Genomic DNA, 279154 nt, shown 5'->3' with positions numbered 1-279154 from the left:
AGGATTTAAAGGGCTGCCTTAAATTTGAGGTCTAAACTACTTCAAGATGTGCTTTGCTTATGAGATGCACTGATCTGCTAGTTACAGGTCTGGCAAAAAATATTAAAATGGCTAACAATAAATGACAGAAAACTAATTAACTGTTCCTTGAGAAGAAAATCTTGGGATAGCTTTCTGAAGCAGTGAAGCATTCTTCCCAACTGTTCTGAAAAAAGTGTGCATTTTGCATTTGTTTCTATAGAAAATGGTGTGAATAATAACAAACTACAGATAAAACTGCTGTTTGTCTGGGGGGGGGGGGGGGGGGGGGGATCAAAAATAAGTCTAAAATAAGTATTTTAAAATCAGCATATATGCATTCTGATTAACTGATCAATTTGGAGAAGCAGTTAAAAGCCAGGTCTTCCAAGGGCCCTATCCATTAAGAACAGTATCATTATGCCAGAGCCACATCTCCCTGCAGTTATTGCCTGGTTTCCCACTGAAGCAAAGTACAGTTGAGCTTGGCCAGTACCTGGATGTGGGATTTTCTGGGGAAAACTAAGGTTGCTGTGGGAAGTGGTATTAGTGAGGCCAGCAGGGGGTGCTCACCCAGTGGTGTGTGTGGGGCCTAATGCCCCAGTATAGTGATGGGGACACTGTAAAAACAACATTGTCTCTTGGATGAGATGTTAATCCATCCGATCTCCTGTGTCTAGAAAAGTGCTATATAACTGTAACTATAAGCACAGTTTATATGGTAAAGAGACATTTTCATGTAATTGGGCTTAAGCTATATAAGCCATCATGTCATAATCATATAACAGGGGTGTCCAAAACTGCAGTACTACTTCACATGTCCCTTCACTTGTCATCTATGAATCTCATTTCAGTTAGTCTTAGTCATCTTACCAAGCACAGTTTGTTTCAGTTGTCCACATCACAGGAAACATCTCCCTAGTTTTATATCTGCAGTTACAGAAACTTTTTAAAAAATCATTTGTGAATGATAATGCATGATACTTCAAACAACAAAAGAACATTTGTAACTCTTTGGGAATGTTTTTTGGGATAAATCTCACACTAGTAAACAGCTCAAGAAGACCTTGTACAATTATAAACAATTACTAGCACATGGAAATAGGAGTATAATGATACACAAAAGTTAATATGCAATTTTTGTTTGCAGGAAGATTAAGCATCGCCCGAATATTAGTTTTCCATGTGATATTGATTAAAACATTCAACATTATAAAAGTAAAAGAACTGAAACTTAACAATGACAGTTTTTGTGAGATCTGTTCAGACTCTATTGAGCAGTGTATACCAAAACAAAAGCTGTGCTTTACATTTAAACTAAATGTGGCTAATTAAACATTAGCCTTTCAGTCTTTCACTGGTGTGATTCTAAAGGAGGCATGGCTGAAGCACATAGTTTATATCTTCCCTTTAACCCAGATGGAATCAGGTGAGAAAGGCTGCCTAAATGCAGTAGACATGTGTGTTTCACAAGTGTTTGTGATTTCGTCTAATTTAGTCTCACATCAAATAATAGAATATGATATACAATAATTTTACACCCGTAATAAAAATCACTGTATATAGAAAAAACCCTTTGAACAAATGTTTCTCTTAACTGGTGATCAGTCCTGCACAATGGGTTGGGGAAGTGTTGGCCCATTCCTCCTTATACAACTGCTTCAACTCAGTGATGTTGGTGGGCTTCCTTGCACAAACTGCTCTTTTTAGGTCCTTCCACAACACATGGCATCTACACCACATTCTCCTGTAGAATTTGCAGAATTTATAGTTAACAGCGAGCCTTGAGGAACCGAGGCAGCAAAGCAACCCAAAACCATGCTACTGCCACCCCCATACTTCACGGTTGAGATGGTCGACTCATGAATTTTGACATTACTCATTGCAACAGTGGCCTGTAGCTCCTTCAATGTTACCCTGAGGTTTTTTGTGACTTCCTGTAATATTATTTGGAGTGATTTTGGAGTGATTTTTGCTACATGACCACTTCTTGACAGAGTAACAGTGGTGCTGAACTAAACAGTGAGCTGCTAAATTCAGGCTTGATTGCCATTGTCTTGACTGAGACAGTTGACTTCAATAACCCCTTTAAATTAACTAAAGGTTCACATACTTTTTCTGACAAAGATATTCAATGTTGGATAATTTTGCTCAATAAATCAATGTAGAAACTATAATGTTTTTGCATCATTTGTTTAATTTGGTTCTCCTTATCTAGTTTTAGGACTCAGATTAAGATCCAATCACATTTCAGGTCAAAGTTATGTGTAACAATTTAAATAATCAAATTTTAAAAAAGAGAGTTAAAAGAGTGTTTATTTTTCACAGTTGTTCCATTTTAATGTGTTAATACATTGATAATTCAAGTAAGTATAACGCTGATCAGTCATCTATTAGGATGGTCTGAGTCCTGCACTCTGGGATCGATTGCTTTAATCTCCACCCACGTACCTGGAGGAAATGTGGTATTTTTCCATTCGAGTAAAGCGCTCGTGGAATAACACCAACTTTCATGCTTGTGACTTATTTCTCCTCTATATAGGTATGTTGTGCATGTTTAACTCCACTGTTTTATCCATGTTAACTTGCTCACATATTGAGACATGCATATATTTTGTTTCTGATAATTTTGAGTAGATATAAGTAAATTTTGTCGTGTGTGCATGTGTGCACGTGTAGGTCCTCACCTTGTACTGAAAACCAGAACAGCGCTAGCTTGTGGCTAGCCGTAATTTGAACATGTGGACATGAAAGGCGTATTTTTATGTGTACTTTTATTTAAATAATGTCTTAAGGCACTTTAGGTTTACTGTTTTGTACAACTGTTTGTTATGTGTATTGTTGTATTTTTGACAATTCATTCGAGTAAAGCTCTTGTGGGAGTAACACCAACCATCATGCTTGTGACTTATTTCTCCTCTATATAGATAGGGGGACAACATTTTGGAGGCACCGCTGGGATTGCTGCTCAGATGTCCAGTGTCCATAGCCTGTACATTGAATTCTGCACCAGCTAAATCCCCCATACTACACCCAGGCAGGCTGCGGTGAGGCACGTGTTGCTGTTTTAAGGAGAGCTGGAAGTTGGTGGTCGAGTACACGGTCCTGAGGCCAGTTACGGATCATCGGGGACAGTAGAGACCCACTGGTTGAAAAGGCCCCTGCACTGTCAACATGTCAGCCCTGGAAGAGCTACAGGAAGAGGTAGGAGGAGTGTTGCACACCCTGAAAAGAGACAATTTGCTGGGAATCTGTGACTTTTTGAACATATCAGGCATACAAAGAGCAGATGTTAAAGCAAAATCACGCATATCACGCATCTCTTTGGTGACTCACATTCTGAAGCACCTTGAAAGAGAGGAAGTGGCAGAGCTAGAAGACAACGGGATGTCAGAGTTATTACTACTGAAAGACAAAATTGCAGATATGTTAAGTGGCATCGATAGTGAAAGGGCACACACTGAACATGACATTCAGGAGACAGTGACACAGAAAGAATTGGATGAACTGAGTATTGCAACTGATATTTAAAGTAATCCCAAATAGGACTCTGCCGCTTTCTTCCGACTTTCAGTACCGCCATGATGCCAGGTGCGGAGCATGGACAATGCTGTGTTCAATTTGACATGGAATGTCGTAATTTCCGGGTTCCCAGTCGGAAATGTCAACTCTGAAAGATATTTGATCTATGAAAGACATTGACAAAAACAAAAACTAAGGACATTTACTCTATAATTGTATTTTACTTTAGTTACTTTTGCAAACAGACAATACAGTTTTAGTTAGTCTTTTTTTTTTGTAATGCCTCATTTTTATTTCGATTTCAGTTAATGACAATGTTTTTTCACACCTAGTTTTCGTTATTTCGTTTATAATCGTTATTACGATTATAACCTTGACACACACACACACACACACACACACACACACACACACACACACACACACACATCCAACTAAATATAAGACACACACAAACACACACACGTTCTTACACATAGGCTGTATTCATACATAGTATGGTCATGTGCATTCCACACACATACACACAAACACACACACACACACACGCTAAAAACCTCTCTGTGTGACCTCATTGGTGCCTATTTCTACGATCAGCGCAAAATTAAGAAGTTCCAGTCACCTACATCACCTCAAGCTGTTTCAAGAAAAAAGCTTCTACTATCATCCAAAAACAAACTCGAGCGTCTTCAGATTGCCAGACACTACTGGAACTTCAAATGGGATCGGGTCCTATGGACAGATGTAACCAAAATAGAGCTTTTTGGAAATATAGAGCAGATGTCAAACTTTGCAACTTTTTCTAAACTTTTTTTTTTTATAATACTGCTAGTTCCGGAATGACCCAATCTTTCAGGTTAATAATCCCTTACAGATTTACAGTATTTTTTGCCTTTTCTTATACGTTGACACGGGAGAAGAGGGGCCAATGGGCAATTCTGGTGCTTCCAGGCTGACGATCAATCCGTCTCTGCACGTATCTCTGCTTGCCTGTTGGACATCTCGGTCTGGATGAGGGAACACCACCTTAAGCTCAACTTGGCAAAATCGGAGCTTCTCGTCATCCCAGCCTGTCCCTCAATCAACCACAACCTCACTGTACAGCTCGGCTCCACCACACTCAAGCCAACCAGGAAGGCCAAGAACCTTGGGGTGATTCTCGATGACAGCTTGACCTTTACAGACCACATTTCAACAACTGCACGGTCCTGTAGGTTCATCCTGTACAAAATCAAGAAAATCAGACCCTACCTCACTGAACAGGCTACACAGATCCTAGTCCAGGCTCTTGTTATCTCAAAACTGGACTACTGCAACTCACTGCTTTCAGGCCTCCCAGCCAGCTCCATCAAACCCCTTCAAATGATTCAGAATGCACCAGCATGCCTCATCTTCAACCAACCCAAGAGAACCCATGTCACACCCCTCTTCATCTCCTTCCACTGACTTCCTGTAGCCGCCCGCATCAAATTCAAGGCCTTCATGCTCATGTACAAGACCTTGTCTGGAACAGTACCCTCCCACTTCAACTCTCTTCTGAAGGCTTACGTTCCCTCACGCAATCTGCAATCAATCAACAACCGACACTTATTAGTACCTACTCAGTGTGGCTCAAGGTCCCTTTCAAGAACATTCAAACTCACTGTTCCTCAGTGGTGGAATGAACTTCCAACCTCAATCTGGACCGCAGAATCTCTCACCATCTTCAAAAACAGCTAAAGACCCACCTCTTCCGTGAACACCTAACCAACCCCTTAAATAGATGTTTTAAAATAAATAAATAAATAAATAATATTTACTCTGGCACTTACACCTCTACTCTGCACACTTTGCTTCTTCTGGAATTCAATTAACAGATCTTGTATGATATCACTACTTGTATTGTTCTCTGCTCGATATATCGCTTTGCTTGTATTTTCTCATTTGCAAGTCAGTTTGGATAAACACGTCTGCTAAATGAATAAATGTAAATGTAAATAAATATGAATGAGAGCCTGCACAACGATATGTCTTTGCAACTGTAAGTGACTAGTCAGCTTAATCCTTCACATGGCATTCATAAGGTGCCATAAGTTCCTGCTACTCTATGGATCACGCTGAAGTTTGAACAAAACGGTTTGACTTAATATCCGCAGCAGTAGTGTACAAGTCATTTCTTCCTAATTTGTTTATTAACTTTTACTGTATGCCTAAATGCAATATCAGTTATTTGCCAGATTCAGATGCTCCTAAACAAATTATTATAAAGTATGAGTTTGTAACTTATCAACAAAGACTGTACTATCTTTTCTAATATAATGCATTTAATATGGAAAATATTTTAGAGAATTTGTTTGTTTTAATTTGTTCTTGCTGCCATCACAAAATAAAAATGTTTAAACCTCACGTAATGTAGTCGCGGAGGGTGTGTACATTTTTCACTCTTCATGTGAATTTTAATGGTGGGGATCCTTATAGACTGTGCAACAGATATGTACTCAGTGTGTCTCCACCCATTTATTTCACACTGGAGTACAACCATTTTTCTTTTTTACCATTATGGACGAAACACCCGTTTCTTTTAAAACATCATCTTTAAATGTTTTTTTCTAACTTCTAAAGAACCCTGGGACTTAAGAGATGATCTTCAGTGTTGTTGACTGAAATTCAATGGAGAAAAACTTGTCAATTGTTGATGTTCTCAGGTGGATGAACTGAAAGGTTTTTTTGGTTGAAACGTGGAGGAAACTTCCACCACAACTGTTACAAAGACTGATTGATTCCATTCCTGTTGTCAAGACCTTCTGTGAAACAAAGGATGGCAAACTTAATCCTAAAACACTGTATCTATCAGTGCCACTATTGGTGTCCAAATACTTTTTTTGTCTAATTATGACCAATGTATCTATTCTTTATATATTCTTTTTATTATCTTTTAAATACTGTAATTTTCCTTGAAAAGCGTACATGTGTTATCATTCTTTAAAATAGTTGGCACTTGACATGCTGTTTTCTAATGCAGTCAAATTCATGCATTTGTATGTGTCCAAATATTTAAGTGTCTATGTAAAAAGATTTAAGTGTCCAGATAATTTTCGGGGCAGGGTATGGTTATTGGTTTGCCTCATATTGTATATATCATCTTTGCCAGTGGTGTCCAATCTTATCTTCAAATGGCCGGTGTGAGTGCAGGTTTTAATTCCAACCAAGCAGGAGCCACACCTGATTCCACCTGCTTAATCAGTTGATCTTGGCTTTCAACAGATTCAGGTGAGCCTCCTGCTTGGTTGGAATGAAAACCTGCACCCACACTGGCCCTTTCCAGAAAAGATTGGACACCCCTGATCTATGCAGTCTGAATATACCGCAGCAGTAACCTTGAACATGTTAAATCATTTACAAGTCCAAACATTTCCAACTCGGCATGCCATCTGTGAACCCAAATATCACCATGTCCTTGTCCTATCATCTTCAATAATCATTTACTCAGTTCAGATGTAGTGTGTTACACAATTTTTATTACATTAAAACAAATCATGCTCTTCTTGTAGTGCATAAAAATCCAGAACTATGGCTCGTCAGACTCAAGTGATGTTACTTCTGATTCTCGCTACAGCACCAAAAGCTTTGGGTAAGAGTCTTCTCTGTTCAGCAGGATACGTAAACAAGTAAAATTATACACGTCTAGGAGTATGGGCACTACAGCAGTTTGGTTTCCTTTTTGCTTGTTGAACACAATATCATATTATTAATGAAAATATGACTTGCTGGGATTATAGCCAAATGAATGCTTTTTGAAGATCAGAATTTGTAAATTGTACGTATAAGAAATGTAGAGAAAATTATTTAACAAAATGATGACTTTACCCATTTTCTTTTTAGCTGATGTGGTGAATCCTGAGACAGGTAAAATTAAAATTAAAGCTTGAAAGTCATCAGTAGATTAGTCATGTCTGACCACCAGCACTGACATTTCTCTGTCTTTTTCTGGTTTCTAGCGGATGATTTTGATCAGATCGTGAAAGGTAATCAAAATACCTGCACAGATTAGCATGCTATTAAGAATCCCTGATTAGTACCATCTTTACCGATTTTTTAAAATGATTATTTCCTATTACAGAAGTTATAAACATACAAAGCCACTGAAGTAACATTGTGGTTATTTTTAATAACGGGAGGCTGGGCCTCAGGTGGTAGAGCGGGTTGTCCACTAATCGTAGGGTTGGCTGTTCAATTCCCAGCCCACATGACTCCACATGCCAAAATGCCCTTGGGCAAGACACTGAACCCCAAGTTGGTCCCGATAGCAAGTTAGCGCCTTGCATGGCAGCTCTGCTACCATTGGTGTGTGAGTGTGTGTGTGTGAATGGGTGAATGAGACATAGTGTAAAGCGCTTTGGATAAAAGCGCTATATAAGTGCGCCATTTACCATTTAATAAGGTTTATTGATGCCACAAGTTAATATATTAAAGGTGCAATAGTCCATTTTTCATTCCTTACAAATTTCTTGTACTAATAACCTTGAAGTTAAAACAAACAAAACACCAACAACAACAACAACAACAACAACAATGGGTTAAGTCATGGCCTTAGCAAAAGTGTATAGACACCCTTGTCTACGGGCCACTGTAGATTCTTGGTGTGGAGCTTTGTGAACATCGGTGGGAATCTTTCAAATTTCTAACCTAATGCAGGCCATGATTTAACATATCAAGGCCACGAGTTAATTCAATGTGGACACAAATTAATATATCAAGGACATGAATTAATATATTTTAGCCAACCTTTAATACATAAAGGTATCTCATGGATACAAATTATGTTGATGTTGTTGTTATGTTGATTATGGTGCCTGCAGTTAATTATTTGGTAGGAATGAATGAAAACATATTTAAGAATATGATTAATCTGACACAGGCTAATAGTATATCGTTTTGACAACACCAGTAAATCCAGTATGTCTTTATGCTCCATTCCAAGATTGAAGAAAAGATTAACATCTCCATGCTTGGTTACCCGTGACTGAAATGGTGTAATTCAATTTGTTTCTCTGTTCTAAACTTCCTACAAGTAAAGTATTTAATAGGTTACCTAATAGATCTCCCAAGCTTGTCACATCTGATGATAAATATAACCACCATCAGCTCAGCAGCTCCATTTAAAACAATGTATTGACTTGTTTTTCTTCAATAGCAATGACCCAGAAGCCGAAGAATGTTCCACATGCTGTCCAAATGGCTGGGTGAGATACGAGAGACGTTGCCACAAGTATCAGGCCACCTATATGGACTGGGCTTCTGCTGAGGTTCAATTCAGTTAATTTCATCTGCATTCACATTTGTCTTTAGAAGAGTGAGAAATGTAATGAAAGGCTTATTTATTAGCATATCAGTGATGGAATGGGAATTATATACACATTCACATATAAATTTTTATATTTTCAACATCCTGGATTCAGTGCTAGTTCATGTCAGTAGTTTTGAATAAAAATGCCATAAAAAGTGGACTCCCTCAGCTCAATTTTTTAAATAATCTATGAAAAAATAGGCACAGTAATATTTCAGTAATATTTTTTGGAGCATGATTTTTAAAAAAAATTAAAAATTATTATTATTTTGTTATAATTTTCTGAACTTAAAATTGACAACTGATATTTCTAGGAATAATACCATTGCTACCACTGGGTTATGGATTGGCAATGATCCACCAAAATAATTTTTTTTTAAAACCCTCCTATTTTAGCATATACAATTTAAACAAAAAAAATTGTTTACGAAACATTTGTATGCAAAATTGTGCATAATAACTGCATTAATGAACATGCAGTGATGCTACAGCTCTTTTTCTTTTTCTAGAAACACTGTCTGGATCTCGACGCGCACTTGGTCTCAATACATAGCGAAAATGAACATCAGTGGGTTAAGGCTCTTATCCGTACTCATGACCCCCGGGAGAATCCAACATGGATCGGTCTCATTAGCTGTCAGAAGGTTCGCTAACTATAAAACACTTCCTGAGCTCAGTCAAATATGTGAGCAGGGAATCATATAACAGTATAGTGCTTGATTTATTGATTTACACATGGTCAAATGAAGAAACTCAAAACTGTAATAGAATATTAGACCTTGTGATTTTCACTGTTCATCCTTTCAGAGAAATAACTTTTTTTGGTCTGATGGCACCAAATTGACTTTCACCAAGTGGAATCCAAATGAACCCAATTTTGATCGTGGAGAGTGCTGTGTGCATATTGACTGGAGTGGTGAGTAGAAACTTCCTTATGTAACTGTGTTTGGAATCTATGCTTTATATTTTTGGTTTGGTGATTCATTTTTAATTCAATTGTCATGCCATGTATAATATATATTCATATTTCCTCTTTGTCTGCAGACAGTAAGAACTGGAACGACATTCCGTGTCATTACAGCTATCCCTTTGTGTGTGCCAAGATTATTAACTGAAATGCTCCCAGCTTCACCTTACCAACTATAATACAAAATTGGAAAGATTTTCCTTGTCACTAATGGATTTACAAAATATATATATATATATTACTGTGGCAAATTACCATAAATAAAGCAAGAAAAAAATTCTTTAAAAAAAATCTAATAAAATGTCTTTCATTAATTGGTAACATTTTGGTGTCATTTTAAATACACTCTCAGAAAAATAAATACATCTAGCTCATGCACTGATCCTGCACGTAGGATCACACAATAAATGGTTTCATCTTCAGGAAAAGCTCCAAAAAGAATACATTCATCACAACCTTCCAAAGAACCCTTAAGGCACCGGTTCAAAAAGTGGGTTCTAGGGACACCAGGGGTCTGAGAAGTATGATATTTAATAATATGTATATAGTCAGATACTATATTGTACTGAAGTGTCCCTGATATTTATTTAGCATTTAAAGGCTGCATTAAATTTGAGGTCGAATCTACTTCGAGATGTGCTATGCTTATGAGATGCACTGATCTGCTAGTTACAGGTCTGGCAAAAAAATGTTAACATGGCTAACAATAAATGACAGAAAACTAATTAACTGTTCCTTGAGAAGAGAATCTTGGGCTAGCCTTCTGAAGCAATTAAGCATTACTCCCTACTGGTCTGAAAAAAGTGTGCATTTTGCATTTATATATATATATATATATATATATATATATATATATATATATATATATATATATATATATATATATATATATATATACAGAAGCATGTGAAAAATAACAAACTACAGATAAAATTGCTGTTTGTCGGGTGGGGGTGGTGGGAGGAAGCCTAGATGCAACAGAATTAATGAATGACATCAAAAATAAGTCCGAATATGCATTCAGATAAGAGAGAAATGCATCCAAACAATCAGGTGGAACTTTGTCACGCAGCAAGACAATGATCCAAAACACACTACCATCTCAACAAAGGACGTTATCAGGGGGGAAAAGTGAAAGGTTTTAGACTGTCCAAGTCAATCAATAGACCCAATTGAGCAGCATTTCACCTCCTGAAGGGGAGACTGAAGGGAGAAACCCTCTGAAACAAACAACTGAAAGAAGCTGCAGCAAAAGCCTGGAAAAGCATCACAAAAGAAGAACCCAACAGTTTGATGATGTCACTGAGTCACAGGCTTGATGCAGTTATTGCAAGTATGGAATATGCAACCAAATATTAAGTGTTATATACTTTAATTTACTTTAAGACTTATCTGTTCCTATACTTTTGCTTACCTTAAAATTGTGTGGTCTGATTCAAAAAGTTCTGTCTTATGTTGTTTAATGCATGCAGATGTAAATACCAGGAAACGAAAGCTGCAATCCTAAACTCTCAGCTCATATCCATCTTTTGATCTCAAACCTAAATATCTTTGGTGTATAGCATAAAAAAATGAATTGTCCTTGCCGTTCCAATAGTTTAGGAGGGGACTGTATATCTGTTTCTATGATGCTTTACACTAAAGTTTCATTCACATTCATGTTCAATATTTCTTTTTACATTAATCAGTAGCGAATCTGAAAGTGAAGTTAAAGATAGATGATATGTTTCTCATTGAATGGCTACATTTAGTTGGGTCTATAACTGATTGAATTATAGGCTTTGTAAGCTCAGATGACATGGGTTTCCCTCGTTATAATAGTTAATCATTACAATACAGTAAACAGTTTCATGATGAATCTTATAAAACGCAATACAAACAGCGCTTCATGTTATCTTTGCTATGGCTTAATGAGACTGCAGTTTCTTGAATGAAGATATAATCATAAAAGGAATTTTTACGGTTTGTTAAATTAGTCAAACAAGTTCAATAAGAAGAGTAAATTTGGGTGCAGTCTCTCATCCCATGATTTATGGTGGATCCGGAGCCTATCCTGGAAACGATCGAGGCGGGGCAGGAATATCCACATGGACATGGAGAGAACATGCACAGAAACTTCTCACTGACAGTAACCCCAACTCAGGATCCACCCAGGAACCCTGGAACGTTGAGGCTGGCAATGCTATCCACTGCATCAACATGCTGCCCATAATTGCAATGTGGCATGACAGACTTTTATGTTTTGACTAATAAGTCATGCAGACTAATGACTACAGTAGGTTTCAAATAAATAAATAAATAAATAAATAAATAAATAAATAAATAAATAAATAACATCTAGGAAGATTAGAAAAGTATCTACAGTGGCCCCCAAAAGAATAAACACTTAAGTCACACTCATAAAAGGTGTGTATTTCACTGCATTAGAAAACAGCATTTCAACCAAGTGCCATTTATTTTAAAGAAAGTTACCACAAGCACTTTTTTTTCAAGAAAAACATTTAAAAAAAAAAAAAAAAAAAAAAAAAACGTTTAAAATCAAAATAAATAAATAAATAAATAACTCATATACCGCTTATAATTAAACAAAAAATATTTGGACACTTAAGACTGTTCTTGTTGTCACAGTTAATCCATGGTAAATGTGATGAACTACACCATGTGGTTATTCCACAGGATAATTGTGAGTAAAATCAAGAAAAGAAGATAAAAAAAAAACAGTTGAGAAACAGATTGCTTCAGACATCAATGAGAATTTTCAGAAACAATAAGAACGCAAACTATTCAAAACAGGATCAATGAGCATGGGTACAGAGGGAACTAATGCTGTGGAAACCATTCATCAGCCTCAAGAATAAGAAAAAAAGGTGACATATGCAAAAGAACATGGAGAGAAAGACAGCAGGTTCTGATGAACTGTCTTATTTAACTTGGATGGGTCTGATGGTAGAGGGTTTGTTTGGAAGCCAGGACAAGAATTTCAGCCAAACGGCACAAATTGTACTAATAAACCTGGAGGTGGCTGAGGTTGTTTTTACTGCAGTGTTGCTAGTGAATGGCATCATGAACTCAGATGTGTACAGAGACATTTTGGATGCAAATTTGAAATTATCCAAACTACAGAAGTGGATATTTCAGCAGGGTAATGATCCAAAACACCAGTCACCTTTTGAAAGAATACTTCCCAGAGCCCTGACCTAAACCCATAGAGCAGTGGTTCCCAGTTCCTGGAGATCTGCCTTCATGAGGACTTTAGCTCCAGCCATAATTGTGCCCACCTGACCATCTAATCATTAATCAAATAAAACAGGTGTGTTAGATTTTAGTTTTAAATGAAACCTACATGAAGGTGTATCTCAAGGAAGAGGGTTAGTGACCAGTGCTATAGAGCATCTATGTGATGCAACGGAGAAGAACTTGTCAATTGTTGTTGACAAGTTGTTCTCGGGTGGATGAACTGAAAGTTTTTTTGGTTGAAACGTGGAGGAAACTTCCACCACAACTGTTACAGAAACTGATTGATTCCATTCCTATTGTCAAGACCTTCTGCAGAACAAAGGATCCTAAAACACTGTATCTATCTGTGCCACTACTGAGTGTCCAACTACTTTTTTGTCTAATTCTGACCAACATATCTATTCTTTTTATATTCTTACAAATAACAACCTGTTTTGGGGGAAATACTGTTATTTTGCTGGAAAAGTGTACCTGTGGTAGCTTTGGCACTTGACATGCTGTTTTCTAATGCAGTGAGATTCATGCACTTGTATGTGTCAAAATATTTAAGTGTCCAAATACTTTTGGTTGCACTGTATGGTTGTAGCTTTGCCTCATATTATATTCTTCATCTTTAATTAGTCTGAATGTAACCTTGAAGGTGTTCAATCATGTACAAGTCCAAACATTTCCAAGTCAGCATGCCATCTGTCAGCCGAAATATCACCATGTCCTTGTCCTATCATCTTTATATATGCAATAATCATAAATTCAAGTTCAAATGGTCATCCTGATGAATAAATGATGTTATTATTCTTTGGAAACATGACGTTTCTATCAGCATCACTATATAAGCATCGCCGCTTGCCTCAGCGTGTTACACCAAGCAAGAAGACACTCCTGATTAAATGTAAGTGGAATTTTGGTGAGGTGCGACATATACATTTTTTTTATTATTACATTAAAACAAACATGCTTTACCTGCAGTGCAGAAAAATCCAGAACTATGGCTCGTCAGACTGAAGTGATGTTGCTTCTTATTCTCGCCACAGCAGCAACAGTCTTTGGTAAGATTCTTCCCTGTTAATCAGGATATGTAAACAACTAAAATGATTCACTTGTAGGAGTATGGGCACTGCAGAAAATGTAGGTGATAGTATAGTTATAATACAGCTGTTTGCTTTTCTTTTTGCTTGTTTAACAAAATATCATATTATTGGTGAAAATATGACTTGTTTCCTATGCTGGGATTTTAATCAAATGAATGCCTTTGAAGATCAGAATTTGTCATCTGTACGTATAAGAAATGTAGAGAAAGTTATTTACCAAAATGATGACTTTACCCATTTTATTTTTAGCTGATGTGGTGAATCCTGAGACAGGTAAAATTAAAATTAAAGCTTGAAAATCATCAGTAGATTAGTCATGTCTGACCACCAGCACTGACATTTCTCTGTCTTTTTCTGGTTTCTAGCGGCTGATTTTGATCAGATCGTGAAAGGTAATCAAAATACCTGCACAGATCAGCATGCTATTAAGAATCCCTGATTAGTACCATCTTTACCGATTTAAAAAAAAATAAAAATAAATAAAAATATTTCCTATTACAGAAGTTATAAACATACAAAGCCAGTGAAGTAACATTGTGGTTATTTTTTAATAAGGTGTGACCACATTTTTTTTTATTACTGATGCCACAAGTTAATATAATACGGCCACAAGTTAACGTATTAAAGGTGCAATAGTTAATTTTTTATTCCTTACAAATTCCTTGTACAAATAACCTTGAAGTAAATAAATAAATAAATAAAACCCCAATGCGTTAAGTAATGGCCTTAGCAAACGTGTATAAAGTCACTGTTTGGAAAAAGAAGTTCCTGTCTGGAATACCTGCTTGTGTTTGGATGTCAGTCATTTTATAGACACTCTAGTCTACGGGCCACTGTAGATTCTTGGGGTGGAGCTTTGTAAACATGAGTGGGACTCATTCAAATTTCTAACCTAATGCAGGCCATGATTTAACATATCAAGGCCATGAGTTAATTCAGTGTGGCCACAAATTAAGGCCATGAATGAATATATTTTGGCCAACCTTTAATACATAAAAGTATCTCATGGATACAAATTATGTTGATGTTGTTGTTATGTTATGTGGTCTGCAGTTAATTATTTGGTGGGAATGAATGAAAACATATTTAAGAATATGATTAATCTGACACAAGCTAACAGTATATCGTTTTGACAACACCAGTAAATCCAGTATGTCTTTATGCTCCATTCCAAGATTGAAGAAAAGATTAACATCTCCATGTTTGGTTTCCAGTGACTAAAATGGTGTAATTCAATTGGTTTCTCTGTTCTAAGCTTGCTACAAGTAAAGTATTTAATGGTTATCTAATAGATCTCCCACGCTTGTCACATCTTGTTAAAATATAGCCACCATCAGCTCAGTAGCTTCATTTCAAACAATTTATTGACAAGTTTTTTTTTTTTCTTTCTTTAATGCTAATGAGTCAGAATCCAAAGAACGTCGCGTAGACAGCAAATGTTCCACATGCTGTCCAAATGGCTGGGTGAAATATGAGAGACGTTGCTTCTTGTATCAGGCCAGAACGGACTGGGCTTCTGCCGAGGTTCAATTCATTTCATTAAACCTGTGTTCACATTTGTCTTTACAGAAGAGTGAGAAATGTTATGAAATGCTTATTTATTAGCACATCAGTGGTGGAATGGGTATTATATACAAATAATACACATCTTTTATATCCTGGTTTCAATGCTAGTTCATGTCAGTAGTTTTGAATATAACTAGAACAAATGACATAAAAAAGTGAACTCCCTCAGCACAATTTTTTAAACAGTCTATGTAAAAATTAAGCCCATTATTAAGATGTGTTCAATACTATTTATGGAGCATGATTCTTTTTTTTTTTTTTTTTTTTTTTTTGTAATTTGGTGAACTTAAAATTGGCAACTGATATTATTTCTAGGAATAATACCATTGCTACTGGTAGGCTATGGATTGGCAATGATCCACCAAAATAAAATATAAAAAAAAACCTCCTGTTTTAGCATATACAATTACAATTATTCATGAAAACTCATTTATAAAGAACCAAGGAGGCTTCCTTACAATATGTATAATTGTGCATAATAACTTGCATTAATGAACATGCAGTGATGCTACAACTGTTTCTTTTTCTAGAAACGCTGTCTGGATCTCGGTGCACACTTGGTCTCAATACACAGCGAAAAAGAACATCAACTGGTTAAATCCGTTATCCGTTATCATGACCCCCAGGAGAATCCAACATGGATCGGCCTCAATGCCTGTCAGAAGGTTCGCTATGAATCAAACACTCCCTGATATCATTCAAATATGTGAGCAGGGAATCATATAACTGTGTAGTGCTTGATTTACTGACTTACAAATGGTCAAATGAAGAAACTCACAATTTGATGTTCTTTCCACTGTTCATCCTTTCAGAAACATTACTTTTTTTGGTCTGATGGCACCAAATTGACTTACACCAGTTGGAGTCCAAATGAACCCAATTTTGATCGTGGAGAGTGCTGTGCACATACAAACTGGGGTTGTGAGTAGAAGCTTCCTTATGTAACTGTGTTTAGAATATATCTTTTATAACTTTGGTATGGTGATTCATTTTTAATTCAGTTGTCATGCCTTGTATAATATACATATATATTTCTTCTTTGTCTGCAGCTGCTAAGAACTGGAATGACATGCAGTGTTATTCGAACAATGCCTTTGTGTGTGCCAAGAGTATTTACTGAAATGCTCCCAGCTATAATACAATGTCAGAAAGGCTTTCCTTGTCACAAATGGATATCCAAAATATAATTTTCTGACAACTTACCATAATTAGAGCAGTAAAAAAATACAAAAAAAAAATTAAAATAAAATAATTTCATTAATGGGTAGCATTTTGGTGTCGTTCTTAATGCACTCTCAGAACAATAAATACATCTAGCTCATGCACTGATCCTGCACGTAGGATCACACAATAAATGGTTTCCTCTTCAGGAAAAGCTCCAAAAAGAATACATTCATCGCAACCTTCCAAGGAACCCTTAAGGCACTGGTTCTCAACATGGGTTCTAGGGACACCAGGGGCCTGAGAAGTATAATATTTAATAATATGTATATAGTCAGATACTGTACTGAAGTGTCCCTGATATTTATTTAGGATTTAAAGGGCTGCATTAAATTTGAGGTCTAAACTACTTTGAGACAGACGTGCTTTGCTTATGAGATGCACTGATCTGCTAGTTACAGGTCTGCCAAAAAAATGTCAAGATGGCTAACAATAAATAATGGCAATAATAAATAAATGACAATAAATGAAATAATAAATGACAGAAAACTAATTAACTGTTCCTTGAGAAGAAAATCTTGGGCTAGCTTTTTGAAGCAATGAATCATTCCTCCCAACTGTTCTGAAAAAAGTGTGCATTCTGCATTTGTTTTTATACAGAATGGTATGAATAATAACAAACTACAGGTAAAATTGCTGTTTGTCAGGGGGGAAAGGCAGATGCAACAGAATTAATGAATGACATCAAAAAGAAGTCGAAACTAAGTATTTTAAAATCAGCATATGCATTCTCTGTAACTGATCAATTTGGATAAGCAGTAAAAAGCCATCTCATCCACGCCCCTTTCCATTAAGAACAGCACCATTGCACCATTGCACCACTGCACCATTGTACCATTGCACCATTGCACCATTACACCATTACACCATTGCACCATTGCCATATCTCCCTGCAGTTATTCCCTGGTTTCCCACTGAAGCTAAGCAGGCTTGAGCTTGCCCAATACCTGGGTGGGAGACCTGCTGGGGAAAATTAGGGTTGCTGCTGGAAGTGGTGTTAGTGAGGCCAGCAGGGGGTGCTCACTCTCTGGTCTGTGTGGGACCTAATGCCCCAGTAGTGATCAGGATACTATACTGTAATAACAGCACTGTCTTTTGGATGAGATGTTGAACCATCCGAGCTCCTGACTCTCTGTGATCATTAAAAATCCCAGGACACATATGGTAAAAGAGTAGGGGTATACCCTTGTCCTGGTGAAATTCCCCCATTGGCCCTTCTCTATCATACTCTTCTAATAATCCTTATCCCTGAATTGGCTACATCACGCTCTCCTCTCCACTAATAGCTGGTGTGTGGTGGGTGTTCTGGTGCATTATCCAGGTGGATGCTACACATTAGTGGTAGTTCAGGAGATCCCCCCCACCCCCCACCCCCATACAATGTAAAACGCTTTGAGTGTCTAGAAAAGCGCTATATAAATGTCATTGTAAGTATAAGCACAGTTTATATGGAAAAGAGACATTTTCATGTAATTGGTCTTAAGCCACTATGTCATAATCTTATAACAGCTGTGACCAAACGACAGCACTACTTCACCCGTCCCTTCACTTGTTGCCATTTATGAATCTCATTTCAGTTAGTCTTAGTCATCTTACCAAGCACAGTTTATTTCAGTTGCCCATATCACAGGAAACATCTCCCTAGTTTTATATCTGCAGTTACAGAAACTTTTTTTAAAAATCATTTGTGAATGATAATGCATGATACTTCAAACAACAAAAGAACATTTGTAACTCTTTGGGAATGTTTTTTAGGATAAATCTCACACTAGTAAACAGCTCAAGAAGACCTTGTACAATTATAAACAATTACTAGCACATGGAAATAGGAGTGTAATGATACACAAAAGTTAATATGCAATTTTTGTTTGCAGGAAGATTAAGCATTGCCTGAATATGAATCTTAGTTTATCATGTGATATTGATTAAAACATTCAACATTATAAACGTGCAATAACTGAGACTGAACAATGTGATCTGTTCAGACTCTATTGAGCAGTGTATACCAAAACAAAAGCTGTGCTTTACATTTAAACTAAACGTGGCTAATTAAACATTAGCCTTTCAGTCTTTCACTGGTGTGATTCTAAAGGAGGCATGGCTGAAGCACATAGTTTATATCTTCTGTTTAACCCAGATGGAATCAGGTGAGAAAGGCTGCCTAAATGCAGTAGACGTGTGTGTTTCACAAGTGTTTGTGATTTTGTCTAGTTTAGCCTCACATCAAACAATAGAAGATGATATGCAATAATTTTACACCCATAATAAAAATCACTGTATATAGAAAAAACCTTTCGACCAAACGTTTCTGTTAACTGGTGATCAGTCCTGCACAATGGGTTGGAGAAATGTTGGCCCATTCCTCCTTATACAACTGCTTCAACTCAGTGATGTTGGTGGGCTTCCTTGCACAAGCTGCTCTTTTTAGGTCCTTCCACAGCATGTGACTTACAGCATGACCCAGTTATGATTAAGCTTCATTTCACAGACAGATACCACGACATTCTGCTAGAATTTGCAGAATTTGTAGTTAACAGTGAGCCTTGAGGAACCGAGGCAGCAAAGCAGCCCTGAGCTGTGATACTTCCACCCCCATACTTCACGGTTGAGATGGTCGACTCATGAATTTTGACATTACTCAGTGCAACAGTGGCCTGTAGGTCCTTCAATGTTACCCTGAGGTTTTTTGTGACTTCCTGTAATATTATTTGGAGTGAATTTTGCAGCATGACCACATCTTGCCAGAGTAACAGTGGTGCTGAACTAAACAGTGAGCTGCTAAATTTAGGCTTGATTGCCATCCTCTTGACTGAAACAGTTGACTTCAAGAACCCCTTTAAATTAACTAAAGGTTCACATACTTTTTCTGACAAAGATATTCAATTTTGGATAATTTTGCTCAATAAATCAATGTAGAAACTATAATGTTTTTGCATCATTTGTTTAATTTGGTTCTCCTTATCTAGTTCTAGGTCCAATCACATATCAAGTCAAGGTTATGCAGAATACAGAAAATTGTAAAGGGTTCACAAACTTTCTAGCAGCACAGTATACTGCTCATGATTAGACTAAAAAGTATTCGGACACTTAAGACTATCCTGGTTGTCACAGTTAATCCATGGTGAATGTGATGAACTACACCATGTGGTGATTCCGCAGGATAATTGTGAATAAAATCAAGAGAGAGAAAAAAAACAGGTGAGAAACAGATTGCTTCAGACGTCAGTGAGAACTGCCAGAAACAATAAGAACACAAACTATTAAAAACAGGATCAACGAGCATGGGTACAGAGGGAAAGTAATGGGGCAGAAACCATTCATCAGCCTCAAGAATAAAAAAGTAAGGGTGAAATTTGCAAAAGAGCATGGACAGAAAGACAGCAGGTTCTGGAGAACTGCCTTATTTTCAGATTAATTAAAATTGAACTTGGATGGATCTGATGGTAGAGAGATTGTGTGGCGAAATCCAGGAGAAGAATTCTAGCCTAAATTTCCAAATTTCCTGACCTAAACCCTATAGAGCATCTATGGGATGCAGAGGAGAAGAAATTGTCTATCGTTGATGTTCTGTTGTGAATGAACTGAAAGTTTTGTTGGTTGAAACGTTGAGGAATCTTCCATTAAACTGTTACAGAAACTGGATAATTCCATGCCCAGATATTGTCAAGACCTTGTGTGAAACAAAGATGGCAAAAAAAACCACAACACTGTATCTGTGATGTTTAATGAAGTCACTACTGAGTGTACACATAGTTTTTCATCTAATTATGACCAGTATATGTATACTTTTTATATTCTTAAACATAATCTGTTTTTTGGGGGGGAATATTTTTGCTTGAAAAGGTTGCTTGTGATATCTTTCTTTAAAATAAATGCCACTTGGTTTGACATGCTGTTTTCTAATGCAGTGAAATTCATGCATTTTTAAGTGTGGCTTAAGTGTCCACTGTACAGTTGAAGTTTTGCCTCAGTATACTTTTCGACTTTAATCCATGTAGTCTGAATATACAGCAGCAGTAACATTAAATGTGTTAAATCATTTACATGTCCAAACATTTCCAACTCAACATGTAATCTGTCAGCCCTAATATTACCATGTCCTTGAATCTTCACAGAACATTTTATGTATGCAATAATAACTTATTCAGTTCAGATGATGTAGTGTGTTACATCAAGCAAGAAGTTATCCCTTTCATAGAGAACTCCACGTTGCGTTTAGCATAACACTATGGGAGCACCCCTCGCGTGCAACCCGATATAACCGTGATATAAATATGGCACCTGTGAACTACGCCATCAGCCTTTATTACCTTCAGCGTGTTACGGCCCAGTCTAGGTTGGGTCGCACAGAGTAACCAGCTCGGGATTCAAGTTGATTGATCTTTAAAGAGTAAATGAGGGAGCCAGGAATAACAACACAACAAGGTTGTGGTATATCAGACAATCTATACATATAACTATACAAGTTAACCAAAACAGGCGTATCTTCAGGGTGGGCCAAAGCCAAAAAAATAAACAAAAGGATTCTATGATTAGGTAGCTAGCTTACCTAAAAGGAAAGAAAACAAAATACAAATATTCTTCCCTAACTACCTAAGCAAGAAATAGAGACAAAAGTAACCCTCTCCCAAAAGAAATGGCAGCCACACCTCTGCCAGTGAACCAAGTGAATATATATATATATATATATATATATATACATATATATATTGTGAGGGATTAGCCCGGAGAAGGGCGGCGTACAGACCCACAGGAGACAGAAGGATGTTCGCAAACGGTGGATTATTGTGGCTAGGGTGAGGTGAGTGGGTTATAAGTGGATGCGTGCGGGGTTTTGTGGAGGCGTGACGGCCGGCGGAGTCTACTCGTGGCGGAGGCGGGATTCCCGAGGCGGGGCGGGGGTTTTCCCGGGCCGGCGTCCTCCGTATGTGCGACTCTCACTACCCGGCGGTCTCGTCCGCGCTTGTACCTCCTGGAGAGAGGGAGAGAGAGAGAGAGAGAGAGAGAGAGAGAGAGAGAGAGAGAGAGAGAGAGAGAGAGAGAGATTAGCGTGGGCCGTGAGGTTACCGTCATGATCGGAGATTGCGAATCGCTGCCAACACGCACGGAGTCCGTCTTGACGCTACGATATTCTCTTCCCCTTCCCGGCCGGAAGCGCGCCCTTTTATCCTCCTCCGCCATCGCCTGAGTGGTGGGATTTCCCCGTTGGGTCCGCCAATCGCTGGCCGGAGTCGCGTCAGTCCCGCCCTGCCGCGGCGGTCGTTCCGGCTGGCGGAATGTTCGGCAGGAAGCTGCCCACGTCGTGCCGGTGCGGCAGTTGGAGAAGGAGCGATTTCCCTCTTGTGTGCGCCGGCTCTCTGCCCGTCGCGACAGTACCCCAACTCAGCTCCGAGCCTACTGCCGCTCGGTGGTGGGCCCAGAGGGCGTCTCGTCGTGAGAGCCCATCCGCGTTACCATGGCGGGCCCCCGCCCGGTGCTTAACCTGAAAGGAGAAGTCTTGTAAGGCGAGGACCCAGCGGGTTACCTGGGCGTTGGTGTCCTTCGCCTTGGCCATCCACTGCAGGGGGGCGTGGTCTGTTATGAGGACGAAGTGCCTGCCCGCCAGATAGTATCTCAGCTCCTCGATGGCCCATTTTATTGCTAGTGCCTCCCGCTCGACCGCCGCATACTTCCTCTCGGCCGGGGACAGCTTCCGGCTGACGTAGAGGACTGGGTGTTCTTCCCCGTCGAAGGTCTGGGAGAGGACGGCGCCCAGCCCGGTCTCGGAAGCATCAGTATGTACAGTGAACGGGAGGTCAAAGCCCGGGTTGCGGAGTATCGGCGCGCTGGTGAGGGCCTCTTTTAGGGCCTGGAAGGCCCTTTCTGCATCGGCTGTCCACCTCACCTGGTCTGGCTGGCCCTTCTTTGTAAGGTCTGAGAGGGGAGAGGCTACAGCAGAAAAGTTAGGCATGAACCTGCGGTAGTAGCCCGCCAATCCCAAGAAGGCACGTACCTGTTTTTTCGATGTCGGACGTGGGTAGTCCTTCACAGCCTCGATCTTTTTTTGTTGGGGCTTCAGCATTCCCCGTCCGATGCAGTATCCCAGGTACTGGGCTTCCGTCAGCCCTAGGTGGCATTTCTTTGAGTTCGCCATCAGGCCGGCCTCCCGAAGGGCTTTCAGGACCTCCCTGAGGTGGAACAGGTGGTCAGCCCAGGTGGAGGAGTGTATGACCATGTCGTCCAGGTAGGCCGCTGCAAACTGCCGGTGGGGTCGCAGGAGGATGTCCATTAGCCGCTGGAACGTGGCGGGCGCCCCGTGCAGCCCAAAGGGGAGAACCCGGTACTGCCAGTGGCCGGTGGCCGTGCTAAAGGCTGTCTTGGGCCTTGCCTCCGGTGCGAGCGCCACTTGCCAATAGCCTTTGGTGAGGTCCAGGGTCGATATGAATCGGGCTCTCCCCAGCCTCTCGATCAGGTCGTCCACTCTGGGGAGGGGGTAGCTGTCAAACTCCGACACGTGGTTCACCCTCCAGAAGTCATTGCATAGCCTCATGCTCCCATCGGCCTTCGGCACGACGGCGATGGGGCTGGACCAGGGGCTGCTGGACTCCTCGATGATGTGGTCCCGCAGCATGCGACTGACTTCCTCCTCGATGGCCTGGCACCGGGCCTCGGGGACACGGTATGGCCTTTGTCTCACCACTACACCGGGAGGAGTCTTGATTTCATGCTGGACCAGCTGAGTCATTCCCAGGGAAGCCGAAAACACATCTGCAAACTGGTCAATCAGCTCGGTAAGCTCCTGTCTTTGGGCGGGGGTGAGGTCCTCCCCGAAGCCGACCAAGGTACCCTGAGCTGCGAACGCCGACACCACCGGGGTTGGTTCCACCCACTTTTTCAGCAGGTTTACATGGTATAGCTTCTCGTCCTTCGGCCTACCGGGCTGCTGTAGGCGGTAGTTGACTGGGCCCCGGCGCTCGAGGACAGTATATGGACCTTGCCACCGGGCGAGGAACTTGCAGGCGCTGCTGGGCACTAACAGGAGGACCCGGTCCCCCGGCTGGAATTCCCGGGGCTGTGCGGGGCGGTTGTATACCTTCTTCTGCTCCTCCTGCGCCGCCAGCATGTGCTCCCGGACGATGGGGCCCACCCTGTCAATCCTTGCTTGCATGTCCTGCACATACTCGATGACAGAGCGGAAGGGGGATGGTTGCTCTTCCCAGGCTTCGCGGGCTACATCCAATAATCCCCGCGGCCGCCGCCCGAGCAGGAGCTCGAAGGGCGTGAAGCCCGTGGACGCCTGGGGGCACTCCCGAACGGCGAAGAGTACGTAGGGGAGGAGGAGGTCCCAGTTCCTCCCCTCCTCGTCCACCACCCGGCGCAGCATCCACTTGAGGGTCTGATTGAACCTCTCAACAAGCCCGTCGGTTTGGGGGTGGTAGACGGACGTCCGGAGGTGCTTCACCTGTAACAGACGACACAAATCCGCCATTAGCTTCGAGACAAAAGGCGTACCTTGGTCGGTCAGCACGTCCTTGGGGATCCCCACTCGACTGAAGAGGAGTACCAGCTCCCTGGCGATGTTTTGCGAGGTGGCCTTGCGGAGCGGCACCGCCTCAGGGTACCGAGTGGCGTAGTCGACCAGGACCAGGATGTATTCATGGCCCCGGGCAGACTTGGGTAGGGGCCCCAAGAGATCCATGCCCACTCGCTCAAACGGGACGCCGATAATGGGCAGGGGGATCAGGTGCGCCGGCGGGGGCCTCCGCGGGGCCATGCGTTGGCACTGCGGGCACTGTTGGCAAAAGGCCCGGACCTCCGCGTCCATCCCGGGCCACACGAAGCGGTCCCGCAGTTTCTCCAGGGTATTTCGGGCCCCCAGGTGGCCGCCGAGGGGATGGGTGTGGGATAGGTGTAATAAGACGGCTGTCTTGGCTCGGGGCACCACCAGTAGGTCCACCTGCTCCCCGCGGCAGCAGGCCCGTTGGTACAGGAGCCCCCCTCGGACGAGGAAGTACGATGTGGGGAGCCTCAGGTCTGGACTCTGGTCGACCCCCTCTATCACCCGTACCTGGGCCCAGCAGTGCTTCTGTCAGTCATCCTCCTTCTGCTCCCGGCCGAACTTCCCCTCCCGGTTTACCTGGGGAAAGACAGACGACAGAGGGTTAGTAGTTTGGGGGGTCTTACCTTCTGAGGTGGCCTCTCCGTCGTCCTGGGCCAGGTAGGCCGGCCAGGCTGGGATCCCCTTCCCCCGCCGCCGTGATCTCCGGGGCTCGGCTCTCGGTACCACCCGGAATCCTGGCCAGTCTCGTCCCAGGAGGAGGGGCTCGGGGAGTTCGGGGATGATTTCGACCTGGAGGGGCCAGGTGCCGGCTTCGCTCCGGATCTGGACCTCAGCTGAGGGGACCTCCCAGGTGTCCCCATGGACGCAGGTCACGGTAAGCGTCCCGCTTGGGCGGCGCCCCTCAGGCAGGATGGAGGGTTGGGCAAGGGTCACCGTGCTCCCGGTGTCCAGTAGGGCGGTTACCGGTCTCCCTTCGACCCACACCGTCACAGATGGCGTCTCCAGTGGTTGCTGCTGATGGAGGGCGCAGCCTGCCAGCCATGGTTTTGTAAGCAGCCGGGCGGCTTCCCTCTCCGGCTCTGTAGGCATGGGCTCGTCTCGGGGGTGTTCACAAGTGGGCACCCTCTGGGGGTTCCTCCAGATGCGGGGCCGGGTCTGGCTATCGGACCGGGGGCCCTGGGCACCCAGGGGCCGATCGAGGTGCTGCTGCTCCCCGGAGTCGAGCTCCAGGGTGGCCAAGGTTCGCTCCAGGGCAGTCAGGAGTTCCTGGGGCGTAGTTGGGGCGTGGGCCCCCACGGCCTGTCTCTCTGCCCGGGGTAGCGCTCTCAGGAAACGGTCGACCACCACCTTCTCCGCCACCTCCGAGGCGGTATGCCGATCCGGTCGGAGCCATCGTTTGGTGATCCGGATGAGGGCGTTCATCTGGCAACGTGGTCGGGCACCTGATCGATAAACCCAACGATGGAATTCAGTAGCTGCCTGGCCAGGGGTTCGGCCACACCACGCCAGGACTCCCTCCTTCATCGCCAGGTAGTCTGCGGCCTCCTCCGGCTCGAGGGCATAGTAGGCTGTTCGGGCCTCTCCCGTGAGCAGGGGACCAAGGGCACGGGGCCAGTCGTCACAGTCCCACCCCTCCCGGCGGGCGATACTCTCGAAGGTCTCGAAGTATGCCTCGAGGTCCTCTTCGGGGCCAAGGGGGGGTAGTAGGCGGCGGATCTCGCTGCTTGCGTCGGGGAGAGGCACGGAGGCGGCGGGGGTCTCAGTCCTCATGGCGATCAGTGTCTGTGTGGCGACCTGAAGGCTCTCGGCGAGCTGCTGTGTCACAGCGTGCTGCTGGAGGCTGGTCTCCAGCAGGTGTTGCAGGGTGTGGTCCATTTTGTGGGGTTCCCCTTTTTTTTTTTTTTTTTTTTCTCTCTCTCTCTCTCGCGGGTTTATTTATAATTTTTTTTTTTTTTTTTTTGTGTGTGGTAGGCGGGTCTGTACTATGCCTGCATCCTCCACCAGTTGTGAGGGATTAGCCCGGGGAAGGGCGGCGTACAGACCCACAGGAGACAGAAGGATGTTCGCAAACAGTGGCTTATTGTGGCTAGGGTGAGGTGAGTGGGTTATAAGTGAATGCGTGCGGGGTTTTGTGGAGGCGTGACGGCCGGCGGTGTCTACTCGTGGCGGAGGCAGGATTCCCGAGGCGGGGCGGGGGTTTTCCCGGGCCGGCGTCCTCCGTATGTGCGACTCTCACTACCCGGCGGTCTCGTCCGCGCTTGTACCTCCTGGAGAGAGGGAGAGAGAGAGAGAGAGAGAGAGAGAGAGAGAGATTAGCGTGGGGCGTGAGGTTACCGTCGTGATCGGAGATTGCGAATCGCTGCCAACACGCACGGAGTCCGTCTTGACGCTACGATATTCTCTTCCCCTTCCCGGCCGGAAGCGCGCCCTTTTATCCTCCTCCGCCGTCGCCTGAGTGGTGGGATTTCCCCGTTGGGTCCGCCAATCGCTGGCCGGAGTCGCGTCAGTCCCGCCCTGCCGCGGCGGTCGTTCCGGCTGGCGGAATGTTCGGCAGGAAGCTGCCCACGTCGTGCCGGTGCGGCAGTTGGAGAAGGAGCGATTTCCCTCTTGTGTGCGCCGGCTCTCTGCCCGTCGCGACAATATATATATATATATATATATATATATATATATATATATATATATATATATATATATATATATATATATATATGTATATATGTACACAAGTGAAGAGAATACACAAACCAGATATAGGGATAACCAAAGTCAAAACCAGAACAACAGTCAAAATACAGAATTTAGCTACAAGGGCAAGAACACAAATCAAACAATCTCCTAACACCAAATCACCAAACACCTCCAACATCCCAGCACTTCTCACTCCGTCTTCATCTTTAAAAATGGCCGCCAATCAGTGAGGTCATCCAGGGAGGCGGGAGCAAGGCAGGCTAGGGCAGAATGGAATGTCTGGGAGGGAGTTCAGACCTGCACACAAAATGTCACAGCACACAAAACTTCCCGTCCCAAAATAACGGGTTGTAACAAGCGAAAGACTGCATGTCGGTTGTTTGTGTAAAGAAACAGAAAGACGCTTCATTTCCTCTCTATCTTTTCTCAAAATCTCTGGACTTTTATATCCCCTTAAAAAAGAGAAGAAAAAAGGCATGAGCGAGAAAGAAAAATATGAGTGAGAGAATTCAGGAAGTGTGTTACGCCTTGCTCCCGTTTCATCACAATGAGTGCACACTTTCTGTGTGAAGTGTCTAGGCTTGGAGTATGCGACGATAGCCCTCAAAAGGTCTGCTGTGCATTGTAATGCCTACATTAGGCAGCTCTGCTCCTGACTCGCTGTCTTCTCGGAAGCCAAAGCGAGTTGGGTTTCAGAGCCTCGCGGATCTGGGCTGCCCGCTGCCGAGGCAGCTAGCTGTCTCAGGTCCGGGGGATCTTTTATGGATCCAGGAGAAGAGCCGGAGACGAGCGCTGCTCTATCTCTTGTTCTGTCTTCCGGGTCCGGCTGTCCGCTGGATTTTGGAGCTTACGTCGCAACTCCTCCTTCCACTATGGAAAGCCAAAAACAAACAAACAAAAAAAAAAAACACAAAAATAATAGTAATAATTCCTCTCTGACTCTGAGGAGCCAGAATGGTGTACTAAAAATTGAGAGCAGCATATAAAGAGCTACTTGAAGTGATTATTAAGGCTAGATAAGGTTTTTTCTCCCCAGTGAAAGTAAATCCCTCACACTGCAGAAAACTCCCCTTTCTTCCAGAAGTACATGACAAAATATCAGGCTTCTGGGGGGAAACCATGCATAAGCCGTATTTATAACCCCACGGTGTTGGCTTATTCGACTATTGTGGGGAATGGCTATTTAGCTATGCTGAAGGTGGAGGAGGTGCTTGTGGGTCACTTTGCCATCCAAGCCACCGTGTAAGGCCACTGTGACATTGGTGGGCAGGGCCTATGCAGTAGTAGTCTTGATCGTGGGTCACTGCAGACAATGACAGTGTTGCAGGCCTACCAAGTAGACCTGCTGAATGAGCTCAACATATGTCGGCATTCAGCCAGTTCCAACCCTTTTGTGTCAAGTTCACCCGGGCATCCACCAGTGGAGCCCAGGCCAGCGCTAGTGCGAGGAAGACGCAGAAGGTGAGTATGGCAGCCCGCCAACCCCCGCTGACAGCCAGGGGATCCGGGCAGCCCCAGTCGTGGCCTGCTACTTGGTCTATCTGAGAATGGTCATGAAGGCCAAGCAGACAAAGAAGAGCGGTCCTGAGGGGCTGTGTCAGAGCACATGAGGATGTTAGGGAAGTTAGCCGCCAGTGCTACTGTAGGGCCTCCCTAACCAAGGCTGTCCCAAGTTTTCAGTGTTCTCTGGTCAGCGAGCTGTCACAGGACAATGAAAATCTGATGCTTTCCCTCCAATAGAATGTGGAATAGTTAACATCACTAAAAGTCTGTCTGGCAGCATGGAAACTGCTGCCAATTGAGTCTCCGTGGGTTCTGTCTACCTTAGAAAAAGGTTACCAGGTCCAGTTTATAGCGCGACACCCACCCCCAGTTCAGAGGTGTGCCCACCACAGTAGTCAGCACAGACCAGAGCCCGACGTTATCACAGGAAGTACGATCCCTCTTGGACAAAGGGGCCATAGAACATGTACCCCGTTCCCTAAGGGAGGGGGGTTTTTACAGCCGTTATTTCCGGGTCTGCGGGCAATTTTAGATCTGCGTCCTCTGAACTGTACTCTTCGGACATACAGGTTCAAGATGGAACTTATTGTTCCACAAATTCAGTTTGAGGACTGGTTTGTGACGATAGATCTAAAAGGTGCATATTTCCACATAGAAATATCACTAGCTTTATTTTTTTTATGGATTCAGTCAGGTGACCCTGACTTCGCCGCACTCAGGTTTGAGTTGCTGGCTTTACTGAGGATGGACATCGCCGATATTTTTAAAAAAGGAGCTCCAGGAGCACCAGAAGACTCTTGGGGAAGCGCTGTTTACTATCCAGCTTGACCTGCAGGCCGTGAAAACTCAGCTGGCTAGTGATAAAGTTGCTACCGAGGCTACCATAGGGGAAATGGACCACACGCTCTCCGGTTGCACCGATGACATAGATCATATGAAGACTACTATCGAGTCTCTCACTGCGACCATGACTCAATTAGAGAATAAATGTGAGGATTTGGAGTCAAGGTCATATCGCAATAACGTGAGGATAGTTGGAGTTCCAGAGGGCGCTGACACATGTACAACTTGTTTGGTCTGAAGAAGGAGCCAGTTGTTTCTTGTTTGGTCTGAAGAAGGAGCCAGTTTTGGACCGGTCCCACAGGACCCTTCAGCCGAAGCCCAAGCCTGGTGAACAACCACGAGCTATTGTGTGCAGATTCCACCATCACAGTGACTGTGTTGACATTTTACGCCATGTGAGAGAGCTCCAACGGATTAAAGCGAGGGATTTGACCATCTCCGTTTTCCCTGACTACACAACCAAGATAGCCCGGGCTCGGGCAACATTTAACGAGGTTCGGCGTCAACTTCGTGGTATTGAGGGCGCTCGCTGTGGAATACTTCATCCAGCTCGGCTTCGCATTACATATAACGGTGATCAGAAGGACTTTATTTCAGCGGAGGAAGCAGGAGACTATGTTAATCTCTTGATATCGGGGTGAACTGCATCACTTACACAGCAGAGCTTTTTTCGCTCTTCTTTTATTTTTATTTTATTGCACTTGGTCTTCCAGCTCTACAGTTCGGATTTTTATTAAAGATATTGTCGTTGCATTACTCCACCTAGATTTTGTGGACTCACTCCTCTTAAAATTTACTTCTGTATTAATGTGCTTCTCTGTTTGATGCTCTGACCAGGTTAGAGTTTCTGTTTATTTAATTTTATTAGTGTTATCTCCTCGGCTTTAGGTGCTACACTGTTATATTATTTGTTACAAGTCTTTAAAAGGTAAGGACATTATATTTATTATTGTGTGCAGACTGTTTATCAGACTTGAAGTCAGTAGGGGATTTTCCTCTTACTGGAACTTTTTGTCTTGGTAATTTTGTTGCTTAGTTCAGCTTACTCTCCGAGTTGTTTTCACATTATGGACAACGTTCGTTTTTTGTAGGATACACTGCTGTCTCATTTGTTCATGGAGACTTTGGGTTTGTGGGTGTTTGGTGGATTGTGAGAGTAAGCAGAACATGCCAATGCTTTGAAGGATGTGAATTGGAACCGAGTAATGTTATTTAATTGCGAATCTGTTTTTAGAGGATTTAAACCTAACATGGTGAACAAATTATATTATAGAATTCAGGCAATTTTACTGGGGTTATCTCATACAGTGTAGCAAGTAATAATCTGGACAGACCTTTGTAATATCACAGTTTAAAAACTGTATTTAAAGAGAAGCAAATTAGTAAATGAATCACATGCAAATGAATCATACGTAAATGAATCACATGAAAATGAATCACTTGAATATGAATGACATGAAATTGAATCACATGTAAATGAATCATATGAAAATGAATCACATGTAAATGAATCACACGTAAATGAATCATGTGAAAATGAATAAATAAATTAAAGATGAAGTCCAGGCTCTGTGAAGGCGACTTGAGTTCTTCCACTCCAACTTTGACAAACCATGTCCTCATGGAGCTCACCTTGTGCAGAGGGGCATTGTCATGCTGGAACAGGTTTAGGCTCCTTAGTTACAGTGAAGGGAAAATGTAATGCTACATTCTAGACAATGGTGTACTTAAACGACTGTGGCAACAATTTTGGGGAAGAACCACATATGGGTGTGATTGTCAGATGTCCATATACTTTGACCATATAGTGTAGATCTCTACAAATCTTGGCCTAAATATATCATTACTGAATTATATATAATATTTATTAATTGCACATATTTTCATCATTACTGAAGCATCAATTAAACAGCAATGTCCATTTGGCTGGGTGCACTATGGCAGACGTTGATTTATATATCAGGCCACCCTTATGGACTGGGCTTCAATTCATTTCAACTGTATTCACATTTGCTGTCTTGACACAAGAGTAAGAAATTTGATAAAAGTCTTATTTATTAGCATATCAGTGGTGGAATGGGTATTAAACATACAGTTAAATATACTATAAGGCTTTGAGATATAAATGTGATAAATGAGATAAAAGGTTGCTAACAGAAATATCACAGGACAGAGAATTAAATCATTTATATTAAAATGGATGAATAATTTAGTGTCTTGGTCTACATCTACTATATCTGCTCAGTCTGTATCTACTTGCTTAGTCAGTTGATGAGGAAGAAGGTGATTAAAATACATCAGTCTGGCAAGGGTTACAAAGCTATTTCAAAGGCTCTGGGACTCCAAAGGACCACAGTGAGAGCCATTATTTCCAAATGGAAAAAACTTGTCACAGTAGTGAACCTTCCCAGAAGCGTCCAAACTTAAAAAATTCCTACATACTATTAATATGCTCAATTATATCCTGGTTTCTCCCTCATGGCTTACAAACTCATTACATGCCTGTTTGTATGGACATGGCACAGAGGTCAAATCATATGATGCGCTCTATATTTGGCCTGTACTTCAGCTGTTTCTTCACTTGTTGCTAACTATGAATCTCATTTCAGTTAGTCTTAGTCATCTTACCAAGAACAGTTTGTTTCTGTTGTTTGATCACATCGGTCTTGAGCAAGCTTCAGTTGGGCCACAGTGTTTTTTGTGGAGAGTAGTGGCTTCCTCCTTGCTATCCTGCCATGCATAATGTTCTTGTTCAGTGTTTGCCTGATGGTGGACTTGTGAACATTGACATTAGTCAATGCAAGACTGGCCTGTAGGTTCTTTGATGTTACCCTGGGGTTCTTTGTGATTTCGCATAATATTAATTGCTGTGCCCTTGTTGTGATTTTTGCTACAGGGCCAATTCTTGACAGAGTGACAGTGGTGCTGAATTTCCTACATTTGTATATCATTGGAGGCCAAACTCTTTAGAGATGGTTTTATAACCTTTTCAAGCCTGATGAGCATCAACAACTCTTTTTCTGAGGTCCTCAGGAATCTCCTTTGATCGAAGCATGGCACACTTCCATAAAGACCCTAGGTTATGTTCTTGGAACATAGGAGGGCCTTCTAAACTCACACTTGAATGCCTTCCCCTTGACTGGAACAGATAACTTCAATTAACCCTTTTACTTAACTCATACTCCTAGAGGTTCACATACTTTTTCTGAAAAAGATATTTATTGTTGAATAATTTTGCTCAATAAATAAATAATGTTTTTGCATAATTTGTTTAATTTGGTGCAATTTATCTAGTTTTAGGACTTAGATGAAGATCTGATCACATTTCAGGTTCAATTTATTCAGAAATACTCTTCAATTCATTTCATTTCAACTGTATATCTATATAACTATATACAAGCATATCATGGATATTCAACATACAGTTAAATGTGATATAAGGCTATGAGATATAAATGGGATAAATTAGATTAAAGGCCATGAACAGTAATAGCACAGGACAGCAAATTAAATTGTTTATATTAAAAAGGATGGATAATTTAGTGCCTTAGTCTAAATCTGCTGTTTGCTTGATCTATATCTACTTGCCTAGACAGTTACATTTACTGAAGTTTTACCACCTGTTTTAAAATTAAAATTATTAATGATTTACACAGTACCATTGACGTTTCCTTACAATATGTATAATTGTGCATAATAACTGCATTAATGAACATGCAGTGATGCTACAGCTCTTTTTTTTCTAGAAACACTGTCTGGATCTCGATGCACACTTGGTCTCAATACACAGCGAAAATGAACATCAGTGGGTTAAGGCTCTTATCCGTACTCATGACCCCCGGGAGAATCCAACATGGATCGGCCTCAGTGGCTGTCAGAAGGTTCGCTAAGAATCAAACACTCCCTGATCTCAGTCAAATATGTGAGCAGGTAATCATATAACTGTGTAGTGCTTGATTTACTGACTTACACATGGTCAAATGAAGAAACTCACAATTGTAATAGAATATTAGACCTTGTGATTTTCACTGTTCATCCTTTCAGACAAATAACTTTTTTTGGTCTGATGGCACCAAATTGACTTTCACCAAGTGGAATCCATATGAACCCAATTTTCTATTCGGAGAGTGCTGTGTGCATATTGACTGGAGCAGTGAGTAGAAACTTCCTTATTTCACTGTGTTTCCTTATTTCACTGTGTATTTCACTATGCTTTATATTTTTGGTTTGGTGATTCATTTTAATTCAATTGTCATGCCATGTATAATATATATTCATATTTCCTCCTTGTCTGCAGGCAGTAAGAACTGGAATGACATTCCGTGTCATTACAGCTATGCCTTTGTGTGTGCCAAGAGTATTAAGTGAAATGCTCCCAGCTTCACCTTACCAACTTTAATACAATATTGGAAAGGTTTTCCTTGTCACTAATGGATTTACAAAAAAAAAAAAAAAAAAATCACTGTGGCAAATTACCATAAATAAAGCAAGAAAAAAATCTTTAAAAAAAAAAACAAACAAAAAAAAAAATAAAATAAAATAAAATGTATTTCATTAATTGGTAGCATTTTGGTGTCATTTTTACATACACTCTCAGAAAAATAAATACATCTAGCTCATGCACTGATCCTGCACGTAGGATCACACAATAAATGGTTTCCTCTTCAGGAAAAAACTCCAAAAAGAATACTTTCATCACAACCTTCCAAAGAACCCTTAAGGCACTGGTTCAAAAAGTGGGTTCTAGGGACACCAGGGGTCTGAGAAGTATAATATTTAATAATATTTCTATAGTCAGATACTGTACTGTACTGAAGTGTCACTGAAATATATTTTGAGGGAATTTTGAGGTCTATATTACTTCCAGATGTGCCTTGCTTATGAGATGCACTGATCTGCTACTTACAGGTCTGGCAAAAATGTTAACAAACACCAGTTTGGAAAACACCATGTTTGAGTTTTGGAGCAGTAAAGATGGATGACAATAACATGACTGGTATTGATGTCCAGCTGCAGTTTCTAGGCATATTTTTCTTAGGTAGATGATATACTTGCTTTGATTACCTTGTTTATAGTTATAGTTTCAAATTAAACAAAAACATTACTTTGATTATTTGAAGGCCCAAACCACTTCAGGACCTGCTTTCTGATGTTTAATTGTTTTCTCAAAATCAATCTTGCAATAGTGCAACATGCATGTTCAGGTACTGAATAATTTGTACATTACCAGTTCTCCCATTTTCCCATGCCAAGTAGCCACTTCGTCCTTGCTAGGGTTGCAGTGGGTCCGGAGCCTATCCCAGGAACACTGGGCATGAAATGGGAATACACTAGTTCCTCACAGGGCAGTAATAGAATCTGAATATTGTTATGGACAAAATGTATTTTTCACCAAAATGATTGTTGATGGACCCTACTGTAAAAAAGTATTTTTGTAAAATATCATAGGGTGTTTTTTTTATTATTACTTTTATTGTTATTGCTCATATAGTTGGACGTTTACTGAGTAGTTTCAACTTATAATCATAACTTTGTGGAATGAACTTATCATGCTACTTTGTGCTTTATCTGCTTTGTACAGTAGCTGTTTTTATGTGTCTTATAGCCGAAACATCGATACTGGGCATTTAACCAAAACGTTTTATGGCACAATCACCACAAAGATGCTAGAACTGATTGATTGCTCATCATGGGTGGGGATTTTAACGTTGTTTGATATCCATCTCTCGATACATCTTGATATCAAAAGAACAAGGGCCGGCAACAAGTGTTCTGCAATCCTGTGTCAGACGGCGGCAATGGTGAGTCTTTACTGTGAAACGGGGGGGGCATTAAAAAACGTTCAGCGGAATCAAGTCAGAGTACAGGCAGATGTCAGGTGATGTGAAAACAGAATGAGATGGGCAAAAGACAAAGACATAAACCAAATAACCAGAACTGTAATCATAACCAGAATAACAATGCTTGGTTTTGCATATACAGGACACTGAGCATATACTTCACAAAGTGCATAGTTGAAGTGAGTCCTTAAATACTGCGGATAGTGATCGAGTAATTGAGTCCAGGTGTGTGCAATCAGAATGACCACGTTTGTAGGCCCCTCTATGTTACCAGGAGTAGGAAGCAACAAAGGTTCCGGCATTGAGGTGACATCCTGTGCCAATAGTTTAGGACTTATAGATATTTGGTGGTCAATCAACCCCTCAATAAGAGACTACATTTTGTGGGGGGGGGGTTTGGCTAGGCATGAAACCTTTTAGAGAGTCTATTTACTTTTTGTATCTGCTATCAAATGTGTTATTTATTTTTGCTTCTGATAGCCCAATCAGACCTCAAGATGTTTTTGTTCTGCTGCTTTGATGCGTATTAACTCATCCTTACTGAAAAATAGTGACTATAAATCTCAACTCATTCAAAATAGAATTTTTGTCCTTTTCTTTTTCTTTTCTTTTTTTACATTTAATGCTGGGTCTGTGTATGACCTCAGGATATTACGGAATGCTTTTAAAGGCGTTTATAAGGAGTAATACTATATGATTTTGTTCCATAATATGCATGGTTAATTCTCTCATATCTAAATCAAAATCGTGAGGTAGACGTCAGAAATTCGGACTCTTTTCACAGAATAGGTTGCCCTAGACTGATTAGATGTAAGTGGAATTTTGATGAGATATAAAATATTTAATTCTTATTTATTAACACGCCATGCTTTTCTTGTAGTGCGTGAACTATGGCTCGTCAGACTGAAGTGGTTTTACTTCTTATTCTCACCACAGCAGTAACAGCCTTTGGTAAGATTCTTAGCTGTATTATGCAGGATACTAAGAATAACACACTTTGAGGAGTATTACCTGGTCTCAGGTTACATGGTGGTTATTTTTTAATGCGGTGTGACAACAAACATATTTTGATATCACAAGTTAATACATTATATGGCCAATAGTATGTGGAGACCTGACATCCATCTGTGGTTCTTCTTTAAACTGAAAGCACAGAATTGTATAGAATGTCATTGTATGCTGTAGTATTACAATTTCCCTTCACTGGAATTAAGAGGCCCACAAACCTGCTCCAGCATGACAATGTCCCTGCGTAGAGAGCGAGCTCAATGAAGCCATGGTTTGCCAAAGTTAAAATGAGTAAAATTCAAGTGGCCTGCAGAGAACCAATGGTGGGTTCATTTCAGGACGTAAAGTTTTATACATTTACAAAATCACGCTGTAGTAAATTATCATAATTTGTCAATATCAAATAAAAGATGAATACTGGTCATCTTTGGATGGACTGGTGAGTGTTTGGAAATATGTAAACCTGTCTATAGTCCACACAAAAATGCTAACACAACTGACAGTAAATGACAGCTACTGTAGTGAGTACTTTACACTTTACATGCCATTATTACATTTATACACTTCTGGTAGTTAGGTTTATAACTGATTGCATTATAGGCCATGTAAAGTCAGAAAACAGGTGTTTCACTTGTGTAATGTATAATGTATACATTTAAACATTGTGTAAACGTTTTGTGTGTGTTTTGTTTTGTTTTTTTTGTAGTTTTAGTATGGTAAAATAAGCAAATAAGTCTGATATGAATAGTCAGTTGGGGTGTAGATTTCCATTATTGTTGATAAGAGTAGCAGTGTGAATGTTTGTCTTGTCTTTATTATCTTTATTTAGGCTTTATTAGCAACATACTGAACATGCCTGAAGTTCTTGATAGAGGACATGAAAGTGGTACCGTCTGATGATATTTGCTTTCCTTATGACAACATACAGGTTAGATAGCTTGTAATGGGTGGTGCTCGATATTTTATTGTATCTCTGATGATCCAGAAGAGGTTTAATAAGTAACAGTGCCAAAGTAATGAGTGTGAAGGGTTTTAAAGCCTATGGTTCAAATCCATGGCTTGGGTTGAAACACATAGATATTATCATTACAATCAAATCCATGATTATAATAGAAACTGTATGGGTAATTAGAATAACAATAGTCATTACAATAGTCTAGGTTTAAAAACCAAAAGACAATTGGAACACAACATAGAAATATCCAAAGATGGAAATATCACAATATCTTTAGCACCTTTAACTTTTTCCACATTTTGTACAACTACAACCTGGAATTGAAATGGACATAATTGGGATTTTTACCATTTAATTAAACAATATGTGTAACAGGGATAATGGAAATCCCCCCTCCCTGTTAGTAGATGTTGCACTCCTGACTTCTATCCCAACCTCTGACACACACTCACTATTAGATCACATCCTGGTTCTTCCTGGTTCATGGACTTACTGATTCTTAGTGTTTTGCATAAGTTCTGAGATGTGCTTTATTGCCTGTATGGTTTATGACCTTTGCTATCATGGTATTCTGTCTCTTGGATCTCCAATTGACCGATGTAACTGTTCATATTAGTATTTGGGCTTTGGATTGGTTAATCGAGTTTGGATTGTGGACTGTCTGTTTTTATTTTTTAAATAAACTTATGAAATGGGGTTCTCACACTTTTTCTGAGTCTCTATTGTTACAATATGTCTGTACATAGGTATTTTATTGTTAAGTAAATTACAAAAGCAATTGTTAGGTGCATAAATATTCACCCTCTCGATCAGTCCTTGGTAAATCACCTTTTTATCACCTTGGTATATGTGTCCAGAGCTGGTAGAAGCGGCATAGGCAGACATTTAGGGCACCTGGACTACCAGGGCCTCACGATTTTTGAAGTACATATGCTCACATTACTGTCATTTGGTGAAATTGTTGCAATTGTTGAAACAAGCAGTTGCAAAGGGGTCCCCATGTGGTGTAAAAAAGAATAGATTTTGACATGTATGTATAAATAAATTACATAAATCATGTAAATAATGTCAGAAAATCATGAACATGTCCTGATCATAAAAGGTTCATATCTATATGAAGGAGAAAAGCACAAAAAGAAGGGAAGAAGAGCAGAAATAGACTCAAAACCCTGGTAAGAACTTAATGCTAATTAATTAGATTTTTTTTTGTCTGCTCTCTTGCTTCGGGTTCTTGATGTAATTGGAATGGAAAAAGTTAGCAGCCAACTAGCTAGCTAGGTAGTACTTAGAGTAAGGAGTGTTAGGCTAACACATGTTAACTTGATAGCTCATTATTACTAGCTAAGACAACAATAGCCTCTTGACTTTAATTACAGCTCCAGTGTTCAAAATGTCAGTCACCTACAGGTCTTTTCCGAAGCATAGCAACTCACATGATAATAACCAATGAAGAAATTATTTTCCTGGGCTCAAACCTTTCACCAAGCTAAACAGTCTAGGTGCTATAATCTTTTGGGCTGCTGTCAGCAATAGAACCAAGTGAAAGTGATGCAGGTTCATTTTTTATGTTTAATTTGTTGTGTATATAGTTTTTGCTCAGTTGTGTATATAGTATTTTTTATTAAACTGTTCTCTCATCCAAAATCGTCCATGAAATATTCCATCCATCCATCCATCCATTTTCTATACCGCTTATAGAAGCGGGTTGGCGGGGTACCAACCCATCGCAGGACACAATCACACACAAACATTCACGCTATGGAAAATTTGGAAATGCCAATCAGCCTACAGCATGTCTTTAGACTGAGGGAGGAAAGCTGAGTACCAGGAGTAAAGCCCTGAAGTACAGATAGAACATGCAAGCTCCATGCACACAGGGCAGAGGCAGGAATCAAACCCCCAATCCTGGAGGTAAGAGGCAAATGTGCTAACCACTACGCCACCATGCCCCCCTCCATGAAGTATTAATTTTGTTTATTCTTGCATATAAAATAATTTGATTGGTGTGGGTGGAGGTAAGTTGAGTAAGACAGTGTTGCTTCCTTACCGGATCCTGATATTTTTGCCCATTGTTCTTGGCAAAATTGCTCAAGGTCTGTCTGATTGGATGGTGCTCATTGGTGTACTGTGGGGAAGTGTTAGATTTTCACCAAACATAGGCAAGAAGTTTCAATTTTGGTCTCATCATATCAAAGAACCCAAACCCCTTTAATTCTCTTTAATTTACACATAGGTTATTAACTAATTATTAATTAATTATGTGATTTCTGATGGCAAGTGTTTGAATCAGAAGTAATTTCAGGGTTTCAAGGCTTTCAGAATTTCAGGGTTTCAAGGCAACCAGGTCACCCTGAAACCCTGCAAAAGATTTTTCTTTTCTTTTCTTATAAATCATAGACTATAATCATAAAATAAAATCTCAATTATTTCTACAAAATATAGAAAAGATCGAGTGAATACTTATGCAATGTGCTGCTTTCTTTTTCAGATATTTTGGGGGTAAAGACAATTAAATACTTGTTTACAATTATTATCATCATCCCAAAACCGAGTGTCTGCAAGAGAAACAATTTCTTAATCAAATACTCCATGTTTCATCACGTGCTTGATCAGAATTGTTATGTTTTAAAGCAGTGGTCACCAACCCTCTTCCTTGAGATCTACCTTTCTGCAGGTTTCATTTCCAACCAAAATCGAACACACCTGTTTTAATTAATCAAGAACTTCTTAAGGCAGGGGAGCTAAAGTCTTCAGGAAGTTAGATCTCCAGGAACAGGGTTTTAAAGCAACATTCTGTAGGCCTTCTATCCTGCACAGTTCATAAGATGGAGCTGGGAAAATGAGAAACACTGCATGGCAGGATTACTTGAAATTATTGTATACACTGGGTTACATAATGACAGGTCAAAGTCAGAGCAAATACAGATGGGAAGCGTGACATGGTTTTCTAGTGTCAAGAGCCAAAGTCAGTGCAAATACATATGAAACACTGCACATGTAATAAATAGTTGGCAATCCCAATAGACAATTTAGCTCATCCACTATTGAAACTTTATGGCTAATTATAGACATGGTCTCATATACCATACCGAGTCTCTGGCTAGTATTTTCTTTTAATTCCTGCAAGTTTGCTAAAATGTCTCACTCACAAGTCAGGCAAGGAAAAAGAAAAAGGGAAGTAGAACTGTTTAACTTGAGGGAGTGTATGGCTAAATTCTTGAAGCATTATTGAATATTACATTATAATGAGTTATAGTTCATTTATCCATTACAGGCTTTTAAATTTCCCAAGTTGTGTATTTGTGTGTTTTCTTAGAGGCCCTTTTTAAATCATTTGTACCCCGTCCAGGTAAATATACTCAGCAGATATGATTAAAAACTACTGACTACTGATGTTTAATTTTGCAGGTTTTTGGAGAAAAAAAAAAATTGCAAATTCTAGGATGATTAGAAAAGTATCTACAGTTTTAGTTTTTCATATTATTCTTTTCCTCTTTAGTTCATGCAGTTTGAACGTACAGCAACAGTAACAATTAACAGTGTTAAATCATTTACATATGCAAACATTTCCAAGTCAACATGCCATGTGTCAGCTGTAACATTACTATGTCCTTGGCCCTGCATCTGCAAGGAACAGTGTATATATAAAATAATCATTAACTCAAGTTCAAATGATTGTTATTCTCCTTTAGAATAGGGGAAGTTTCTATCCCCCATCACTATATAAGCAACACCACTTACCTCAGTGTGTTACATCAAGAAGAGACTCCTGATTAGATGTAAGTGGATGTTTTTTGGGGTGTGCATTGTGTTCAGTAATTGTGCTTTAACTTCTCAATTTCTTGCAGTGCATGACAATCCAGAACTATGGCTCGTCAGACTGATGTGGTGTTACTTCTTTTACTCGCCACAGCAGCAACAGCTTTGTGTAAGAGTCTTAGCTCTATTAAGCAGGATACCTACAACTCAAAATAACACAGTTACAGGAGCATGGTTACTTCCTCTAAAATGATATTATTGTTAATACACAGTAGCTGTTTGGTTATTTGACAATTGTAGTGTTCTTTGCACATTTGAAAAGCTGTTATTAAAAAACATGACTTGCTTGTGATATTGTAGCCAAATTGCATTGATCTCTCAATGCTCTTTGGCCATCAAAATCTGCTTTCTCTCTGTCTACAAAATTAGAAAATAATTTACCATGTATGTTGATCTTTACCATTTTTTTTCTCCTTTTAAGATGCTGAGGTGGTGCCTCTGTCAGGTAAAAAAATTCAAATATAATTATGAATTAATTATTATTAAATAATTAATTTAAATAAAACTAATCACTTAAATAGGATCAAGAGTAGTCAAAGCAACCACCAGCACTAATATATCTCTGTCTTTTTCTGTTTTCTAGATGCTTATTTTGATAAGATCGTACAGGGTAAATAAAAAAAAAACCTTCATATATAAAGAACACAATCCTTCATTACTGTATTTACTGAATATTTTACTGAATTAAAATCTATTGTTTGATTGTTAAAGAACTTAATCATACAGAGCCACTGAGGCTACATGGTAGACATGTAACATGTTTTTAAAAGGGCATGACCACAATTCATATACTGATGACACAAGTTCATATATTGAGGTCAATGTGTTTCAATACGAGAAGTCAAAGTCATGGCCGCTAACTGTATAACTTGAGCTCAAAGACATCATACTTAACAAGTTACCTCCAGTTAATTATGTGGTGGAAAAGTGGGCTAGTGGTATATACTTGTCGTAATGTGTCATTCAAAGATCTCTAGAAGCTTAATGAGTGGCCTTGTATTAAATTCTGGCCATTCCTTATTAAAAATTAGCCAACATGTCGCCTCGGCAGCACCGTATAAATAAGCAACTGTCTAATTTTTGTTTGTTTGCTTGTTTGTTTGTTTATTTTTAAACTTTTTTGTTGTTATTTTCTTACCAATGAGTCAGAAGCCGAACAGCGTCAAGTAAATGATAGATGTTCCAAATGCTGTCCATTCGGCTGGGTGCAATATAACGGACGTTGCCTCATATATCAGGCCGCCAAGATGATCTGGGCTTCCGCTGAGGTTCAGTTCAATTCATTTCATCTTTATTCACATTTGCTGTCTTTGTTAAAGAGTGCAGTGTAATTATATGCTTATCTATTAGCATAGCAATGGTGCAGTGGATATTAACTGTACAGATATGATATATTATGCGATTAGCAATAAACTGTAGATTAGCAATCAGTAATAGCACAGAACAGAAAGATTCTACTCTTTTATTGTACATGAGTTGTAATTTGGCCAGTTAATCCTAAATATTCGACCCATTGAATCAGTAAGTAAGGCAGCCTATTTCCTCTTAAAGAAAAAAGTCATACTAGAGATAGATGTTATAAATATGAAATTACATGCACATTCACATAAAATATACAGAGTCATGCATTTTTGTTGGCACTTACAGATATACCTATATTATACCGTTTTTAATAGGACTGCAAACAATCTTTATACTATAATACTGCAAATGTACAGTAGTTGCATTGGTTTTACAACCATGATTCTCAAGGTGTTATCCAGGAACCACCAGGGAGTTTTTATTTTATTGTTTGTTTGTTTTGGGGTTTTTTGCTGCACTACTTATCATTTTTAGTATAATAAGATAAGTATAATGATATTTATCTGCTCCAAAATGTTCATTTTCATGAATTGAATGGGTGTAACAGTAGGACCTGAGCAGGAAGATAAATATCCAAGTGCAAGAGATTTAATATAAACAGCATGCAATAGACAAAGGGCATAAACAGTAAACAATGTAGGCACTGCGGCAAACAATCCGCTATTTACCATTCGAAATATCAGGTCAAATCACAGGCAAACGTTAGGCACACAGAGTTCCACACAGGGTAGACAAAATCAAGGAAAAAGGGCTATCCACAATGGAGACATCAACAAAGGCGAGGCAAGGTCATAGACAGAAGTTAGTTACAAGATAAATGGCTCAGAACTGGCACAAACTGAACACACAGATAATAAGGCTTTGCACTGAGTTATTTATTTAGGTTCTGTGAACAGGATATTGAAAACATCAGCGAGGTAATGATTAAAATTCTGGTGTAGTCATGTGGTGAGGTATCGTCCTGAGCTGGTGTGACAATGGATTTCATAAAAACTAAATAACTCAAACACAAACAAGACTTCAAATGATGTCAATTTGGACTTAACGTGTTCTCTATGTGGACAGTTCTGGAATGAAAAGCTCTATGACTTTAACATTACTGTACATTTAAATGCTCAGCATTATAATTAAATACTTGGATTGTGTTTGTAAAATAAATCTGTACTTTTTACATTAAAAGGATCCCTGCCTGCAAAAAGTAAAATTCTATATATGACCTGTATACAGTATGACAGAGGCTCCACCTTAAATCAAGATGTAAAATTATGCTCGATAATTAATGAATGCAGTTAATGAATGTGCGATGATGCACTTTTTCTTTTTCTAGAAACAATGTCAGGATCTCGGCGGACACTTGATCTCAGTACACAGTGAAAACGAGTATCGAATGGCCAAGGCCCTTATCCGTACTCATGACTCCGCGGAGAATCCAACATGGATCGGCCTTTCTAGCTGTCAGAAGGTTCGCTCAGTATCAAGCAACATTTTTTAAATTAAACATAGTCAGATGAAGGAAATATCGCATTTTTATCAAGTATTATAGCCTGTAATGGACTGTCCACTGTTCATACTTCCAGAAAAATAAGTGGTTTTGGTCCGATGGCACCAAATTGATTTACACCAAGTGGAACCCAAGAGAACCAAATCATCTCCTTGGAGAGTGTTGTGTGCATATGAACTACGGCAGTAAGCAGATTTAGACATTTCTTTTGTAGCTGTATTGTGTTTAGAATATTTTCTAAATTCAGGTTTAGTGTGTGATTTTTTATTAAAATGTCATTTTAAAATCTTTTTTTTTTTCTGTGTCTGTAGAACAAAGGGACTGGAATGACATTCGCTGTAAAAAGAAATTTCCCTTTGTGTGTGCCAAGAAGCTTTACTGAAATGCTCACAGCTTCCCCTCACCAACTATAATACTATTATACTAAGTTTTCCTTGTCACTGATGGATTTACAAAATCCTCACTGTGCCAGTTTAGCATAGTGTCAGCAATAAAAAAAATCTTTAGACTTTGGTGTTTGTGAAATTATTTATTAAATGGTTATCATTTTGAAAAGAATGGTCACAGAAATCACATTTTCCATTTGCATGTCAGTTGAGAACATCTCAGGTACAGTGTTGGGTATATTTCTTTCCCCATTAGCTGTTCTAAAGACTGTGAAAGTAGCAGGAATGAATCGCAGTGTTCGACAGTTCTATAGTTTAAGCCTTTATAATCAATGCGTAGATGAAGCTGACCATTCTTCTTCTCAATGAAGAAAAATGCAGCTGCAACACATGATGTAAATGATCATATGTATCCAAGCCCCTGAACTTATTCAGTCTATTTCTCCATGATTTAAGTTTTTAAAGAGTAATTGGAGAAAGGCCCTACTTTGCAGTAGTGGCAGGCCTGGTACCAATCCTTTACCACTGTCCCAGGGTAGCATTTTTTATATTTATATTGTGTTGCCAGTTTCTTGTCAGATAAAGTGTAACTATAGACTCTTCCACTGGATGTGTGTGTGTACACATCACCTCCACCTTCCCCTCCAGTACTTGACCATCATCAAATTACAACCTCGCAAACTATAATTTGCCTAGACGACAAATTGAAGTGTGACCATTTACACAGTTTGATTTTTGCCTGTTTTAAACGTTTGCATTACCTCTGGGTTTGGTTTTAAAAAAAAAAACCTGTAGTAGAAAGGTTCAGAAAATTCTGACCATCATTATCAAGTTGCCAGTTACAAAGATGTCAGCAAACCTACATCTTTTAGCCACTCAATGAAAATTATTTCTTAGAACAGGTGAATTCAACTAAACATTGTTAGGGTCCAGTTATATAAAGTTCCAGACAACATGACTGAATGATGTCAACAGCTTCCTTTAATGCTTAACCATCAGTGATTACTTCAAGGCTATTAACAAGACATCAATATGAATTTTTTTTGTTTGTTTGTTTTTTTAAATAGTTACAACTTTTAACAGTCGGCATTAAACGTTCTGGGGTTGTTGTTGTTTTCTGGCATATTGTTTGCCATGTAATCATTTCAGAATAAGACCAAAAGTTCATCTAGGGCATACTGACAGTCCTGAGATACGATAAGATAAGATAACACTTTATTAATACCCAAATGGAGAAATTAGAGGGATTATCCAATCAAGATATCCAAGAAGATGTAAGTGTTAAGAACCTTTATTGTACAGATAACTTTAATAATTACAGATTTGTTTGTCCCGGTACTATGTTGTATTGTGCATGATTTATATACATATATATATATATATATATATATATATATATATATATATATATATATATATATATATATATAAATATATATATTCCGTTTCTGGATAAGTATCATTAAAGATATAAATACTTTTATTTAATGTTACTGGGAGCATCTTTTAATCTGTCAGATTGTATATTCAAAAAGTAGATCTGAAAGTTATTTAGATGTGGAGAAATTACTAGCCTAGGCATCTGAAAAAGCAGATCATGGTTCATGAAGGAATGGAAATTAGTCTTGGCGGATCAGTTATGTATAACTGTTAGATAATACAAATAAACTGGAAGGTTTTCACAGTAAATCTGGCCTTGTATTTAGAGGCATGCCTTCACTTTCTTAGTGAGTTGGATTGTGCTTTGGCAGTGATGCATACCACTGTGGGATGATATCTGTGTCCCTTCTGAAACTGTAGAGTTTAGATAGTTTAGACAGGGTGGGGTCAGATGAAGCCAGAAAGTTTTAACAAGGAGATCTATAACAAGTGTCGTGGAAATTAGACAACACTCGTAGACGTTGTCCTCTGAGGTGAAAAAAGGTTTATTACAGAAAGATGATTAGTACAGGATAGAAGAACACAGGATAGAATAATGAGAGCGCTCTGAGGCCCCTGTGCTGAACAATTATTATATATATGAAATGCAGAGCATGATATACTTCTGTGTACTGATGAGAAGCGGTTTGAGGCAGTTCAAACAGGCTTTATTTCAGGGTCTTATAAGATATGCTGATGAACCTTGAAGAGAAGAACATGTTTGTGTCTCTGCATGCAGATAAACATTCTGTACTGGTCTAAGTGACATGACATGACCTTCTTAGGTGTTAGCCTCAGATCAACATTTTATTTTGGTAGTGGTGGTGACAGGGGTTCCCATTACTATATAAGCACCATCACTTCACTCATGTTTTATATCAAGCAAAAAGTGTCTCCTGATTTGAGGTAAGTGTAATTTTAAGGAACTTTTAAGGATTGTTACCTGTCCCAGGTTTATTTACTGAATGTAATTTAATTAATGAATGCTTTTCTTTTAGTGCATGAAAGACTAGAGTTATGGCTCGTCAGACTGAAGTGGTTTTGCTTCTTATTCTCGCCCTTGCAGCAGCAGCTTCTGGTAACTAAGATTAATACAGTTAAAGCTTTTCAAACCTGTCCATAACTAGTTAAAATATGTAGTTATAATATTCTTGTGCATTCATGACATTTGTGTAGCTGTTAAAGAAAATATCATGTGCAATAGCTCGGGCTAGTGATTCTTAAAATTGTGTTTTTAATATTGCAACCTTACTTTGTCATTCAAATTAATAAACATAGACGCATGTACTAAAAATAATGTTTTCTCTCCATGTAAGCTGATGTGGAGAATCCTCTTTCAGGTAATAATCAAATGAACGCCTTGAAAATAATCAGTAAAAGAGTCGTTATAGCCACCAGCACTACTAACACGTCTCTTTTTTTTCTCCTCTCTTTTTCATTTTTTCTAGAGGGTTATTTTGATCAGCTTGTACAAGGTAACTACAAACTTGCACAAATCAGCAACATTATTTAAAGAGTACTCGGTACTCAGTACTCGGTACTGACTTTTTAATTCAAATATTATAATTTCCTACACCTGAAGTTATAAATAAGCTACTCTCTTTGTGTATTTCCTTTTCAGAAGCCATGAAGCAAACTGGAGTGATGCCATGCCTGGGATGCTGTCCATTGGGCTGGGTGAAATATAATGGATATTGCTACAGTTATCACAGCTCAAACATGGACTGGGCTTCTGCTGAGGTTCAATTAATTTCAATTCAACTGTATTCATATTTATTGTTATTAGGCAGGAATTTTTTAAATTTTCATTGTGATGAAACTCAGATTTAATTTGAACAATAGTTTTTTTTGTTGTTGTTGTTTTTTGTTTTTTTTAGATATTAAGTATTCACTGTTAATTTATTGACCCTGCAAACAGAGAGCATATCCCTAACATTAGCATTTAGTTCTCCTTTGTTAATGTTTTTGTTAGCCATTTTCTTAACGTACTGTACAGGGGTCATTCTGTTATTGTTAATAAAGTCAGCACTGTTCCCAAAATATTCTGAACTTTAAAACACAGTGTTCTTTTATGATTATGGTCATATGACATCTGGCATGGAACATTCGCCAAAGATTGCTGTTACTTACTATTATTTAAGTATTACCTGGTATTATTATTTGCAACTACAACCTAGCATTCCGGGAATGTTCCCATAACATTCACTTACAGTCTCATAACAGGAGGTTTGCCAATTAGGGATTTTTTAGTTTGTATAAGACAAACTTTCTGGGATTGTCCCTAGAACACTCTGTAATATTCTCAGGGAGGCTGGCAAAGGTGGATTTGCACTTAATTTCAACAGATAGGCCAATGTTTAAATTATTTAAAAGGGAATTCAGGTCAATAATTATTATGGATGATTGTGTGTAATGAATAATGATTAATGAATAATTAAATTTAAATCTACTTCACAAAGTATAATCCATTGCAGTTGTCGTATTTCATACTATTTCATATACTGTGTTAGACTTTAGCCTGCAGAAGAAGAAGTAATATCATAAATGTAGATACATTCATTGGGTTTTAGAGTGAACTATGAAATAAATTCTGCAGCTTCGTGTAGGCTTTGAATATGGAAATAGAGTATATTAATAGGAGAATTACTCATAATAAGCGCAGTTATTGAATGTGCAGTGATGCCAATGAGTCTTCTCTCCTTTCTAGAAACACTGTCTGAAATTAAACGCAAACTTGATGTCAGTGCACAGTCAGAACGACTATCTGATGGCCAAGGCCCTTATCCGTGCATTTGACCCCGTGGAGCCCCCAACTTGGATTGGCCTGTCTAACTGTCAGAAGGTAAAATAATGTTGATAAAGCTTGTACGTTTAAAGCTTTCACAAGTTATGTATTTTTTTTTAACTGACGCACTTCATGGTGCTTCATGCAAAAAACACTTGTTTGGATGAGGATTGTAAATATAATAAAGTTTAAAGTATTATTATAGTAAAACCAATCGTAACAAAAGAATAACTCAAGGCTCTTTATATGTATACATTTCTAGTTCCTTTTCCGTGTTCAATTCCAGTTGTTACGGGATCTGATGTCCAGTATGTTTTCACAGAAATCATTTGGGTATCGGATTTGTTCTATCTCTACTAATAAACGGTCCCTTTATAACATTGCAGAGGAATGAGTGGTTTTGGTCTGATGGCACCAAAGTGACGTTCACCAAGTGGAATCCAAATGAGCCAAATTTTCGAAACGGAGAGTGCTGTGTGCATATGAACTGGGGCAGTAAGTGGGTCTAGAAACCTCATGTAGCTGTGTTGTTTGTCTGTTTTTTTGTTTTTTTGTTTTTGTTTTTTGTTTTAATGCACCTTCAATGAACTTCAGTGTTTGGTGTTTCAAATGGATTTTTTCACAACATTATTTAATCATTTTAATATTTATTTCTGTCTGCAGCGCAGCGGGACTGGAATGACATTCCATGTGATCAGAAGTTTCCTTTTCTGTGTGCCAAGAAATTTAACTGAAACTCTGACCTCATCTGTATTGTGATGTAAAAAAATACATTTCCTTGTCCTAAGATGGCACAAATACATTTGTGAAAACACACTGTAAAATCTTAAGGAAATTTGAGCAATACGGATAATAAAAAATAAATAATAATTAAAATAAGATCTTAAATGTCTTTATGAAATTATTTCATATACAGTACAGTTATCATCTCTGGTATTAGCATTTCAGATACAATAATGCCAACATGATATTATGGTAGGAGTAGTCTATAATGTCACCATAATAGAATGTTACATCACTGAGTTGGAGGATTTATTAGTAGCTAGTATATTCTACTGCAATGTCTAAAATTGGCAATATTTTATTAAAATTGTTACATAGGTGATAATTAATATAAAGGAATACACAGTGAAAACGAGTATCGAATGTCCAAGGCCCTTATCCGTACTCATGACTCCGCGGAGAATCCAACATGGATCGGCCTTTCTAGCTGTCAGAAGGTTCGCTCAGTATCAAGCAACATTTTTTAAATTAAACATAGTCAGATGAAGGAAATATCGCATTTTTATCAAGTATTATAGCCTGTAATGGACGGTCCACTGTTCATACTTCCAGAAAAATAAGTGGTTTTGGTCCGATGGCACCAAATTGATTTACACCAAGTGGAACCCAAGAGAACCAAATCATCTCCTTGGAGAGTGTTGTGTGCATATGAACTACGGCAGTAAGCAGATTTAGACATTTCTTTTGTAGCTGTATTGTGTTTAGAATATTTTCTAAATTCAGGTTTAGTGTGTGATTTTTTATTAAAATGTCATTTTAAAATCTTTTTTTTTTTCTGTGTCTGTAGAACAAAGGGACTGGAATGACATTCGCTGTAAAAAGAAATTTCCCTTTGTGTGTGCCAAGAAGCTTTACTGAAATGCTCACAGCTTCCCCTCACCAACTATAATACTATTATACTAAGTTTTCCTTGTCACTGATGGATTTACAAAATCCTCACTGTGCCAGGTTAGCATAGTGTCAGCAATAAAAAAAATCTTTAGACTTTGGTGTTTGTGAAATTATTTATTAAATGGTTATCATTTTGAAAAGAATGGTCACAGAAATCACATTTTCCATTTGCATGTCAGTTGAGAACATCTCAGGTACAGTGTTGGGTATATTTCCTTCCCCATTAGCTGTTCTAAAGACTGTGAAAGTAGCAGGAATGAATCGCAGTGTTCGACAGTTCTGTAGTTTAAGCCTTTATAATCAATGCGTAGATGAAGCTGACCATTCTTCTTCTCAATGAAGAAAAATGCAACTGCAACACATGATGTAAATGATCATATGTATCCAAGCCCCTGAACTTATTCAGTCTATTTCTCCATGATTTAAGTTTTTAAAGAGTAATTGGAGAAAGGCCCTACTTTGCAGTAGTGGCAGGCCTGGTACCAATCCTTTACCACTGTCCCAGGGTAGCATTTTTTATATTTATATTGTGTTGCCAGTTTCTTGTCAGATAAAGTGTAACTATAGACTCTTCCACTGGATGTGTGTGTGTACACATCACCTCCACCTTCCCCTCCAGTACTTGACCATCATCAAATTACAACATCGCAAACTATAATTTGCCTAGACGACAAATTGAAGTGTGACCATTTACACAGTTTGATTTTTGCCTGTTTTAAACGTTTGCATTACCTCTGGGTTTGGTTTAAAAAAAAAAAAACCTGTAGTAGAAAGGTTCAGAAAATTCTGACCATCATTATCAAGTTGCCAGTTACAAAGATGTCAGCAAAACTCAATGAAAATTATTTCTTAGAACAGGTGAATTCAACTAAACATTGTTAGGGTCCAGTTATATAAAGTTCCAGACAACATGACTGAATGATGTCACCAGCTTCCTTTAATGCTTAACCATCAGTGATTACTTCAAGGCTATTAACAAGACATCAATATGAAGTGGTTATGTTTTTTTTTATATATATAGTTACAACTTTTAACAGTTGGCATTAAACGTTCTGGGGTTGTTGTTGTTTTCTGGCGTATTGTTTGCCATGTAATCATTTCAGAATAAGACCAAAAGTTCATCTAGGGCATACTGACAGTCCTGAGATACGATAAGATAAGATAAGATAAGATAACACTTTATTAATACCCAAATGGAGAAATTAGAGGGATTATCCAATCAAGATATCCAAGAAGATGTAAGTGTTAAGAACCTTTATTGCACAGATAACTTTAATAATTACAGATTTGTTTGTTGTATTGTGCATGATTTATATACATATAAATATATATATTCCGTTTCTGGATAAGTATCATTAAAGATATAAATACTTTTATTTATAATCCGTGTATTTAATGTTACTGGGAGCATCTTTTAATCTGTCAGATTGTATATTCAAAAAGTAGATCTGAAAGTTATTTAGATGTGGAGAAATTACTAGCCTAGGCATCTGAAAAAGCAGATCATGGTTCATGAAGGAATGGAAATTAGTCTTGGCGGATCAGTTATGTATAACTGTTAGATAATACAAATAAACTGGAAGGTTTTCACAGTAAATCTGGCCTTGTATTTAGAGGCATGCCTTCACTTTCTTAGTGAGTTGGATTGTGCTTTGGCAGTGATGCATACCACTGTGGGATGATATCTGTGTCCCTTCTGAAACTGTAGAGTTTAGATAGTTTAGACAGGGTGGGGTCAGATGAAGCCAGAAAGTTTTGACAAGGAGATCTATAACAAGTGTCGTGGAAATTAGACAACACTCGTAGACGTTGTCCTCTGAGGTGAAAAAAGGTTTATTACAGAAAGATGATTAGTACAGGATAGAAGAACACAGGATAGAATAATGAGAGCGCTCTGAGGCCCATGTGCTGAACAATTATTATATATATGAAATGCAGAGCATGATATACTTCTGTGTACTGATGAGAAGCGGTTTGAGGCAGTTCAAACAGGCTTTATTTCAGGGTCTTATAAGATATGCTGATGAACCTTGAAGAGAAGAACATGTTTGTGTCTCTGCATGCAGATAAACATTCTGTACTGGTCTAAGTGACATGACATGACCTTCTTAGGTGTTAGCCTCAGATCAACATTTTATTTTGGTAGTGGTGGTGACAGGGGTTCCCATTACTATATAAGCACCATCACTTCACTCATGTTTTATATCAAGCAAAAAGTGTCTCCTGATTTGAGGTAAGTGTAATTTTAAGGAACTTTTAAGGATTGTTACCTGTCCCAGGTTTATTTACTGAATGTAATTTAATTAATGAATGCTTTTCTTTTAGTGCATGAAAGACTAGAGTTATGGCTCGTCAGACTGAAGTGGTTTTGCTTCTTATTCTCGCCCTTGCAGCAGCAGCTTCTGGTAACTAAGATTAATACAGTTAAAGCTTTTCAAACCTGTCCATAACTAGTTAAAATATGTAGTTATAATATTCTTGTGCATTCATGACATTTGTGTAGCTGTTAAAGAAAATATCATGTGCAATAGCTCGGGCTAGTGATTCTTAAAATTGTGTTTTTAATATTGCAACCTTACTTTGTCATTCAAATTAATAAACATAGATGCATGTACTAAAAATAATGTTTTCTCTCCATGTAAGCTGATGTGGAGAATCCTCTTTCAGGTAATAATCAAATGAACGCCTTGAAAATAATCAGTAAAAGAGTCGTTATAGCCACCAGCACTACTAACACGTCTCTTTTTTTTCTCCTCTCTTTTTCATTTTTTCTAGAGGGTTATTTTGATCAGCTTGTACAAGGTAACTACAAACTTGCACAAATCAGCAACATTATTTAAAGAGTACTCGGTACTCAGTACTCGGTACTGACTTTTTAATTCAAATATTATAATTTCCTACACCTGAAGTTATAAATAAGCTACTCTCTTTGTGTATTTCCTTTTCAGAAGCCATGAAGCAAACTGGAGTGATGCCATGCCTGGGATGCTGTCCATTGGGCTGGGTGAAATATAATGGATATTGCTACAGTTATCACAGCTCAAACATGGACTGGGCTTCTGCTGAGGTTCAATTAATTTCAATTCAACTGTATTCATATTTATTGTTATTAGGCAGGAATTTTTTAAATTTTCATTGTGATGAAACTCAGATTTAATTTGAACAATAGTTTTTTTTGTTGTTGTTGTTTTTTGTTTTTTTTAGATATTAAGTATTCACTGTTAATTTATTGACCCTGCAAACAGAGAGCATATCCCTAACATTAGCATTTAGTTCTCCTTTGTTAATGTTTTTGTTAGCCATTTTCTTAACGTACTGTACAGGGGTCATTCTGTTATTGTTAATAAAGTCAGCACTGTTCCCAAAATATTCTGAACTTTAAAACACAGTGTTCTTTTATGATTATGGTCATATGACATCTGGCATGGAACATTTGCCAAAGATTGCTGTTACTTACTATTATTTAAGTATTACCTGGTATTATTATTTGCAACTACAACCTAGCATTCCGGGAATGTTCCCATAACATTCACTTACAGTCTCATAACAGGAGGTTTGCCAATTAGGGATTTTTTAGTTTGTATAAGACAAACTTTCTGGGATTGTCCCTAGAACACTCTGTAATATTCTCAGGGAGGCTGGCAAAGGTGGATTTGCACTTAATTTCAACAGATAGGCCAATGTTTAAATTATTTAAAAGGGAATTCAGGTCAATAATTATTATGGATGATTGTGTGTAATGAATAATGATTAATGAATAATTAAATTTAAATCTACTTCACAAAGTATAATCCATTGCAGTTGTCGTATTTCATACTATTTCATATACTGTGTTAGACTTTAGCCTGCAGAAGAAGAAGTAATATCATAAATGTAGATACATTCATTGGGTTTTAGAGTGAACTATGAAATAAATTCTGCAGCTTCGTGTAGGCTTTGAATATGGAAATAGAGTATATTAATAGGAGAATTACTCATAATAAGCGCAGTTATTGAATGTGCAGTGATGCCAATGAGTCTTCTCTCCTTTCTAGAAACACTGTCTGAAATTAAACGCAAACTTGATGTCAGTGCACAGTCAGAACGACTATCTGATGGCCAAGGCCCTTATCCGTGCATTTGACCCCGTGGAGCCCCCAACTTGGATTGGCCTGTCTAACTGTCAGAAGGTAAAATAATGTTGATAAAGCTTGTACGTTTAAAGCTTTCACAAGTTATGTATTTTTTTTTAACTGACGCACTTCATGGTGCTTCATGCAAAAAACACTTGTTTGGATGAGGATTGTAAATATAATAAAGTTTAAAGTATTATTATAGTAAAACCAATCGTAACAAAAGAATAACTCAAGGCTCTTTATATGTATACATTTCTAGTTCCTTTTCCGTGTTCAGTTCCAGTTGTTACGGGATCTGATGTCCAGTATGTTTTCACAGAAATCATTTGGGTATCGGATTTGTTCTATCTCTACTAATAAACGGTCCCTTTATAACATTGCAGAGGAATGAGTGGTTTTGGTCTGATGGCACCAAAGTGACGTTCACCAAGTGGAATCCAAATGAGCCAAATTTTCGAAACGGAGAGTGCTGTGTGCATATGAACTGGGGCAGTAAGTGGGTCTAGAAACCTCATGTAGCTGTGTTGTTTGTCTGTTTTTTTGTTTTTTTGTTTTTGTTTTTTGTTTTAATGCACCTTCAATGAACTTCAGTGTTTGGTGTTTCAAATGGATTTTTTCACAACATTATTTAATCATTTTAATATTTATTTCTGTCTGCAGCGCAGCGGGACTGGAATGACATTCCATGTGATCAGAAGTTTCCTTTTCTGTGTGCCAAGAAATTAACTGAAACTCTGACCTCATCTGTAATGTGATGTAAAAAAATACATTTCCTTGTCCTAAGATGGCACAAATACATTTGTGAAAACACACTGTAAAATCTTAAGGAAATTTGAGCAATACGGATAATAAAAAATAAATAATAATTAAAATAAGATCTTAAATGTCTTTATGAAATTATTTCATATACAGTACAGTTATCATCTCTGGTATTAGCATTTCAGATACAATAATGCCAACATGATATTATGGTAGGAGTAGTCTATAATGTCACCATAATAGAATGTTACATCACTGAGTTGGAGGATTTATTAGTAGCTAGTATATTCTACTGCAATGTCTAAAATTGGCAATATTTTATTAAAATTGTTACATAGGTGATAATTAATATAAAGGAATACACAGTGAAAACGAGTATCGAATGTCCAAGGCCCTTATCCGTACTCATGACTCCGCGGAGAATCCAACATGGATCGGCCTTTCTAGCTGTCAGAAGGTTCGCTCAGTATCAAGCAACATTTTTTAAATTAAACATAGTCAGATGAAGGAAATATCGCATTTTTATCAAGTATTATAGCCTGTAATGGACGGTCCACTGTTCATACTTCCAGAAAAATAAGTGGTTTTGGTCCGATGGCACCAAATTGATTTACACCAAGTGGAACCCAAGAGAACCAAATCATCTCCTTGGAGAGTGTTGTGTGCATATGAACTACGGCAGTAAGCAGATTTAGACATTTCTTTTGTAGCTGTATTGTGTTTAGAATATTTTCTAAATTCAGGTTTAGTGTGTGATTTTTTATTAAAATGTCATTTTAAAATCTTTTTTTTTTCTGTGTCTGTAGAACAAAGGGACTGGAATGACATTCGCTGTAAAAAGAAATTTCCCTTTGTGTGTGCCAAGAAGCTTTACTGAAATGCTCACAGCTTCCCCTCACCAACTATAATACTATTATACTAAGTTTTCCTTGTCACTGATGGATTTACAAAATCCTCACTGTGCCAGGTTAGCATAGTGTCAGCAATAAAAAAAATCTTTAGACTTTGGTGTTTGTGAAATTATTTATTAAATGGTTATCATTTTGAAAAGAATGGTCACAGAAATCACATTTTCCATTTGCATGTCAGTTGAGAACACCTCAGGTACAGTGTTGGGTATATTTCTTTCCCCATTAGCTGTTCTAAAGACTGTGAAAGTAGCAGGAATGAATCGCAGTGTTCGACAGTTCTGTAGTTTAAGCCTTTATAATCAATGCGTAGATGAAGCTGACCATTCTTCTTCTCAATGAAGAAAAATGCAACTGCAACACATGATGTAAATGATCATATGTATCCAAGCCCCTGAACTTATTCAGTCTATTTCTCCATGATTTAAGTTTTTAAAGAGTAATTGGAGAAAGGCCCTACTTTGCAGTAGTGGCAGGCCTGGTACCAATCCTTTACCACTGTCCCAGGGTAGCATTTTTTATAATTATATTGTGTTGCCAGTTTCTTGTCAGATAAAGTGTAACTATAGAATCTTCCACTGGATATGTGTGTGTACACATCACCTCCACCTTCCCCTCCAGTACTTGACCATCATCAAATTACAACATCGCAAACTATAATTTGCCTAGACGACAAATTGAAGTGTGACCATTTACACAGTTTGATTTTTGCCTGTTTTAAACGTTTGCATTACCTCTGGGTTTGGTTTAAAAAAAAAAAACCTGTAGTAGAAAGGTTCAGAAAATTCTGACCATCATTATCAAGTTGCCAGTTACAAAGATGTCAGCAAACCTACATCTTTTAGCCACTCAATGACAATTATTTCTTAGAACAGGTGAATTCAACTAAACATTGTTAGGGTCCACTTATATAAAGTTCCAGACAACATGACTGAATGATGTCAACAACTACCTTTAATGCTTAACCATCAGTGATTATTTCAAGGCTATTAACAAGACATCAATATGAAGTGGTTATGTTTTTTTTTTATATATATATAGTTACAACTTTTAACAGTTGGCATTAAACGTTCTGGGGTTGTTGTTGTTTTCTGGCGTATTGTTTGCCATGTAATCATTTCAGAATAAGACCAAAAGTTCATCTAGGGCATACTGACAGTCCTGAGATACGATAAGATAAGATAAGATAACACTTTATTAATACCCAAATGGAGAAATTAGAGGGATTATCCAATCAAGATATCCAAGAAGATGTAAGTGTTAAGAACCTTTATTGCACAGATAACTTTAATAATTACAGATTTGTTTGTCCCGGTACTATGTTGTATTGTGCATGATTTATATATATATATATATATATATATATATATATATATATATATATATATATATATATATATATATATATATATTCCGTTTCTGGATAAGTATCATTAAAGATATAAATACTTTTATTTATAATCCGTGTATTTAATGTTACTGGGAGCATCTTTTAATCTGTCAGATTGTATATTCAAAAAGTAGATCTGAAAGTTATTTAGATGTGGAGAAATTACTAGCCTAGGCATCTGAAAAAGCAGATCATGGTTCATGAAGGAATGGAAATTAGTCTTGGCGGATCAGTTATGTATAACTGTTAGATAATACAAATAAACTGGAAGGTTTTCACAGTAAATCTGGCCTTGTATTTAGAGGCATGCCTTCACTTTCTTAGTGAGTTGGATTGTGCTTTGGCGGTGATGCATACCACTGTGGGATGATATCTGTGTCCCTTCTGAAACTGTAGAGTTTAGATAGTTTAGACAGGGTGGGGTCAGATGAAGCCAGAAAGTTTTGACAAGGAGATCTATAACAAGTGTCATGGAAATTAGACAACACTCGTAGACGTTGTCCTCTGAGGTGAAAAAAGGTTTATTACAGAAAGATGATTAGTACAGGATAGAAGAACACAGGATAGAATAATGAGAGCGCTCTGAGGCCCCTGTGCTGAACAATTATTATATATATGAAATGCAGAGCATGATATACTTCTGTGTACTGATGAGAAGCGGTTTGAGGCAGTTCAAACAGGCTTTATTTCAGGGTCTTATAAGATATGCGGATGAACCTTGAAGAGAAGAACATGTTTGTGTCTCTGCATGCAGATAAACATTCTGTACTGGTCTAAGTGACATGACATGACCTTCTTAGGTGTTAGCCTCAGATCAACATTTTATTTTGGTAGTGGTGGTGACAGGGGTTCCCATTACTATATAAGCACCATCACTTCACTCATGTTTTATATCAAGCAAAAAGTGTCTCCTGATTTGAGGTAAGTGTAATTTTAAGGAACTTTTAAGGATTGTTACCTGTCCCAGGTTTATTTACTGAATGTAATTTAATTAATGAATGCTTTTCTTTTAGTGCATGAAAGACTAGAGTTATGGCTCGTCAGACTGAAGTGGTTTTGCTTCTTATTCTCGCCCTTGCAGCAGCAGCTTCTGGTAACTAAGATTAATACAGTTAAAGCTTTTCAAACCTGTCCATAACTAGTTAAAATATGTAGTTATAATATTCTTGTGCATTCATGACATTTGTGTAGCTGTTAAAGAAAATATCATGTGCAATAGCTCGGGCTAGTGATTCTTAAAATTGTGTTTTTAATATTGCAACCTTACTTTGTCATTCAAATTAATAAACATAGACGCATGTACTAAAAATAATGTTTTCTCTCCATGTAAGCTGATGTGGAGAATCCTCTTTCAGGTAATAATCAAATGAACGCCTTGAAAATAATCAGTAAAAGAGTCGTTATAGCCACCAGCACTACTAACACGTCTCTTTTTTTTCTCCTCTCTTTTTCATTTTTTATAGCGGGTTATTTTGATCAGCTTGTACAAGGTAACTACAAACTTGCACAAATCAGCAACATTATTTAAAGAATTCCTCAGTACTCGGTACTGACTTTTTAATTCAAATATTATAATTTCCTACACCTGAAGTTATAAATAAGCTACTCTCTTTGTGTATTTCCTTTTCAGAAGCCATGAAGCAAACTGGAGTGATGCCATGCCCCGGATGCTGTCCATTGGGCTGGGTGAAATATAATGGATATTGCTACAGTTATCACAGCTCAAACATGGACTGGGCTTCTGCTGAGGTTCAATTAATTTCAATTCAACTGTATTCATATTTATTGTTATTAGGCAGGAATTTTTGAAATTTTCATTGTGATGAAACTCAGATTTAATTTGAACAATAGTTTTTTTTGTTGTTGTTGTTTTTTGTTTTTTTTAGATATTAAGTATTCACTGTTAATTTATTGACCCTGCAAACAGAGAGCATATCCCTAACATTAGCATTTAGTTCTCCTTTGTTAATGTTTTTGTTAGCCATTTTCTTAACGTACTGTACAGGGGTCATTCTGTTATTGTTAATAAAGTCAGCACTGTTCCCAAAATATTCTGAACTTTAAAACACAGTGTTCTTTTATGATTATGGTCATATGACATCTGGCATGGAACATTCGCCAAAGATTGCTGTTACTTACTATTATTTAAGTATTACCTGGTATTATTATTTGCAACTACAACCTAGCATTCCGGGAATGTTCCCATAACATTCACTTACAGTCTCATAACAGGAGGTTTGCCAATTAGGGATTTTTTAGTTTGTATAAGACAAACTTTCTGGGATTGTCCCTAGAACACTCTGTAATATTCTCAGGGAGGCTGGCAAAGGTGGATTTGCACTTAATTTCAACAGATAGGCCAATGTTTAAATTATTTAAAAGGGAATTCAGGTCAATAATTATTATGGATGATTGTGTGTAATGAATAATGATTAATGAATAATTAAATTTAAATCTACTTCACAAAGTATAATCCATTGCAGTTGTCGTATACACCTATTTCATATACTGTGTTAGACTTTAGCCTGCAGAAGAAGAAGTAATATCATAAATGTAGATACATTCATTGGGTTTTAGAGTGAACTATGAAATAAATTATGCAGCTTCGTGTAGGCTTTGAATATGGAAATAGAGTATATTAATAGGAGAATTACTCATAATAAGCGCAGTTATTGAATGTGCAGTGATGCCAATGAGTCTTCTCTCCTTTCTAGAAACACTGTCTGAAATTAAACGCAAACTTGATGTCAGTGCACAGTCAGAACGACTATCTGATGGCCAAGGCCCTTATCCGTGCATTTGACCCCGTGGAGCCCCCAACTTGGATTGGCCTGTCTAACTGTCAGAAGGTAAAATAATGTTGATAAAGCTTGTACGTTTAAAGCTTTCACAAGTTATGTATTTTTTTTTAACTGACGCACTTCATGGTGCTTCATGCAAAAAACACTTGTTTGGATGAGGATTGTAAATATAATAAAGTTTAAAGTATTATTATAGTAAAACCAATCGTAACAAAAGAATAACTCAAGGCTCTTTATATGTATACATTTCTAGTTCCTTTTCCGTGTTCAGTTCCAGTTGTTACGGGATCTGATGTCCAGTATGTTTTCACAGAAATCATTTGGGTATCGGATTTGTTCTATCTCTACTAATAAACGGTCCCTTTATAACATTGCAGAGGAATGAGTGGTTTTGGTCTGATGGCACCAAAGTGACGTTCACCAAGTGGAATCCAAATGAGCCAAATTTTCGAAACGGAGAGTGCTGTGTGCATATGAACTGGGGCAGTAAGTGGGTCTAGAAACCTCATGTAGCTGTGTTGTTTGTCTGTTTTTTTGTTTTTTTGTTTTTGTTTTTTGTTTTAATGCACCTTCAATGAACTTCAGTGTTTGGTGTTTCAAATGGATTTTTTCACAACATTATTTAATCATTTTAATATTTATTTCTGTCTGCAGCGCAGCGGGACTGGAATGACATTCCATGTGATCAGAAGTTTCCTTTTCTGTGTGCCAAGAAATTTAACTGAAACTCTGACCTCATCTGTATTGTGATGTAAAAAAATACATTTCCTTGTCCTAAGATGGCACAAATACATTTGTGAAAACACACTGTAAAATCTTAAGGAAATTTGAGCAATACGGATAATAAAAAATAAATAATAATTAAAATAAGATCTTAAATGTCTTTATGAAATTATTTCATATACAGTACAGTTATCATCTCTGGTATTAGCATTTCAGATACAATAATGCCAACATGATATTATGGTAGGAGTAGTCTATAATGTCACCATAATAGAATGTTACATCACTGAGTTGGAGGATTTATTAGTAGCTAGTATATTCTACTGCAATGTCTAAAATTGGCAATATTTTATTAAAATTGTTACATAGGTGATAATTAATATAAAGGAATACACAGTGAAAACGAGTATCGAATGGCCAAGGCCCTTATCCGTACTCATGACTCCGCGGAGAATCCAACATGGATCGGCCTTTCTAGCTGTCAGAAGGTTCGCTCAGTATCAAGCAACATTTTTTAAATTAAACATAGTCAGATGAAGGAAATATCGCATTTTTATCAAGTATTATAGCCTGTAATGGACGGTCCACTGTTCATACTTCCAGAAAAATAAGTGGTTTTGGTCCGATGGCACCAAATTGATTTACACCAAGTGGAACCCAAGAGAACCAAATCATCTCCTTGGAGAGTGTTGTGTGCATATGAACTACGGCAGTAAGCAGATTTAGACATTTCTTTTGTAGCTGTATTGTGTTTAGAATATTTTCTAAATTCAGGTTTAGTGTGTGATTTTTTATTAAAATGTCATTTTAAAATCTTTTTTTTTTTCTGTGTCTGTAGAACAAAGGGACTGGAATGACATTCGCTGTAAAAAGAAATTTCCCTTTGTGTGTGCCAAGAAGCTTTACTGAAATGCTCACAGCTTCCCCTCACCAACTATAATACTATTATACTAAGTTTTCCTTGTCACTGATGGATTTACAAAATCCTCACTGTGCCAGGTTAGCATAGTGTCAGCAATAAAAAAAATCTTTAGACTTTGGTGTTTGTGAAATTATTTATTAAATGGTTATCATTTTGAAAAGAATGGTCACAGAAATCACATTTTCCATTTGCATGTCAGTTGAGAACATCTCAGGTACAGTGTTGGGTATATTTCTTTCCCCATTAGCTGTTCTAAAGACTGTGAAAGTAGCAGGAATGAATCGCAGTGTTCGACAGTTCTGTAGTTTAAGCCTTTATAATCAATGCGTAGATGAAGCTGACCATTCTTCTTCTCAATGAAGAAAAATGCAACTGCAACACATGATGTAAATGATCATATGTATCCAAGCCCCTGAACTTATTCAGTCTATTTCTCCATGATTTAAGTTTTTAAAGAGTAATTGGAGAAAGGCCCTACTTTGCAGTAGTGGCAGGCCTGGTACCAATCCTTTACCACTGTCCCAGGGTAGCATTTTTTATAATTATATTGTGTTGCCAGTTTCTTGTCAGATAAAGTGTAACTATAGAATCTTCCACTGGATATGTGTGTGTACACATCACCTCCACCTTCCCCTCCAGTACTTGACCATCATCAAATTACAACCTCGCAAACTATAATTTGCCTAGACGACAAATTGAAGTGTGACCATTTACACAGTTTGATTTTTGCCTGTTTTAAACGTTTGCATTACCTCTGGGTTTGGTTTAAAAAAAAAAAAACCTGTAGTAGAAAGGTTCAGAAAATTCTGACCATCATTATCAAGTTGCCAGTTACAAAGATGTCAGCAAACCTACATCTTTTAGCCACTCAATGACAATTATTTCTTAGAACAGGTGAATTCAACTAAACATTGTTAGGGTCCACTTATATAAAGTTCCAGACAACATGACTGAATGATGTCAACAACTACCTTTAATGCTTAACCATCAGTGATTATTTCAAGGCTATTAACAAGACATCAATATGAAGTGGTTATGTTTTTTTTTTATATATATATAGTTACAACTTTTAACAGTTGGCATTAAACGTTCTGGGGTTGTTGTTGTTTTCTGGCGTATTGTTTGCCATGTAATCATTTCAGAATAAGACCAAAAGTTCATCTAGGGCATACTGACAGTCCTGAGATACGATAAGATAAGATAAGATAACACTTTATTAATACCCAAATGGAGAAATTAGAGGGATTATCCAATCAAGATATCCAAGAAGATGTAAGTGTTAAGAACCTTTATTGCACAGATAACTTTAATAATTACAGATTTGTTTGTCCCGGTACTATGTTGTATTGTGCATGATTTATATATATATATATATATATATATATATATATATATATATATATATATATATATATATATATATTCCGTTTCTGGATAAGTATCATTAAAGATATAAATACTTTTATTTATAATCCGTGTATTTAATGTTACTGGGAGCATCTTTTAATCTGTCAGATTGTATATTCAAAAAGTAGATCTGAAAGTTATTTAGATGTGGAGAAATTACTAGCCTAGGCATCTGAAAAAGCAGATCATGGTTCATGAAGGAATGGAAATTAGTCTTGGCGGATCAGTTATGTATAACTGTTAGATAATACAAATAAACTGGAAGGTTTTCACAGTAAATCTGGCCTTGTATTTAGAGGCATGCCTTCACTTTCTTAGTGAGTTGGATTGTGCTTTGGCGGTGATGCATACCACTGTGGGATGATATCTGTGTCCCTTCTGAAACTGTAGAGTTTAGGTAGTTTAGACAGGGTGGGGTCAGATGAAGCCAGAAAGTTTTGACAAGGAGATCTATAACAAGTGTCATGGAAATTAGACAACACTCGTAGACGTTGTCCTCTGAGGTGAAAAAAGGTTTATTACAGAAAGATGATTAGTACAGGATAGAAGAACACAGGATAGAATAATGAGAGCGCTCTGAGGCCCCTGTGCTGAACAATTATTATATATATGAAATGCAGAGCATGATATACTTCTGTGTACTGATGAGAAGCGGTTTGAGGCAGTTCAAACAGGCTTTATTTCAGGGTCTTATAAGATATGCTGATGAACCTTGAAGAGAAGAACATGTTTGTGTCTCTGCATGCAGATAAACATTCTGTACTGGTCTAAGTGACATGACATGACCTTCTTAGGTGTTAGCCTCAGATCAACATTTTATTTTGGTAGTGGTGGTGACAGGGGTTCCCATTACTATATAAGCACCATCACTTCACTCATGTTTTATATCAAGCAAAAAGTGTCTCCTGATTTGAGGTAAGTGTAATTTTAAGGAACTTTTAAGGATTGTTACCTGTCCCAGGTTTATTTACTGAATGTAATTTAATTAATGAATGCTTTTCTTTTAGTGCATGAAAGACTAGAGTTATGGCTCGTCAGACTGAAGTGGTTTTGCTTCTTATTCTCGCCCTTGCAGCAGCAGCTTCTGGTAACTAAGATTAATACAGTTAAAGCTTTTCAAACCTGTCCATAACTAGTTAAAATATGTAGTTATAATATTCTTGTGCATTCATGACATTTGTGTAGCTGTTAAAGAAAATATCATGTGCAATAGCTCGGGCTAGTGATTCTTAAAATTGTGTTTTTAATATTGCAACCTTACTTTGTCATTCAAATTAATAAACATAGACGCATGTACTAAAAATAATGTTTTCTCTCCATGTAAGCTGATGTGGAGAATCCTCTTTCAGGTAATAATCAAATGAACGCCTTGAAAATAATCAGTAAAAGAGTCGTTATAGCCACCAGCACTACTAACACGTCTCTTTTTTTTCTCCTCTCTTTTTCATTTTTTATAGCGGGTTATTTTGATCAGCTTGTACAAGGTAACTACAAACTTGCACAAATCAGCAACATTATTTAAAGAGTACTCGGTACTCAGTACTCGGTACTGACTTTTTAATTCAAATATTATAATTTCCTACACCTGAAGTTATAAATAAGCTACTCTCTTTGTGTATTTCCTTTTCAGAAGCCATGAAGCAAACTGGAGTGATGCCATGCCTGGGATGCTGTCCATTGGGCTGGGTGAAATATAATGGATATTGCTACAGTTATCACAGCTCAAACATGGACTGGGCTTCTGCTGAGGTTCAATTAATTTCAATTCAACTGTATTCATATTTATTGTTATTAGGCAGGAATTTTTGAAATTTTCATTGTGATGAAACTCAGATTTAATTTGAACAATAGTTTTTTTTGTTGTTGTTGTTTTTTGTTTTTTTTAGATATTAAGTATTCACTGTTAATTTATTGACCCTGCAAACAGAGAGCATATCCCTAACATTAGCATTTAGTTCTCCTTTGTTAATGTTTTTGTTAGCCATTTTCTTAACGTACTGTACAGGGGTCATTCTGTTATTGTTAATAAAGTCAGCACTGTTCCCAAAATATTCTGAACTTTAAAACACAGTGTTCTTTTATGATTATGGTCATATGACATCTGGCATGGAACATTCGCCAAAGATTGCTGTTACTTACTATTATTTAAGTATTACCTGGTATTATTATTTGCAACTACAACCTAGCATTCCGGGAATGTTCCCATAACATTCACTTACAGTCTCATAACAGGAGGTTTGCCAAATAGGGATTTTTTAGTTTGTATAAGACAAACTTTCTGGGATTGTCCCTAGAACACGCTGTAATATTCTCAGGGAGGCTGGCAAAGGTGGATTTGCACTTAATTTCAACAGATAGGCCAATGTTTAAATTATTTAAAAGGGAATTCAGGTCAATAATTATTATTGATGATTGTGTGTAATGAATAATGATTAATGAATAATTAAATTTAAATCTACTTCACAAAGTATAATCCATTGCAGTTGTCGTATACACCTATTTCATATACTGTGTTAGACTTTAGCCTGCAGAAGAAGAAGTAATATCATAAATGTAGATACATTCACTGGGTTTTAGAGTGAACTATGAAATAAATTCTGCAGCTTCGTGTAGGCTTTGAATATGGAAATAGAGTATATTAGGAGAATTACTAATAATAAGCGCAGTTACTGAATGTGCAGTGATGCCAATGAGTCTTCTCTCCTTTCTAGAAACACTGTCTGAAATTAAACTCAAACTTGATGTCAGTGCACAGTCAGAACGACTATCTGATGGCCAAGGCCCTTATCCGTGCATTTGACCCCGTGGAGCCCCCAACTTGGATTGGCCTGTCTAACTGTCAGAAGGTAAAATAATGTTGATAAAGCTTGTACGTTTAAAGCTTTCACAAGTTATGTATTTTTTTTTAACTGACGCACTTCATGGTGCTTCATGCAAAAAACACTTGTTTGGATGAGGATTGTAAATATAATAAAGTTTAAAGTATTATAATAGTAAAACCAATCATAACAAAAGAATAACTCAAGGCTCTTTATATGTATACATTTCTAGTTCCTTTTCCGTGTTCAATTCCAGTTGTTACGGGATCTGATATCCAGTATGTTTTCACAGAAATCATTTGGGTATCGGATTTGTTCTATCTCTACTAATAAACGGTCCCTTTATAACATTGCAGAAGAATGAGTGGTTTTGGTCTGATGGCACCAAAGTGACGTTCACCAAGTGGAATCCAAATGAGCCAAATTTTCTAAACGGAGAGTGCTGTGTGCATATGAACTGGGGCAGTAAGTGGGTCTAGAAACCTCATGTAGCTGTGTTGTTTGTCTGTTTTTTTGTTTTTTTGTTTTTGTTTTTTGTTTTAATGCACCTTCAATGAACTTCAGTGTTTGGTGTTTCAAATGGATTTTTTCACAACATTATTTAATCATTTTAATATTTATTTCTGTCTGCAGCGCAGCGGGACTGGAATGACATTCCATGTGATCAGAAGTTTCCTTTTCTGTGTGCCAAGAAATTTAACTGAAACTCTGACCTCATCTGTAATGTGATGTAAAAAAATACATTTCCTTGTCCTAAGATGGCACAAATACATTTGTGAAAACACACTGTAAAATCTTAAGGAAATTTGAGCAATACGGATAATAAAAAATAAATAATAATTAAAATAAGATCTTAAATGTCTTTATGAAATTATTTCATATACAGTACAGTTATCATCTCTGGTATTAGCATTTCAGATACAATAATGCCAACATGATATTATGGTAGGAGTAGTCTATAATGTCACCATAATAGAATGTTACATCACTGAGTTGGAGGATTTATTAGTAGCTAGTATATTCTACTGCAATGTCTAAAATTGGCAATATTTTATTAAAATTGTTACATAGGTGATAATTAATATAAAGGAATACACAGTGAAAACGAGTATCGAATGGCCAAGGCCCTTATCCGTACTCATGACTCCGCGGAGAATCCAACATGGATCGGCCTTTCTAGCTGTCAGAAGGTTCGCTCAGTATCAAGCAACATTTTTTAAATTAAACATAGTCAGATGAAGGAAATATCGCATTTTTATCAAGTATTATAGCCTGTAATGGACGGTCCACTGTTCATACTTCCAGAAAAATAAGTGGTTTTGGTCCGATGGCACCAAATTGATTTACACCAAGTGGAACCCAAGAGAACCAAATCATCTCCTTGGAGAGTGTTGTGTGCATATGAACTACGGCAGTAAGCAGATTTAGACATTTCTTTTGTAGCTGTATTGTGTTTAGAATATTTTCTAAATTCAGGTTTAGTGTGTGATTTTTTATTAAAATGTCATTTTAAAATCTTTTTTTTTTTCTGTGTCTGTAGAACAAAGGGACTGGAATGACATTCGCTGTAAAAAGAAATTTCCCTTTGTGTGTGCCAAGAAGCTTTACTGAAATGCTCACAGCTTCCCCTCACCAACTATAATACTATTATACTAAGTTTTCCTTGTCACTGATGGATTTACAAAATCCTCACTGTGCCAGTTTAGCATAGTGTCAGCAATAAAAAAAATCTTTAGACTTTGGTGTTTGTGAAATTATTTCTTAAATGGTTATCATTTTGAAAAGAATGGTCACAGAAATCACATTTTCCATTTGCATGTCAGTTGAGAACATCTCAAGTACAGTGTTGGGTATATTTCTTTCCCCATTAGCTGTTCTAAAGACTGTGAAAGTAGCAGGAATGAATCGCAGTGTTCGACAGTTCTATAGTTTAAGCCTTTATAATCAATGCGTAGATGAAGCTGACCATTCTTCTTCTCAATGAAGAAAAATGCAGCTGCAACACATGATGTAAATGATCATATGTATCCAAGCCCCTGAACTTATTCAATCTATTTCTCCATGATTTAAGTTTTTAAAGAGTAATTGGAGAAAGGCCCTACTTTGCAGTAGTGGCAGGCCTGGTACCAATCCTTTACCACTGTCCCAGGGTAGCATTTTTTATATTTATATTGTGTTGCCAGTTTCTTGTCAGATAAAGTGTAACTATAGACTCTTCCACTGGATGTGTGTGTGTACACATCACCTCCACCTTCCCCTCCAGTACTTGACCATCATTAAATTACAACCTCGCAAACTATAATTTGCCTAGAGGACAAATTGAAGTGTGACCATTTACACAGTTTGATTTTTGCCTGTTTTAAACGTTTGCATTACCTCTGGGTTTGGTTTAAAAAAAAAAAACCTGTAGTAGAAAGGTTCAGAAAATTCTGACCATCATTATCAAGTTGCCAGTTACAAAGATGTCAGCAAACCTACATCTTTTAGCCACTCAATGACAATTATTTCTTAGAACAGGTGAATTCAACTAAACATTGTTAGGGTCCACTTATATAAAGTTCCAGACAACATGACTGAATGATGTCAACAACTACCTTTAATGCTTAACCATCAGTGATTATTTCAAGGCTATTAACAAGACATCAATATGAAGTGGTTATGTTTTTTTTTTATATATATATAGTTACAACTTTTAACAGTTGGCATTAAACGTTCTGGGGTTGTTGTTGTTTTCTGGCGTATTGTTTGCCATGTAATCATTTCAGAATAAGACCAAAAGTTCATCTAGGGCATACTGACAGTCCTGAGATACGATAAGATAAGATAAGATAACACTTTATTAATACCCAAATGGAGAAATTAGAGGGATTATCCAATCAAGATATCCAAGAAGATGTAAGTGTTAAGAACCTTTATTGCACAGATAACTTTAATAATTACAGATTTGTTTGTCCCGGTACTATGTTGTATTGTGCATGATTTATATATATATATATATATATATATATATATATATATATATATATATATATATATTCCGTTTCTGGATAAGTATCATTAAAGATATAAATACTTTTATTTATAATCCGTGTATTTAATGTTACTGGGAGCATCTTTTAATCTGTCAGATTGTATATTCAAAAAGTAGATCTGAAAGTTATTTAGATGTGGAGAAATTACTAGCCTAGGCATCTGAAAAAGCAGATCATGGTTCATGAAGGAATGGAAATTAGTCTTGACGGATCAGTTATGTATAACTGTTAGATAATACAAATAAACTGGAAGGTTTTCACAGTAAATCTGGCCTTGTATTTAGAGGCATGCCTTCACTTTCTTAGTGAGTTGGATTGTGTTTTGGCGGTGATGCATACCACTGTGGGATGATATCTGTGTCCCTTCTGAAACTGTAGAGTTTAGATAGTTTAGACAGGGTGGGGTCAGATGAAGCCAGAAAGTTTTGACAAGGAGATCTATAACAAGTGTCATGGAAATTAGACAACACTCGTAGACGTTGTCCTCTGAGGTGAAAAAAGGTTTATTACAGAAAGATGATTAGTACAGGATAGAAGAACACAGGATAGAATAATGAGAGCGCTCTGAGGCCCCTGTGCTGAACAATTATTATATATATGAAATGCAGAGCATGATATACTTCTGTGTACTGATGAGAAGCGGTTTGAGGCAGTTCAAACAGGCTTTATTTCAGGGTCTTATAAGATATGCTGATGAACCTTGAAGAGAAGAACATGTTTGTGTCTCTGCATGCAGATAAACATTCTGTACTGGTCTAAGTGACATGACATGACCTTCTTAGGTGTTAGCCTCAGATCAACATTTTATTTTGGTAGTGGTGGTGACAGGGGTTCCCATTACTATATAAGCACCATCACTTCACTCATGTTTTATATCAAGCAAAAAGTGTCTCCTGATTTGAGGTAAGTGTAATTTTAAGGAACTTTTAAGGATTGTTACCTGTCCCAGGTTTATTTACTGAATGTAATTTAATTAATGAATGCTTTTCTTTTAGTGCATGAAAGACTAGAGTTATGGCTCGTCAGACTGAAGTGGTTTTGCTTCTTATTCTCGCCCTTGCAGCAGCAGCTTCTGGTAACTAAGATTAATACAGTTAAAGCTTTTCAAACCTGTCCATAACTAGTTAAAATATGTAGTTATAATATTCTTGTGCATTCATGACATTTGTGTAGCTGTTAAAGAAAATATCATGTGCAAAAGCTCGGGCTAGTGATTCTTAAAATTGTGTTTTTAATATTGCAACCTTACTTTGTCATTCAAATTAATAAACATAGACGCATGTACTAAAAATAATGTTTTCTCTCCATGTAAGCTGATGTGGAGAATCCTCTTTCAGGTAATAATCAAATGAACGCCTTGAAAATAATCAGTAAAAGAGTCGTTATAGCCACCAGCACTACTAACACGTCTCTTTTTTTTCTCCTCTCTTTTTCATTTTTTCTAGAGGGTTATTTTGATCAGCTTGTACAAGGTAACTACAAACTTGCACAAATCAGCAACATTATTTAAAGAGTACTCGGTACTCAGTACTCGGTACTGACTTTTTAATTCAAATATTATAATTTCCTACACCTGAAGTTATAAATAAGCTACTCTCTTTGTGTATTTCCTTTTCAGAAGCCATGAAGCAAACTGGAGTGATGCCATGCCTGGGATGCTGTCCATTGGGCTGGGTGAAATATAATGGATATTGCTACAGTTATCACAGCTCAAACATGGACTGGGCTTCTGCTGAGGTTCAATTAATTTCAATTCAACTGTATTCATATTTATTGTTATTAGGCAGGAATTTTTGAAATTTTCATTGTGATGAAACTCAGATTTAATTTGAACAATAGTTTTTTTTGTTGTTGTTGTTTTTTGTTTTTTTTAGATATTAAGTATTCACTGTTAATTTATTGACCCTGCAAACAGAGAGCATATCCCTAACATTAGCATTTAGTTCTCCTTTGTTAATGTTTTTGTTAGCCATTTTCTTAACGTACTGTACAGGGGTCATTCTGTTATTGTTAATAAAGTCAGCACTGTTCCCAAAATATTCTGAACTTTAAAACACAGTGTTCTTTTATGATTATGGTCATATGACATCTGGCATGGAACATTTGCCAAAGATTGCTGTTACTTACTATTATTTAAGTATTACCTGGTATTATTATTTGCAACTACAACCTAGCATTCCGGGAATGTTCCCATAACATTCACTTACAGTCTCATAACAGGAGGTTTGCCAATTAGGGATTTTTTAGTTTGTATAAGACAAACTTTCTGGGATTGTCCCTAGAACACTCTGTAATATTCTCAGGGAGGCTGGCAAAGGTGGATTTGCACTTAATTTCAACAGATAGGCCAATGTTTAAATTATTTAAAAGGGAATTCAGGTCAATAATTATTATGGATGATTGTGTGTAATGAATAATGATTAATGAATAATTAAATTTAAATCTACTTCACAAAGTATAATCCATTGCAGTTGTCGTATTTCATACTATTTCATATACTGTGTTAGACTTTAGCCTGCAGAAGAAGAAGTAATATCATAAATGTAGATACATTCATTGGGTTTTAGAGTGAACTATGAAATAAATTCTGCAGCTTCGTGTAGGCTTTGAATATGGAAATAGAGTATATTAATAGGAGAATTACTCATAATAAGCGCAGTTATTGAATGTGCAGTGATGCCAATGAGTCTTCTCTCCTTTCTAGAAACACTGTCTGAAATTAAACTCAAACTTGATGTCAGTGCACAGTCAGAACGACTATCTGATGGCCAAGGCCCTTATCCGTGCATTTGACCCCGTGGAGCCCCCAACTTGGATTGGCCTGTCTAACTGTCAGAAGGTAAAATAATGTTGATAAAGCTTGTACGTTTAAAGCTTTCACAAGTTATGTATTTTTTTTTAACTGACGCACTTCATGGTGCTTCATGCAAAAAACACTTGTTTGGATGAGGATTGTAAATATAATAAAGTTTAAAGTATTATTATAGTAAAACCAATCGTAACAAAAGAATAACTCAAGGCTCTTTATATGTATACATTTCTAGTTCCTTTTCCGTGTTCAGTTCCAGTTGTTACGGGATCTGATGTCCAGTATGTTTTCACAGAAATCATTTGGGTATCGGATTTGTTCTATCTCTACTAATAAACGGTCCCTTTATAACATTGCAGAGGAATGAGTGGTTTTGGTCTGATGGCACCAAAGTGACGTTCACCAAGTGGAATCCAAATGAGCCAAATTTTCGAAACGGAGAGTGCTGTGTGCATATGAACTGGGGCAGTAAGTGGGTCTAGAAACCTCATGTAGCTGTGTTGTTTGTCTGTTTTTTTGTTTTTTTGTTTTTGTTTTTTGTTTTAATGCACCTTCAATGAACTTCAGTGTTTGGTGTTTCAAATGGATTTTTTCACAACATTATTTAATCATTTTAATATTTATTTCTGTCTGCAGCGCAGCGGGACTGGAATGACATTCCATGTGATCAGAAGTTTCCTTTTCTGTGTGCCAAGAAATTAACTGAAACTCTGACCTCATCTGTAATGTGATGTAAAAAAATACATTTCCTTGTCCTAAGATGGCACAAATACATTTGTGAAAACACACTGTAAAATCTTAAGGAAATTTGAGCAATACGGATAATAAAAAATAAATAATAATTAAAATAAGATCTTAAATGTCTTTATGAAATTATTTCATATACAGTACAGTTATCATCTCTGGTATTAGCATTTCAGATACAATAATGCCAACATGATATTATGGTAGGAGTAGTCTATAATGTCACCATAATAGAATGTTACATCACTGAGTTGGAGGATTTATTAGTAGCTAGTATATTCTACTGCAATGTCTAAAATTGGCAATATTTTATTAAAATTGTTACATAGGTGATAATTAATATAAAGGAATACACAGTGAAAACGAGTATCGAATGTCCAAGGCCCTTATCCGTACTCATGACTCCGCGGAGAATCCAACATGGATCGGCCTTTCTAGCTGTCAGAAGGTTCGCTCAGTATCAAGCAACATTTTTTAAATTAAACATAGTCAGATGAAGGAAATATCGCATTTTTATCAAGTATTATAGCCTGTAATGGACGGTCCACTGTTCATACTTCCAGAAAAATAAGTGGTTTTGGTCCGATGGCACCAAATTGATTTACACCAAGTGGAACCCAAGAGAACCAAATCATCTCCTTGGAGAGTGTTGTGTGCATATGAACTACGGCAGTAAGCAGATTTAGACATTTCTTTTGTAGCTGTATTGTGTTTAGAATATTTTCTAAATTCAGGTTTAGTGTGTGATTTTTTATTAAAATGTCATTTTAAAATCTTTTTTTTTTCTGTGTCTGTAGAACAAAGGGACTGGAATGACATTCGCTGTAAAAAGAAATTTCCCTTTGTGTGTGCCAAGAAGCTTTACTGAAATGCTCACAGCTTCCCCTCACCAACTATAATACTATTATACTAAGTTTTCCTTGTCACTGATGGATTTACAAAATCCTCACTGTGCCAGGTTAGCATAGTGTCAGCAATAAAAAAAATCTTTAGACTTTGGTGTTTGTGAAATTATTTATTAAATGGTTATCATTTTGAAAAGAATGGTCACAGAAATCACATTTTCCATTTGCATGTCAGTTGAGAACATCTCAGGTACAGTGTTGGGTATATTTCTTTCCCCATTAGCTGTTCTAAAGACTGTGAAAGTAGCAGGAATGAATCGCAGTGTTCGACAGTTCTGTAGTTTAAGCCTTTATAATCAATGCGTAGATGAAGCTGACCATTCTTCTTCTCAATGAAGAAAAATGCAACTGCAACACATGATGTAAATGATCATATGTATCCAAGCCCCTGAACTTATTCAGTCTATTTCTCCATGATTTAAGTTTTTAAAGAGTAATTGGAGAAAGGCCCTACTTTGCAGTAGTGGCAGGCCTGGTACCAATCCTTTACCACTGTCCCAGGGTAGCATTTTTTATAATTATATTGTGTTGCCAGTTTCTTGTCAGATAAAGTGTAACTATAGAATCTTCCACTGGATATGTGTGTGTACACATCACCTCCACCTTCCCCTCCAGTACTTGACCATCATCAAATTACAACATCGCAAACTATAATTTGCCTAGACGACAAATTGAAGTGTGACCATTTACACAGTTTGATTTTTGCCTGTTTTAAACGTTTGCATTACCTCTGGGTTTGGTTTAAAAAAAAAAAACCTGTAGTAGAAAGGTTCAGAAAATTCTGACCATCATTATCAAGTTGCCAGTTACAAAGATGTCAGCAAACCTACATCTTTTAGCCACTCAATGACAATTATTTCTTAGAACAGGTGAATTCAACTAAACATTGTTAGGGTCCACTTATATAAAGTTCCAGACAACATGACTGAATGATGTCAACAACTACCTTTAATGCTTAACCATCAGTGATTATTTCAAGGCTATTAACAAGACATCAATATGAAGTGGTTATGTTTTTTTTTTATATATATATAGTTACAACTTTTAACAGTTGGCATTAAACGTTCTGGGGTTGTTGTTGTTTTCTGGCGTATTGTTTGCCATGTAATCATTTCAGAATAAGACCAAAAGTTCATCTAGGGCATACTGACAGTCCTGAGATACGATAAGATAAGATAAGATAACACTTTATTAATACCCAAATGGAGAAATTAGAGGGATTATCCAATCAAGATATCCAAGAAGATGTAAGTGTTAAGAACCTTTATTGCACAGATAACTTTAATAATTACAGATTTGTTTGTCCCGGTACTATGTTGTATTGTGCATGATTTATATATATATATATATATATATATATATATATATATATATATATATATATATATATATATATATATATATATATTCCGTTTCTGGATAAGTATCATTAAAGATATAAATACTTTTATTTATAATCCGTGTATTTAATGTTACTGGGAGCATCTTTTAATCTGTCAGATTGTATATTCAAAAAGTAGATCTGAAAGTTATTTAGATGTGGAGAAATTACTAGCCTAGGCATCTGAAAAAGCAGATCATGGTTCATGAAGGAATGGAAATTAGTCTTGGCGGATCAGTTATGTATAACTGTTAGATAATACAAATAAACTGGAAGGTTTTCACAGTAAATCTGGCCTTGTATTTAGAGGCATGCCTTCACTTTCTTAGTGAGTTGGATTGTGCTTTGGCGGTGATGCATACCACTGTGGGATGATATCTGTGTCCCTTCTGAAACTGTAGAGTTTAGATAGTTTAGACAGGGTGGGGTCAGATGAAGCCAGAAAGTTTTGACAAGGAGATCTATAACAAGTGTCATGGAAATTAGACAACACTCGTAGACGTTGTCCTCTGAGGTGAAAAAAGGTTTATTACAGAAAGATGATTAGTACAGGATAGAAGAACACAGGATAGAATAATGAGAGCGCTCTGAGGCCCCTGTGCTGAACAATTATTATATATATGAAATGCAGAGCATGATATACTTCTGTGTACTGATGAGAAGCGGTTTGAGGCAGTTCAAACAGGCTTTATTTCAGGGTCTTATAAGATATGCGGATGAACCTTGAAGAGAAGAACATGTTTGTGTCTCTGCATGCAGATAAACATTCTGTACTGGTCTAAGTGACATGACATGACCTTCTTAGGTGTTAGCCTCAGATCAACATTTTATTTTGGTAGTGGTGGTGACAGGGGTTCCCATTACTATATAAGCACCATCACTTCACTCATGTTTTATATCAAGCAAAAAGTGTCTCCTGATTTGAGGTAAGTGTAATTTTAAGGAACTTTTAAGGATTGTTACCTGTCCCAGGTTTATTTACTGAATGTAATTTAATTAATGAATGCTTTTCTTTTAGTGCATGAAAGACTAGAGTTATGGCTCGTCAGACTGAAGTGGTTTTGCTTCTTATTCTCGCCCTTGCAGCAGCAGCTTCTGGTAACTAAGATTAATACAGTTAAAGCTTTTCAAACCTGTCCATAACTAGTTAAAATATGTAGTTATAGTATTCTTGTGCATTCATGACATTTGTGTAGCTGTTAAAGAAAATATCATGTGCAATAGCTCGGGCTAGTGATTCTTAAAATTGTGTTTTTAATATTGCAACCTTACTTTGTCATTCAAATTAATAAACATAGACGCATGTACTAAAAATAATGTTTTCTCTCCATGTAAGCTGATGTGGAGAATCCTCTTTCAGGTAATAATCAAATGAACGCCTTGAAAATAATCAGTAAAAGAGTCGTTATAGCCACCAGCACTACTAACACGTCTCTTTTTTTTCTCCTCTCTTTTTCATTTTTTATAGCGGGTTATTTTGATCAGCTTGTACAAGGTAACTACAAACTTGCACAAATCAGCAACATTATTTAAAGAGTACTCGGTACTCAGTACTCGGTACTGACTTTTTAATTCAAATATTATAATTTCCTACACCTGAAGTTATAAATAAGCTACTCTCTTTGTGTATTTCCTTTTCAGAAGCCATGAAGCAAACTGGAGTGATGCCATGCCTGGGATGCTGTCCATTGGGCTGGGTGAAATATAATGGATATTGCTACAGTTATCACAGCTCAAACATGGACTGGGCTTCTGCTGAGGTTCAATTAATTTCAATTCAACTGTATTCATATTTATTGTTATTAGGCAGGAATTTTTGAAATTTTCATTGTGATGAAACTCAGATTTAATTTGAACAATAGTTTTTTTTGTTGTTGTTGTTTTTTGTTTTTTTTAGATATTAAGTATTCACTGTTAATTTATTGACCCTGCAAACAGAGAGCATATCCCTAACATTAGCATTTAGTTCTCCTTTGTTAATGTTTTTGTTAGCCATTTTCTTAACGTACTGTACAGGGGTCATTCTGTTATTGTTAATAAAGTCAGCACTGTTCCCAAAATATTCTGAACTTTAAAACACAGTGTTCTTTTATGATTATGGTCATATGACATCTGGCATGGAACATTCGCCAAAGATTGCTGTTACTTACTATTATTTAAGTATTACCTGGTATTATTATTTGCAACTACAACCTAGCATTCCGGGAATGTTCCCATAACATTCACTTACAGTCTCATAACAGGAGGTTTGCCAATTAGGGATTTTTTAGTTTGTATAAGACAAACTTTCTGGGATTGTCCCTAGAACACTCTGTAATATTCTCAGGGAGGCTGGCAAAGGTGGATTTGCACTTAATTTCAACAGATAGGCCAATGTTTAAATTATTTAAAAGGGAATTCAGGTCAATAATTATTATGGATGATTGTGTGTAATGAATAATGATTAATGAATAATTAAATTTAAATCTACTTCACAAAGTATAATCCATTGCAGTTGTCGTATTTCATACTATTTCATATACTGTGTTAGACTTTAGCCTGCAGAAGAAGAAGTAATATCATAAATGTAGATACATTCATTGGGTTTTAGAGTGAACTATGAAATAAATTATGCAGCTTCGTGTAGGCTTTGAATATGGAAATAGAGTATATTAATAGGAGAATTACTCATAATAAGCGCAGTTATTGAATGTGCAGTGATGCCAATGAGTCTTCTCTCCTTTCTAGAAACACTGTCTGAAATTAAACGCAAACTTGATGTCAGTGCACAGTCAGAACGACTATCTGATGGCCAAGGCCCTTATCCGTGCATTTGACCCCGTGGAGCCCCCAACTTGGATTGGCCTGTCTAACTGTCAGAAGGTAAAATAATGTTGATAAAGCTTGTACGTTTAAAGCTTTCACAAGTTATGTATTTTTTTTTAACTGACGCACTTCATGGTGCTTCATGCAAAAAACACTTGTTTGGATGAGGATTGTAAATATAATAAAGTTTAAAGTATTATTATAGTAAAACCAATCGTAACAAAAGAATAACTCAAGGCTCTTTATATGTATACATTTCTAGTTCCTTTTCCGTGTTCAGTTCCAGTTGTTACGGGATCTGATGTCCAGTATGTTTTCACAGAAATCATTTGGGTATCGGATTTGTTCTATCTCTACTAATAAACGGTCCCTTTATAACATTGCAGAGGAATGAGTGGTTTTGGTCTGATGGCACCAAAGTGACGTTCACCAAGTGGAATCCAAATGAGCCAAATTTTCGAAACGGAGAGTGCTGTGTGCATATGAACTGGGGCAGTAAGTGGGTCTAGAAACCTCATGTAGCTGTGTTGTTTGTCTGTTTTTTTTGTTTTTTTGTTTTTGTTTTTTGTTTTAATGCACCTTCAATGAACTTCAGTGTTTGGTGTTTCAAATGGATTTTTTCACAACATTATTTAATCATTTTAATATTTATTTCTGTCTGCAGCGCAGCGGGACTGGAATGACATTCCATGTGATCAGAAGTTTCCTTTTCTGTGTGCCAAGAAATTTAACTGAAACTCTGACCTCATCTGTATTGTGATGTAAAAAAATACATTTCCTTGTCCTAAGATGGCACAAATACATTTGTGAAAACACACTGTAAAATCTTAAGGAAATTTGAACAATACGGATAATAAAAAATAAATAATAATTAAAATAAGATCTTAAATGTCTTTATGAAATTATTTCATATACAGTACAGTTATCATCTCTGGTATTAGCATTTCAGATACAATAATGCCAACATGATATTATGGTAGGAGTAGTCTATAATGTCACCATAATAGAATGTTACATCACTGAGTTGGAGGATTTATTAGTAGCTAGTATATTCTACTGCAATGTCTAAAATTGGCAATATTTTATTAAAATTGTTACATAGGTGATAATTAATATAAAGGAATACACAGTGAAAACGAGTATCGAATGTCCAAGGCCCTTATCCGTACTCATGACTCCGCGGAGAATCCAACATGGATCGGCCTTTCTAGCTGTCAGAAGGTTCGCTCAGTATCAAGCAACATTTTTTAAATTAAACATAGTCAGATGAAGGAAATATCGCATTTTTATCAAGTATTATAGCCTGTAATGGACGGTCCACTGTTCATACTTCCAGAAAAATAAGTGGTTTTGGTCCGATGGCACCAAATTGATTTACACCAAGTGGAACCCAAGAGAACCAAATCATCTCCTTGGAGAGTGTTGTGTGCATATGAACTACGGCAGTAAGCAGATTTAGACATTTCTTTTGTAGCTGTATTGTGTTTAGAATATTTTCTAAATTCAGGTTTAGTGTGTGATTTTTTATTAAAATGTCATTTTAAAATCTTTTTTTTTTCTGTGTCTGTAGAACAAAGGGACTGGAATGACATTCGCTGTAAAAAGAAATTTCCCTTTGTGTGTGCCAAGAAGCTTTACTGAAATGCTCACAGCTTCCCCTCACCAACTATAATACTATTATACTAAGTTTTCCTTGTCACTGATGGATTTACAAAATCCTCACTGTGCCAGGTTAGCATAGTGTCAGCAATAAAAAAAATCTTTAGACTTTGGTGTTTGTGAAATTATTTATTAAATGGTTATCATTTTGAAAAGAATGGTCACAGAAATCACATTTTCCATTTGCATGTCAGTTGAGAACATCTCAGGTACAGTGTTGGGTATATTTCTTTCCCCATTAGCTGTTCTAAAGACTGTGAAAGTAGCAGGAATGAATCGCAGTGTTCGACAGTTCTGTAGTTTAAGCCTTTATAATCAATGCGTAGATGAAGCTGACCATTCTTCTTCTCAATGAAGAAAAATGCAACTGCAACACATGATGTAAATGATCATATGTATCCAAGCCCCTGAACTTATTCAGTCTATTTCTCCATGATTTAAGTTTTTAAAGAGTAATTGGAGAAAGGCCCTACTTTGCAGTAGTGGCAGGCCTGGTACCAATCCTTTACCACTGTCCCAGGGTAGCATTTTTTATAATTATATTGTGTTGCCAGTTTCTTGTCAGATAAAGTGTAACTATAGAATCTTCCACTGGATATGTGTGTGTACACATCACCTCCACCTTCCCCTCCAGTACTTGACCATCATCAAATTACAACATCGCAAACTATAATTTGCCTAGACGACAAATTGAAGTGTGACCATTTACACAGTTTGATTTTTGCCTGTTTTAAACGTTTGCATTACCTCTGGGTTTGGTTTAAAAAAAAAAAAACCTGTAGTAGAAAGGTTCAGAAAATTCTGACCATCATTATCAAGTTGCCAGTTACAAAGATGTCAGCAAACCTACATCTTTTAGCCACTCAATGAAAATTATTTCTTAGAACAGGTGAATTCAACTAAACATTGTTAGGGTCCAGTTATATAAAGTTCCAGACAACATGACTGAATGATGTCAACAACTACCTTTAATGCTTAACCATCAGTGATTATTTCAAGGCTATTAACAAGACATCAATATGAAGTGGTTATGTTTTTTTTTTATATATATATAGTTACAACTTTTAACAGTTGGCATTAAACGTTCTGGGGTTGTTGTTGTTTTCTGGCGTATTGTTTGCCATGTAATCATTTCAGAATAAGACCAAAAGTTCATCTAGGGCATACTGACAGTCCTGAGATACGATAAGATAAGATAAGATAACACTTTATTAATACCCAAATGGAGAAATTAGAGGGATTATCCAATCAAGATATCCAAGAAGATGTAAGTGTTAAGAACCTTTATTGCACAGATAACTTTAATAATTACAGATTTGTTTGTCCCGGTACTATGTTGTATTGTGCATGATTTATATATATATATATATATATATATATATATATATATATATATATATATATATATTCCGTTTCTGGATAAGTATCATTAAAGATATAAATACTTTTATTTATAATCCGTGTATTTAATGTTACTGGGAGCATCTGGTAATCTGGCAGATTGTATATTCAAAAAGTAGATCTGAAAGTTATTTAGATGTGGAGAAATTACTAGCCTAGGCAGCTGAAAAAGCAGATCATGGTTCATGAAGGAATGGAAATTAGTCTTGACGGATCAGTTATGTATAACTGTTAGATAATAACATTTTTACAGTGAATCTGGCCTTGTATTTAGAGGCATGCCTTCACTTTCTTAGTGAGTTGGATTGTGGTTTTGCGGTGATGCACACAACTGTGTGATGATATCTGTGTCCCTTTTGACACTGTAGAGTTTAGATAGTTTAGACAGGGTGGGGTCAGATGAAGCCAGAAAGTTTTGATAAGGAGATCTATAACAAGATAATAAGCTGTACTGTAACACATAATTATCCAAGGCAATAAAATGTAAGTAAAAACACATCGTATTTAAGTAGATTTGTATTTAAAATGCATGGTCCAAATCTATGCCTGGGATTAAAATAGGCAGGCATGATTGTTATAATCCAGTCCATACTCATGGTAGGAAACAACTTGGAGATTCAGGAACTCCAAAAACAAAAAGCTGAGATATAGCTTTATATAGTATAAGATAAGATATAGTCAACGTATTTAATGATGGGTCAAACCCATGACGGGAAGCTTGAGGTGGATGGCATGCCAGAAGGAAGAAAATTTATCTTATCTAACAAGATGATCAAGATCATATTATAGTCATTATACTATATATTACAGAGAAGGTGCAGCACGATTATAATTGAATTTAATTAAACTTTTAAGTAAATTCATTTAATAAATATTTCTTATTTTTTTACTTATTGAGTGTAGTTGGTATAAATAATTCAATGCAAAATAATTTTTCTGAATTTGGGTTCCGATTTGGGTTTGCAAGGTTGCGTATGAACAAACCACAAAAGTTCTGGAACAATATCCTTTGGACTGATGAGACCAAGGTGGAGATGTTTGGTCATCATGCACAGCGCCATGTTTGGTAAAAAACCAAACACAGAAAATCCTACAAAAACCCTGTACCAACTGTCAAGCATGGTGGTGGAGGGGTGATGATTTGGGCAGGTTTTGCAGCCTCGGGACCTTGGAAACTTGCAGTCATTGAGACAATGATGAACTCCACTTTATACCAGACTTTTCTTGAGACAAATGTGAGGCCATCTGACCAGCAGCTTAAGCTGGGCTGAAATTGGTTCATGTAACAGGACAATGATCACAAGCACACCAGCAAATCAATATCTGAATGGCTAAAACAAAATATCAAGGTGTTGGAACGTCCAAGTCAAAGTCCAGACCTCAACCCCATTGAGGAGATGCTGCTGCTGGCTCTTTTTTAATCCGATATCACCCTGCACCTCTTGCCTTGTTTTCCCACTGAAGCTAAGCAGGGTTAAGCCTGGCCATTACCTGGATGGGAGACCTCCTGGGGAAAACTAAGGTTGTTGCTGGAAGTGGTATTGAGGCCAAGCAGGGGTGCTCATCCTGTGGTCTTTGTGGGTCTCAGTGCCCCACTATACTGTAAAAACACCACTGTCTTTTGGATGAGACATTAAAGCGAAGTCCTGACTTTCTGTGGTCATTAAAAATCCCAGATCATTTCTCATAAAAGAGTAGCCGTATAACCGCGGTGTCATGGTAAAATTCCCCCATTGGCCCTAATTTATCATGGCCACTAATAATCTCTAATCTCCATCTGTGAATTGGCTACATCACTCTCCTGTGGTGGGTGCACTATGGCTGCATCCAGGTGGAGTCTACACACTGGTGGTGGTTGAGGAGATTTCCCCCATACAATGTAAAGTGCTTTGAGTGAGTAGAAAGTGCTATATAAATCTAAGGAATTCTTATTATAATTGTTAACACAATTGTTATTTAAGTACAGGTAAAGTACTTTCTTTTCCCCATGACTTTATGTTATATCTCTAGCTAGTTACTAAAGTAGTTAGCTAATGTTCCATCATAACATTCTAATGCCAAATAAAGGGGGCAAGGTGCCACACAGATGCACACACATGTTGAGACCTTTACCAGAAAGTCTTGTAGTGACAATTTGACTTAGCATTTTGCAATAAAATGCCATTGCCAATAGCCATCTAAAATCCACACAGATAGTAACCTAAACTCAGGATCTAACCAGGTGTGAGGCAACAATGCTCAAAGAGCTTGTTGTCAAAGCAACTCAATGGACAGTAACAGAAACTCCAAGTCAGCATGCCATCTATGCCAATGCCACAGTGTCCTTGACCTTGTTTCTTTAAGTATCATTATGTGTATAAGATAATCATTAACTATATTGTTCAGATTATTTTATTTTGGTAGTGGTGGTGACAGGGGTTCCCATTACTATATAAGCACCATCACTTCACTCATGTTTTATATCAAGCAAGAAGAGTCTCCTGATTTGAGGTAAGTGTAATTTTAAGGAACTTTTAAGGATTGTTACCTGTCCAAGGTTTATTTACTGAATGTAATTTAATTAATGAATGCTTTTCTTTTAGTGCATGAAAAACTAGAGTTATGGCTCGTCAGACTGAAGTGGTTTTGCTTCTTATTCTCGCCATTGCAGCAGCAGCTTCTGGTAACTAAGATTAATACAGTTAAAGCTTTTCAAACCTGTCCATAACTAGTTAAAATATGTAGTTATAATATTCTTGTGCATTCATGACATTTTTGTAGCTGTTAAAGAAAATATCATGTGCAATAGCTCGGGCTAGTGATTCTTAAAATTGTGTTTTTAATATTGCAACCTTACTTTGTCATTCAAATTAATAAACATAGACGCATGTACTAAAAATAATGTTTTCTCTCCATGTAAGCTGATGTGGAGAATCCTCTTTCAGGTAATAATCAAATGAACGCCTTGAAAATAATCAGTAAAAGAGTCGTTATAGCCACCAGCACTACTAACACGTCTCTTTTTTTTCTCCTCTCTTTTTCATTTTTTCTAGAGGGTTATTTTGACCAGCTTGTACAAGGTAACTACAAACTTGCGCAAATCAGCAACATTATTTAAAGAATTCCTCAGTACTCGGTACTGACTTTTTAATTCAAATATTATAATTTCCTACAACTGAAGTTATAAATAAGCTACTCTCTTTGTGTATTTCCTTTTCAGAAGCCATAAAGCAAAATGCAAAGGGGACATGCCCCGGATGCTGTCCATTGGGCTGGGTGAAATATAATGGATATTGCTACAGTTATCACAGCTCAAACATGGACTGGGCTTCTGCTGAGGTTCAATTAATTTCAATTCAACTGTATTCATATTTATTGTTATTAGGCAGGAATTTTTGAAATTTTCATTGTGATGAAACTCAGATTTAATTTGAACAATAGTTTTTTTTGTTGTTGTTGTTTTTTGTTTTTTTTAGATATTAAGTATTCACTGTTAATTTATTGACCCTGCAAACAGAGAGCATATCCCTAACATTAGCATTTAGTTCTCCTTTGTTAATGTTTTTGTTAGCCATTTTCTTAACGTACTGTACAGGGGTCATTCTGTTATTGTTAATAAAGTCAGCACTGTTCCCAAAATATTCTGAACTTTAAAACACAGTGTTCTTTTATGATTATGGTCATATGACATCTGGCATGGAACATTCGCCAAAGATTGCTGTTACTTACTATTATTTAAGTATTACCTGGTATTATTATTTGCAACTACAACCTAGCATTCCGGGAATGTTCCCATAACATTCACTTACAGTCTCATAACAGGAGGTTTGCCAAATAGGGATTTTTTAGTTTGTATAAGATAAACTTTCTGGGATTGTCCCTAGAACACTCTGTAATATTCTCAGGGAGGCTGGCAAAGGTGGATTTGCACTTAATTTCAACAGATAAGCCAATGTTTAAATTATTTAAAAGGGAATTCAGGTCAATAATTATTATGGATCGCATGATTGTGTGTAATGAATAATGAATAATGATTAATTAGATTTAAATCTACTTCACAAAGTATAATCCATTGCAGTTGTCGCATACACATATTACATATACTGTGTTAGACTTTAGCCTGCAGAAGAAGAAGTAATATCATAAATGTAGATACATTCATTGGGTTTTAGAGTGAACTATGAAATAAATTATGCAGCTTCGTGTAGGCTTTGAATATGGAAATAGAGTATATTAATAGGAGAATTACTAATAATAAGCGCAGTTACTGAATGTGCAGTGATGCCAATGAGTCTTCTCTCCTTTCTAGAAACACTGTCTGAAATTCAACGCAAACTTGATGTCAGTGCACAGTCAGAACGACTATCTGATGGCCAAGGCCCTTATCCGTGCATTTGACCCCGTGGAGCCCCCAACTTGGCTTGGCCTGTCTAACTGTCAGAAGGTAAAATAATGTTGATCAAGCTTGTACGTTTAAAGCTTTCAAAAGTTATGTATTTTTTTAACTGATGCACTTCATGGTGTTTCATGCAAAAAAAAACACTTGCATTGTAAATATAATAAAGTTTAAAGTATTAATATAAAAAAAAAAAACAATCGTAACAAAAGAATAACTCAAGGCTCTTTATATGTATACATTTCTAGTTCCTTTTGTTATGGGATCTGATATCCAGTATGTTTTCACAGAAATCATATGGGTATCGGATTTGTTCTATCTCTACTAATAAATGGTCCAATAAACTGTCCCTTTATAACATTGCAGAAGAATGAGTGGTTTTGGTCTGATGGCACCAAATTGATTTTCACCAAGTGGAATCCAAATGAGCCAAATTTTGAGAAAGGAGAGTGCTGTGTGCATATGAACTGGGACAGTAAGTGGGTCTAGAAACCTCATGTAGCTGTGTTGTTTGTTTGTTTTTGTTTTTTGTTTTAATGTACCTTCAATGAACTTCAGTGTTTGGTGTTTCAAATGAATTTTTTCACAACATTATTTAATCATTTTAATATTTATTTGTGTCTGCAGCGCAGCGGGACTGGAATGACATTCCATGTGATCAGAGGTTTCCTTTTCTGTGTGCCAAGAAATTTAACTGAAACTCTGACCTCATCTGTAATGTGATGTAAAAAAAATACATTTCCTTGTCCTAAGATGGCACAAATACATTTGTGAAAACACACTGTAAAATCTTAAGAAAATTTGAACAATACGGATAATAAAAAATAAATAATAATTCAAATAAGATCTTAAATGTCTTTATGAAATTATTTCATATACAGTACAGTTATCATCTCTGGTATTAGCATTTCAGATACAATAATGCCAACATGATATTATGGTAGGAGTAGTCTATAATGTCACCATAATAGAATGTTACATCACTGAGTTGGAGGATTTATTAGTAGCTAGTATATTCTACTGCAATGTCTAAAATTGGCAATATTTTATTAAAATTGTTACATAGGTGAGAATTCCTATAAAGTCTGCTGTTCACTGATCTTTCATTTCAGTTTAATACAAAATATAAACATGTAATTTGAGACATTTCAGTACAAATATCCATGTCCGAGTGCACGGTTTTAGATGCAGCAATAACCTTGAAATTTAAATGATTTCATCTATTAAAGTTGGGAGAACACCCTCCAGTAGGCTTAGTTTCTGATTAATGATCAAACTGTTTCAGGAATTAATAAGACATATGCTTGCTACATCATATTAAATGGATGCTAATGACCTATCATAAGAGAACAAAACTAAAGGTTTGGTGTTTCCCTGAATAAAGTGCAACGACTATGATAGCAGAACTACTAATAGTAAAGTGTCTGAGCTCACCACGCAATTATTTTAGACTAAGAATATTCTAATAACGTTCTCTGTGTGTTTCAGTGAGAAAAATGGCTATAAAGTTATATAGGCTATAAAGTTATATATATATATGGTTAAGTAATCATGGGTCAGGTCAAAATATAGTATAATAGATAACTAGTTGTTTAGAATGGTAGTGATAACCTACATCACGAAACTCGTAGCATCTTTGAGCAAGGTTAAAATCCACAAGCTAATCAGGGTAAGCAAGCAACAGGAATTAATCACGATGGCAACAGGCAGCTGTGTTGCAAACACATTCTTCATCCATAATACATTTCCAAAAAGCACACAGGCAGTAAACTATACTCAGTGCAATACAATAAAAAGATAAAGTTGTTGTTTGTTTTTAAATCACAGATCCTTGATCCTTGCGTCTAATGGAACTGATGCTTTTTAAACCATTGTTTATCTAAATCCACTTTTTTTAATAGAGTTGCTATGGTTTACACCATCTACATACTGACTTGATTGGGCCAATTATAAGTGAAACAAGTAAATCCAAAAGGCTGATTAAACTGGCCTTTCTAATTTATAAAGCTAGTATAAATCCTTGCGTATGCCACGACAGCAGAATAATAATTGTAGTTTTTCAAATTGATTCATGGGTTTTCAGGAAAAGAAATCTACTAGAAACGGTTTGCTTTCATAAAAGCATATGTTGCTTTAGGTGGCTAAGGGCAATGGTGGCTTGATGGTTAAGGCTCTGGGTTACTGATTGGAAGGTCGGGTGTTCAAACCCTAGCACTACCAAGCTGCTGCTGTTGAGCCCTTGAGAAAGGCCCTTAACCTGCTCTGCTCCAGGGGCACTGTATCATGGCTCTCCGCTCTGACTCCAACCTAACATGCTGGGATATGTGGAGAAATTTCACTGTGCTGTAATATATATATATATATATATATATATATATGTGTGTGTGTGTGTGTGATTAATAAATACTCATTATCATTAGAAGCCCTAGTATGTTATGTCTGTTGCACTGTGTGTAAAACTGTTTACCTGTAATGTCCCTGTTAAATAAATTAACACTACACAATGTTCATATATATATATATATAACTGAAAGTTCAAAAACCCTAGCAAAAGTCAGTTTGCGAATACAGCAAATACAGTAAGCTATGATAACCTAGCTTACTGTATACCACAGTGCTGTTCAATACTTGATTCTGATTGGTCAGAACGTGTTCCTCTCGCAGGTGTATATTAAAAGCAAACGTGCATACATTATCATTTCTATAATAACAGCTTACACTGTGACTTGTATAGCAGACACACCACATGCTGCAAACAGGTTTTAAATGTATAATTGTTGATGTTCAACAGCTTTTGGTAAGTTTTATATCCTGAAGTAGCAGTTTACTAATTGAGAAATGCTGTTTAGACTGGTAACAGTATACAGAGTCCTACATCCTTCCTGATTCTTTCTGTAGAGCAGAGATCGTACACATATCATCTAACTGATAATCACATGACTGGGGAGAAATGAAAACTTTTTTCTTTTTCCTTGTTTAAGGTCAAGTTGAGAAATCTAACTGACACTTTCAGCACAACAAGCCTGTATAGAAAAATACTAACCTTCTTTTTCTGTCCATTTTCCAGCGTCTAAGTGGGATGAATGGGTGAAAGATCAAATGTAGAGTTGGGATTTCAATAGAATTGTGCAAAAAAAAAAAAAAAAAAAAAAAAAAAAAGACTAGTATTATATTCTGATGATTATTATTATTATTTTAGATTCCTTGCAACGTACAGACCCTGAAAATGAGTATTTTTCTTTGAAAGGACATTCATGCTCGCCTTACTGTCCATCAGGATGCGTGACCTACGGCAGATGCTGCTTCCTGTATGTTGCTCAGCCCATGAACTGGATCTCTGCTGAGGTAAACCACATTTCTCACAAAGTTAAGAATTAAAAAAAAAACCTCTAGAGATCTACTAAGATCACTCTGATGTGCATCTGGTTTGATAAGGTGTGTATATTGTATAGCATTTTACTACACTTTCAGCTTTGAGATAAACATGTGTTTGCAGTTATTCGTACTACTCTATAATGCATTAATTGCATCACGTAGCACCAGCACTCATGTTTACTCATGCTTCATAAAACTAACTTCCTCTACGTTTATCACTGTCGGTTCTTTAACACGAGATCCTTGGTGTATAAGTGTATCTGTCAAATGAATAACTAGAGATGTAAACGTCATCTATAAAATGCACTCCCTGGCAAGTTTTTATTTAATTCCCGCTTTTCACAACTGGGTTCTCTGTCAGAATACTGTCTACAGATAAGTTTTAAGACTCACCAGTTCAGATGAAGTAATGCACATGAGAATTTCAGAGCTCAGTGATATTTAGTGTTGAATTTTGAAATTTCTTGCGACTTGACCAATTTTTTTTTCAACGTTTGCACTTTATTTGAGCACAGCACTTTTAATCTCTCCTTTCAGCATTGCAATTTTTCATTGCATTCGATTTGATATCATTCTTTTCTTCTATGAGCACCTTTCTGTTTATTTATTTCTTAAACCTTTTATTTTCTGATTTAGCTATATGTAAAGCACTTTGAATGACCTCTGAATTGTGGTATACAAAAAAAATTTGCCTTGTCTTGCCATGTCTTTAAAAAAAAAAAACAGCAAATTTACTTAACACCTCCACGGATACAGATACTTATCTGTAATGCAGCAGTTGTGAAAACCACAACCGTTTGACAGAAGAAAAAAAAAAAAAAAAAAAAAAAATATATATATATATATATATATATATATATATATATATATATATATATATATATTTATATATTTATATATGTAAAGAAATGCTGTAGATGCCTTCAAAAATAATGAAAATAAATACTTTAAAGAGCAGTAAACAGTAATAAATTAAACAAAGGCAATATTTGGTGTGACGACCCTTTGCTTTAAAAAAAAAAAGAAAAAAAAAAAGTAGAGTCTCAGGTACAATGTGTGCAGTTTTATAAGGAAATGATCTGTAAGTTTTATTGAGCATCTTGCAGAACCAGCCACAGTTCTTCTGGAGACTTTGACTGTTGCACTCGCTTCTTATTTTTGCAGCGAAACCCAAGAGCTTTTATTGTGTTTTTTGTCTGAAAAGTGTCTCATCACTTAACACGCTGCTTTCTTTACTGACATACAAACATTTTTCTGAAACATTGAATTTTTTGCTGGAAAACTAATGTTTGGGAATCTAAAATGTTTTTTGTACTGACTTGATTTAAATTATGTTGCTGCTGTACATACAGTATAGTTAATGGCAGGTTAATAAAATATTTATAACGTTAACTGTTTCTTTTAACCATTAAAGTGAGTTACACCACAGTGGTGATGAGTTCTCGGGTCTGATTGGTCAGAAGGTAATTTTCTATGACAGCACCTCTGACAGTAATGCAGCTGCAAAGCACAGGCTTATATTAATGTGCTCGTTGTAATAGGATATCAGTAGAGTATGTAACTCTTGGCACAGCAGGCACAATATCATTCATTCAGACGTACGTATTGTATTTTTCAGTGATCATTTTGCTGATTTCACTGTTATAAATCGATTTTATCGTTTTTTAACAAACTTTATCTGGTTTTGAAATGAAAAAAAAAAAAGACAGCGAAAGAGTCAAAAGAACCAACTCTAACTGTCGAGCTGAACCAAATGATCAGACTCACTCCATTAAAATAAAATAAAAAAATGTTACGAATTATGTATGCATTTACATTTATTCTTTGTGATTCAGATTCAAGACAACACCAGCCTAGAAAGCTGCAAAATTTCAATATAAATGGGACAACAGTGCCTGCCCTCTTAAATTACATACTGCACAGACTATTTAGAGGATGATATTGACTAGGTATATAATACATATTTGGACAAGCAATAACATTTGATCCTCTTTGAAACAGTGCCTATTGATAAAGTTGATACACGTTATCAAATGACACATAGAATTGACATTTTGTAGTAATTTTCACAATTTAAATTAACAAAAAACTGATCAGTCACATGGAAAAAGTAAGTGCACCCCTACACTTATCACACCTAGCAACTTACAAGATGTAAAGGATCAGCTGCTAACGTCTTGGTGCCAGCTACAACAGCACATCTTCAGAGGTGTTGTGGAGTCCATGAGTCGACGGGTCAGAGCTGATTTGGCAGCACAAGGGGAGGGGGACCTACACAATATTAGGTGGGTGGTTTTAATGTTATGGCTGATAGGTTTATATACAGCAGCTATTTGTAAGCAAAGATGATTATTAGTTATTTACACACACACACACACACACACACACACACACACACACACACACACACACACATATATATATATATATATATATATATATATATATATATATATATATATATATATATATATATATATAAGATGTTATGTTGTAAAATGCATTTTCTTAGGTGGCACAAACATAAAAAGGTACATGTTGTATAAAAAGGTAAAATAATACTGTAGTTGTTTAAGTGGTAGTTTAACTGGATTTGTTTTTCCAAATAAAAAGGTAACAGCGAAAGAGTAAATTCTTGTAATTTAGCACACTGACACAAGTAGATTGTGTGAAATGTTTCCTAGAATAAATGCGTTTTTATTTTTTTATTTTTATACTGTACACTAATTAATCATACATGTTTTTTTTTGTTGTTTTTTTTTTTTTTATAAATACACAGAGCAGTAATAATTCAAAAAGCACAAGAACATAACACTACTATCTGCTTTAAACAGGGAGTAGGAACCATTTGAGGTTCTCTTCGATTTCAGGGGTCGGATTTCCAGGCGTGCCGCGCAGATTCGCTGATTTTCAACGCATTCTTTTCCGGAAGTGTATTTTTGGAATTATTTGTAGATCTGACGTTTTACCGGAAATTCCGGTGTTATTTCACTTTCGATGAACGCTGAATGTGTTTTTGCGGTCTTTTGGATTTTAACTTTTTTTTTTTTCAAGGTACGAATTGGAAAACTCAAACCTAATCATTGTGCATGTGTGTTTTTACATATATATAAATATATATATGAATAATATAAATAATGTGTTATTAACGTTTGAAAATGGCAGCTGCCACAATGGCTGAGTGTAGGCAGTTTGACAGCTCTCGTGCAGCTAGCTAGGTGCTAAACTAGTTAGCAGTCAACAGAAGGAAGGAGTCAGGAGCAGCTCCTTTATTCCTGTATTGTCATTTTATTTCCAGCTTATTCAGTGTCGTACATTTAAAGAAAGCTGTGTGCGATGTGGAAGAAATATTTACAGGTTTAGTTAATGTCAGCTCATAGATGGATAACATGCTCATTCACTCGCGCGCCCATCATGGTTTATTTATCTAATTATCCAGATGATTTGATGGTAGCGACTACTTTATTTCGTTTATTGACATAATTTCAGCTTCATATTCCTGTTTCTGCCCACAGAACTGCCACTCACTGAATTTTTTTTGGTTTTCCCACCATTCTGTGTAAACTCTAGAGACTGCTGTGTGTGAAATTCTCAGGAGATTAGCAGTTTCTGAAATACTCAAACCAGCCCATCTGGCACCAACAACCATGCCACGATCAAAGTCACTGGGAACAGTGGGTTATTGGGAACACTGGTGGTCAGCGATTAATCGTTGGGAGCAATGGTGGTCAACAATTGATTGTTGGGAGCAATGGTGCCCGGCGATTAATCGATGGGAGCAATGGTGGTCGGCGATTAATCGATGGGAGCAGTGGTGGTCAGCAGCTAATCGTTGGGAGCAACGGTGGTCAGCAATTAATCGTTGGGAGCAATGGTGGTCAGCGATTAGTTGTTAAGGACAACGGCAGTTAGCGATTAATCGCTAGGATCAATGGTGGTCAGCGATTGGTCGTTGGAAACAGTGGTGGTCAGGGATTAGTTGTTAAGGTCAATGGTGGTCAGCGATTAATCGGTGGGAATGATGGCGGCCAGCGATTGGTCATTGGGAACAATAGTGGTCAGCGATTAGTCGTTGGGATTAATTGTTGGGATTAATTGTTGGGAATGCAGGACATTCTCTAACATCTACTCAGAAAGTAAATAGATTTGTTCCTAGGCTCTTTTTACACATAAAGTTGCAAAAGGGGTCTAAAAATCTAGCGATAATGTCAGTAAGTTGCCAACACTGTTCTGTGGTGCCCCAAATAGGAGCAAAAAATATATATCAAGTGGACCACCAACATCCACCCGGTCAGCACAAGTAGGCAGCTCAACTCACCTGTCAATCATGTTGCCCCACAGTTCAGAAAGCTCCACCTCTTGCATTAGCATTCAGGTGTAGCATACAGGTCTGTTACCGTGGGGATATTGTAATTATTCAGGCGTCAGCTGATATTTTTTATTATATTGAAAATATAACGTGTTATTGTCGCATCCCTGGATTGTTAGTTCAGATTGAACTTGTTCCACTAACCACCAACATTATCGACTCCTCTTTGGATTGATCTTTGGTTTCCCAGGTCACAGCGAGTCCAGTGACATTGAAACAGCATGGGTCTGTTATCTGACCCGAACCGAAGGAAGGCGTTGACCAGTCTCCTCACGCGCCTCAACACTCCCATATGGTAAGCAGTCACTCATCAGGCTTGGCCAAAAATAAAAACCCCAAAAAACTTACATTTGAATTTATGGTCTTAGATGTTAGGCTTTTCAAACTATTCTTCATATTTTTATGATCCAATAACGTGAACATCACCATTCGCAATGCAACCTTTCAGATTCAGTGTTTAAAAACATAAATAATAGTCATTCAAATAGGGTTAAAGATGCCATGAATTGTGCCAAGTGAAGTCTCCTTAACGCTCTGTTTGGACCACAGTGTGGTGTGCTACCTGGCGGCCGTTGCCTGGTTCATGGGCATGGCGTTTGAGCCGTTCACTCTGCGGACGTACATGTCGGAGAACGCAATGGGTTCCACCATGGTGGAGGAGCGGTTCCCCTCAGGAGAACGAGCCTTGGCTACCGCACGGGAGTTTGCAGCGCAAAAGAAAAAGGTTGGGTAAGTAGAACAGGCTTTCATAAAGCTGGCTTGTTTCTGTATGCGTTGAGAGGGAAATGTCTGCACATGATTGTCTCTTTATTAATTCCTGTCTCGCTCTCGGTCACTGAAGGGGCATGCCGGTGGACTGGCTGGTGAAGACGATGCAGGCCAGAGGGCTGGAGGTTTTCACTCAGAGCTTCTCACGCACTCTGCCGTTCCCTGACGAGAGCAAGGAGAGATTTGTGAGTTTGTACACTGGCATGCACGCACAATCCGATTCAATTCAGTCCCGTTCGCAACAGCTTTATCGGCATGACTTTACGTTATACGGTATTGCAAAGGGACCAGGAAACTTTGTTTTGAAGTGGAAATGAACATTATGCAGTGACTAAAGGATGGAAACTAACACACAGACAGGTGAGAAATTAACGGGGTGGGGAGGGACGACATAAAGTGACTTAGTGAAGTGTTGAACACGAAGGCTATAACATATATGGTGTATAACCCTCTATTATTACCTTAATAAGGAATACACAGTGAAAATGTCTTTGGGAACAGTGCTTGGACCCAGAAAGGTTCAGTCTGGAATATATATTTTTATTAATAAAGAGTTTTGCATAAGTGAAATAAGATTTCTCTCTCTCTCTCTCTCTCTCTCTCTCTCTCTCTCTCAGATGGTTCGAGGCACTAATGTGTATGGGATCTTGCGAGCGCCTCGAGCTCCACGAACAGAATCCCTGGTGCTCAGCGCCCCCTGCAGTCCCGGCAACAGCAACAACCAGGCAGTCGGCCTCCTGCTGGGTCTCGCCCAGTATTTCAGAAGTGAGAGGCTTTAAAACCTCGATGTATACCCCCACACACACTGCACACACGTCTTGTGCATGCATTCACATTTAAATTTCTGCTGTGCTTTTTAGTAGAAAGTAGAATTGTAGGCTAAAACAAAAGTCCATGGGCAAAAAATAATAATTAACAAAATAAAAACAGTCATATCCACTACGTCATGCAAGCGTAATGTTTGTAATGTTGTAATCTCAGGTCAGATTTACTGGGCTAAAGACATCATATTCCTGGTGAACGAGCATGACCTCATTGGCATGCAGGCTTGGTTAGAGGGCTACCATCACACCAACATCACTGGTGAGTTACACATCTCCTCTCCAGAAGGGAAGAGCAGTTGTGCTGTTGTTTTTGTTGTTGTTGTTGTTGTTTTTAATTTGCACATTTAAGCTGATGCCAGCTGAACAGCCAAAATCCATCAGAGCATGCTGATAGGACTGCCTGGCCAAACATGTTTAATATCAAATATTAATTGAATTCAGTGAAAGACTGCAATATTCAGAGTGTTTGGTTCAGCCTGTGCTTGTCCTGTTGTTTCGAACTAAATACCGAACATTTCAAACTTCCTTTCAGTGCAGATACTGAAATTACTGTATGATCCAGTTCTTTCATTGTAACAGGTTTGTTAAAATGTCACTGGAACATCTGCTTTAGTATTGAATACACAACAGGCAAGTGTTATCGTGTCATAAAATTCAAGAGCCAATCACGTTTCAGTATGCAAATACATATATAAATACTAAGTACTCTATGCGAACAGACATTTCAGTCATCGGTCGAACGTATATAAGTAAATAAAGGTTATGTGAAATACACTATATTCACTACATGCATTCATATACACACAATATGCATTCCCAAAATCTGTGAAATGAAAGGTATTGTGTAAAGTTTTGATCCAATTCATTCATTGAATCCAGGATTTAAACCTGGATTGGGGAAACCCTGGTGTAGGTGCATCTACAGCGTCGAATCTTTCAAAACGTGTCTTATAAAACTTATAAAATATTGTCCTTATTTTAAGATCAAGGTGAAACGCTTTCCATCCCAGCACTCCAGCGAGCTTTAAATCATTTCAAGACCTGAACATGGACTTGAAGAGAAAATAGAGCGATTAAAGTTATGTTAACGTAAACACCATGTATATGTTTTAATGAAAACATTCAGGCATGAATTATTTATATACGCATATCCAGATTCTTTAGATTTCCTTTTGTTGTTGTTGTTGTTGTTGTTTATTTTTTTTACTTGCTTGCTACATGGATCTTGATTGGATGAAGTCTTCTAACGTCCAAAACATTCAGGTCTAAAATATGTAATGTTGGAGACAAACATTTTATAAAATATAATTGCTGAACATTTACACAGTTTAAAACTGTTGCATGATGCAAAAGAGGCAACAAAAAATATATAGCTTTATAGTTAAGGTGTTCAGGTTAAGGTGTTCAGTTAAGGTTTTTTTTGTTGTTGTTTTTTTTGTTTTTGTTTTTTTTATGTAGAGAGCTATAAGATCTATAAGTCATGTGGAGGTGCTTTCCAATTCATGTTTACCTCAAATATATATATATATATATATATATATATATATATATATATATATATATATATATATATATATATATATATATATAATTTAAAAAAACAGAGCTTTATATTGACCTTATACATGAAAGGGTTAAACGTGTTGTAGGTATACAACTTGCACTTCTTGTCTTCTAGTTTAGACACAAAAATCTAAATTGTTTCTCTTTTTCTTTTGGCGTAAATCCGACGCTATGCTGTAACGGATCGATCCCTCTGGTCTATCAATCAGGGATGAGTTTCACGCCGCTACAGGGCCGAGCCGGCTCCATCCAGGCTGCTCTCTCGCTGGAGCTCAGCAGTGACGTGATCACCAGTCTGGACCTGGTACTAGAGGGGCTAAACGGGCAGCTCCCTAACCTGGACCTGGCCAATCTCTTCAATGCCTTCTGCCAGAAGCTCGGCGTCCTCTGCACCATTCAGGGGAAGGTAAGGGAAACGTCAAGACGTGGACTGTATAGATATCGTTAAATCATCATGATGCACACCGTGCGTGTGGAAACATTTTTAAATGCTATAAAAGCCCTTCATAACATAGGTGTTTTTGTTTTATACCGCAGCATTGTATGTTTTATATTAGTAAAATACCTGGAGCTATTTAATAAGGCTATGTCTGTTGGAGTTAATTGTTTTGAGGAAGGTTTTATATTTGCAGATATTTTTAGTGACAAATAATATGCTGATTCATTTATATTTAAAGTAAGACCTGTTGTTTTGCCTAATGTTCACCGGGACCATTAATGATATGTGAGAATATTTGATTATATATTTACTTACATAGTTCTTTTCATCTACATAGTGCCCTACAAATGAGTAATTTTTTTTAACAAATATATATTGTTTGTTTGTTTTTTTTTAATCGATATAGTATAATAAATGGTTTAAAATATATTTAATGCTGAAAAATATGATTTAAAAATGTCCTAGGAACACCATCTTCACATTTTCAGCCTGATTTACAAATGCCCCATCTGTAAACATGCATGATTTATGTAATTTATCCTTCCACCATCCCAAATATCTAACCGGCTAGCTAACGGCTAGAGAACAAGTTCACATCTGTCACGTCTGTCATTCAGGGAGCTCGCTGAAATTATATAAAATAATATATAATAATAATATAAAATATCTCAGAATTGTACATCGGGCTGTCCTCCGTGTCGCGTGTTAAAAGTGTAAAACGTATTTACAACATGGGTTTTTTTTTTTTGTCACGAGACGCTTGCATTCTCTCTCAGCTCCAGAGAAACGACTGGGACACTACGGAGGGTTACACCGTCGCCGCACAGACCATGATGCTGATGGTGCTGAAGCAGGCGAGCGGTCGGCCCTGGGGTGACCACGGTCTCTTCCTACGCTACCACATCGAGGCCGCGACCATCCGCGGCATCAACAGCTTCAGACACTACAAGACTGACGCCACCACTCTCGGCAGGTCTGCCGTGTTTTCCTTACTGTCTGTTAGACCAGGGGTTCCCAAACTTTTCCAGGGCATTAAAAATACAGACTTCTGAATATATCCCCCTTTTTTATTAATAATTACGTCTTGCATCTTTACATTACATTAGATTAGGAATTGATTGTGTGTCTGTGGTTGTCTGAGAGTGAGAAAGAGAAAATCATGTATTTATTTATTTTTCACAACGAATTGTTGAGGCCCCCTGGCGGCCCCCACTTTGAAAACCACTGCGTAAGACACCAGGGGCCTCGTTTCATCAACGCTGCATAGGAAAATTTCAAAATGTTATTTTAAACATTAGAATGAACATGCACACAAAAATGGGTTCTGAAGGTACATGGGCAGTTCACTCTCTCACACACACAAATATAAAGATTAATAAAGCTTAATAAATAGCAATAGATTATATTCACTCTGTGTGTGCACGCATGTAACTAATCAAATACAGACACGCCCACAATTAACCATATATGGTATGTAAGAGTGAATATTTCCCAATCTTTATTTGGATTAATTCTGCATTTTGCTTTGATAGGTTCTCACACCATTGATAAACACCATTGATAGATGTCTTGCTCTAACAAGAGGTCGAGCGATAGAGGATTTTACCGATACCGATAACTCCGTCGGCGGTACCTACCTGCCGATAACCGATTAATCAACTGATAGTTTTTCAAATTGATACTGAATGAAAACATAACCCTCGAAGTAAACTACTGCTGAACTTTATTACAAAAATAAACAGTGCTGACTCTACCATGAAAATGTACTGTATGTTTTAAAATGAAATAAATATATCAATACTAATATATAAACAATTAGTAAATATTAAAGCAAATAAAAATACACATCCAAACTAAACCAAAAAAAAAAAAAACACTTCAAATAACACAACAAAATTTGTCAGTGATAGTATTTATTTGGCCTCTAGAGGCCGCTCTAGTACTGTATAACGACAGCGGACGTTTCTCATCCGCTCCCGCATCAGTGCGGATTTTAATACAGTATCTTTAAGCAAATTGTTCTGGACATTGGCTGTCTTGCACTGATCTGAGATCAGAACCATGATGCTGATGTTCAGTTAAGCTCCAGATTCTTCTTTTTGTGGTCTTTCAAGAGGTCAGCACCATTAAAGAGACAATAAGTGAAAATTAGAGCTCAGTATTAATGTGAAGTAAAAAAAAATAAACATTGGGTTCCAAATGATTTGTAAATAAAACTCTCTTTTGTGTATTTCGCTCTCAATATTTCTCAGGCTGTTGGAGGGAATGTTCAGGAAGTTGAATAATCTCCTGGAGAGACTTCACCAGTCCTACTTCTTCTACCTGATGCCTTCGCTGTCTCGCTTCGTCTCTATCGGATACTACATGCCTGCGTTTGGCCTGCTGGCTGCCATCCTGCTGCTGCGAGTATCCGCTCAGCGACCCGAGTCTCTAACATGCCAAAATACTTCTCTAGGAGCACATATTTATGACCCCAACAGTTTGTATTTGTTTTTAGTAAATCAAGGCACCGATGTTGATATCCATCATAATGGCTTTCTTCACTGTGCATTTACGATGTCTGTATAAAACTCGTGAGTACACTGACTAGCAGCAGACGTTCTCGCGCCTTTAACTAATGCAAAAGCGTTCGCCCTGTCGTCTAAACAGTGTCATCTATAGCTGAGAGTCAAGAGAGAAAACTTTGCCATGGAAATGGGTAGAATACTCTCTCTCCTCTGTCAATCACAGTAACATTTGGCACTGGTGGGCGTCTGTGAGCTCGTGTATGCGGAAGAGGGCAGATAGCGCTTTCCTACAAGTCCGATACAGCATGAGGAGCAGTGAACATATATATTTTTTCCTGCTTGTTTATTTTACCGCAGCATGTTACACTGTGCTCATGCGTGCTCTTTTGCTAAGCTACAAAAGATCACATCCTGAAGTGACTATAGTAATTGTAATTGGAGGTTTAATCAAATTGTCTTCAAGATCCTTGACTTCAGTGCAGGCGTTAGATCTGTGGGTCCAGATCGGGAGTCCAGCTCCAATAACCCAGGATGGAGTCGGTGAAGCAGAACCGGTCAGTATGGAGAGTTTACAGCACTCACTCGGTTTAAGTTATGAACATTTTCAAAAGCTTGAAAGCAGACTCCTGAGTGACGCATCAGAAAGTCGTTTGCCCTGCAGGTAGGAGATCGTGAGTTCGAAGGGGAATTATGGCATACTGTTTATTCCCTGTCAATCGCAGCGATGCTAGCCAAGCGGACATATCTGTGAGCTCATCTATGCGGAAGAGGGCAGATATCGTTTTCTTCTTCCATACGAGTTATTCTGCCCTCCTATTCAACATGAGCATCAGTTTGAAAAGAGGTGCAGTTTGCTGGCTTCGTATGCCTTGGAGAAAGCACCTGTTTGCCCCACCCATCCTCCTTAGCTAGAGTTAGTTAGCTAGTAGTGACAAGTTGTAAGACTAAGTTTTCTCAGCTTCAAAACAGCTTCCTTTTCCCCCATAGACAGCTCTCTGGTCTTCATGTTGGTTTATCCTTTTTAACAACAAATGCAGTCTTCACAGGCAAAACCCAGGGTTCAAACTGAGAGTAGCCATTCAGAGCTATTCATTCTTTAAGCAATCAATTAAACAGGAGACACCTGGGCAGCAACATGTGTTAGTCACATGTTCCAGTATTTTTGATCACAGGAAAAGACGGGTGGGTTCAAACAAAAGGTGCCGTGTTGTAAGTTGTTAAACACGTCTAGATGTGAATATGAGGAAATTAAAGCTGAAATTCTGATCTATTGTCTGATATCATCTTTTGATCTTAAAGCCAGGTATCTTTAGTGTACAGCAAAAGCAAAAGAATTGGCCTTGCCGTTCTAATACTTTCGGAGCGGACTGTATGCGAACGTACAGAGTCAAATCACGATCCTTTAACCATTTCACGGTTTTGATCTGGACCTGTGTGAATTTCCACATGATTCTACATTATACTGTAATTAAGATTAAATACAGCTCATTGGCTTTAGTGCCTCCAGTGGCCATTTTGTGTAAATACAGGTTATTCGCGTCATTTTCTTAGTATGAATGGAATCTTTTTTTTTTTTTTTTTCTTTCTTCCTCCAGCCGTCTAGTCCAGGTGTCCTGTCTGTGCTGACTCCTATAGCGATCAGTCACCTGACAGGCGTGGCTCTGTACACACTCCCCATCCTGTCTCAGGACATGGCAGTAGAGCACTTCCCCGTGTCTGAGACCGAGGCCGTGGTTCTCACCGCCATCGCTATCTACACTGCAGGCTTGGCACTGCCACACAACACACACAGGTGATACTATACACACAATACACGCATACAGCTCAGGCAGTTCTCTTGTATTATAATATTTAATGCTTTAATAGAAGGCTTCAGGAATCACAGTAGAACTAACCCAACAATCACTCCGAACCACAATGGGGTGGTGTGAGTCACTGTTCACACCCTGAAGTTCATCATTTTCTAAAACAGCTCATCACAGTGTTTTATTCTTCTTATACAACAATTAGCTTAGGGTTAGTTTTACTAACCCCTACGTATGTCGTAAAACTCAGCGTTACAGCTTTACCTATAACTGGACACACCGGAGACTCCTTACATGAATGTCTCCTACAAAGGTGATACAAAGTCCCGGTAAATGAGGTGTTGCTATAGAAACAATAAGGTGTTAGAAGCAGCGCATTAATATACCTAAACCTGTGGTTTGTTTTGCAGCTGGAACTACAGTCAGGACTGCTGTGATAGAGAATGAATCAATAATGTATCTTTTTACTGCCAAGTATAAATACACAGCTCTAACATTGGCGACTTTTCTGACTCCCTGATATCACCAAGGTTAATGTTGACTTAATTATTGAAACGCAATATTATAATAAAGCATGTGTGTGTGTGTCAGGTTGATCTCAGGTGAGGGAACGGAGCAGGGTTGGCGGTTGCTGAAACTGGCGGCGCTGCTCTACCTGGCCGTGCTGCTCGGCTGCACGGCTCTCATCAACTTCTCCTTGGGCTTCATCCTGGCCGTCACGCTGGTGCCTGCTGCTGCCTGCGTCACGCCACACATGCCCAAGTACGTAAACACACACACGTCTACACAAAACACTTCAGTTCATCTTAGCCAGTAAGTAAGTGAATTTCAACAACATTTGACAAGGACTGTCATGACTTTCAATCTGCTTGAAAGCCAAGTTACATCACGATATTTACCGATTATACGAGAACGGTCGAGAGGCTTCGTCGTCCTGTTCGTCTTTGTAATGAGCTCTCGTGAGCTTTTACGCTCCAGTGTTCTCATCGTTAGCTGAACTAGAGTTAGCTATGAGGTTAGCTCATCCAAAGCATCGCCTTACCTGTCTCTCTATGTGATAAAAATGTTTACATTTACACAATTTAGCAGACGTCCTGCAGAATCTGCTCTATCCACTTCTTAGTAAATAACTGTGGAAGAATCAGAAAGTAACCAACTCTTACCTGAAGAAGTTTTTGTCACACTGTCCCGTTAATAAATCAGCATTCCCTATATACAGGATATAATTCAACAAAAGAACAACTGTTTTTCAGTTTTTAATGCTTTATACGTATGTGTGATTCTCAAAGTTTTTGTTTTGTTTTATTTTGCTGCAGTAGAGGAAAACACACAACCCATATTATCAAAGTTATTATGTTTAAGGGTCCAAGCACCAAAGTCAACCTAATGCATTCTAAGGAATAGAAAGTTCTATGGGTCTAATAATTTTTTAAAAAATTTGCAAAGCAACTTGCGGAGGTTTTTGTGCTTTTTTTTTTTTTTTTTTTTTAAATTGGCGAAATCGCATTTGAACGAAATTGTTTTCGCGGTGATATTTGGTGGTAAATGAGAGCTTTTAGCTATACTTATGTTCGAGGCACGTGAATAGAAGAGGGCTTTAGCTGGACGCGCGTCGCGATGACGTCACACGACGTGACCTGGCCCAAACCTGCGGAAAATCTGCGGTAATTTTGAAAAATTGCACGCTCCTCCGAATATCATGGGGGTTTGCTTGATTTTGCGTTCATTTCTGCGAACCCTAAATCGCTAAGTCCTGGATGGACTGTATAAATAAACCAAATATTCCCTGATGAATTTCAAAATGAAAGTGTTCATGACATAAATCTGTACCGCAGGGGCTCTGGGGAATTAATTTTACTGTTAAAGCGGTATCTAGCTGCAAAAAGTTTGGGAACCCATGATGTACAGTATATACGCTGAAGGAAAAGGCTTTTAAAGTTGCAATTAAAAAAGTGAAACAAAACAAAAATTTGTTCCTAAATTGCTTGAACGTGGAAACATTAAGTAGGGGACGGGGAATCATTGGGAATTTAAAAAAAAAATTCAGTTATGATGTAAATACATCATTCGATTTTTATCCTGCAACCCTGATCAAAACGCTACATAAGGAATCTCTACTGTTACTACGCTCCTGGATGTTCCGTTTATTTCCAGCCATGTTTGGCCTCGTTAACGAACACCAAAGCATGGAATAATCTGTTCATGATTTTGACTAAAAGCTCAATTGGGATGAAATATCATACACTCCAACAAGTATACACTTGCATAATAAACCGATTGAAGCCAGCCCCACCCAGTTGACCGAGTAATATCCATGTAAATATTTGCGTCCGATTACTTTTGCTATCGGAATCGGCATGAGCCTTCGCTGCATGTGTGTCCGAGTTGTTACGAGCTCCTTGTGCAATAAAACAGTTCATGTTGCAGATGAAATGATTGTGCGGATGGATGGGCATTTCTTGTGTTCTTCTCAGACAGTACTCTTTATTAATATTGTTAATATCAGTGTGTGCGTTTTATATTATTTTTCAACAAGCAGGTCATCCTTGCTCCTGAATTTCAGGCAGATATCAACTTTAAGATGAGGTCTTTCGAGATTAGGTCTCAAGCTGTTAGTTGGGGTTTGACAATTGAACCATTCCCGTATTCACGAAGCTCCGCCCCCAGGATCTACGGAAGCCTGTGTAGCATCCAAACACAAGTTTTCCAGACGAGTTTTCTCAGCAACTTAATACACTTTTCCTAATGCTATGACTTTTTTTTTTTCTACATATCATCTGTGGTGATTTATACAAGTAAGGAATAAAAAAAAAAAATGTCTATTGCACCTTTAATTTAATAAATACACTCGGATGAGAGAAACTCATTAACGACTTGGACTCACTGGACATTATGGTTATGCTGATACTAAACCTCGCTCTGTGCAGGTGCATTACTCTACATCCTGTCCTGTCCTGTTTATTAGGAATATCTGCATTTGGATTGTGATGACTCAGCTTTTTCTTTTTTTTCTGTCTCTCAGGTCTTTAGGTGCCTTGGCGATGGTGCTGCTCAGTCCAGGCTGCGCAATCTTCTACTGCATCTTCCTCTTCCAGGACCTCCAGGAAACGCCGGTGACGCTTCCCGAGTGCTCTGTGCTCTTCCTGTCTGTCATCTCTCAGGGCATCCTGGACCACACCCTCTACGGTTCGCTGGTCTACCCTCTGCTGGCGCTGTTCGTGTATCCGTGCTGGCTGCTGCTCTGGAACGTTCTGTTCTGGAAATAAGGACATGAACTAAAGCACCTGTCAGGGAAACTGATCAGAAGCACTCAGACCTGCCTTGGGAGGCACCTGAGAGGCAATTTTAGGGGAAACGGGGCGGGGCTTAATGAGCAGCCATGGAGGGGGTGATCAAGAATATGGGAGGAGCTACTGAAACACAAGAAGATATAGGAAAAAGAAAATTGCAGAGGGTGTTTTCTCCTGTAAGCTATTTCTTTGTATGTTGTTCATATTTGTTTTCGGAGACTAACCAGGAAAGTCGTTTGTTTAACACTGGAAGGAAACGTAAATATGTTTCGGTTTGGTTTTTGTTTTTTTAAATAACAGTACGCATCAGTGTTTGTCTGGGTACCCGATGCTTTATAACAGCTAGCAGGAACCACAGTGTTTATACTAATGGCACATTACACTGTGTGAAACTGCAGCCAGAAAGAGAACACGTTCACATTTGAAGCCTTACTGGCTGAAGGTCGCTGATAATCCGGGTCTCTAATTAATGTGACGAGCTGTTCTGAACAAAGTAAATGAGGCACAATGTCATGAAAGCAAGCATATGGTACACCAACCTAACCTCCCATTTTGGTTTTCTTTATTTGCAAATCTGTTCTCAGAGTTGATGAACAGTTGTTGTTTTCTTACTTGATTTGAAATGTACTTTTTTTTGTTAATAAAACGCCTAAAAACTGAAAGTCTGTGAATGAATGCTGTCTGTGCAAGACGTTCACACTCTAAATAAGGATCCTACATCGTTCCTTGAAAACAAATAAACACTGTATCTACTTTACTAGGATAAATGTCATTTATTTCATAATCGTTCACTCTGAGTAACTTACTGGTAATGCACTAACTTCCTTTACACACCAACACGTACACGATGTACAAATGACTTCCCTTTCAAAATGTGTCTGGGGTTTCTTAAGGCATTTCTCATTTAAGGTGCAAGTTAAGAAGAAAAATGTCTTGCGGATTACAATGGATTATTTTACATTTATTGGAACAGAAAGTGTTCACTCAAATCTAAACGATATAGACTTTAGATTTTGTTTACTTGTCAGAATTGCATTTGTGTAAATAAATAAATAAATAAATAAAAATGTAAATCTCTGTAGCATAAATCCAGGGTTCTCAAACTTCAGGGACTTAAACTGTAAAAAATAATAATAATAATTAATTAGTTAATTAATTAATCACCCTGTAGTACAGCTTTCTGACAAAACAAACAATATTTATAAAAAAAAAATCTATGAGCATTATTTAAATGTGTACAAAAATATTTTGGCTATGTATTGGAGCAATGGACTTTTATTATTATTATTTTTAGTTCTGAAGCTTCCACTCAGATCTAATTCGAATAAAATTTGTCAATGTTCCTTAAGTAATTTTAAAGGTACACTATATCTACATTACTATGTAATAGGTACACATTAAACGTGCACTATATGGCAAAAGTATATGGACCCCTAACCATCACACCCGTATGTGTTTGTTGAACGTCTCATCCCAGATCGATTCCCCTGTACTGTTATAATAAGGCTTTCTACTAGATCATGGCTCCTGTAATTCTTCCATTCCGAGCCTTGCCAAACCATGGAGCTCACTTTGTGCACAGGGGCATTGTCATGCTGGAACAGGTTCAGGCCTCTTAATTCCAGTGAAGGGAAAATGCACAGCTACAGCATACAAAGACATTCTCTTCAACCGTGTGCTTCCAACTTCGTGCCAACGTGTGTATTTATTTATTTATTCATTAAAAAAAAAACAATAATAGTAATAATAATAAAAGATTGTTAGCGATTGTGACAGGGGACACGGTCACATATTTCCGCCGCCAGAGTTTCCAGAGGAATTAAATATCAGACGGACCCACTTCCTGTTTTGATTTATTTCCCTCCTGTGTCCGAAGGAAAGATGATGACACCGCTGTTCTCGTTTCTCGTTACCTAACTCCATCTTTTTGTTTGTTTGTTTGTTTACTTCTCCCAGGCGTTACATATAAAGCAGGTCGTCATGGCTCTGAGTTCGGGGGTTTGGGCTCCGGTTTTTCCGTCTCCGGCGCTCCAGCAGGGCTCGGGTTCGGGCTGCGGTACGGTGCTGATGTCGGTGCGGGTGTCGGTGTCGCGGGCGACGCTGCGAACTCTGCGGTCGCTCCGTTCTCCCGGTGTCTGCGAGGATGACGCGGCTCTCCGCCTACAGCTCAGCATGGACCCGAACCGGCCCGGAGACTTCCGCCTCACCCTCAGAGACTCCGGCAGTAACGGCAGGATCATGGTAGGACTCCTGGCCTTGGCTGCATTAATTACTCAACGTCAAGCTCTACTGAGAAACACAGTGACTTTAGACCTGCCAAGTGAAACCAAAAGCAGTCCTGATCACTAATTATGACTTGCGTGACTTTTAGAAATAATATGCGAAGTCCCTTACTCGAAATCATTTTATTTACATGCATGGTCACGACTGCATATCTTCTTTTTACAGCAAATTAAAGGTGTAGTCTGTCATTTTCAGAAGAGCGTCTTGACCTGTAACAGTCTTCTAAGTCCAAAGATTAAGCTTAACGAGTATCATTTACAAATTTGCCATCCGGTGAATCGTGCTCGGTTCTTTGATTCAGGCTTCTGTTTACATTTTTTTTTTCAGGCCCAGGAACTGAGCTGTGCAGCCCCGCCCCCTTTTCCTTATAATAAGGAAGTTTACAGGGTAGTGATGTGTTCATTCTGAACGAATCTTTAATATGACTCGGGTAACAAGAAGTTGTCTCAGAAAGTGATTCGTTCATTTTTGACCGTACAAGTGCTGCAACATCCACATAGGTTCTGTACAGGAAATAGAAATGATTAGTTTATGCCTCGAGTGTTTGGGTTCGAGTCATTCGTTCTTCCGGTGACCGCCGCATATGCAATGCACCATGCAGTACTGGAAACAGAAATGATCAATTCATCTCTCGAGTCTTTCGTTCATCACTTTACAGCTCCACTGCATTCAGCCCATGGGGCGGTCACGACTCGAACCCGAAGACTCGAGAGGTGAACTAATCGTTTCTGTTTGCAGGGAACAGACTTGACAAATGTGACGTGACGAAAGAAAGAACTAATTTCTAATTTCTGTTTTTCATATTTCGGCCTTGGCTGCAATAGCCTATCGTTTATTTTATATTCCAAAAGTGATCGACGTTCGAGTAAGCACTAGATGTGTCATTTTAATGATATTCTGCTGAAATGAACGAAATGACTCGAAAGCAAATGACTTGCTGAACGAGATCCAAAGATCCGAGTCAGTAAAATGATCCGAACTTCCCATCACTAGTTCAGGGTGCCCACTTTTAACAGAAGGGGTGGGGTTAGTTATCCGACATGCGCGCTAGCATGCGATAATGCGACAGCGTGATTAATGACGTTTGAGTGTGATCTGTCAAAGGATTTTGAGGGTCGAAGTTTATTCGGTTCCTCACTCAGAACTTTAGGTCTTACCTGCAAATAATGCTTCTCATATACAACACTCATTAAATTATGAAAATAATAATAATAATTATAGATGCACCGATGTATCGGCCAATAATCGGTATCGGCTGATAATCGGGCGATAGTTTAAAACATCCGAGGACCAGGGCCGATAATATCCTGTCAATCAAAACAGGGCGGGAAAACACATCAATGACTGCGTTTACATGGAGAACAATAATCCACTCTTAATCTAATTAAGACCATAATTTGATTAAGAAACTACCATGTAAACAGCAACCTTAATCTAATTATGGTCATAATCTAATTAAGCTCTAATCGAATTAAGACAGGTGGAATACTCCTGTTTTAATCGTATTATGGACGTGCATTACAGACATGTAAACACTTTAATCACATTATGAACGCCGTGTGAGCGTTTTCACCGCATTTTACGACAGGACACGATCACACACGGCAGTTTTACGCTTTACGGCGAACAAGAGAGTTCGGCTGTGTCCCAAACTGCATACTTGCCTACTATAGGCCGGTAGTGGGGAAAAATACATGCATCTCGGCTACTATACAGTAGGTAAGTATGCGATTTGAGACTCAGCCCACGGCTTCAAGCAGTCGTCTATTTGCACGTATAGCATGACTAATAATTAACCGCACTTGAAGCGTTCGTAAAAAATTTAAATAAAAACACCCAAAACTGTATACGGTACCATAACGAGTACGAACTGTATGTTGATACGTGAAATTCTGGAGGGACGTCGGACGGCGTGGCGCGGTGACGTAATGACGCGGGCTCTTAATCTAATTATGATCACTAACATGTAAAACGGGTACATGACTGGAGTATTCTAAAAGCGACTCATGTAAACACCTTAATCACATTATTACCTTACTTGGATTAAGGTCGATAATTAGATTATTGCTGTCCATGTAAACGTAGTCAATCTCATGCTGTGTGTAAAGATGTCATTTGTGTGGAATGACGACAAAAGAAGGTATAAAAGGCAGAACTATCGGTATGGGTAATCGGTATCTGCTGAGAAATTTAGTATCAGTGCATCCCTCATAATAATAATAATAATAATCATCATCATAATAATAATAATAAAGCATGGAAAGAAGTAGCAGATTGTTCATGCCTCTGGTGAGTGTACGTAGCTAGTACGAAGCGTATAATATAACGAAGTGCGCATAACATAAATTCAGTAAACAACTACTTTCACACTGATTATGAATTATTTTGTGTTTTTTTTGTTTGTTTGTTTGTTTAACCAGTTTGCTGCGAGCTATAGATTTTTGGCTTGAAGAGGAGACAAACTCCTCTTTTTAAAACTTGCGAGTGTCCAGGGCCCCATTGTTGTTTATTTTTGTACATCTCTTAACAAATTGGAGTCGAGATTATGTATGCCAGAGTTTGTAATAATTGGTCAAAACCCACTATCGGTCGACGTCTATTCTCAGGAATGCGCATGTGAACAATAGCTGCCCCAGGATTTATGACCTTTATGAAAATGACCCTGTAACCTGCTGCTTGTTTCCTCCATCAGTCTCTGGCCGAGTTCGAGCTGTGCGCCGTGAGGTACGAGATCAAATCACCTCGCTGCCACGAACTGTGCGTCATCAAGCCGCCGCACGACACGCTGACCTTCACCTTCCGCAGCGAGCAGGAGGCCCAGGAGTGGGCCACCGTCATGATCTCGTCACTGAGGGAAGCCCACAGAGGTCCGAGCTCACGCTCCGTTCCCGGTCTTCTGAATATTCTGATGCATTTAACTCTTCTGATGCATTTAAAAGTCTTTCTGTTTTTACAGTCGCAGGCATCGCCTCGCAGCCCACCGAGGACTCGGTAGACTATCTGAAACCTGTCGAGCAGAGCGCAGCCTTGTCATTATCAGCTAAAGGTGAGCGAGATGAGGAACCTGTGCTGTGGTTAGCATCGTGATACACCGCTCTTTCATTCAGAAGTTCTGTTATAAACGACGGTGGAAAAATGCAAAGGAACGCGACATCCAAACTGTATTGAATGTTTTCTAGAATATCGTGGATTTTAATTAAGTATGGTGTGCTGGTTGTTTTTCTGGAATTTCCGTAGAGGAGCTGTGTGCTGAGCTGGCCAGAGCCATCGAGGCCGGGGACGCTCAGGCGGCGGTGCAGCACGCCACGTCGCTGGCACACCAGCAGATTCCGCTCACCATCCAGCCGGCTCGAAAGGACTCCGAAGACGGAGAGATCAGGTGAGCTTTATTGATTTCGCTTACAAGGAGCTACAGCTTCCACACAGTAGTGTTTTGTTATGGTGTTAGAAAGATGGCAAGTTCAGAGCCTTCATGTGCGGTTTTAATGGATAAAGAAGTTTTTCTTAATATAATGTCATGTTATAAGCTTATCTTTGAATAATGCCCTTAATCGAAAATGGTATTGATATTATATTGATTATTTTTTTTTATGGTATTGCATAGAAGGTAGAAATTGCAGTATCGTGACAACTAGAGCTGCAACTCTTAATTGATAAAATCGATAATAATCGATTATGAAAATCGTTGTCAACGAATCTCATTGTGGATTAGTTGGTCTGCGCGCGGCACGGGGTACGTTTACTCATTACGTTACTTCTGTTCCGAAAACACGCTTCGGAGACTAAATACTAAAGTTGTGTCCCAAATGAAGTGCTATACACTTACACTATGCCCTGTGTACTCTACCGTCCTGCGTGTGGATTTTAGAAAGCTATTATCATCTCAAAAGGAACACGAGAGTTGTTTTTTACTAATCGGATGTATAAGGCGCTTCCTAGTCGACGGCACATGACGTCATACCAAGGTTGTAATCGTAAACGAAAACGAACGAAATAACGAAAACTAAGTGTGGACAAAACACTGTCGTTAACTGAAATCAAAATAAAAATGAGGCATTCAAAAAAAATAGATAACTAACTAAAACTGTATCATCTGTTTGCAAAACTAACTAAAATAAAATACAATTATAGAGTAAATGTCCTTAGTTTTCGTTTTTGTCAACGTCTTTCATAGAGCAAATATCTTTCAGAGTTGACATTTCCGACTCGGAACCCGGAAATTACGACATTCCAAGGCAAATTGAACACAGCATAGTCCGAAAGTCGGAAGAAAACAGCAGAGTCCTATTTGGGAGTACTTTAAATATGACTGTGTGTCAGATAAAAGCAAGTGCCTTGCAGTGGAAGGTGGTGAAATATGTGGACCATTTATTAAAGGGGAAAATCCCACGAATTTGAAAGTACATTTGTGAAGCGCGCACAAGGAGGCTAACCTAGCTTAGCTTAATAAGGTAAAGGAGAACGCCAAGCCCGCCTCCCCCGAAACAGAAGCTGACCCCGGTACAGGGCTAGGCAGCATGACGGAGGCCACCGCAGGACAGAGAACACTACAGCAGGGCTTTCACCGGAGAACCGGTAGCTGCTGGTTAGTAAATACACAGGAACACCACAAGCGGGAGGAAGCGCTGGTCAATATGTTTATCGATACTGGGATGTCTACACAACTGTGTGAGTCGATCGCCTTCAAAAAGTTCACCACTTTACTCGAACCAAAGTTCAAAACAAACTGTTAATTAATGATGTGATATTGTATTGCTATGCCACTGCAATGATTTGCCATTGAGCTGCAGCACATGCATCTAATGCTGGGCTGTCCAATTCATTGAGTAACCTAGTTCATTTTGAGATGGTCTAAATGAGTTGACCCTCTAGAGCTCATTGTTTTTTTTATTTTTTTAATCTGTTTCATGTTCTTTTCTCAGATTGAGCTCCCTGGCTCTTAAGCAATGTCATGTGTGGCTCACGAATGAGTTGAATACATGCTGTTCATGCATGTCTTCTTTAGTCTATTGCCTATTTAGGTTTTTTCCTGGCACACGTCACTTAAAACATTTTGCACTTATGGCGGCGTCTTGTGTAGACTGTTTACATATTTGTGCCCATATGTACATTTTATGTACTGGTGTTATTGTTGAATACATATCTCTAAAATTGTATGATGTTTTTGTTGAGTTTTTATTACACAATACTTTTTCTGGCCTTGACAAATAACCCATATTACAAAACACTAAAACTAACACTAATAAAAACTAAACTAAAACTAAGCATTTAAAAAAAAAAAAAAAAAGACACTAAACTGAACGAGCAAACCCGCTTTAAAAGCGAATTAAAACTAAATTGAATTTGAAAACATAGTCAAAACAAAATAAAAATGAAAACTAATGAAAAATGCAAAACTATAACCTTGCGTCCTACGCATGTAATGTGACGCCGCTAGCTTTAGCAGATACCCAGAGTCACCGATAATAACTTTCTTCAGTTTACAGTTTATATCAATGTTACCTTTTATAAAAAGTAATGCATAAATACTATTTTATAATATAAATTAATATATTAGTTTATATTATATATAAGTATTTATGCATTTTTTTATGGATGCACAAAAAGCACTGAATTAAACTACAGTCCTGAATGAATAATATATATTCTGGTGTATGTGTGTGTATTGGGTTCTTTTCAGTCTTATGTAATTGGACAAACAGTTGTTAGTCGAAAAAATGATCGGCCAACTAATCGATTATGAAAATAATCTTTAGTTGTAGCCCTAGTTACAACATAGGTGTGTCTGTGCTCTGTAACATTATACGGCACTTTATAAACTCGATATACTTTCTTCTATTCTTTTCCTCAAGCTGAGCCTCATATTAGCTTGATAGAGTTCATGTTTTCAAATATTAATAATAATATGCTAATATACTTTGAGTGTTTTATTTATTTATTTATTTTTAAAATTAGCCGCATTAGTGTTTTGCAGTTTAGGAAGCACGTGCAGAAGTCTACGTCCACTCGAGAGACGTCGAGACACTATGAAGTGTCTTTTTAGTTTTAATACACATGTTGTATTGCGCAGTGTTTTGCGCAGTACAACATGTATATTAAAATACATATTGTTAATGTCCGCGCTGCTGTAATATCGCAGGAGCAGTGAACTATATAAGCCTCTCTGTCGTGCGTTTGCAGCTTGGCAGTTGCGGTTGAAGACGCCACGTCGTCCTGTTGCGTCACGGTTAAAGTCGCCCCACACATGACTGTGGCGTCTCTCAAGCAGCAGGTAAGTGAGAAAATATAAAATGCTACTGGATGTGCATGGTGGAGTTTCTGCGAGCTTAGTGTATTGTCACGATGCATCTTCTCGCTAATCATCTTCCTAACCTCCGTGTCTGTCCCAGATGTTTGCCGAATACGGTTTCCACCCGCGAGTGCAGCGCTGGGTCATCGGTCAGTGTTTGTGCTCTGAGCAGCGCTCGCTGGTGTCGTACGGCGTGTGTCGAGACGGAGACACGGCGTTTCTCTACCTCCTCTCAGCGCGCCACGCCCGCCTTAGCCGTCTGCAGTGCCAGCAGGACCAGGAGAGCGCCCTCCTCACACCCACGCCCAAACCGGCGCCGACCCTGGCACCGGCCAGTCACGACTGGAGAGGCTACAGCACGCTGCCGCCCCGACTCCATCACTCCAACACAGGTGTAGCTTTATTCTCCGTCTTAAAGCAGTAGTCCGGTGTTTTTATTTGTTTACCTTTTTAAATATAATCTCTGTCTATTGCATCCAAAAGTCCTTAACAATCCCAAAAAAACCTCTCCGGCCTGCTAATCGACTGCCGACGGAATTTACCGTCCCCTAGACTTCTATTATACGTGCGTTTGGTTTTGGTACATAGGTTTTCTGTTCTTTTCTCAGTGCAGGGAAATGTGTGCTGGGGGAAAAAAAAAGGTATGTAAAGTTGAAGTGAAATGACTAAGTGAAACCTCTTTGTGTTCCGTCAGAGACACTCGCGGTCTGGGGTTTTTTTTGGTTTTTTTTTGGGGACGGCGGTGGTTCTGGTTCTGGGCTGCTGTTCAGAAGGTCACAAGTTCAAAACCCAGCACTGCCTTTAAAAAAGAACCCTAAACCCTCTCTGCCGACAGTCGACAGTCCCAGAGTTACAGTGTGCAAGTCACCATGATCGTATTGATTTGGGTCCGAACTAAAATTAACATCATCAAATAAACAAGGAAAACATCCCACAATGCTTTGACTCTGACTCTAGCTAGAACAGAACATTATTTTACTGTCTTGCTTTCTTTATTCACCTATCCCAGGGAGCATCGAGGCACAAGGCGGGGTACACCCTGGACAGGGTGCCAGTCCATCGCATTGCACAATCACATACACACTCACACACCCATTCATACACTACTGACACTTTGTACACGCCAGTCAGCCGACCATGCATGTCTTTGGACTGGGGGAGGGAACCGGAGTACCCGGAGGAAACCCCCGCAGCACGGGGGAGAACATGCACACTCCGCACACACAGGGCCACGGTGGGAATCAAACCCCCGACCCTAGAGGTGTGAGACGAACATGCTAACCACTAAGCCACCATGTGCCCCCTTTATTTCCCTGATATAAAAAAAAAAAAGGGATGATGAACCAATCGATATATGAATCTGGAATGATTGACAGCTGTGTAGGTTTTTAAAACTCTACCTCAAGTAAAGTAATTTAGTCGCTTGCACATGTGGGAATTTCCACATTTGAATATAATTTCAGTTTAAATAGGCAGAGGGAGGAGTAGTGGCTGTGAGCTGGTTTTGAAGAGAGGTGCATGAGGTCAGAGAGGTCTGCGTATTATTATTATTATTATTATTATTAATATTATTATTATTAATATTATTATTATTAAAGCAAGACTCTAAAGAATACAACAATTACTTTATTTCTGGAGCTCGATTACAAAAGCTCAAGCTGTAAAGCGATAGAAGGTCAAACACCAGCACACCAGCCTGATGTGCCCGGGAAGCCCCGCCCTCTTCCCCCTCCAGTGTGCTCTCATCTCGATTCGATTTTCCTGCTGAAAAGTTACACTGATGCAGTGCCGTCCTTTTTTCCGTCAAGACAAACGGAGACTCTTTCGAGTACATCGATTTGAAACGAAACGTATCCATGTTTGTTTGCCTTAGGTCATTTGACACAATTACGCAACATCGTGAGAGTGCTCTGATACTGAATATTCAGTACGACCTCACGATTGCGAGGGTGATGTTGCTTTTATACAAACAGTTCTATAAACAGGAAATGAATATCGAATGACGTTTCGGACACAATGTGAGCAAATGTATATTGTTGATCCACTAGTGGAAACGCGTCCTGAAGAAGCCACGCTCGCTTTTTATAACGCGCTGGCTAGCTAGCGCAGGTTGATGTGTATATCGATGTTTTTCCGGTAAAACTGGCGTCCCGTCTTCCTTTTCATCTTCATCTGACAACCTTTTATATTTAAAAAGTCAAAAGTTCTATTCCGGAGTTTGCTTCGGGGTGTTCCTCCGGGTGCTCTGGTTTCCTCCATCAGTCCAAAGACATGCATGGTAGGCTGATTGGCGTGTCCAAATTGTCTGTATTGTGTGAGTGTGTGTGTGATTGTGCCCTGTGATGGGTTGGCACCCTGTCCAGGGTGTCCCCCGCCTTGTGCCCCGACTTCCCTGGGATAGGCTCCAGGCTCCCCGTGACACTGTGTAGGATAAGCGGTACGGAAGATGGATGGATGGATGGATGCAAGTTACATTCCTGAAAAGTATCATTTGTCATGTCCGCTGATGACGTCGCTAACTCTACTGTAGTAACTGTTTTTTTCACGTGGGCCGAACACAGACGAGCAGAGTGACGCACACAGTGAAACTGAAGAAGTGCGGTTCAAGGAAATATTAGCACTCTTGGAACGCCACTCGTCCGATCAGACTAGTGGACCGGATCTAACTGTTGTATGAGTAGCTATATTTATTAAGATTGACTGAAGTGATAGTTTGAGAGTTTGTTTGTTTTCTTTGCCAGTCAGCACAGATGCATTCGAACAGCAGATCAGCATTGAACATGGCAGCTCTGTGGAACCACTTCACACTTTCTACAACTGATTTGTAAAAGAGCTATATCAAAAATGTACTGTGTTATGGATGTTTGTCATGTGTTTTGTTTTTTTCTCCTCAACAAAAATCCTCCTCCTTTCAGTCCTGCTCCCCTCAGTCCTGCTCCCCTCAGTCCTCCTCCTTTCAGTCCTGCTCCCCTCAGTCCTGCTCCCCTCAGTCCTCCTCCTTTCAGTCCTGCTCCCCTCAGTCCTCCTCCCCTCAGTCCTCCTCCTTTCAGTCCTGCTCCCCTCAGTCCTGCTCCCCTCAGTCCTCCTCCCCTCAGTCCTCCTCCTTTCAGTCCTGCTCCCCTCGGTCCTCCTCCTTTCAGTCCTGCTCCCCTCGGTCCTGCTCCCCTCGGTCCTCCTCCTTTCAGTCCTGCTCCCCTCGGTCCTGCTCCCCTCGGTCCTGCTCCCCTCGGTCCTCCTCCTTTCAGTCCTGCTCCCCTCGGTCCTGCTCCCCTCAGTCCTCTTCCCCTCGGTCCTCCTCCTTTCAGTCCTGCTCCCCTCGGTCCTGCTCCCCTCGGTCCTGCTCCCCTCAGTCCTCCTCCCCTCGGTCCTCCTCCCTCCAGTCCTCCTCATTATTCCTTTTTGAGCTTAGCAGGTCTGCTGTTATATTACATTTATCCAACGGTGCTTTGGTATTTGCTAGACTCTTTGTTTTACGTCTTGGTGAGAAGGCCGTGAGCCTTAGCTATTAATGGAAACGTTTCTAAGGTGGATTATGCTCTTTACAGTGCTCTCGTTCTGTTCAGTTCTGTCTCGGCTCAGCATTGCGCCGCGTACTTGACGGTGATGATGAACGTGTGACTGTGTTTTGCTGTGTTTTTTAAACAAACAGGGGGCGGGGGCGGAGCTGGGAAGCACAGCATCAGTGACAGCATGAACCTGGAAAGACTGCAGCTGGGTGGACCCGGGGTGAGACCAACAAACACACACACACACTTTTATTTATATATATATATATATATATATGTGTATATGTATATATGTATGTATGAAAACTTTTGGAAGACGTTTTGCTAAAAAGTGTTATTTTCCCCCTATGTATGGAGACATTTGGGACACCCTGTAATGTGTGAACGCACATCTACTGGTTTGAGTATACACTGATCGATATTATTTTTTCTCCTGCCTTCTAGCTTGGCTGGTCGTGTCCTTCGTGTACATTTATAAACAAGTCGACGAGGCCCGGATGTGAAATCTGCAGTACAGAAAGACCCACTCGACCGGAGCTCAGCGCATCCGAGGACGCGGCTCTTCTCCTATAAAAGGTTCTTCTCCGAACCACACTGTGAACTTTTTCAGCCGCGAGGAGGCCAGTATGGACATGGAAAAACGTATCCATGCACACACATTCACCTGGCACAGGATTCAATGTGCTGAGTGAACCGAGGTGAGAGAAAAAAAATTGGAAAAGCCTCCCTGAACTCTAGGAACTCCCTGACCTATCTAGGAACCTCTAGTGCATGCCATGTGCCATGTTCTTTTACTTGAGCCAGCATCGCTCAAAGACGTTTCGGTCGCATCTGATGACGAGGGAATGATGACGCGGAGGATGAAACTTCACTGCAGAGATCCTCAAACAAACATCAGCTGCTTTACCTTTGTCCGTAAAGTGCAGCATCTCTACAAATAACCAGCAGTTTGAACTTTTCTTTAAAGTACCCCTGAACCTGATTATTTTTCTTCTTTCTTTTATTAAGCAATAAAACATGCGCGTAAAACAGAGGTGGCACGCTGTTGCAAGAAAATCATCAGTGGCAGGGTGGCGTGATGAAGCGGAGTTACTGTTAACACCATGGCGTTGATTATTTTCCCAATAACACCACTTCCTGAAGTGTTTTATTCCTCTTGCACCACAGTACGTTTTATAAAGAGTGACACGTCGTAGTTGTTTCCGTTTAGAGTTACATTTCACGTAGCCGAACATCTGCAACACAAGTTCCTTTTCTGGCTTACATTACAGCAGCCCTAAACGCTCTTTTCATCTTTCTTGAAGTTAGGAAAACAGCTCGTCGTGTTGCCAAGAAACTCCTGTGTCCCGTGCCGGCAATCTTCCTGACCAGAATTGTTACAAGTCTCCTGGGAAAATTTCTCGCTTATCAGCAGTTTAGACGTCTTTTGTCAAATAACACATTTTGAATCCGTTCGTTGTGAGTTTTAGATCGTGTGGAACGTCCATTATTCAAGTCCATGCGCAGGCTGTTACTATGGAAACAGCAGCGTATTCGAACGAGCAGTGTCAGACCTACGTTTAAAGGAAAGTACTTGATAACCTACCGACCAATCAGAACCGAGAATTCAACGAGCGCCAGCACAAAATAAGCCCGATAGCTTGAAAATCTCACGTCCGCTATCCAAAGGATTATGCTAAATTAATTGAAGAGAATACGATACTCGGACCAATCGAGACTCGGTTACTGGAATCCCACTTGGCTGATGGTAGAGGAACAAGATGGCGCTTCAATTATTCGGAAGGAAAAAAAACAAACAAACAGTTCAATTAAATTTGAAAGTACGACTGTTTGCGATGGTTTTCATGAACAATATTAAACCCGTAAATTATTATTAAACTGTAGCATGTTCACAAAAAGCTGAGGATTAGTAATACTGACGCTGACACGGGGGAGGGGCGTTTCTAATTTGTGCATTAATGCATAAATCCATGCATGTATAGAGATGTTCCCAGACCTGTTTTTTTTTTTTTTTTAATCATTTGTAATACGACCTGTTCAGGGATACTTTAAATAAGAGGCACACTTGTAATCTTTTCACTCGTAAATGTTATCGATCATAATTTCTGCCACCATCTCGTCTTCACCCGCAGACCGCAGTCGAATACTCATTCAAGCGATTTTTGTTTGGCGAATGAATTCGGTTTCTTTTATTTAACGTTTTATACTCATTAAGACCATAGTAGGATTTTTATTTGAAATTTTTTAAAAAGAAACAAACTCTGGATTAGTGGATGCCGCGCCACCTTACGAGTGTACCGTTTTTATTAAAGCTTATTAATGCATATTTCAAAATTAGAAATTGACCACGTTTGCAATATTGTTGCAGTTCCCGAATCGTATTCCGATGAGACTGAAATCCTACGAAGCTCTTAATTACTGATTGCTTTGTTTTTCTGTTTTGTACTGTTTTCTTGTCCATAAAACGATTATTGCAGATAGTTACTGGACCTCATTCTGGCCTCATGTCAGCTTGTTGTTGTTAATAAATGATTATAAGTCAAGATACGGGAGCCTGATGTAGCAGCTCAGTAAAATGCTCTTCCACCAGCCTTAAATAGAGGGGGGGGAAACAACCAAAACCTGTCTGATAAGATTCAGTGTTTTACTTGTGCCACACAAGCTCATGATTGTAAATGATTACATTTATTATTTTAATTGAGTAAATTATATTTGGTGTTCATTTTATGGACAATAAAATTAAGATGAGAACAAACGTGCAGTTTTCTTTGATAGTGTATACTATATAAGACCTACAGTATCTCACAAAAGTGAGTACACCCCTCACATTTTTATAAATATTTGATTGTCTTTTCATGTGACGACACTGAAGAAATGACACTTTGCTACAATGTAAAGTAGTGAGTGTACAGCCTGTGTAACACTGTAAATTTGCCGTCCCCTCAAAATAACTCACCACACAGATATTAATGTCTAAACCGCTGGCAACAAAAGTGATAAGAAGATTGCCAAGACCCTGACACTGAGCTGCAGCACGGTGGCCAAGACCATACAGCGGTTGAACAGGACAGGTTCCACTCAGAACAGGCCTCGCCATGGTCGACCAAAGAAGTTGAGTGCACGTGCTCAGCGTCATATCCAGAGGTTGTCTTTGGGAAATAGACGCATGAGTGCTGCCAGCATTGCTGCAGAGGTTGAAGGGGTAAACACTACTTTACATTGTAGCAAAGTGTCATTTCTTCAGTGTTGTCGCATGAAAAGACAATCAAATATTTACAAAAATGTGAGGGGTGTACTCACTTTTGTGAGATACTGTACAGCATAGAAACCACCCAACTTCATTCATCATTCATTAACCGGCCTTGTGAATCATTTCTGCATCGATGGATCATCAGTCTTAACCCAGACGGAATCTAATCACCCAGCAACCATGAGATTATACGTATAGATAACGAAGAATGAGATGATGGAAAGCTAATTTCCTGCTAGTTATCATTTATTCTTAGCCTCGTTAAGATTTGTGCCAGAGCTGAAACTAGCACACTGCATTTCTAGACGCGTGTGGAAGTCTAGCCCTGGAGTTTTTTTGTTCCTTATCTTTTTTGTTTTAACTGTAAAATATATTTAAAGGACACGTCAGGGCAGATTCTTTACGAACATAATCTGACTATTCAAATATCATGCTTCACTTGACCGCATGGCAAAATCCTCCATAGAGCCACATCAATTCACAGGATTTTTGAACGTTATGGCAAGGTTTACACTGTGCTTTAAATAACTGTCCGTTCCTCTGACCTCTCATCAACAAGGTGCTTCTGTCCGCAGAGCTGCTGTTTACTGGATGTTTTTTGTCTTTCTTACCAGACAATCCATCTGGCCATTTCTTCTGACCTCTCTCACATAATTGCTGCTCAGTGACTACGTTTACACGGACAGCAGTAATCTAATTATTGACCTTACTCTGAGTAAGACAATATTGTGATTAAGGTGTTTACATGAGTTGCTTTTAGAATACTCCATTCATGTTCCTGTTTTACATGTTATAGAACATAGATCGCTTAAAGTCACACGTCATTACGTCCCTGCGCCACGCCGTCCGACGTTCCCTCCAGAATTTCACGTATCGACATACAGCTCGTCTTCGTTATGGGACCGTATACAGTTTTGGGTGTTTTGAATTTTTACAAACGTTTCAAGTGCAGTTGATTACTTTTCGAGCTGTACGTGCAAATGGACGACTGCTTGAAGCCGTGGGCTGCGTCCCAAACCGCAAACTTACCTACAATATAGTAGCCGAAATGTATGTATTTCACCTACCATATACATGTATTTCTCCTACTATATAGTAGGTAAGTACGCAGTTTGGGACGCAGCCGTGCTCTCTTGTTTGCCGTCAAACGGTCGAGCGCTGCCGTGTGTGTACGTGTCTTGTCGCACAATGCAGTGAAAACTCTCACACGATGTTAATAGTGTGATTACGGTGTGTACATGTCTGTAATACACGTCGATAATGCGACTAAAACAGGAATACTCCATACATCTTAATTCCACTTGTGTTTACTTCGAGTATGACTTTGATCGGATTAAGGCAATTAAAAATGCTGTTTACATGCAAGTTTCTTAATCAGAGTATCGCCTTCATCGGGTTAATATTAGATTATTGTTGTCCATGTAAACATACTGAATGTTTTTTTTTTGTTTTGTTTTGCATTGTTTGTTTTTCACACCATTCTGTGTAAACTCTAGAGCAGTGGTCGCCAACTCTTCGTTGAGAGCTACCGTCTTGCAGGTTTGATCGCCGACCAAAATCTAACACACCTGTTTTAGTTGATCAAGAACTTCTTAGGCTCTTCTTGATTAGATGGTCATGTGGGCACAATTATGGTTGGAGCTAAAGTCTTCAGGAAGGTAGATCTCCAAGAACAGGGTTGGGTGAGTACGGCTATAGAGACTGCTGTGCATTAAAAACTCCCAGGAGATTAGGAGGTTCTGAAATACTCAAACCAGCCTGTTTATTTTATTTATTTATCTGATCACTGATGTAAACTTTACCTAACACTCAAGACCTGTAGCTGTAGGAATTTATACAATAGCGCTACTGTCATATGATTGGCTAATTGAATGATGTGCACAGGTGTTCCTAATAAAGTGGCCAATAAGTCTGTAAATATTTTCGACATGTATTTATACAGTAGAGCTTTTCACTGGATGAAAGCGATGAATGCTAGTTCCAGGTGTAACTGTCGTTCAATAAACTAAACTAGGCTTATGTGTTCGTGTGCAATACACCATTATCACCTACGTAATGCACCTGCTCCAAAGTCAGACAGGAAAAACTATATTACGGATCGTATAGGACTTGTAGGGGAATTTACAGTTTAAGACCCAATGACCTGATATGATGAATGAAGACCAGGAGTCAAGAGATGCAATCAATTGAAGAACATTTTCTAGAAAAAATGGTTTGCAGTTTCATCAAGCAGAGGTCATGTTCACACTCAGCCAGGAGTTCGTAGGCCGCTCTGCGTACACACTCTTTACATCAACAATTATACTTTCACACAATCACTAAGCTAGTCATTACGTCAGGTCGAATGATTCTGACTGGTTGAAGCATAGATACATTTAGAAAATTTCCACATATGGCTGTGCGTCAGAAGAATATCTTCATCGGTTATCTGGACGTCGGTCACACCCTGACGTTTAGGCACACTGTGAACCACTGAGGTCATCAATCTGACACCTCTCACCACAACTCCATCTTCTCGCAGCTTTCTGGAGAAGAGAAAGGGCTTCAGCCAGTGCTCACTCTCTCATAGAGGAGCACATAGGCGCTGGTCGACCTCCTCTCTAACACGTCCGTCTCGCTGGTCAGCCTAACCAGATGGTCGTTATAAATCTTCCACTGGTGAGAATTGTGACTGGAACAGTCACTCACATAATGTCCTGGTAAAGAGACATGCACAGCAATATTACATATCTATCACTACAAAATGTTTTCACTGTAAAATATAAAAATATATATGTACGGCTATAAAATGTGTTTTCCTAATTCATTTATAAACACATACGCAGGCTGTATTTATAAGTGTGTGTATTTTATATCTTACCAAAGCATGCTGTCCTTCCAATGTGGTTGAGGACACTGATCAGTCGATAGGTAGAGGTTGATCCACCCTAAAAACGACACACATCACAATACAGATCACATACAGACACAAAACTCGAGTGTACACACTACAGAGTGTTCAATCCTCCTTCCTAACTCTCTTTCCTATCTTTCACTGTGTCTCTCTGTCTCTCTCTCACCAGTTCATTTCTGTCTGTCTCTCTGGCCTCAGCTCTGCTATTCTCTACATGAAAAAGGAAGGCACAAAAGAAAGATTAGCTCTCCTTTAATTAATCTGGATTTGATTTATCCTGGCTGTAAACATTACAGGACTTTCTTGGACTATCGTGGTTTAGAGACTTGGACTGTTTACTTGCATGTGACGTACCTATTCCGGGCGTGTCTGACTGAGGAAAGCAGTTTATCTGCAGCTCAGGTGTGATGTCCACTGGCGTCTCCACCTTTTGCACTGTGTAATATTCCGTCATCCTGAACCTGTTCAACTGCAGAATCAGAAACCTGAAGAGAAAAAGAAATGAAGTAATGTTAGAGCTGAAGATTTGCAGTCACTGGTGGCACTCTTACAGCACTTGTGGTCGATGCACGACTGACTGATCAGTTTCTTGCGGTGTTCCAGCCTTACCTGGGCAGAGTGTGGAACATCCACCTGGAGCTGGCAGAGTCTCCTCCACACACCTTGCACTTGCTCTCTAACAATGTCCGCTTCTACAATATACATGTTATTCATACACAGAGGAGTCAGTGATGATATGGGGTGACGGATGTAAAAAAGAAAGAGAAGGAGGCAGAGAGTTGCTCACATGAACTACGTCAGAGAGGCACCGGTCCACTGAGTCGTGCTTCAGGGGCACAGAGACGTGGTTAAACACTTCCACGTTGTTGTTCTGTTGGGATCCACAGCTGCAACACACAACATGCATCTCAACATCTACTCATCACCTGCATCATGTACAAACTCCAAACTCTTTACGTTACATGTCATACCTGTAGCAGGTTATAATGTTCCTCATCTTGAACTTGAAATTGGACGTGACTGGACATCTAGGGTTCACATCCTCTTGCCAACCCAGCTTTCGCCCAGACTCCTCCATTTGGGTCAGACAGTAGCAGAGGAATTCATGGGCGTCCTACACACACACACACACATTAAATCATATTTCTGCATGTTCGTGTGTGTGTGTGTGTGTGTGTGTGTGTGTGTGTGTGTGTGTGTGTGTGTGTGTGTGTGCGTGCTCACATTCTGGATGTCGATGGTGAATTCTGGGTTGTATTCTGTAGCTGATATAATCAGGGCCTGGAGGAACAAACTCATGTCGCTGTCACCTTGAACTTCAGAGCTGTTTCTCAACCTGGACAACTCCACAAAACATCTGCAAAGGATCCAGGGAAAACCTCCTATAACTCATATACATAAACTCAGCTCTTGTCTCACATTTTCTTCTACCAAAATCAACTTTTTTTTTCTGCCTGCTGAGATAATTGCTTTCTCAAGCCTTCATTCGATCCTTTTACCCTTTTATTATTTCTTGTTCATTCATGTTCATTATCCTACATTTGTCTCCTAATGTAGTCCCTTTGCTAGTTAACATTTCTAATGTCTTAGTACCTGAGGAATGAGTACTCCAGTGTGTGTGTAGAATTGTCCAGCAGGTCGGAGAGCTCTCTGCAGAAGCTCTCGGCGGTGAACAGACACTGCAGACTTGCGTTAACGTAGCAGTTGCTTCCAAAATTAGGCAACCTGCAACAGATCCAGCTGTTAGATACACATTCAGATTCACAACAGCACACTAGGGCAGTGTAAACATATGAACACGTCGTACAGCACTACTGCTAATGTTCACTCTTTCTGTATAAATGTATAGGCTCATTAATATTCTAACGCATTCCAATACCAAATATAAGTAAGCATAAAATCTTTCAACTAATTACGATCTGAATATTATTTTTAAATGAGAAACAAACACATATCCATGTGTCATACCCTCCAGGGAGCAGTTTTGAGTCAAAGTCTGTGTCAGAGAACAGAGTATAAATTGAAGTCATGATGTTTATGATTCGATCAGAGGGAGTTCGACACTGACTCTGTATGGTTCCCCCAGAGGCAGTTGGATTCGGACTCTTTGTGCTTCCCTCAGGCATCATCTCATTGGAACTGAAACAGAGAGGCATTGAGTTTATAGTGGACCATTGGTGTCTGTGTGTTTGCAGGTCCGGATATTAAGGAATACATTTGTACTTTCCGCTGTATATAAGAACTTACATCATGTTAATTTGGTCCATTTAACTGGTTTGTCTCTCACCTGAATGCACATGCATATGGCACACGTTTGGTCAATTCCATGTAGGAAGAAACGTTCAGCTCCTCCAGTTCCTCATTGAGCTCTGCCATTTCGCTCTCCAGTTTGTGTGGGATTGTTTCCTTCCTTTCCTCCGTCCTTTCTGAAGCCTTGCTTTCTTGGCAAGGCAGGGTCATCTTCTTCCTGGTCCCTTCTGAGCTTTGTAAATATGTCCTCACACAGACCTCTTTGGCCCTTGTGTATTTCGTCCCTGGGAATTTTGAGGTTGGCTTTGTTTTAACCGTTTTCACATTAAGCCTATTTAAGGCCGTCTCCTTCCTTGCTATAGTCTCCTTTTCTTGCACATACAGTGTAGTGTTGTTCCTTTCCACAATCATTGACTTGATCCTCAGTGAGTTTTGTAAATGTGTATTTGTTGTTTCCATTGAAGTTAGGCGAGATCTCTTGTTTGTTTTTGAGGTTTGCCCCGGGGTGGACCCCGGTAACAGTTTCACAGAGACAGTTTGCAGGGTCTCTGTTGGAGTTTCTGAGCTGTAATGTAGCTTACCTTTCTGTAGGTGTCACAGGTACTGAAAAAGACACCTTCTCATCCTACAGATAATAAAAGAAACACACAGACACAAGATTAATGCTTAGGTTAGAAGACGTGTTTTTGAGATCCTGAGATATTTCACTTTCAATAACTAACACTAAATGTGATGTGTGAAAGTGTCTGGGTGAAAGAATTTCTTACCTTCCACCCAAAATGCTGCTTTTTTGAATTCTCACTGAACTTGTTCACAATAAAGAAAAGACTCGTTCTCTCAACGCGCTCGGAGTAAAATCATGTCTCTTTGCTCCTGCTTCCTCGACCTGCGCTGAGATCAGAATTCTGATGAGAAGTTCGATAGAAATTTCGAATTATAGAATATAGCCTCTTTGACGTCACATGACATCCCTGGCGCCTAGTGACTGTAGCGCGAGCCAATTTTAAGCGCGACGAAATATGGAGCTAGATCAGTCTCATTAATAATTCACGTGCACGTAAAAACAATTCGCGTGCACGTAAAAAAGAAAAAAAAAAAAAAAAAAAGTATATTCACAAAAAGCAATTCACGTGCGCAAAATAAAATGATATGTCAGTAAAAATACATTTCACAAACGCAAAACACAATTCATAGACGTGCACAGAAAGTTTGCAAATCGTCATTCGCGCGCTAATCGCCTTGGATGTGTGTGTGTCTGTGTGTGTGTCTGTGTATTTTTGACACTTTCCTGGCGGCGCGCTTTCCTCCCACGTGCGTCTGTAGTACTATGTAGCCAATCAGATGCGAGCTTTCCATTCGACCAATCATAAACCAGTACTGAGAGTGCAGGACTCAAGGAGCACGGCTTCGAGCAACTTGAATTCATTGGAAAGGAAATGAAGACTTTACAGGTCGGGATGCACGTGCACGTGAAGTAAAATAAAAATAAATAAATACACAAAAGACATCCAGCCTGGATGCGTGGCAGGAAGACATTAATATGGCCTAGTACATAGATTCTCAACTTTTTGTAACTAAAGCCTCCCCTATCATGTGGCACGCCCCCCCATTACTGGAGGAGACCAGGTATGATGATTATCTGTTCTGTAATCTGTTTTTGAGATATCTTTTTTCTTCTTCTTCTTTTTGTAGTTTTTTTCATTACTTTTCATAACTTTTATGATTTAAACAAATAAAATAAAAATGGGGTTCAATAAATAATAGAATAAGGTCTGTGGTTAACACAAGCTCAAGATATTTTTCACGTTCTATCAACATAAAATACGTCAGTAATATCCCACTCGTGATTTTTTTAAAGCTTTTATATGCCTTGAAAAAGACAGTTGCTAACAAGAGACTAAATGCTACTACAGAGCTTGTCGGGGACATTAAATATCATCACACCAAACAGGAAAACTCATCTACTACAGCTTCGTTGTGTTTATACTCACGCTCTTGCAGCTCAAACGTTCCAACTTGTAGCTCTATCAATTTATAGTATTTTCCAATTGTAGTGGTTTTGTTTTTTTTTAAATTAAGATTGAAAGGGTTGCCGGAAGCTTTGTGGTGGTGACGTTTAAGTCATGCGACCATGGTGTAGTTTGTTTAGAGCCTACCATTAGCTTTTACATCTGACGGTTGTATTTAGGCTTCAAAGCTCATACATTTTGTGTTCATTTGTGAAGATTTTATTAATGAATGAAACATGTAAGAATCATAAACTTTTGTTGGTGACAGAGTTTATTTTCTGCAGTAATCCAAATCCACTGCAACAATCCTATAGAGAATGTGAAGATACCTCACGGCGTGTTGCATGTTACAATGTGGGTGCCATCTTATGAGGATCACGCTCTGTTACCGGTGTCTGTTTACCTTTTGTTTTTGGATAAACACTTGCTTAAATTGTCACTTAAAGAGTTGAAAAAGGGAGAAAAAAAACAAGGAAAAGGGACCCTACCCCGAGAGACTTAATTTGGATGTCAAGCAGCGATATTTAGACTAAATAAACGCAATTAACAACATCGATCCATATGATTTAGCAACCCAGAACTGGATTACAGACACTTGTTTGTACACTAACATACCCAGACATTGTTACCTATCTTGTTTTTGGACTTAGTACTTACACCGAGTGTGAGTTTGAATGTTACAAAGCACTAGAAGCTCATGAACAGTTTTGCAGTAGCTGGGTGAAGATCTGCAGAGTCACAAGCCGGCAAACTGCGAAAGCACGGTCATACTCGCAAATGTAAGGTGTCACTCCTCATTTTGGGCCAATTATTACAACAAAAAATTAAAAACCTTCAAAAAACACTCCGCTATCTTTTATTTTAAAAATTAACTCATGGGCAGGGGGTATAATCAGCAGCATTATTAATAATAAAAAATCTGCTATGATCTTTGAAATGTTTAAATAATGTAGGTTTTTTAACTATTATATTTACATATGTTATACTATATAAAATATAAAATATGTTATATATCCTATTTATTATATATTATAAAGATCTACTATTTATATTATATTTCTGTCATGCAACAGGTCATGCACTCCAAGCTCCTAAGCGAGGTTCCTCTGAAGCTTTGGGCTATCATAAACAACTCTGGTGAAGTTTCCTCAGCCCATTGTACATGCATGGCTAGTTTTTAATCATATTATATTGTTGTTGTTTTTTCCTCGATGTTCTATTTTCTTATATATATATTGTATTGTTTTGATTGTACTATATTATTTTTTTATTCTCTATGCATTGTTACACCTGTTTTGAGTGTACAAAATAACAATAAATAAGAAAAGAAACTAGCAAATCGTTTTAAGTCTTTATTTTGTTCATATATTTAAAAAGTTTCTGTACAAACAATAAAAACAAGTCATGTAAAAAAAAAAAAAAATTTTAATGCCTCTTCTCGTCACCTGCTCGAGCTGCTCCCCTGCTTGTCTTTACAAGCCGGAAAGGTGAAAAAAAATGTATTCCATTGTCCAGTTTTTCTCTCAGACCTATTGTGTGACTTACGGTTGCAATTTTTGATGCAGCAGGATTGGCCTACCATTAGGGCTGCAAAATTAATCGAATATCGATTGCGATTACGATTTTGACTGCCCACGATTACATGAACATGATCGACTGCAATATTGACGTCTAAAGTTCGTCCTCAACTCATAGAAAACCCCGCTGTAGATCAAATCAAGAGCTTACTAAACTTACATTAAATGTCATCACACCGAACGGGAAAAACCTTTGCAGATAACCAGTGGTTCAGGTTTGCTGTGCACAATTCCCCCCAAAAAACGTGGATGAAGATTCATCCACAGAGTAAATCCCTATTATGGAAAATGTTTTTAATCAAATTTGGAAAAGTTCTCAGAAGCTTGGTGATGGTGACGTTGAAGTCGAGCGACCGTGGTGTAGTTCATTTATAGCTGTTTATTTCTGGAGATTGTATTTAGATTTCAAACTTCATAAATGTTGTGTTCATTTGTGAAAATGATCTTGATGGACAAAACGTGTTAGTATTGTATACTTTTGTTGGTCACAGAGCTTATTTCTTGCAATAATCCAAAAGCCTATGGGAAAATCCTGTTGGGTTTTTGTCGAGGGAACCAGTGTGATGATGACTTCCGGGTTCCGGTACAAAATGACGTCATCCCTGCGCCGCTCTATTGGGTAAACACTGTTATTGCCTTTTCTGCATTCGCCTGAATTGTTTTCATTTGGTTGCATATTGTTATATTTGATGCATATTTTCATTTGGTTGATTTTATTTTTATTTTTACTTATCCTATATTTTGGGTACAATTTTATTTATATTTTTTACTACGAGATGATGCACTTTAAGGATCAGTCTAATTTGATACAAAGATTTGTACATTAGCAGGCATGTAGCACAACATGGAGGTGAAAGCAGCGGTCTGTTTATTTAAATGTGAAAGTGCAATAAAAATATGTTGTCCCTAAAATCAATGAATAATCGTGAGAAATGATCATGATAAATAATCCTGATCTCAATATTGATCAAAATAATCATGATTATCATTTTGGCCATAATCGTGCAGCCCTACCTACCATGGCTATTTTGCTTTCTGAATCACAACAGAAAATCAAAACACTTGGCTCAAACTCAAGGCAGAAGGGAAGCGGGATCCTCATAGGATGGTGCATTACCCACAATTCAATGCAGCGTGACGTCAACTTCCCATTCTCTATTGGCTTTTTGTGCAGGGAACCAGGGTGATGCTAACTTCTGGGTGGCCTACAAAAATACGTCATCCCTGCAGGATTTACGATGTCCACATTAGTGTCCGACACTTGAGAAGTGGACATCCCTCGGGAGAGAGAATTGGAGAAAGGTGGACTTCGGACTTGCTCATGAAAGCAGTTTGCGTCTACTCAATGATGCGGTACTAAGTCCCAAGGACTTTTCTGTCTCTTCAAATGAGGTATGTGCCTAATTTTCAACCATAACAGTTTTACTTGACTGTTGAACTAATTAAACTGCTTAAAGCTCCAAGGGGGCCAGCAGGCCATCGCATGCAAAACTATGCAACGAGAGTCCACGTTGAAGGGAAGAAAGTTCCCCCTTTTAGTCATGAAAAGCTCAAGCCTATTAGCTAGCCACCATTCAGACACTTCTCCGATCCGTGCTGCCTCGGGTTTTGTTTTGCTTTGCTTTCCTCCATAGTCATGACAATGGTTTAAATAGATAGGGCAGATGACGTGCACCGGTATTTACTGTGGCTCCATTTAGCACTGGGGATTCAGGAGGAGAGAAGTCTGCCTCATCAGAGCCCTGCATACTGCTGCCACTGCAAACATTTTGTCACTATCCATCTTTATTGTGAGTGTTCTGAAGGCCCGCGCCCCTCTTCCTCCCCCCCTTCCTCCCCCCTTCCCCCATGCCACGCCCACTGCCCCTCCCATTTTCCCACAGCCATCCACACCCATTTAAGTTGCATTTTTCAAAAACATTGAGATAGACCTGAGCTGAAAGAGGGAGGTTTCATGACCCTTTAATTCTTTCTTCTAGTTCTCTTACATTAACAGGAATGGGAACCCCCATAGATCACACCATTGCATCCACTGATTCTCTTTCCCCTCCACTTTTACAACCTTAGGAACTTTTATTTTCCAGCTTTCTAACCTTTTCCATTTGGATTTCATTATTACATCCAATCTGTCCCTTAATGATTTTTGTTCATTTAATTGTGTCAGTTTTCTTTGTTTCTCCCTCTCCTTCACATCTAACAACTACATTTATTATACCCTCTTTCCTCACTTCCCGATTCTCCAATGCTGGATGTTTCTTTTTCCCTTCTTCCCCTTTGCTACATTTTCCCACTCATTTATCCTCCTCTCCTCTTCCTCACTGCAAACCATACTGTCACGCTCACTGTCCGTCTCTTTCCCTGACATTTCCCTAGGTTTGCAAGGAACTTGGTGAAAGTATCATTCCGGACCTATACAGGCCATCGGTCAATAATCCCAGTCCAAGTTCCTCACCACCTCTAAATTCACAACTCCTTAACTTCACAATCCTCAGTCTTCCCCCTTGTCCTCCGCTATTTTCACCAAGTTTTCAGTCAGAGAATGTTAAAGTAAAACAAGCTAAACTGAGCTAGCAGCAACACGGACAACGTGCCATCTTGTTTTGTTTTTTTCTTTTTCTTTTTTTGTTTCTCTCTCTCTCTCTCTCTCTCTCTCTCTCTCCGCACAACGTCCTCGCACGGCTCGTAAAATTCGAAATTGGTGAACCCTGACCTGTGTAATCGTATCACGTGACGACGTGTGGCCAATAGATGATCGCGATGTCACTGCATGACCTTCTTAGTTAAAACAAAAGAAGAAATAAATAAATGGAAGCGCTAATTTTAGCGGTATCGTGCTATCCTGTACTTTACAACACCGCTTTGAAAGATTATAAAAACAACGTAAAAAATAAAGTCTGCCTGGTTTTGATGGATGATGTCATATCCGGTTCCCACCCATATTCAAAGCGGTGGCCGTCATGACACTGCATACACAGAAAGCCTATCTTATAACAGACTTGCGGCGATAAAATAATCCATTTGTTTATACTGATTGAAAATGTCCGATAAGTCGGTTTCCATTCCGCCAGCGGAGCCAGTTGAAATGCTTTTTTCTCCCCAGTGAAAGTAAATCCTTCACACTGCAGAAAACTCCCCTTTCTTCGAGAAAGTGCATAACAAATTATCAGGCTTCTGGGGGGAAAACCATGCATAAGCCGTATTTATAACCCCATGATGTTGGATTATTCGGCCATTGTGGGGAATGAACGGCATGGCTATTTAGCTATGCTGAAGGTGGAGGAGTCACTTGTGAGCTACCTCTCTCCATCGATGGCAGATAATTTAGGGGGGGCCGGCTTTGCCATCCAAGCCACCGTGTAAGGCCACCATGGCACTGGTGGGCAAGGCCTATGTCTTGCTTGTGGGTCACTGCAGACAATGACAGTGTTGCAGGCCTATCGAGCAGACCTGCCGAGTGAGCTCGACATATGGCTGCATTCAGTCAGTTCCTTCCCTGTTGTCTCAAGCTCACTCGGGCATCCATGAGTGGAGCCCGGGCCAGCACTAGTGCGAGGGAGACACAGGAGGCGGGTATGGCAGCCTGCCAACCCCCGCAGACAGCCAGGGGAACCGGGCGGCCCCAGACGTGGCCTGCCACTAAGCCTGATCTGAGAATGGTCATAAAGGCCAAGCAGACAAAGAAGAGTGGTCCTGAGGGGCCGTGGAGGGACGTATCAGGAGACATGAGGTTGTTAGGGCAGTTAGCCCCCAGTGCTATTGTAGGGCCTCCCCTAGCCAAGGCTGTCCCAAGTTTTCAGTGTTCTCTGGTCAGCGAGCTGTCACAGGTCAACAAAAATCTGATGCTTTCCCTCCAATAGAATGCCGAATAGTTAAAGTCACTAAAAGACCATCTGGCAGTGTGGTAACTACTGCCAAATGTGTCTCCATGGGTTCTGTCTACCGTAGAAAAGGGTTACCGGGTCCAGTTTATAGCTCGACCCCCCCGGTTCAGAGGTGTGCTCACCACAGTAGCCAGCACAGACCAGAGCCCAACGTTAGCACAGGAAGTAAGATCCCTCTTGGGCAAGGAGGCCATAGAACATGTACCCCGTTCCCTGAGGGAGGGAGGTTTTTACAGGTGTTATTTCCTGGTCCACAAAAAATAGAGGTGTACGCGGCCAATTTTAGAACTGCGTCATCTGAACGGTACTCTTCGGACATACAGGTTCAAGATGCTGATGCCCAAACTTATCGTTCCACAGATTCAGTTTGAGGACTGGTTTGTGATGATAGATCAAAAAGGTGAATATTTCCACATAGAAATATCACTAGCTTTATCCCCTTGCACCTTCACAAAGTGCATGGATGTCACTCTGGCTCCATTGTGACTCCAGGGCATCCTTGTACTAAACTATCTGGATGGCTGGTTAATTCTAGCACAATCGAGGGAGCTGGTGGTTCAACTTTGAGATGTTGTTCTCACCCACATGAAGAGCTTGGGGCTCAGGTTGAACCTTAGAAAAGTATGCTTTCCCCAGTGCAGTGGACACCTTTTCTAGGGTTCTAGGGTTTCTAGGGTTTTCTAAGGATTCTACTACGATGAGGGCGTTTCTATCCCCAACATGCGTAGGGTCAATACTATCAACATTGAGCAAGATAAAGTTGGATGTTGGGGGACTATTGGAGCTTATTGCACAGGAGACCATTCAGTTGTGGCTGAGAAGTTGGAGGTTTCGTCCAAGGACTTCTGAGAGTAATCAATGTCACGCGGTGATGCCTACGTGCTCTGAGAATTCGAGTGTCCACAGTTTCTAGCCTTGGGTTACACTCTAGGGGTGTCTCCTTAGTGCAAAAGGGAAATGACAGACCCCTCCCTCCCGGGTTGGAGCACGGTCTTAGACAGCTGTCCAGCTCACGGTCTCCGGTGTGGCCCTCATCTGGAGCGGCGCATAAATTGCCTAGAAATGTGTGCCATATTTCTAGCACTGACATTCCTTCTTCCTCAATTGAAAGGTCACCATGTGTTTACAGACAACACACCGGTGGTCTCATATATTGACCACCAGGGAGGATTTTGTCCGTGCCCCCTGTTCAGGCAGGTGCAACTAATTCTTCTCTGGGCAGAAGGAAAGTTTGTCAGTGAGTGCAGTGTACATTCTGGGAATATGGGGGCAGACATCCTGTTGAGGCAGGGGCTGAGGCCCAGGAATTGGCGGCTCCATCCACAAGTGGTGGAGTCCATATGGCGAGGTTTGGCCAAGCGGGACTGCATGTGTTTGCCTATTAGGAGACAACACATGGCACGCTGTGGTTCGCCCTCACTCCTACCGCACAATTAGGGCTGGACACTATGGTGCACTTGTGGCCGAGGTCACAACTGTACGCTGTTCCCCCAATCGCTCTGCTCCCACAAGCTTTAGCGAGAGTTCGCCAACAGTCTATGTCTGCTGCTAGTAGCACCTTATTGGCCTGCTCGAAAATGGTTCTCAGAGATAATATCCCTGCTAGATGGCACTCCTTGTGAGATTCCCATCTGCAGGAATCCACTGTAGACCAAGTGAACTGTTCAATAGCTGCAGTCCTGGAGTTCTTACATGAAAGTTTCTCAAGTTAAACGCTAGAGCACCATCCCCATGGAAATTGTATGCACTCAAGTGGCCTTTCTGTGGTCCTGGAAGGTCTGTCAGGGACCCAATTGGAGCCCTTAGAGTCAGCCTCTGAGAAGCTTCTGACTCTAAAGGCAGCTCTTCTGCTGGCTCTGATATCTCTAAGTAAGTAGGAGATCTACAAGCTCTCTCTGTTGCCCCTTCCTGCTTTGACTTTGCCCCTGGATTAGTCAAGGCCTTCCTGTATCCTATGCTGGATTATATTCCTAAGGTGCCTACATCGGCTGCCCACCCTGTGGTGTTGCAGGCTATCTGCCCACCTCCATTCCCTACACCAGAACAAGAGAGAATGCACCTGCTGTGTCCAGTAAGGGCTCTCTGTACTTACATCCACCTCTCCGGCCAGTGGTGTAAGTCAGAGCAGCTGCTGGTCTGCTTTGGCGGCAACAGTAGAGGTGATGCTGTGTCAAAGCAGCACATCTCTAAGTGGATAGTGGAAGCAATCTCTATTGCTTATGAGGCACGCGGTCTTGCTACGCCTCTGGGCATAATGGTTCATTCCACTAGGGCAGTCGCCTCCACAAAGGCTGTGTCCAAAGGGGTATCCTTAGAGGATGTGTGTGCTGCTGCAGGGTGGTCTACGCCACACACATTAATTCATTATTACAGCCTGGATATTCATTCCACAACCGGGCTCGAGTGTCTTGCAGTGACCCTCGGGCTTGGGTCTTTTTGAACAGGCCGTACGATGATATCGGTATGATGGAGTGGGTATTCTCGATCCCATAGTGTTATGCTAAATGCAACGTCAAAGTTCCCTTTGAAAGGGAACGTCTGGGTTATGCATGTAACCCTGTTCCCTGAGAAGGGAACGAGACATTGAGTAGCTTTGTCATACCAGGGCTTGCCTGTGAATTGCGTCTTCACTTCAGATAATAGAGGCTGATGGCGCGGTTCACAGGTGCCATCCATGTCACCTGATCATAGCAGGCCTATAAATAGGTATGATTTTACATAAGCTTCAGATGCTGGTCACGCGAGAGAGGCGCTTCCCATACTGTTACGTTAAATGCAACGTCTCGTTCCCTTCTCAGGGAACAGGGTTACATGCGTAACCAAGACGTTTTCCCAGCTCTGTCTGGTGGGGTACATTGTAAATCTGGATAAGTTGATTGTACTTAAAAATTTGAGGAAAGTGGTTGCCTTAAAAAAAAATTAAGTAATGTTTACTTGATAACTTAAGTGAACTTAACTTAAACATTCCAGCCATTCCAACAATTATTTTTTAAGTTCAATGGACTAAATTCCAAGTTGATTTAACTCAAAATCATTTGTAATATCAATTGCTCTGTCCAATTACTCAACTTAGTAAAAAGCATAAAAGCAAGCAAAGACCAAAAGGATTTTTTTTTTTATTATTTCAACTAAATTTTTAATTGAAAATAGAATACACACACAGTCAAGAAAATTCTGTGAAATTATTTGCCAAATTTTACTTCCTAAAGATGTGGTCTTCTGAACTATCAGTGTGAGGAAACTTGTCCATAAACATGTTATTCTAAAAGTGCAGTGTTACAAAGTTTCTCTTTTTGGCATTGTAGCTGAAAAAAAATTATCTATAATATAATACACACACACACACACACACACACACACACACACACACACACACACAGTGAGGGAAATAAGTATTTCATCAACAATAGTTTTTCTGTAAATATATTTCCAATGAGGCTATTCACATGAAATGAACAAAATAGGAACATTGCAAATAAGAATTGAATCAGACCACAAAATCAGTGTCAATATCACAAAAGATGCACTTCAACATTACAAATTAACCACAAATAAACCAGTATAACAATTGGGAGGCCGGTTTTACTATTAGCTGATTTTTCAAAGATTGAATTTGGGGTGCCAGCTTACCTCCCAGGTTGAGCATTACTTGCTGAATAAAGTGGATAGGATAAGGATAGTTCAAGTACAGGGCATAAATCAGTCCGAAAAGAACACAGAAGGCATGAGGCACATCGGCCAGTTCATACATCACCAAACTCCATTCCAAGATGATGCTCACTTTGCATGGGTTTAGCTGAGGACTTTTATAGAATATAAAGTGTAATCAATGTGTGTAACTACAAAGTTCACTAATGTTTGGATATGTTAATCAGGTATAATCTGGTATGTATACCCAACAGTTAAGAATTACTTGTTTGAAGCATTATCTAAATTCATAAGTACACTTGTTGATGAAGTTATATGCTAATTGTGTATTGAGCTAGAAGAATTCTGTCTTACTAAACAGCAGGCCTAATTGTTTTCTGTGTCAGTTCATACCTCTCTGCACAGCAGGCCTAATATAAAACTATAAAACACTTTTAACAAGTGGTATTCTAAGTGTTTACATGAAGTGCTTTGTGTTAGTCTAAAGCAGCTGCACTCTATGGCAGTAAATTAAGAACCTTGTGTTTGTCTAAAGCAGCTTCACTTTGTGGCAATAAAAAAAAAGCAATTAGGCACATACCAGAACTGAGTTCCCAAACAAAGCCCTCTTAGCTTGCAAATCGGTGTCAAAAGAAGAGATAAGAATTCCAGGAGGAAAAGTACCAAGATGAGACTATAGGGTGAATTATGTGACAAAGTAAAAAAAACCCAGGTCTGGTAAAACCTTTAAAGAAAATACAACTGACTACGCATACACCACAAATATAAGGTATCATATGGACATAAATAATGAGTTAAGGCAATGGAGACTGGTGTGTTTCTAGAACGAAAAGGTGAATGCCCTGCCTAGGGATAATTTTACTGCTTCAAGAGAGGTATATAAAGACATGTTTGTGTATGTACAATTCGGACCCTCTACAGACTGTCTCATTTATTATTTCAATAAAATTTATCTACTAACCCTCTGTCTCTGCAGTTTTTTGACTTAGGCTGGAAATATTGATTTCCACTACACTATTCACTGGATGTTTTTTGTATTTCTTACCAGGCAATCCATCTGGCCAATCTCTTCTGACCTCTCTCACATAATTGCTGCTCACTGTTGTTTGTTTTTCGTTTTGTTTTTGTTAGAGCAGTGGTCGCCAACTCTTCGTTGAGAGCTACCGTCTTGCAGGTTTGATCTCCAACCAAAATCTAACACACCTGTTTTAGTTCATCAAGAACTTCTTAGGCACTTCTTGATTAGATTGTCATGTGGGCATGATTATGGTTGGAGATAAAGTCTTCAGGGAGGTAGATCTCCAAGAACAGGGTTGGTGAGTACAGCTATAGAGACTGTTGTGCATAAAAACTCCCAGGAGTTTAAGAGGTTCTGAAATACTCAAACCAGCCTGTTTATTTTATTTATCTGATCACTGATGTAAACTTTACCTAATGCTCAAGACCTGTAAGTGTAGGAATTTAAACAACTGCGCTACTGTCACATGATTGGCTAATTGAATGAATGTACATGTGTACAGGAAAAACTATATTACGGATCGTATAGGACTTGTAGGGGAATTTACAGTTTAAGACCCAAGGAACAGATTTGATGAATGAAGACCAGGAGTCAAGAGATGCAATCAATTGAAGAACATTTTATTGAAAAATGGTTTGCAGTTTCATCAAGCAGAGGTCAGCTTCACACTCAGCCAGGAGTTCGTAGGCCGCTCTGCGTACACACTCTTTACATCAACAATTATACTTTCACACAATCGCTAAGCTAGTCATTACGTCAGGTCGAATGATTCTGATTGGTTGAAGCATAGATACATTTAGAAAATTTGCACATATGGCTGTGCGTCAGAAGAATATCTTCATCGGTTATCTGGACGTCGGTCACACCCTGACATTTAGGCACACTGTGAACCACTGAGGTCATCAATCTGACACCTCTCACCACAACTCCATCTTCTCGCAGCTTTCTGGAGAAGAGAAAGGGCTTCACCCAGTGCTCACTCTCTCATAGAGGAGCACATAGGCGCTGGTCGACCTCCTCTCTAACACGTCCGTCTCGCTGGTCAGCCTAACCAGATGGTCGTTATAAATCTTCCACTGGTGAGAATTGTGACTGGAACAGTCACTCACATAATGTCCTGGTAAAGAGACATGCACAGCAATATTACATATCTATCACTACAAAATGTTTTCACTGTAAAATATAAAAATATATATGTACAGCTATAAAATGTGTTTTCCTAATTCATTTATAAACACATACGCAGGCTGTATTTATAAGTGTGTGTATTTTATATCTTACCAAAGCATGCTGTCCTTCCAATGTGGTTGAGGACACTGATCAGTCGATAGGTAGAGGTTGATCCACTCTAAAAACGACACACATCACAATACAGATCACATACAGACACAAAACTCGAGTGTACACACTACAGAGTGTTCAATCCTCCTTCCTAACTCTCTTTCCTATCTTTCACTGTGTCTCTCTGTCTCTCTCTCACCAGTTCATTTCTGTCTGTCTCTCTGGCCTCAGCTCTGCTATTCTCTACATGAAAAAGGAAGGCACAAAAGAAAGATTAGCTCTCCTTTAATTAATCTGGATATGATTTATCCTGGCTGTAAACATTACAGGACTTTCTTGGACTATCGTGGTTTAGAGACTTGGACTGTTTACTTGCATGTGACGTACCTATTCTGGGCGTGTCTGACTGAGGAAAGCAGTTTATCTGCAGCTCAGGTGTGATGTCCACTGGCGTCTCCACCTTTTGCACTGTGTAATATTCCGTCATCCTGAACCTGTTCAACTGCAGAATCAGAAACCTGAAGAGAAAAAGAAATGAGGTAATGTTAGAGCTGAAGATTTGCAGTCACTGGTGGCACTCTTACAGCACTTGTGGTCGATGCACGACTGACTGATCAGTTTCTTGCGGTGTTCCAGCCTTACCTGGGCAGAGTGTGGAACGTCCACCTGGAGCTGGCAGAGTCTCCTCCACACACCTTGCACTTGCTCTCTAACAATGTCCGCTTCTACAATATACATGTTATTCATACACAGAGGAGTCAGTGATGATATGGGGTGACGGATATAAAAAAGAAAGAGAAGGAGGCCGAGAGTTGCTCACATGAACTACGTCAGAGAGGCACCGGTCCACTGAGTCGTGCTTCAGGGGCACAGAGACGTGATTAAACACTTCCACGTTGTTGTTCTGTTGGGATCCACAGCTGCAACACACAACATGCATCTCAACATCTACTCATCACCTGCATCATGTACAAACTCCAAACTCTTTACGTTACATGTCATACCTGTAGCAGGTTATAATGTTCCTCATCTTGAACTTGAAATTGGACGTGACTGGACATCTAGGGTTCACATCCTCTTGCCAACCCAGCTTTCGCCCAGACTCCTCCATTTGGGTCAGACAGTAGCAGAGGAATTCATGGGCGTCCTACACACACACACACACATTAAATCATATTTCTGCATGTTCGTGTGTGTGTGTGTGTGTGTGTGTGTGTGTGTGTGTGTGTGTGTGTGTGTGTGCTCACATTCTGTATGTCGATGGTGAATTCTGGGTTGTATTCTGTAGCTGATATAATCAGGGCCTGGAGGAACAAACTCATGTCGCTGTCACCTTGAACTTCAGAGCTGTTTCTCAACCTGGACAACTCCACAAAACATCTGCAAAGGATCCAGGGAAAACCTCCTATAACTCATATACATAAACTCAGCTCTTGTCTCACATTTTCTTCTACCAAAATCAACTTTTTTTTCTGCCTGCTGAAATAATTGCTATTTCCACCTCGCAGGGATAATACGTCTTAGAGTTTAATAATAAGTCAATAAGTTTTAGCGTTTAAAACGTGTCCAGAGTGCAGCTGCGCAGCTTTTTACCATCACCTGAGACGATTTTACACGGGCCAAATCTCCATTCTAAAATCTGTACTGTTTCTGCGTCAAAGAACAAAAAGGATCAAAATCCCATGTCTCTTTAATAAAGGCGCTGAATACTCTCACTTCCTGCTACCTTTATGATCTCACACTCTTAGGTCATTTTCACACTTGTGAACACTAACACCGGGTGTCATATTCTGTACATTTTACTGCTGGTTCCTCATACGTTTTATTATCGATTTTGTCAATTAGTCACTGCAGCCATTGACTCGAGTACTTGGACTAAGTGTGAAAACGCCATTAGATTCCTGTCTACTGTCTGATGCACAATGAATAACAGTTGTACACATGAGTGAGTCTCTTCTGTTGTATTGTAGCACCTCAACTCTGGATCACAATCACTCCATCTATAAAACTTATGATCTAGCTGCTTTCTCAAGCCTTCATTCGATCCTTTTACCCTTTTATTATTTCTTGTTCATTCATGTTCATTATCCTACATTTGTCTCCTAATGTAGTCCCTTTGCTAGTTAACATTTCTAATGTCTTAGTACCTGAGGAATGAGTACTCCAGTGTGTGTGTAGAATTGTCCAGCAGGTCGGAGAGCTCTCTGCAGAAACTCTCGGCGGTGAACAGACACTGCAGACTTGCGTTAACGTAGCAGTTGCTTCCAAAATTAGGCAACCTGCAACAGATCCAGCTGTTAGATACACATTCAGATTCACAACAGCACACTAGGGCAGTGTAAACATATGAACACGTAGTACAGCACTACTGCTAATGTTCACTCTTTCTGTATAAATGTATAGGCTCATTAATATTCTAATGCATTCCAATACCAAATATAAGTAAGCATAAAATCTTTCAACTAATTACGATCTGAATATTATTTTTAAATGAGAAACAAACACATATCGATGTGTCATACCCTCCTGGGAGCAGTTTTGAGTCAAAGTCTGTGTCAGAGAACAGAGTATAAATTGAAGTCATGATGTTTATGATTCGATCAGAGGGAGTTCGACACTGACTCTGTATGGTTCCCCCAGAGGCAGTTGGATTCGGACTCTTTGTGCTTCCCTCAGGCATCATCTCATTGGAACTGAAACAGAGAGGCATTGAGTTTATAGTGGACCATTGGTGTCTGTGTGTTTGCAGGTCCGGATATTAAGGAATACATTTGTACTTTCCGCTGTATATAAGAACTTACATCATGCTAATTTGGTCCATTCAACTGGTTTGTCTCTCACCTGAATGCACATGCATATGGCACACGTTTGGTGAATTCCATGTAGGAAGAAACGTTCAGCTCCTCCAGTTCCTCATTGAGCTCTGCCATTTCGCTCTCCAGTTTGTGTGGGATTGTTTCCTTCCTTTCCTCCGTCCTTTCTGAAGCCTTGCTTTCTTGGCAAGGCAGGGTCATCTTCTTCCTGGTCCCTTCTGAGCTTTGTAAATATGTCCTCACACAGACCTCTTTGGCCCTTGTGTATTTCGTCCCTGGGAATTTTGAGGTTGGCTTTGTTTTAACCGTTTTCACATTAAGCCTATTTAAGGCCGTCTCCTTCCTTGCTATAGTCTCCTTTTCTTGCACATACAGTGTAGTGTTGTTCCTTTCCACAATCATTGACTTGATCCTCAGTGAGTTTTGTAAATGTGTATTTGTTGTTTCCATTGAAGTTAGGCGAGATCTCTTGTTTGTTTTTGAGGTTTGCCCCGGGGTGGACCCCGGTAACAGTTTCACAGAGACAGTTTGCAGGGTCTCTGTTGGAGTTTCTGACCTGTAATGTAGCTTACCTTTCTGTAGGTGTCACAGGTACTGAAAAAGACACCTTCTCATCCTACAGATAATAAAAGAAACACACAGACACAAGATTAATGCTTAGGTTAGAAGACGTGTTTTTGAGATCCTGAGATATTTCACTTTCAATAACTAACACTAAATGTGATGTGTGAAAGTGTCTGGGTGAAAGAATTTCTTACCTTCCACCCAAAATGCTGCTTTTTTGAATTCTCACTGAACTTGTTCACAATAAAGAAAAGACTCGTTCTCTCAACGCGCTCGGAGTAAAATCATGTCTCTTTGCTCCTGCTTCCTCGACCTGCGCTGAGATCAGAATTCTGATGAGAAGTTCGATAGAAATTTCGAATTATAGAATATAGCCTCTTTGACGTCACATGACATCCCTGGCGCCTAGTGACTGTAGCGCGAGCCAATTTTAAGCGCGACGAAATATGGAGCTAGATCAGTCTCATTAATAATTCACGTGCACGTAAAAACAATTCGCGTGCACGTAAAAAAAAAAAAAAAAAAAAAGTATATTCACAAAAAGCAATTCACGTGCGCAAAATAAAATGATATATCAGTAAAAATACATTTCACAAACGCAAAACACAATTCATAGACGTGCACAGAAAGTTTGCAAATCGTCATTCGCGCGCTAATCGCCTTGGATGTGTGTGTGTGTGTGTATCTTTGACACTTTCCTGGCGGCGCGCTTTCCTCCCACGTGCGTCTGTAGTACTATGTAGCCAATCAGATGCGAGCTTTCCATTCGACCAATCATAAACCAGTACTGAGAGTGCAGGACTCAAGGAGCACGGCTTCGAGCAACTTGAATTCATTGGAAAGGAAATGAAGACTTTACAGGTCGGGATGCACGTGCACGTGAAGTAAAATAAAAATAAATAAATACACAAAAGACATCCAGCCTGGATGCGTGGCAGGAAGACATTAATATGGCCTAGTACATAGATTCTCAACTTTTTGTAACTAAAGCCTCCCCTATCATGTGGCACGCCCCCCCATTACTGGAGGAGACCAGGTATGATGATTATCTGTTCTGTAATCTGTTTTTGAGATATCTTTTTTTTCTTCTTCTTCTTTTTGTAGTTTTTTTCATTACTTTTCATAACTTTTATGATTTAAAAAAATAAAATAAAAATGGGGTTCAATAAATAATAGAATAAGGTCTGTGGTTAACACAAGCTCAAGATATTTTTCACGTTCTATCAACATAAAATACGTCAGTAATATCCCACTCGTGATTTTTTTAAAGCTTTTATATGCCTTGAAAAAGACAGTTGCTAACAAGAGACTAAATGCTACTACAGAGCTTGTCGGGGACATTAAATATCATCACACCAAACAGGAAAACTCATCTACTACAGCTTCGTTGTGTTTATACTCACGCTCTTGCAACTCAAACGTTCCAACTTGTAGCTCTATCAATTTATAGTATTTTCCAATTGTAGTGGTTTTGTTTTTTTTTAAATTAAGATTGAAAGGGTTGCCGGAAGCTTTGTGGTGGTGACGTTTAAGTCATGCGACCATGGTGTAGTTTGTTTAGAGCCTACCATTAGCTTTTACATCTGACGGTTGTATTTAGGCTTCAAAGCTCATACATTTTGTGTTCATTTGTGAAGATTTTATTAATGAACGAAACATGTAAGAATCATAAACTTTTGTTGGTGACAGAGTTTATTTTCTGCAGTAATCCAAATCCACTGCAACAATCCTATAGAGAATGTGAAGATACCTCACGGCGTGTTGCATGTTACAATGTGGGTGCCATCTTATGAGGATCACGCTCTGTTACCGGTGTCTGTTTACCTTTTGTTTTTGGATAAACACTTGCTTAAATTGTCACTTAAAGAGTTGAAAAAGGGAGAAAAAAACAAGGAAAAGGGACCCTACCCCGAGAGACTTAATTTGGATGTCAAGCAGCGATATTTAGACTAAATAAACGCAATTAACAACATCGATCCATATGATTTAGCAACCCAGGACTGGATTACAGACACTTGTTTGTACACTAACATACCCAGACATTGTTACCTATCTTGTTTTTGGACTTAGTACTTACACTGTGTGTGAGTTTGAATGTTATAAAGCACTAGAAGCTCATGAACAGTTTTGCAGTAGCTGGGTGAAGATCTGCAGAGTCACAAGCCGGCAAACTGCGAAAGCATGGTCATACTCACAAATGTAAGGTGTCACTCCTCATTTTGGGCCAATTATTACAACAAAAAATTAAAAACCTTCAAAAAACACTCCGCTATCTTTTATTTTAAAAATTAACTCATGGGCAGGGGGTATAATCAGCAGCATTATTAATAATAAAAAATCTGCTATGATCTTTGAAATGTTTAAATAACGTAGTTTTTTTAACTATTATATTTACATATGTTATACTATATAAAATATATGTTATATATCCTATTTATTATATATTATAAATATCTACTATTTATATTATATTTCTGTCATGCAACAGGTCATGCACTCCAAGCTCCTAAGCGAGGTTCCTCTGAAGCCTTGGGCTATCATAAACAACTCTGGGGAAGTTTCCTCAGCCCATTGTACATGCATGGCTAGTTTTTAATCATATTATATTGTTGTTGTTTTTTCCTCGATGTTCTATTTTCTTATATATATATTGTATTGTTTTGATTGTACTATATTATTTTTTTATTCTCTATGCATTGTTACACCTGTTTTGAGTGTACAAAATAACAATAAATAAGAAAAGAAACTAGCAAATCGTTTTAAGTCTTTATTTTGTTCATATATTTAAAAAGTTTCTGTACAAACAATAAAAACAAGTCATGTAAAAAAACAAAAAAATTTTAATGCCTCTTCTCGTCACCTGCTCGAGCTGCTCCCCTGCTTGTCTTTACAAGCCGGAAAGGCGAAAAAAAATGTATTCCATTGTCCAGTTTTTCTCTCAGACCTATTGTGTGACTTACGGTTGCAATTTTTGATGCAGCAGGATTGGCCTACCATTAGGGCTGCAAAATTAATCGAATATCGATTGCGATTACGATTTTGACTGCCCACGATTACATGAACATGATCGACTGCAATATTGACGTCTAAAGTTCGTCCTCAACTCATAGAAAACCCCGCTGTAGATCAAATCAAGAGCTTACTAAACTTACATTAAATGTCATCACACCGAACGGGAAAAACCTTTGCAGATAACCAGTGGTTCAGGTTTGCTGTGCACAATTCCCCCCAAAAAACGTGGATGAAGATTCATCCACAGAGTAAATCCCTATTATGGAAAATGTTTTTAATCAAATTTGGAAAAGTTCTCAGAAGCTTGGTGATGGTGACGTTGAAGTCGAGCGACCGTGGTGTAGTTCATTTATAGCTGTTTATTTCTGGAGATTGTATTTAGATTTCAAACTTCATAAATGTTGTGTTCATTTGTGAAAATGATCTTGATGGACAAAACGTGTTAGTATTGTATACTTTTGTTGGTCACAGAGCTTATTTCTTGCAATAATCCAAAAGCCTATGGGAAAATCCTGTTGGGTTTTTGTCGAGGGAACCGGTGTGATGATGACTTCCGGGTTCCGGTACAAAATGACGTCATCCCTGCGCCGCTCTATTGGGTGATTTGACCTCCTGTAAACACTGTTATTGCCTTTTCTGCATTCGCCTGAATTGTTTTCATTTGGTTGCATATTGTTATATTTGATGCATATTTTCATTTGGTTGATTTTATTTTTATTTTTACTTATCCTATATTTTGGGTACAATTTTATTTATATTTTTTACTACGAGATGATGCACTTTAAGGATCAGTCTAATTTGATACAAAGATTTGTACATTAGCAGGCATGTAGCACAACATGGAGGTGAAAGCAGCGGTCTGTTTATTTAAATGTGAAAGTGCAATAAAAATATGTTGTCCCTAAAATCAATGAATAATCGTGATAAATGATCATGATAAATAATCCTGATCTCAATATTGATCAAAATAATCATGATTATCATTTTGGCCATAATCGTGCAGCCCTACCTACCATGGCTATTTTGCTTTCTGAATCACAACAGAAAATCAAAACACTTGGCTCAAACTCAAGGCAGAAGGGAAGCAGGATCCTCATAGGATGGTGCATTACCCACAATTCAATGCAGCGTGACGTCAACTTCCCATTCTCTATTGGCTTTTTGTGCAGGGAACCAGGGTGATGCTAACTTCTGGGTGGCCTACAAAAATACGTCATCCCTGCAGGATTTACGATGTCCACATTAGTGTCCGACACTTGAGAAGTGGACATCCCTCGGGAGAGAGAATTGGAGAAAGGTGGACTTCGGACTTGCTCATGAAAGCAGTTTGCGTCTACTCAATGATGCGGTACTAAGTCCCAAGGACTTTTCTGTCTCTTCAAATGAGGTATGTGCCTAATTTTCAACCATAACAGTTTTACTTGACTGTTGAACTAATTAAACTGCTTAAAGCTCCAAGGGGGCCAGCAGGCCATCGCATGCAAAACTATGCAACGAGAGTCCACGTTGAAGGGAAGAAAGTTCCCCCTTTTAGTCATGAAAAGCTCAAGCCTATTAGCTAGCCACCATTCAGACACTTCTCCGATCCGTGCTGCCTCGGGTTTTGTTTTGCTTTGCTTTCCTCCATAGTCATGACAATGGTTTAAATAGATAGGGCAGATGACGTGCACCGGTATTTACTGTGGCTCCATTTAGCACTGGGGATTCAGGAGGAGAGAAGTCTGCCTCATCAGAGCCCTGCATACTGCTGCCACTGCAAACATTTTGTCACTATCCATCTTTATTGTGAGTGTTCTGAAGGCCCGCGCCCCTCTTCCTCCCCCCTTCCTCCCCCCTTCCCCCATGCCACGCCCACTGCCCCTCCCATTTTCCCACAGCCATCCACACCCATTTAAGTTGCATTTTTCAAAAACATTGAGATAGACCTGAGCTGAAAGAGGGAGGTTTCATGACCCTTTAATTCTTTCTTCTAGTTCTCTTACATTAACAGGAATGGGAACCCCCATAGATCACACCATTGCATCCACTGATTCTCTTTCCCCTCCACTTTTACAACCTTAGGAACTTTTATTTTCCAGCTTTCTAACCTTTTCCATTTGGATTTCATTATTACATCCAATCTGTCCCTTAATGATTTTTGTTCATTTAATTGTGTCAGTTTTCTTTGTTTCTCCCTCTCCTTCACATCTAACAACTACATTTATTATACCCTCTTTCCTCACTTCCCGATTCTCCAATGCTGGATGTTTCTTTTTCCCTTCTTCCCCTTTGCTACATTTTCCCACTCATTTATCCTCCTCTCCTCTTCCTCACTGCAAACCATACTGTCACGCTCACTGTCCGTCTCTTTCCCTGACATTTCCCTAGGTTTGCAAGGAACTTGGTGAAAGTATCATTCCGGACCTATACAGGCCATCGGTCAATAATCCCAGTCCAAGTTCCTCACCACCTCTAAATTCACAACTCCTTAACTTCACAATCCTCAGTCTTCCCCCTTGTCCTCCGCTATTTTCACCAAGTTTTCAGTCAGAGAATGTTAAAGTAAAACAAGCTAAACTGAGCTAGCAGCAACACGGACAACGTGCCATCTTGTTTTTTTTTTTTCTTTTTCTTTTTTTGTTTCTCTCTCTCTCTCTCTCTCTCTCTCTCTCCGCACAACGTCCTCGCACGGCTCGTAAAATTCGAAATTGGTGAACCCTGACCTGTGTAATCGTATCACGTGACGACGTGTGGCCAATAGATGATCGCGATGTCACTGCATGACCTTCTTAGTTAAAACAAAAGAAGAAATAAATAAATGGAAGCGCTAATTTTAGCGGTATCGTGCTATCCTGTACTTTACAACACCGCTTTGAAAGATTATAAAAACAACGTAAAAAAAAAGTCTGCCTGGTTTTGATGGATGATGTCATATCCGGTTCCCACCCATATTCAAAGCGGTGGCCGTCATGACACTGCATACACAGAAAGCCTATCTTATAACAGACTTGCGGCGATAAAATAATCCATTTGTTTATACTGATTGAAAATGTCCGATAAGTCGGTTTCCATTCCGCCAGCGGAGCCAGTTGAAATGCTTTTTTCTCCCCAGTGAAAGTAAATCCTTCACACTGCAGAAAACTCCCCTTTCTTCGAGAAAGTGCATAACAAATTATCAGGCTTCTGGGGGGAAAACCATGCATAAGCCGTATTTATAACCCCATGATGTTGGATTATTCGGCCATTGTGGGGAATGAACGGCATGGCTATTTAGCTATGCTGAAGGTGGAGGAGTCACTTGTGAGCTACCTCTCTCCATCGATGGCAGATAATTTAGGGGGGGCCGGCTTTGCCATCCAAGCCACCGTGTAAGGCCACCATGGCACTGGTGGGCAAGGCCTATGTCTTGCTTGTGGGTCACTGCAGACAATGACAGTGTTGCAGGCCTATCGAGCAGACCTGCCGAGTGAGCTCGACATATGGCTGCATTCAGTCAGTTCCTTCCCTGTTGTCTCAAGCTCACTCGGGCATCCATGAGTGGAGCCCGGGCCAGCACTAGTGCGAGGGAGACACAGGAGGCGGGTATGGCAGCCTGCCAACCCCCGCAGACAGCCAGGGGAACCGGGCGGCCCCAGACGTGGCCTGCCACTAAGCCTGATCTGAGAATGGTCATAAAGGCCAAGCAGACAAAGAAGAGTGGTCCTGAGGGGCCGTGGAGGGACGTATCAGGAGACATGAGGTTGTTAGGGCAGTTAGCCCCCAGTGCTATTGTAGGGCCTCCCCTAGCCAAGGCTGTCCCGAGTTTTCAGTGTTCTCTGGTCAGCGAGCTGTCACAGGTCAACAAAAATCTGATGCTTTCCCTCCAATAGAATGCCGAATAGTTAAAGTCACTAAAAGACCATCTGGCAGTGTGGTAACTACTGCCAAATGTGACTCCATGGGTTCTGTCTACCGTAGAAAAGGGTTACCGGGTCCAGTTTATAGCTCGACCCCCCTGGTTCAGAGGTGTGCTCACCACAGTAGCCAGCACAGACCAGAGCCCAACGTTAGCACAGGAAGTAAGATCCCTCTTGGGCAAGGAGGCCATAGAACATGTACCCCGTTCCCTGAGGGAGGGAGGTTTTTACAGGTGTTATTTCCTGGTCCGCAAAAAATAGAGGTGTACGCGGCCAATTTTAGAACTGCGTCATCTGAACGGTACTCTTCGGACATACAGGTTCAAGATGCTGATGCCCAAACTTATCGTTCCACAGATTCAGTTTGAGGACTGGTTTGTGATGATAGATCAAAAAGGTGAATATTTCCACATAGAAATATCACTAGTTTTATCCCCTTGCACCTTCACAAAGTGCATGGATGTCACTCTGGCTCCATTGTGACTCCAGGGCATCCTTGTACTAAACTATCTGGATGGCTGGTTAATTCTAGCACAATCGAGGGAGCTGGTGGTTCAACTTTGAGATGTTGTTCTCACCCACATGAAGAGCTTGGGGCTCAGGTTGAACCTTAGAAAAGTATGCTTTCCCCAGTGCAGTGGACACCTTTTCTAGGGTTCTAGGGTTTCTAGGGTTTTCTAAGGATTCTACTACGATGAGGGCGTTTCTATCCCCAACATGCGTAGGGTCAATACTATCAACATTGAGCAAGATAAAGTTGGATGTTGGGGGACTATTGGAGCTTATTGCACAGGAGACCATTCAGTTGTGGCTGAGAAGTTGGAGGTTTCGTCCAAGGACTTCTGAGAGTAATCAGTGTCACACGGTGATGCCTACGTGCTCTGAGAATTCGAGTGTCCACAGTTTCTAGCCTTGGGTTACACTCTAGGGGTGTCTCCTTAGTGCAAAAGGGAAATGACAGACCCCTCCCTCCCGGGTTGGAGCACGGTCTTAGACAGCTGTCCAGCTCACGGTCTCCGGTGTGGCCCTCATCTGGAGCGGCGCATAAATTGCCTAGAAATGTGTGCCATATTTCTAGCACTGACATTCCTTCTTCCTCAATTGAAAGGTCACCATGTGTTTACAGACAACACACCGGTGGTCTCATATATTGACCACCAGGGAGGATTTTGTCCGTGCCCCCTGTTCAGGCAGGTGCAACTAATTCTTCTCTGGGCAGAAGGAAAGTTTGTCAGTGAGTGCAGTGTACATTCTGGGAATATGGGGGCAGACATCCTGTTGAGGCAGGGGCTGAGGCCCAGGAATTGGCGGCTCCATCCACAAGTGGTGGAGTCCATATGGCGAGGTTTGGCCAAGCGGGACTGCATGTGTTTGCCTATTAGGAGACAACACATGGCACGCTGTGGTTCGCCCTCACTCCTACCGCACAATTAGGGCTGGACACTATGGTGCACTTGTGGCCGAGGTCACAACTGTACGCTGTTCCCCCAATCGCTCTGCTCCCACAAGCTTTAGCGAGAGTTCGCCAACAGTCTATGTCTGCTGCTAGTAGCACCTTATTGGCCTGCTCGAAAATGGTTCTCAGAGATAATATCCCTGCTAGATGGCACTCCTTGTGAGATTCCCATCTGCAGGAATCCACTGTAGACCAAGTGAACTGTTCAATAGCTGCAGTCCTGGAGTTCTTACATGAAAGTTTCTCAAGTTAAACGCTAGAGCACCATCCCCATGGAAATTGTATGCACTCAAGTGGCCTTTCTGTGGTCCTGGAAGGTCTGTCAGGGACCCAATTGGAGCCCTTAGAGTCAGCCTCTGAGAAGCTTCTGACTCTAAAGGCAGCTCTTCTGCTGGCTCTGATATCTCTAAGTAAGTAGGAGATCTACAAGCTCTCTCTGTTGCCCCTTCCTGCTTTGACTTTGCCCCTGGATTAGTCAAGGCCTTCCTGTATCCTATGCTGGATTATATTCCTAAGGTGCCTACATCGGCTGCCCACCCTGTGGTGTTGCAGGCTATCTGCCCACCTCCATTCCCTACACCAGAACAAGAGAGAATGCACCTGCTGTGTCCAGTAAGGGCTCTCTGTACTTACATCCACCTCTCCGGCCAGTGGTGTAAGTCAGAGCAGCTGCTGGTCTGCTTTGGCGGCAACAGTAGAGGTGATGCTGTGTCAAAGCAGCACATCTCTAAGTGGATAGTGGAAGCAATCTCTATTGCTTATGAGGCACGCGGTCTTGCTACGCCTCTGGGCATAATGGTTCATTCCACTAGGGCAGTCGCCTCCACAAAGGCTGTGTCCAAAGGGGTATCCTTAGAGGATGTGTGTGCTGCTGCAGGGTGGTCTACGCCACACACATTAATTCATTATTACAGCCTGGATATTCATTCCACAACCGGGCTCGAGTGTCTTGCAGTGACCCTCGGGCTTGGGTCTTTTTGAACAGGCCGTACGATGATATCGGTATGATGGAGTGGGTATTCTCGATCCCATAGTGTTATGCTAAATGCAACGTCAAAGTTCCCTTTGAAAGGGAACGTCTGGGTTATGCATGTAACCCTGTTCCCTGAGAAGGGAACGAGACATTGAGTAGCTTTGTCATACCAGGGCTTGCCTGTGAATTGCGTCTTCACTTCAGATAATAGAGGCTGATGGCGCGGTTCACAGGTGCCATCCATGTCACCTGATCATAGCAGGCCTATAAATAGGTATGATTTTACATAAGCTTCAGATGCTGGTCACGCGAGAGAGGCGCTTCCCATACTGTTACGTTAAATGCAACGTCTCGTTCCCTTCTCAGGGAACAGGGTTACATGCGTAACCAAGACGTTTTCCCAGCTCTGTCTGGTGGGGTACATTGTAAATCTGGATAAGTTGATTGTACTTAAAAATTTGAGGAAAGTGGTTGCCTTAAAAAAAAATTAAGTAATGTTTACTTGATAACTTAAGTGAACTTAACTTAAACATTCCAGCCATTCCAACAATTATTTTTTAAGTTCAATGGACTAAATTCCAAGTTGATTTAACTCAAAATCATTTGTAATATCAATTGCTCTGTCCAATTACTCAACTTAGTAAAAAGCATAAAAGCAAGCAAAGACCAAAAGGATTTTTTTTTTATTTTTATTTCAACTAAATTTTTAATTGAAAATAGAATACACACACAGTCAAGAAAATTCTGTGAAATTATTTGCCAAATTTTACTTCCTAAAGATGTGGTCTTCTGAACTATCAGTGTGAGGAAACTTGTCCATAAACATGTTATTCTAAAAGTGCAATGTTACAAAGTTTCTCTTTTTGGCATTGTAGCTGAAAAAAATTTATCTATAATATAATACACACACACACACACACACACACACACACACACACACACACACACACACACAGTGAGGGAAATAAGTATTTCATCAACAATTGTTTTTCTGTAAATATATTTCCAATGAGGCTATTCACATGAAATGAACAAAATAGGAACATTGCAAATAAGAATTGAATCAGACCACAAAATCAGTGTCAATATCACAAAAGATGCACTTCAACATTACAAATTAACCACAAATAAACCAGTATAACAATTGGGAGGCCGGTTTTACTATTAGCTGATTTTTCAAAGATTGAATTTGGGGTGCCAGCTTACCTCCCAGGTTGAGCATTACTTGCTGAATAAAGTGGATAGGATAAGGATAGTTCAAGTACAGGGCATAAATCAGTCCGAAAAGAACACAGAAGGCATGAGGCACATCGGCCAGTTCATCCATCACCAAACTCCATTCCAAGACGATGCTCACTTTGCATGGGTTTAGCTGAGGACTTTTATAGAATATAAAGTGTAATCAATGTGTGTAACTACAAAGTTCACTAATGTTTGGATATGTTAATCAAAATTTATGTACTAACCCTGTCTCTGAAGTTTTTTGACTTAGGCTGGAAATATTGATTTCCACTACACTATTCACTGGATGTTTTTTGTATTTCTTACCAGGCAATCCATCTGGCCATTCTCTTCTGACCTCTCTCACATAATTGCTGCTCACTGTTGTTTGTTTTTCGTTTTGTTTTTGTTAGAGCAGTGGTCGCCAACTCTTCGTTGAGAGCTACCGTCTTGCAGGTTTGATCTCCAACCAAAATCTAACACACCTGTTTTAGTTCATCAAGAACTTCTTAGGCACTTCTTGAATAGATGGTCATGTGGGCATGATTATGGTTGGAGATAAAGTCTTCAGGGAGGTAGATCTCCAAGAACAGGGTTGGTGAGTACAGCTATAGAGACTGTTGTGCATAAAAACTCCCAGGAGTTTAAGAGGTTCTGAAATACTCAAACCAGCCTGTTTATTTTATTTATCTGATCACTGATGTAAACTTTACCTAATGCTCAAGACCTGTAAGTGTAGGAATTTAAACAACTGCGCTACTGTCACATGATTGGCTAATTGAATGAATGTACATGTGTACAGGAAAAACTATATTACGGATCGTATAGGACTTGTAGGGGAATTTACAGTTTAAGACCCAAGGAACAGATTTGATGAATGAAGACCAGGAGTCAAGAGATGCAATCAATTGAAGAACATTTTATTGAAAAATGGTTTGCAGTTTCATCAAGCAGAGGTCATGTTCACACTCAGCCAGGAGTTCGTAGGCCGCTCTGCGTACACACTCTTTACATCAACAATTATACTTTCACACAATCGCTAAGCTAGTCATTACGTCAGGTCGAATGATTCTGATTGGTTGAAGCATAGATACATTTAGAAAATTTGCACATATGGCTGTGCGTCAGAAGAATATCTTCATCGGTTATCTGGACGTCGGTCACACCCTGACGTTTAGGCACACTGTGAACCACTGAGGTCATCAATCTGACACCTCTCACCACAACTCCATCTTCACGCAGCTTTCTGGAGAAGAGAAAGGGCTTCAGCCAGTGCTCACTCTCTCATAGAGGAGCACATAGGCGCTGGTCGACCTCCTCTCTAACACGTCCGTCTCGCTGGTCAGCCTAACCAGATGGTCGTCATAGATCTTCCACTGGTGAGAATTGTGACTGGAACAGTCACTCGTATAATGTCCTGGTAAAGAGACATGCACAGCAATATTACATATCTATCACTACAAAATGTTTTCACTGTAAAATATAAAAATATATATGTACGGCTATAAAATGTGTTTTCCTAATTCATTTATAAACACATACGCAGGCTGTATTTATAAGTGTGTGTATTTTATATCTTACCAAAGCATGCTGTCCTTCCAATGTGGTTGAGGACACTGATCAGTCGATAGGTAGAGGTTGATCCACCCTAAAAACGACACACATCACAATACAGATCACATACAGACACAAAACTCGAGTGTACACACTACAGAGTATTCAATCCTCCTTCCTAACTCTCTTTCCTATCTTTCTCACTTCATCTTTCATTGTGTCTCTCTGTCTTTTTCTCACCAGTTCATTTCTGTCTGTCTTTCTGGCCTCAGCTCTGCTATTCTCTACATGAAAAAGGAAGGCACAAAAGAAAGATTAGCTCTCCTTTAATTAATCTGGATTTGATTTATCCTGGCTGTAAACATTACAGGACTTTCTTGGACTATCGTGGTTTAGAGACTTGGACTGTTTACTTGCATGTGACGTACCTATTCCGGGCGTGTCTGACTGAGGAAAGCAGTATATCTGCAGCTCAGGTGTGATGTCCACTGGCGTCTCCACCTTTTGCACTGTGTAACGTTTCGTCATCCTGAACCTGTTCAACTGCAGAATCAGAAACCTGAAGAGAAAAAGAAATGAAGTAATGTTAGAGCTGAAGATTTGCAGTCACTGGTGGCACTCTTACAGCACTTGTGGTCGATGCATGACTGACTGATCAGTTTCTTGCAGTGTACCAGCCTTACCTGGGCAGAGTGTGGAACATCCACCTGGAGCTGGCAGAGTCTCCTCCACACACCTTGCACTTGCTCTCTAACAATGTCCGCTTCTACAATATACATGTTATTCATACACAGAGGAGTCAGTGATGATATGGGGTGACGGATGTAAAAAAGAAAGAGAAGGAGGCAGAGAGTTGCTCACATGAACTACGTCAGAGAGGCACTGGTCCACTGAGTCGTGCTTCAGGGGCACAGAGACGTGATTAAACACTTCCACGTTGTTGTTCTGTTGGGATCCACAGCTGCAACACACAACATGCATCTCAACATCTACTCATCACCTGCATCATGTACAAACTCCAAACTTTTTACGTTACATGTCATACCTGGAGCAGGTTATAATGTTCCTCATCTTGAACTTGAAATTGGACGTGACTGGACATCTAGGGTTCACATCTTCTTGCCAACCCAGCTTTCGCCCAGACTCCTCCATTTGGGTCAGACAGTAGCAGAGGAATTCATGGGCATCCTACACACACACACACAAAACACAGAGCAGTAAACATTAAATCATATGCAAAACTAAATCAAATCATATTTCTACATGTTCATGTGCGTGTGTGTGTGTGTGTGTGTGTGTGTGTGTGTGTGTGTGTGTGAGCTCACATTCTGGATGTCGATGGTGAATTCTGGGTTGTAGTGTGCAACTGATTTCATCAGGAACAGGAGGAGCAGACCCTTCTTGCGGTCACCTTGAACTTCAGAGCTGTTTCTCAACCTCGACAACTCCACAAAACATCTGCAAAGGATCCAGGGAAAACCTCCTATAACTCATATACATAAACTCAGCTCTTGTCTCACATTTTCTTCTACCAAAATCAACTTTTTTTTCTGCCTGCTGAGATAATTGCTATTTCCACCTCGCAGGGATAATACGTCTTAGAGTTTAATAATAAGTCAATAAGTTTTAGCGTTTAAAACGTGTCCAGAGTGCAGCTGCGCAGCTTTTTACCATCACCTGAGACGATTTTACACGGGCCAAATCTCCATTCTAAAATCTGTACTGTTTCTGCGTCAAAGAACAAAAAGGATCAAAATCCCATGTCTCTTTAATAAAGGCCTGAATACTCTCACTTCCTGCTACCTTTATGATCTCACACTCTTAGGTCATTTTCACACTTGTGAACACTAACACCAGGTGTCGTGTTCTGTACATTTTACTGCTGGTTCCTCATACGTTTTATTATCGATTTTGTCAATTAGTCACTGCAGCCATTGACTCGAGTACTTGGACTAAGTGTGAAAACGCCATTAGATTCCTGTCTACTGTCTGATGCACAATGAATAACAGTTGTACACATGAGTGAGTCTCTTCTGTTGTATTGTAGCACCTCAACTCTGGATCACAATCACTCCATCTATAAAACTTATGATCTAGCTGCTTTCTCAAGCCTTCATTCGATCCTTTTACCCTTTTATTATTTCTTGTTCATTCATGTTCATTATCCTTGTCACGAATCGTGACGGAGCAGAGATAGGACGGATGCAAGTGCAGGATGAACAGTTGTTTATTTGAAAGAGAGACAGGCAGACAAATCCAAAACGCGATCCAAAACGTAATCCATAAACATGCAAGAGGTCAGGCGATTGGCAAACAGGCATACACGGGGCAAGGCAGGAATCTAGGTCGTGTTCTCGGAAAACAGGGTCGGTAAACAAAGTGAGAAACGAACTATGACGAGGGACTGGAAGCGGATAATCCAGCGCGAACTAACTCTAAACATGGACCGTGACTGTGACTATGACTACGATACGAACTAATCTAACTCTATGGTATTAATCTTCAGCGTCTAAACTGCTAGCAGCTGAGAGCAATACAGACCCACGTGAAATCCCAGCCAATGACAGAACAGGGAGGAGACATGACAGAAACATAAACAAAACACACATGTCCAGATGTCATTATGGTCAACAACGGAAAAGCAGGTGCTCGCGCATTCGCGCTTAAAGCACGCTGCTTCAAGGGGGAATCATGACAGAACCCCCCCCAAAGGCACTCCTCCCAGAGTGCCATGAGTCATCCCATTTCATTGGCGGCCCCGGCCCCCTGGGCTGAATGTCCCAAGCAGAGCCAGGAAACTGCACGGTGCTCTTGGTGGCGTAGGGAAGCGGAGCGACGACCCTGGCTTAACAGGGAGGCTGAGCGACGTCCTCAGCTGAACAGGGAGGCTGAGCGACGACCTCAGCTGGGCAGGCAGGCTGAGCGATGACCTCGGCGGAGCATGAGGGCAGAGCGACGTCCTCGGCAGAGCATGAGGGCAGAGCGACGACCACAGCCAAACAGGAAGACTGAGCGACGACCTCGGCAGAGCATGAAGGCAGAGCAACGTCCTCGGCGGAGCAGGGAAACAGAGCAGTGTACTCAGCAGAGCAGGGAAGCAGGGCGACGTCCTCGTCGGAGCATGAAAGCGGAGCGACGTCCGCAGCTGGGCAGGCAGGCTGAGCAACGACCTCGGCGGAGCATGAAGGCAGAGCGACGTCCTTGGCGGAGCAGGGAAACAGAGCACTGTACTCGGCGGAGCAGGGAAGCAGGGCGACGACCTCGGCGGAGCAGGGAAGCAGGGCGACGTCCTCGTCGGAGCAGGGAAACAGAGCACTGTACTCAGCAGAGCAGGGAAGCAGGGCGACGTCCTTGTCGGAGCATGAAAGCGGAGCGACGTCCGCAGCCGGGCAGGCAGGCTGAGCGACATCCTCGGCGGAGCATGGAGGCAGAGCGACGTCCCCTGTAAGGCCAGGGAGAGGAGCGTGGGTCTCCATGCGGCCAGGGAGAGGAGCGTGGGTCTCCGTGCGGCCAGGGAGAGGAGCGTGGGTCTCCATGCGGCCAGGGAGAGGAGCGTGAGTCTCCTCAAAGCAGAAGGGGGGAACGATGTTTGCCATGGAGCAGGAAGTCTGAGCGACGACCTCAGCTGAACAGGGAGGCTGAGCGACGACCTCAGCTGACCAGGGGGGCTGAGGCTCTGAGGTCACCAGGTGAACCTTGGGCATGGGCGGAGCTTGGGTGGCCGTGTCAGTAGACTCGGGCATGAGCAGAACTTGGCTGTGCGTGTCATCAGACTGTGGCGTGAGCAGTACTTGGCTGTGCGTGTCAGCAGACTGGGGCATGAGCAGAACTTGGCTGTGCGTGTCAGCAGACTGTGGCATGAGCAGAACTTGGCTGGGCGTGTCAGCAGACTGGGGCGTGAGCAGAACTTGGCTGGGCGTGTCAGCAGACTTGGGCATGAGCAGAGCTTGGCTGGGCGTGTCAGCAGACTGGGGCGTGAACAGGACTTGGCTGGGCGTGTCAGCAGACTGGGGCGTGAGCAGAGCTTGGCTGGGTGTGTCAGCAGACTGGGGCGTGAGCAGAACTTGGCTGGGCGTGTCAGCAGACTGGGGTGTGAGCAGAACTTGGTCATTAGGCTTAGATATTAGCAGAGCTTGGTCAACTGGATCAGCAGGCTTGAACATGAGCTCAGGGACGTGAGACTTGACTTGGACCTCAGGGACGTGAGACTTGACTTGGACCTCAGGGACGTGAGACTTGGCCTGGACCTCAGGGATGTGAGACTTGGCCTGGACCTCAGGGATGTGAGACTTGGCTTGCACATCAGAGCCTGGAGGCTTGGCTTGGACGTCAGAGCCTGGAGGCTTGGCTTGGATGTTAGAGCCTGGAGGCTTGACTTGGACTTCAGAGCCTGGAGGCTTGACTTGGACTTGGATTTCAGGGACTTGAGACTTGACTTGGACTTCAGAGCCTGGAGGCTTGACTTGGACTTCAGGGACTTGGGACTTGACTTGGACTTGGACCTCAGGGTTGAGCTCTGGTGCTATGACCTCCGAGGTCACCCTGTTGATCCCGGGCTGGGTCTCTGCATGGGCTCTCCAGTGGAGTTTCTTATGCTCCCGCCAGCTGCTCTTGAAGCATTCCTGAGAGCAGAAGAAAGCTTCCTGGAGGCCCAGATTCTTGCAGGTGGGACATTGAAGCTGAGTCTCTCTCCCGCAGCCCTCGGTCATACATCTCAGAGATTTCGCCCCCGCGTTGGCCGGAAACTGAAGTGGATCGCTGGTTACTGCCCTGTCCATCTCCTCATAATAGAGGTTGAATGGTGGGTCCACCTGGGGCTGTCCATTGACTCTCCACCCCAGTAAATCATGACCACGAAGTTGTCCAGGCTGTGAAAACTCCTCCATAAACAGCTCTGCAAACTGAGTGACATCATGGCGGGCTGGTGATCCAGCACTCACCAGCTGCTCCGCCCAGTCACTGGCCGGACCGCAAAACCTGGACACCAGGAACCCGATCCACTCTCTCTTAGTAGGCTTGGGCAACACCAAGCTGCAGAAATACTCCTGGCAGCTGAAGAGGAACTCCAGCGGGTAGCTCCCCAATCCCGCTTTTTCTGGTGGCAATTCAAAAAGACGAAAAATGCGGCCAGTAATCCGAGCGTTCCCCGATGAGGTATTGTCCTACTACTTCCCTGGTTTCGGTGGCGTGACTTCTCTCTCGTTCTCGTGCTGCATCCATGTTGAGGCGGAAGATTCTGTCACAAATCGTGACGGAGCAGAGATAGGACGGATGCAAGTACAGGATGAACAGTTGTTTATTTGAAAGAGAGACAGACAGACAAATCCAAAACGTGATCCAAAACGTAATCCATAAACATGCAAGAGGTCAGGCGATTGGCAAACAGGCATACACGGGGAAAGGCAGGAATCTAGGTCGTGGTCTCGGAAAACAGGGTCGGTAAACAAAGCGAGAAACGAACTATGACGTGGGACTGGAAGCGGATAATCCAGCGCGAACTAACTCTAAACATGGACCGTGACTATGACTACGATACGAACTAAACTAACTCTAAACATGGACCGTGACTGTGACTATGACTACGATACGAACTAATCTAACTCTATGGTATTAATCTTCCGCGTTGTGTGCTGGGAGGCGCGCGGTATATATGCGGACATGATCAGCGTCTAAACTGCTAGCAGCTGAGAGCAATACAGACCCACGTGAAATCCCAGCCAATGACAGAACAGGGAGGAGACATGACAGAACCATAAACAAAACACACGTGTCCAGATGTCATTACGGTCAACAACGGAAAAGCAGGTGCTCGCGCATACGCGCTTAGAGCACGCTGCTTCAAGGGGGAATCATGACAATCCTACATTTGTCTCCTAATGTAGTCCCTTTGCTAGTTAACATTTCTAATGTCTTAGTACCTGAGGAATGAGTCCTCCAGTGTGTGTGTAGAATTGTCCAGCAGGTCAGACAGCTCTCTGCAGAAACTCTCGGCGGTAAACAGACACTGCAGACTTGCATTAATGTAGCAGTTGCTTCCAAAATTAGGCAACCTGCAACAGATCCAGCTGTTAGATACACATTCAGATTCACACAGCACACTAGGGCAGTGTAAACATATGAACACGTAGTACAGCACTACTGCTAATGTTCACAGTTTCTGTATAAATGTATAGGCTCATTAATATTCTAATGCATTCCAATACCAAATATAAGTAAGCATAAAATCTTTCAACTAATTACAGTCTGAATATTATTTTTAAATGAGAAACAAACACATATCGATGTGTCATACCCTCCAGGGAGCAGTTTTGAGTCAAAGTCTATGTCAGAGAACAGAGTATAAATTGAAGTCATGATGTTTATGGTTCCCCCAGAGGCAGTTGGATTCGGACTCTTTGTGCTTCCCTCAGGCATCATCTCATTGGAACTGAAACAGAGAGGCATTGAGTTTATAGTGGACCATAGGTATCTGTGTGTTTTTAGGTCTGAATATTAAGGAGTAAATTTGTACTTTCCGCTGTATATAAGAACATAAATAATGTTAATTTGGTCCATTTTACTGGTTTGTCTCTCACCTGAATACACATGGATATGGCACACAATTACTGAATTCCATGTATTTTGTCCCTGGGAGGTTTGAGGTTGGACTCTTACTGACCGGCTTTGTTTGATCTGTTTTCATATTAAGCCTATTTGAGGCCATCTCCTTCCCTGCTGCAGTCTCCTTTTCTTGCCCATACAGTGTTGTCTGGATCCTTTCCACCATCATTGACATGATCCTCAATGAGTTTTGTAAATTTATATTCGCTTCGTTCACTTTGGCCTCTATACATTTTGTCCAAGTGAGTTTTGAGGTCGGCTTCACACTGACCTGCTTCCTTTCTGCACTTCTCTCATTGCAGTTAGGCGAGGTCTTCTTATTTGTTTTTGAGGTTTGCCCCGGGGTGGACCCCGGTAACAGTTTCACAGAGACAGTTTGCAGGGTCTCTGTTGGAGTTTCCGAGCTGCTGAGGAATAAACATGCTGTTTGTCTTCACAGTCTCTATCAGTCAAATTCTACAGTATTAATCACACAGGGCTCTAAGCCTACAGAATCTCAGTCTGAATTCATTGCCCATCATACCTGAGGTGTTGTTTGAGTTTGATCTCATTATGGACATGCACATGTCTGTAATGTAGCTTACCTTTCTGTAGGTGTCACAGGTACTGAAAAAGACACCTTCTCATCCTACAGATAATAAAAGAAACACACAGACACAAGATTAATGCTTAGGTTAGAAAACGTTGGGGTTACGCATGTAACCCTGTTCCCTGAGAAGGGAACGAGACGTTGCATTTAGCATAACAGTACGGGAGCGCCTTGCGCGCGTGACCGGTATCTGAAGCTTGTGTAAAATCATGCCTCTACGTATAGGCCTGCCATGATCAGGTGATGTGGCAATTAAGCGCGTCGCTTGATATATATATGGCACCTGTGAACTATGCCGCCAGCCTCTATTATCTGAAGCGAAGACGCAATTCACAGGCAAGCCCTGGTATGACAGTGCTATACAATGTCTCGTTCCCTTCTCAGGGAACACGGTTACAAGCATAACCCTGACGTTCCCTTTCAAAGGGAACTTCGACGTTGCATTTAGCATAACAGTATGGGAATGGGAATACCCACTCCGTCATACCGAGGATACGGCCTGTTCAAAAATACCCAAGCCCGGGGGTCATTGCAAGACCCTTGAGCCCGGGGTGGAATGAATATCCAGGCTGTAATAACGAATGAATGTGTGTGGCGTAGACCACCCTGCAGCAGCACACAAATCCTGCAAGGAAACCCTTTTGGAGAAGGCCTTCGAGGAGGTGACTGCCCTAGTGGAATGAACCATTATGCCCAGAGGCGTGGCGAGCCATAGATCTCGTAAGCCATAGAGATTGCTTCCACTATCCAGTTCGAGATACGCTGCTTTGACACAGCATTATCTTTAGTGTCGCCGCCAAAGCAGACCAGCAGCTGCTCCGACTTACGCCACTGGCCGGAGAGGTGGACGTAAGTACAGAGAGCCTTTACTGGACACAGCAGGTGCATCCTCTCTTGTTCTAGTGTGAGGAACGGAGGATGGCAGAAAGCCTGCAACACCACAGGGTGGGCAGCCGATGTAGGCACTTTAGGAATATAATCCGGCCTAGGATATAGGAAGGCCTTGGCTAATCCAGGAGCAAAATCAAAGCAGGAAGGGGCAACAGAGAGAGCTTGTAGATCTCCCACTTGCTTGAGAGATGTCAGGGCCAGTAGGAGAACTACCTTTAAAGTCAGAAGCTTCTCACAGGCTGACTCTAAGGGCTCAAATGGGGCCCCTGACAGACCTTCCAAGACCACAGAAAGGTCCCAGGAAGGTATGCGTGGCCTGCAGATGGGCCTCAGCCGTCTGACACCACGCATGAACCTCGAAGTTAGAGGATGTTGCTCCACAGAGGCTCCATCAACAGGGGCGTGGCTGGCCGAAATGGTGGCCAAGTAAACCCTGATTGTAGAAGGAGCCCACCCCACTGAGAAACGTTCTTGTAAGAACTCCAGGACTGTAGCTATTGCGCAGTTCACTGTGTCTAGCTGATGTTCCTGACACCACAAGACAAAAAGTTGCCACTTGAGTGCATGAAATTTCCTTGTTGACGGTGCACTAGCGTTTAACATGGTCTCTACAATCTCAGTTGTGAGACCAGAATCTATGAGCTGGTGCCCCTCAGGGGCCAGACATACAGGTTCCGTAGTTCTGGTCGAGGGTGATAAATCAGCCCGCCGGCTTGAGACAGTAGATCCACTCTAAGGGCTCAAATGGGACACCTGACAGACCTTCCAGGACCACAGAAGTTCCCAGGAAGGTATGCACGGCCTGCAGATGGGCCTCAGCCGCCTGAGACCACACATAAACCTCGAAGTTAGAGATTGTTGCCCCACAGAGGCTCCATCAACAGGGGCGTGGCTGGCCGAAATGGCAGCCACGTAAACCGTGATTGTATAAGGAGCCCACCCCGCTGAGAAATGTTCTTGTAAGAACTCCAGGACTGTAGCTATTGCGCAGTTCACTGGGTCTACAGTGGATCCCTACAGATGGGAATCTCACAAGGAGTGCCATCTCGCAGGGACATTATCTCTGAGAACCATATTCGAGCTGGCCAATAAGGTGCTACTAGCAGCAGACATAGACTGTCTTGGCGAACTCTCACTAGAACTTGTGGGAGCAGAGCGATGGGGGGAACAGCGTACAGATGTGACCTCGGCCACATGTGTACCATGGCGTCCAGCCATAATTGTGCGGGAGGAGTGAGGGCGAACCACAGCGGGCCATGTGTTGTCTCCTCGGAGGTGAACACATGCCATCCCGCTTGGCCAAACCTCGCCGTATGGACTCCACCACTTGTGGATGGAGCCACCCTGCTCCAGATGAGGGCCGCACCAGAGACCATGAGGGAGGTGTCTCTCATTACCATACTGCGCTAAGGAGACCCATAGAGTGTGACCCAAGGATAGAAACCGGGGACACTCGAATTCTCAGAGCACGTAGGCATCGCCGCGTGTCACTGATTATTCTCAGAGGTTTCGTCCTTGGACGAAACCCCCAACTTCTCAGCCACCACTGAACGGTCTCCTGTGCAATAGGCCCATAACGCCAATAGTCTCCAAAGATCCAGCTTTATCTTGCTCAGTGTTGACAGGATTGACCCTACGCATGTTGGGGACAGACACGCCCTCATCGTAGTAGAATCCTTATAACCCCTATAAAAGTTGTCCACTGCATTGGGAAAAGCATACTTTTCTGAGATTCAACCTGAGCCCCAACCTCTTCATGTGGGTGAGAACAACATCTCGATGTTGAACCGCCAGTTCCCTGGATCGTGCTAGAATTAACAAGTCGTCCAGGTAGTTTGGTACACAGATGCCCTGGAGTCACAGGGGAGCCAGAGTGACATCCATGCACTTTGTGAAGGTGTGAGGGGATAAAGCTAGCGATATTTCTGTGTGTAAATATTCACCTTTTTGACCTATCATCACAAACCAGTCCTCGAACTGAATCTGTGGCACGATAAGTTTGAGCGTCAGCATCTTGGACCTGTATGTCCGAAGATTATGGTTCAGATGACGCAGATCTAAAATTGGCCGCATACTCCCATCTTTTTTGTGGACCAGGAAATAATGGCTGTTAAAAACCTCCCTCCCTTAGAGAACGGGGTACATTTTCTATGGCCCCATTGTCCAAAAGGGAACTTCCCTCCTAACGTCGGGCTCTGGTCTGTGTTGACTACTGTGGTGAGCACACCTCTGAACCGGAGGGCTGGGGGTGTCGAGCTATAAACTGGACCCGGTAACCCTTTCTACAGTAGACAGAATCCATGGAGACACATTTGGCAGTAGTTTCCACGCTGCCCGGTGGTCTTTTAGTGACGTTAACTATTCCACATTCTATTGGAGGGAAAGCATCAAATTTTCGTTGTCCTGTGACAGCTGGCTGACCAGAGAACACTGAAAACTTGGGGACCGCCTTGGCTAGGGGACGCCCTACAGTAGCACTGGGGGCTACCTGCCCTAACAACCTCATGTCCCCTGATACGTCCCTCCACGGCCCCTCAGGACCGCTCTTCTTTGCCTGCTTGGCCTTTATGACCATTCTCAGATCAGGCCTAGTAGCAGACCGCGACTGGGGCTGCCCGGTTCCCCTGGCTGTCTGCGGGGGTTGTAGGGCTGCCATACTCGCCTTCTGTGTCTCCCTCGCACTAATGCTGGCCCGGGCTCCACTTGTAGATAACCGGGTGAGCTCGAGACAACAGGGAAGGAACTGGCTTTTTTGAATACCGCCATATGTCGAGCTCACTGGCAGGCCTATAAGTAGAGGCATGATTTTACACAAGCTTCAGATGCTCGTCATGTGCGCAGGGCGTTCCCATACTGTTATGCTAAATGCAACATCGAAGTTCCCTTTGAAAGGGAACGTGTTTTTGAGATCCTGAGATATTTCACTTTCAATAACGAACACTAAATGTGATGTGTGAAAGTGTCTGGATGAAAGAATTTCTTACCTTCCACCCAAAATGCTGCATTTTGAATTCTCACTGAACTTCTTCACAATAAGAAAAGACTTGTTCTCTCAACGCGCTCGGAGTAAAATCATGTCTCTTTGCTCCTGTTTCCTTTACCTGCGCTGAGATCAGAATTCTGATGAGAAGTTCTATAGAACTTTAGAATATATAGAATAGAGCTGGTATGACGTCACAGGAACGGTGGCGCTCAGTGACTGTAGCGCGAGCCAATTGTAAGCGCGAAGCAGTATGGAGCTAGATCAGTCTCATTAATAATTCACGCAATAAATAAATAAATAGCCAATTTCACATGCACGAAACCTAATTCACGTGCACGAAAAAAAGAGTATATTCACAAAAAGCAATTCACGTGCGCAAAATAAAAGGATATATCAGTAAAAATACATTTCACAAACGCAAAACACAATTCATAGACGTGCACATTCATAGAAGTTTACAAATTGTCATTCGCACGCTAATCGCCTTGGATGTGTGTGTGTGTGTGTTTGTGTGTGTGTGTTAGCCAATAAACTTCTTGCATTCCATTGCAAAATTAACATTAATATTATTACGAACACATGAATTCTCTTGACTTTCATGCATCCTTTGCTCATCATTTACTTCCTTCTACAAGGCCATATACGAATGTCTTTTTTTATATACAGAATAGAGTGTACCTGGTGTGATTTATTCGTAGGGTAACAAGTGTGTACTACAACATTCTGCACACACTGGAGGACAGTCACCTGCTGGATGTTAGCAACTGCTTGCATTGATTCAGCTGTCATTATGTCTTCCTGCCACGCATCCAGGCTGGATGTCTTTTGTGAGGGGTGGGACAACCATCAGATAGGACAAAACACAATCTGACACCCAGTCAGTTGTGGAAAGTGGACCAGTTCCAAAATCCACTTATGGATCCAGAGGTAAATTTTTCCATTCACATAAAATTAAGGCAAAAGTTAAACAAGTAAAACCAAGCAAAATAATTTAAACAAAAGTAAAATTATCTACGGATTTTATTTATTTATTTATTCAGAATGCAACCCTACCAAACACTGAACAGGAGTACAGCGGATACTCTGAGGACCCAAACCTTGTGCTGCATGTTCCTGTGCTTGATATTTCATTAACAGACGATGAAGCAGCAGAACTTAAAGAAACCATTGACCCAGTGCAACATTCTGAGTCTTTTGGAGTGGACCTCTATCTTAGCACTGTCCAGTTTGTTGAGAGATTAAAGTTAATCCGTGCCAAATTCCACTGACTCTTTCTTGCCTTGTTGTACACCCTGCTTATTCTGTATGTGTGGAGCTTTCATTCTGCATATTTACCCACTGTACAATGATTATTCACGTTATTAGTAGAAAATAACAGTTCCTTATTTTAAAACACACACCAGAGTATTTATACCAACAGGTATTATTAAACATGATTTCAACATTGGTGTACTTTATATCATTTTTAACACGTGCATGTGGTATGTATACTGTATAGCAACAGGTATTACTCTCACAAGTTTTCAACATATTAATCCTTTTTTTTTTTTGCTAAAAGAATGCTTCATTATCAATACTGTCCTCATGATGTGTTTTCAATCACAATGAACTACAGTCCAAAAACATTTTACTTCACGTGCACGTGCATCCCGACCTGTAAAGGCTTCATTTCCTTTCTAATGAATGTTGCTCGAAGCCATGCTCCTTGAGTCCTGCACTCTCAGTACTGGTTTATGATCGGTCGAATGGAAAGCTCGCATCTGATTGGCTACAGAGTACTACAGACCCACGTGGGAGGAAAGCGCGCTGCCAGGAAAGTCTCAAACACACACACACACACACACACATCCAAGGCGATTAGCGTGCGAATGACGATTTGCAAACTTTTTGTGCACATCTATGAATTGTGTTTTGCGTTTGTGAAATGTATTTTTACTGATATATCCTTTTATTTTGCGCACGTGAATTGCTTTTTGTGAATATACTCTTTTTTTTTTTTTTTTTACGTGCACGCGAATTGTTTTTTCGTGCACGTGAATTAGGTTTCGTGCATGTGAAATTGGCTACGCATGTGTGCGTCATGTATTTATTACTTTTTTTATTTATTGCGTGAATTATTAATGAGACTGATCAAGCTCCCTACTGCGTCACGCTTACAATTGGCTCGCGCTACAGTCACTGAGCGCCACCGTTCCTGTGACGTCACAGCGGATTGCTTCTATAGCAACATGTCTATAGAACTTCTGATCTCAGCGCAGGTAGAGCAAACAGGAGCAAAGAGACATGATTTTACTCCGAGCGCGTTGAGAGAACAAGTCTTTTCTTTATTGTGAAGAAGTTCAGTGAGAATTCAAAATGCAGAATTTTGGGTGGAAGGTAAGAAATTCTTTCACCCAGACACTTTCACACATCACATTTAGTGTTCGTTATTGAAAGTGAAATATCTCAGGATCTCAAAAACACGCCTTCTAACCTAAGCATTAATCTTGTGTCTGTGTGTTTCTTTTATTATCTGTAGGATGAGAAGGTGTCTTTTTCAGTACCTGTGACACCTACAGAAAGGTAAGCTACATTACAGACATGTGCATTTCCCTAATAAGATCAAACTCAAAGAACACCTCAGGTATGATGGGTAATGAGTTCAGACTGAGATTGTGTAGGCTCAGAGCCCTGTGTGATAAATACTGTAGAATTTGACTGATAGAGACTGTGAAGACAAACAGCATCTGTTTATTCCTCAGCAGCTCGAGAACATCGGCAGAGACACCCGAAACTGAGAAGGAGAAGGGTGGTTCAAGCAGAATCGTGAAATGGTGTTTCTGTAGAGTAAGAACATCTTTTATTTATTATTCTAAATGAAAATGCACTCTGGCAAAATGAGGAAGTAGAACTGCCGAAGAGTGGAAGAAAAAAAAAATAGCTAACCTCAAATGTAGCATGATAAACAAAAAGTATTTCGTGTCACAATTTTTTGGGGTTTTATAAGCGTCCGCCTGATGTCTGTGTGTTTCTTTGTGTGTGGAAGAAGAACAAGGAGCATCCTGCAGCTTTTACAGAAAGGTAAGCTACAGCAAAAACTATACAGCTATACAGCTCCATGCTGACACCAATGGTCCACTATGAACTTGATGCCTCTCTGTTTCAGTTCCAATGAGATGATGCTTGAGGAAAACATACAGAGTCAGAGGCCAGCCGCCTCTGGGGGAACCGTAAAGAGACCGATTCCAACTGCCTCTGGGGGAACCATACAGAGCCCAAGTCCAAGTCCCTCTGAGGAAAACGTACAGAGTCAGAGTCCAACTGCCTCTGATGGAACCATAAAGAGTCCAAGTCCGAGTCCCTCTGAGGAAAACATAAAAAGACCGATTCCAACCGCCTCTGGGGGAACCATAAAGTGTCCAAGTCCAACTCCCTCTGGGGGAACCACAAAGAGTCCAAGTCTAACTCCCTCTGAGGAAAACGTACAGAGTCAGAGTCCAGCTGCCTCTGGGGGAACCATAAAGAGACCGATTCCAACTGCCTCTGGGGGAACCATACAGAGTCCAAGTCCAAGTCCCTCTGAGGAAAACGTACAGAGTCAGAGTCCAACTGCCTCTGATGGAACCATAAAGAGTCCAAGTCCAACTCCCTCTGAGGAAAACATAAAAAAAACGATTCCAACCGCCTCTGGGGGAACTATAAAGTGTCCAAGTCCAACTCCCTCTGGGGGAACCACAAAGAGTCCAAGTCCAACTCCCTCTGGGGGAACCATAAAGAGACCGATTCCAACCGCCTCTGGGGGAACCATAAAGAGCCCAAGGCCAACTCCCTCTGGGGGAACCATAAAGAGTCCAAGTCCAACTCCCTCTATGGGAACCATAAAGAGTCCAAGTCCAACTCCCTCTGGGGGAACCATAAAGAGACCGATTCCAACCGCCTCTGGGGGAACCATAAAGAGCCCAAGGCCAACTCCCTCTGGGGGAACCATAAAGAGTCCAAGTCCAACTCCCTCTGGGGGAACCATAAAGAGTCCAAGTCCAACTCCCTCTGAGGAAAACATACAGAGTCAGAGTCCAACTGCCTCTGGGGGAACCATAAAGAGACCGATTGCAACTGCCTTTGGGGGCACCATAAAGAGACCGATTCCAACTGCCTTTACGGGAACCATAAAAAGACCAATTGCAAATGCCTTTGGGGGAACCATAAAGAGACCGATTCCACCTGCCTTTACGGGAACCATAAAGAGACCGATTGCAACTGCCTCTGGGAGAACCATAAACATCATGACTTCAATTTATACTCTGTTCCCTGACACAGACTTTGACTCAAAACTGCTCCCTGGAGGGTATGACACATCGATATGTGTTTGTTTCTCATTTAAAAATAATATTCAGATCGTAATTAGTTGAAAGATTTTATGCTTACTTATATTTGGTATTGGAATGCATTAGAATATTAATGAGCCTATACATTTATACAGAAAGTGTGAACATTAGCAGTAGTGCTGTACTACGTGTTCATATGTTTACACTGCCCTAGTGTGCTGTTGTGAATCTGAATGTGTATCTAACAGCTGGATCTGTTGCAGGTTGCCTAATTTTCTAAGCAACTGCTACATTAATGCAAGTCTGCAGTGTCTGTTTACCGCTGAGAGTTTCTGCAGAGAGCTCTCCGACCTGCTGGACAATTCTACACACACACTGGAGTACTCATTCCTCAGGTACTAAGACTATACATTACTGTATATTACTGTATAAAAAGTTGATTTTGGTAGAAGAAAATGTGAGACAAGAGCTGAGTTTATGTATATGAGTTATAGGAGGTTTTCCCTGGATCCTTTGCAGATGTTTTGTGGAGTTATGGAGGTTGAGAAACAGCTCTGAAGTTCAAGGTGACCGCAAGAAGGGTCTGCTCCTCCAGGCCCTGATGAAATCAGCTGCACACTACAACCCAGAATTCACCATCGACATCCAGAATGTGAGCTCACACACACACACACACACACACACACACACACACACACGCACATGAACATGTAGAAATATGATTTGATTTAGTTTTGCATATGATTTAATGTTTACTGCTCTGTGTTTTTTGTGTGTGTTTGTGTGTGTGTGTGTGTGTGTGTGTGTGTGTGTGTGTGTGTGTGTAGGATGCCCATGAATTCCTCTGCTACTGTCTGACCCAAATGGAGGAGTCTGGGCGAAAACTGGGTTGGCAAGAGGATGTGAACCCTAGATGTCCAGTCACGTCCAATTTCAAGTTCAAGATGAGGAACATTATAACCTGCTCCAGGTATGACATGTAACGTAAAGAGTTTGGAGTTTGTACATGATGCAGGTGATGAGTAGATGTTCAGATGCATGTTGTGTGTTGCAGCTGTGGATCCCAACAGAACAACAACGTGGAAGTGTTTAATCACGTCTCTGTGCCCCTGAAGCACGACTCAGTGGACCAGTGCCTCTCTGACGTAGTTCATGTGAGCAACTCTCTGCCTCCTTCTCTTTCTTTTTTATATCCGTCACCCCATATCATCACTGACTCCTCTGTGTATGAATAACATGTATATTGTAGAAGCGGACATTGTTAGAGAGCAAGTGCAAGGTGTGTGGAGGAGACTCTGCCAGCTCCAGGTGGATGTTCCACACTCTGCCCAGGTAAGGCTGGTACACTGCAAGAAACTGATCAGTCAGTCGTGCATCGACCACAAGTGCTGTAAGAGTGCCACCAGTGACTGCAAATCTTCAGCTCTAACATTACTTCATTTCTTTTTCTCTTCAGGTTTCTGATTCTGCAGTTGAACAGGTTCAGGATGACGAAACGTTACACAGTGCAAAAGGTGGAGACGCCAGTGGACATCACACCTGAGCTGCAGATAAACTGCTTTCCTCAGTCAGACACGCCCGGAATAGGTACGTCACATGCAAGTAAACAGTCCAAGTCTCTAAACCACGATAGTCCAAGAAAGTCCTGTAATGTTTACAGCCAGGATAAATCATATCCAGATTAATTAAAGGAGAGCTAATCTTTCTTTTGTGTCTTCCTTTTTCATGTAGAGAATAGCAGAGCTGAGGCCAGAGAGACAGACAGAAATGAACTGGTGAGAGAGAGACAGAGAGACACAATGAAAGATAGGAAAGAGAGTTAGGAAGGAGGATTGAACACTCTGTAGTGTGTACACTCGAGTTTTGTGTCTGTATGTGATCTGTATTGTGATGTGTGTCGTTTTTAGGGTGGATCAACCTCTACCTATCGACTGATCAGTGTCCTCAACCACATTGGAAGGACAGCATGCTTTGGTAAGATATAAAATACACACACTTATAAATACAGCCTGCGTATGTGTTTATAAATGAATTAGGAAAACACATTTTATAGCCGTACATATATATTTTTATATTTTACAGTGAAAACATTTTGTAGTGATAGATATGTAATATTGCTGTGCATGTCTCTTTACCAGGACATTATGTGAGTGACTGTTCCAGTCACAATTCTCACCAGTGGAAGATCTATGACGATGAGCTGGTCAGGCTGACCAGCGAGACGGACGTGTTAGAGAGGAGGTCGACCAGCGCCTATGTGCTCCTCTATGAGAGAGTGAGCACTGGCTGAAGCCCTTCCTCTTCTCCAGAAAGCTGCGAGAAGATGGATTTGTGATGAGAGGTGTCAGGGCAAGTGAGAGTGGTGATGGCATAGGGGCACACAGGGTAAGACTATAGAGTATTTTGGTAAGTATCTCTTGCGACGACCCTTTTGGTCTAGTGGACCTTGGAGGCAGATCACGTTAATAAAGCTCCACTAGTGTTGCAGGTGTCTGTTGCAGCCAGACTATCTGCACCTGTGTGTTCGGCCCCTTGGACTGGTGAGCGGCTCGATAACTGCACAGTAGCAATCCAGGAAGTGATCCTGAACTCTAGAGCCGATAGTACGCAGGCCATGTATGCGCTAAAGTGCTAGCCTTTTTGCAGGGACTGCCATATAGTGGTAAATCACCATCTGTGCTGAAAATGTATGTGGCAGCCATTTTGGCCTGACTGCAGCACACAGGATAACATCTAGTTGGGAGCACATAGGTTTATAACAGTGTTGTGAGCTAAGGAGCTAAGCACCTTCATTTGCCTAACCCCTCCAAGAGCCAGCGTGTGATCTTGCCATCTTGTTGGAGGGTACAGGATGCTGATCTGAAATTCATAAGCGTAGAATACTTTTTCCTTGCCATCACCTGAGCAAAAAAAAAAAGTGGAAGAACTGCATGCCTTGGTGAGAAGATCACCCTGCATGCTCTTTTGGCGAGATGATTATGGAGTGACATTCGTAGCTGAACCCAGGGTTCCTGCTTAAGGTTGTATCTTAGACACTGTACTGTAGAACTGTACCTAAACACTTCTGCTGTAAACATAAACACCCTCAGGTTCATAAAGAACATTTTTCCAACGCCCTCAATACTGTTCGTGTATAGTACAAGATTTAGGAAGAGTAATGATTTATAATCTCACTATCCTGTGTGCCCCAGAAGAGGATGGGTTCCCTTTTGAGCCTGGCTCCTCTCAAGGTTTCTTCCTCGTCATCTGAGGGAGTTATTCCTCGCCTCTGGCTTGCTCAATAGGGATTTAAATGTATATCCAGAGTTCTGGCAAGCTACACCACTGTCATTTTATGATGGCATGCATGCGCTAGCACACTACTCGGGTATTAGACACCACCCCTGGCGTTTATCCAATCTTCCCAGCAAGCTCAAGATCTATCACCAGTAATTTCGATTTAATTTCAATGTCTGCAGCTTTAAAAATAAATCGCATTCTCAAATCTTGCAATACGTGTTTTCTTTTAGCCTTGTAATCCTGTACAAACCCTAACAGCCTATGCTTTAGCGCAGGGTGACAAAACATCTTTCTCTGATGTATCTTAGTTTCCTTTGTCCATCCTGCCAGAGCAATAAAGCCACACTAACCTTCCGTGCATGGAAAACATAAACCGGGGTTTAAATTTAGACAATGAAACATGCTGTTTATCAGGGCTATTTCGCAATACAAGAATTCAATATGTATCTAAGCTGTTGTTGAACACAGCGCACAAACACACATGGTTTATATAATTTACTCCAGTTTCATAATGACCTTAGTTACAGCTAATAACTGGTTAGGTTTATTTACAGGCCTGAGTTCAGTTTTGCAAGCATTACCTACCTTATTAACATGTCAACAGGAGTCAAAAAAGCTAGTGATGAGCAGCTACAGCCAATTGGTAACCAGTGTCCAGTATTATTGCGCTGTATTAACCTGCATGAAACGTAACCTAATTCATACCACAACAAAAGCCACCAAAACAGCTCTGACCCGTCGACTCATGGACTCCACAAGACCTCTGAAGGTGTGCTGTGGGATCTGGCACCAAGACGTTAGCAGCAGATCCTTTACGTCCTGTAAGATGCGAGGTGGGACCTCCATGGATCGGACTTGTTTGTCCAGCACATCACATTTGGAGTCCAAGTCAACACCTTGAACCCTTTGTCATGTTCCTCAAACCGTTCCTGAACAATTTTTGCAGTGAGACAGGGCGCATTATCCTGCTGAAAGAGGACACTGGTATTAGCGAATACCATTGGCATGAATGTGTGTACTTGGTCTGCAACAATGCTTAGGTAGGTAGTACGTGTCAAAGTAGCATCCACATCAATGCCAGGACTCAAGGTTTCCAGCAGAACATCGCCCAGATCATCACACTGCCTAAACGTCTTGGTGCCAGATACTACAGCACATTTTCAGAGGTCTTGTGTGTATACATATAATTTATTTATACCATGGTCTGTCTGAATACTCGATTGTGATTGGGTGGAAGGTGTGCGTTAAACCATATATACCACAGGTAGTTCCGGTCAGTTCAATCACTGTTCTAAATTACTATGCTACCCATAAACAACTGTACCCATAGTAACATACAGTTAAACTCACAGCTTCATTATAAGTAGATGCGGCACAGATGCAGGAAATTCACACTCTCTCTAATAACTATTTACTATAATTGATTCAAATAAATGTAATCTTATAGCACTATTTAATCTCTGTGTATCATTTTAGAGCAGGCAGAATTGTAGATCTAACAATCAGTATATAAAATAACCAACAACAATTAACGGTTATTTTTATCTTTTCAGCCAAATTTTGCACTGCAATCATCAATGACTTCTTTAACTGGTCAGTGCTGGCATGAAAATCGTGTAACACACACACACACACACACACACACACACACACACACACACACAGACAAACGATAGCAGCATATCAAGCACTTAAAGTGTTTGGGGTAAAGTAGTTGTTGGGGTGCTATCACTCATAATGACTCACCTAGACATTTGTGACTTACTTTTATTTATTTATTTTTTTTTTTATCAGTATGTAGTTAACACACATTCACTGTGCCTTGTGTGGTCCATCCTTTGCTTCTTTACTTATCCAATGACCATGAGATGTTTATGAAATACAATACTTACCATTCAAAAATATTATTAAAGAGGTGCGATGTAAAAATCTTACACATGTCTCTTCAAACAGGAAGCACCTGTGTTTTAGACATCAAGGTCAGTCTGTATTTCAGAACAAACTCATTCAAACCAGGTAAAAAAAAAACAACAACAACAACAACAACAACAACAACAAACAGTTCATTAAGTTCTAAAGACCAAACTGAGGACTCCTCACTCTCTGGTCTGCACAGAAACTTCCTGCAGGTGTTGGCGCACGACATCGTCCAGCACTTTGCTGAGACCCTTACAGGCCACTGTCGCAGCCTCCATCAGTGCTGGGAGGTGGTCCTGATGGAGACGGGCATCCATCTGCACCAGTGCGATGCTCTCACTGCGAGGCAGAAGTGCCAGGGACAGTGTGGTGCCACCGCCACTCTCCTCAGCGTGGCACAGGTCAGCCAGCGGCGTGTCCTCCACAAAGCCAGCCGTGCAGGCGCACACGTAATCACGCATGGGGATGCCAGCGTCCACCAGGGCCAGAGTAGCTGCGTTAACACACGCACTGTAGTTTCCACCATCTGACTGAAGGATCTGTACAGGAGAACAAAATGTATTAGTGCATGCACCAGGTGTATCACTCATCAAAATGCAGTTATGAGGAGTAACTGGGGCTAGCGTAACTGAGCATTCATTCAAAACGGGATAACTCGTTCCCAGAGGGTAACGCTTCCCTTCCTGGAGGACAACTCTCCCCTTCCTGGGGGATCACCTTGTCTTTCCCAAAGGATGACACTACACTTCCTGTAGGATAACTCTCCCCTTCCTGGGGATGACACTCCCTTTTCTCAGGATTGACACTGAACTTCCTAGAGGATAATCCTGTGAGAGTTTTTTTGTGGTTGGTTGTATGGGTGGAATGTTTCTAAAAGGTATCTACATGATTTGGATGAAGTAACCAACATCGAGTACCTTAACATAGATGTCTATCTGGGAGCGTGGGTAGAGTTGTGTGAGGACGGCGGCCTCAAAGGTCTGTTTCAGGTGAAGACTCATCTCGCTGGACTTGCGATCGCCGTGCGGTCGTCTTTTCCTCTCCGCCGTGCTGAACGTAGCCATGCTGTACTGACAGTTAATGACCGCACGGTCGTGAAGGGATTTACTTCTGGACCCTCGAACCTTAAAGAAAACAGTGAAGGATGAAGGAAAAATAGTAGGGGTGGAGAAGTCTCTAATGCATTACCTAGCCCAACAATTAAAACTTTTAGTGTGCCGCCCACTTACAGGAAACTGACTAGGATAAAAAGTGGTAATTAACGCTAGTTTGTTAGTTAAGTCTATTAATACTAGAGTAAGGGAAACGACGAGTATATGATTATTATCCATTTCCAACAAAGTTTATAATGTAGCACATCGTGTTTGAACCCGCAATTCAGCAAGTCATTAGCCAACGTCTTGGCTATAAGATGTAGTGTTCTGTCCTTGCAACTCAGATAAGTAACAAATAAAACACTTGACTTGATGTCTTTTACAGCTTTTCAAATGTATACAATGTATATATGTTTCTAAACACCTTTTCGCGTATAAATAAAGGAGATACCATGTCGACATATTTCTTTACAATGTAGTAATATTTTTAAATGATTTTCAAAGGGTAAAAATAACCCTGAAAATACATATGAAATAAGATTTATGAAATAAAATTAATCCAGCGTTTCTGTAAAAACGAAACCGTCCTTTGGGTTGAATAACAACCCATTCGTTGGGTTAAAATTAACAACCCAACTTGATGGGTTAGTTTAACCCAAAAAGTGTTCTGTCCTATATTTACCCAACCCAAACTGGGTTATTTTTAACCCAGTGTTTTTTTTAGAGCGAATTAATCTCAAACGTATTCAGACGGGTTGAGGTCAGGGCTCTGTGCAGGTGAACCATATCTTCATGGAGCTCGCTTTGTGCACAGGGACGTTGTCATGCTGGAACAGGCTCTTACAGCCAGTGAAGGGAAATTATAATACTACAACATACAAAGATATTCAATTCAACTCAATTTTAACGATGGACATTGTCTCAAAGCAGCTTTACAGAAACATATAAACACAGGATAGAGATTTTAAGTGTGTGAATTTATCCCTATTGAGCGAGATGGTGGAGCCGGTGGTGAGGAAAAACTCCCTAAGATGATATGAGGAAGAAACCTTGAGAGGAACCAGATTCAGAAGGGAACCCGTCCTCATCTGGGTCACAACTGATAGTGTGAAAGTAAAAGAAAGTTCATTATGGTTTTTATATGAAGTCTGTTGAACTAGTCCACTGATCACTAAAGGAGACCTGAGTGCAAAACTGCATGTGGTAATTGCAGTCCCAAGGCCGTGTAGCAACCACAGTGAGAACGTGCATGTGGAATTGAGGTCCAAAACTATTTCCATGGTACTTCAAGTGGTACCATCCTCAGCAATCTCCAGGCTGTAGCCTCCAGTTAATGAGCTCGATCCAGAGGCAGGGCAACAGGATGGATCAGGCAAGTGATCGCTTTCACTCACCTCATCTTGCCCCTTCGCGTCCTCTGAAAGCCTCTCGGCTTGCCTCTTCGTCACTTTTGTTTGCTTTGTTGCTGCAACTTCCGTGGTATCGCTGCTATTACTCTGAGATGATCCACTTTCGGCTATATCAACAGGCGAATCTTGTTCATTGTCTACCTTTACAGAAGGACCGTTTGTGTCCTAAATCGCCACATTCAAAACACTTTAAGGTATTGGTGCTTGCATACAGCATGTAGGAGCCCTCTCCGTGACCAACGCAGAAAGAGATCTCGAACACATGCTCAGGCGAAGTCAAGAACATAAATACCTGCTGTCTAAATGAGAGAACATGTTTGAGTGCTGTATTTTTACATCCTAGTGGAATCACTCTGATGGGACTTACGATTTTTCCATATCGTGCCAATTCTTTAATAACGGCGTCACTTGGAATGAAAGGCAGTACATTTAAAACAGTCATTTTTGTAGCTGGAGTCGCTACACGAGTCACGAGCACAAACATTTCGCCAATCCATATTCCACTCTCGCTCAGCTGATTAACAAGCTGTTCTGTTTTCAAAAACACTACGATTGACTTATTCTCAGCGATGCTGAGCGGCATCGCACCGATCAATCTCCAGGCTGTAGCGTCAAGTTGATGAGAGCTCCATCCAGAGGTAGAGCATCAGGATGGCTCAGACAGGTCCGGAGAGCAGAAAGGGCCAGGGTCACTGGCATCTCCATAAAATCATGTGTAGCTCGACAGAAGGAGAGAGCCTATATTCTAGACATGTGTGTGGAAATAGGAACCACATATGGGTGTGATGGTCAGGTGTCCACTAATTTATGGCCTTGTAGTGTGTATTCCTTCCACCAGTTCCACCAGTTTCACCAGTTTAATAAGACAAAACAACACACCTTGACATGTTACAGAGAAACCAGAAATCATTTATTCACTCCTAGGGGGACATTTTAGAGTAGTCAGTGTTGGGACAGTGTTATGTGTATGTATGTATGTGTGTTTGTGTGTGTGTTCCCCCTTTTAAACCTGGCTTAGAGAGCAGTGATGTGGAGGAAAGTGTAGCTACCTCGTGGGGTCCGTACACCACCGCCAGCGCCTTGGTGTTGCCCTGCTCCATGTACGCAGATCCGTCCGCCTGCCCGAACACCCCCATGCGGGCCTGCAGCTTCCGCAGCTCGGTAGCCTTCCGTCCATCCAGCCGGTAGCCCTGATCGGACAGCAGCTCGAGTCCAGCCATTCGGTAACTTATCGGGGTTTTCTTTTCTCCTGTAAAATGTTCAAATCAACCGAACAGGAAGCGCCATGTGCTGATTTGCTGTTGATCTGTTGTCCTTTCCCCACCCACATTCCGGCAAGTCCCGCCTACTGATCTCTGATTCGCGGCGTTTATTAGTATTATAATTATTATTATTATTATTATTTTTACATCAGCTATAAACAGAACAATGACAGGAGGGCTACAAGTACAAACGGACAAATAAATTAAAATACAAATAAATAATAAAATTAAAAAATGAAGCACACACACATATATATATATATATATATATATATATATATATATATATATATATATATATATATATATATATATATATATATATATATATCCGTGCACAGATTCTATGTTCCAGTAGCTTTCTTCTTGCAGACTGTAGTTTATGTTATGCATTCCGTATCTTTTACTTATTTATTTTTAATAACTGCAAGAATGAAATAGGTTCGTGTTAACACCGTACAGGAAGCGGGTTCAGTCAGAATACGGGTAGGGGGATGATGACGTCTTGATCCCGCGACATTGATTACGGATCCTCGTTTGTTCCAAAAATGTCCAACAAGATTAAAAAACAAATGTACAAAAAAAAAGAAGAAGAAAAAAAGAAAAACAGCCACTAGAAGCCTGCGATAAATTACTATCACATTGAGTTGATATAAAATCCAGTCTTCATCAAAAGGCGTCATTTTATGTGCTGTTAATGTACACCGGAACATGCCATTTTAAAAGTACAGTTATCTGTGTAAAATAATAGCTTAATGTGTTTTTGTAATAGTTTTCAAATATTTGTAGTAAACCCTGCTGGGAAAAAAACCCCTACAAATAGTATTACAAACCATTAAAACCGTTATCATTACTGTTATTGGTACTTAACAGTATGCACTAGACATAACATACTACCAATAAGAGGCAACAAATTACCAGTAGAGATCCACAGGGATCATTATTGTTTCCATTAAAACCAATACAATTCCCATTATAACCATTACAAATTCTATGAGGGTATTTTTCAGCAGGGAACCATCATCTGTTAGAATCTGAGTCTCGAGTTGCACCGTCATATTTCCAGTAATTTATTTTTAACATTTAGGCAGAATGCCAAAACCATGATAGTGTCTAGTTTCTGCATGTAAAGGTTTACAGTTATACCATGTCGTTATAATTGGATAATTTGCCCATTAGACCTTCGAGCTGCTGTGTGTATTTTGCGAGATCACATACTCGGCTCAGTTTCATACAAAAGTACTAAGACAGAAATATGAACGCTCTTGAAATGTATTGCACTTGCGGCTGAGTGAACAGTCGGCCTTCAAAATCTAGTGGAAAGCCTTTCGTAGAAGAGTGGAGGTTATTACAACAGCAAAGGGAAACTAAATCTGCAATGGGATGCACAAGCACATATGGGTGTGATATTGTGGTCAGGTGTTCACAAACTTTTGTATACAAACTAGTGTATATGATCGTAGTCAATTCAGCATTTTTGTAGGTAGAATATGTGCGGAATGGACACCGGTCCATCACAGGGCACCGGTCCATCACAGGGCACCATACACACACATTTTCACCTAGGAGCAATTTAAAGTCACCAGCCTGCCAACTAGTATGTTTTGGGGAGGTGGGAGGAAACCGGAGGTCACGCACAAAAAAAAAAACGCTAAACGGACAATAATTGAAGATAATCGGGATCAAACTGAGGACCCTGGACCAACAATGCAGCACCACCATACCAACCTTTGTTGATAGGCAGAAATCAGTTCATTTTCAGTCCTAATGGGTTTAAAAACACAATAGATTCCCTTTATACTTAACAATCCTCTTCCCTGGTGAACTGCATTACCCCGTGATTGGTTCCTGTATTTTATGATCCAATAACATTTACCTGTTACATATTCAACTCACAAAAGCACCACATTCACTAGAAAAACAAAATTTTCACTAGTCGGACACTCTTAACAGTTAGCATAGTTAACCCTTTCATGCATCGTCAGTTTAAGACTCTCTTTATGATGTTTTCGGAAAATATGAGATGTAAAATTCAACTTCAAGTCACTGTAAATTAACACAAACTTCCGTAGCTTTAAAGACTATTTGACATTCTTTTTCGTTTTAAACTCATGGACAATCGATTTACTTTTTAATACAAGTAATATATAATTCATACGTCATGCATTTTAAGAAAGAAAGAAAGAAAAGAAAATGTAAAAGAAAGTGGATGTTTTTAAAAAAAAAAAAAAAAAAAAAAAAAAAAAAATGTGTGTGAACGGATTCATTTCATTTCCCAGTATGATTTATAAAAGTCGTACCATCACATTTTCATGAAAACCCCACCCTGAAACACATTAAATTTGTTTATACTGAATATCTGATGTGGTTAGAGAGTCTGGTGGCAATTTGTTGGTTGGTGCTGTATTGTCGTTATTCCTGTGAGAAGTTCGTGTCAGTCTGCCATCACAAGGGAAAACTGTTATTGCTGGATTGCTAACACAGTTACAATAGAGTATAATAGAACATTAGACAACCTTAGACAGTATTAGACAACCTTAAACATAAAGGATATCAGTCAGGTCGAGATGTTAGCTCCTAAAAACAGAACAAGAAAGAGCGTGTTTACTCGCTCAGCAACATCATCATAATGATAAATCCAGTGTAGATGTCGATGCTGGTCTCAAAGGCCCAGAATGCAATGCACTTACACGACGTAGTCGAGTTAACGATCTACGAGATGACGAGAGCGATGGTGTACACTGTACTGGTGAGGTGGTGAGAGAGCTGGACCGACTGAACGACCAAAGCGCCACTGCACCACTATCAGCAGGTAGCCGAAAGGCATTGTGAGTAAATGTACGACGCTTAAGCGGAGTAAACATGGAGCAACTCAGCCTTTCTTGACGAAGCAAACCTTGGATGTTACTCACATTAATTATAAAAGATTCAAATCCAGGATTTTTCAGGTCCTTTAAGAGGTGATAAATCCAGCAGATGAAAGAATGCTGAAAGAGTAATCAAAACAAGCACCATGCAATTTTAAAAATAAAATTTATTAGCATCTCTAATGTGTATAAATAAAAACATATATAAGAAACAATGCATATATGCATTATGAGCAGAACAATAACTGAATTCTGTGATACAAAGGAGCCGAGGCTAACAAACCCCAGTCTGTTTTTTTTTTTTTGTTTTTTTTTTTCCTTCTTGTTTTTGTTTTAAATAATTTTTGAAGTATGCGTGTCTGTGAGAATGTACCTTGGAAATCAAGCATGGCAAACAACATCCATACCTAGGAGTTGCAACTCTAAATTCAGTCATTACAATGAAAGAAACAAGGATCGAAAGAGACATGGAGCATGAAGTGTTGGAGGGTTTAAAAAAAAAAAAAAAAGAAAAAAGAAAAGAAAAAAAAAAGATTTCATGTGTATCTGGCGAGTCTCGGTTGGTTTCCACAAAAACCAGGAAAACCATCAGTTCCACATTCACAGCAAACGGTATCTGCTACAGATCATTGAATGAAAAGATACAGTACTTTGAGTGTTCTGAGCCAAATTTGAAAAGATGTACCAGGGCATTTTAAGATAGAACCTCTTCACCGATGGATATACATCAAAGCTGTGAAATAATACATACATTATGCAACAGTAAAAACAAGCCAACTCTGTTAGGTTTGGATTTTCTTTGATCCAGCACCCACAGCTCAGTCGTTTTTGGTCATGCTTTCAACACTGGCTGAAGTAAAAACCCTTTCAAAAAAATCATTAGATACGCACGACAAAGAAGCGGCACCTCTGCGAGCTGACGAGGGAAGAAAACAAAACAAAACAAAACAAACAAAAAAAAGTGGTCAGAGGTTGAGTCTGAGGTAAGATAACTGCTGCCGTTAGTCAAAAATGAAGAGAGAAAAAAATATATAATTACACAAAGCATGTAACAGACAATACACAACATGTATCCTTCAAAATCGTAGCTACATGACACTGTGGACATCACCGCTGGCATCGAGTCAGAGCGATGTGCCGGTTTATTACGCGCTCCAACCGTGTAGCTCTAAACGCTAAACTCAGGCTATTGATTTAGTATTAATTATAAATCTCTGACTGCAGCCCATCTGTTGATGTCCATCCATCCATCCATTATCCAATCAGTGACCATGACCACGACCACCAGAGGAGCTTGGATATCATTTGGGTGTCTGTTCATGTCGAGGCACAGCAGTGACGCTCACATGGTAGTGTGCAGGGCGCGCTCTGAACCTTTTACAGCCCTAAATGATAACATGCTTTGATATAAAGTCATTGCTCAGTGTTTAAGGCTTTGGGCTACCGCTCAGAAGGTCATGAATTCAAATCCCAGGATTACCAACCTGCTCGCTGCTGAGCTCACGAACAAGACTCTTAAACTAAACTACTCCGTCAGCTCCATCCTTTCTCAAAAGTTATTATTATTAGAAAAATAATAATTCAGATAAAAGTGCAAACAAGTAGAACTCGACAGCAACAGTGTGGACAAGGATTCCTCCGCTGCCAACAAGTCTAGTCCTACTCGTCACTAATTTGTTTGCCTTAAATACCCTTGGGGTATACTTCAAACGTGCGTGTGTTCAATTGAATTGAATCTCAATTCAAACGTCGCTGCAATCTTGGCTCGTTGTTGCGAGTGTACGTCAAATAAAACGTATATAAAATTCTTGTGAGGCCCCCTGGTGGCGGATTTGCTCTTGGAGTGTTTTTGAACACTATTCTCGTGGTCTGTTTTCTAAAGACACACCCAAACATCCGGCAGAGGTCCTGTGATGGAACAACAGAAGGGCTACGGTCAGAAATCCAGCCGTATGGCAGGGCTACCAGACAAACCGGCACGATTGGCGTTTGAAGTCCTAGTCCTGAACACTGCTGAAAACCTCTTTCACCTTTAAAACAACGGGGGACGCAACATCCAAGACATTTATTAAACGAGATATTAAAAATAAGGAAGGTTATATGATGAGCGAAGAGTGAAGAGTCTGATGTAACATGTAAAGCGCGAGGGCTTTGTTGGCCTCTTGATGAACCAGACGGAACGAAGGAGCATACGCAGTAACTCGGACGTGGCGATGTGGTCTCCGCTCTGCTCCGTCCACGTGTCTTTAGAGTGCAAAGATCCCCTTATTTCGTTTGCTGTGTGGTTATACACACGCTCGCACACGCATTCATGCCACACAGTCACACACACTCGTATATGTATATATGTACACATACACACATATATACACGCAGATAAATACATACACGTGTATATATGTATATATACACATACATACATACACACACATAGCTCTGATGTGTCCGGACTAAAACTCGGCAAACTCCTTTGCACATTTTTCTGTAACAGACACACGGATGTCTTCCTCTTCATAGTCGTCGAAGTTGCTCGTGTCTCCTGGGCCTCTGCATTTCGGAATAAATGGAGCCTCTACCTGTGGGGTGGGAAAGAAAAACAAAACAGAAACAAAAAAAAACAAAACAAAACAACAAAAAAAAAAAAACACACACACAGTGAGCATGGTGCATCCTCATACTGCTTTCAGAAAATTGCTGTGACCATGATGTCAGTGACGATGATGATGTCATCACACCTTTCTCTCGTAGATGGCGATCCAATCCGTCGTGGCAAACCATTTGTGGTTTTTGATGTCGGTGACGCCGTTCTTGAGGTTGCCGTACCGTTTCGTCAGGTCGACCTGAAGCAGATTCCTTAGCAGGTCCTTCAGGTCTGAACTGAAGTGAGACGGGAATCGTACCTACAGAGACGGTTTAAAGTGGCTCAATGATCACTGCTGTCTGTGGGAGTAGGCGGTTTTTCTTTTATTGAGCTCAGTTCTATAGTCAGTGGGGTTAATGGGTACACCTACCTCCCTGTCTGAATCTGTCCATCTCTGTCTGCCACTGCATCTGCCTCTCCCTCTACCTAAATATGTCTGTCTGAAGCTGTAGGTCTGTTTCTGTGTCTGAATCTGTCTGTCTTTCTCTGTATCTGCCTGCCAGCCTGAATCTGACTCTCTGAATCGGTCGGTGTCAGTCTGTCTCAATCTGTATATCTGTCTCTATCCCCCAGCCTGAATCTGTATGTCTGTTTCTCTGTCTGAATCCGTGTCTCTCTGCCTGGTCAAGACACATTTTCCGCTTAAACTGAGCAAACTTCCTGTCTGCTGTTCGAACAGCAGAGTCACGGACTGACCTCTAATGAAGAACGAAGACCCACCTCTTCACGAATCTCTGAAGCGAGCGCTAAATTTCCCCGCGTTTAGGTGGGACCGGTTTACAGCGATGTTAAAATAATAAACATCACGGACCTGCGTGTGGATCAGCGTGTCTAATGTTGACTTTAAGAACACTAATATACCAATTGTGAATCGGTAGCTCTGTAACACGATATACTGGCTGTGAGCGCCATGAGTCGTTGTAGACTAGGCTTATCTTAGAACGAAAGCGAGCGCGGCTGTCTCTACCTTCCCGGACACGATCTTCTCGTAGATCTGAATGGGCTGGTCGGCGAAGAACGGCGGGTAACCTGCAGCCATTTCGTATATGAGCACTCCCAGGGCCCACCAGTCCACTGCTTTGTTGTAGCCCTGCACAGAAGAAAAGAGCACACAATCTCACACTTCATCATCCATAGCTTTTAAAAACTAAAAGGTTTCTTTACAACATCCGTGACAGGAATCAGAGACAATAAGGGCAAAAACAGAACAAAAACAAGACCAACACGAATCGGGGTGAACGAGATAGAATACGCTCATATATAAATGAATAATATAAAAGGACAAGTAACGATAAACAAAAACGACAGAGAATGGATAGCTCAGAATAAAACCAAACGGACATGGGAAACATAAGCAGGAGTAACCACATGGTAAAGGAGACACCGTACGCAACATAGGGAAGAGGGTCTAGCATTGACTGAGGAGCTTTTAGTTTTGCTTTAAAATTCTAAATACGTGAAACATCGCAGAGTCTACAGGAAGCATTAACGCTAAACGTGCTGCCACCTTGCTGAGGATGATCTCCGGTGCCAGGTACTCCGGGGTTCCACACAACGTCCAGGTTCGGCCCTTCACTCGTTTCGCGAAACCAAAGTCGGTGACCTGTGATGCAGAAGAGATTTTGGTTAGACATGCATGGACGAGCAAATTATTAATTAAACGTAAAAAAGAAAGAAACAAAAAGATCACTCGCGGAAATAAACGTAAAAGCAAGTGCCGCGATATTAGGAGGGGCTTGCGAGTTTTCGAAACGGCTGCAGATTTGGGCCAAGAGGTCATCACGACGTGCATTCGTCCGGAGCCCTCTTCGATTCATGAGTACAGCTAAAAGGGTCTCATTTACCAACAAACATCTCTGCGAAAGTCCGTGCAAAACTATTTCACGAATTCAGGTATTGAACAAAGCCGCAGCAAAATCAAGCGATTTTGGCCGCAACAATCACAAAAGTCCTGTACGGACTGATTAATATGGCACACAAAAAAAATGATCAGGTGTCGCTTCTTTCAAACGCAAGGAAATATAGCAGAACTCGCCCCCCTCCCATATAACATTTTGTTTTAACAAATAACCTGGAATATACAGTCAATGGAAAAAGAAAGTACATCCTCCTTCAATTCTACCATTTTTATGGTTCATAAAAAAAAAAAAAAAAATTAAGACTACATATTGAAATATTTTTTTTCTGTTTTGTTTAATTATTATTATTTTTTAAATCTGTTGTTAAATAAATTAAAAACATTTTGAAGAGTGAACGTATTGTAAACGTAAGGCCTCATGTATTGAGAACTGTAAATAAACATCAGCAGTAGGAGCTGAACGAAACTCGGTGGTTGAGAAACGTGATGCGCTTCCTCATGAGATAAGAGCCGGGGAGTGCACTGGGAGGTTACCGAGCCTAAAGAAAGACCCTTTAAAGCGGAGCAGATACGACACAACTGTAACCGATTTAAAAAAAAAAAACAAAAACAGATTAACACTTAACCTCGGTTAAGACTTTCTTGTAAGACACTACTTGTGGGAATCTCAAGTACCAGTGTGTATTGGATCGACTTTCGGTAACACAACGCCCCCTGGTGGATCCCTCGATTATTTTCAACGTTAGGATTACCTGGATGTATCCATGCTGATCGATGAGAAGGTTCTCGGGCTTCAGGTCTCTGTAGATGAGGTCTAACGAGTGGAGGTACTCAAAGGTAAGGACTATCTGCGCTGCGTAAAACCTTGCATGTGGTTCACTGTGGAGAGGGGAACAAAAAAAAAAAAAAATTAACTATACAAATCAATTATAAGAATCAATTCTAAGCTCCGTGAGCTTATTGTGACTTTCCTTTGAGCTGTAGTTATTATAATTTCTCGGTTTGAGCGGGAATCTGTGTTTCACGGAGCGGTTAAAGCCCATCTCCTTGAGACGCTCGCTAAACACCTGGTAAACCTCTGCGTTTTTATCCGTTTTTGACAGTCAGAAATAGGTTTGATTTCAATGAGGCATTTTTATCTCATCTTTGCTCCAAGTTAAACCGCCATTCACGCTTGTTACCTAATTCAGTTCCCATCATGCATCGCTATACAGGTTGCTCCGTTGGTCTGGACTGCTCTCTCACCACAAGAGAACCGCTCCAGAGCTCGTTTGCAACCGGGCCCGCTTGTTTTGGTGGGGATCCGAGCGCGTTTGTGTCCCCATCCGTATCTTACTAGCAATTTCCACCTAGACAAAACTTCCTTGAACAATCGAACAGTCCAGTCTCCGACACACTCACGCACCTGAACCTCCCGATTCTTCTTAGATGTGAGAACATCTCGCCGCCCGGTACGTACTCCATCACCATATACAGGTTGGAATTGTCCTGAGAAGATGGAAGAAGCAAATGTTCAGTGTCAAGCACAGTGAATCAGCGTTGCAGAAGGCAGAAAGAGACCGAGACCGCACCTTGAAGGCGTATTCCAGTCTGACGAGGAAGGGGAACGATACCGCCTGTAATATTTTCTTCTCGTTTAGCGTGTGTTCTATTTGCTTCAATTTCACCACCTGCAAACACACAACACATCAGGAGTACGTTAGCCATGGATTCCAGGTTTGGGTAAATAAATATCGCCGGTGGGCGATATGATAAATATTACATCACCGTCCGTGAAGACATTCATGCAGGATACGCACTGTAACACAATGTACAGTTCTGCTTAGATAGAAACTACAGTAACACATATGCAATGTCTATAAAAATGTTAAAAGCTAAGTAACTAAATAAGTAAGTAGGTAAATAAGTAAGTAATTAGGGAACCAAGTACGTAAGCAACTAAGCAAATACATAACCAAGCAATTAAATAAGTAAGCAACTAAGTAACCGAGTAACTACGTAAGCCATTAGGCAACAAAGTAAGTATACAACCAAGTAACCAAGCAACTAAGTGAGTACATAACTGAATAACCAAGCCACTAATTAACCAGGGATGCAACTGAGTAACCAAGCAACTATGTAAGTACATAACTAAGTAAGCAAGCAACTAATTAACCAAGGCAACAACTAAGTAACCAAGGATGGAACTGAGTAAGCAAGCCACTATGTAAGTACTAGGGCTGCACGATTATGGCGGAAATGATAATCATGGTTATTTATCATCAATACGGAGTTCACGATTATTCATTGATTTTACGGGACAACAACATATTTTTATTGTACGTTCACATTTAAATAAACAGACCGCTGCTTTCACCTCCATGTTGTGCTACATTCCTGATAATGTACGGATCTTTGCATCAAATTAGACTGGTCCTTAAAGTGCATCATCTCGTAAATGCAAAATATAAATAAAATTGTACCCAAAATATAGGATAAGTAAAAATGCCAATCAACCAAATGTACCAAATATAACAATATGCAACCAAATGAAAACAATTCAGGCGAATGCAGAGAAGGCAATAACGGTGTTTACGGGAGGAGAGACGCAGACAGATCACCCAATAGAGCGGCGCAGGGATGACGTCGTTTTGTACCGGAACCCGGAAGTCATCATCACACCGGTTCCCTCGACAAAAACCCAACAGGATTTTCCCATAGGTTTGTGGATTATTGCAAGAAATAAGCTCAGTAAGTAAGTTTACAATACTAACACGTTTTTTGCATCAAGATCACTTCCAAAACCTTTATGTCAACGAAAGCCTAAATACAATCGGCAGATATAAACAGCTAACCGTACGCTATGAACGAACTACATCACGGTCGCTCGACTTCAATGTCACCATCACCAAACACGATTTGAAAGTGAAGCTCGCAGCGCCAGCGAGCACGCTTCCGGGTTTTTTAGTGGCATTCACTTTGTTTACTTTCTACATGTGCGTTTGTTATGATTTTCTGTCCTGTCTCCGCCCCTGTATTGTCACTGGTTGTTCCCTTGTGTGTCATCATTAGTCTCAGCTGTTTTGTGTTCACCCTTAATGACGTTTGTCATTTAAACCCTTCGTGTCTCTTTGTTAAGTGCGAAGTATTGCGTGGACCAAGCCTTTGTTCATGGCGTTCATCCTGTTCTCAACCTCGTTGTTTGATTCTTATTTACGCCTGATCTTTTGCCCGTTTCTGACCACGCTACTGTCTCACGTTTTGGATTTACCTGCCTCTCTTCACTAAAGCTCTTATCTGCACTTGCATCCGTCCTAAACCCTCATCACGTAACTGTTAGCAACTGCCTTCTTCAATACACTTCAAAGCTTTTTTTTTTTTTTTTTTTTTAAATTGTGAGTGGGATTTTACTAGTGTATTTTATGTCGTAGAATAAAACGTGAAAATATTTGGAGCTTGTGTTCACCACAGACCTCATTTCAGGCTTTTAACCACAATACCATTTAAAAAAACCCCACTGACTTCGGGACGATGGACCCGGAAGCGCTAAAATGCTAACTTGTTTCCTGGTTTTGGTGTACAAGATGACATCATCCCTACGCCACACTATGGTGACTGGCTGGAAGATTAGGAAGCACTTGATTTGATCTGCAGCGGAGTTTCTATGAGCGGAGGACGAACTTTAAATGTCAATATCACAGTCGATCGTGTTCATGTATTCGTGGGCAGTCAAAATTGTAATCGAGGTCAATATTCAAATAATTGTGCAGCCTTACTAAATATATAACTAAGTAACCAAGCAACTAAGTAACCATGGATGCAACTAAGTAACCAAGCAATTATGTAAGTACATAACCAACTTACCAAGCAAGTATAATCCTCCATAACCAAGCAACTACATGAGTAATTATACAACCAAGTAAGTAAGGCAGCGCTCCAAACTAACTTTTTCCAGAACTGTCCCAGAACAGTCACCGTAACCGCCGTCCAGAACTGAAAACTGACAGTCCCAAATATTCAGTTCTCTTTGTTTACAATACGGTTAGATTTATTTCTCGGTTTAATTTCTCGTGCAAATACTTGTCAGTAAGTAAGGATGCAAGCTACTGAGTTCAAAGACATGGCTAGCAAATCAAGGGTTCAAATGCCCGGCCCTAATAATAACAACAACAACAACAACAACAACATGCTCTGTTAAACAAACCTTCTGTTTGTCCAAAATTTTCATGGCGTAGAACTGCTCTGTTCCTTTGTGTTTTACCAGCATGACTCTCCCGAAACTGCCCGTGCCCAGAGTCTTCAGTCTGTCAAAGTCGTCTAGGCAAGTTGTGCTCTAGAGCGAAAATAAATGCAAGGCCTTGTTAAAGGACAATCATTTCAAAATAAATGCTAAAACAATCCGACACAGCAATAATGCATCACACACACACACACACACACACACACACACACACACACACACACACACACACACACACACACACACACACACACCCCTGAAGGAGAAGGAAATAATTAGAACTATAAACGACAAAATGAAAAAAATAAATAAAACCTCACCAGGTTTCCAACACTAAATTTAAACAAACGAATTAAATAGAAAGGACAAAAAAAAAAAAAAAGAAGGCAGAACGATTGAAAGAGGGAAGGAAAAAAAAAAAGAAAAGAAAGAAAGACAAAGAGGGGAAAAGGAAAAGAAAATAGGGGAAGGAAAAAAGAAAGGAAGGAAGAACAAGACAGGAAGTGAGGAAATAGAAGAAGAAGATGTATGGTTGGAGAAATGAAAGATCAAACAAAAACAGAAATTGTAAATAAAATGTTTGAAAGAAAAAGGGGTAGAGGAAAGAAAGAAAGAAAGGTCGATAACAGAGTATGTGAATAGTAGAAAGAAAAAGCATCGAGGAATGAAGAAGAAAAGATTGGGAGACAAAGAAATAAAAAAAAATTAATATGAAAGAAAGTGTGTGTGTGTGTGTGTGTGTGTGTGTGTGTGTGTGTGTGTGTGTGTGTAGCACTCACCTGTGGTGGACATTCCCATTTCCTCAGGAAATCTTCTTTGGCTTTGGCTAAGAACTCTTTGACTGCAGAGGATGTGAGAGAGAGAGAGAGAGAGAGAGAGAGAGAGAGAGAGAGAGAGAGAGAGAGAGAGAGAGAGAGAGAGAGAGATCAGTCTGCGATAGTGCTGCTAATCACAATGCTAATCACAATGCTAATCATGTTAATAATGCACTCAACACCATGCTAAGGGCTCTGCTGAAGCGCTAATCCACACTGTGTACAGACTGGTATCTAATTCTACACAAAAGAAAAGCATGCAAACGCAAAACCACACACAAACTCACACAATCACAACGTTAGAGAACCCAATGAGAGAAAAGAAAAAGGATAAGAAACGACACACAGGTCACGTGGATTTGGGGTAAACATCGTGCTTTCGCACTGCGGCGGCTACTGAGGCCAATCGACACGTTTACTATCATTGTGATCATCTAATGAAATAATGTTCATACCAAACGGCTCTATAAATCACCAGGGATGTGCCGGAGCATTCACCCAGATGGATGGGATGATCGAGAGACAGACGGGGACAGAGAGAGAGAGAGAGAGAGAGAGAGAGAGAGAGAGAGAGAGAGAGAGAGAGAGAGAAAGCCCACACACACACACACACACACACACACACACAGAGAGAGAGAGAAAAGGAGAAAGTTTCAGATGAAACAATAACATCATATGCACAAGACATGGATCAGACGTGAGACAGTTTCAGTCAGAGACACAGAGGGGAAGACTACCGTCACTAATCACCTTCAGCCCCTCCACCTTACATCCCATAATAATCACAGACTAAACCCTCCACCTTACATCCCATAATAATCACAGACTAAAACCTAATAATAGTGAGCGTTACGGTCAGGTGAAACACGCAGGAGCAGAACTGACACACACTCACATCCTCCTTTTCTGGTTCTCTGTTCACACACTCACACACATCCTCCTTTTCTGGTTCTCTGTTCTAACTCACACACTCTCACACTCTCTCACACTCTCTCACACTCTCTCACACTCTCTCACACTCTCTCACACACACACTCACACACACTCACACACACTCACACACTCACACACTCACACACTCACACACTCACACACTCACACACTCACACACTCACACTCACACTCACACTCACACACTCACACTCACACTCACACTCACACTCACACACTCACACACTCACACTCACACACTCACACACTCACACTCACACACTCACACTCACACACTCACACACTCACTCACACACACTCACTCACACACACTCACACACACACACTCACACACACACACACACACTCACACACTCACACTCACACTCACACACTCACACTCACACACTCACACTCACACACTCACACTCACACACTCACACTCACACACACTCACACACACACTCACACACTCACACTCACACACTCACACTCACACACACTCACACACACACTCACACACACACACACTCACACACTCTCACACACACACACTCTCACACACACACACTCTCACACACACACACTCTCACACACACACACTCTCACACACACACACTCTCACACACACTCTCACACTCACACACACTCTCACACTCACACACACTCTCACACTCACACACACTCACACACACTCACACACACTCACACACACTCACACACACTCACACACACTCACACACACTCACACACACTCACACACTCACACACACTCACACACTCACACACACGGCGAGTGTGATCTGAAGAGCTTCAGGACATTTCAGCAGGACTGAACACAAGCATGCACATCAGCGGGGTTTAACGTGTCTGAATTGAATCCCGGGGTGTAAACCTCCTCGGTGTGAACGCTGCACTCGCGTCTCGGCGTGACCGTCTGAATCAAAAGTCTAGCGCTAGATCAACCCGAATCGTTCAAACATGGCGCGCGTTTCCTTTTTTCCCCTGGATATTTCAAAAAAAAAAAAAAAGAAAAAAAAAAAGAAAATAAGGTTAAACTACTAATACTAGATGATCACCATGATCATTATTTTATTTCATTGTTTATCACTCTGTATTAGCGCTGTACTCGGGTCGTTTACGTGATCTCTACACACACTTGCTTTCGTCACTGTTGCCCACTCATGATATAAATAAATAAGTGAATGAATGAATAAATAAACAACAACAACAACAACAAAAAGGTTTTATGAGTTGTCAGCCTCGTCCCTCTGACACATCCATCCTTCTGTGTGTGTGTGTGTGTGTGTGTGTGTGTGTGTGTGTGTGTGTGTGTGTGTGTGTGTGTGTGGAGAAAAGGGAAATAAATGAGGAGAAGGAAAGAAAGGAAAAAGGAAGACAGAAAGAGCAGGAGAAGGGACAAAAAAGAGAAGAGGGTAGAGCAAATAGAAAATAGAAAAATGGAGGAAAGGATGGAAAAACAAAAAAAAGAAGGAAAAATGAAGGAGAGAAGAAAGACAGGAAGCAAGTAAGAAAGAAATTATGAGAAGGACTGAGTGGGAGAAAGTAAGAGGAAAGCATGGAGATGATGAAAGAACGTAAAAGAGATGGAAATGGAAAGTAAGATGCTAGTGGACGGAGGGAAGGATGGGAGGAAGGAAGAACGGATTAGGAGGAAAAAAAAAAGGAAAGAATGTGAGAAAGAAAAAAAAAAAGCATGGAGAAGAATTAGGAGAAGGAAGGAAGGAAGGAAAGGATGGATGGGGGGGGGGTCAAAGAATGGATATACAAGGGATAGACATGATGATGAGAAAAAGGGGAAAGGATGTGAGAAAGAAAAAGATTGAGGAAAATCGACCCTCATCATCACACGAGCTCACACAAACCCACGACTGATTGACAGGAGAGAGAGTATGCCCCTCCCACACAGAGCGCACGGTCAGTTCTGCCCCTTCGGAGCTCTGGCTGTGGTAAAAAAAAAAAAGTTACCCGTATTAGTGTGGACCGGGTCTGATCACAATATCACCTTCACTTCCTGCTCCTGCAGAGGTAATTAACACATTAAGAACAAGCCAGCATCGGTACCGTCTCAAAGACGGACATGTGACGATCAGGTTAGTTTTAAACTGAAAGGTTTGCTGGGCGTGACTCAGGATCGGACAGCGGTGACGTGATGTTTGTCTTTCCAGAAAACAGCACTGCGTTTACATTTCTCCGAGCTCACTATCGGACCTTATCGCATCTGACGCAAATTCCGACCCAGTTTTACCCTTTGCAGAAAATAAATAAGGTCACGGTGCGTACGCCGTAACGTTTTCACCATCACAATTCAGGGAGGAGAGAATTCTGGATCGAAGGACGCTTAGTTTAAGGGTTTATCATGTGTTTATAATCCTGCAGTCTTATCTTCTACGCTCCACGCTGGCTGACGCGAAAAGATCAGACGAGGGTCGGCGTGTTTCTCTCTCTACTCCGCGGCCTGAGAGTGGCAGTGTTAAACAATACTGCGCGGAGAAAACACACACACACACACACACACACACACACACACACACACACACACTCAACACTCTAATGAGAAAAAGCTTTAGGTTCAAACATGTTTCAGTGCGTCGAACGCTCTCAGACCTACTACACACTCAAAGCTGATTTACAGCCTACTTCTCGTCAACTCGCACACTTCTACACTACTCCTACAGCATTTGAGCACCGACACGAACCGCTTTTCAAATTGCAGCTCGTGGGTGAATTTTAAAAACCTCTTAAATCTACCGAGAGGTCCGTTTTGAGCGCCGATCTTCCGAGTTTTCTAGATTAGCAAAAGCCTCGTCGGTGTACGTCGAGGGTGTTCGATTTGAGATGCGATTCGTGACGACGATCACGACGACAACGGGTGGTTTTTCAAAAGAAACCACGGCTCGTCGGGGTGTGAAACGAGGCTGTGCGTGAAATAGCATGGGATTTTCTTGTAGTTGCCCGAGACGAGAGGTTCCAACAACCAGAAAAACAAAAGAACCCCGATCCTTATTAACTTCCCGAGACGGACGTTTTCATTCGGTTTGCGGGTCACGTTGAAATGCAAACATCAAACTCTCCTGCTAGCAACATAAACACACGGAGAGAAAACACAGAATATGATCTTGAGTGCAATGTGAAAAAAAAAAAAAAACAACGCCAAATCTGAAACTGACCCCTGTGGCTTGTTTGCTAGTTGATTTGGTTTGTTTTCTCACTTCATGTAATTTTAAAAAACCCTGTCTGAGGAACATGTAGAGTATGTATGCATGAGCTTTCCATTCATTGGTCAGAAACATGGTGAACGGAAAAAAGCTGAAGAATTCCCCTCAACCTGGATTTCTTTTCTTGGGAACACGGGAGTTGTTTCCTCGACTCGGAGTTCAGCGAGTGACGTCAAACCAACATGGCTGCTCGCGGCATGACCGGCACTTTATTTGCTCTGCAAACGTCGTCCATCGTCCTTACCGTGCTGACGTGTGTTTGTATTTCTCAGACTGATCAGCGTGTGAAAAAGTCGAAGGTCGCGCAGACGCGTGCGATTTCCACCTTAACGCCGCTGAGCTCCGACTTCCCGGAGACGGACCCAAGTTATCGCGCCGCGCTTAACCCTAGACCGTGTTTACGCGGCTCCGAACCGGCGCTATCTCGCTATCGGCGTCACGCTCAAACCGACACGAGCCCGGGGGCTGCTTGCGTCAAGCCTTTCAAAGCTCGTAATTAAACTTATCCTCTGACGAAGGTCTGATGACAAGCCGTTCGAGTCAATGACAAACGCGAGCGTGCGCGTGTGTGTGTGTGTGTGCTGAGATTAAGACGCTCGAGGGGAAGAGTGTGAGTCTACACAGAGACAACAACAAACCCCAGAGCAGAGTTGCGAGTTTTATGAATGGGCATTAGTCACTTCTTCACCATATACGGGCAGAGCTCAGCTGTGCCCCAGTGTTTACAGAACAAGACAACCATCTGCGCTTGTGTGCGTGCGTGTTTCTGTAAATGGACTGTTTATTAATCCGGGAAGCTCTTCTGAGACCGCTGGGTCATTTTCCGCAGAGCTCTGCATACCAACAACAGATTGAAGCAACAAGGAAATGACACTAAAACGTACACTTCTTTTTATTAAACGCATAAAACTAAGATACAGTTCTCCAATCTGATTGGTCGGAAAGTGTTTTCTTACATTAACTTTGGGATTGTTTGGAAGATAGGGTGGTAACAGCGACCTTGCGTCATGTCGGGCCTCATCACGCCACCCTGTTGTTGGTTACTTTCCTAGAACCTCGTTTATAAAAATAAACGCCCCCTGCACGCGGAAACTAAGGAAGATCTCAAGTCCAAAGCCGCGTCCGAATATCCCCATCTTCTGCTATACAGTGGGTGAAGGCAAGTACAGCAAAGGAGTAGTTTGTCCGAATACTCAGTATTCATAAAATACTAGGCAGGAAATACCCGGATGATGTACACTACGCTGTCCCATCGTGCAGCGGGACTGGCGCGGAAGAGCGGCCAGGATAATAAGAATGGCGGAAGGCAGCGTGTCGACTCTTTTTAAGTTGTAAGTCACATGACAATAGAGAGAGATCGACGTGTCTAGCCGTAGAAATCCACACCAATAGTTATACAGTTATCCACCTCCGTTATACAGCAAGACAGCGGCCTCTACAGGCGAAAAAATAAATATCGCTGACTAATTTTGATGTGTTATTCAAAGTGTTATTCAAATGTGTTTATCTTCATATATCATGTAGGAAAAGAGGTTTTGCATTTTTTCCTTCACTATAAAACACACTCCAGGAAGTGCTCGCTCTTTTCTAGCCTTCCAATGAAACCAAAACAAAACCAGGTCTTCTCTAGAACAATAACATCTCTATGCTGTTGAAAAGAGAAGAAGAGTAGAGACGAGTTTTCAGTATAAAATGATTAAAGCAGAGTTCGCACACACTGATATTATCGCTGCAAGTCGCCATACTATAAAGTCGCCAGTAGGCGGTCCTACTAAAGGTTACCGTAGTAACATTTATCAGTGGGTAGCGTAACTAAGGATCCACTTTTGACAACAAAACCAGTTTTCTTGCCGCTAAAATGAAACATTCTGAAGGGCGAGCGTTTGTATATGAAATTCACCAGTGTGTGTGTGTGTGTGTGTATATACGTATAAATATAGGATATATAATATTCCACGAGATGAAGGAGAAGCAGCATGTGTTCTTTGCCAATGCGAACATTTATCTGCGGCGCTAGCGACGGAACGTCAGGGTCCACGAAACAATTCGGCACGCACGCAGCATGGCGGATCACGTATCATGTGTGCTCTACACACTTCACTCCCATTGGTAGTTGCTGCACCAAGTCGCTCCAGCTACGCTTTTCTCAACTTTGTTGCCTCGCTGGACACGCCCACATGTAGTCGCTAACAACCGCTGTCGCTCACGTCGCCAACTCTCATTCAGTACGATTACACGGACAACAAGAATCCGATATGAACCCGATTAAGAAACTAGCATGTAAACAGCCATTTCTGATTAACTTGATCCGACTAAAGTCATACTAGAAGTAAACACAAATGGAATTAAGGTGTGTGGAGTATTCCTGTTTTAGTTGCATTACAGACGTGTACACACTTTAATCACACTATTAACGTTGTGTGGGAGTTTTCACCGCATTTTACGACAGGACGCGTACACACACGGCAGAGCTCAACCGTATGACGGCAAACAAGAGAGCACGGCTGCGTCCCAAACTGCGCACTTACCTACTATATAGTAGGAGAAATACATGTATTTATTTAGCTACTACATTGTAGGAGATATACATGTATATCAGCTACTATATAGTAGGCAAGTACACGGTTTGGGACGCAGCCCGTGGCTTCAAGCAGTCGTCTATCTGCACGTACAGCACGACAAATAATTAACTGCACTTCAAGCTTTCATAAAATTAAAAATAAAAACACCCAAAACTGTATACGGTTCCATAACGAAGACCAAGTGTATGTCGATACGTGAAATTCTGGAGGGAACGTCGGACGGCGTGGCGCGGGGACGTAATGACGTTAATCGCTCCATGTTCTATAACATGAAAAGAATATCCTGAAAGCGACGCGTGTAAACACCTTAATCACAATATTATATGTCTTATTCAGAATAAGGTCAATAATTAGATTAATCGCTGTCCATGTAAACATAGAGTCCTTGAAAACGAATGGCTGGCATTTTTTTTTTTTTTTTTTTTTTTTTTTTTTTTTAAAATCGCTGTACTCATGAACGTACCTTTCTCACAGACTTTATACAGTTTTCCTAAGGCCACAAGTTAATCCTTTTTTTTTTTTTTTAAAATCACACTCTACACATTGTCCAGGTGATCTGTTCAAGTAAAATAAAATCGTCTATTGCACCTTTAATGAACACAGCATCAAAGTGCATATAAACTGTACTACATATCACAGCCTTCTTCATAAAAAAAAGTCAATTTACAAGCCAAATAACAAAAAAGAAGTGTAGTTTGTAAGTGCTGCATGGTAATGATGACAGAAAATAAATCCAAGTGAACTTCCAAACACAGAGAGAGAGAGAGAGAGAGAGAGAGAGAGAGAGAGAGAGAGAGAGAGAGAGAGAGAGAAAATGTACACTAATATCAGATTAGATTATGATGGGTTTTTGTCATTGTATACTCAATACGTGGTGCCTTCAAATTCACCCACGGATCTAAATGTACAGTTTATGAACACACACACAGAGAACCGCAGCACAGAGCTGGGAAAGGTTGCTAACCTTAAAGCTATAAAGGACCAACATTTTATTTTTTTAAAAAAATATCTAAAACAACTCTTATATTTGTAAAACTTACACCGATACTGTAACGGGTTTGTTTTTGTTTTGTTTGTTACGAACGCGTCTTATTTGATACACAGCCAAGTTAACGGATTTCTTATCTTAAATCGACTAGCCATGGCACTTAACCTGCTAACACACTAGAAGACGACTTTCTGACTTTTTCAGCGGTTAACTTGCTATTTAATCCCGAGCACAAACCCACTTTATCCGATGTAAATCAGTACTATTATTATTATTATTATTATTATTATTATTATTATTATTATTATTATTATTATTATTATTATTTCCCCTCTCTGACTGGTGTTACCGTTACAATGTGTAATTTAACCAAAAATAGGTCGGTATCCTGAACGCACCTTTTTGGGCCTACACCAGCAGGCAAGCCTAGCTGAGCCGGGTAGATGTTTACAATTTTCTTTAAATAAAAATAAATAAATAAAACAGTTGCAATAAAACATTTTTGGATGTTGCATCCACTCGGATATTTGTCAGTATTATTTGCAAAGTTTAGCTAAGAGTTAAACCAAGTTGTCCTGCGTGTTTGGTTAACTTTAGCTGTGCCCATCAAATCGACTGCTAACGAGCTAGAAGGTTTAAACGCTAACGAGCTACAATAACAACACGAATATGCGATAAAACGCAGACACGCACAGACCAGAGAAGGAGTGCATTCACCAGTTTAAAGTACATTAAATAAACAGCTGTCATTATGACGATAATAAATAGGCATTGTGAAGTTAATGGACGTTACCACTCTCCAGCTCGTTGCCTTTCTTGGCGGCCGCGGCGTTTCCCATCGTCAACAATTTACCCTCCTGTCCGTCTTAAATGCTGCGGAAATGCTAAATGAAACTTCTCTTGATGATGATAAAACTGTAGAAAAACCCGTCTGTACACTATAATGTAATATAATTCCTTCAGGTGGTGTATTATCCCCTGATTTTACCCGTTGTCACTGATTTACAGTGAGCGTTAATCTTCCCTTCACTATACTGTAGTAGGGGAGGGTTGCCAGATATGTGAAAAAAATGCATAACTCCTGAAATAATAATAATAATAACAATAATAATAAAAAGCATTCCATAGATTTAGACCAGTTTTTCAACCAGAACATTAAATCCGCTGACGGGTGACGGGAATAACATTGAAAGGGTTCGAGGTGTTGACTCGGCCTCCAAATGCCCCAGATGTCAATCCGATCGATCATCTGTGGGACGTACTGGACAAACAAGTCCAATCCATGGAGGTCCCACCTCGCAATTTACAGGACGTAAAGGATGTTCTGCTCACGTCTTGGTGCCTCAGAGGTCTTGTGGAGTCCATGATTTGACGGGAATGAACTGTTTTGGTGGCACAGTTATGGCTGATCTGTGTCTGTTTTTCTCCTCAGCACATACACTGTATGTCCAAAAGTATGTGGACACCCGACCATCACACCCCTATGTAGTTCTTCCACAAACTGTTGGCACAAAGTTGGAAAAACACAATTGTATATTCTGACTTTGTAACCTGTAGCATTAACATTTCCCTTCACTGGAACGGAGAGGCTCAAACCTGCTCCAGCATGACAACGTGCCTGTGCACAAAGCGAGCTCCATGAAGACATATTACAGCAGCAAATCTGGAATGGGATGTTCAACAAACACATGATGGTCATGTGATGGTCAGGTGTCCACATACTTTTGACCATAGAGTTTATTTTACATGTGCTAGTATAACACATGTAAAATCATTGGAGTCGGTCTGAATACCTAAGAATATAACAAGAAATTGTAGCCTCACGTCTGATATCACAACCAGCGGTCACTGTTTTAACTCAACACACTATGTTTAAACACTCAGAGTTAATGCTGAGATCCATCCATCCATTTTCTAGGGAACCTGGAGCCTGTCCTAGGGAGCTCAGGACACAATGCAGGGAAAACCTGGATTGTTTGCCAACCCATCGCACGGCACAATCTCACACACACACGCACAGTAAGGACAATTTGGACATGCTAATCAGCCTACAACACATGTCTTGACTGGGGGAGGAAACCGTAGTACCCGGAGGACCAACCCGTGAAGCACAGGGAGAAAATGCGAGCTCCGTGCACACAGTGTGTAAGCTGGATTCGAACCCCCAACCCTTGGGTGCGATGCAAATGTGCTAACCACTAAACCACCGTTCCTCCCTAATGCTGAGATTAAAATAAAAAATGTATGATCATATTTTTTGCATTAGTATAACCTCTTATAGATTATTTAATTACAATCTTTAACGTGATTTACAATGTTCAATCAAAAACTTGCTTAATGCACACAAAACTTCCATTCAAAACTATGAAAATCCACGTGAAATATACGGATCTGGCAACACTGGTAGTAGGGAGATTTGCGCCTCACCGCCATATTTTCTTCCCCGCTCGTATATATTTTTTTAAAAAACAAATCCCGCCTCCTACGCTGTGATTGGCCGGGAATATAACCGACTGTTCAAATTGTCCAATCATCTGGCTGCTTTCAATGAGGACGTTCTCGCTATTTTTTTTTTCATAAAACGTGTACAAAAAGTGCTTTTCGTCTAAAAATAAACATTGTTCACCTCATGTTCGCTTGAACTCAGGATGTCCACACCCTGTGCACTACATAGGGCACTATTATTAGAGATTTGTCATTTTAGTCACAGTGAAGAAAATGCAGTGGGCGTGTGAAATGCCACAATGTGCGGTTTAGGGTCCAAATAACACACTCCTGCACGTGAGGAATGCACTTTTACTCCATCCATCCATCCAACCATCCATCCATCTTCTATACCGCTTATCCTACAGGGTCACGGGGAACTTGGAGCCTATACGAGGGAGCATCGGGTACAAGGCGGGGTACACCCTGGACAGGGTGCCAATCCATCACAGGGCACAATCACAGACACTTTGGACATGCCAATCAGCCTACCATGCATGTCTTTGGACTGGGGGAGGAAACCGGAGTACCCAGATGAAACCCCCGCAGCACAGGGAGAACATGCAAACTCCACACACACAGAGCAGCGGCGGGAATCGAACCCCAACACTGGAGGTGCGAGGCGAACGTGCGCCTCGAAAGAGGCTTGAAAATAACTTACCAGTTGGTGAGGATGATGTACCATCAGACAGTGCTGGATTTTTTTCAGCAAGGTGGACAAGTCAAGAAGAATTCACTGTCATATGCACAAGCTTTCTTCATTCCTGTACAGGGTTGCAGTGGAGCCACACTGAGCGCCGGTCTCTCCCAGAACACAATACACACACATTCACTCACACCTATGTGCACATTAGCTTAACTAATCCACCTCCCTGCGTGTTTTTGGACAGTGGGAGGAAACCAGAGAACTCGGAGGAACCCGACACGAGCATAGGGAGAACTTGTAAAACTCCATAAACACAGAGGAACCCGAGCTCAGGATTTACATAAAATATAAATTATAACAAATAAATACAATAGCAACAATGTTAAATAGCAGGAATAAGTTGTTGTCATGGCCATATTTAACATAATCCTACACAGAGACTGTATGGATTTGTGTGAGGTATTTGAGCAGCATTGTGCAGGATATTGTGCAACGATAGGAATAAAATTACTATAAGGCATTAAAAACATGAAATATGAAAACTATGAATCAAACGTAACAGTGGATGGAGTAGTCGTGGTCTTGGTCACATGGCACAACTTGTACAAATTAAGTGTTGATTTGAACCTTGGTGTTAATGTGTCAGAAAATGCATTCAAGTCCCATCAATTAAGTTGAAAAAGGTTTGAAGAATGAAATGAAAAATATAAGCTAATTTGTCATAAAGTTGTGTTTTATACTACAGCACTTTTGAATTCCCAAATCGGATGAGTCAAAAGGTGATGATTCATTTTCCACATTAGATCCCCGTCCACATTAGATCTTATGATGAAATTGAATCTTTTAAATCGCTGTTGAAGATTCATCTTTACTCTGCTGCGTATAAGGTAAACCTGGGAGTGTAAAGCACTTTGGTCAACTCGTGTTCTCTTTAAATGTACTATATAAATAAATTGTGCTTGACTGATTGATAAACAGTAGTGCTTGCTGTAATAATAAACGGATAAAACGTGTAGTTACCAAACAAAGAAAACCACATACTCGTTAATATGGTGAAAGTTTTTGTAAGGAAGGAGAGCATTTTTACAGTCAGTATGTTTTCCAGCATGGGAAACTCTGCTTTCTTGGTAAATCGGTGTCTTATTAACATCAAGAGAGGCTGCTACAGTAGATGGCTTTTTATAGCTGTTATAACATAAGTGAGAACAGGAACTAACTTGTCTCAAGGCGGCATCACACCATCCCATCATGAATTATTTTTCTATAACAGCATTTTATTCCTTACTTAATGGATGAACAAGTAAATTAATAATAATTCCTTAGACACTCAAAGTGCTTTACATTGTATGGGGGATCAACCACCTCAACCACCACCAGTGTGTAGCATCCACCCGGATGATGTGACGGCAGCCATAGTGCTCCAGAACTCTCACCACACACCAGCTGTTAGTGGAGAGGAGAGAGTGATGTAGCTTATTAGGGGGCCATGATAGATAAGGACCAATGGGGAATTTTTAATGACAGAGTGTCTGGACCTTGGTTAACGTCTCATCCGAACGACAGTGCTGTTTTTAGAGTATAGTGTCCCGGTCTCTATACTGGGGCGTTAGGATCCACACAGACCACGTGGTGAGCGCCCTCTGCTGGCCTCACTAATACCATTTCCAGCTGAAACCTTAGCTTTCCTCAGGAGGTCTCCCTTCCAGATACTGGCCAGGCTCAACCCTGCTTAGCTTCAGGGAGAAACCAGGCAAGAGCTGCAGGATGATATGGCTCTGGGTGAGATGACTAGTTAATACTAGTATGTTCAAACAGGTTAACATATTAATAAATGCTGGCATGTGACTGTATGTTCCATGAAGTTTGAAACGCATTTGTGAAGGAAAATGTGTTTTTGGTGCGTATACCATATATATAAAAACTGGCATTAATGTGTTTCTTAGCAACAGCAACTGAAGCCATATGTAAGAAAGAGAGATGATGAGGACGCCAAAGGTCACAATGAAGAATAACCTAGCTGCAGTGACGAAGTACACGAAGAACTTCCGGTTCACTGGAGTCAAAGTGAACCTCGAACAATATCAGCTCGGACATTTTATACTGTTTTTCAAACCAGTTTTTCCCACCCGTAATGCAAATGTGATGTAAAAGTCTGACTCTAAATGCAAATTAAGCATAACACTTGATCAATTTCCATCACGTAATTGATTTCGTTACAGGTGTGACCTCTCAAATGGTGGGGTGATACGATTGTTTAGACAGATGTATTTCTGAATCATAATTACCCTCACTCACCCCTTTCCCAAGCTATAATTGATTGGATGTGACTTCAGGTGGTATTATCCGCATATTGCTGAGACCGAGATGAATTGTCCCTATGATAATTAAGCCTTTCTGAGGCATGAGCTTGTTCTAACACCTACCTCGGAGAGGAATCTGCTTAGAGGCAGTCTGTAATTTCTTACACATAACACTTGTATGATAATCACATTGTGCTGCTACCCACTCGGATCACATACTGACAGCAGATTGCGCTATGAAATGACACAAGTTTACTATCTTCCCTACTATTTATCTATTCTAAAACTAATGGAGGGGCTTGTACGCTTTTGTCCATTACAGCCATGTTTTGCTTTATAATAGACATTCATATATCTATACAACTATATTCTGTTTCTGTATTGTGTTTAATTCATTCATGCATATCTTGTCCTTTAAATTTAAAAGTATTAAATCAGATCAACACAGATGTTAAAATCACATTTTACTAAGATGTTTATTGTCTCCAGATGCTGATCAGTCATAAGTGTTGGAGGTACACCGTTCCCTTTCCTTTCATGCAAGTCAAGAATTAGTTAGTGGAATGAACGATCTTCTCATGGAGTGTTGTGTAGCATCATCATTAATATACAGAGACATAGAGAGCACAGAGGATCCCCGCGTCTACAACACTAGTGCATGTTTACAAGTAAAATGACAAGCAAGTGAACATGAATTTTAATCCAGAGCACGAAACCATGAAGCTCATTTGCTGGTACTACAGTAGTACTATACTGTATTCAGCTATAGACTAGACTGTACATTTATTTGGATTGTTAATTAAACAGAAAAACACTACAAAACATCAAGTTATGCAAGGACACTTGTGGATCAGCTAGAACTGCAAGTGCGCTACAGCATGTTAATACAAATTCAGAATTTTTATTCATTTCCCTTTTTCCAAGTTTATAAAGAACTTTTTTTTTTTTTTTAAAAAGAACATCCCATTTTCATAGTCGTGTTTGAATAAAATAATATTCATACTAAGTACAAATGGAGTAAAAATTCAAATTACCTTAAGTTCATGTGCCATTTCCTTAAACAGAACAAACACCTCCATCTTGAATGATTATTATTGCAGTTTAAAATAAATTTCATGCATTAATTTTGGCAGTGGTGATTGGAAAGCTTGATGTAAAACAATTTTTTTGGCAAGGTGTACAGAGAATATGAACACAATCATGCTCTACATTTAAACATTGCACCCTTTTACCACAGAGAGCAGCAAACCCCCCCCACCAAAAAAAAAATACACCTCTAAAAGTACCTATTGCATAGTGGGCGAAGGTTCAGAGTTCCTCATTGGTCAAACCTTCTGCAGCAGTGGGCAGGTCTGGTGTCGGAAATCCTTCAACAATGAGCGGGATTAGTTAAAAATCCTTCAGGAATGGGAGGGATTGGTCAGAAATCCAAAACATAGAGAGCAAGGTCATAGTCACAGAAACTTGATCAATATCAGGCATATCAAAAACACACGGGATATTAAAGGCTTGGTCACGTCTGGCAAAAATACACTGAGCGGATACTTTGCACAGCATTGTACGTTAGTGTGAGTTTATATAGGAGTGTTTATGATTAAGTTCAGGTGCGTGTGATTAAAATGATGGTGACTGTGACGCAGTTCCTGTGTGTTGTAGTTCATGGTGGACATTTGTGTAGGGCACCTTTGTAGACCATGATGCATTTTGTGGACTGTAGTGTGGCATTGACGTGACCCAGTAGAGGGCAGGATTGGACAGAATTCCTTCTGGGGTGGGAAGGATTGGGTGGGATTACTAAGAATTCTTTCAGGAGCAAGTAGGATTGGTCAGAATTCCTTAAAGGGCTGGCAGGAATGGTCGGAAATCCTTCAGGAATGGGCAGGATTGGTGAAACATTCTGCAGGAGTGTGCAGGATTGGACAGAGTTCCTTTCAAAGTGGGCGAAACTGGTCACAATTCCTTCTGGAAGGAGCCAGATTGGAAATCGAGTGGGCGTGATTGATCAGAGTTCCTTCAGGAATGGGTAGGATTATGACAGATTTCCTTCCACGGTTGGCAGGATTAGTCACACTTCCTGCAGGAGTGGGAGGGATTACTCAGAATTCTTTTGGGAACAGGCAGGATTGGTCAGAATTCCTTCAGAGGCACTTGGGGGTGGAATTTTAAAAAACCTCACTCACCACACTTGTATTATCAAGTACTACATTAATCTTAGCTACAGCAGTCGGTCAGAACATATAATGAAATACGTACAACGCAATTATGCAAAAAATATAGCAAGTTTCCAGTTTTCTGGTTAAAATGGCTGAGAATTCTGGGAGAAAAGGCCAAACGTTTGTAACTATTGGTATCTTTTTTTCTATGAATAGGATCTCTACGTATAATACCCATACTCAACACGCAAAGACATACTCAAGACGCATAATGTTATCATATGTACAACAAGTCACATAAATCTGTCACCATCACACACCTTCTTCACCCCTCGTAATTCTTTAAAATGACAAGGTATCAAGCTAACAAACACTGCGATAACTTAATCATCACACATGCACGTACTACAATCTACACGTCAGTAAGGGTCAAAATACAAGAATGAACTGTGATCATAGTATAATGTCTAACACCATGTCTACGGTTTACTGGTTTGGGACACAGACGATCTGACTGCTGATAAACGGAGATGAAGTTGACTGTCAGGGTTGTAGTCTGGGAGAACCTTCACAGCTTGGTGCCATAACGTGCTTTAAATAACCCACAGGTGAACAAAAGACATTTCCGTCAACACATAGCATCTGCCAAATACAGGTTAGGGAGGGAATGTTTCGGTCTGGTGTTTGAAAAGCTGTTTTCAAATTCTAAAGAAGGATGCCTTTTTAGGTTCTCACCACAGTAAGAGATTTTTATCAGGCTTACAACACAAATTCACCCAGTGTTTTATTCCAGCAGGTGGCACTGCAGTGTTGTCGCTCAAGGAGTGCATAAATGATTGAGGCAATTGTATAGTGTGTCTATGTGTGTGTGTGTGTGTGTATGTGTGTGTGTGTGTGTGTGTGTGATGCCATTATTTTTAATCAGTGGAAAGCTTTCATAAGGAAGATACAGTGATATGAGGGAAATGCCGTGCACTCTATTTCCATTATTGGATAAGAAATGAAAAAAGGAAGAAGAGAAACAAACAAAAAACCACTATCTGCTATCTGAAGAGAGAAATAATAATAATTGATGATACATGTATTGTTTGGAAACCTCTCTCTGTTACATGAATTACAGACCAGTATGTCAAAACCTAATAAAAAAGCCTAACTGGCTAATTATTAGTGATGGACATTCTAGCTGAGTACTACACAAACAATTTCCCAATTACTGATTACATTTGGCACACGTGTGACATTTTGTTGTTTCATGTTCTGTAGCAGCACCAATTGATGCTAATAACGAAAACATTATAACTATAATAAAATAGTACATTGATTAAGAGGCTACATAAAATGGATTTAATTAGTGGACTACTCATGCCCATCACTATGAATGAATGTATGGATCTTGAAAAGGTGTTTACTTTTATCTTTGTTAGGTGCAAACTTGCTCTTCTGGTCAGTCAGGTTTATGGCATAACCTCACAGAACTAATGGCTGAATTCATAATAATATTCAATAAGGGTATGCATGTAGAATGTGTGAGCATGTTTGTACTTGCATTCGGAGGTGGAGCTTGACGGGAAACTTTCCTCAATAAGTGAAACCCTTTGCTCTCACACCTGTTTGTGAGTTCCACTATATGGCACTGCGAATAGAGGCACATTTTGCTGTGACAGTGAAAGGCCACTTGGGATAACTGATGCATTGCCTAAAGCCATCACCATCCATTTTGCCCTGTGGCTTGCATACTCTGACTCTTGCTGATGCTGGAGTGTGAGGAGCTCTGCAGGACATACACAGGCTCCATGCTCTCCATTCGTTGGCTCTCTACGACCTGAACAGTACCAGAAACAGTGCTCTGATGGTCATGGTGGTCTGAGAACTCATGCACCACTGTGTCTCCAATACCGGGATCCACCAGTACTCTGGTGTTTGCTTGCTGCAACCCCAGGCTGGGAAGGGTTGGAGCAGAAGCCAGAAACAAGGTGGGCTGATGATGTTGCTCCACTACGTACATGGGGGTAGAGGAAAGGTAGACAGTTGGCTGCTGGAAGAAAAGAGTTTGGCCTACAGTGGTTGTTGATGTGGCGCCTCCGCTGCTAATATTCTCTCCATAATCTGTAGTTGTGATTTGGGTGGTAGAGGAGGAGCTGGATGCAGAGACGGTGGCGGCCTCACTGTGGACACCATCAACAGCACCTTCCACTTTGACACCCAATTGTGAACTGGAGGAGACTGTTTTGGGAGGCATGGGAGTGGAGCTGACCTCGAGTTTAATGGCCGAGCCACAGCAAATCTCGGCGAGCCTTTTGAACTGAGGCCCGAGGCCATCGAGGAAATCCAGATTGTTGTCCTCGTGTAGATGGCTGCAGATGTCCTCCAACGAGCCAGTGACTGAGTTGCAGGTTTCGTAGTTAGACACGAGCACCTGGTTTTTACTAGCTTCCTGCAGTGCCTTTTCTTGTACTTTCTGCAACACCACACAAGACATCGGAATTCAACATTGCTAATCCACTAATCATTCGCACAGCAGATAAAAACAACAGGTACACTCAAAATACTGTAAGACCAGCCTGGTTCAGTTGGAGTCAGCAAAATAAAACAGCTTCATCACTCAAAAAATAGGACTAAACTAAATCTTTTCAGGCTTCCATTAAATGGATTGGATGCAGAACGAAACCATCAAACCTTTTGTATATACAGTATGTGATAAATGCTGTATTTGCAGTATCTGTGTGTATGTGAAAACCAATATTCCACGTAAATATTTCCCCATAGAGAACAATTTAAATGTTATTAATGCACAGTCTTGCAGGTCCAAACCTGATCTCTAAGAACAATACATGTCTAGAGACAGACTTTCAAAAGCTTGGTAGAGAATTGTGGTAAGAATGAGTACAAACAGGGTAGCACTGTCTCTCTCCAGAGACCCCCGTGGAGTTTTACATGTTCGTGCCCACGTGGGTGTCCTCCTGGTTCTCCTTTTTCCTCCCACCTCTTTAAACACATGCTGGTAGGCAGAAATTGCCCCTAGGTGTGAATTAGTATGTGACTGAGTGTGTTCATGAGGGACTGGTGTCCCATTCAGGGTGTATTCCTGCATTACATCTAGGCTCTTCATACATTGTGATCCATACCAGGATAAAGTGCTTACTGAAGACAATTTAAATGAATGAATGGATATGAAAAAAACACTTGTGCCAACATGCATTCTCTTTAAATCCCAATCCAATTTCCAGTCAACACGCTATTTCTCAGCCATCTTGGATTACTGCCATGGTACTCTACAGTACTGTATGTTTGTGGTCAGACGCTGCCCCTTTGAGATCACGTCTGCCTGGTGAGACTAATTAACACGACATGCTGTAATTCTGTATAAAGCTTCCGTTCTCTTTCAGGTTGTGAAAAAGTACTAACCTTTGCATAGTAGTTGCCTAAGTAGGTCTCGGATAGAGCAATGAAACTGAAGTTGCTCGCTGTACAACGCTCATGATGTCCTCCCTTTACAATTGCCATTTTAGCAACATTGCCACCCTTATACTGGTCGACATGCCACTGGTTATGCATGTATTCCTCTTGAGATTCCCATCCATATTTCTTTGAGTCTTCACGTGATCCCCATCCAGCTACCAATTTCCCATTGCTGCCACCGTTTACATTCACAGGTACGTGATGCAGCGTTAATAGTTCCTGAGGAAACAGGGAGATAGACCACTGCAGTTTACCATGTCATCTTGGTAGGATTTCAACAACTTTTACATAACCAGAAGTTAAAAAAATAAAAAATCTACATCATAAACATAACCTAACCCTAAGTCAGTTCTTCCAATTGCAAGGGCAGTTATGCACTCCGGGGCTCCCAGTGATGGATGGCCTTGGCATTGTTGAGATACAAATTTTGTTAACCATGAGGCATGTTGAATCACTCACAACACTATAGCCCAGACTGTGTGGCCAGGCTTGGCTCATTGAATTACCAATAATCCTCTAAACAAACTTCTTGCCCTGAATTTGTTTAGCGTTTTTGCCTAGATCCCAAGCGAGCCATGCATGCACAGTGCTAAAGGTAGTGTAGAACATCAAATGGTCAAACACAGCTGAAGACATACTGATTAATAGCATCTGAAATTCAGCCCCAGCTGTACAGTTTCCATTAAAATAAAATACATACAAGTTTACTTTAGAGAGAGAGAAGAGAGAGTGTTAAATTCAAATCTTTTTATTTGTGGTCTTCAGTTTGATGCTATTACTAATTGTCACCACTAGAGGCAACACTGCAGTGCAGGAGTAGTTGAGTCAAAACTCAATCAGTAATAACCAGAAGCTTGCCTTGTACGCAAGGACTTTCTTGTGTCTTATTATTTCTCCTGTTTATACAGGTGCGTAAACGCTTAAAACTACAATAGAATACTCCAGAAATGTTGAGGTAACATCATATTACACACAATTCTGCTATATTTTATCAAATAGTACTTTTTTTTAAAATTAGAAATGTATACTTAAATAAATAAATAAATAAATAAATAAATAATGAAAATGTATGCAAATTGCTACTATTGTGAGAAATAGGGAAAAGTCCATGGTTAGCCCATTTCATGTATTGCTATGCTTTCAAGATGGCACCCAATATATTTTTAGATTAAAAAAATGCATCTGCAAGGCTTGTAAATAATTTATCTTTGCATACAAAGGCTCCTATTACTTTTCTAAGGGACAATATTCCAGAAATCGTTTTTAGCGTTATTAAAGAGAAATTAATTAATAAGCAGTCTATAGTTACGTCACTAACCTACCGGTTTGTACCGTTCTAGTAAACAACTATACTGTGTACTCAGGGGTTCAGTACTACTCTCCTTTTAGCAAATTAGCGTTAATCTGCTTGTTCATGTTATATTGTTTAACCGTTTAGGCTTATAAAATCAAAAAGTAGCACACTTTGGGCCATTTCATTTGCAGTACGCATTTACGTAAGTAAAGCAATGTTTGTACTCAAGATGTTTATATATCTAGTTTATTGTTAAAATGGTGTTTGTATGAGATCGAAACGATGCAGACGCATGGATTCGATTTATGTAACTTTTAATTTTTTATCCAATTGAGAAGAAACACTGTACTGTATCTACTGCAGTTTCTTATTTGAATCTGAAGAAAAGCCTGCTGTGAATGCAACTACTTTCTCCGTCTCATTATTTCTCCTTTTTATGCAGGATTATTTGGCCGTACGACATCTCCTGCCTGAGAATCACTGCCTGTGTACAGTTATACATGTTCTCCCTGGATAAAGTACTTACTGAAGATGAATGACTGAATGCATTTTACTATTTGTGTCTATAAAATCAACCTTCAGAGAAACTCAGTCTATTTGGCCAGGATACGCAGTTCGGGTTTGTTGCCAAGCCGTGGCAAATTGCACTGCTCGTAGGAGAAGTGCTACAGTATTAGACAGCTGCTCCACTTGAGACCCAGAAATCTAGTGTGACACATAACACACACTACCTTAAACTCTCCTTGGCCTTCAGTGTGATAGGTGATGAGTTGCTGTTCTTGTTCGAATGGAAAGGCCTGGAAATTACCGAAAGCTGCAGCTCCTCCACATTCACACAACAGCAAAAACACCGGAATCACTGCAAACACATTTAACAATTTTGCCTTGTCACACATGTGAATTAGTTTTGAGATTTACTAACTGGCTAGCTAACTTAGTTAATGTTAGCAATAAAATGTAATTGTTATGGTCTAAAAATCTTAATTGTCGTGGTATATTTTTCAAAAACCAATAAGAATATGGCATAAAACCATATTCAGATACTGAAATTCAAATCCAAGCTAGTTTACTAGCCAACCAGCATCTTTGATAACTGGAACCTGTAGCTAGGGAAGGTAACTCCAACAGCGAATCCATGCCGTCCTCTAGGTTGGGAAAGAGGCCAGTCACCTCTTCCTGTAAAAAACTAGAAGATTATGGATACCACTGCAATTAGAGACACCACCCAGAGATGTGACGAGTACCTGCACTGGGACATCTCGGAAATGAAGGCAAGGGAAGCCAGAGGCTAGAAAGAGTCACAGAGAGCATCCTTGTTCACACCAAAACACTCTACGACTAGGATGCTGGAACATGAGGACAATATACCATGTGGGAAAGACCACAAGCATTGTGAAATAATTTAGGTTATGCATCCTCGGGCTGAGTGAGATCCGATGGATGGGGTTCGGAGAGACTTGGGACATGACAGCGAACACCATAGAGGTGTATGAAGCGAGCTTACTGAAGTGGATCCCAGTGAGTGATAGAATCATCAGTACCTGTTTCTACAGGTGTATGCCCTGACTAACGAGGCAGAGGTTGAAGAGAAGGAAGATTTCTATGAGCAACTGCAAAGAGAGATTGAGGAAAGACCACAGTATGACCTCATCCTCATCCCAGAGGGTCAGCAGGACTACATGTGCAACCGTAGTGTTCATGGGATGGAGGCCAACATCCAGATGAGCATAGAGGTAGAAAAAGCCTTCAAGAATCTGAAGAGTGGAAATCGATGGCATCATACCTGAAATGTTTAAGGACAGCCTAGAGACAGCTATACCTGAACTCCATAAAGTTCTTTAATCACATCCTAAAAGTGCCTAATGACTGGAAGAGATCCCTCATTGTTAAGATGCCAAAGAAAGGACATCCCACCCTCGGTGACAACTCTATAGGTGTACCCCTTCTGTCAGTCCCTGCCAATTTTTTTTTTTGTAGAATCCTGTTTGAAAGAATAAAAGACGGAGTAGACAAGAAACTCAGAGATGAGTAGGCTAGATTTAGGAGTGGCAGAGGAACATTAGAGCAGATATTTGTGCTGAGGAATATCATAGAGTGGCAAGCCCCTCTGTACATAAACATCATAGAATTTAAGAGGGCATTTGACAATGTGAGACAGGAAATATTATGGAAACTATTAAGGCAATACGGTATTCCAGAAGTGTTTGTAAACATCATCAGGTAGAGGTATGATGGAAGCATAAGCTGCGTGCTGGAAGCTGGTAGAACATCAGAATAGTTCAAGGTAAAGAGCAGTATAAAACAAGGGTGTGTGATGTTTTCATCACTGTTGTTGACTGGATCATGAATAATACCCACATCACAAATAGGGAAATCTGATGGAAATTCACTAATATACTAAAAGGCCTTGACTATGCCAATGATATTGTGCTCCTATCCAGCAGGTTCAGCGATCTAAAGGGAAAAAAAAAAACAACACGATTGAATGAGGTGGTAAAAGCACATCAGCCTGACAACAAACACTGTGAAAACCAAATGACTACGATTGAACTGCAGAATAGAGGAGCACTTAGACGTTGAGGGGACAAAAGTGGAAGGTGTAGAGTCTTTCCTGTTTCTTGATTGCTTCTAACCAAGGAAGGAGAAATGTAAGATGACATCCAGAGGAGACTGTTATTAGTTAGAACTGCTTTCTGTGCCCTACAGGCAGCATGGAGATCCACAAAATACAGCACCAGGATGACGCCCAGGATTTCTAGCAGCAATGTAGTTCTACTTTATGGTGCTGAAATGTGGAAAATTACTGTAGTAGATAGTGACAGGCTGGATGTGTTCCTGAGTATCCACTGGCCAGACGATGGGAGTACAATACACAGAACAGATACTTGGGAGGAATAACAACGGAGGGGCGAAGGAGACCATATGAAGGAAGAGTGTTGAGAAAGAAGCGCAAGATCTCGGGTAGGCTTCTTGAAAAAGCCAGAGGTGCCAACTAAAGACAGAAAGGGATGGAAGAGTGGCCTTATGCATCCTAAAGGGCATGAAGAGGATAACGAAGTAACTAAAGGTGTAAAGATTATCTTATGCATTTGTAATAATTTCTTGGGGGTTAAAATGACATATTAAACAATTATTACTTAGTACACACGTTTTTTTTTTTTTTTCCTGGTTTAGAGAAATCCATCAAATGTAACAGCTACTCAAGGTAAACATTCAACATACGCGATGTCACGGATTCCCCCTTTGTGCTACAGTTGCCATGGCACTAAGCATCATGCGCTTAAGTTTTTACCCATTTCCTTTCATTGATTTGCTATCCAACTGTGTGTACCTGTTTCGTGTTACTTCTTGATTAGTTTGTCTATATACACCTTACTGATTCTTTGTTTTGTCACAAAGGCTTATCGTGCATATGTGTATCTTAAAGTCCAAGCCTCAAATTTTTGTTCCCTTACACTTGCATCCTGCCTCTCACAATCCATGTTACTTAGACTCAGTGCATTATTTTCATCTGAACATCAGACTCAGCAGATAAGTTCACCGAAAAACGCAGAGCAGTGGAGAACATGACAAGGCTGAGGTGATGGTACTCACACAAGAGAAGCAGGATTCCTAGCAGTAGTACCAGAACTCCACCTGCTCCCAGTACAGTGCTGCTGCTGCTCCGTGTCTGAGGTCGGCACACTTGCTCCTCAGTGCATGTACACACTCGTACCTCAAGCTTTTGAACCTCGCAGGACTTTCCCTGTTGGTCTTGGACATCCAGTCCAACCGTGTAGTGTCCCGGCCACAGTATCTCCTGGCTGCGCAAAATGAATCCTGTTCCTGTGAAAGGTAGTTGTCAGATACACAAACGAGAAACAAGTACAGGGAATTAAAGTGAGCATTTAAATTATTTAAGTGTCACAGCATTAATGTTAAACTGAATTAAAAGTGTTTTACACTTAACCATTAAGACGCTCAGAGCTCCATTTCTCCTTTGTGTCCTTGGTAACCACTGTCAAATCAAAAGGGTCTGCGTTGGGGTATTTATCCCCGTCCGTGGCTGTGACGTACACTACGCTGTTGCCGTAACACAGCGTTTGGTCTGAGCTGGTCAGAATCGGACAGTGGTCGTTGAAATCCTCCACCTGAATTGCAAGAGTTCCTGTCGCAGTTTTGGGTACAAAATCTATGGAAAGGTTTGGGACATTATAATATTTAGGACATTCTATTATTACAGCTGTACATATGTGATACATATACATGCTTTTATAATTTAACTAAATTTACTAATGTACTAATACTGCATGCACTGATGTTATAATGTCGCATTCACTACATATAGAATAAAAATCCCAGAATTCCACCTTCTGACTGGGAAAACAGTACACAAAGGATATTTTTGAAGCATTAATCCCTGGTTTCTCTGACCAAACTAAGAAGTGAGACAACTGATATATAAACATGTCATGTGTCCTAGGGAATGGGAATTTTAGTTTATATTACAATTTCAGTTTATATTTCAAACATTCATGGATAAATTGCACCACCCACTTCTGTTGAATATCGGAAAGAGATGCGTTAATGTTTAACATAAACACACTGATATACGGTAACGGTAGCTAATGGTAGATGTTAGAAGAAAAACTAATGATCCTCCATTTTTACCTAGTAAACAAAACAGCAAGTTGGAATAATGAGAGGTTTCATGATTCTCCTGAATTCTCACACACGACTTGAATCCAGCATCAGGACTGATCTCTTGATTACTAACACTTAGGCCTATTAAACTACAGTTCTGTTGATTTCTCCATTCGTATAGGTCAGAAAGTGTTGATTCAACTGGTTTATATTAATACACTTAATCTAATGTTTCTATAGCAACAATTTACACAAGGGCTTAGTCATGTGAAAATTTTTTTGACATATTTGGACAAGCAAACATTTGATCCTCCTTGAAACAGGGCCTATTAATAAAGTGTATACTCTATCAAATGACATAAAATGAACAGTTTGTTATAATTTTCACAATTTAAATGAACAACAACAACAAAAAAAAAACACAGATCGGTCACATGTAAAAAGTAAGTACACGCCTACGTTTATCACATCTTCAAATTCATACAATTAGAATCAGGTGTTCAAGAAGTGATTAGAACCTGCTTAGGAAGTGCAGGTGGAACCGGTCTTATTTATACCTCTTGTATCTAATGTCTGGTGTTCCCTTTGCAATTGAGGTGTGTGATGTCATCATGCCAAGATCTAATGAGCCCTGTACGGCCTTCAGAAAAAAGGTTGTGGATGCCTATGAGTCTGTCAAGGGATTTGAAACGGGCAGTACAACAAGAAAACCCTCAAACATCTTGCATCTGAGCAAATATTGCATGGGAGAGTGGTAAAAAATTCCAGCAAGCCAATGTCAGAGACTGGTGGACAATTATGCAAAACACCTACAAGGAGTTTTTTTTTTTTTTTTTTTCCTTCCCCCTGCTAAAGGGGGCAATATTAGCCTCTGAGGCCAAGGGTGTACTTACTTTTCCACAGTCTGTGAAATCTGTTGATATTTCTGGTGAAGAAATGATTGAAAAAGCTAATTATCCTTGTTTTTTTTTTTTTTTTTTCCAAGTACATCAACTTTATTAATAGGCACTGTTTCAAAGAGGATCCAATATGTCAAAAAAGCCAGCAACTTACATTACATGGGGTGTACTTATTTTTTCACATGACTGTATATAGTGGACGCGCCACATAATGAAAGTGCTGTTTTTTTAACTAAGGAAAATGTATAACTGTTATCTGTAAGGAGAAGTTTGTTTAGTATTTTATGGAAGAAGTCTCCAGTGTCGGTGCTTTGTAACAATCAGACAATCAGACAACTTTAAGTTTTCGGACACTCTTCAGGACATTCCACAACATTAAATGTATATAAAGGGACAAAAATGTATGTAAATGAATAAAAAAAATTATGGCATTGTCATTCTTTAATAAAGAAAATATTGTTGGTTAAGAGGAATACAACATTAAAGGACATGCTATTATACCACCCTGTCATTAATTATTATCCTATAACAGTATTAATCCCTTACATATTTCAAACATAGTCACAATGGCCTGATCCAGTCATCTATATCACTGGCTGCTCCCACCTCTGGATAACGTACCACTGGTGATGCATAAGATTTTGACGTAGTACATTCCATTGATCAGGAACTTGGACTCGCGGTCTGGATATTTGTTGAGTCTGATCTCGGCTGTTTTCTCATCAATGCTCACCCAGCTGTCCACATCTTCTCCTTTTAAATACCTACAACAGAAAGTAATAATAATTTAAAAACTTTGCCTTAGCAACAAATTCATCCTTTAGCCCTAACTTTAACAACGATACAGTATGTTTTCACACAAGCCCAAAGTTAGTTAAAGTAAGAGGAATAAAACATTGTGCTGTTCTAGAAAAATAATGAACTTTCCATAGCCTCTTTCCTATAACAGCCACCCTCAAGTGGTTTCTTCCTTACATGACCACCGTATCCTACAGATAAATTACAGTCACGTCATTCACAATATCACAACTTCCGACACATGGTGAGCGCGAGCTGGCTGGAAGAATGAACACGGCTTAAGATAAGTAAATATACCATGCGCATGTGATTCAACGTGAAACAGAAAGAATAAAAGAAACACCTCGACAAACCTATTGGAATACATTTTTAAATATGTAAACCACTATAATATGCAAGGTTTTCTGATTCTCTTCTCTCGTCTGTTAAAATATTAATGAATTCTATTCTTCTCCTTAGCCACTGTTGTAAAAGCGAACTAAACCCATTATGTACAGTTCAGGACAAAATGTTGTTCTTTTAAATGAAAGCTTTAATAGAAGTGGCCCAAAAACATGCTTGGAGGTAGACTGGCTATTCTAAATTGTAAATTAGTGTGTGAATGTGTGTGTGTGTGTGGTGCTCTGCGATGGCCCGGCGTCCCATCCACGGATAGGCTCCGGATCCAGTGCGACCCCGACTAGGATAAAGCGCTTTCTGAAGATTAATAAATAAATGAATTCTAACTATAATTGTACTGTATATTTCTCACCTGACGTCAGTGGCGGTTAACATTGTATCGCTGTCCGTGGCTGTGTACGTGGTGATGGCCTCCTTCAGGCCGATCGTTTTGTGGTCTTCAGAGATGGAGACGACTTTGACAGGGGGTTTGAAATGAGGGGCTTCGGGCACGTTCACTACTTTGATATTAATATTGAAGGTTATGGGCTTGAAAACCACTGACTTGTGATAAGCTGCCTTGTTGTTGACCTCCAGTGTCAGATTGAACTCTTTCCTCTCCTCATAGTCCAGCTCCTTTAAAAGACAGGACAATAATAAAGAAATCAAAGAACAAAAGCAAAGAAAAGTTGATGTAGAAAGAGTAGAAAACGAATACGTACTGTAGGTTTTTGCCTGAGAATATTATTATTCGTTTTAGTCATGATTAGGGGTGTTACAGTTTGGACACAGTTTAAAGTATGATAATGGTCGAATAAGATCACGCTGCACAGTATCACAGTATTAAGGAACCTTTTACAAACTCACTGGCTGGGAGTGAGAATTCAAGAATTTTTCATTCTTATGAAATACGAACAACAACGCTCATACATGCATGTATTTTGATTTATTACTCTGGCTTAATTCTTTGTAAATAATGTTTTCACACATTCATTTTCCGAGTGTAGGTGTTGCACAAAAGTGCAAAAGCCTATGTTATAAACCAAAAATCACGAAAAGAAATTGTTTCTTTTTTCAAGGTTGTGGTAGAGAATTTTGGGCATTTTCTCAGCATGCTCTATTAATTAATAAGGGAAAGGGGGGGGGGGGGGGGGGTTGGCATCATCTTTTAGATGTCCAAAACCCTCCCTAATAAACAGTTTGCAGTAATAAACAATATGCAGTTTTTGGTTAACATTAACATCATGAGAAATGATAACAATACACGCTTAAATTTAGGCCATGAAGGCAGAGATTACGTTATTCTTATTCATTAGCTTGCAAGAATAACTGCTAATTAACCAAAAATTGGTGGTTTCACGTGATTCATACCAAATCACAATAGGCCTAGACCTATAGTTTATAAAGTAGAGTGCATGAGGAATAGCCAAGGGGTCTGTCTGGCAGTGGGGGCATAATCGAGTGTCAGCTGTGGACAGGGAGGAAGAGGGTCGACCCGGCAGGTAATGTGTGATGATTCTCACCTGTGTCGGATTAGCACAAGTTGACTTATGTGTCTTTTTGTGCTTTGAGTCTGCTGCCCCGTAACTAGCCAGAGAGAGAGAGAGAGGGAGAGAGAGAGAGAGAGAGAGAGAGAGAGACGACCAGCACAGGGCCATGTATGTGTGTATGTGTGTGTATCTTTGAAAGAGTGTGCTGAAACTGAACGAAAGTACAAATAAAGAGAACAAAGAGCCCTTTTGAATTGTCCTTAGCCTGCCTCGCGCCTCCTCATTCCCAACTCGACCCAGAAGTGTTACAATCTGTAATTTCTTTCTTCAAATTTTTATTTCGTTACAGTGGTGGAAATCTCAGCCGAGCATTCTTCAGTTATTTAGATTAATTACCGAGTTTTTATAGTTATTATTAACCTGTTCACTCGTCATGTTGAGAAACTGAATAAAAAGAACAACGTACATATTACTGTACATATTTAAACTATGAGCCTAATATTTGGAATATGTTCATTGAATGATTCGGTAGATTATTATTATGATTCCATCACTGCAGAACATATGAGACCGACGGCCTGTAGTATGCTCACCAAATTTAGCTGAAATGACAAAACGTTTGGCTTGTGCAAAAACGAACAAACAAACAAACAAAAAACAGGTTATTATGTTATAAACTTTCAGTTTGGTTCCACTATTTCCAGAGTCAGATTCAGTCTCGACTGTTGTGTGGAATAATGCCTTCCAGGATCATCAGTTGTGCCACGTGTGTCTTACCTTAGTGACCATCAGGATGCCCTCGTTAGTTTTGGGGTCGGTGGTGATGTTGAAGTGAATGGCTTCATTCCCTGAGATGATGGTGTACACAACCTCCCAGTTCTCAGTGTGGGGCTTATCTTTGTCTATAGCTTTAACACGGATCACTTCAATATTCTTGATATTCTCCTCCACACTACCCTCGTACTGCAAACACCACAAGCACATGGTCAGAAGAAGCGTTCAGCCATTTTTCCTGCTGTTTTGATAGTCTGATTGCAGAGTTTGATTGGTGCTGGTTGCAACCCAGTCCCATAAGGGGGGGGGGGGGGGGGGGGGGGGGACCCCAAACATTTCCATGCAACTTATTTGCAGAACCGTCGATACGCTGAATTATGTTGAATTTCATTATGGTAGCAACATACATTGCATAGCAACATACCAAACTTTCGCTTGAATTCTCTGGACCAACAACGTTTAACTAAGCTAACCTTTACCACTTGAATAAGCCATTTGAATAAGATCAATATGAAATAAATCATTTTTACATGTTGAGCATATCTGCATTTTGAAAATAGCTGCATCATCGTACTGTGTTAGTATATGATATGAACTGATCAAAAGGTCAAATTTAATTATTGCATATTGATCTTCTTGAAATAGCGATCTTCTTGAGATTAGCTTGGTTTAAATGCTGCGTCACGCAGAGCATCTGAGTGAAACTTTGATACGTTACTATGCAACACATGCTTGTGTCAGGAGGTTGAGATTCAACACATGGAAGGTGCTGCGAATAAACTGGGTTGGATTGGTAACACTGTGTTTAAATACGTCTTGTGTTTCATTATAAGACAAATGACATTAGGTACTCATAATAGCAAATGAATCTGTAGAAAAACACTCACCGAGTTCTTCTCTAGTATAGGGATGTTATCATTGACATCGAGTATGTTGATGGTCACGGTCCCTGTTCCTGTCAGTGGTATGTTTTGGGGATCATAAACCATGGCTCCTTTCATGTCTGTACCTGTGATGATCAGTTGGTACGTTTCTTGTTTCTTTGCAAGAAAAGAAAAGTTGAAAATAGTCTTATCCCATAAATATTAACAATCTAAAAGACATTGCTTTGAATTCTGTCTTGTATTAAAGGAGGACTCAATAAACAAAACACTGGTAGATCAGTATTATGCCTCGTATAGCCGTGAGGAAGTACAACCCTAATTCCAAAAAAGTTGGGACGCTGTGTGAAATGGAAATGAAAGCAGAATGCAATGATCTGCAAATCTCATAAACCCGTATGTTCTTCACAACAGAACATAGAAAACATATCAAATGTTTAAACTTGAGTAAATTCACCGTTTTTAAGAAATAAAATAAGGTGATTTTGAATTTGATGGCCGCAACACGTCTCAAAAAAGTTGGGACGGGGTCAACAAAAAAGCTGGAAAAGTAAGTGTTAGTAAAAAGAAACAGCTGGAGGAACATTTTGCAACTAATTAGGTTAATTGGCAACAGGTCTGGGGTTGTAGTTTCCAGTTTGAATACTGTGAAAACTGTTATGATGAAGTAAAATGTAAAGGATTACAACCTCTTTTAGGAGAGCATGGATTACCCCAGCCGAATGAGTCATTTTACAGTTACTATTGCCTAAAGCTTTACCAGTGGTTGTGTGACATATTTGAGTAATGCACACTGGGTATTTTTTGTGCTAGGTGAAAGCACAATAATCACAAAGTTAGGAGCCTGAAAGATGTCGAGCTAAATGACTAGTGCTTTAGAAATGTCATTATTTAAAATACTTTGCAAACAGCATTTTTAAATGCCCAGAAGGTGGTCATCTTTTGAGGTCCCCAATGGTCAGAATCTACAATTATACACTGCCTCCATGCAAAAAATAAACCTATGTGAAAGATGTACCAGAAGCTACAAACTAAAACTACTACTACAGAGAGTTCAGAGTTCAGTACTGGAACAGGGTTCTATGGTCAGATGAGACAAAAAATAGGTCAAGGTTGGCTGGATGCAAAGAATGGAAAATGATTATACAGAAAAGAACCCAATCTCAATGGGTGATCCAGTGGGTCAGGGATAAATGGTTGAATCTCTTAGCAGGACACTGATCCTAACATTGTTCAGCATCTAAAATTATTTCAATGACTGCAGAATTAAACGTTTGACGCGGTCACTCCAATCCCCTCATCTAAACCCCAGGGAAAACTGTGGTGTGAGCTGAAGAAGCGAAACCATAAGAAACGATGAAAACCTTAGAGGACAATGAGAGATTCTGTATTGACGAGTGTCTCAGATTCCTCACTCGGTGTTCTCCAATATCATCATGCTTTCTGGGAGGAGACTCAATGCTGTTATTTTGGCAAGGGGAGGTTGCTCAAAGAACTAAATGCAGGGTTTAATTATGAATTATATAAGGGTGAGTTTCTTTTTCTTAGAATAAAATTGCTTCAAAAGTTTAAACTTAGATATCCCTCATATTGCGAGTATGAGATTAAGCAAATGAACCTCTTTTAAAATCTTTTCAACCCATCTTTACCAAGAATTCTGAACCTGTAAAAGAAAGCCTTGAATAATAAAGCTCAGATGATATGAAGCTCAGATTCTAAACTTCTAACTAAATATTGTGTCGAATTTTCCGTCTTTCCTTTACACCAGACACGTTTCTCTTTCCGGAATGACTCGTTTTCTGTTGACGAACTTACAGCAGTGATTGTGAGACCTGCCTTTTTCAGACTGATGCGCTCACCTCTCGGTCCAGTGTGTTCATTTTGACTTTGATTTCACCAGATGATTGGTCTATTTGGAACATCTTCTCTCCAGCCGGCTTCTGCTGTATAACCCTGTAGGTGATTTGTGAACATACCGTGCCTTGCTCGTCAGCATCGTCAGCTTGGATTGCAATTACACTGGTGTCTAGGAGAAAGAGTATTAACAATCAAGATTAAACATGAGAGATTTAGTTTTTTGGACTATATCGTGGACCGTATATCCCCCTTCCCTCCCCCCACCCCCCTCCAAAGAAAATCACAATGCAAAACAAAATTGTGTAAAATCGGGCTAGGCTATATTTTTTTTTTGTGATACATGACATCAAAATATTTTTTGAGATATCACAGACATTAACAAGGCCGCTGATTCTTACTCTTACAGTGGATCTAAAATCTCTACACACCCCTGTTAAAATGGCAGCTTTTTTGGGGGGAGTACACTAACCCGGTTGCATAAGTGTGCACAGCGCTTAATTAATACTTCGTTGAAGAACCTTCAGATTTTATCACAGCATTCAGTCTTTTTGGGTAAGAGTCTCTCAGTTTGTCACGTCTTGACTTAGCAATAGTTTGCTATTCGTCGTTGTAAAGCATTCGAACTCTGTCAGATTGGCTGGGCATCTCCTGTGCACAGCCCTCTTCAGGCCAGTCCACAGATTTTAGATTGGATTTAGGTCTGGACTCTGGATCGGCCGTTCCCCAACCTTGAACTTATTTTGGTGAAGCCATTCCTTTGTTGATTTGGAGGTTTGCTTCAGATCGTTCTCAGGCTAAAAGGTAAAATTCCTCTTCATCTTAAGTGTTTTAGCAGAAGAGTTAAGGTTTTCTGCCAAAATTGACTGGTATTTGGAGCTATTCATTATTCCCTCCACCCTGATTAAAGCCATAGTTCCAGCTGAAGATAAACAGCCACAAAGTATGATTCTGCCACCACCATGCTTCACAGTGAGGATGGTGTTCTTTTGGTGATGTGCCATGTTTTGTTGTACCAAATACGGTGTATCTTTTGGTATTATGCTCAGAAAATTCAACTTTGTTCAACACATATTTCCTCATGGTTTTGGGAGATTGGATGATTTTTGTTGTTGTTGTTGTTGTTGTTGTTGTTGTTGTTGTTGTTAAAAAAAGGCTTCCGTCTTGCTGCCCTACCCCATAGCCCAGACACACATGTAGGGAGCAACCAGTACTTGCCAGGAATTACTGCAATTTATTTATATTAATGTTGCTGTAGGCTTCTTGTCAGCCTCCCTGACCAGTTTTCTCCTGATCTTCTCATACAGTTTCATATCTTATTTTCATTTTCGAGGGATGTCCTGTTCTTAGTAGTGTCACTGTCGTGACATATTTTCTCCACTTGTTGATAATTGTCTTTACAGTGTTCCATGGTATATCCAATGCCTTGGAACATTTATTGTAACCCTCTTCTGATTGATATTTTTCAACAATGTGATCCCGTACCTGCTTTGTACGCTCTTTGTGGCTCACGGCTTTTTTAGTTGGATGTTGCCAAGAAGAATTCAGGAAAATCCTACAGGAACAGCTGGACTTTATTTGGGGGTAATCAGTCACGTTAATTGATAGCAGGTGTACACTAATTAGTATTTAACATGAGCTTGAATGTAATTGATTGATTCGGAACATTGCTACAGTGTTCCCAGTTATAAAAGGGGTGTGCACACTTATGCAACCAGGTAATTGTAAAAAAAAAAAAAATAATATCTCACACTACAATGATTCTTATTGTTTTGAATAGGATAAAAAAGATGACAATAAATGTAGAAAAGGTTCTGACATGATATATGTTGGTCATTTTTTTTTTTTTTTTAATATATCACAAAAACTTGCCATTTTAATAGGGTGTGTAGCCTTTTTAACTAAAGCACTAAAGCACTGTTAATGTCTTGATTCTGATTGGTCAGAAGGCGATGATTAATTTCGCAACAGTCAATAAGTTATCCAATACAGGAAAGTCTTCAGGACAGTGGTTTTTTTTTTGTCTTGTTTATTTCAAGAGAGAGAGAAAAAAATAGGCTGATGAGGGAAGACTGATGTTTATAGCTGTTATAATATAAGTGATAACAGTAACTAAGATGTCTTGTGGATGTTCCATAACATTAAATGTAAGTATACATGTTTAAAAAGTATGACATGTTGTTATTAAAAAAAATAAATAAAAATTAACTGTTGGTAAAATGCTGTGGTATTAGAGGAATAAAATACTATGGGATATAGGGAAATAATGATCGTGGAGGTGGTAATAATAAATCTTCACGTTGGGCAACATCGTACAACCCCATTGTTGATGATGTTCCTATTCCTTACTTCTTGCACAAAATGTACAAATTCAAAAATCCAAAACCCAAAGACAAATTCAGTCACAAATCCAAATTTTAAAATAAATAAATAAATAAATAAAATGAAAACTAAGGTCCAGGTACCTTCATCACTGAGCTCGTAAACAGAACCAATCATCTGAACTTTAAACACAGGGGCGTTGTCATTCTGGTCTACAACTATGATTCTCAAATCGAGGTCCCTTTCAGCAAGTTCTCCATTTCTTAGCATAGCTCTCCCTTTGAGCTAAATGAAAACACACACACACACACACACACACACACACACACACACACACACACACTCCGTCAAACATGTTATGCAGGTGATTTCTAAAGAATTACTGTGGAAATCATGCAAATTAGGGTGAGGAAACAAAATATGTAAATTAGGGAAACTAAGCATTCTGTAGTAGTTTGATTCAATTTACAAAACTGATTCTTTTGAAGTATGTTTCAATATAAACCAAATATAAAATTTTGTCACAACTACACTATATAAAATTCCAGCTTGGGTATGTGTGTGAAAACTCTTACAGTCGCCACACACAGCTTTGCAATTCACGGTTTGTACTTATGGGTTGTTTAATCCTTTCTAAGGCCTACCTATCAACAGTGTGGCTTAAAAACATCCAGTGCACATCCTTTCACTCAAGTGTATTGCAGTATCTTTTTTTTTTTTTAAAGTGGGTATTAAGTGGACATGGTATTATCATTACCACCTCACAGACGGAACACCGACATGTGAAACTCCACACAGACAGTAATCCAATATCAGGATTAAACAGGGGATCCTGGAGCTGTGATGTGGCCATGCACCATACCCACTGCACCACCGTGCTGCCTTATTATTGCAAAATAAATACTAAACATCTCTTTACTAAACACTCAAATTACTTTTAGTATTTCAATAAACATCTCTACCATCATTATCATCACAGAAAACGTGATATTATTTGAGGGTGCTCAAAGTCATGCAACGGATACACTCACTTCATAACTAGCGGTTTTCTCTCTGTCCAAGATGCCATGGATCTTGACGTAACCATTCTTTCTGTCTACGCTGAATAATCCCTCGTCCACTGCAGCTCCTATTAGAGAATATTCGACATCCGTCCTCATCTCTTCATCCGATCGGATCTGAAATCAAACACATACAGTACAGTTTCATGTACACATGGGTGCAAGGTCATTTAACCATTACCCATTGCAGGCGTCAAAGCATTTTACACTTTACTGCATTGTTAATCTTGCTCATAACTGCATTTATACCACAGTGCTGTCGGATTCTTAATTCTGATTGGTCAGAAGGTATTGATTTATCTTCTGTAGCATCAGAAGTTCAGGCTGTAAGATTAATCGCAGGTTCTTTTTCTCTCAGCTGGTTTCTGAATGCTTTTTTTTGGGGGCAAAAAAAATGACTAAATATTGAAATCTGTTCTGTTTTTTTTTTTTTTTTGGTTACCTGATGTTATCTGTCTGTTTATAGAAGTTGCCGAGGACTACGCAATTGTTATTTAGGCTGTGATAAATAAAAACCTTGAATTGAAGGAGGGTGTACTTTCTTTTTCACAGCACATCCTCTCATGATTTATTCCTTACATGGTAGATACAGCGCTTGCAATTAAATACTCTGACCATTTAATATATTTAGCCACAGGTGCCAACTTCTGTTTGCTCTGGATCTCAAGCAGCCACAATATTCATGATAAAACAAAATCTTTTATTTATACCATACACACCAAATGCAGTGTTTTGGTAAAGATGGCTTTAAAAAACGCCACTAGTGATCGTCCAAATACTTTTTTTTGGGTCTAATTTTGAACAGCATATCTAGTATTTTTTATGATGTTTTACATATAACATAACACGTATGTTAAATGTCTACCGTCCCAGATAATCCTGTAGTGTGCGGTGTTACATTCAGTCTGAGCTACTACAAATTCCAGTCATTACATAGAATTGTAAATATCAACATCCTGTAGCGTGTGAAGACATGCCAAATGTTAAATGGAAAAACACATTCATACTATAACGTCATACTTCAATAGATAGATAACCAATGAGAGACAAGCTGACTTGTCTTATCTATTTTTGCTTGATTCCTGAGAAATTCTGATAGTCGGGTGCATTACTCATGACTGATATAATCTGATGTTTTGCTAGTTTTGGCTCAATGGATAAGGCTCTGGGCTACTCATCAGAAGGTTGGGGGTTCAAGCCCCAGCCCTGCCACTGTTGGGCCCTTAACGCTCTCTGTTCCAGGGGTGCCGTATCATGTCTGACCCTGCTCTCTGACCCCAGTTTCCTAAGAAACTGCTATACAGTATGTGAAGAAAGAATTCATTTCTCTTCTTCTTGTTGAGTGAGAGATAATTCAGGACAAACATCCGTGAACACTATTTTTGTGTTTACCTTGTAGTGTGTCCCACGCATGAACACTTATCTTAGGCATGATCTCATGCGAAAGTCAGTGATGCAGACACACGTTATTGAAAACAGTGCAAAAAGAAACAAGACTATTCTGCTTGATCTGCTATCAGGAATGCCTTAGCTGCCTTTTTCCAATCCTCAGGTTGTAAGACATCTGTGGCTTATGGGCTGAGTAACTTTAACAGACTCCCTCAGGTCAGACATGTACTTGAAAGGAAATGAAATTGCTCGTCGAGATTTAACCGTCCTACATTTTATCGATCGTTTATAGTGGATTTTCATAAATACCATATTTCTGGTGTAAATGCTTCTGTGAACAAAATAAATTCATTCATATCCAGATCAATGAGGCTCGATGTGAGGGCTCATGACGTCTGTGACAAACAAATACGGAGCAGTAATTTCTTTCCAATAAATCAGTGCAGCAAACATTTTCAATACTCAAACTTACAAAACCTAATATTAAATGTGCTCAGTAACACACTATTGATAAAATCTTAGACTTACTAAAATCAGAGACATACACTGTGATGTAAAATTACGTAACAATGAAGGTAAAAACTTCCTTGACAATAGACATGACCAGTTTATTTTGTAAATAATAATCACAAGCGTATCTTCAAGTATCCTGAAGCAATACTGTTTTGTCATTTGGCACCAACCATTTTGATACTAAACTCGGTATCGGTGTCAAAGTCGAAATGATGGTATCGTGATGGACCTGAATTCAACCTCTGCGATGTCCTTGTACTCGACTATTCTTCACAGCAAGTCGAATAAATGTAAATACGTCGTATATAAACAAGTAGACTACTGTTTGACCAGCTCTAGATGGTTGAACCTGTGCTCAACACAAACAGTAACACAACACGGAAGTAACCAGAGGATTATAGTGTGCATAAGCACAAGGTCAAATCCATGTTAGCGGCTTTAAATGTTTGTATTAAAACAATTACCAGAAATTCTGAAAAATTGGTAAAAATAAATAAATAAATAAATAAATAAATAAATCTACTCTTTAAATCTCACATAAAAACAAAATAATACATTGAATCTTACTAATACAACGTCTAATCTGAAGTCTATACTTAGTCTGTGAGTATAAAAGGAGGAACTACAGTAATCATTACAGCATTTCTTTGAAAAAGCCACAGAGGTTACTCTATACTTTCTTGAACATGTTACATAACCCGTATGCACTGTAAGTTTTCCCCGTAAAACGTCATTTTACCTACAATGACCTTCATGAGAAGTAAAAGTCTAATAATGTCATGGAATAATTATCCATACTGGTAATGTCTTATAAATACCATATACTGTAAATACTCACTTTGGCAATGAATTCATTACTGGTATAATCCACATTCTCGATCAGTTTCTTTGGAGGGATGATCCATTCTCTTTTCTGTCGATTGAGTGTTCGCAGCTCTTCTTTACTTGCTTCAGCCCAGATTACCTGTTCATTCACAAGTACAATCACACCATATCCATAAACAAAAATCCTACTGAAGCAGTTAAAGAAACAGTTCAATGACACGGTTCCCAAGACACACAGCCAGGAATTCTGGGACTTCTTTTCAATTAAAGTTACAATGATGCAACTAACTGTAACTAATAGCTATTATTTACTTATTATGGTTATTACAATTACAAATCATTAACAATTCAAGTGCTTAAAGCAGATTTTCTCAACAGTAACCATGCAAGTCAGCAGATACTAAACAATCAATCAATAACCAATTGAACAAACACATAGAAATATTTTAAAAACATAAAAAAAACCCAAACAAAAATAAATATAAAAAAATTTCAAAAGTGAAATATAATTAAAAAAAAAAAAAAAAAAAAAGATAAATATGTATGTATATAAAAACCCAGGAGAATAAATGTTATACTCTCATGGTTGCTTGTGAATCCCAGCCAAGCATTTACCTGAAAGAAATCTCCCTTAGAGTTTTACATTACCGCAACATTACAACAACACTGAGAAAGAGACGTCCCTTTTCAGCCTCAAAGTCAAGTGAAATACTTACGGTCGTACAAAACGTGGTTATTAAAACGCAGAAAGTCAGAAATGTCGCCATCAAAACAGTAATCCAAAAAAGTAGCAGGATGTAGGTGTGTTAATGTTGTGTTTTAGTGCGAGTGCTGAAACTAGACCTCTCGGTTTTGCGTCCTGAGTGCAGGTGGAGCCTGAGTCACCATTGGTCTCTGCAGGGAGGAAGTCACACTGGTGTAGCTATCTGAGAGCTTCCTCAATCCTGCTGCTGGAATACTCTACAATGCACGTTAATGTTTTCCGTTACGGAAAAATCATAAATGTTTATGAAATACATAAGGAAGTAAAATGAGATCATGTGAAAACTGTGCCCATGATAGCCTCAGATTAGTGTTCATGGCTGAATGGAGTAGAATCCGGTGTGGTTTTCTGCTCCTGTAGCCCAACCACTGCACGGATTGATGTTGCGTGCATGCTGAGATGCTTTTCTGCTCACCACGGTTAGTATATCCTTCCTGGAAGCTCGAACCATTTTCCTCGGACCACTCTTATTAACAAGGCATTTCCACCCTCAGAAGTGTTGCTCGCTCAATGTTTTTTTTTTTTTTTTTTGCACCCTTCTGTGTAAGTTTTAGCAGCTCTTGTGTGTGAAAATCCCAGGAGATTAGCAATTTCTGAAATATTCAAACCAGCCCATCTAGTACAAAAATCCATGCAACAAATTCAAGTCGCAAAAAAGATCACACCTTTTCTTCATTCTGATGTTTGATATGAACATTACCTGAAACTCTTGACCGGTGTCTGCATTATTTTTTGCATTGCGCTGCTACACGATTGGATGATTAGATAACTATATAGATGTGCAGGTGTCATCACTATAACTAAATTCCCTGTCATCCTCGGATTTCCCTGGATGCACTTTCACAACCTACGTTCACTACGTTAGGTGGAAATTCTTACCTGTTACGAGAAGTTCCAGGACGTGTTTAATAGAGTCAAAGCCATCATCTTACCCCCTCATCCTACTTACGACAGAGCTCACGGCAGTCACCACACCACCACACAACTGCATTTATCTGTTGACAGCCACTAAGAATCGGGCCATACTGGAAGAGTATATTGAGGAGGTACTTAAACAGGGCTACATTTGACCCTCCACATCACCCACATTAATGGGATTCTTTTTTGCGGAGAAGAAAGAGGGTGGACTCAGGCCATGCACTGACTATCGGGGATTAAATCAAGTCACCATAACATATTGTTACCCCCTTCCACTGGCCACACATCCATTAGCCCTAGAGGAACTCTAAGAGGCACGCATAGTCACCAAGCTGGACTTACGAAATGCATATAATCTCATACAGAAGTTTATACATATAGGAGGTTACATATAACCTCATCAGAGAGGGCAGCGAATGGAAAACAGCTTCTTGCACCACCTCTGTCCACTTTGAGTAACGTGTCATGCCTTATGGCCTCTCTTGCGCACCTTCAGTATTCCAGTGCCTCATTAACAATGTTCTTCCAGACATGCTGAGCAAGTCTGTGATCGCCTACATAAACAAGATAAACACCATCAGAGAACAGGCCACTCCCATCACAGTGAAGGACCTTCAGAAATTTCTCGGCTTTGCAAATTTCTATTGTCGACTCAGCTGTAATCTCAAGCTCATTGCAGCACTGCTCACTTCCCTACTAAAAAAAGGGCACCAAGAAATTCAAGTGGGCTTCAGCTAGGGGACAAGCCTTTTCTCAGCTAAAGAAGGCATTACCACTGCCCCCATCCTTAAGCACCAAGACCCCGCCATGCAGTTCATCATGGAGGTCGACACCTTTACAACAGGAGTTGGGGCTGCGTTATGACAGTGATTTTGGAGACAAATCCAAACTTCTTCCTGTTGCATTCTTTTCCTGGAAATTGTTGTCGGCTGAAAGGAACTGTGACATTGGGAATCGAGAACTACTAGCATTGGAGGAATGGTGCCACTGGCTGGAGGGGGGCCAAACATCCATTTATCATCCGTACCTACCACAAAGATCTTGAGTATATCAAGACCGTCAAGTGTCTCAAGTCTTGTCAAACATGATAGGCTCTATACTTTTCCCAGTTCCACCTCTCATTCTCCTACATTCCAGGGGACCAAAAGCACCAAAGCAGACTCGCTATCTTGTTTCTATCCTGCACCACCAAAAACACCCAACAAAAACAACAACTTGATTTGATTTCTTGGGATACTGACAGAGAGCTAACCCAATCACAAGATCACCCTGTGCTAGAGTCCTAGTGGCCAATGTTCCTCCTACAGCACTATCAGCACCCCTTGACATTAAGGGGCAACCACATTACATTGTCGAGGAGATCCTTGACTCATGTCATAAGAGGGGCAATCTCCAGTATTCTAGAGAAACGATGATGAGTACCAGCCCAAGATGTTATAGACCCCCTCCTTTGCAATGAATGCCATACCCATTACCCTGAATTTCCAGCTCCTTAAACTCCTGGTAGACCCAAGAGACAATCTGCTCCTGGAGTGAGGTCTTCAGTGGGGGGTTCTGTCATGTCTACAACAGAATTGGTGAGGAACACCAACTCCCCAACTTACAAACATGACCACCATGGACTCCAATTCCCAGCTCTCACACTCATGGTCACGTTCGTCCAACTACTCATTACACACACCTGGACTTCATCACCAATCATCACAAACTCCACATATACACACACCAAACACAACTCAGACGCAAAGTTCAGTGTTTATGTTCCTGATGTGCCAAGTCTTATTCACAGTATTTTGATATCCTGGTTATTCTGACTTTCTTCTCGCCCTTTGGTTTTGAGATTCTAGTGCTCCTAGTTTGTCCTGTTTGCTGATGGCCTTTTGACCACTGTTTTTTTTCTCCTCATGGTCCTGGATTGTGTGCTACCTGCATATTGTTGAATAAAGGTCTACTTTTGCAACTGCATTTGCTTTTGCCAGGATGACAGGAACATAATGTGTTTCTGTCAGAGGAAAGCCCATGAATCAAAGGGATATACTGTATATTACAATCTATTAATACAATCCTTATTTTATATTGATCTTTACTGTTGACTGTAAATGTATCATTCAGAAATCATCACATTGTTCCAAGTCCTTGACAGTAGGTTTGTAGTAACTGAATTTTTAAATTTAAGGAGGTATTTATAACGGTATTTGGGTGGGTGGGAGTGGTGATATACTGCAAAGGCAACACTGGCTCATGACGGGTCCAGTCAGGGCAGCTCACATAAAACACAATTTATATAGCAGTGACTCGGACTCTGTCAAAACTCTTGACATGTTAGAGAGCGCTCTCCACCACCATCATCAAAACACAGACTGGGGGAATATCTTTTGGAAGAACAGTGGCCATCACTCCAGTAAAGTTCCAGAGACTTATGGAATCTGTGCTAAGACACATTAAAACTGTTCTAGAGGCATATAGTGGCCCGACATTTTATTAACATACTTGAAATGTTTTCCCGACGCATACAGGTGGATCGGCTATGTTAAATTGGCCCCAAGTCAGGGGTGTCCAAACTTTTCTGCATATCGCCGGTGTGAGTGCAGGTTTTCATACCAGTCAAACAGGAAGCACCCCTGATTCCACCTGTTTAATCAGTTGATCTTGGATTTCAATAGACTCAGGTGTGGGTTCTGCTTGGTTGGAATGAAAACCTGCACCCACACCGGCCCTTTCCAGAAAAGATTGGACACCCCTGCAGGGATGCCCTAGTTCAGATTCTGATCAGCCAAAAGTATTGGAGGTACACCATTCCCTTTTCATTCATGCAAGTAAACGATTAGTTAAACACATGTACAAGCTTTTGTAAAAGCAGTGGTCCCTAAGAAACCAGCACAGAGGAGCCCCAGCTCAACACTACTGCATGTTAACTGTAATTTTACTCGTAAAGTTACCAGCAAATAAACATGAATTTTAATCCAGACCATGAAAGCATGAAGCCGATTTTCTGGTTCAATGTCAAGCACAATAGGGGTTTGCCTTTGGGACATTTAGTACAATTATACTCTATTCAGCTGTATACTGTACTCGTGAAGGTTAATTAAACACAAACAATACAAAATATCCATTTACCAAAGCACACTTGGAGAGACTGTACACTGTGTTCATACAAATTAGAATGTGTTTATTTATTTTTTTTCTTAAAAAAAAAAAAAAAGAGCATAAAATCAACTACACCCATATTAAAAAAAAAAAAAAACAAACAACCACAACATGCCATTTTCATATTATTAAACAATCGTTCTTGACATTACAATCACGGTTGCTTAGTTTTCTGAAAATAAAAATAATTAAAAGTTAAAATTGCACTTGCTACTTGCTATCAAGCACCCTTCAGTTAAACAGGAAAAACCCCCTACATTTCAAATGATTATAATTACTGTTTGAAATAAGGATCATGTGCTAATGTTGGCAGCAGAGATTTATTACCTTGAAATAAATCCTTTTTCTTTTTTTTTTTTTGCAATATGTAATGAGTGTTGTGCAGGATTGTGCAAAGTTTCTGCATGATTGTGAGAAATACTTCAGGAATTAGCAGGACTGGTCAGAAATTGGCAGGATTGGTCAGATATTCTAAAGGATTGGGTAGGATTGTTCAGAAATCCTTCAGGAATGGACAGGATTGGTCAGAACTCCCTAAGGACTGAGCAGGCTTGGTCAGAAATTCCATCAAGAATGGGCTGGATTGGTCAGGATTCCTTCAGCAGCAGGTGGGATTTAGTCAGTATTCCATCAGGTGCAGGTGGGAGTGGGATTTAAAAAAAAACAAAAACAGACCTGCCTCACTTCTACTCTAAACTACATCAATCTTAGCTACAGCAGTCAGACAGAACATATCATGCAATATATACACACAATACCATTATGCCAAAAAAGAAAAAAGAAAACCCCACAAAAAATTATAGCAAATTTGCAGATTTCTGGTAAAATTGACGGAGAAAAGTGAGAGAAAACCTGTGCAAATGTTGGTATCTTTTTCTTTGAGGAGAAACTATACTGTAATAGGCATGTGCAGATAATGAATTCAATTATACAGTCATCATTGAGACATGTTATTACATGTTCAAACATTTTGCACAATTCTGTCAGTATTACACACCTTCAGGTCTGGGATGCAGTCAGTGTGACTGCTGATAATCAGAGGTGAAGATGACAGACAGGGTTGTGAATGACTGACTCTCACAGCTTACTGCCATAATGAGTTTAAAAAATAAAATAATTTAAAAATAAACACACAGCAGAAAAAAAAAAAATATTCCCAACAATAGATGAAATCTGCAAAAAAAAAAAAGACAGAAATAATAGAAAAAAATAATACAGGTCACAGAGGAATAGTTCCTGTGTTGTGTTGAAAAGCTGTTTCCTAATCCAAAGGAAGAAACGGAGGATGGCTTCCAGTTTGCTCCAACACAGTAATAGAGATTTTATCAATCTTACAGCCCAAATTCATCCAGTGCTCGTACCAACAGCATATAATCCTTATGCAATTTCAACTGTCAGTCACCCAGACACACTAAATGGAAACCACATTCCAGCAGGTGGCACTGCAGTGTTGTCGCTCAGGGAGGCACTTGTGTAATGTGTGTGTGTGTGTGTGTGTGTGTGTGTGTGTGTGTGTGTGTGTGTGTGTGTGTGTGTGTGATGCCATTATTTTTAAATCAGTGGAAAGCTTTCATAATGAAGATACAGTAATAGCAGAGAATTGTTGTGCACTCTATTTCCATTACAGGCTTAGAAATGGGAAAAAAAAAGAAAGAAAAAAAAAAGACAACTGAACAGAGAAACCAAAACAACTATCTCCTACCTGAAGAGAGAAATAATTTGATGATACATGTATTGTTTAAAACTCAGCTCTGTTACATGAAATGCATACCATTATGTCAAAACCTCCTAAAAAAAGCCTATCCTGTTAATTATTAGTGACGGACAGTCCAGCAGAGTACTACACCCTGCCACGTCAAACAATTTCTCTTTTAATTAAATCTGATAAACAGCCTGAGACACGTGATATTTTGTTTCATGTAGCAACACAAATGCCTGCTCATAACAAAAACATTATAATAGAATGCATTCGCACTGGAAAAAAAAACAAAACAAAGGGAAAGCTGTGCCCCTCTCTCTCTCTCTCATATAAAATTCTGACAAACTGAATCCGTCTGGTAATTTTACTGGTTATTTTAAGGCAAAGGCTACCTGTTGCCAGGAGAAAATCCTCTCCAAATTGCAAAAATCGACAAATTCGTGATCCTGCCGGCTGATTAAAGTGGCAATGGCAGCTACAGGTAAGCTTTATACTTGCTTTTTATGTGATGAAAATTTTATTTGTCCAGTAACAAATGGAAAATGAGAAAATTAATTGTTCATTTCCTTAATCCTCTAACGCTACAGGTTACCAAATATATATAATTGCAAACGATCCAATAATGTTCTCTATATTCAAACAAATAATGCATATAACATAAAACAAAACATGACCAGGAGTGATGGAAATGTCCAGTTTGTACGAGTAATATTTTACCAATTGATTAGGACACTGCATAACGAGTGCTCGTGGCAATCACTATGAATTGCATTAATGGTCCTTCAAAAAGTCTTGACCTTTCTCTATGTTAGTTGCTCTTCTGGGAATTCACTTTTGTGGCATATGCGTCCCAATACTAATGGCTGCAGAATGTGTGAGTGTGTTTGTACTTGCATTAGGAGGTGGAGCTTGACTGGAAACTTTTCTTGACAACTGAAACCCTTTCCTCTCGCACCTCTTTGCGAGTGCCACTATTTAGCACATCTTGCTGTGACACTGAAAGGGCACTTGGGATAAGTGATGCATTGCCTAAAGCCATGATACCTCCTCCATTTTGCTCCCTGGCTTGCATACTCTGACTCTTGCTGATGCTGGAGTGTGAGGAGCTCTGCAGGACATGCACAGGCTCCATGCTCTCTATTCGCTGGCTCTCTACGACCCGAACAGTATCAGAAACAGTGCCCTGATGGTCAGCGTGGCCTGAGAACTCATGCACCACTGTGTCTCCAATACCGCGATCCACCAGTACTCTGGTGTTTGCTTGCTGCAACCCCAGCCTGGGATGGGTGCTCTGGGAAGCGATTGCCATGTTGGTGCCCCCTTTCTCCACCAGCACCATGTTGCTTTCCTGAACACCCAGCATTGGACCAGAAGCCAAAAACAAGGTGGGTTTATGATGTTGCTCCACTACGTACATGGGGGTAGAGGAAAGGTAGACAGTTGGCTGCTGGATGAAAAGAGTTTGGCCTACAGTGGTTGTTGATGTGCCGCCTCCGCTGCTAATATTCTCTCCATAATCTGTAGTTGTGATTTGGGTGGTAGAGGAGGAGCTGGATGCAGAGACGGAGGCGGCATCACTGTGGACAACACCAATAGCACCGTCCATTTGGACACCAAATTGTGAACTGGAGGAGACTGTTTTGGAAGGCATGAGAGTAGAGCTGACCTCGAGTCTGATTTCCGAGCCACAGGAAATCTCGGCGAGCCTTTTGAACTGAGGCCCGAGGCCATCGAGGAAATCCAGATTGTTATCCTCGTGTAGATGGCTGCAGATGTCCTCCAACGAGCCAGTGACTGAGTGGCAGGTTTCGTAGTTAGACACGAGTAGATGGTTTGTACTAGCTTCCTGCAGTGCCTTTTCTTGTACTTTCTGCAACACCACACAAGACATCGGAATTCAACATTGCTAATCCACTAATCATTCTCACAGCAGATAAAAACAACAGGTACACTCAAAATACTGTAAGACCAGCCTGGTTCAGTTGGAGTCAGCAAAATAAAACAGCTTCATCACTCATAAAATTGGACTAAACTAAATCTTTTCAGGCTTCCATTAAATGGTAGGCTGCTGAAACAATGTTTCTGGAGGTTGAAATTGGCAGAAAATATTCCAAATGTTACACTATGGTCCCTCAAGTTACATTACCTGGCTCCTTTGAAACACCCTTTTTACAAAGGTGTGTTTGCTGTGTCTGTGCATGTGAAAACTACTATTTCTCCTAAATCATTCCACATACAGCCAAATCCTTGCAGGGATAAGCCTGCTCTTTAACAAGAATACATGTTTTGAGCCAATCTTTCCCACCCCAATTTCCAGTAAGTGCACATGTCCGGAGGACGTGCAGTCTTGTAAATGCATGCTTAACTTGAACAATTTTTACTCCGCAAAAGATGATGTCTCTTTTTACTACATTTCTCCATAAACACAACACCCTTAAATGGTGCCTTAATGGGCAGTTTCTCAGCCATGTTGGACATACTTTATACTTGTGGTTGGACGATGCCCCTTCTTTGAGATAACTTCTGCCCCATGAGACTAATTAACGTACGACATGCTGTCGTTCGGTATTATGGTTCTATTCTCTTTCTGGCTGTGAAAAAATATATACTAACCTTTGCATAGTAGTTGCTCAAGTAGGACTCGGATAGAGCAATGTAATTGAAGCTGTCCGATTGAAAAAAATCAGTGAAGTTGTGATCATCATAGTCAAGATCTTGATTAAAATTCCACATTCTCTTTCGGTATTCCTCTAGAGATTCCCAGTCATATTTCCTCCAGTATTCTTGTGTTGACCTTCCACCTCCTCTATTCCCACTGTTGCCATTGTCTTTCTTCTCGGGCAACTTAGGCAGCAGTACAAGTTCCTGAGAAAACAGGGAGACAGGACACTGTGTTTTACAATGTCATCTTGGCTGGATTTCAACAACTCTTACACAACTTAACTTTTTCTACATTCTAAAAAATAAAAACGTTAGCAGAGGTGATGCAACAAACCCACAAAAACAACTCCTATAGCAACAGTTAGTTACTTATACTTAACTTTCCAGAATGCTTTCACAAGAGGGCACATTTTTGAAAAGCAAAACACATTAAAAAAAGTTTAACCAATTTCCACCTTAACAATTACACCAAACCCTCACGCTCTAGCTGAGCTGGGACGAGAGATGGTGGGGACTAATAAATGCTCCTTCCAAGAGCAAGGCTCTCTCAATTATGCTCTCCTGGACTCCCTAAAATGGCTGACCTTGGCATTGTTCGGGTACAAACTCAACCTCTTGACCATGAGGCAAGTTGCGTGCCATTTTTCCACCGAACAGTGCGGCAGCGCTCGGTGAATTACCAACAATCCTCCACGTTGCTCGTACTTCCACACAGCACACAAGCTGTACTCAAGTACCCTGAATTTGATTACGCTTGATTACGCTTCTTGCCTAGATCCCACGTGAGCCGAGTATGGACATGTGAGCGGCGCTAAAAATAATGTTGAACATCAAATGATCAAATGCAGCTGCAAACATACTGATTAACGTCGCTGGCTCAAATCACAAATCTAACTGCCCACCCCCTCGCCCACCCCCTCACCACCATTTTTTCTTCTTCCAGTGACTGACTACAAAAGTGTCTTCCTCATTTTCTGGGAAATTCAAGAGGCAACATCTCAGTGTTAAGCCGCCATTTAATGTTTCGTTTTTACTTCATTACACACAGTAATATGGCAAATCCCAAATGGCTTCCTATTCACTTTGCCTCTCAAGTCATCACCCAGTAACCTTCAGTGAAACTCCTCTTACTTGGCCAGGATATGCATAGTCCTCGGTTCGGGTTTGTTGCCAAGCCATGGAAAACCGCACTGTTCGGTGGAGAAGTGCTACAGTATTAAACAGCTGCTGCACTTGAGAACCTGACATCGAGCATAAAGCATAACGCACACTACCTTATCCTCTCCTTGGCCTTCAGTGTGATAGGTGATGAGTTGCTGTTTTTGGTCGAAGGGAAAAGCCTTGAAATTACCAAACGCTGCAGCTCCACCACACTCACACAGCAGCAAAAGCACCGGAATCACTGCAAACACATTTAATCATTTTCACTGCTTTAGGACACTCGAGACAGACAGAGAGAGAGAGAGAGAGAGAGAGAGAGAGAGAGAGAGAGAGAGAGAGACTGACTGACTGACTATCTATGTATATTCTAATTACTGCAAATCCAATATACATCATTAAAAATCCAATGCATAATAAACGTATCCCCATTACTCTCCTAATTTCAATTTAACTCACTGTAACCAGATATACTTTTTACATGCTTAACTTCTCTTAGATAGCTCGTTCCATTTCCACAGATTGGTGTTTAGGTCAAATACGTAAAAAGTGTCCCATTTTTACATTTAAAACAGACACTTTCTCAGTAGTATTGTTAAAAAAAACCTGATTAGTGTAATGTTACGTAACGTATGAGCTCCATTTAACGAAATAACATCCTGATTAGAAGCCGAGTAGTATCTGTAAACCTTTAGCTACCAAAATGGTGTGCTGAGCAGGCTAGCTAACTTGACTCTTGTTAGCAATAAGCATAGGTATATCTTGACTGGTGTTAAAGAAATTACTGAGAGAATCACGATGCAAACTGAGACTCCACACTTATGTTTTACGTGCTTATGTTTTTGCACCCGTGCGGTCATGGCTTTGTTATCGAATTGTGTCCACCGTTTTTGTGTTAGTTCTTCATGAGCTTGTCTACATGCACCTTAGTGTTTCTTTGTTCAGTCATTAGTCTTGTAATACATATTTGTAGCTTTACGGCCGAGCCTCGTTTACTTGTTTCCTGTTTAAATGGATTGGTGTTTTTGACTCTTTCCTGCCTTTCGACCTTGATTATGGATGTCTGAAAGTGTCTGGACCCCAGATACGTACCCAACGTATGACTATTGGATTTGCCTGAATAAAGCATACACTGAGTTTATGCAAGCTCAGTACATTATTTCCATGTGAACATTCATACTTAAAGCAAGAACGCAGAGCAGTGGAGAACATGACAAGGCTGAGGTGATGGTACTCACACAAGAGAAGCAGGATTCCTAGCAGTAGTACCAGAACTCCACCTGCTCCCAGTACAGTGCTGCTGCTGCTCCGTCTCTGAGGTCGGCACACTTGCTCCTCAGTGCATGTACACACTTGTACCTCAAGCTTCTGAACCTCGCAGGACTTTCCCTGCTGGTCGTGCACATCCAGTCCAACCGTGTAGAATCCCTGCCACAGCATCTCCTGGCTGCGCAAAATGACTGTTGTTTCTGTGAAAGGAATTCATTAGTCATGAGATCCACAAAGAAGAAACACAAACTACGAGGTATTAAATTGTGCATTTATATTATGTAAGTGTCACAGCATTAATGTTAACCTGAATTAAAAGTGTTTTACACTTAACCATTAAGACGCTCAGAGCTCCATTTCTCCTTTGTTTCCTTGGTAACCACTGTGAATGTAAAAGGGTCTGCGTTGGGGTATTTATCCCCGTCCGTGGCTGTGACGTACACTACGCGGTTGCCGTAACACAGCGTTTGGGCTGAGCTGGTCAGAATCGGACAGTGGTCGTTGAAATCCTCCACCTGAATTGCGAGAGTTCCTGTCGCAGTTTTGGGTACAAAATCTATGGAAAGGTTTGGGACATTATAATATTTAGGACAGACTATTATCACAACTGTATACGATTTCATAACGTAACTCGCAGATGGTTATAATGCTGCTTTCGGATCTGAGAAAACATCATGCCGTGTTGGCAAACTGGTGGCATTTAAGATGAATGAAACATTCTGGGACGTGTTCTTATATGAAAATAATCAACTTCAGCGTGGTAAGAGTACCTCTCCACCACACCGCCCTGTCGTTAATTATTATCCTATAACAGTATTTAATTCCTTACATATTTCAAACTCATCCAGTCATCTATATCACTGGGTTGTACGTTACACATTCTGAAAGACCAGCCACCTCTGGATAACGTACCATTGGTGATGCATAAGATTTTGACGTAGTACGTTCCATTGATCAGGAACTTGGACTCGCGGTCTGGATATTTGATGAGTTTGATCCCGGCTGTTTCCTCATCAATGGTCACCCAGCTGTCCACATCTTCTCCTTTTACATACCTACAACAACAAAGTAATGTGATACATTTTTCAAGCAAACAATTTCAGCCGTTAGGCCAAAATATAACCAAAGATACAGTACAGTTTCATACAAGCCTAAAGTTATTTTCAGTAAGAGGAATAAACCATTAGAAAAAACAAAAAAACAACAACCACCTTAATATATCTCCTAATACAGTGAGGAAAAAAGTATTTGATCCCCTGCTGATTTTGTACGTTTGCCCACTGACAAAGAAATGATCAGTCTATAATTTTAATAGTAGGTTTATTTGAACAGTGAGAGACAGAATAACAACAAGAAAATCCAGAAAAACACACGTCAAAAATTTTATAAATTGATTTGCATTTTAATGAGGGAAAAAAGTATTTGACCCCCTCTCAATCAGAAAGATTTCTGGCTCCCAGGTGTCTTTTAAACAGGTGACGAGCTGAGATTAGGAACACACTCTTAAAGGGAGTGCTCCTAATATCAGTTTGTTACCTGTATAAAAGACACCTGTCCACAGAAGCAATCAATCAATCAGATTCCAAACTCTCCACTATGGACAAGACCAAAGAGCTCTCCAAGGATGTCAGGGACAAGATTGTAGACCTGCACAAGTCTGGAATGGGCTACAAGACCATTGCCAAGCAGCTTGGTGAGAAGGTGACAACAGTTGGTGCGATTATTCGCAAATAGAAGAAACACAAAAGAACTGTCAATATCCCTCGGCCTGGGGCTCCATGCAAGATCTCACCTCGTGGAGTTGCAGTGATCATGAGAACAGTGAGGAATCAGCCCAGAACTACACGGGAGGATCTTGTCAATGATCTCAAGGCAGCTGGGACCATAGTCACCAAGAAAACAATTGGTAACACACTACGCCGTGAAGGACTGAAATCCTGCAGCGCCTGCAAGGTCCCCTGCTCAAGAAAGCACATATACATGCCCGCTGAAGTTTGCCAGTGAACATCTGAATGATTCAGAGGACAACTGGGTGAAAGTGTTGAGGTCAGATGAGACCAAAATGGAGCTCTTTGGCATCAACTCAACTTGCAGTGTTTGGAGGAGGAGGAATGCTGCCTATGACCCCAAGAACACCATCCTTACCGTCAAACATGGAGGTGGAAACATTATGCTTTGGGTTTTTTTTTCTGCTAAGGGGACAGGACAACTTCACCACATCAAAGGGACGATGGACGGGGCCATGTACCGTCAAATCTTGGGTGCAAACCTCCTTCCCTCAGCCAGGGCATTGAAAATGGGTCGTGGATGGGTATTCCAGCATGACAATGACCCAAAACACACGGCCAAGGCAACAAAGGAGTGGCTCAAGAAGAAGCACATTAAGGTCCTGGAGTGGCCTAGCCAGTCTCCAGACCTTAATCCCATAGAAAATCTGTGGAGGGAGCTGAAGGTTCGAGTTGCCAAACGTCAGCCTCGAAACCTTAATGACTTGGAGAAGATCTGCAAAGAGGAGTGGGACAAAATCCCTCCTGAGATGTGTGCAAACCTGGTGGCCAACTACAGGAAACGTCTGACCTCTGTGATTGCCAACAAGGGTTTTTAAACCAAGTACCAAGTCATGTTTTGCAGAGGGGTCAAATACTTATTTCCCTCATTAAAATGCAAATCAATTTATAACATTTTTGACGTGCGTTTTTCTGGATTTTTTTGTTGTTATTCTGTGTCTCACTGTTCAAATAAATCTACCATTAAAATTATAGACGGATCATTTCTTTGTCAGTGGGCAAACGTACAAAATCAGCAGGGGATCAAATACTTTTTTCCCCTCACTGTATATACCTTAGATCTTATTTCCTATTTTATATTTGTGTATTATTTACATGACCACCATATCCCTGCAGATAATTTACAGTCACAATACCACAACTTCCTCCATGTTCTATTTGAATGAACATCTATTTCACCTCACACTCGCATGCTTATTTCATTTCAACATGCGAGTGCGAGCTGGCGGCAAGAATGCACACGGCTTAAAATAAACAAACTGGGTTTTATGTGATTCAATGTGAAACAGTAAGAATAAGATAAATACCTTGCCCCAAGCTATTTCAATAACTTATTTAATATATGTTGATGCAACGTAGTCTAATTCTCTTCTCTCATTTGTTAAAATATTAATGAAGTCTATTCTTCTCCTTAGCCACTGTTGTAAAAGCGAACTAAACCCATTATGTATGGTTCAGGTCACAATTCCCTTCTTTTCAACGAAAGCTTTCATAAAAAGTTGTCCAAAAACATGCTTGGAGGTGGATTGGCTTTTCTAAATTGTGAGTGTGTGTGTGTGTGTGTGTGTGTGTGTGTGTAGTGCTCTGCGATGGACTGGCGTCGCATACAGGGACAGGCTCCGGATCCAGTGCGACCCCGACTAGGATAAAACGCTTTCTGGAAATGAACAAATTAATTCTAACCATAATTGTGCAGCCAGAACTAAATTTGACACGCTATAATGTTTAAACAGATTCCAGATCAGTAGTACATCTATTGATAAGTAATGGACAGAAACGTTAATGAAGAGACTTGGAATGTTCAGACAGCCTTAAGAAAGACAAAGGCCACACCCAGAGTAAAACACTTTCAAGTCCGGAATTGCACCGTATATTTCTCACCTGACGTTAGTGGCGATTAACAGTGTATCGCTGTCCGTGGCTGTGTACGTGGTGATGACCTTATTCAGGATGATCGTCTTGCGGTCTTCAGAGATGGAGATGACTTTGACAACGGGATTGAAATGAGGGGTTTCGGGCACGTTCACTACTTTGATCTTAATGGGGTAGGTTATGGTCCTGTCAATCACCACTGACTTATGATAAGCTGCCTTGTTGCTGACCGACACCATCAGATTGACCTCTTTCAACTGCTCATAGTCCAGCTCCTTTGATAGGACAATAAGAAAGAAATCAGAAAAGAAAATAAGAGATGGGTATTGGCTGAAAGTCTGATTATTAATGAGGTTTATATGATTAAAAAAGGTCACATTCCACAGTATCACGCAACCTTTCATAAACACACAAGAAGGTAGTGAGATTTTTCCTGCTATGAAATATGAACATCACTCACACATGCATTGAAAATTATATTAATTATATTCATCGATATGTTTCCACATTTTGTTCATATTTTTGAGGCGTGTAAAAGTCTACATTGGAAAACAAAGATCATAATCTCCGAGCAGAATTTTGAGCATGTGGACACTTTTTCTCCATTTTATATTCCCTTTATTAACGGGGGGATTAAATTGGTTCATTTTCAGGTTGTCTACTTTTGCCATTTTTAATGCTAACATATTCGGCTAACATTAATATCACAGGAAGTGATAATCACGCAGAATAAAATTCACTAAAAGCAGAGATTACTTCTCTTTCTTATTCCGTAACGGGCAAAAAATCAACTGATAATCCATCAAAAACAATTCTCAACGTGAATTGGGTTAAAGGTTCAAAAGTTCTCAACATGGCATCCATGAGGAATAGGCAAGTTATCTGTATAAAAAAAAAAAAAAAAAAAAAAAAAAAATTCAAGATTTTAAATGTTATTTTAATGCAAACAATAATTACATTTGATGAAAAATAAGCGTAAAAAAAAAAAAAAGAGTTAGGTTATCATCATCATTACAAACTTTTAGTTTCAGCTATGGACAATTATTTTAGTCTTCAGTGTACACAATAGAGGCCTCCACGATATTCCAGAGTACAGTATAAGGCATTCCCGGATGATCAGTGTGTGCAACAGCTGTGTCATTAGAGTTCAGATTTGATCTGTATAGACATGGTCACAAAACAGCTTTACAGAAATCTGGATGCAAATTCAAATCCATAATAAGGAATTCAAAGGCAAGGGTGGTGAGAAAAAACCTCCCTGAGAAGACATGAGGAAGAAACTTTGAGAGGAACCGGACTCAAACGGGAACCCATCCTCCTCTGGGTCATTCCAGATAATGGGGTTATACATGTACATCATTACAAAACACAGGTGTAGAAGAGTAAAGACAAATAGTAGTAAGTGTGTTGAAAAAGGATGTTCAGATAAATATGTGCCCTGAGATGAGCACAAGACAGCCTTTATGACCACAGCAGCAGGAGCTCAGATTATCCTCTGAAGACTGGTTGAGAATAAAAGTGTGTAAGAATAAAATGAAGAATAAAATGTAACTCAGAACAACTGTTCCAAACTTATACATGACATGGCTAATATGTTCATTAATTTATCTGACTTGAATTTAGCTTACCCTAGTGACCATCAGGATGCCCTCGTTAGTTTTGCGGTCGGTGGTGATGTTGAAGTAACCGGCTTCATTTCCTGAGACGATGGTGTACACAGCCTCCCAGTTCTCAGTGTGGATCTCATCCCTGTCTATGGCCTTAATCCGGATCGCTTCCACATAGATCGTGTTCTCCTCCACACTACCCTCGTACTGCAGACACCACAAACACATGGTCAGAAGACGTGTTCGGCTGTTCAGAACCCGTTCGTGCTGCGTTTTGCTAGTCTATGATTGGCGACAGTGCGTTTTGATTTGTCCAAGGTATTCCTTTAACTGCAAATAATAGTGATTTTTATTTCATTCTGAAACAAATGACACGAGTTATTCATAATAACAAATGAATCCGCCGAAAAACACTCACATAGTTCTTCTCTAATACGGGGACATTGTCATTAACGTCACGGATGTGGATGGTCACAGTCCCTGTGCCTGTCAGCGGTCTGTTTTTAGGATCTGACGTGACTCCGTTCAAGTCTGTACCAATGATAATCAGCTTGTAAGTTTCTTGTGTCTGTGAAGGAAAAATAAAAACAAAATAACCTTTTAATAATAAAAAAAATATATTGTTTTGTATTACAGCAACATTCAGTGAAATATAGCAGTAGATCAGAAGACTGCCTCATACAGCTGTGAGGTGATAGCTCCCAGTTTGAATACCATGAAAAGCCCTCTTAATGTTGACAGAGGAAGTACATTTTTAAGAATTACAACCCCTTTAGGGTGATTAGTCATCATTATAACAGAGCATGGATTATTTCAGCCGAAGGAGTCATTTTTACCATGGTTCTGAAAGTCACCATTGTTTAAAGATTGTCGAAAACATTTCAAGCATTTCATTTTCAATTTTAGCAAACGGCAACGCCCAGAGGATGGTAGTCTATTAGGAACAGACATCGAGGATCGGCTTAACGCCAAAAACACGTTCGTCTTCTTTACAGTCTGCTTCCATTATAAAGTAATAGAACAGAACCTTGAGAGTGCATTCTTACTAAGTTTTATTTGTCTCACACCCAAAGAATTGATAAATATTGTAGTTCAGCATGTTTGTTTCTTTCTCAATTTGTCTTTTGGGAATAAAAATTCTCACTTCCATACCAAAGAACTAATGAGAAGGCATGGCGGATGAAAGCTTTTTCTTTCATCTAACCACCAACGAAAGCACCTGGAGCTCACCAGACATTACAAGAACCACGTTCTAGGGTAAAATGTGGTTTTAGCGTACAAACGATGTTTTTCATGCTTGTTCAATGAACCATAAACAATTACTGCACATGCACCTGTGGAGACTTTAATACACGAACAGTTTACAGGCGCTAGGCGATTAGTTACAATAAGTTAGGACACTAAACAGACCTTTCTACTGACTCTGAAAAACACCAGAAGAAAGACGCTTAGGGTTCCTGCTCACCTGCGTGAACATGCCATAGACCTGCTGCTGGGACGCATGAGGACTGCAGATGTGTCCAGAGCAATAAACTGCAATGTCTGTAACGTAAGACGCCTAAGACGGTGCTACAGGGAGACAGGAAGGACAGCTGATCGTCCTCGCAGTGGAAAATTACACGTAAACGTGTGTCCCTCCAGACGTGATCGAGAACTTGCCTTGGTGGAAGAGTGGAGGAACATCTCACAGCAAGAACTGACCAATCAGGTGCAGTCCATGATGATGAGATGTGCTGTAGTACTTAAAGCAGCTGATGAAGACACCACATACTGACTGTTACTTTTAATATCGACCCCCGCTTTGTTCAGGGACTCATTACTCCATTTCTGTGAAACTTGTTCAGTTTATGTCTCAGTTGTTGAATGTTTTTATGTTAATACGATGATTTACGCATGTTAAGAAATCTGCTGGAAATAATAGCAGTTGATTGTGAGAGGACGTTTCTTTTTTTTGCCGAGTATAAAAGAGTTTTTTTTATTTTATTTTCTTAAAGGTTCGATTACCCTTATATTTTCAGTATGAGATACAGCTAATTAACCACAGACATTTTTTCACAACCTTTATCAAGGGTGCCAATAATTCTGTAGTTGACTGTATAAGCAAGCCCTTCATAAAGCTAAGATTCTAACATAATCGAACATCAATGTCTTGTAGGTGTCTCCTCAAACAGTTTACTGTTTCTGTAATATTTAGATTTCAGCAGACTGGGAGTCTGCGTTAAATGTGCCATCTTGTAATGGACGCTCTCACCTCTCGATCCAGAGTGTTCATCCTGACTCTGATTTCGCCAGACGATTTCTCCATCCTGAACATCATCGCTCCAGCCGTCTCCTGCCGTATAATACTGTAGGCGATTTGTGAATTTACTGTGTCTGGCTCATCTGCATCAATGGCTGTGATTACGATTACAAGTGTGCCTGGGAAAAAGGGTATTAATGATTAATCTGAAGCTCATGACATGTTTAGTTGAGAATAGGTGGGCTATATTTCTCTTTTCCCAAAGAAAATAATAAAACTAAATAAAATTGTGGAAGACAGGTCTGGGCGAAATCATCAGGAATATTTATATAGTGATAAATTACACCCTGGGATTTCACATACGGTCATTAACGCCACTTAAATACCACTGATTTTTACTGCTATATGCAAGTGAATGGACATTAAAATATATCACAGTGCTGTTGAATTTCACAATGAGGAGATGTGCTTAATCACTGTATCGGTCAGTAAGATTTCAAATAGTCTTTAGGACAGATGGATTTGTGCTTTCTGTGAAATGACAAGCTGCATTTTTTGGTCTTATATATATATATATATATATATATATATAAGAGAGACAGACAGAGGGAGAGAGAGGGAGAGAGAGAGAGGGAGGGAGAGAGAGGGAGGGAGAGAGAGAGAGAGAGAGAGAGAGAGAGAGAGAGAGAGAGAGAGAGAGAGAGGCTAATGAGGGAATGATTTTTGTAGCTGCTACAACACAATGGGTAACATGAACTAACTTGTCTCACAGAGATTCAACAATATTATGTTTAATAAAAGATATGATGTCATTCTTTAGCGCATTAAACATGTATTTGTTGGCAAATTTCTGTGGTATAAAGGGATTAAAACATTTTGTGACATGCTATGATAAGGGAAAAAAAAAAATGAACTACAGGGTCGTTACAGTAAATCTACTTCATGTCAGGTCCTATCACCCCCCCGAAAATAATTAATTATTTTCCTACAACATCATGCCCCATCCTGTTGTATTCCTTACTTGTACAGTGAGGGAAAAAAAGTATTTGATCCCCTGCTGATTTTGTAAGTTCGCCCACTGACAAAGAAATGATCAGTCTATGATTTTAATGGTAGGTTTATTTGAACAGTGAGAGACAGAATAACAACAAGAAAATCCAGAAAAACGCATGTCAAAAATGTTATAAATTGATTTGCATTTTAATGAGGGAAATAAGTATTTGACCCCCTCTCAATCAGAAAGATTTCTGGCTCCCAGGTGTCTTTTATACAGGTGACGAGCTGAGATTAGGAGCACACTCTTAAAGGGAGTGCTCCTAATCTCAGCTTGTTACCTGTATAAAAGACACCTGTCCACAGAAGCAATCAATCAATCAGATTCCAAACTCTCCACCATGGCCAAGACCAAAGAGCTCTCCAAGGATGTCAGGGACAAGACTGTAGACCTACACAAGTCTGGAATGGGCTACAAGACCATTGCCAAGCAGCTTGGTGAGAAGGGGACAACAGTTGGTGCGATTATTCGCAAATGGAAGAAGCACAAAACAACTGTTGATCTCCCGCGGCCTGGGGCTCCATGCAAGATCTCACCTCGTGGAGTTGCAATGATCATGAGAACAGTGAGGAATCAGCCCAGAACTACACGGGAGGATCTTGTCAATGATCTCAAGGCAGCTGGGACCATAGTCACCAAGAAAACAATTGGTAACACACTACGCCGTGAAGGACTGAAATCCTGCAGCGCCCGCAAGGTCCGCTGCTCAAGAAAGCACATATACATGCCCGCTGAAGTTTGCCAGTGAACATCTGAATGATTCAGAGGACAACTGGGTGAAAGTGTTGTGGTCAGATGAGACCAAAATGGAGCTCTTTGGCATCAACTCAACTCGCCGTGTTTGGAGGAGGAGGAATGCTGCCTATGACCCCAAGAACACCATCCCCACCGTCAAACATGGAGGTGGAAACATTATGCCATGTACCGTCAAATCTTGGGTGAGAACCTCCTTCCCTCAGCCAGGGCATTGAAAATGGGTCGTGGATGGGTATTCCAGCATGACGATGACCCAAAACACACGGCCAAGGCAACAAAGGAGTGGCTCAAGAAGAAGCACATTAAGGTCCTGGAGTGGCCTAGCCAGTCTCCAGACCTTAATCCCATAGAAAATCTGTGGAGGGAACTGAAGGTTCGAGTTGCCAAACGTCAGCCTCGAAACCTTAATGACTTGGAGAAGATCTGCAAAGAGGAGTTGGACAAAATCCCTCCTGAGATGTGTGCAAACCTGGTGGCCAACTACAAGAAACGTCTGACCTCTGTGATTGCCAACAAGGGTTTTGCCACCAAGTACTATGTCATGTTTTGCAGAGGGGTCAAATACTTATTTCCCTCATTAAAATGCAAATCAATTTATAACATTTTTGACGTGCGTTTTTCTGGATTTTCTTGTTGTTATTCTGTCTCTCACTGTTCAAATAAATCTACCATTACAATTATAGACTGATCATTTCTTTGTCAGTGGGCAAACGTACAAAATCAGCAGGGGATCAAATACTTTTTTCCCTCACTGTATCAAATGTACAAATTCAAAAATCCAAATACAAATAAAAATGCTTTATAATAACATAAAAATAAATAAATAAATAAATGTGTGTACCTTCGTCACTGAGCTCTTCGACAGAACCGATCATCTGAATATTAAACTCAGGGGCGTTGTCATTCTGGTCTAGAACTATGATTTTCAACTCGAGGTCCTTTTCAAGAAGCGTTCCATCTCTTAGTGCAGCTCTTCCTTTGAGCTAAATGAACACACACAGCATTCATATACAGTAAATGCTTTACATTTGCAACAACAACAACAACTTAATATCACTTGAAGGCCACATTCACATGTATTGTGTATAGCATTGTCTAAAGCACATGAGCCTGATGTTTCCTGATGTTAACCTGCTTCAATCAATGCGTATTCAATTCTTACTTTGAGCAAATTCTAATGCTGTATAATGCAAGATATTCATATTTCCAACTGTAAACTATCCCTATGTTTGAATGTGTATATTTATTTTTATTTTTATTTTTTTTTGGGGGGATGGCAGAAATGGGTTTTCTGCAAATGTACTACCTGCCATTCATTTGTATCATTTGCACATGCAAACACTGAACTTCCAGAAGTAATATGTGGCTGTAGGGAATCACATTGCAAATGCAGATTGAATGCAAATTTGTAAGAAAAAAACAAAACAACCACCAACAACAGAAAACCTCCTATTATACATCATTACATCAATGTAATTTAACTTTAAACAGTCTTTCCAGTGGTGACCGAGTAGAATGTTACGAGAATGAAGATCTCTGCCGCGTTCAAGGACTCTATTATGTACATAATATATGATGATGAGCCCGGGGCAATTACGAAATCTATGCCAGCATTTTGGCAGCAACCGCACTGCAAACAATAACAGCTGAACGTTCGGTAATTATAAGACCGACGCCCATATTGTAATCAAAGTCCGGGTTAAGAACGAGCTTCATTTTATTGCCAGCGTTGCCTTTAGCACTATGACGCAGGAGTTTAATTTCAACACCAACGTTTCTCATAATGTGTTCGTTCTCATAATGGGGGTCCACATTTAAAAACAAAAACTGAGTTACAGTGGTGGAAAGTGGAAGGAAAAAAAACCAAAACAAAACAAAAAACAAAACAACCCACGTTTATCAAAAACAAGTAGCATTAAAAAGAATGCCTTCAATCTAATGATAATTCGAATAAAATTATTATTATTTTTTTTTTTAAATGTTGAAAGTTCTGGAATAAAAGTTCTAAGGCACATATAAATAACGAGACTAATTTGCAAATTTTTTTGAATTATGCACTAAAGGTCTGTGGATTATTTTGCTGTACATTTGAAATAATCCCTGGTTCTTAACAGTTTCAGACTTCCTGCCATGGACAGAAACGTTTTTTTAATAGTAGACACATTCTTTAACATGGCAACCTTGTGCTTGTTTGGTTATCGCTGTGAAAAGTTTCAAGCAGTGAAGAAAGTAAATATCTGCATTAAAGTGAACCGGCTAATTAGTATCCGTTCGCTCATCTTCAGTAACTACTTTAGCCTTCGCTGCGGATCAGGAGTCTAACCCCAGGAACACAGGGTGGAAGGTGGGATTACGCATATATCACATTCTCATACACACTTAGAGGAACCTTCGAGTTGTAAAAACGCCTAACAGCATGCTTTTGGATAGTAGGAGGAAGCCTGAGAACCTGGTGGGACATGGGAAGAACATGTGAAACTCCACACTCACGGTAACCCAATGGTGGGATTAAAGAGAGGACCGTGGAGCTGTGAAGTGGCCATGATACCCAATGCACCACACTGCTTCCGTATTATTACAACAAAATACGCCTAAATATCTCTTCACTAATGTGATGTTGCTCAGCATATACTCACTTCATAACTAGCGGTTTTCTCTCTGTCCAAGATGCCATGGATCTTGACGTAGCCATTCTTTCTGCCTACGCTGAATAATCCCTCGTCCACTGCAGCTCCTATTAGAGAATATTCGACATCCGTCCTGGTCTCTTCATCCGATCGGATCTGAAATCAAACACATACAGTACAGTTTGTGGGTAAGGTCATTTAACCGTTACCCGTTGCAGGCGTCAAAGCATTTTACACTTTACTGCATTGTTAATCTTGTTCATAACTGCATTTATACCACAGTGCTGTCGGATTCTTAATTCTGATTGGTCAGAAGGTATGGATTTATTTTCTATAGCATCGGAAGTTCAGGCTGCAAGATTAATCGCAGGTTTGTATTAACATGCGTGCGCATTCTAATACGTTATAGTGCTGTTGCTGTAGAAACAATAAAAACCTAATGATTAATGATTTAGAAAATTTGTCACCGTTTAAGAAAGAAAACGTTCATATGGCGACGTCTCATGGGGTTGAATTCAGATTTATGGAAAGAGTCTTTTGCCGTGGGGAGAACCTTCAGGACAGGGGAGTTTGCACTTTGTGGTTTCGTTGTAACTTGAAGAGCTGCATTTTGTTTTTGTTGGTCTTACATATTTTGTGTGTGAGATAAAACAAAAGCTAATGATGGAGTGCCTGTTTATGGCTTTTATAATAATACAGGTGATAACAGGAACTAACTTGTATTCTGGGTGTTCCACAACATTAACTCTAACTATACACGTTATAGTTCATCTATATAAAAATATAAAAGGAATGAAATACTTCAGGACCTGTGGTTGTGGGACAATAATCAGCTTTGTTGTTGCTCCACCACTTTGTCGCTGATTAAAGCACACCCTGCTGTATACACCATATACACCAAATGCAGTGTCTTTTTGAGTGTAATACCAGTTTTAGTTCCCATTATAGTGTTTGTTTTCGGTCTTCTACACTAGCGTTTCAAAGCAGTCGGACGCGATTCGTTTTTCAAGAACAGCTGGCAGTTAGTGGCTTTGTTTTAAAGAACATCATACTAAACAGTATGGTATAATACAGTCGTATGTCATTTTGTTTCATCATCAAACCTATGACAGTGTACTATTTTGACGTGCTATTTAGTGTCCTGTTATGAGATTTGGGACTCTAATTTGGGTTGGTAACAAGAGACAAAGGGAAAGCGACAGGCTACTCGGTTGCGGTGCTTTTGTTACAAAGAAACGTGTATTGCGTTGGAGGTATTTTAAGTTTGCCAAGTCACAGGATATGGTTAGATAAGATAAGGTTAATAGTGTAGGTGTTGTCGAACGACTTTCTGTTCAACCGCCACGGTAAGCAGTTTATTAAGCTATTTCAACTAACTTCGCAGTCATCAAAACATGTTTAAAAGTGACTTTGACATAACTGCAAGTCGACACATTCATTCGTGGCTTTGTTCTAGAGCTGGCATACTAACAAAGTTTTAGATCCGCACTCAGACTCAGATTATGAGATATTTCTTTCGCCTGGTCCATGTGTTTATCGAGCCCGAAACTCCGCACTCAGGTTGCCATACTCGAGTGTGTTGAATTCAGAGCGTGAATCAAGCACCCTAGGCTAGAAGCACAGATGGATGTAGTTGTAAAACTCTAAAATATCTCGCTGTGGACATAGGGACACCTTGTACCTGTGCATCCTGATCTTAAATGTTTATCTGTACAGATTTTCCTGTGGTGTAGGGGTGTTAAATTCAATCTTAACCCCTCTGATCTTCTCATAATTCTTCATAATTTGTCTAAATCGGTCTAGCACCTGCAAAAGTAGAAAAAAAACCCCCGCCTACGCAATGCTCTTAACTATGTGTATAAATACTCCTGTTCTAGACAAGATAAACGGGATGCCTCTGTAAACAGCCGTGCGTCAGTGCGTGTTCATTTAGACTCTCCAGGCGCACCTGAACGCTCTATGGTAAATCACACTTTCTCGCTCATAGCACAGAAGTAAGAGTTCATAGAAGTAAAGAGGATAAGGCATGACGGAAGATCTGAAAGATGTAATCCGAGATTCCTTAGAATCCAACAGAGCTGAAAACAACTAAATGATGACTCAACAGTGAAAGAGCACCTCCTAAACATAGGGTGCGCTAAATCTTCCAGTAATGTAGCTCAGCTACTGCGGCACATCAGCGGTCACAGACACACACTAAACCTTCCTTCTTTAACAGAGTAGAATTTATGAACTCGTCTTCACTGATGGATTTGTTTCAGTTTGATTAAGCGATAAATACATCTTTGAAGCTGATTAATCGACGGTCGTATTACCGAGTCTCCTTATATGTAAATTTAGACTTTCGTAGGACACGATTGTTTTTCAGAACTAACCGGATTTTCATGAATACCATACGGACATGTGATGGGACGGGCGTACATATGCAAATGTAGATAGAGCTGTTTATTAAAGATCGGGGAAGACAAATCCAAAACGTAGGCATGACTCAGTCAGTAAACAGGCAAAAGGTCGGGCGATCAACAAACAGGATATTAGGGGCAGGACAATATCGTAAACACTAGGCAAAACAAGGTCAGCAACAGAAACAGTGAGATAAACAGGCTTGGTATCATTACAAACGCAAGAAATGGAGCGTATACTTTGCAACAAGTAAGTGGAACAATGATAATGAGTCTTTATTTATACAGCAGAGTGAAATTATTTTCTCCACATACCCCATGTCAGGAAGCTGGGGTCAGAGCGCAGGGTCAGCCATGATACAGCGCCCCCTGGAGCAGAAAGGGTTAAAGGCCTTGCTCAAGGGCCCAACAGTGGCAGCTTGACAGTACTGAGGTTTGAAACCCCAACCTTCTGATCAGTAACCCAGAGCTTTAACCGCCAAGCCGCCACTGCCCCTGAAATGAAAGTCCTTTTGTACTGTGCCTGTGATTGTGCTGTGAATGGGACGCAGGTGTGCATGATCAAAACGAAGGTGAGAGTGAACGTGTCCATGTGCGAGTGTTCTGGGAATTGCAGTCCATGGCGGCCATGTTTGTAGGCCACAGTGCAGGATGGGATATGGAGTGAGTAAACACAACACATACTTCTTATGTAAAAGGATCTTATTCAATTGTATCCATCGTGATCAATAAGGTCACAGAAATCAGGGCTCATGATCTGGCTCGTATATAACAAATATAGACCTTTTTTCCCCCTTCTTTCTTTTCCAAAATCACCAAAAAAGCTGAGGCTACTAGTATTGCCTAGTGAATCTGGTGAACTGCACACGACCCTGTTGCCAACATAAATACATCAAGTACATTATAATTCACTGTAGCAATTCCGATCCAAACTAATACGGCACAGATATGATTTGACGAATAAAATCAGTGCGGCGAAGCTTCTCAATACTCAAACATATGGAGGCTAATATTAAAAGCGCTCAGTAACACATTGCTGGTAAAACGGAGGCTTACACTATAATCTAAAATGATGTACTGAAGACATTCATGGTGGGGAAAGAAAAAAAAAAACGTCCATGCCAGCAAACTGCATTTTCAGTTCCATTAGCATCTAAAATGTCTAGAACAGTTATATTCATAACATGTGAGAGCTTATGTCTAGAAACGAATACAAAAGGGTACAATCCATTTAAATCAATATATATAAATATATTTTGTTTAAAACAGTGTGATACATTAAGTCTGAGATTTTCTGAGATACGGCCAGTATCATGATATCCATTTTAAGTATCGTGATGCAATATTGTTGTCATATTGCTTAATTTGGCATCAGTTTTCATTTTCAAGCCAAACTTGTTATCAGTGTGAAAGCTGAAATGACGATGCACCTGAATTCTACCTCCATAATGTCTTTGTGCTTGGCTGTCCATCAAAGCAAATCAGCTAAATGCAAATAATCCCACACTACTGTTAGTGCTAGCTGTGCTGACAGGTTCTAGGTGGTTGGACCTGTGCACAACACGAATAATAACAAAACAAGGAAGTAACCAAATGATTACAGTGTACAGAAATACACGTAGACCGAAACTACAGTTCAACCTACTTACAACCGTCTCATGCAACAACTTTCTCCGAGATAGCTTTTAGAGACTTTCAATGTTTTAATGAAAAAAAAACAAACATACAAACAAAAAAAACTGGGTATAATTCTGCTTCAAATCAAATCGTTGCCAGCTACGTAGGAATCCTACTTTGAAAATCTAAAGTCTAACGTCTATACTTTGAGTCTGTGAACACAAAAGGAGGACATACAGGATATTCGGCCGGATGCAAACCTTTATCCTTTGTTAGAAATATACATAAGGGTCAGAGGTATTTTAAAACTGCATTTATATTGAAGTTACTTTGTACTCTTATTTAAAACATTTCATGTAAGAAAAGCAACGCGGCATGGTTTGCTTCCTAAGAAGTAAGAGTGTAATGATCTCATGTAATAACGATCCATATTGGTACCGCCTTTGACTGTATAAATACCCACTTTGGCAATGAACTCTTCTCTTGTATAATCCAGGTTCTCATACAGCTTCTTCGGAGGGATGATCCATTCTCTTTTCTGTCGATGGAGTATTCGCCGCTCTCCCTCGTCAGCGTCAACCCAGATTACCTGTGCATGCACAAATACAATCAGACTTTGAGAATCACATCCATAGACATGAATCATACTTAAGCAGTTAAAGAAAGCTCAGTGCCATGACTCTCAAGAAACACAGCCAGGAGTCCTGGAATTTCTTTTCAATGAAAGTTATAATGACATGACTAACCACTAATTAATATCTATTATTTACTTAGCATGGTTATTAGTCTAACTGACTAATCATTACAACTGAAGGGGTTCAACCTGAAGTTTAATCGCATATCAACAAGTATGAACACAGTCAACTTGAATCGGACGGCGATTTGAAATGAAAATACTGTTAAGGAGATACGACGTGTTTTCAGTCCTCATTTGAACAGCGTGAAAAGTTCAAGAATAAAGCGCTGGAACAGTTTGAAAACGCTTTATATTAGTATTATTTTATATTATGAAGTGGTGTCCCCGATACTATACAGGCAAAAAACACAAACAAACTATTTTATTTATTTATTTTTTATTTGATATAACGCTGGAAACAGGGGAGCATACTGATAACACGCAAGCCTATAAATTTAATTCATGAAAGGGGTCACAGGTGACGTCTTTCTTAGGACAATAAACAATTGAAGTGCTTAAAGCAGTGCATTTTCTCACCAGTGGACATGCACAGCACCAGATACTAAACACACACACACACACACACACACACACACACACACACACACACACACACACACACATATATATATACAAGCATGCAATAGATAGACAGATAGATAAAATAGATAGATAGTAAAAAGAAATGAACAAATAACTAACCAAACAACCGGAAAAAAATAAATACCCTGCTTAAATAAACTATAGAACCCATCACAGAAATTCTAATGGTTTCCACTACAAACATCAGCCAACCATTACTAATCCTTAATGGTATCCACTAGACATTACAGCCCACCAATAAAACGCAACAAATTATCACTAGAGACCCAGAGGGACCATTACAGTTTCCATTAAGACCAATACAATTTCCATTATAACCATTACAAATTCTATGAGGGTTTGTGTTGTTGTTTTCAGCAGGGTAAATAAACAAAAATACATTTTAACCATGCAAAAATCAAATATAAGTAAAAAGGGCATTTAAAAAAAATAATAAATAAATAAAGATATTGTATTGTCATGGTTACCGGGGAATTCCAGCCAAGAGGCTTCTCTCAAAGAAAACTCCCTAAGAGTTTTACATGATCACAACATTGTAACACTGATAACGACTAGAGATAGAGAGAGACAGACAGAGAGAGAGAGAGAGAGACAGAGAGAGAGAGAGAGAGAGAGAGACAGACACAGAGAGACAGACACACAGAGAGAGAGAGACAGACACAGAGAGACAGACACACAGAGAGAGAGAGAGACAGAGAGAGACACAGAGAGAGACAGAGGGAGAGACAGAGGGAGAGAGAGGGAGAGAGAGACACACAGAGAGAGAGAGAGGGAGAGAGAGGGAGAGACAGAGGGAGAGAGAGGGAGAAAGAGGGAGAGAGACAGAGGGAAAGAGAGAGAGAGAGAGAGACAGAGAGAGAGAGAGACAGAGAGAGGGAGAGACAAAGGGAGAGAGAGGGAGAAAGAGGGAGAGAGACAGAGGGAAAGAGAGAGAGAGAGAGAGAGACAGAGAGAGAGAGGGAGAGACAGAGGGAGAGAGAGGGAGAAAGAGGGAGAGAGACAGAGGGAAAGAGAGAGAGAGAGAGAGAGAGAGAGAGACAGAGAGAGAGAGAGAGAGAGAGAGAGACAGAGAGAGGGAGAGAGAGACAGACAGGCAGAGAGAGAGAAAGAATTTTTATGATTTTTGGAGAGATTAAACACAGACCGAATCAACCCCGACAAGGTTAAAAAACAAGAAGAAAAGAGTTTCCTGTTCTTTAAAAAATAAAATGTCCCTCATAGGGAAGTGAAATACTTACAGCAGAACAAAACGCGGTTATTAAAACGCACAAATTCAGAAACGTCGCCATTTAAATCCACAAAAGTATCGTGTTTGTGTTTAAGAGAGAGAGAGCTGGTATGTGAGTGTGTGTGAGTGTGAAGGCTGCAGCTGGAGCTCTCTGACCTGGTTTAGGTCCTAAACGGGGGCGGAGCCTGAGAGCAGCTCCATCACGCCATTGGTCACTGCAAAGGAGGGAGACACACTGGTCTGGGGTTATTAGTTTTTTTGTTTGTTTTTTTCCGCCCGGCACACACACATTCCACCTACATAGAAAGTGCATTACACTCTCTCTTAACTCTGCTGGGAAATAAATAAATAAACAAAAACAATAGAAACCATCAGAGAAATGCAAATGGTTCCCACTACAACTGCCATTACAAACCATCAGCTAACCATTAAAACCATTACCATTATTGGTCCTTAATGGGATCCACTAGACCTAACATGCCACCAATAGAAGGTAACAAATTACCACTAGAGACCCAGAGGAACCATTAAAGTTTCCATTAAAACCAATACATTTCCCATTATAACCACTAAAACCATTACAAATTTCTATTGAGGGTTTCTATTGTTTAGTTGGTTGTTTGTTTGTTTTTTGGCAGGGAAGTCGTCCAGCACATTCTCTCTCTCTCTCTCTCTCTCTCTCTCTCTCTCTCTCTCTCTCTCTCTCTCTCTCTCTCACACACACACACACACACACATTCAGATGCTGATTCTCACTTTCGGGAAATGTAGATTAGCCAGTCCACCTACATGCATGTTTTTGGGAGGAAATTGGAGAACCTGGAGGGAACGCACACAGAGAGTAACCCAAGCTCAGGATCGAACCATTGAATGTATCTGGTCAGAGGTAAGCTTGAATTTTTTTTTTTTTTTAAATGTAAAAGGACATATTATGTGTATGTCTTTATACCACAGGACTGCTGACTTCACAAATCTGATCAGTCAGAAAGTGTTGATTAATTTTCTCTAATAGTTACAGCACAGATATCCAGGGTGCCCCAAAAGTCTCTGTGCACTACATAGGGGACTGTGTTTGCCAGCACCACTTCTCGGTCTTTTTGAATTTGTTAATAAGTTTGGCGGCAGGGTCGTGTGTGATGTGCTTTCCCTGTGTCCTTTTAAAGTCCATCGCAACCTTGCGACAGCTTCCCGATCCAGCCATGAGAATCATTCCAATACGTTCCTCTTTTGTCAAAAGCATTCTTAAAATCTATCTGGAAAAAATAAAAATAAAAATAATGTAGACTAAGTATGAAAAAATTTGGAAGACATTTTGTAAAAAGTGTTAATTTCCCCTATGTCTGGAGACTTTTGGGACACCCTGTAAAATGTATATGAATGCATTCCTTCTACTACGTTATCATTTCTATAGCAACAACGTACCTGTGTAACAACCTGTGGACTTGTAACGTGTATTTGTTGATAAGCTGACTTTTTTTTTCATGGAAGGAGTCTCCAATCTCAGCACACTGCAACATTGTAACATTCTGTTTCCCATCATGGGAAAGGTTTCCCATGAGCAGAGGAGTTTGTAGTTTGTTTCATTTGAATGTATTCTAAGCTGATTTTGTTTATTTTTTAAATTTTTGGTCTTTTCAGTCCCTTCAGGATTTCGTGATTTTGTGAAATTAAGGCAAAATCAAGCAACCTCCGCAATATTCCCGAGAGCTTGCGATGTTTCAAAATGACCTCCGATTTTCAACAGATTTGGGTCGTGTGACGTCATCACAACGCGTATTCAGCCCAAACCCTCTTCGATTCGCGTGCGTCAAACACGAGAACGGCGAAAAGCTCTCGTTTACCGACAAACATCACTGCGAAAGACCGTGCAAAACAATTTTGTGCAGTTGTGAATTATGAATCAAGCATTTTTGGCTACAACAATCCAAAGAGCTAAACTGTTTCGTGGAAGTTCCACAATGTTGAAAATAACTATACACTATACAAAAGTACTACATGTTGTTATTTAATGACTTTAAAAATAAAAAAATGCAATTCTTGGCAAATGTCTGTGGTTTTAAAGGATTAAACAGTTCAGGATGAACTTTGGAATGGTTAAGCGCACCACCACCACCACCACCACCACCACCACAGTGTTTTCATTTACATTATGCTGGGCTGCATGTGCATTCATATACACGGACATTTTTGACAAATGTAAGGAGGTCAATCCTTAATAACGAACCTTTCTAGTGCTTCATTTAGGTGCAAGGGAGCGTCACTTTTTATTGCTCATAATAAAATAAACTGACAGAGGCCGCATGGTCTTATCCTAGAATCAATACGTGAATAGCAAATCATCTAATTCTAGAGCTGCGCTAAATTGGTTTGATTGATTTTTTTTTATCTTATTTTGATTTGGAAGTTTTTAACTTTAGCTACAGTTTTGTTTCATTTTGCGCTCATTTATGTGAGAATATCTCCAGAAAGACCTGATGTTCTATATGGAGTACAACAGGGTTCTTGTTTTGGCTCGTTGTTCTATTCCTGCATCCTTAATGCCGTAATCTATCTGCTAGTTATACTGTAATAAATTGCATAAGAAAATCATTAAGAAGAGTCATAAATTTTCCTTACTGTGTGTGAATCCAAACCACAGTTTGACAGCAGATTCAGGTTCAACTGCCAATGATTTATTTCCAACTGTATGTAAAAACAAATAGGCTATAACTTGTTTGGAACAGTGAACGTATTAATCACACTAGGAACATGAATGTTTGCATATTGTAACCGTTCACATTCATTCGTCTTATTGTTTTCATCGACCGTACAGAATTTTAGGGCTGGGAATTGTACACCGACTACGACTATCTGTTGCACAACGCTTTATAACCGCCGGTTGTGATGAAAGTGATGTTTAATAACTCGGTGTGAAAGGTGACGCGGTTAAGAATGAATGGAAATACAAGTCTGAAACTTTGCCCACTTTTGACTGAAACCCTTCCCTCACCATACTCCTCGATGTATGATTGCGTAATAAGCTCATCCGTCCAATCCCTGATGGGGGATTTACTCAACTTAACCACTTCAGGCGAATGTTTCATAACAGACTTTAAAAATTCTTTTTGGGGCTTGGTAATGAATAACAGTGGGATTTTACAGTAAATATCTCTTTCTTTCTTTCTTTCTTTCATAAAGCATGCTACTTACGATGGTACTCATCTATCTAAACGTTGTTGTTTGGGGAACTAGAAGATGTTGTTGCTCCGAGTCTGGACTTGTAGTCCTGCCAGTGTTCAACTTAACCACCAGTGGAAAGATTCTTGTGGTCCAGAGAGAAACATAGGACTGAACATGTCCTGTCTGTTCGCCTGAGTTAATTTCTCTTTCACCGCTCTTACACTCTAGCACACAAATGGCATATTTACTACCATTCCATCTATCTTCCTCAGTTCCTACTGCTCTCCATTCTACTCTTTTCTCTCTGACACTGTAGAACTGCACAATAACTAATCAGCTACTACGAGGTGTTAAGTATGCACTAACACTGAACCCTGTCTCTCACGTGGACTGTTTTTGAATTTGACACAGACAAAGGCAGGCTTCATGCAGACTGATACAGAGGCAACAATGCCAAACAGTTTAGTCATCTGTTCCTCTCACAGATAAGTGGGAATATGTGTGCGCTTGTGTGTGGGGAGGGGATGACAGGAAAGCAGGATGAGAGAGAGAGAGAGAGAGACAGAAAAAGAGAGCCATGGTAAACTCCTACAGTGCTACTTCGTGCAAGCTTGTAGTCTTGTATAAGCAGCGTCTTTAGATCAGAACAGAATGCCACACACAGTTCATGGCTTTTGCAATTGGTTGACCATGTTTGATTTTGTATTCAGGCCAAACGGCAGATCTAACCTGTCGTGCTATGGAGAAGGTAACAAGCCTTTGTACAACTTCCCATATCAAGTATGACCTCACGGGTTAATAATTATCTCGACTACAGCAGTAAACCGTAGAGCTGTAGAAAGCTCAGTTGTTAAAATGTTGGACTTCAAAAAGGGCGTCTGCCACATACCATGAATGTAAATGTAAACACACACTCAATGTTTAGGAAACCCTGGTGATGAATCGAAGCATGTAGGCAAGCTTGTCTTTACAAGCTGTTTCAAATTCTTAGCACTGTTATTTTTCGAATTGACAGAAAACTCATGTCCATCATCCATAGGTCTGAATGAGCTGTACAAACAGTATTATATCAACAGAAACTGCTGCTCCTAAGGATATCAGATGCCTGAGATAAAACTACCGTGTGCTAAATCGTATCACGCTAGTTTCTGAGTGGTGTTATGATTTGCTGTTTGCTAGCACTTTACCTCTCAACTTTCCAAATCTAATTTATTTGTCATAGCGATAATGGGGATCTGAGGGAGTTCCTCACAGGTGTATTGTCGGTCCACTGGTCAACTGTATGCCGGGCTGTACTTGGAAATTTTAGCATTGCGGAGATGAAGGTGCTAAAAAACCTTTGTGGGTCAATGTTGTCATATTGTTATAGATTAAAAAAACAAATAAACAAACAACTAAGACATGACCTAATTTGTCATGGAGATGATGGTGATCTAACAGAGTTCCTCAGGGGTGTATTTTAGGTCTGGTGGCTTTTGTATGCTGTTCCATTTGTTGCCTTTAGCATTGCGGAAGTGAAAAGGCACCTGGGGTGCGAGATCTTTGTGGTTGCCGTCGAACTAATTTGTCATGGAGATGATGGTGACCTCTTGGAGTTCCTCAGGGGTGTGGTCACGTCAACAAAGGAAACGGCAGATCATGTAACACACAGCGGCCTACAAACCTGTCCACCGACTACAGCTCCCAAAATACCATGCGGCCTGCAAACATGGCCGCCGAGGACTACAACAACCGTCCATCACAAACTCTCTCACGTTTACATTCACCGTCATTCTGATCGCACACACCTGGACACAATTACATTCACTCAGTATATAAGGACTCAGTGTCCCATAGCTCATTGCGAGGTATACGCTCATCGTCACCTACAGTACCTGTCTATAGTAAGCCTTCGTTTCATTGCTACCATGTTTATGGTTACGACTACAATTCTGGTTTCTGGTTTATGTCTTTGTCTCTCGCCCAAGTTACTCTGTTTGCACCTTGCCTGACTTCTGCCTGTTTGTTCACTTTGACTCTGCTTCTTGTTTTTGATTTGTTTGCCATTGTTATAGTAAAAGAAGCATAACTGTACTGAATGTACAGTAATTGCTGCCATTGTGATGATTATCTTGCTGGGGGTGGGGTGTTGGGCTCTTTTCTTCATATAGAGTCACCTTTTACACCAAACATAGAAAATGGGGGAGTGACATCATCAGTGGTATAGTGTCTGTGTTTCGTTAAGAAGATTCGTTTGAATTTATATTGATAATCAACTACCATTACACACTTCACTACATACAGTACATCTACAACAAGCTGCATTAGTAATTGGTAATTATTGGGTTATGCTGACTGTCATGAAGTCATGTTGGTTTGAAATGAGACGCCATGATATGATATGAACGTAATAGCGAACACTTGTTTTAAGCCGATGACGCAACATGATTTGGAAATCTAAGGAGTGATTTCGCTGGATTTCATAGTCATGATGCTAACCAGGCTAACTCCACCCTTACCTTTAACTATGTTCAACCTTTTACAGGTAACACAAGGTGGGAATTCATATGAATCTGTAATTGCAAAACAATTTTGGACTAACATGCTAAGAATATTCATGGAATAGGGTACGGTTATGATGCATAATAATCAATTGAATCATTCTTACAGGTAAAAGCCAGAATGTCTGTCCTGCCTTTTTCATAAACTCACAATCATTTAAATCATTTGAAGCATCGACCAACTCTTGAATGTCTTAAATATGTATCCATAATTTCTAAAAACAAAACAAAACAACAACAACAACAACAAAAAAACCCTCATTTTATTTGTACATACACTTGCTGTCCAGTTTAATAATAACACCGGTACACCTGCTCATTCATGCAGTTATCCAATGAGCCAACCAAGCAGCAGCGGCGGCAGCGCAACTCGACATAATCATGCAGATACAGGTCAAGAGCTTCACTTAAGGTTCACACCAAACATCAATATGGGGAAAATTGTGATCTCTGTGACTTAACAGTGGCATGGTTGTTGGTACCAAATGGACCGGTTTGAGTATTTCAGAAAGCGCAGATCTCCTGGGATTTTCTCACACAACAGTTTCTCTAGCGTTTACACGGAATGGTGTAATAAACGAAAAACATTGAGGGGACGACAGTTCTGTGGATGGAAACACCTTGTTGATAAGAGAGATCAGAGGAAAATGGCCCGATTGTTTTGGGCTGCCAGGAAGGATATTTATGGATTTAGCACTCTTTACAATCATGGTGAGCATAAAACACGATTTTATGGAGATACTAGAGATCCTGATCCTTTCTGCTCTCCGGACCTGCCTGATCCGTTTCGGATGTTCTACCTCTGGATGGAGCGCTCATCTACTCCAATTCCAGATTGCTTGGACTACGGCTGCTTCTAAGGCCGAACAGACTTCATATAAATCCATAATGAACTTTTTTACACTATCTCTTGTTACCCAGATGAGGACGGGTTCCCTTCTGAGTCGGGTTCCTCTCAAGGTTTCTTCCTCTTAACATCTTAGGGAGTTTTTCCTCACCACCATCACCACCGGCTCACTCAATAGGGATAAATCTGCACATTTAAAATCTGTATCCTGTGTTTATATATCTCTGTAAAGCTACTTTGAGACAAGCGCTATACAAATAAAATCGAATTGAATTGAATTGAAAAGCAGCTCAGCATGCACAAAACATCAAACCTTGCAGTGAATGAGCTACAACAACAGAAGACCGCATCAGGTTTCACTCCACCGAAACTGGACAGTTGGAGACTGGAAACACCAAGTGACCTGGTGATAGCAGAATCCTGAGGCTATCCTGGGCACAAACCCAAACTGAACAGCTGAGAATGAGAAAAAGAAATCACCTGGTCTTTTTCCAGTCTTTAACTGAGCCGTTTCAGTGGAGTGAAATTGGCTGATTAGATAAATGAGCAGGTGTACAGGTGTTCCTATTAAAGTGGATGGTGACTATTATGGACCAGTGGTTAAAGATTGGAATCTTAAAGCAAGCCTAAAGTAAAATAACGTATTAAATATGGGAATATATGGGAAAACATGTCAAACAGGACCATTGGAACAACAAACCGAATAGTCCTACCTGAACAGAAGTAAATATACTTCGCTGTAGATTAATCAACGTAAACGTTAAAGCAACCCACAATACAATGATGATAAAAAATAAAAATAAAAATGAAGAATGGAAGATGTTAGAAAAGCGGTAGGATCGTGCCACACTGGTTTCACATTACATTAAAGTTTGAAAAGTTCCCACTTTGAAATAACACACCCTCGTTCACTTTCTATTCAATCCATGACTCAAAATACATCTGCGTACTGGATATTAGAAAATGACTGCATGTTCAAAAATATTGATAACTTACTGAACTGTAAAGTCTACAGGTATAAATGTTGGAATTTGCTTTTTTTTTTTTTCCAGCCTCAAAAAATTGAGTAAGAATGTCGCATATTGTACGGCATTCTTACTCAACAATTTAATTAAAAAAAAAAAGCGTGATCGTTCAGGCAAGACAAGAATGTGTCTCGTGAAAGCGAATCTGATTCGTCTGTCGTGAGTCAGTCATTCACAAGAAACTATTTGAAATGTCAACTGACGCCTAAATGTCGAAATCTACATTGAGAAAACAGCAATACTAGTGTTTCAAAATCTCACCAACGGCGTTCATATTACACCTGTGCACCTACAGGTGTGAAAGTTTCCTCCGGAAAAGTTGTGCGGATGATTAAATCGCTTCGATATTTGAAATTTTAAAGCCAAATGTTTTCCATCTCAACCCAGATTGTTAAACAGCTCTAAGCCGGAAACTTTGCTTTCAAAGCTTAGATCATAGATTATTACATATTAATATTATTACATCCTTATCATTTAACTTCTTATCATTTATCATCTGGCCGTATGGCAGGTTTGTTACTTTTACCTGTACTTATGGTGGTGCAGAAGTTAAAGTAAAGTGAAAATAGCCATGCCTGTAGTTTGTGTGTAAAAATGCCAAGCAAATAGTCTGTAGTGACATAGTAGTCAGTTAGGCGTCCTTATAGGAGTGTATGTGACCTGAGCTGTTATTAAATCTCTGACTGGAATATACAATTTTACGGAGACTCTAGTCAAGTATAAACTGCACAGGAAAGGGAGAAGTCCAGGTTGTGGGAATCTGTGAGGTAAATGATGATAATTACGACGCTGTTGACATTTCAACAACATCAGTGCTCTGAATTTCCCTAGAAGAGTTTCCTCATGTAATTATATTCAAACGTTCATCAAAACACAAACACAAAAGAGTAGAAGATCTCAGATTAGACTATCGTGTCTAATATTTCAATGAGAAGTATTGTGTCATCATTTTAAGAAACAAGGTGGGGCAGGCAGTCGGTAGACCATGCTGTGACACACCCAGCTCACATGTAGATTCATAGTGCAGGTCGAAACTACCAGAGCTATTGAACCAAATCTTCAGGGAAGTAGAGGAAAATTGGTCATCCACCTACACCAGTTTACATTATATATCTTTTCCAACAGCATTCTTTGTTTTACCAACATTATCTACCACCAGCATGTGAGCAGTTCTCCCAGTGACCTCATGTCACATTTATAGCGTTTGACAGACGTACATATCCTGAGAAACCTTCAGAAGTGCTCTAGTGTCGTAGTGTAGTCTTTGTCAAAAACAACTCCTCATTTAACTGCTTGGTGAAGAGATATCTCTCCACTGCAAAGAAGAGATAAGAATATCATGCACATAGGCAAGATCAACTGATATTATTCTTTATTAGATTGGTTTTAAACATATCTAAGATGCTGCTAGAACACTCATTTCCCCTTGGGATCAATAAAGCTTTAGCTTATCTTATGAAGCCCATTTCTAGATATTTTTTACTCGTACCCAATCTGTCTTACAATGGTTATATAATCATCTCATAATGAAAAAATATTAGACGTTATTCAAGAGACCTATATTCAAGAGATACTACTTGCAAAGAATTGAATATAATATAAATTTTTAAGAAATAATATACATTTTAATATAATTTTTTAAAAAATATATATGAATATAAGATGATTAAAATAATTTCAAGCTCGTCCTATTGGCTTCTTTTTTTAGAAATAAATGTGTGAAATTAGTAAAAGCGCCTGCCAATAGAACAAGACTATCTCAAGTTTGAGTAACTAGTTAGAATATCTAGTCGTAGGTGAGGGTGGGGTTGGGGGTGGGGCATTTTTGGCTTTGCAGATTTCCAGTGTTTTGTGTTTTAAATCTGATAAGGACAGCTTTAAGAAAACAAAACAAAAAAAAGTTGAGGGAGCATGTGGCAGCAGCGCAATGCATAAAAGTATGCAGATACAGGTCAAGCGCTGTTCACAACAAACATCAGAAAATGGAAAAAATGTCATCTCTGTGACTTTGACTGTGGCAGGGTTGCTGGTCCCAGATGGGGTGGTTTGAGAATTCCTGATACTGGTGATCTCCCGGGATTTTCACACACAACAGTCTCTAGATAAACATGTCACAGGAAATTGGCCAGATTGGTTTGGGCTGCCAGGAAGGATATAGTAACTCATATAATCACTCTTAAAAACATGGCGAGTAGAAAAGCATCTCAGAATGCTCAACACATCAAATCTTGTGGTGGATCGGCTACACCAGCACATCAGCTCTATGGGTCGGATGGCCTGTAGAGGAAATCCTACCTGGAGCAAACAGCAATAGTCTTCTCAAGTGCAGTATTCAAACATAACATAAAATATTCAAACAATAAAGAAAATCTCCCAAATAATCAGTATGCAAAATACATACAATGGGCAAAATATTCAGTACATAAAATACAGAAAATGCATAAAATATTCAGTCCATAGAATAAACAAATAAATAAAATATTCAATACATAAAATACATAAAATACAAAAAAGTCAGTATGTAGAATTAACCCCCCCCAAATTTAGTATATACATTACAGAAAATACCCCAAATATTCAGTAGCCTATGTAAAGTACATAAAATAGACAAACACATTAAGTACAAAAATATACATTATATATATATATATATATATATATATATATATATATATATATATATATATATATATATATATATATATTTTTTTTTTTAAATGTAGTATGTAAAATGCACAAAATGCATACAATATTCACTACATAGAATATAAAAAAATACATAGAATATTCAGTATGTAAAGCACATAAAATACACAGAATATTCAATACATAAAATACACAAAAATGCATACAATATTCAGGACATTTTAATTTAATTTTATTTACAATTTTATTTCACTTAGAAGACACTCTCAGTAAACTCTCAGACATTTACAGAATAGTTTGTTGGAAATAATTTTTTTTTAAAAAACTGGTTAATCCAGAAAGTGCTTGTAAATGTAAATGTAACACTTAGTAGTTTGAGAGCTTCCTCTGAAAAATTTCTAATTAGGGATAAGACTGAACATGTACAATTTCATGACTGCAGGTCATGTAGAAATAGTGTCTTTCCACTCCAGTGAGTGTGGTTTATGGAATAATTTACATGTATATATCATACTGACACATAAACTGACATGTATCAGGAAACGAGCTTCTCAGACGCCCCTCTGAAAGTATTGGAACAGCAAGGCCAGTTCAGTTTGTGCTGTACACGAGCTTCTCAGACGCCCCTCTGAAAGTATTGGAACAGCAAGGCCAGTTCAGTTTCTGCTGTACACCAAAGACATTTGGGATTGAGATCGAAAGTTGGATATGATACGAGAGTTTAGGATTTTAGGTTTTATTTCCTGGTATTTACATCTAGATGTGTTAAAGAACATTAAACATAAAACATTTTGTATCAGACCACCACATTTTTAGCTGAGCAAAAGTATAGGAACAAATAAGTCTTGAAGGAAATCAAAGTAAATAACACTTAATATTTGGTCGCATATTCCTTGCTTTCAATAACTGCATCAAGCCCTGGGGGTTTTTGTGTCTGATGCTCAGTACACCACTGGTTTCTTTCTTTTTCAGGACATTCCAAATTGTTATATTGGCTATTCCCAATGCTCGTGCAATGCCTCTGATTGATTTCCCCTTGTTTCTCAGCTTCAAAATGGCTTGCTTTTCTCTCATAGACAGCTCACTGATCTTAATGTTGGCTTATCCTTTTTTAACAACAAATGCAGTCTTCACAGCTGAAACTGAAGGCTAAAACCAAGAGTAGATGTTCAGGGCTATTTATGAATGCCTTTTATTGTCACTATACATATGTACAATGAAATTAATTATTGTTTAAACAGTGAATCTAACAGGACACACCTGGGTAACAAGAAACACCTGTCAGTGACATGTTCCAATATTTTTGCTCACTTACAAATTGGGTGATCTGATACAAAATGTGCTATGTCGTTTAACACGTGTACATATAAATACCAGGGGGGAAAAATTCTAAACTCTCTTCTCATTCTCTATTCATCTTTTGATCTCCAAACCCAAATGTTTTCAGTCTACAGCAAAAGCTAATGAACTGGCCTTGCCGTTCCTATCGTTTTGGAGGGAACTGTATATGACATGACTTGATTGTGACAAATGAGTGTAAAGCTTTCATCAAAGGTGTTAAGTGTCAGATAATGTGATGGTAGCGAGTGTGTTGACATTGACGTAAACATATTTCTGTTGTGTTTTGACATTTTGTTGAGTGCAGTGAAAGAAAAGACACGTTAAAGAGGGGGAAACGACTGACATCATCATTTCTAACTATAGTGTTTTGCCTTAAAGGTCTAAATTGCTCAGTCTACCTAACTGAACATTTTGTATGTCTGCCTCAACACATGACCTGAGAGCCTGAGGGCAAAGAATGTCCCTCTGTAAAATGCAGAAAATCATGACAGGCCTCTTTATATTACTGTACTTCAGAACTATATAACATACTGAAATACCACTTTTATGATTAATACCTCAATTTCAGTCTTTTAAATAAAAATTATTATTATTTTTTTTTTACTTAAGCATTTTTCCTTTGGTTTGATTTTTATATTGAACGTTGATCTTTTAAATTAGCATTTAAAATTAAAATGAATTATATGTTATATTATTTAGTATTTAATATTTATTTAATATTCTGTTGCATTCGTTTTGTTCATTTGCATAATTGTATTTTTTATTATTTAATTTTTTTTCTACTTGATTGTACAACACTTTGAGCTACCACATGTATTAAAAGCTAATTATTATTATTATTATTATTATTATTATTATTATTATTATTATTATTATTATTAGTAGTAGTAGTAGTAGTAGTAGTAGTAGTAGCAGTAATAGTAGTAGTAGTATTATTAGCATTATTATTATTATTATTATTATTATTATTATTATTATTTTAAAGTATTATTATTGTTGTTGTTGTTATTACTATTATTATTATTATTTTAAAGTATTATTATTATTATTATTGTTGTTGTTGTTATTACTACTACTACAATTATTATTATTATTATTATTACTATTGTTATTATTATTATTATTAGTAGTAGTAGTAGTAGTAATAGTATTATTATTGTTGTTATTATTATTTTAAAGTATTGTTATTATTGTTGTTGTTGTTGCTGCTGTTGTTGTTCTTGTTATTAGTATGATGATTATGATTATTATTACTAACGTATGACCATTAGTCAGTCAACCTTACAGGAAATCTATGAATTATCTATAATAATCTAATCTTTTTATATATTATTAAAATAACAGAACATTATAATACAAAAAACAAACAAACACGTGTTTCTTTTGATAGTTTATTCTGAGATGAGTAAAGGAGAAAGGATTATTCATTAGGGTGCGGTACTGGCCATTACATACTGTAAGTATTTATATTACTGCTACTGTATTTTCTGCTACACTATTCATTACAGCTCACATGGTTTCAGATGGCCTGCCTGACATGTTCCAACACCATCAGAACAGGCAATGCTACTTTTAAATCCTGCTGCCAAATGATTCAATCTGACGTTCACAGGATGTTGGTTTTGGTTGACTCAATGTTTTGAACAGCTTTACAGGACTGAGGAAGTCAGCTCAGACGCACTGCAGTGTTGACCTCACCCTTTCCTTATCAGCATTCTGTAAAGCCATGTGCTCATGGCCTCTGTTCCGATGGAGAGAAAAAAAGAAAACAGGCACTCCCTGTCTTCTAGACAATTCGATTTGAGGAAATCCTCTCGTGTTTATTTATTTAACAGTACACTGTTTTTGTTTTGTCTCATTTTAGACTAAACCCTCCTTCAGGTTATATCTGGTGCATTTGTGGTCCAGATATTTGTTCACCCCTGTAGGATGGATTTGCTGAGTTCACCGGATTGAAAGTGGGTCGTGAGTACTGCAATCCGTCACTTTAGCCCAGTGTGGCAACATTCCTACAAGTTGAGAGCGGAGGTCACGTGGTCTCTCCCATACATAGCGCTCTAACATAGATAAAGGTGAGAAACAGGCCACAGCATTCCATTGATAAGAGGTCGACAATGCCGCCTTATTCACGACCGAGTATTAGTATTAGCAGGAGATCGAGAAAATGCAAGCAGTGAACCGTGAAGGATTTATTTTGGTGCTGGACATTAATAATAGGCCAGGGTTTGGGTATCATCTCAGTTCCTCTGCAGCCGGCAGGAGGTAAACACTGCACTTCATGACACTCCCACTCACTTATGGTGGCGTGCTAGAAAAAGGGTGTGTCCTGTGGGTAATACCACATAAATATCCCAGAGAAATATCTGACAGTTTGGACATTTTAACCAGCCAATTTATTTTATTAGTATTTCCCCCCCAAAATTTTTATAATAAATAAATAAATAAATAAATAAATAAATAAATAAATAAAGGAGTGAAACGATTGCAAGATTGTCTTTTGGTTACTCAGGTTAAAGTTAAAGTGGTTTCACAGCATTATATATTTCAGTGGACGGAATTATTACAAGGACATTGTGTGTGTGTGTGTGTGTGTGTGTGTGTGTGTGTGTGTGTGTGTGTGCGTGTGGTAGCCTGGGTGAGGTGAATGTGATTTGTGATAACTGATATGGATGACAGAAGTGACAGTGCATGGCATTTCACAGGCAGCTAGAGAATGCAAGGCATGACTAATAAAACACAAAGTCAAACCCTAGCTAGGGTGTGTCTCTCTCTCTCTCTCTCGCTCTCTCTCTCTCTCTCTCTCTCTTTGTGTGTGTGTGTGTGTGTGTGTGTGTAAGCTTTATTCTAGGCTCAGATCGACCCCATCTGTTTATGACAGAAAGTAAAGCTTGTAATAGGAGCTAAAGCTTGTTTAATGAACCGTCCATCTATTCACATAAATGATATGGAGTGTTGAACCTTTGCACTGCTTTCTACTGACTGATTGTCTTATGATTAACAGGATGTCGGAGTAACTAAGCACACACACACACACACAAACACACACAGTGCAGGAGTGCAGAAGTGGGCGTGATGTGAGCTAAGAAGTGATTTTCGGGGAACTAACTCTCTGCTGGTGCTGAATCATATTATACTGAAAGCTGACTGTGGAATCAAAACCATATTAATGCAACATACTGATTTTTGCATGCTTTCAGAACATATTATAACCTCCACATACTTATATACACATAAATAATTCAAATATATTATTCAATGGGATTTCTTTATCTGGGTCGAACAGCAGATGAACACCTGTACTCACGTCAGTTACAACAATGTAATCAAGCAGTTTAATGCTAATGCTAATGAGTCTTTATTGATCACGTATACATTAGAGCACAGTGACATTCTTTTCTTCGCATACCCCAGCATGTTAGGAAGTTGGGGTCAGAGCGCAAGGTCAGTCATGATACAGCGCCCCCTGGAGCAGAGAGGGTTAAGGGCCTTGCTCAAGGGCCCAACAGTGGCAGCTTGGCAGTGCTCAGGCTTGGATTATTAACCCAGAGCTTTAACTGCTAAGCCACCACTGCGCTTCAACACTGTCTGTTTTCCAACACTTCAAATAAGCAAAGTCAAGAGTCAGGGAACAGCATCTCTTCTGGCATCTAGAATGGTTGCACTGTTCACTCTGCCTTTTGAAGGAAATACGTGACTAGTGTATGTTTACTCAAGCTAAGGGTTGATGAAATATATCCAGAGGTTTCAGTGCAGGGAAAGGACACGGCAAAGGATTCTCTAAGACTATAGGGTACAGTATAAAGTGTAATACAGCACAACAATATGCAGCGAAAGACGTTTGAGAACCACTGAGATACCGTATAATAAGAACCCTTAATTATCCGCTGAATCCTTAAGGAACCCTTCAAGAACCCTTACTAAGGGTGTACTGTTTATGTCTTAAGTTGTGTAGCAGTTTCATGGTTTATTACCTGTTTGTGGAAAAAACAAAACAAAACAAAACAAAAAAACCAGACAGACTTACACAGTGGCTTTAATCAAATTTGTCTGGACTATATGTTTTTTGCGACCTTGAGTCAAGGGCACTATGTTTCAGCACGAGTGTGTTGGATACGTTGCACGTTTGCTTTCATCCACTAAAAAAAAAAAAAAAAAAAAGATAGATCAGCATTTATTCATTCAAGAAAATACACAGAATGGTTTTCAGTTACAATGCTGACAGATCCAAGATCAGAACCCTGAGGACTGAGCACTAGATAAACAGTTTCTAAACAGTTTACGCAGCCAATTAAATGCTGTTTTTCACCATGTGTTAGGGTTTACACTATGGTCTTATACCCATCGCTTACACAGGCAAATAAAATGAGAGCACTAGACTTAATGTGTATATGAAGATGTATTTTAATGGTGAAATATTTCATTGTGTAGATGTAGCTGAGATGATGTACAACAATATGGCTGACACTTTGGGCATCTTTTAAACATGTTATATAAATAAAGGTAACTTCATTTGACTTGACTTGACTTGAAATCGAAGGTTTTCCCCTTAGTAGGTTTATCCAAAGGTATCATGTATGACCGGAGTTAGGGTAGACCAGGGGTGATTCTAGGATTCCATTTTAGGGTGGCTCAGCGTGTAAAATCGGTCATTGTTTGTCTTTGTTTGATAAGCAGCCTGTGAGAAGCAGGGACAAAGTTTTTCCCTTGTAGCCCAATTAATGGTCTTTCATGGGGAGCATCAACCTGTGTCTTCTCTCCTTGAGAGTAGCAAATCTGTTGATCATTTTATTATGGTCCAATTGCTCAGAAACATCATTCTTTGGCAGACAATACAATGTAAATAATACGTTAGGGTTCAATCAGTGTTGGCAACACAGTGGTATAGTGTGTGTGAGGCTGTCTTCAGACATCCATTTCCTCTTCACTCCTGACTGCTGCTCATCTGCAGACCTACTCTACTCTACATGACAAGAAAAAAAATTCAGAATAATAATAATAAAAAAAATCTATAACGGAATATCGATTTCTAAATTTTGATCATCATGTTATCTAGTTCATTTCCGCTTGTTAGCTACATGAGCAATACAGTAGGCTCTACACTACATGTCAAGTCAACCCTGGGCCCTGAATATAAATTCCATTTCAAATCACTTTAATTAACCATCTAATATTCATTAATAACATTGTCATGTTCTGAACACGATACATAAATGACTAAAATAAATAAACAGCAAAAATACAGACAAATTATATTATTGTAATTTAATCTGTACTATATATATATATATATATATGTATATATATATATATATATATATATATATATATATATATATATATATATATATATATATATATATATATATATATATATAAAATATCTTTTCCACTCATTAAAATAAAAAATCAGAGCACATGAATCTATCAATTTGCAACTTCTATAATTCAAAGCGACATCAAAAAACACAAATCCCTTTACTCTAAGTGTAATAAATCTCAAAGTCAGATGTTGGGTCATTAGTAGAATGAAATAACTCCATATGATGTTTCTCTGTCTCTGTCATTCACTCTGATGAGTTAAATGAGTGCAGCAAATGAGTGCTGTCTGTCACTGCTTGTGTCTTTAATCATCACTGTGCATGACTGCATGTTAATATATATATATATATAATTTATTTTTTTCTGATGAAAATAATATTTTTTATCTGACGAAACAATGTTATATAGGTTAGACAATATAGGTTAGATATAGTTATATAGGTTAGACAATATAGGATAGATATAGTTATATAGGTTAGACAATGTTACACCAAGGAGTAATAATTTTTATCAAATCTGGGCAGGAAAGGAATGGGTTCAATCCATATCTGTCCCTAAGCCACGACCGCAACCCCCCGCGCCCCGAAAAAACATCCTAAAATCCTAAAAACTTTCATTTGCCAGCGGACTTGCAGCACCCTAGACACTCTGCAACCCGTGCCCAACTTTTACCTCTAACATAAGCACAGACCAGGTCTAGTACTGGGGCTCAAGACCCACAGAAAGAGTGAAGTACACCTTACCTGAGACAACGACTGAAAAGACATGAGAAAGTTACATTTAAAAGCACCGAGTAACTTTCATTCAGAGACAAATGGAAATAATGCCGTTTTCTCGTCTCCTACACTAAAATCACGTATCAACCTGGCAGGGCCTGCTGACCTTCCGAGGCAGTCTCACTCAATCTAGTTTGAAGGCTGGAGAATTTCCAGGCTTGCAAACCCCTTCAAGACCTCTGGATGCCGGCAGACAACGAGAGAGCCAAATACAATCTGTGAGTGAAGGTTCTTCATTATTCATAGAAGCAAATCTGGAAATCTTTCAGAAGCCACCACTTACAGTATCTTTACACATCTTATCACACAATTTACACACTAATTACATATTGAGATGAAGCATTCTTGTTTTATTTACATTTTTTAAATAGTTTGTACAGTTCACCTCACATGGCCTTCCAGCCACATTCTCCCTCTTATTATCCTTATTGGTGCCACTCAGGGTCAAAACTGGTGTCTCTGAGTCTCTCCGTCCTCACCTTAACAGACCTTATCTAAAGAAAACTGATCTAATGCTTCCTCCTACAGGCGGCTCAGAGCCACACGGTTATTTGTACATACAAGGAGACTATTGTAGCATTAATCCGAGCAGTAGTCCCAGAACTCACTCCCTGAAGCTTTTGAACCTCACAGGGCTTTCCCTGCTGGTCTTGCACCTCAAACCCAACTGTGTAGTGTCCCGGCCACAAGGTTTCCTGCTGTTTCTGTATACGGAAGGTATCAGTCATGAGATACAGAGGAGTCAGAAGTACAGGGAAGACGCTCGATGCTCCAGTTCTCCTTCGTGGTCCTGGCAACCACTATGAATTCAAAAGTTTCTGCATTGGGGAATTTATCCCCATGCGTGGCTGTGACGTACACTACGCTGTTGCCATAGCACAGTGTAACAATTAAATATTATTTTGGGGGTATTTCTATTTTACAAGAGTGTTATTGAAATTGAATACTTTTAATCTTACGTAATTCCATTTCCAAGGTTAATAATGATGATAATTAGTCTTTATTGGTCACGTATACATTACAGCACAGTGAAATTCTTTTCTTTGCATACCCCAGCATATACTTTGCAACAAGTTAGTGGAACAATGATAATGAGTCTTTATTTATACAGCAGAGTGAAATTATTTTCTCCACATACCCCATGTCAGGAAGCTGGGGTCAGAGCGCAGGGTCAGCCATGATACAGCACCCCCTGGAGCAAGGAGAGTTAAGGGCCTTGCTCAAGGGCCCAAAAGTGACAGCTTGGCAGTGCTGGGGCTTGAACCCCCAACCTTCTGATCAGTAACCCAGAGACTTAACCACCAATCCACCACTGCCTCCTTTAAACTTCTTGTTACGATTTCTAAAGGACTTTTATTCTCTCATGCAGCCATTGACTATGTACATATGCCCAATTAGTAGGTATTGTAGAAGGCACTTGTTATTATTCTGGTGCTACTATTTTAATTAAACGTCCTAATTCTGTTCATCTGCAAAATTCAGCTAATCAGTTTGTCTGTGGTAACAGCAGCTGATTGGAGTGGCTTACATTACAGCAAGATGCTCCTGATATCCAGTGGTTGGTAGCCTGTTGATAATCCCAATGTAATCTGACCAGCTACCAGCTGCAAAAACAAGGGCAAGCTGAACAAAGAGGTAGACCATCATTCCCAGAGTTACATCATAGACAAGCTCTTTTAAAGAAAGTAACACAATAAGTAAAACGATTATTATTGATCAGGTTAGTCCCGTAATTAGGAAGCTGGAAAATAAGTTAGTTCAGCTTTGCATCAGGGTAATGTCAAACGTTTCACACTTTTCTTTTTCTCCCACACTTTAGTGACAGTCCCTAAGGTTTCACTGCTATGTAAACAGTTTGTTGGAGTATATTTGGAGAAAATGTTCTACTCATTCCGAGTTAGGAGTTTTCTGGCTTGATATCAATGGGTGTAGTTGACCCTCCTTTTGAGTCATATTCAAAACGTGTAGTGTTACAACAGTCTGCCTGAAAATCCCCGAATGTCTGAATATGAAACTCCCTTTACTGCAGCCCTGAGAAGAAAAGGCTGTGTATTTTGATTAGCTACTTAAAAAGATTCAAATAGCAAAAGTACAGATTGTTTACTGTCGGCATTTCAAGTGTGTGTGGGTTAGATTTAGTCTGGACTCAGCTAAGCCTGTCTATGACAGGAAGTAAAGCTTTTAATAAGAGCTGAAGCGAGTTCAATGTACCATCCATCTATCCGTATAAATAATATGCAGTGTTAAACCTTTGCACTGGTTTTTACTGACTGACTCTCTTATGATTAACAGGATGCAGGAGTGACTAAGCCAACACACACACACACACACACAAGCAGGAGCGCTGGAATGCAAGAGTGGGCGTGCTATAAGGAGCTGAGAACTGATTTTTGGGGAATTGGCTCTCTCTGCTGGTGTTGAATCATATTATACTGAAAGCTGATTGTAGAGGCAGCAGAAACATCTGGAACAAAACCATATTAAAGCAATATACAGACTTTTTATTTCTATTTTTTTTTTTTTTTTTACAACACATCACAACATTAGCCTCCACATACTACTCTATATCCCACATACTATTCTATATCTAACCCCAGATTCACACATTTAATCAAGTCAATGTTCTCAATTTAATCTAGTTGATTGTGTTTGCTTTATTAAAGCCACCATGTGTCCAATGCTTAAATGTAGTAAATCAAATACAATTCTAGTAAGTCTCTTAAAACATGATTACAAATAATGTACTTATAATATTTTTTTTATATAACTTTTATGACCTGTGGATAATTGTAAAGCAACTTTAATAACATTTATTATTAAACCAAACTTGTCAAAATTTGCCATAACACTCAAGGTTTTGTTCAATATTAACATTAACCAATTATTAACATAAATTTTGCCAGAGATGAGAATGTAATCTTACATATACACTCTATTAAAGTGCACCTATTATTCTTTTTCAGATACTACCTTTCATGTAATGTGTTAAAGAGCTGTTTGTGAATGTAAAAAAGTCTGCAAAGTTTTAAAAAATCAAAGCGCACGACAAATTGAGTTATTGACTCTCGAAAGAATGAACCGATTCTGAACAGCTGAAACGAGTCGTTAGTGATTCCAGACTTTACTTCCTGTACTAACCTACATAGGTTTGGAACAAAAACCCCGCCTCTGGTCTTCATCGGCTGCTCGTGAACAACGTGTACTTTGACCCGCCCTCAAACGCTACGCTACAGTAGTTGCGTCCTGAAGGAGTTAGCTTCATGTCTAGAAGACATTGTTTTCTGTGCTG

The 279154-nt window shown here is 39.8% G+C and overlaps 20 protein-coding genes across 35 annotated transcripts; 13 read left to right on the top strand and 7 right to left on the bottom strand.

Moving 5' to 3' along the window:
* Positions 1–6998: 6998 nt before the first annotated feature.
* Positions 6999–10154, top strand: LOC128633044 (lactose-binding lectin l-2). Of its 2 annotated transcripts, XM_053681585.1 has the most exons (7): positions 7014–7150; positions 7402–7425; positions 7518–7544; positions 8725–8825; positions 9376–9510; positions 9674–9782; positions 9911–10154. In XM_053681585.1, the coding sequence occupies exons 1-7, from the start codon at positions 7090–7092 to the stop codon at positions 9979–9981; spliced, it is 528 nt and encodes a 175-aa protein (XP_053537560.1). In that variant the 5' UTR covers positions 7014–7089; the 3' UTR covers positions 9982–10154. The 2 variants fall into 2 exon arrangements, with proteins under 2 accessions (XP_053537561.1, XP_053537560.1); XM_053681586.1 differs by lacking the exons at positions 7402–7425; positions 7518–7544 and having other exon boundaries at positions 6999–7150.
* Positions 10155–13879: 3725 nt separating this feature from the next.
* Positions 13880–16985, top strand: LOC108261973 (lactose-binding lectin l-2). Its single transcript, XM_053681584.1, has 8 exons — positions 13880–13959; positions 14037–14116; positions 14408–14431; positions 14524–14550; positions 15567–15682; positions 16255–16389; positions 16537–16645; positions 16774–16985. The coding sequence occupies exons 2-8, from the start codon at positions 14056–14058 to the stop codon at positions 16842–16844; spliced, it is 543 nt and encodes a 180-aa protein (XP_053537559.1). The 5' UTR covers positions 13880–13959; positions 14037–14055; the 3' UTR covers positions 16845–16985.
* A 24020-nt stretch (positions 16986–41005) lies between these two features.
* On the top strand, positions 41006–44515 carry LOC108267790 (lactose-binding lectin l-2). Its single transcript, XM_053681583.1, has 8 exons — positions 41006–41104; positions 41174–41253; positions 41566–41589; positions 41728–41754; positions 42294–42412; positions 43834–43968; positions 44084–44192; positions 44319–44515. Exons 2-8 carry the CDS (start codon positions 41193–41195, stop codon positions 44387–44389), a joined length of 546 nt encoding a protein of 181 aa, XP_053537558.1. The 5' UTR covers positions 41006–41104; positions 41174–41192; the 3' UTR covers positions 44390–44515.
* Positions 44516–46628: 2113 nt separating this feature from the next.
* On the top strand, positions 46629–50041 carry LOC108267789 (lactose-binding lectin l-2). The gene is made up of 9 exons (XM_053681582.1): positions 46629–46718; positions 46811–46890; positions 47129–47152; positions 47261–47287; positions 47434–47552; positions 48520–48654; positions 48984–49092; positions 49261–49817; positions 49933–50041. Exons 2-8 carry the CDS (start codon positions 46830–46832, stop codon positions 49329–49331), a joined length of 546 nt encoding a protein of 181 aa, XP_053537557.1. The 5' UTR covers positions 46629–46718; positions 46811–46829; the 3' UTR covers positions 49332–49817; positions 49933–50041.
* A 2370-nt stretch (positions 50042–52411) lies between these two features.
* LOC128633118 (lactose-binding lectin l-2) lies at positions 52412–55826 on the top strand. The gene is made up of 9 exons (XM_053681880.1): positions 52412–52504; positions 52597–52676; positions 52915–52938; positions 53047–53073; positions 53220–53338; positions 54306–54440; positions 54770–54878; positions 55047–55602; positions 55718–55826. The coding sequence occupies exons 2-8, from the start codon at positions 52616–52618 to the stop codon at positions 55139–55141; spliced, it is 570 nt and encodes a 189-aa protein (XP_053537855.1). The 5' UTR covers positions 52412–52504; positions 52597–52615; the 3' UTR covers positions 55142–55602; positions 55718–55826.
* Positions 55827–58266: 2440 nt separating this feature from the next.
* On the top strand, positions 58267–61455 carry LOC128628784 (lactose-binding lectin l-2). Its single transcript, XM_053681879.1, has 8 exons — positions 58267–58364; positions 58457–58536; positions 58775–58798; positions 58907–58933; positions 59074–59192; positions 60158–60292; positions 60622–60730; positions 60899–61455. The coding sequence occupies exons 2-8, from the start codon at positions 58476–58478 to the stop codon at positions 60967–60969; spliced, it is 546 nt and encodes a 181-aa protein (XP_053537854.1). The 5' UTR covers positions 58267–58364; positions 58457–58475; the 3' UTR covers positions 60970–61455.
* Positions 61456–64068: 2613 nt separating this feature from the next.
* LOC108261918 (lactose-binding lectin l-2) lies at positions 64069–67305 on the top strand. Of its 2 annotated transcripts, XM_053681882.1 has the most exons (8): positions 64069–64211; positions 64304–64383; positions 64622–64645; positions 64754–64780; positions 64927–65045; positions 66008–66142; positions 66472–66580; positions 66749–67305. In XM_053681882.1, exons 2-8 carry the CDS (start codon positions 64323–64325, stop codon positions 66817–66819), a joined length of 546 nt encoding a protein of 181 aa, XP_053537857.1. In that variant the 5' UTR covers positions 64069–64211; positions 64304–64322; the 3' UTR covers positions 66820–67305. The 2 variants fall into 2 exon arrangements, with proteins under 2 accessions (XP_053537857.1, XP_053537856.1); XM_053681881.1 differs by lacking the exon at positions 64069–64211 and having other exon boundaries at positions 64281–64383.
* A 2635-nt stretch (positions 67306–69940) lies between these two features.
* On the top strand, positions 69941–73372 carry LOC128633089 (lactose-binding lectin l-2-like). Its single transcript, XM_053681798.1, has 9 exons — positions 69941–70050; positions 70143–70222; positions 70461–70484; positions 70593–70619; positions 70766–70884; positions 71852–71986; positions 72316–72424; positions 72593–73148; positions 73264–73372. Exons 2-8 carry the CDS (start codon positions 70162–70164, stop codon positions 72685–72687), a joined length of 570 nt encoding a protein of 189 aa, XP_053537773.1. The 5' UTR covers positions 69941–70050; positions 70143–70161; the 3' UTR covers positions 72688–73148; positions 73264–73372.
* A 2450-nt stretch (positions 73373–75822) lies between these two features.
* Positions 75823–79236, top strand: LOC128633090 (lactose-binding lectin l-2). Its single transcript, XM_053681799.1, has 9 exons — positions 75823–75912; positions 76005–76084; positions 76323–76346; positions 76455–76481; positions 76628–76746; positions 77714–77848; positions 78178–78286; positions 78456–79012; positions 79128–79236. The coding sequence occupies exons 2-8, from the start codon at positions 76024–76026 to the stop codon at positions 78524–78526; spliced, it is 546 nt and encodes a 181-aa protein (XP_053537774.1). The 5' UTR covers positions 75823–75912; positions 76005–76023; the 3' UTR covers positions 78527–79012; positions 79128–79236.
* A 4079-nt stretch (positions 79237–83315) lies between these two features.
* LOC128633091 (lactose-binding lectin l-2) lies at positions 83316–86072 on the top strand. Its single transcript, XM_053681801.1, has 8 exons — positions 83316–83341; positions 83434–83513; positions 83752–83775; positions 83884–83910; positions 84051–84169; positions 85140–85274; positions 85593–85701; positions 85854–86072. Exons 2-8 carry the CDS (start codon positions 83453–83455, stop codon positions 85922–85924), a joined length of 546 nt encoding a protein of 181 aa, XP_053537776.1. The 5' UTR covers positions 83316–83341; positions 83434–83452; the 3' UTR covers positions 85925–86072.
* Positions 86073–91551: 5479 nt separating this feature from the next.
* Positions 91552–104923, top strand: gpaa1 (glycosylphosphatidylinositol anchor attachment 1). 2 transcript variants are annotated; one of them, XM_017473008.3, is made up of 13 exons: positions 91552–91655; positions 93161–93265; positions 93520–93699; positions 93812–93923; positions 94356–94503; positions 94720–94821; positions 96335–96531; positions 97341–97537; positions 98817–98970; positions 99554–99625; positions 100667–100863; positions 101468–101638; positions 103899–104923. In XM_017473008.3, the coding sequence occupies exons 2-13, from the start codon at positions 93192–93194 to the stop codon at positions 104140–104142; spliced, it is 1848 nt and encodes a 615-aa protein (XP_017328497.1). In that variant the 5' UTR covers positions 91552–91655; positions 93161–93191; the 3' UTR covers positions 104143–104923. The 2 variants fall into 2 exon arrangements, with proteins under 2 accessions (XP_017328497.1, XP_017328498.1); XM_017473009.3 differs by lacking the exon at positions 91552–91655 and adding an exon at positions 91858–91878.
* A 1043-nt stretch (positions 104924–105966) lies between these two features.
* Positions 105967–118999, top strand: sharpin (SHANK-associated RH domain interacting protein). Its single transcript, XM_017471344.3, has 8 exons — positions 105967–106407; positions 109142–109316; positions 109406–109495; positions 109687–109828; positions 112630–112720; positions 112839–113130; positions 116388–116464; positions 116689–118999. The coding sequence occupies exons 1-8, from the start codon at positions 106147–106149 to the stop codon at positions 116815–116817; spliced, it is 1257 nt and encodes a 418-aa protein (XP_017326833.1). The 5' UTR covers positions 105967–106146; the 3' UTR covers positions 116818–118999.
* A 2292-nt stretch (positions 119000–121291) lies between these two features.
* Positions 121292–125714, bottom strand: LOC108267319 (ubiquitin carboxyl-terminal hydrolase 37). Of its 2 annotated transcripts, XM_053681805.1 has the most exons (12): positions 125405–125713; positions 124675–125262; positions 124356–124526; positions 123981–124112; positions 123612–123744; positions 123359–123501; positions 123175–123274; positions 122997–123079; positions 122742–122872; positions 122554–122597; positions 122355–122421; positions 121292–122190 (listed from the first exon to the last, which is right to left on the bottom strand). In XM_053681805.1, the coding sequence occupies exons 2-12, from the start codon at positions 125094–125096 to the stop codon at positions 122039–122041; spliced, it is 1578 nt and encodes a 525-aa protein (XP_053537780.1). In that variant the 5' UTR covers positions 125097–125262; positions 125405–125713; the 3' UTR covers positions 121292–122038. The 2 variants fall into 2 exon arrangements, with proteins under 2 accessions (XP_053537780.1, XP_053537781.1); XM_053681806.1 differs by lacking the exon at positions 122554–122597 and having other exon boundaries at positions 125405–125714.
* Positions 125715–137369: 11655 nt separating this feature from the next.
* Positions 137370–143003, bottom strand: LOC108262000 (ubiquitin carboxyl-terminal hydrolase 37). 3 transcript variants are annotated; one of them, XM_053681786.1, is made up of 13 exons: positions 142832–143003; positions 141623–141741; positions 140893–141480; positions 140574–140744; positions 140199–140330; positions 139299–139431; positions 139056–139198; positions 138872–138971; positions 138694–138776; positions 138439–138569; positions 138251–138294; positions 138052–138118; positions 137370–137887 (listed from the first exon to the last, which is right to left on the bottom strand). In XM_053681786.1, exons 3-13 carry the CDS (start codon positions 141312–141314, stop codon positions 137736–137738), a joined length of 1578 nt encoding a protein of 525 aa, XP_053537761.1. In that variant the 5' UTR covers positions 141315–141480; positions 141623–141741; positions 142832–143003; the 3' UTR covers positions 137370–137735. The 3 variants fall into 3 exon arrangements, with proteins under 3 accessions (XP_053537761.1, XP_053537760.1, XP_053537762.1); XM_053681785.1 differs by lacking the exon at positions 142832–143003 and having other exon boundaries at positions 141623–141987; XM_053681787.1 differs by lacking the exons at positions 138251–138294; positions 142832–143003 and having other exon boundaries at positions 141623–141987.
* On the top strand, positions 142247–172378 carry LOC108267316 (ubiquitin carboxyl-terminal hydrolase 29). Of its 5 annotated transcripts, none has more exons than XM_017471335.3 (17): positions 142247–142464; positions 145610–145827; positions 165281–165509; positions 165623–166958; positions 167101–167144; positions 167327–167408; positions 167608–167642; positions 167728–168906; positions 169150–169281; positions 169406–169538; positions 169714–169856; positions 169941–170040; positions 170136–170218; positions 170343–170488; positions 170618–170661; positions 170794–170860; positions 171025–172378. In XM_017471335.3, exons 4-17 carry the CDS (start codon positions 166938–166940, stop codon positions 171174–171176), a joined length of 2361 nt encoding a protein of 786 aa, XP_017326824.2. In that variant the 5' UTR covers positions 142247–142464; positions 145610–145827; positions 165281–165509; positions 165623–166937; the 3' UTR covers positions 171177–172378. The 5 variants fall into 5 exon arrangements, with proteins under 5 accessions (XP_017326824.2, XP_017326823.2, XP_017326825.2 ...); XM_017471334.3 differs by having other exon boundaries at positions 167324–167408; positions 167611–167642; XM_017471336.3 differs by having other exon boundaries at positions 167324–167408; positions 170343–170473.
* Positions 152857–164700, bottom strand: LOC108267318 (ubiquitin carboxyl-terminal hydrolase 29). 3 transcript variants are annotated; one of them, XM_017471338.3, is made up of 13 exons: positions 164584–164700; positions 160704–160747; positions 160095–160526; positions 159812–159946; positions 159438–159569; positions 154845–154977; positions 154565–154707; positions 154381–154480; positions 154203–154285; positions 153948–154078; positions 153760–153803; positions 153547–153613; positions 152857–153382 (listed from the first exon to the last, which is right to left on the bottom strand). In XM_017471338.3, exons 1-13 carry the CDS (start codon positions 164602–164604, stop codon positions 153231–153233), a joined length of 1617 nt encoding a protein of 538 aa, XP_017326827.1. In that variant the 5' UTR covers positions 164605–164700; the 3' UTR covers positions 152857–153230. The 3 variants fall into 3 exon arrangements, with proteins under 3 accessions (XP_017326827.1, XP_017326828.1, XP_017326829.1); XM_017471339.3 differs by having other exon boundaries at positions 160095–160523; XM_017471340.3 differs by lacking the exon at positions 153760–153803 and having other exon boundaries at positions 153279–153382.
* A 1536-nt stretch (positions 172379–173914) lies between the features above and the next one.
* Positions 173915–177939, bottom strand: exosc4 (exosome component 4). Its single transcript, XM_017471356.3, has 3 exons — positions 177635–177939; positions 175000–175206; positions 173915–174621 (listed from the first exon to the last, which is right to left on the bottom strand). Exons 1-3 carry the CDS (start codon positions 177803–177805, stop codon positions 174262–174264), a joined length of 738 nt encoding a protein of 245 aa, XP_017326845.1. The 5' UTR covers positions 177806–177939; the 3' UTR covers positions 173915–174261.
* A 2922-nt stretch (positions 177940–180861) lies between these two features.
* On the bottom strand, positions 180862–199050 carry prkacbb (protein kinase, cAMP-dependent, catalytic, beta b). Of its 3 annotated transcripts, none has more exons than XM_017471352.3 (10): positions 198780–199050; positions 190212–190273; positions 189397–189525; positions 186785–186883; positions 186619–186701; positions 185966–186092; positions 184863–184958; positions 184323–184445; positions 183450–183614; positions 180862–183290 (listed from the first exon to the last, which is right to left on the bottom strand). In XM_017471352.3, exons 1-10 carry the CDS (start codon positions 198823–198825, stop codon positions 183165–183167), a joined length of 1056 nt encoding a protein of 351 aa, XP_017326841.1. In that variant the 5' UTR covers positions 198826–199050; the 3' UTR covers positions 180862–183164. The 3 variants fall into 3 exon arrangements, with proteins under 3 accessions (XP_017326841.1, XP_047012452.1, XP_053537556.1); XM_047156496.2 differs by lacking the exon at positions 198780–199050 and adding an exon at positions 194527–195835; XM_053681581.1 differs by lacking the exon at positions 198780–199050 and adding an exon at positions 193167–193669.
* Positions 199051–203855: 4805 nt separating this feature from the next.
* LOC108267313 (desmoglein-2-like protein) lies at positions 203856–228974 on the bottom strand. Of its 2 annotated transcripts, none has more exons than XM_053681579.1 (14): positions 228846–228974; positions 228143–228268; positions 225373–225519; positions 224485–224626; positions 222025–222191; positions 220172–220324; positions 219288–219473; positions 217394–217656; positions 216451–216608; positions 214272–214493; positions 213917–214147; positions 211054–211181; positions 208975–209247; positions 203856–208027 (listed from the first exon to the last, which is right to left on the bottom strand). In XM_053681579.1, the coding sequence occupies exons 1-14, from the start codon at positions 228894–228896 to the stop codon at positions 207275–207277; spliced, it is 3000 nt and encodes a 999-aa protein (XP_053537554.1). In that variant the 5' UTR covers positions 228897–228974; the 3' UTR covers positions 203856–207274. The 2 variants fall into 2 exon arrangements, with proteins under 2 accessions (XP_053537554.1, XP_053537555.1); XM_053681580.1 differs by having other exon boundaries at positions 216466–216608; positions 228846–228973.
* A 3984-nt stretch (positions 228975–232958) lies between these two features.
* Positions 232959–258341, bottom strand: dsg2l (desmoglein 2 like). The gene is made up of 14 exons (XM_017471324.3): positions 258223–258341; positions 256169–256294; positions 251696–251842; positions 249901–250042; positions 247262–247428; positions 245429–245578; positions 245032–245217; positions 243413–243678; positions 240657–240799; positions 240079–240300; positions 239714–239944; positions 238592–238719; positions 237270–237521; positions 232959–236526 (listed from the first exon to the last, which is right to left on the bottom strand). Exons 1-14 carry the CDS (start codon positions 258271–258273, stop codon positions 235552–235554), a joined length of 3186 nt encoding a protein of 1061 aa, XP_017326813.1. The 5' UTR covers positions 258274–258341; the 3' UTR covers positions 232959–235551.
* Positions 258342–279154: the final 20813 nt, after the last annotated feature.

The sequence above is a fragment of the Ictalurus punctatus genome, chromosome 7, assembly GCF_001660625.3.
Source record: "Ictalurus punctatus breed USDA103 chromosome 7, Coco_2.0, whole genome shotgun sequence".
Classification (NCBI taxonomy): domain Eukaryota; kingdom Metazoa; phylum Chordata; class Actinopteri; order Siluriformes; family Ictaluridae; genus Ictalurus; species Ictalurus punctatus.
This window is presented reverse-complemented; position numbering and strand designations above follow the sequence as displayed.

Excerpts from the sequence above, each read along its gene's own strand:
- LOC128633044 (XM_053681585.1), top strand. The coding sequence starts at position 7,090 with ATGGCTCGTCAGACTCAAGTGATGTTACTTCTGATTCTCGCTACAGCA. Across the intron at positions 7,151-7,401 it reads TACAGCACCAAAAGCTTTGG|CTGATGTGGTGAATCCTGAG; the intron begins GTAAGAGTCTTC and ends TTTTCTTTTTAG. Across the intron at positions 7,426-7,517 it reads TGTGGTGAATCCTGAGACAG|CGGATGATTTTGATCAGATC; the intron begins GTAAAATTAAAA and ends TCTGGTTTCTAG.
- LOC108261973 (XM_053681584.1), top strand. The coding sequence starts at position 14,056 with ATGGCTCGTCAGACTGAAGTGATGTTGCTTCTTATTCTCGCCACAGCA. Across the intron at positions 14,117-14,407 it reads CACAGCAGCAACAGTCTTTG|CTGATGTGGTGAATCCTGAG; the intron begins GTAAGATTCTTC and ends TTTTATTTTTAG. Across the intron at positions 15,683-16,254 it reads CGGACTGGGCTTCTGCCGAG|AAACGCTGTCTGGATCTCGG; the intron begins GTTCAATTCATT and ends TTCTTTTTCTAG.
- LOC108267790 (XM_053681583.1), top strand. The coding sequence starts at position 41,193 with ATGGCTCGTCAGACTGATGTGGTGTTACTTCTTTTACTCGCCACAGCA. Across the intron at positions 41,254-41,565 it reads CACAGCAGCAACAGCTTTGT|ATGCTGAGGTGGTGCCTCTG; the intron begins GTAAGAGTCTTA and ends TCTCCTTTTAAG. Across the intron at positions 42,413-43,833 it reads TGATCTGGGCTTCCGCTGAG|AAACAATGTCAGGATCTCGG; the intron begins GTTCAGTTCAAT and ends TTCTTTTTCTAG.
- LOC108267789 (XM_053681582.1), top strand. The coding sequence starts at position 46,830 with ATGGCTCGTCAGACTGAAGTGGTTTTGCTTCTTATTCTCGCCCTTGCA. Across the intron at positions 47,153-47,260 it reads TGTGGAGAATCCTCTTTCAG|AGGGTTATTTTGATCAGCTT; the intron begins GTAATAATCAAA and ends CATTTTTTCTAG. Across the intron at positions 47,553-48,519 it reads TGGACTGGGCTTCTGCTGAG|AAACACTGTCTGAAATTAAA; the intron begins GTTCAATTAATT and ends TCTCCTTTCTAG.
- LOC128633118 (XM_053681880.1), top strand. The coding sequence starts at position 52,616 with ATGGCTCGTCAGACTGAAGTGGTTTTGCTTCTTATTCTCGCCCTTGCA. Across the intron at positions 52,677-52,914 it reads CCTTGCAGCAGCAGCTTCTG|CTGATGTGGAGAATCCTCTT; the intron begins GTAACTAAGATT and ends TCTCCATGTAAG. Across the intron at positions 54,879-55,046 it reads TGTGCATATGAACTGGGGCA|CGCAGCGGGACTGGAATGAC; the intron begins GTAAGTGGGTCT and ends TTCTGTCTGCAG.
- LOC128628784 (XM_053681879.1), top strand. The coding sequence starts at position 58,476 with ATGGCTCGTCAGACTGAAGTGGTTTTGCTTCTTATTCTCGCCCTTGCA. Across the intron at positions 58,934-59,073 it reads TTTTGATCAGCTTGTACAAG|AAGCCATGAAGCAAACTGGA; the intron begins GTAACTACAAAC and ends TTTCCTTTTCAG. Across the intron at positions 59,193-60,157 it reads TGGACTGGGCTTCTGCTGAG|AAACACTGTCTGAAATTAAA; the intron begins GTTCAATTAATT and ends TCTCCTTTCTAG.
- LOC108261918 (XM_053681882.1), top strand. The coding sequence starts at position 64,323 with ATGGCTCGTCAGACTGAAGTGGTTTTGCTTCTTATTCTCGCCCTTGCA. Across the intron at positions 64,384-64,621 it reads CCTTGCAGCAGCAGCTTCTG|CTGATGTGGAGAATCCTCTT; the intron begins GTAACTAAGATT and ends TCTCCATGTAAG. Across the intron at positions 66,581-66,748 it reads TGTGCATATGAACTGGGGCA|CGCAGCGGGACTGGAATGAC; the intron begins GTAAGTGGGTCT and ends TTCTGTCTGCAG.
- LOC128633089 (XM_053681798.1), top strand. The coding sequence starts at position 70,162 with ATGGCTCGTCAGACTGAAGTGGTTTTGCTTCTTATTCTCGCCCTTGCA. Across the intron at positions 70,485-70,592 it reads TGTGGAGAATCCTCTTTCAG|AGGGTTATTTTGATCAGCTT; the intron begins GTAATAATCAAA and ends CATTTTTTCTAG. Across the intron at positions 72,425-72,592 it reads TGTGCATATGAACTGGGGCA|CGCAGCGGGACTGGAATGAC; the intron begins GTAAGTGGGTCT and ends TTCTGTCTGCAG.
- LOC128633090 (XM_053681799.1), top strand. The coding sequence starts at position 76,024 with ATGGCTCGTCAGACTGAAGTGGTTTTGCTTCTTATTCTCGCCCTTGCA. Across the intron at positions 77,849-78,177 it reads GCCTGTCTAACTGTCAGAAG|AGGAATGAGTGGTTTTGGTC; the intron begins GTAAAATAATGT and ends ATAACATTGCAG. Across the intron at positions 78,287-78,455 it reads TGTGCATATGAACTGGGGCA|CGCAGCGGGACTGGAATGAC; the intron begins GTAAGTGGGTCT and ends TTCTGTCTGCAG.
- LOC128633091 (XM_053681801.1), top strand. The coding sequence starts at position 83,453 with ATGGCTCGTCAGACTGAAGTGGTTTTGCTTCTTATTCTCGCCATTGCA. Across the intron at positions 83,514-83,751 it reads CATTGCAGCAGCAGCTTCTG|CTGATGTGGAGAATCCTCTT; the intron begins GTAACTAAGATT and ends TCTCCATGTAAG. Across the intron at positions 83,911-84,050 it reads TTTTGACCAGCTTGTACAAG|AAGCCATAAAGCAAAATGCA; the intron begins GTAACTACAAAC and ends TTTCCTTTTCAG.
- gpaa1 (XM_017473008.3), top strand. The coding sequence starts at position 93,192 with ATGGGTCTGTTATCTGACCCGAACCGAAGGAAGGCGTTGACCAGTCTC. Across the intron at positions 94,504-94,719 it reads TCTCGCCCAGTATTTCAGAA|GTCAGATTTACTGGGCTAAA; the intron begins GTGAGAGGCTTT and ends TTGTAATCTCAG. Across the intron at positions 100,864-101,467 it reads CTGCCACACAACACACACAG|GTTGATCTCAGGTGAGGGAA; the intron begins GTGATACTATAC and ends TGTGTGTGTCAG.
- sharpin (XM_017471344.3), top strand. The coding sequence starts at position 106,147 with ATGGCTCTGAGTTCGGGGGTTTGGGCTCCGGTTTTTCCGTCTCCGGCG. Across the intron at positions 106,408-109,141 it reads GCAGTAACGGCAGGATCATG|TCTCTGGCCGAGTTCGAGCT; the intron begins GTAGGACTCCTG and ends TTCCTCCATCAG. Across the intron at positions 112,721-112,838 it reads TGGCGTCTCTCAAGCAGCAG|ATGTTTGCCGAATACGGTTT; the intron begins GTAAGTGAGAAA and ends TGTCTGTCCCAG.
- LOC108267319 (XM_053681805.1), bottom strand. The coding sequence starts at position 125,096 with ATGGAAACAACAAATACACATTTACAAAACTCACTGAGGATCAAGTCA. Across the intron at positions 123,745-123,980 it reads CTGGAGTACTCATTCCTCAG|ATGTTTTGTGGAGTTGTCCA; the intron begins GTACTAAGACAT and ends GATCCTTTGCAG. Across the intron at positions 122,422-122,553 it reads AGACAGACAGAAATGAACTG|GGTGGATCAACCTCTACCTA; the intron begins GTGAGAGAGAGA and ends TGTCGTTTTTAG.
- LOC108262000 (XM_053681786.1), bottom strand. The coding sequence starts at position 141,314 with ATGGAAACAACAAATACACATTTACAAAACTCACTGAGGATCAAGTCA. Across the intron at positions 138,570-138,693 it reads ACGTTCCACACTCTGCCCAG|GTTTCTGATTCTGCAGTTGA; the intron begins GTAAGGCTGGAA and ends TTTTCTCTTCAG. Across the intron at positions 138,295-138,438 it reads GTCAGACACGCCCAGAATAG|AGAATAGCAGAGCTGAGGCC; the intron begins GTACGTCACATG and ends TTTTTCATGTAG.
- LOC108267318 (XM_017471338.3), bottom strand. The coding sequence starts at position 164,604 with ATGCAGCATTTTGGGTGGAAG. Across the intron at positions 160,748-164,583 it reads TGCAGCATTTTGGGTGGAAG|GATGAGAAGGTGTCTTTTTC; the intron begins GTAAGAAATTCT and ends TATTATCTGTAG. Across the intron at positions 154,481-154,564 it reads AACATTATAACCTGCTCCAG|CTGTGGATCCCAACAGAACA; the intron begins GTATGACATGTA and ends TGTGTGTTGCAG.
- LOC108267316 (XM_017471333.3), top strand. The coding sequence starts at position 166,938 with ATGCAGAATTTTGGGTGGAAG. Across the intron at positions 169,539-169,713 it reads TCACCATCGACATCCAGAAT|GATGCCCATGAATTCCTCTG; the intron begins GTGAGCTCACAC and ends GTGTGTGTGTAG. Across the intron at positions 170,219-170,342 it reads ATGTTCCACACTCTGCCCAG|GTTTCTGATTCTGCAGTTGA; the intron begins GTAAGGCTGGTA and ends TTTTCTCTTCAG.
- exosc4 (XM_017471356.3), bottom strand. The coding sequence starts at position 177,805 with ATGGCTGGACTCGAGCTGCTGTCCGATCAGGGCTACCGGCTGGATGGA. Across the intron at positions 175,207-177,634 it reads TGGTGTACGGACCCCACGAG|GTTCGAGGGTCCAGAAGTAA; the intron begins GTAGCTACACTT and ends GTTTTCTTTAAG. Across the intron at positions 174,622-174,999 it reads AGATAGACATCTATGTTAAG|ATCCTTCAGTCAGATGGTGG; the intron begins GTACTCGATGTT and ends TCTCCTGTACAG.
- prkacbb (XM_017471352.3), bottom strand. The coding sequence starts at position 198,825 with ATGGGAAACGCCGCGGCCGCCAAGAAAGGCAACGAGCTGGAGAGTG. Across the intron at positions 190,274-198,779 it reads AGGCAACGAGCTGGAGAGTG|TCAAAGAGTTCTTAGCCAAA; the intron begins GTAACGTCCATT and ends CATCCTCTGCAG. Across the intron at positions 189,526-190,211 it reads AATGGGAATGTCCACCACAG|AGCACAACTTGCCTAGACGA; the intron begins GTGAGTGCTACA and ends TTTTCGCTCTAG.
- LOC108267313 (XM_053681579.1), bottom strand. The coding sequence starts at position 228,896 with ATGGCGACATTTCTGACTTTCTGCGTTTTAATAACCACGTTTTGTACG. Across the intron at positions 225,520-228,142 it reads GTAATGAATTCATTGCCAAA|ATCCGATCGGATGAAGAGAT; the intron begins GTGAGTATTTAC and ends GTTTGATTTCAG. Across the intron at positions 211,182-213,916 it reads AGGAATCCTGCTTCTCTTGT|TGATTCCGGTGTTTTTGCTG; the intron begins GTGAGTACCATC and ends ATGTGTTTGCAG.
- dsg2l (XM_017471324.3), bottom strand. The coding sequence starts at position 258,273 with ATGGCGACGTTTCTGAATTTGTGCGTTTTAATAACCGCGTTTTGTTCT. Across the intron at positions 245,579-247,261 it reads TGAACACTCTGGATCGAGAG|ACACAAGAAACTTACAAGCT; the intron begins GTGAGAGCGTCC and ends TTTCCTTCACAG. Across the intron at positions 243,679-245,031 it reads GCATCCTGATGGTCACTAGG|GAGCTGGACTATGAGCAGTT; the intron begins GTAAGCTAAATT and ends GTCCTATCAAAG.